Source organism: Neoarius graeffei, chromosome 23 (assembly GCF_027579695.1).
Source record: "Neoarius graeffei isolate fNeoGra1 chromosome 23, fNeoGra1.pri, whole genome shotgun sequence".
NCBI classification, from domain to species: domain Eukaryota; kingdom Metazoa; phylum Chordata; class Actinopteri; order Siluriformes; family Ariidae; genus Neoarius; species Neoarius graeffei.
The window spans coordinates 13,644,162-13,931,736 of NC_083591.1; the positions used below are offsets into that span (position 1 = coordinate 13,644,162).

Genomic DNA, 287,575 nt, shown 5'->3' on the forward strand with positions numbered 1-287,575 from the left:
TTCTGGTACAATTCTATCTTCAAACACTGAACAAAAAGTACCCATAATATCCAGTGTTCAGCTACACAATCGTAGCTCACTGTATCTACACTTGCAGTATATTATTATAATATAATTATTAAAAGACTTACAACATTGTTACATTAATATGTGAAATCATTTCATGCTTGAAACATTTTCCATTGGTCATCTGTGACAGTTGATGAAAAAATGTACATATTTTACAAGTCACATTTTCAACAGGAAGTTGCATCATCCAAATTTCTTGATCATTTTTTCTTTTTTTTTCTTGACGAGGTCACATGGAAAGTTCAACCCTGTCATCCAAAATCCATCTATCCATCCATTATCTATAACCGCTTAGCTTAGCCTGTGCAGGGGCAGGGTTTCTGGCCATCGAAACCAATTTCCTTTCAGCTGAGGGTGACAGGTTGGGTTTTCTTGAAACAAAGTGGCTTGGTAAAGTGACTACACCTCACAATAACTTGCATACAATTGTTTGAACTGATCTTGGAATTTGCAGTTGTTTAGAAATGGCGCTAAGAGACATTCCGGAGTTGTGTATATCTGCGATCCTCTTTCTCAGATCTGCACTGAGCTCCTTGGACTTTCCCATTTTACTGTGTGTTGGTCAATCCAATGAGTGCTGTAAACAAACCCTTTTTATGAAGGCACAGAGAAGCTACCAGCTGTAGTCAATCATGATCACTAACAAGAAGTTAAGAGACTTTGGCCTTGGCAAGGTAAGAGACATTTTGGAAGTTTCAGTAACTCTAAATTAATAATCTAAGTGAGCGTATGTAAATTTTTGACCCTGTGTTGATTTAAGAAAACCCAAAGAAAATTAAAACTTGTGCACCAAATTCTGGTGGGTTTTTTTTAAATTAAAGATGTATGCTGTACAATCATTCTGCCACAGAAAAAGAAGATTTCAAAGAAATTACTGAAAGCCCAAATATTGCCATGACATTCATAAGATTACATGTCCTTGTATGTAAACTTCTGACCACAATTGTGTGTGTGTATGTATGTGTATATATATATATATATATATATATATATATATATATATATATATATATATACACACACACCCATCAGCCATAACATTCAGACCACTGACAGGTGAAGTGCATAACACTGATTATTTCATTACAGTGGCACCTGTTAAGGGGTGGGATATATTAGACAGCAAGAGAAAAGACAGTTCTTGAAGTCAACGTGTTGGAAGCAGGAAAAATGGGCAAATGTAAGGACCTGAGCGACTTTGACAAGGGCCAAATTGTGATCGCTAGTCGACTGGGTCTGAGTATCTCCAAAATGGCACATCTTGTGAGGTGTTCCCAGTATGCAGTGGTTAATACTGACCAAAAGTGGTCCAAGGAAGAATAACTGATGCCCCGGCAAAGGGTCATGGATTTCTTCCTGCACTGCCTCTGTATTTCACCTTGCACCCCTTGTTAGCGCTTGTTTCGTGTTTGTTAGCTTGTTATCTGTGTAGTTCAGCTGAGCACTGCCACACACATTTTATTGATGTAATGCCACTGCTATTATCAGAAGCTGACAGATGAAGAGTACAGTACAATACACACAGCATACACCTATAATGTGTGCCAACAAGGAAGGTGTGCCTAATACCTGATAAAGTAAGTGTATACAGTGTTTTAAACCACCAGCAAAACTGCTGTGCATGACACACTCATACCATCCGCTTATCTATCGTGGTTCAGTACACTGGTGAGCTGAGCCAATCCCAGCTGCCACTGGGTGAGAAGCAGGGTACACCCTGGACAGGTCACCAATCTATCACAGGCCCAGTGCTTTAAGTGGGCCGGTACGCACTGGTACACAGTACTACCACTTCTAGATTTTAACCCCTGGCGTACCAGGACTTTTCACAAGCTCACAGTACCCTTTCCTGTCCTCTCCATATCAGAGTGTCTCTTGGCGATTCAGTATGACATTTAAACTACATTACCCAGGGTGCACTATGCGGCGCTCGTCTCTCTCGATGCTCGCAGGACTACGTGATGTTCACTCGCTTGTTCACAAGAAGTCGGAAACAACAAACGGGAAAAACAAAGAAACAAAAACTGGACAGTAATGTTGGCATGGCTACAAAAGGGTACAAAGAGAATGAGAGTCAAATGATGACAGCTCTTTGACAGTTAAATTATACTGCGGCAGAAAATGCAGGTGGGGAGCGGCAAGCTAACACTAGCGTGTCTGCTAACAGCGAAGAGCCTGTTGCTATAGCAATGCCTGTTACTACCAATATTCCAGCCAACTGCGATGTTAACAATAACCGCCTTCAACATGAATGGCCAGACTGTTGGTCAAAGGATCAAGTACAATATTTTTGCTCAGAACAACTGGCTTATTTGTAAAGACAAAAAGCTTGGATGTAAAGTATGTAGCCGCCCGAGTCGTATGCCAACAGGTGAATATGGGGAGTACTGGCACTTGTGGAGGTTTTTTCCACTTAAAGCACTGCACAGGCCTAACACAGACAAGACAGACAGACAGACAGACAAACATTCACACTCACATTCACACCTATCGAGGTATTTCACTCACGTGACCAAGTCATGTGATGCTGCCATTTTGGACGGCACGGCTCGAATCAGTTTGAATGCGAGGAAGGCGACAAACGAAAAACATAAAAGAAAAAGGAGCGAGATGCAGAAAACATCTTCACTATCCAGCGACATAGGGCATTTACAGGGTGAGCAGAGGGAGAGGTATTTGCAAAAATTGAGGTTAGCAGGCTTAGAGAACGATGTTTACCTGCTTCCACCAGGATTGTTCACTGACGTACGGAAGTACACGAAGCCCTCGTCTTTACCTGACTTCGGCCCACATGATCTGTATACCTATGTCGTTAAAAACCCATCGCCATACACAGGTATTGATCTGAAAGCGTATAAGAGTTTGGATGCCTACAAATATTTTGTGTCAGGCTGGGTAACATGCCTACATCAGTGGGTCGTCCCTGGAGCCGGTGGTCGCCATCTTATTACAGCTAAGGTTTGTTCACATTTTCATTTACTTTCGGTCCTCAGGATAAACAAAATGTTATTAAATGTCATTGAAATAACTTCTTAGTCTGTTGAGACATGGCCCGTTATAAATTTGCTGTTACCAGGCAATGACTAAGAACTGTATTATTAGGGTCGGTGTAGTTGTAGCAGTGTATTAGCAACTAGCTGTTAGCACTAGCTAATGTCAACAACATCATAGCTGGTATGTTACTGTAGCAATGTTTACGTTCAGTCATTTGGATGACTGTTAAAACCTTTCAGTCTCAAGTTTTTCCTTTACTGGATTTACTAGTTTACTGAGCTAGCGCGCTCGGGCAAGCTGGGAGCTAGCGCGCGCTAGCCTGCCGGCGCGCTCTAGCCTGCCGACGGCCGGCGCACGCTAGCTCAGTAAACTAGTAAATCCAGTAAAGGAAAAACTTGAGACTGAAAGGTTTTAACAGTCATCCAAATGACTGAACATAAACATTGCTACAGTAACATACCAGCTACTGTTGTTGACATTAGCTAGCTTGACGTTCAAAATGGCGGACACCGGGGCGTCACATGACCCTGTGACGTCAGGTGAAATACCTCAATAGCCAATTTGAGTAGCCAATTGACCTAATCCACATGTCTTTGGAATGTGGGAGGAAATCAGAGCACCCAGAGAAAACCCATACAGGGACAAGGAGAACCTGCAAACCCCACACTCCTACCAGCACCATATAAAATACCATGTCGAGTGCTGCTATGTTGAGAATGGAGCACCACCCAAATATCAGCAGGTCATTTGTGGTCCTATGGTGGCTTCGTTCCATTAAGGAGTGTCCTAGGGATCCTACAGCGACTTGATAGCATCCCCAGTGACTGCAGGTATAAGCTAGAGAATACTAATGGTTGTGTGTCATCTAAAAATGAAAAATGAGACTTTTGCTTTATATGGATTAAAACATTTATTGAATGGCTGAATTAATGTTTATGTAGATTCAGTACTCAAAACCATGATACACCGTGCTTCTCAAGCCATGTTGCACTATCACCTCTTGTCGTGAAATCACAGTATAGCAACATTCTATCACACCACAAGGGGGCGATGTAGAGAAAAGTTGTCTGAGTCAAGCCTCCTTAGTGATTTCAAAGGAATTTAAGGAGGACTTTTTAAGTGAATCCATCCATCCATCCATCCATTATCTGTAGCCACTTATCCTGTTCTACAGGGTTGCAGGCAAGCTGGAGCCTATCCCAGCTGACTATGGGCGAGAGGCAGGGTACACCCTGGACAAGTCACCAGGTCATCGCAGGGCTGACACAGAGACAAACAACCATTCACATTCACACCTACGGTCAATTTAGAGCCACCAGTTAACCAAGCCTGCATGTCTTTGGACTGTGGGGGAAACCAGAGCACCCAGAGGAAATCCACGCAGACAACATGCAAACTCCACACAGAAAGGCCCCTGTCGGCCACTGGGCTCAAACCCAGGACCTTCTTGCTGCGAGGCAACAGTGTTAACCACTACACCACCGTCCCACCCTGAGTCAAGGCTCCTTCATGATTTCAAAGGAATTTAAGGAGGACTCTTAAAGTGACTCATTTGAGATATTCCATTAAGGCCCTAATGTTCTTGAAATTGCTGTAATCATTTTGGCAGAACCTTCTGACCCGAGTGTGACCTAAGTATCGAAATGATATATTCAGTGTGTACAGAGAGGGAGTCAATGTACCGGTATCATCCTGAAAGTAAAATAAATAGAAAGAGACAGACTGGTTCAAAAGCACTGAAATTAATATTATGTGACATTTCTGTGGAAATGAATTAACTGTATTATTTCTTTTATATATATATATATATATATATATATATATATATATATATATATATATATATAATTATGCTGCTTAACATGTGGCAAGGTGGTGCAGCGGTGACCATTGTCGCCTCACAACAAGCAGGATCTGGGTTCAAACCTGCTAGTCCAAGAAGGCATGTCCTCCCTGAGCCAGTGTGGGTTTCCTCTGGGTGCTCCAGTTTCCTCCCACAGTCCAAGAACATGCATATTAGGTCAACTGGCTATAGTGAATAGTTGTCCATCTCAGATTGGTGTCCTGTTCAGGGTGTTCCTCTACCACCTCTCAACCGAAGTCAGCTGGAATTGGCTCCAGCTCACCCATGACTCTCATTAGGATAAGTGGTATAGATGATGGATAATACATGATTTAATCACTAGGATCCATTCCATTTAGTGTGCTTTCAGTGTCTGATCTTTGGACTCATAAAACATATGCATATATGTTCTCGGGTCATAATGAAGAAGAAGAAACCTGTATTTATCATATGTACACTTAAGCACAGTGAAATTCGTCCTCTGCATTTAACCCATCTGAAGCAGTGAACACACACATACATACCCAGAGCAGTGGGTAGCTATGCTCCAGCACCCGGGGAGTAGTTTGGGGTTAGGTGCCTTGCTCCAGGGCACTTCAGCCCAAGGCCGCTCCATGTTAACCTAACCACATGTCTTTAGACTGTGGGGGAAACCGGAGCACCCAGAGGAAACCCACACAGACACGGGGAGAACATGCAAACTCCACACAGAAAGGCCCCCGTCAGCCGCTGGGCTCAAACCCAGAGCCTTCTTGCTGTGAGGCGACAGTGCTAACCACTACACCACCGTGCCGATTTTGCTTTAATGTTTTTTTCTGTCATGTTTACTCCTATTCCAGCCTTGGGTTTCATTCTCTAAGCTTTATTATATAAACTGAGTGTTCTTTGCATGACATGTCAACACAACCTCAGTATAAAAGCCATCAGTTTTCCAGCTTTGTTTAGACTAAGTATGATTAAGATTTGATCTGCTGTCCACCCAGATTCTTTTTTTTGATGCAATAAAGTCTTTTTTTATGATTATAACCTGACTCTCGGTCTCCTGATTCTTCAGTCATGTTACTTCTGGTGAAGTCACAGTATTTTGCATCCAGAAAGATTTACAACTGTCTTCTGAATCCACATACGAGTTACAGATACAGATAAAACTACCATGTTTCACTTTTCATTCTATTATATACTGATTTAAATTCCAAATTATAAAGAAGTGTTGATTGCAACCAGAGTGGCACGGTGGTGTAGTCGTTAGCACTGTCGCCTCATAGCAAGAAGGTTCTGGGTTTGAGACAGTGGCTGACGGGGGCCTTTCTGTGTGGAGTTTGCATGTTCTCCCCATGTCTGGGTATGCCGGTTTCCCCCACAGTCCAAAGACATGCAGGTTAGGCTAATTGGTGGCTCGAAATTGACCATAGATGTGAGTGTGAATGGTTGTTTGTCTCTATGGCTACGTTTACATTAGACCGTATCTGTCTCGTTTTCTTCGCGGATGCACTGTCCGTTTACATTAAACCACCTGGAAAAGCCGGGAAACAGGAATCCGCCAGCGTCCACGTATTCAATCTAGATCGTATCTGGTCCGGTGCTGTGTAAACATTGAGAATACGCGGATACGCTGTGCTGAGCTCTAGCTGGCGTCTCATTGGACAACGTCACTGTGACATCCACCTTCCTGATTCGCTGGCGTTGGTCATGTGACGCGACTGTTGAAAAACGGCGCGGACTTCCGCCTTGTATCACCTTTTATTAAAGAGTATAAAAGTATGAAAATACTGCAGGCGGCACGGTGGTGTAGTGGTTAGCACTGTCGCCTCACAGCAAGAAGGTCCTGGGTTCGAGCCCCAGGGCCGGCGAGGGCCTTTCTGTGTGGAGTTTGCATGTTCTCCCCGTGTCTGCGTGGGTTTTCTCTGGGTGCTCCGGTTTCCCCCACAGTCCAAAGACATGCAGGTTAGGTTAACTGGTGACTCTAAATTGACCGTAGGTGTGAATGTGAGTGTGAATGGTTGTCTGTGTCTATGTGTCAGCCCTGTGATGACCTGGCGACTTGTCCAGGGTGTACCCCGCCTTTCGCCCGTAGTCAGCTGGGATAGGCTCCAGCTTGCCTGTGACCCTGTAGAAGGATAAAGCGGCTAGAGATAATGAGATGAGATGAGATGAGATGAGATGAGAAAATACTGCAAATACTGATGCAAATACTGCCCATTGTGTAGTTATGATTGTCTTTAGGCTTGCCATCCTTCCACTTGCAAGTAGTAAGTGATATGCGCTGGGATCACACACAGCGGCTCAGTCCCGAATCGTGGCTTGTGCACTTCACTCGCGCGCTGTGTGAGCTGCGCAGGGCCGGAGTGCGCACCCTCCAGAGGGCACTCGCTGTTCAGGGCGGAGTGATTTGGAGCGCAGGATGCCTGCGGAGCCGAGCGTATCCGTGTATTGGTATTGCTGTGTGCACGGCTAATGGTTTTAGTGTAAACGCGAATCGTTTTAAGAACGTTAATCTGACGATCCGCTGATTCGACGTAATGTAAACGTAGCCTATGTGTCAGCCCTGCGATGACCTGGTGACTTGTCCAGGGTGTACCCCACCTCTCGCCCATAGTCAGATGGGATAGGCTCCAGCTTGCCCGCAACCCTGCACAGGATGGATGATTGCAACCATTCCTGATGCATAGTCATGTAGCATTTTGGGTAAAACTTAAGTTTCTTGGTCCAAAAAGAATACACTACATGATTATTCATTTAAAAAAAAAGACTATCCTGTTAATTTGTAACATGAATAGCTGAATCATGTTTTCTCAAGAGAAAAGAGAGGCTGGTGAGGGAAAGACTATTTTTAGCCGCTGTTATGTAAGTGATAACAGAAACCAACTTGTCTTGTCTTGTCCTCTCTTGTGGACATTTCAAGAATCTTAAACGTAGCTATAATCTGATAAAAAAATACAACCTGTTGTTCATTTGTGAATGAAAAATTACCATTGGTTTTAGACTATCTATGTCTGCTATCTATGTCGAAGATAGCAAAAAAGACAGTGATTACTACATGGTACAACTTGTTTGAAATGGAACTGATTGAATGTTCTTTTCGATAGAGACAGACTGTTTCCACGTTCTGACCTTTATCACACTTCTGAAACATCCACACAGATAGCTGTTAAATGGACTATGTGACCGAGTGTCATTTTGTTGACGTCAATAAACCAGTAAAGTGTTACACTATTACACTCTATACATGCTGTTAGACCTTCACTTTCTTAAATAGCAGAAACTTGTTTGATCAGGAACCAAACCATTGGACAGACACACTGTTTTCATGCTCCAGCCTCCTCTGGATGACTCTAGTTATCTGACTCCCTGCTTTCTCCCTCCTCCTTCCAGTATCGGTCACGTGAAAGCAGTTTCAGAAAAAGAAAGCTGCCTGTGAGTTGAGTTTCCCGGGAACTCCGAAACTGTGTGCGTCTAAATCGAACAAGAAAGCCTGTGTGAGCTTTGTGAGAGTGAACCAGTTTAGAGACAGTCGAGGCTCTATCAGGTTGGCACTAGAAAAGAGCGCCAAAACCTTTAATGTTCCATAAAGAATAAGGAGGGGTATCATTATTCTTAATTTCTTTAGAATTCTTTAGAAGTTGTGCATTTAGTTATTACGAGTCAAGTTCTGTACTTACTCTAATACAATATTTCTTTTCTTCAATCCTTCTTTTTTCCTTACTTGATTGAAAAAATGAATTAATCACACAGTTGTGGGTTGAACTCGACATGATTTATTACATAGTAAATCTTTCACTAATCCAGCATGTGGCCAGTGATTTGTTTTTGAAAATCTCTACAATGTCTTGCAAAAGTATTCCTCCCCCTTGGTGTTTGTCCTGTTTTGTCGCATTACAAGCTGAAATTAAAATGGATTTTTGGAAGGTGAGCACCATTTGATTTACACAACATGCCTACAACTTTAAAGGTGCACATTGTTGTTTTATTGTGACACAAACAATAATTAAGATGAAAAAACAGAAATCTGGAGTGTGCATACTGTAGGTATTCACCCCCTTTTGTATGAAACCCCTAAATAAGAGCTGATCCAACCAATTCACTTCATAAGTCACATAATTAGTTGAGTAAGATCCACCTGTGTCCAATCAAAGTGTTGCATGATCTGTCACATGATGTCTGTATAAATCAACCTGTTCTGGAAGGACCGTGACTCTGCAACACTACTAAACAAGCAACATGAAAACCAAGGAGCCTCCAAGCAGGTCAGAGACAAAGTTGTGGAGAAGTACAGATCAGGGTTGGGTTATAAAAAATATTCCAAACTTTGAATATCCCATGGAGTACCATTAAATCCATTATAGCAAAATGGAAAGAATATTTCACCACTACAAACCTGACAAGAGAAGGCCCCGCCCACCAAAACTCACAGACTGGGCAAGGAGGGCATTAATCAGAGATGCAGCAAAGACACCAAAGATAACACTGAAGGAGCTGCAAAGATCCACAGTGGAGATGGGAGTATCTGTCCATAGGACCACTTTAAGCCGTACACGCCACAGAGCGGGGCTTTATGGAACAGTGGCCAGAAAAAAGCCATTACTTAAGAAAATACGTTTGGAGTTTGCCCAACAGCATGTGGCAGACTCCCCAAACACATGGAAGAAGATTCTCTGGTTAAATGAGACTAAAATTGAACTTTTTGGCCATGATGGGAAATGCCATGCGTGGCACAAACCCAACACCCTGAGAACACCATTCCTACAGTGAAGCATGGTGGTGGCAGCATCATGCCATGGGGATATTTTTCATCTGCAGGGACAGGAAAGCTGGTCAGTACTGAAGGAAAGATGGATGGCACTAAATCCAGGGCAATTCTGGAGGAAAACCTGTTTGAGTCAGCCAGAGGTTTGAGACTGGGATGAAGGGTCACGTTCCAGCAGGACAATGACCCTAAACATACTGCTAAAGCTACAGTGGAGTGGTTTAAAGGGAAACATTTAAATGTCTTGAAATGGCCAAGTCGAAGTCCAGACCTCAATCCAATTGAGAATCTGTGGCATAACTTGAAGATTGCTGTCCACCAATGCAGCCCATCTAACTTGAAAGAGTTGGAGCAGTTTTGCCTTGAGGAATGGGCAAAAATCCCAGTGGCTAGGTGTGCTAAGCTAATAGAGACATACCCCAAGAGACTTGCAGCTGTAATTGCAGCAAAAGGTGGCTCTACAAAGTATTGACTTTGGGGGGGGGGGGGGGGGGGGTGAATACCTATACACACTCCAGATTTCTGTTTTTTTTTTCATCTTAATTATTGTTTGTGTCACAATAAAACAACAATTTTCACCTTTAAAGTAGTAAGCATGTTGTGCCAATCAAATGGTGCTAACCCTCCAAAAATCCATTTTAATTCCAGCTTGTAATACGGCAAAACAGGGCAAACACCATGGGGGATGAATACTTTTGCAAGACACTGTATACAGAAGAAATGTCAAATGTAATTTCTAAATTTCTATATATTCCTGTCTTTTTTGCTTTTTTCCTTTCTTAGTACTGACCTTTTTTCCTTTAGTTAAAATGTTTATTCAATAATAATTAATAAAGTAAAAAGGAGTATCACTACAAATTCCCTTGTCTTTCTTTCTTTCTTTGGTTTGTTCAATTATCTATGTTTTGTGAGTGTGATTTGTCATACTGACTGTTAATTTATTTATTTATCAGCTCTATTTAGTTGAAAATTGTGATAATTCAAAAATATTAAACACAGTTTTTTAAAAAAATGTAATGATTATCAGTACAAATTCCTGTGTCTTTCTTTCTTTCTTTGCTTTTTTGATGTTTGATTGTTTGTTTGTTTACTAGTGTGACATTTTAGCTTTAGCCAACTCCATTTATTTGAGAAATATTTATTAAAAATAATTACAACTATCCATTATCTGTAGCTGCTTTATCCTGTCCTACAGGGTCGCAGGCAAGCTGGAGCCTATCCCAGCTGACTATGGGCGAAAGGCGGGGTACACCCTGGACAAGTCACCAGGTCATCACAGGGCTGACACATAGACACAGACAACCATTCACACTCACATTCACACCTACAGTCAATTTAGAGTCACCAGTTAACCTAACCTGCATGTCTTTGGACTGTGGGGGAAACCGGAGCACCCGGAGGAAACCCACACGGACACGGGGAGAACATGCAAACTCCACACAGAAAGGCCCTCGCCGGCCACAGGGCTCAAACCCAGAACCTTCTTGCTGTGAGGCAACAGCGCTAACCACTACACCACCGTGCCGCCCTAATTCCAACTAAATTAAAAACAAACAAACAACAACAACAAAAAAAAAACAAATTCCACTGTATGTGGCTTTCTTTCTTTTTCCTTCCTTCCTTTTTTCTTTCTTTCTTTGCTTTTTTGATGTTTGACTATTTGTTTGTTTGCTAGTGTGATATTTTATCTTTAGCCAAGTCCATTTATTTAAGAAAAATTTATTAGAAATAATTACAACTAAATTAAAAAAAAAAACAAATTCCACTGTATGTGGCTTTCTGTCTTCCTTTGTAAATTCTTTACTAGTATGTTCATACTGACCATGAAGGTATCTTTAGTAAGCATATTTAGCTGGAAATGGGGTCTACTATATAAGAATAAGCCACACAAAATAAAAATTAAAAAAAATCACCTATTTCTAAATGATAAATGGTAAATGAAGTATTATATTTGTAATGTTTAACCAAGAGAAACTATTTAATATTTGTTGAAACCTATTTAAAAAAAATAGGAACTACAGAGCCCTTACTGTTTTATACACTTTAAAATTAAAATTAAAAGAAGAATTTTCTCATATGCATGTTGATCCTCTACAGTCAAATCTCTAATCTTAATATGTACCGTGTTAAATTAACGGCTCCCTCTAGACTTTCATAAACACTATCATATTAATGCAACACTGGAGATTATTCTGTATGAATGTGCAATAAATGTAAGGGAGTAAACATTCCTTGTGCTCAGAATTTCATCATGTTCACTCAGGCAAATATTTAGAGTGACTCCCATTGTAAAAGCAATATCCTTATTTTAAAGGCAAACTGTCCCAAACTGTCAAGCTTGGGCTTATTGGTAAAGTTGTTGGTTGTAGTTTGTTGTTGTTGTTTTATGTGTAATCTGAAATGAACAGCGGTTTACAACATAAAGTAGTGTTTCGATTGTAATAAGTAGCAGTGTTATATATTTTTTTTATCCTGTAAACATTACATCTGATCTCCTATCTTCCACCTACACTACTGCATTATTCATGAAGCTGTGATCACATTCAGTTTCTGTTTAATGGTAACATGTGTCATAACATGACTCTATTATGTGTCACCCGAGAGAAAGGAAGATGACTTTTAAACATACTCTAGCTGACTGTGAGATAATGTCACATCCTGAAAGCACTGACTAACGATTAATTGGGTCAATTAAGCAATTGTGATGTTTACTCAGTGTGTGATGCTCTTTGTTTACATGACACTGATCCTGTATGATCTCTAAGGTGCGGCCTGGTAAAGTGACACCACCCATTTCACACACAGTGCATCTGTTGTCACTGAATGCTGTCGTGATGTGACCTGCCTGACTCAGCAGTTCCTCTTGTGTCATTAGTAAATACACTGACCATATGCTGTACCGCAGGGATACGTTTAATTTATGCCTTAAAGGTAAACATGCCTTAAAGTCAACATGCAATCATACTGCCTCTATAATGTTCAGTTGTGAAGGATCTCATCATTTTATTTAGCAAACTAAACAAAAATTATTTCATCTGAAAGTGGTGCTAAGTTCAAACTTTCTTTCTTTCTTAAAATATATATACTTTTTAAAAAGGACAAACATGTATTACTACAAATCCCTGTGGTTTTTCTGATTGTTTTTGTTTGTTTGTTTTGTTTTTTTTCCCACTTATTTTTATTGCGTTTTAATATAATCTGCATTACAAAATAACTGCACTTGTAAATTATACATATGTTTGTTTTATTTTTTACCGTGTAAGTATTTGTTAGTAGGTTAGTACTGATTTGTCTTTATGAGACTATTTAGTTGAAAATGGTGTTTATTCTAGAAAAATAAATTAAAATTTAAAAAAAATAAATTAAATTAAATTAAATTAAAGAAAAAAATTAAATTAAATGACAAACATGTATCCCTACAAATTCCCATATTTTTGTTAGTTAGTTAGTTAGTTAGTTAGTTTGTTTGTTTGTTTGTCTTGTTTTGTTGTTTAAGTGTTTTTTATCAGTAATAAAACTAGTACTGATTTTACTAATAAAATCACATATAAAAAAACACTTAAAAAACAAAACAAGACAAACAAACAAACTAACTAACTAACTAACTAACTAACTAACTAACTAACTAACAAAAATATGGGAATTTGTAGGGATACATGTTTGTCATTTAATTTAATTTTTTTCTTGAATAAACATCATTTATATCACTATTTAGTTGAAAAATGTGGTTCTTCTAGAAAAATAAAAATAAAAAAGACAAACGTATCACTACAAATTCCCATGTTTTTCTGTTTCTTTGTTTTATTCAGGGTTTTTTTATTGTGTACGTTTGTTTGCTAGTATGTTCATACAGATTTATCTTTGGGTGACTGTTTAGTTGAAAATTATGTTTATAGAAAATTTAAAAAAGACAAACGTATCACTACAAATTCCCATATTTTTTGTTGTTTATTTGTTTGTTTGTTTGTTTGTTTTGTTGTTGTTTAAGTGCTTATTTACTAGTATGTTAGTAATGATTTGCTTTAAGTGACTCTATTTAGTTGAAAATGGTGTTTATTCTAGAAAAATAAATTAAATTAAAAAGGAAAGCATGTATCACTACAAATTCCCATGTTTTTGTGTTTCTTTGTTTTATTCATTTGTTTGTTTTGTAATGTGTGTTTGTTTACTCGTATGTTCATACAGATTTATCTTTCGATGACTGTTTAGTTGAAAATGGTGTTTATTATAGAAAAATTGAAAAAAGACAAACTTGTATCACTACAAATTACCATATTTTTTATGTTTGTTTTGTTGTTGTTGTTTAAGTATTTGTTTACTAGTATGTTAGTACTGATTTGCTTTAAGTGACTTTATTTAGTTGAAAATGGTGTTTATTCTAGAAAAAAAATCAAAAAGATAAACAGGTATCACTACAAATTCACAAGTTTTTCTGTTTCTTTGTTTTATGAGGGGTTTTTTAAATTGTGTATTTGTTTACTCATAGGTTCATACTGATTTATCTTTATGTGACTAGTTGAAAATGGTGTTTATTCTAGATAAATAAAAAAGACGAACTTGTATCACTACAAATTCCCATTTTTTTGTTGTTTGTTTGTTGGTTTGTTGTTTAAGTATTTGTTTACTAGTACGTTAGTGCTGATTTGCTTCTTTAAGTGACTCTATTTAGTTGAAAATGGTGTTTATTCTAGAAAAATATAAAAAATAAAAAAGATAAACATGTATCACTACAAATTCACATGTTTTTATGTTTCTTTGTTTTATGAGGGTTTTTTTTAATTGTGTGTTTGTTTACTCATATGTTCATACTGATTCATCTTTAGGTGACTAGTTGAAATGGTGTTTATTATAGAAAATTTTTTACAAAATTAAATGTATCACTACAAATTCAAATCCTTTTTGTTTGTTTGTTTGTTTGTTTGTTTGTTTACTTGCATGTTAGTACTGATTTGTATTTAGTCGACTCTATTTAGTTGGAAAATGTTTCGTTAAGAATAACTGATACAGAATTATTATAATTACAAATTCTTATGACGTTCATTTTTATTTATTTATGTCAGTTTGTTTATTTGTTTACCTATTTACTGTCTAGATTTCATGGGTGTGAACCCTGGTAAAAGCTCTGGTGTGTGATCTTTAAAGTTGCAAATGAGAGTCATTTTTGTTGCCAGTTAAAGATTAAAGTGACCGTGGTTTCCATGGTTTTAATTACGAGACAGGTGTTCATCCTGGTTTCTTCTGTCATTCTAAAGATGCTGGAGTTTGAAGACACTGTGAATAAAACATGACGATAACAGGAGACTAACAAAATTGATATTTATTGTATCATTACACTCATGGCATTACATGAAAACTTGATGTCTACAATAAAACCTTCAATCTGTTTCATCAAAGAATGAAAAAGAGCGGCATGTATATGGCAGGAGAGTGTTTTTCAGTGTAGGCACAACTTGATACAAATGTTCCTCTCTGCTTCAGTGCACACAATGAGCTGTTCACTTTGTACCTCCAGGCTTTCTTCCCACACTGCTGCACCACAAGGTGCTTTTTATAAGACAAGCTACAATGTTCAGAAGTATGCAGAACTGTTTACGCTGGATGCCTGCTTTTCTTCTGAATGCTAAAGCAATCATAACAAATAACAAAGTATATTAAAATACTGAATACTCTTTGAATTCCATGAAATAAAAAATACATAAAATATCAGAAAGCATGAAAACAACTTTTCATAACCAGTTTTCCCAAGTCCACTATGAAACATTTTTTTCCCTTAAGTCCCATCATATTTCAGCTGGTTTTTTTTGTTTTGTTTTGTTTTTTAGTTATACAATGATCCCTTCTTTTCAGAGCTCAGCAAATCAAATATCAGTCTTCTCCTTCAGATTAGGGTCTTACAAGGCACATTTGTACCTTTGTCGCAGATGCACAACAGGACATGCAACAGTTTGTTTCCTTTTCCCAACTCACACATAGTCTCTTCGGTCATACCCACCAGTAGCTGCGGAGCGGGTCGCTGAATAACTCATCCTGGATGGAGGGCAAGAGCAACACAGCAACGATCCACCCATTATCAGGAGAGCTGTGGCAGCCCAGCCGATGTAAAGTGAAGCCCCTAGCTCCCACCTCTGTGGGTTGGTCAGTAAGGGATTGTAGAAATCCCTGATGATGGTATTAGCTGACCAGGAGACAGGAATCAACTGCATGAGGCCAGCTATGAGGAAGAGAACTCCAGCCACGATCATGACTTTGGCCTTGGATGATTCGTCATCAATGCAATTGGTGCACTTGGCTCCAGCGATGGACACCAGCATGGCTAGAATGACCAGCAGGATGGAGATGACAGTGAGAGCACGGGCTGCTTGGAGATCTTGGGAAAGTGCCAACGTGGAGTCGTAGACTTTGCACTGCATCTGACCAGTGCTCTGCACCACACAGCTCATCCAGAGGCCATCCCAGTAAATCTGCGCCGTCACGATGTTGCTGCCGATGAAGGCCGTGACCCTCCACATGGGCAGAGCGCAGGAGACAATGGCCAGGAGCCATCCCAGCACGCACAGCACGATCCCAATGAGCTCCAGGCCGGCAGACATGGTCGTGGACGCTCACTGTTTCCTCAGGCTTCTGCTTGGTGTTTGGCCAGAGCTGGATGACTATCTGCCAAGAAGCAGATGATAAGAAATGGTCACACTGAAAGCAGTGCCTTGGAGTCGGTGATGTGGTTCGTTTGCTAAACAAGTATCCTTTATACTCCAGATCAGGTAGAGGGGAGGAGTCCTCATGGGCAGTGACTTCACCACAAGCTTTCACTCCCCAGCCTGCTTTTCTCTAAAGAATAAGACAAGCAAAAGATCATCAGCCTCTTAAATCCAGTAGTTGTGCATTTAAATGGATGTAAATGAGTATGCCATCTAAATTTACCATGGTATTTTTTACAATTTGCTGTACAGTGTGTATGTGTGTGTGTCTAAACTTGGGCCATACACATTACTAATCACTACATTTTTGCTTTAAGTAAACAAATGTACATTTTTAAATGCCATTTCTGCAGCACGATGGTAATTACTTACATCAGAACAATCACAGTTTCATACATACTGATGGTACATTTTCATTATATTACCATATATTCTATCCACATTCACTGGATATGAGCAATTGCATGCTTTGATTGGCTACTCTACTACAAGGCTATCAGCTCATATACTGTGAGTAGAGAAAAACAAAATGGCAGAGCGCATCAAGTCAGATATATCACTTTGTTATCGAGTATTTAAAAGAAACAGAAATAGCTAAAAGAATAAATCCCCCCCCAATATCGCCTGTTCCACAATCCAGCCCAGTCGGTGGTGGTAATGCACCTTTAAGTTGGTTTGCCAACCGGCAAAAAAACCCTAAAGAAGAAGAAAATGTCAAAACATGTTGCTGAACCAACCGAGGACGAAATAAAAATGCTACTTGAAAATGAAACCCTTAAAAATACAAAAAAGCAAGAAAATATAGAATAAAAGTATTTCATGATAAGAATGTATCTTTTATTGTTCAAGAATTATTATTATTATTATAGCATTTTTCACAAATTGCTGCTGTCATTTTGCTGGTTTGTTTACATTCGAAGCAGAAATGATTTTGTCGGATGTTTTGTATAAAGTTTTTATTTATCGAGTTTGCAAAAAATAAAAATGCTCTGTTTCTCAAAATCCAGTGAATGTGGATAGAATAAAACAGTTATTCCACCCAATCTCGTTGTACATGACTTATAGCCAACTCAGCACTATGCACCTCATCGCCTATCAGCTCATGTATGACTTGATTTCATGGAATAACTGTTAAATATTTACAGTTGGCGCACAAGAATGCAATCCATACCAACCAGATATTTGGTGTGTTAGGCCTGACAAATAATCAGTACATACATTAAATTCGTTATAAATCCTCTTAGGTATAATATTCACCCTCAGTTCTTCCTAAATTCTTCCAAAAATCGAGAGGATCATGGCAAAAAAAAAAAAATTTTAACCATTTTTCTGTTGGGTTTTCTTATATTTTGGATTATTATCTTCTTACAGGACAAATTCTTTGATAAATCTTTGACATTTTTTATTTGTTTTTAGATTAATTGACATTGCTCTCAGAACAGCCTCCATTCTTCATGCCATCCCTTAGCAAAAAGTAGTATACTTAAAGTTCATTTTATTAAGTAAGCTTCAGTATAAGTATAGCAAGTATACTACAGACCATGTACTTTTAGTGTACTAGAAAGTATACAAATTTAATACTTTTTCGGACAAAATTGGAACATTTCAAGTTTATAAAAGTATACTTTAAAGTTCATTTTAAGTTTGCAAAAGTATGGTACACTTTAAAGTATACAACAAGTACACTCATCTACTGTATATACTATCAATGTACTTGGTATATCCCTCTCGTATGCTTAAAGTATACCACAAGTACACTTGTCGATATACTGCCATTGTACTAGTTATATACTTCGAGTCCCTATTTTTAGTTTATTATTGTATACTTTAAGTATACTGTTATAAACGTTGATTATTTCACTAGTTTACTTGGTATACTTTAAGTTTGCTTGGCATATTACTTGTAGCTTACTATTTACAGTGGTGCTTGAAAGTTTGTGAACCCTTTAGAATTTTCTATATTTCTGCGTAAATATGACCTAAAACATCATCAGATTTTCACATAAGTCCTAAAAGTAGATAAAGAGAACCCAGTTAAACAAATGAGACAAAAATATTATACTTGGTCATTTATTTATTGAGGAAAATGATCCAATATTACATATCTGTGAGTGGCAAAAGTATAAGAACTTCTAGGATTAGCAGTTAATTTGAAGGTGAGATTAGAGTCAGGTGTTTTCAATCAATGGAATGACAATCAGGTGTGAGTGGGCAGCCTGTTTTATTTAAAGAACAGGGATCTATCAAAGTCTGATCTTCACAACACATGTTTGTGGAAGTGTAACATGGCATGAACAAAGGAGATGTCTGAGGACCTCAGAAAAAGCGTTATTGATGCTCATCAGGCTGGAAAAGGTTACAAAACCATCTGTAAAGAGTTTGGACTCCACCAATCCACAGTCAGACAGATTGTGTACAAATGGAGGAAATTCAAGACCATTGTTACCCTCCCCAGGAGTGCTCGACCAACAAAGATCACTCCAAGAGCAAGGCGTGTAATAGTTGGTGAGGTCACAAAGGACCCCAGGGTAACTTCTAAGCAACTGAAGGCCTCTCTCACATTGGCTATTGTTAATGTTCATGAGTCCACCATCAGGAGAACACTGAACAACAATGGTGTTGCATGGCAAGGTTGCAAGGAGAAAGCCACTGCTGTCCAAAAAGAACATTGCTGCTTGTCTGCAGTTTGCTAAAGATCATGTGGACAAGCCAGAAGGCTATTGGAAAAATGTTTTGTGGACAGATGAGACCAAAATAGAACTTTTTGGTTTAAATGAGAAGCGTTATGTTTGGAGAAAGGAAAGCACTGCATTCCAGCATAAGAATCTTATCCCATCTGTGAAACATGGTGGTGGTAGTATCATGGTTTGGGCCTGTTTTGCTGCATCTGGGCCAGGATGGCTTGCCATCATTGATGAAACAATGGATTCTGAATTATACCAGCGAATTCTAAACGAAAATGTCAGGACCTCTGTCCATGAACTGAGGCCCTGTCCACACGGCAACGGATTCAGGTGACTCCAATACAATTGCTTATCGTTTAGGCCTGGCGTCCACACGGCACCGGCGTTTTGGGTGCCCAAAACGCAATCTTTTTGAGAACGGGTTCCAGAGTGGAAAGATCTGGCAACGTTGCCGTTGTGAAGTCATCTGGATGAGTAGAACGGATTTGTTTATGATGACATCACAACCACATGACTGTGAGTGCTTCACGCCAGGTAGAAGTGTAACGAACTCGATGCGAGTTGTCAACAAATCCTATAACTTGGTTCATGAAACGCACTTACAAAATATTTTCACTGTGAATATTTATTGTGTAATGGTGCAAAGTGAGAGAGAGAGAGAGAGAGAGAGAGAGAGAGAGAGAGAGAGACAGACTCTGCCCTTAGGGCAGAGTCAATCCCGCCAGCAAAAATAGGGAAAAAAAGGAGTGATCTCACCTCTTCAGATGTGGGTTTAAGTCCTACAATACATTTCTCAAAAAGGGCGTAGAAGAGCAAATTAATCCATCAACGTGTAGCATTCTATTTATTCCGGACCATTAAAGACGCTGCCTTCCGCGTAGAATCATACGTCATCCTTGCCGCCATATTGGATAGGTCAAAGCAGAGAATAAAGATTCATGTGCTGCGTTTAACTGTACCAACAGGTTTACCGTCCAAACGAGATCACATGGGATTACCTTTCACAGGTGAGAAACAACAAATTAATCCATCAACGTGTAGCATTCAATTTATTCCGGACCATTAAAGACGCCGCCTTCCGCGTAGAATCATACGTCATCCTCGCCGCCATATTGGATAGGTCAAAGCGGAGAATAAAGATTAGCTGCGTTTAACTGTACCAACAGGTTTGCCGTCCAAACTAGATCACATGGGATTACCTTTCACAGGTGAGACTGGAAAGATACTTTTCATTGTATTTGGTCATTATAATGTAATTTTACGAACAGATTTTCCTGACTTTGTGGCTAATATGAAGTCTCGCGCATAATAGTTTATGCGCATGCGTCCTTACTTCTTCTATTGTTCTGGTGTCTCCGAAGGGACTGTCTTACAGCGCCCCTAGAGGTGTGGCATGTGTATTGCATCGTTTTCAGCAAGCGTTGTGTTGCCATATGGACCTGATATTTTACTGATCGTTGCCCATTTGGACGCGATATATTTTTAAATAACATCTCCTTGCCGTTGTCGTGTGGATGTAGCCTGAATCTCAAGAGAAGGTGGGTCATGCAGCAAGACAACGACCCTAAGCACACAAGTCGTTCTACCAAAGAATGGTTAAAGAAGAATAAAGTTAATGTTTTGGAATGGCCAAGTCAAAGTCCTGACCTTAATCCAATCAAAATGTTATGGAAGGACCTGAAGCGAGCAGTTCATGTGAGGAAACCCACCAACATCCCAGAGTTGAAGCTGTTCTGTATGGAGGAATGGGCTAAAATTCCTCCAAGCCGGTGTGCAGGACTGATCAACAGTTACCGGAAACGTTTAGCTGCAGTTATTGTTGCACAAGGGGGTCACACCAGATACTGAAAGCAAAGGTTCACATACTTTTGCCACTCACAGATATGTAATATTGGATCATTTTCCTCAATAAATAAATGACCAAGTATAATATTTTTTGTCTCATTTGTTTAACTGGGTTCTCTTTATCTACTTTTAGGACTTGTGTGAAAATCTGATGATGTTTTAGGTCATATTTATGCAGAAATATAGAAAATTCTAACGGGTTTGCAAACTTTTAAGCACCACTGTATATACTGGAAAATACTCCTTAAAGTATTCTTAAAGTTTACTCATACTGTATGTACACAAGAGTGTGATGCATTTACAAAATCACAAGACAGAATGTTGAAAACAAGTTTGATATATTTTCAAACATTTCAAACATTTCAAAAACAAAGACCTATGAAATCAAGTCCTTCCTTACTGGAGAAAATGAAAGGAAAAAGTGCACATTTGCATGTAAAAATGGAAACATAATGGTCTCTTGATCAATAAAGTCAAGTCAAAAGTTTTTCTGTTTTTGTGTATGATTTTAAGGTACAACCCCGATTCCAAAAAAGTTGGGACAAAGTACAAATTGTAAATAAAAACGGAATGCAATAATTTACAAATCTCAAAAACTGATATTGTATTCACAATAGAACATAGACAACATATCAAATGTCGAAAGTGAGACATTTTGAAATTTCATGCCAAATATTGGCTCACTTGAAATTTCATGACAGCAACACATCTCAAAAAAGTTGGGACAGGGGCAATAAGAGGCTGGAAAAGTTAAAGGTACAAAAAAGGAACAGCTGGAGGACCAAATTGCAACTCATTAGGTCAATTGGCAATAGGTCATTAACATGACTGGGTATAAAAAGAGCATCTTGGAGTGGCAGCGGCTCTCAGAAGTAAAGATGGGAAGAGGATCACCAATCCCCCTAATTCTGCGCCTACAAATAGCGGAGCAATATCAGAAAGGAGTTCGACAGTGTAAAATTGCAAAGAGTTTGAACATATCATCATCTACAGTGCATAATATCATCAAAAGATTCAGAGAATCTGGAAGAATCTCTGTGCGTAAGGGTCAAGGCCGGAAAACCATACTGGGTGCCCGTGATCTTCGGGCCCTTAGACGGCACTGCATCACATACAGGCATGCTTCTGTATTGGAAATCACAAAATGGGCTCAGGAATATTTCCAGAGAACATTATCTGTGAACACAATTCACCATGCCATCCGCCGTTGGCAGCTAAAACTCTATAGTTCAAAGAAGAAGCCGTATCTAAACATGATCCTGAAGCGCAGACGTCTTCTCTGGGCCAAGGCTCATTTAAAATGGACTGTGGCAAAGTGGAAAACTGTTCTGTGGTCAGACAAATCAAAATTTGAAGTTCTTTATGGAAATCAGGGACGCCGTGTCATTCAGACTAAAGAGGAAAAGGACGACCCAAGTTGTTATCAGCGCTCAGTTCAGAAGCCTGCATCTCTGATGGTATGGGGTTGCATTAGTGCATGTGGCATGGGCAGCTTACACATCTGGAAAGACACTATCAATGCTGAAAGGTATATCTAGGTTCTAGAGCAACATATGCTCCCATCCAGACGACATCTCTTTCAGGGAAGACCTTGCATTTTCCAACATGACAATGCCAAACCACATACTGCATCAATTACAACATCATGGCTGTGTAGAAGAAGGGTCCGGGTACTGAACTGGCCAGCCTGCAGTCCAGATCTTTCACCCATAGAAAACATTTGGCGCATCATAAAACGGAAGATACAACAAAAAAGGCCTAAGACAGTTGAGCAACTAGAATCCTACATTAGACAAGAATGGGTTAACATTCCTATCCCTAAACTTGAGCAACTTGTCTCCTCAGTCCCCAGACGTTTACAGACTGTTGTAAAGAGAAAAGGGGATGTCTCACAGTGTTAAACATGGCCTTGCCCCAACTTTTTTGAGATGTGTTGTTGTCATGAAATTTAAAATCACCTAATTTTTCTCTTTAAATAATACATTTTCTCAGTTTAAACATTTGATATGTCATCTATGTTCTATTCTGAATAAAATATGGAATTTTGAAACTTCCACATCATTGCATTCCGTTTTTATTTACAATTTGTACTTTGTCCCAACTTTTTTGGAATCGGGGTTGTACATAAAGATAATGCAATTGAGCACACATACTATATACTGTAAATTTTTAAACTCCAGCATTATATTATATTAATATATAAATTAAATGTTAAGCATGAGTCAATGACTTGACCTTATTATGCACTTGGAGCAAGATATACTAAGTATTAGTACTTTGTGGCAGAAAAACGTAAAAAGTATACTAAAGTATAAGTTTTAGTATTAAAGTATAAGTGTAAGTCTTAGTATTAATGTACTGAGTCTTAGACTTTTGTTTATACTTTTCAGTATAAGCCAAGTATACTTCACTATACTATACTATTTATAAACTATATTTTATATAGTTAAGAAAAGTCAACTTCAAGTATACTTCCTCAGTTTTAGTAAAAAATAAGTATACTCATAGTACACTTGAATAAACTTCTTTTTGCTAAGGGAGAGATTCCCCAAGGTGTTGAAAACATTCCTTCTGATCCATGTTGACATAAATGTATTACATAATTGCTACAGATTTGGCAGCTGCACAACCAAAAATGTGCTTTCTTGAATTCTAGTGAATGAGGAGGCCACATTGAACTCATTGTCATGGTCATGGAACCAGAACCAAGAAAATATTCCCCACACCATTACACCATTATACCATTACATTACGTTTGGCAAGTTTTGTGGATCCATGCTGTTAATCCCAAATTCTGACCCTACCATCTGCATGTCACCACAAATATTGAGATTCATCAGATCAAGTGAGTTTTTTCCAAGCTTCAGCTGTCCAGTTTTGGTGAGGCTGCATCCACTACATCCTCAGATTCCTGTTCTTGACTAACAGGACTAGAACCCAGTGTGGTCTCCTGCTGTTGTAGCTCATCCACCTCAAGGTTCTGCATGTTGTGCTTTCTGAGATGCTTTTCTGCTCACCATGGTTGTAAAGAGTGGTGAGAAGAAAAACATGTCAGAATGCACAACATGCAGATTCTAATGAATGGGGAGGCCACACTGAACTCATTGTCATGTTCATGGAACCAGAACTAAGAAAATATTCCCCATACCATTTCACCATTATACCATTACACTACGTTTGGCAGCAGCACAATGGTGTAGTGGTTAGCACTGTTGCCTCACAGCAAGAAGGTTCTGGGTTTGAACCCAGTGGCCAACAGGGGCCTTTCTGTATGGAGTTTGCATGTTCTCCCTGTGTTTGCATGGGTTTCCTCTGGATGCTCTGGTTTCCCCAACAGTCCAAAGACATGCGGTTAGGTTAATTGGTGGCTCTAAATTAGGTTAATTGGTGAACTCTAAATTGACTGTAGGTGTGAATAGTTGTTTGTCTCTATGTGTCAGCCCTGCGATGATCTGGCGACTTGTCCAGGGTGTACCCCTCCTCTCACCCATAGTCAGCTGGGATAGGCTCCAGCTTGCCTGAAAGCCTGCACAGGATAAGTGGTTACAGATAATGGATGGATGGACTAAATTTGGCAAGTTTTCTGGATTCATGCTGTTAATCCCAAATTCTGACCCTACCATCTATATATCACCACAAAAATTGAGATCCACCTCAAGGTTCTGCATGTTATGCATTCTGAGATGCTTTTCTGCTCACCACGGTTGTAAAGAGTGGATATTTGAAGTACTGTAGCTTTCCTTTCAGTTCAAGCCCTTCAGTTTGAGGTCATGTTCCTCTGACCTTTCTCATCAACAAGGTTGCAAAACTGCCATTCACTGAATATTTTTTGTTCCACTGCCGCCCATCCTGCCCCCAACCATTCTGTGCAAACTCTAGAGGTCGATGTGCTTGAAAAAAAAAGTTCCAGGTGCTAAAACCAGCATGTCTGGCACAAACAACAACAATGAAATCACATTACCCCCATTCTACAGTTTGAAGTTAACTGAAGCTTAACTGAAGCTCTTGACCTGTATCTGTATAACCTTATGCACTGCACTGCTGCCACATAATTGGCTGATTTAATAACTGTATGAATGACATATCCATGTGTTCATACTTAAATTGCTGGTATGTATATACAGTACATAATAAAAGATTGCAACCCCTATGGCTTGTGGGTTTGTTATATGCATATTATATTACTATTATATTTTATTATAGCTTATTTTCAACACATACATAGACTTGAAGATGTATCGTTAATTTATGCTACCGTTGCCCTTTTAAAAAAAATTTTAAATAAACTAACATTTATCATTTTAGCACTTTTGAGTTCTGAAGGTAGTTGTTAAAGGAGTGCATTAGGTACTGTTGCTTAGTTAAAAAAATCACTCAGCTAAATCCTTGACAGACCGTTACAACCAGTGCATGGTAGAACTCCAACCCTCCCCATGTTCTCCACACCGGCCAAAAAGCTGTTTCAACACAGTCAGATAACGAATCCTGAAATGTTTCATGGTTTTTAAAAAAATTACCATAACATTTATTTGTTTGGTATGTCAGTATGCATTGTCTTGACCAGCTAAAGGTTGGCTTACATTTCTGTGTAGAATCTACACCAGAGTTATGGTGTAGTCATGTATCCTATGCCGTAGCTTGACGCACACCTCTCCATAAATGTAACTAGACGTTAAATATATAAATGTCTGGCAACAATCAAACTTATCAAGCATTTGTTCCCCAAATGTCTGCTAATACCAACACAAGAAATCATGAAATGGATCTCCCATTCAAAAGTGTATGTCCTTTATTATGTGCTTCCAGTATGCACATTTCAGTTATGCATATTCGCCCCTACATGCGCCGATCACGCCCACAGCACTTAACTTAAAAGAGGTGTGATTTATTTAAAATAGTGTCATAAACTTATCTTTTTGGCTATTGGGAAAACGTGGAACATGGACATGAACAATGTCATTGAAATCCATTCAAACCACAAACCAGACTCTGATTTTGAAAATAAATGCAAATGGGGAGCTTTGTAATATATTACTAATCACCTCAAAGGAAGGCATTATTTTCTATGTATGGCATAAACCCAAAAACAAAGTAAATATACTGGGGGGAACCATGCCCTAATGGTTAGATAAGCAGCTTTGGGACCATAAGGTTGCCGGTTTGACTCCCTGGACCAGCAGGAATAGCTGAAGTGCCCTTGAGCAAGGCACCTAACCCCCAACTGCTTCCCAGGCTGCTCTGGGTATGTTGTACGTCACTCTGTAATATACCAAACAATCATGTACTGGTTCTATGTGAATCCAGGTGTGGCTGGAAAGCTGTTCATTCAGGAGTATGATCATACACAGCTGTATGATGGCTTCAGCACTGAGATGAAATCACTGGATGCACTGCATGTCAGTGAGTCCCAGTATATTCAGACAAGGTCACAATACTCGTAGCTGTCTTGTTTGCACTTGGTCAGCTCTTCTCCACCTTTCCCACTATCTCAGGAGCACAAGCAAATGCTGAGGATGCATTTTGTTTTAGGATTGTGAAGGCATATCAGAAGGTTGGTCCTATATACACTCATTTTAATTGATATTTCTATTTATTTACCATGGTGTTTTTTGTTGTTGTTGTTGTTTTATTTGTTTAATAATGTAATATAGGGTTAGAAGAAATGATCTTGTAGTTTAAAACAAATGACACAAAAAAGAATTTAGGAATTCTTGAACTTCATTTGTATATGTATAACAAGACCGTCAATGACGGTGTAACTCACTCCGGCCCCATCTAGTCCAGAAGGAATGATCTAAAGTGGGCCACCTTGTGCAATAAATGCTGCAAGCTATATACACTATATACAAGCTATATATAGAAGCTGTGGAATACTGACCTATTTGCCAGAAAGAATCCAAAACGGCGAGGAATTGGCCGAGATTTTTGTTGAACTGCTCATTAAGGCTTAATTAGTCCATAACTTCATTAATAATTGTAATTAAGCAAATATGGGTAGAAAGGTATATGCACCCTAGGCACCCCGACCTTCATACCAGAAAGAATCAAAATCAGTGAAGAACTGAGGGAGAAGAAGTGATTTGTGTGGAAACTGCTCATTAGGACTTACAGTAATTACTTTCATATCTTCATTATTAATTGCAATTATGCAAATTTGGGTAGAAGGTATACGCACCCCAGGCAGACCTACCTTCCTACTAAAAAGAATAAAAATTGGTGAAGAATTAAGAGAGAAGAAGTGATTTTTGTGAAATGTGGATGACGCTGGACAGACAATGGACGACAAATGACGGATGGATGACAGAAAACATATGATGGCATAAGATCATCACCTGTCGGCCAGATGAGCTAATAATGTTAAAAGTAGGCCTCCTACCGATTTACTACAGCCTTCAGAAGCATGTAACTGAAAAGCACATAAGTCAAGGTCAGAATGCATGTAAATGGTGTTTACATAAGAAACACCCACACTTTAAAAAAAAATGAAGAAAAAAAAGATAGCCCCATTAAGTTATGTGAACTTTTTTCTTCTCTTTAACTCCAATTATCAGATATTGAACTCAAGTTTATAAGTTTTCCAAAAATTACATTTAAAATAACCCATTATCTTGACTGTTGTGAGTTTTGTTTGGGTTGTCAGTGTTCGTTTAACACATTTCACAACACAAGTTATCAGTTGAAAAAGGGAAAGGGGTAGGAGGAGGGGTGATGCTGAGGAAATATGAGAAATAAATCTTAGGAGAAACAACTTAAAAATATGAGTGTTTATAACTTAAAATGACAATATATGAATATATGAATACAGTATTTGAAGTTATCTTAACCTGAAATATATATACAGTTGTGGCCAGAAGTTTACATGCAGTGACATGAATGTCATCTTGGATATGAATGTCATGGCAATATTTGGGCTTTCAGTAATTGCTCTGAACTGTTCTTTTTCTGTGGTAGAATGTACAGCATACATCTTTAATAATTAAAAAAAGACTATAATTTGGTGCACAAGTTTTAATTTTCCTTGGGTTTTCTGAAATCAACACAGAGTCAAAATTATGCACACTGGGTCAAAAATATACATACAGCACATCTAATATTTGGGTAAAATGTCTCTTCGCAAAATTCACCTTGACCAAAAATTTTTGTTTACCATGAACAAGCTTCTGGCAGAATTCTTGTTGGATATTTTATGACTCTTCATGGTAGAATTGGTAGAGTTCAATTAAGTTTTTTTTTTTTCTTGGCATGGACTCGACTTACAAGCACGGTCCATATATTTTCAATAGGGTTGAAGTCAGGACTTGTTTTAAGCTTAATATTAACCTGCTTTATCCTCCACAACCAGCTCTGATGCGTGTTTGGGTTCATTGTCCTGTTGTAACTCCCAAGTCCCAAGTTGTGTTCAAGTTTCTGATGGTTTATGCTGAAGAATTCTGAGGTAGTCCTCCTCCTTCATTATTCCATCCACTTTGTGCAATGAATCAGTTCCACTGATAGCAAAACAGCCCCAGAGCATGATGATCCTACCACCACCACCAGCTAGAACAGTGTCCCTCTGTACATGGTGAACATTGTGGCTAAACAACTCAGTGTTTGTCCCATCTGACCATACAGCTATCGTCCAGAAGGCTTTTTCTTTGTCTGTGTGGTCAGCTTCAAACTTTAGTTAAGCTTGAAGGTGTCAATTTTGGAGCAAGGGATTATTTCTTGGATAGCAGCCTCTTAGTCCATGTTGATGTAAAACTCACTGAAATGTAAACAGTGATCCATCAGCTTCCAGTTCATGGCAGGGCTGTGCCATGGTGGTTCCCAGGTTGTTCCTGACCATCCAAACCAATTTCCTTTCAGGTGACAATTTGGGTGACAATTTGGGTTTTCTTGAAGCAAAGTGGCTTGACAAAGTGACTACATCTCACAATAACTTGCATACACTTGTTTGAACTGATCTTGGCATTTGCAGTTGTTTAGAAATGGCTCCAAGAGACATTCCAGAGTTGTGTACATCTGCGATCCTCTTTCTCAGATCTGCACTGAGCTCCTTGGACTTTCCCATTATATTGTGTGTTGGTGAAGTGAGAAGTGAGTGCTGTAAACAAACCCTTTTTATGAAGGCACAGAGAAGCTACCAGCTGTAGTCAATCATGATCACTAACAGGAAGTTAAGAGACCTCAGCCTTGGCAAGATGAGAGACATTTTGGAAGTTTCAGCACCTCTGAATTAATCATCTAAGTGAGCGTATGTATATTTTTGATCCTGTATGTATAATTTTGACCCTGTGTTGATTTCAGAAAACCCAAAGAAAATTAAAACTTGTGCACCAAATTCTAGTGTTTTTTTATTAAAGATGTATGCTGTACAATCATTCTGCCACAGAAAAAGAACAGTTCAAAGAAATTACTGAAAGCCCAAATATTGCCATGACATTCATGTCCAAGATGATATTCATGTCACTGTATGTCAACTTCTGACCACAACTGCATATATATGCCTTAGCCTGAAAACAGGTATATCACAATACAAAAATAGTAGATCATATATATACTAACTGTAATAATATATAACGTTCTATCTCCATATTCCAAAGTGAGGCTGTACCATTGATGACGACACTAATTGGTGCTCTATACTGTCCCTTGGCAGGAATTCTCTGTAGATCAGTGGCACAGCATAGCTGAGACGGTTGCAGAAAAAATCCTGTTACTTTTTGCCAGAACTGCTTTCGCACTGACAAACACCAGTTGCTGGAACCACTGCTGATTTGACAAAAGGGAACCGCCGTGGTTTCGTAACCACTATAGATGGGATTCTGACAGGTGCTACCATTCTGGGCCAGGAAGGACCTGAGCAGTGATGACTAAGGGGTGGCTCTACACTCCCCAAAACTTCAGAACTCCCAAACTGAAGTCTCACCACCGGATGCAGTTTCACGTCATACCCAGGACTGTTAATCTGAAAGTGTGAGTTGAAACCATGAGGAATTGTACAGTGGGGCAAAAAAGTATTTAGTCAGCCACTAATTGTGCAAGTTCTCCCACTTAAAAAGATGAGAGAGGCCTGTAATTTTCATCATAGGTACACTTCAACTATGAGAGACAGAATGGGGGGAAAGAATCCAGGAAATCACATTGTAGGATTTTTAATGAATTAATTGGTAAATTCCTTGGTAAAATAAGTATTTGGTCACCTACAAACAAGCAAGATTTCTGGCTCTCACAGACCTGTAACAACTTCTTTAAGAGGCTCCTCTGTCCTCCACTCATTACCTGTATTAATGGCACCACGCAAGATCTCACCCCGTGGGGTCAAAATGATCACAAGAACGGTGAGCAAAAATCCCAGAACCACACGGGGGGACCTAGTGAATGACCTGCAGAGAGCTGGGACCAAAGTAACAAAGGCTACCATCAGTAACACACTACGCCACCAGGGACTCAAATCCTGCAGTGCCAGACATGTCCCCTTGCTTAAGCCAGTACATGTCCAGGCCCGTCTGAAATTTGCTAGAGAGCATTTGGATGATCCAGAAGAGGATTGGGAGAATGTCATATGTTCAGATGAAACCAAAATAGAACTTTTTGGTAAAAACTCAACTTGTCGTGTTTGGAGGAGAAAGAATGCTGAGTTGCATCCAAAGAACACCATACCTACTGTGAAGCATGGGGGTGGAAACATCATGCTTTGGGGCTGTTTTTCTGCAAAGGGACCAGGACGACTGATCCGTGTAAAGGAAAGAATGAATAGGACCATGTATCGTGAGATTTTGAGTGAAAACCTCCTTCCATCAGCAAGGGCATTGAAGATGAAATGTGGCTGGGTCTTTCAGCATGACAATGATCCCAAACACACCGCCCGGGCAATGAAGGAGTGGCTTCATAAGAAGCATTTCAAGGTCCTGGAGTGGCCTAGCCAGTCTCCAGATCTCAACCCCATAGAAAATCTTTGGAGGGAGTTGAAAGTCCGTGTTGCTCAGCGACAGCCCCAAAACATCACTGCTCTAGAGGAGATCTGCATGGAGGAATGGGTCAAAATACCAGCAACAGTGTGTGAAAACCTTGTGAAAACTTACAGAAAACATTTGACCTCTGTCATTGCCAACAAAGGGTATATAACAAAGTATTGAGATGAACTTTTGTTATTGACCAAATACTTATTTTCCACCATAATTTGCAAATAAATTCTTTAAAAATCAGACAATGTGATTTTCTGGATTTTTTTTTCTCATTTTGTCTCTCATAGTTGAGGTATACCCATGATGAAAATTACAGGCCTCTCTCATCTTTTTAAGTGGGAGAACTTGCACAATTGGTGACAGACTAAATACTTTTTTGCCCCACTGTATGTTTATTTGACAAGATAAAGTAAGTTTACCTGAATGGTGACTGTAGTACATTGTTTTAATTCAGAGTATCAAGTTGAAACAATAAATGATCATTAATTAAGCAACTTATATAACAACTTCATCTCATCTCATTATCTGTAGCCGCTTTATCCTGTTCCACAGGGTCGCAGGCAAGCTGGAGCCTATCCCAGCTGACTATGGGCAAAAGGCGGGGTACACCCTGGACAAGTCGCCAGGTCATCACAGGGCTGACACATAGACACAGACAACCATTCACACTCACATTCACACCTACGGTCAATTTAGAGTCACCAGTTAACCTAACCTGCATGTCTTTGGACTGTGGGGGAAACCGGAGCACCCGGAGGAAACCCACACGGACACAGGGAGAACATGCAAACTCCACACAGAAAGGCCCTCACCGGCCACGGGGCTCAAACCCGGACTTTCTTGCTGTGAGGCAACAGCGCTAACCACTACACCACCATGCCGCCGTAGGTATAACAACTTTATGAGTTGAAACAAAGGATATCTTCAAGTTGAGTTTACTTGTGTGGGTTTTTTTTTTGAAGGCAGCAGGTGAAGCTTCATTTCTAAGTTTAACCAACTTGAAATTTCTTACAGTACAGATTTTGGGTTTGCCTTGCCCGAAGCACATAACTACCTTCATGTCTATGTAAGTCAGAGACTTAAGTGAAGGGGAGAATATACGCAGACTGAAAACTGCATAGCTGCACACTTTTTTCTTTTTGACTTCGATGCATGGGAGAAACACGCCCTAAGTGCACAACTGTTTGCATTTCTCAAACAAATGGTAGATGTAGATGTTTAGTTCTAGTGTTACCAAACAGAGTAGGTAGGTGAACTATCTTTGATAATTATGCCATGAACATGCCATGGTAAACGTTCATATTTACTGCCACCAACTTTGTTGGAGGAGGTTATGTTTTTGCCTCCATTTGTTACTTGCGAAAATCAGAGAGTTTTGCAAGTATGTTGATCTGTCCATTTGTTTGTTGGTGCTCTAGCATTGTCATTTCTTGACCAATCTTCACCAAAATGCACAGCCCAACTCACTAGGGTCACACAAAGACATCATTAGTTTTTGGTGGGTCAAGGTCAAAGGTCACCAAGGTCAAATCTTGTAAAAACACCTAATTGGCCATAACTTCCATTTCTTTGTGATTTTTGTGCTCTGCGCAACTTTTCGTTTGTTTGTTTGTCTGTTCCCAACATAACTCAAAAAGTACTAAACGGATTTTGATGAAATTTTGAGGAAAGGTCAGCCTTTGGTGAAGGAACAATTGATTAGATTTTGATGCAAATCCATATATACTGTATATGTCAATCCAGGATTTTTTTTTTCATCTGTTCCCAACGTAACTCAAAAAGCAGTGAACAGATGTTGATGAAATTTGGTGTACAGCTTTAGTATTATCCCAGGTTCAAGTGATTTGATTTTAATGTTGATTATACAGTATGTGGCTTGGTGGAGGTCTGCACTCTACCGAGTCCCCTTCTAATTGCTGATGTGAACAGAGGGATGTCTTGTTATCAATAGTAACATCACTCTGTTGCTAATGAACGTGTATGGGTATGTTTTCAGGTGACGTTTGATGTAGTCAATCCAGTATCTTTAATTTTCTTCCCACATTCTTTACACGTCACAATCCTTCTGTTACCATGTATGGAGAACATGGCATGAAGCCAGATGCGCTGCTCTGTTTACATCATTATGTTGTGTTGCATCACTCGATTGGAAGGGGTGTAAGGGGAGGTAGGCCAAAATAAAAAAAAAATGAAATAAAGCAACTACACATGAACAAAGAAAAAATATTTCTCTATAACTTTTACACACACCATATCTGGGTAAACATAGAAAGGCTTATTGTTCTGGGTCCCATCCCCCCGTCTAAAGCAACCTTGGGATTGTGAAAGGCGCAATATAAATGTAACTTACGTATAAAGGACAAGTTGCACATCAAGTCTGAAGTCTTTTTTGCAACTTAAGTGTAACTAAGACTCAGCACACAAAGTCTCTAGAAAAACCAGATGTTTCACAAAACTTTCCAGCCAGTTAACTTATAAAACTATGCAAAGTGTACCTAATTGTACTGATGCATTTTTAAAGGCAAAGAGTTGTCAGGCCAAATATTGACTATAGTTTTAATTTAGTGCTATCAAAGTTGGTGGAGGTAACAAACACAAAGTCAGAAAATGGATATTAAAAAATACATAAGCAGGTAAAAATGATATATCTTTAATCACAACAAGAATTTTACAAATGTTAAAGAAAATATCTCACAAATAAACAAACTGAGCTAAAAGTCGGTCTTTATGTCTGTCCTTTATTTTAAAAAAAAGCTGTATGTTGAATTTGTTCTCAACGATATAACCACTAAAGTGATGAAAATACACGAGACTATTTTTTGGCATGGAGGCCGCCATAACTCCATCATGTGTGATGTCATTTTCCGCGAGCACAGCAGAGGTGTACAAGTGCATGCTACGTATACTAGACTATAGTATAATATTATAGTCTAGTGTGACTTCTTGGTCAATTTGTTTGCATTTCTCCACAAAAATGATGACAATGCAGTATTAGAAAAGGAATCAAAATAAAGTAGTGGGTAGTTTATTCCCTGTTTATTTAAAAAATATATATTTACTTGCTTATCTTCCATCTGTTTGATGCATGACACTGTGCTGTCCTGCAAGTCCTCCACAAAAAAATCTTCTGTAAAATGCTCCCTGCACAATTTGTAAAGTTTTCTCTCTTTATTTGATGAAGCCATTCAGCCAAACTTCTTGGATCCATAACGAAATGAGGAAGACGTGTAGAATCCTACGTTACACAGTGTCACCCTCATTTTAGTCTCCCAATACATCCATGTATCTGGCTAATCAAGTATGGCCGCGCCCATGGAAATGGCCCAACAGACTGACGTTACAACTTTAACATGTTTTTTAAGCTAAAGTCCGCTTCATTTTTTCATCTAGAACATCTTGTATGAATGTATAATAACATTTCATAACCCCGTAATTTCATAATTTCCTGGTTAATTGCTTTTAAAAAGTAAAGCATTTGACAGAAAATTAATGCATGAGAATGGAAAAATAGCAGTTTTATATTTGAAAAGTTTTGTTCATTACCAAGAATGAAACTTCCTTCATCTGCACACTGGACTGGAATTGTGTGTTGTGGTGAGATGAAACAAAAATCAAACATTTTGCCCATGAACACCATCACTACCATCATCGTTACCCATGAAGAACGTCCATACTCCCTGTATAATATGAGGTGATGTTTGTTGGTGGTGGTTCAGAGCCTCTTGGAAAGTGTAGCGGTTCTCGTGTAGGGGTGGAGCACAGAAGACGGCAGGACAGAGTTCAGGTTGGTACAGCGTTTTATTGCTACACTTTTCAGTCTAACACTTAGTTCGAATTTCACAGACACAGAATCGGCGTCTGGTTCAGGGGAGAGCTCCTCTGCTCTCGCTCTCCCTCCTTAAGTAGGGCACAGTCACTGGGAAGACACACAAACACAGGTTAATTGACATCAGGTGTAGTGACTCTACCACTTACCTTCCCCGACTCTGCCCTCCTGTCACAGACTGGCGCTTGACCACGCCCCCTCTGCCACATACCCCCACCGCCCGACTCAGAGCGGGCAGCCGTCCGGCCTGCAGCCGACTCCCCCCCCCCCCCCCCCTTGACAGGAGAGGAAGTCCGCCACGACCATCTGTGCCCCCGGCCTGTGGACCACCTTGAAATTAAAGAGTTGGAGTGCCAGATACCAATGGGTGATCCGCGCATTGGTATCCTTCATGCGGTGGAGCCACTGGAGGGGCGCGTGGTCCGAACAGAGGGTGAAAGGGCGTCCCAGCAGGTAGTAACGGAGGGCGAGGACCACCCACTTGATCGCCAAGCACTCTTTTTCGATGGTGCTGTAGCGCCCCTCACGCACCAACAGCTTCCTGCTGATGTACAAGACTGGGCGGTCCTCCCCCTCCACCTCCTGGGACAACACAGCCCCCAGCCCTCTGTCCGACGCATCCGTCTGCAACATAAAAGGGAGAGAGAAGTCAGGGGAGTGTAAAAGCGGCCCCCCACACAGTGCAGCCTTTACCTCAGAGAAAGCCCGCTGGCATTGCTCCGTCCACTGGACCGGATCTGGTGCCCCCTTTTTAGTCAGATCAGTCAGCGGGCTGGTGACGTCCGAATAATTAGGTATAAACCTACGATAATAGCCAGCCAGCCCCAGGAACTGTCTCACCCCCTTTTTGGTCTTGGGCCTCGGGCAGGCCGCAATTGCTGCTGTCTTGTTAATTTGGGGACGCACCTGCCCGTTGCCCAAGTGGAAGCCAGTGATCCATCAGCTTCCAGTTCATGGCAGGGCTGTGCCATGGTGGTTCCCAGGTTGTTCCTGACCATCCAAACCAATTTCCTTTCAGGTGACAATTTGGGTGACAATTTGGGTTTTCTTGAAGCAAAGTGGCTTGACAAAGTGACTACATCTCACAATAACTTGCATACACTTGTTTGAACTGATCTTGGCATTTGCAGTTGTTTAGAAATGGCTCCAGGAGACATTCCAGAGTTGTGTACATCTGGAATCCTCTTTCTCAGATCTGCACTGAGCTCCTTGGACTTTCCCATTATATTGTGTGTTGGTCAATCCAGTGAGTGCTGTAAAAAAACCCTTTTTATGAAGGCACAGAGAAGCTACCAGCTGTAGTCAATCATGATCAATAACAGGAAGTTAAGAGACCTCAGCCTTGGCAAGATGAGAGACATTTTGGAAGTTTCAGCACCTCTGAATTAATAATCTAAGTGAGCGTATGTATATTTTTGACCCTTATGTATAATTTTGACCCTGTGTTGATTTCAGAAAACCCAAAGAAAATTAAAACTTGTGCACCAAATTTTAGTGTTTTTTTTTTATTAAAGATGTATGCTGTACAATCATTCTGCCACAGAAAAAGAACAGTTCAAAGAAATTAATGAAAGCCCAAATATTGCCATGACATTCATATCCAAGATGACATTCATGTCACTGTATGTTAACTTCTGACCACAACTGCATATATATGCCTTAGCCTGAAAACGGTATATCACAATACAAAAATAGTAGATCATATATATACTAACTGTAATAATCTCATTATCTCTAGCCGCTTTATCCTGTTCTACAGGGTCGCAGGCAAGCTGGAGCCTATCCCAGCTGACTACGGGCAAAAGGCGGGGTACACCCTGGACAAGTCGCCAGGTCATCACAGGGCTGACACATAGACACAGACAACCATTTACACTCACATTCACACCTACGGTCAATTTAGAGTCACCAGTTAACCTAACCTGCATGTCTTTGGACTGTGGGGGAAACCGGAGCACCCGGAGGAAACCCACGCGGACACAGGGAGAACATGCAAACCCCACACAGAAAGGCCCTCACCGGCCACGGGGCTCAAACCCGGACCTTCTTGCTGTGAGGCAACAGCGCTAACCACTACACCACCGTGCCGCCGTATAACAACTTTATGAGTTGAAACAAAGGATATCTTCAAGTTGAGTTTAAATGATCTAATTTTATATTGATTAGGTTACTGGAACAAACTCTCTGAAAATTTCTACCTTTTTGTTGAGCTTGGGGAACAGACACAGTCTCGATGTAGTGGACCCTGAGTGACGACTCTGTGCAGCTAGCAGACAGTTGGTTTAGCTTGTTCATCTGCTCCCTGGCCTTGGCTCTGGATTGTCAGAAATTAACTAGGCCTGTTCTGAGACTATGACCTATGCTGCAGGAAATGAGAGCAGCACCTTCCCGAGTGGGATGGATACTGTCCCGCCCTAACAGGCCAGCAGTGCCCTCAAAATTAGCCGAATTATCTATAAAGCCCACACTGTTTTCAGAGCACCACCTGGACAGCCAGCAGTTCAGCGACCATAACCTGCTGTAAGCTACATCGCCACGCCGCATTGGGATGGGGCCAGAGCATACTACAGCATCGGACATCGCCTTCGCTAATTTAAACACCTCTACAAAGTTACTCTTAGTAACCTCAGACTGACGAAGGCGTATATCATTAGCTCCTGCATGGATAACTATCTTTGAGAACCTGTGCTTGCCTAGGACCCTAAGATTACCTGCTATGTCTGGCACCCTGGCTCCCGGTATACACCTGACTAAAGCTGCTGGTGCCCCTAAAGGCTGAGCTAATTTCACGTGCTGTATGATAGAGTCCCCTATAACCAGAGCTCTTTCAGGTTTCTTAGTGGGTGCATCACTAAGGAGAGCAAACCTGTTCGGCACGTGACGCGGAGAGGAGTGGTGCTCCCGTGGGTGAGCCTCAGCGGTAGCTTTGGCTCTATGCTTATGCCGCCGAGCCGTCACCCATTCGCCCCGCTGTAAGGGCTCTAATGCCGGAGTTGGGGGATTACTAACTCCACCTAGGGCATCCAGACTTTCCCCTACAGAAACTACACTGTTCTCACGCTCAATAACCTGCTCTAAAGCCTGGACACGCACTTCTAGCACTGTAATCTTCTCCATCAGAGAGCTAACTAATCTGCACTTATCACAAATAAAGCTAATAAAGCTATCGCTAGCGACGGAGGAAGAATGACTAAACATCCTGCACTCAGCACACTGAACAGGCAGAAGGTGTGTCATGATGAAAAGATTCACGTACCTTAAACGAAGATCTGTTGATATTAAAGCAGATTCGATGTGGATGGCCTCCGCTTGTGGTCTTTACACAGGAGGAGAGAAAAAGAAAGCTGGTACCTCGTATAGTGAAGTCTACATCAGGGGGCAGAGCCTTTTCTTACAAAGCCCCACAGTTATGGAACAGCCTTCCAAGTAATGTTTGGGAATCAGACACAGTCTCAGCATTTAAGTCTAGGCTGAAAACATATCTGTTTAGTCAAGCCTTTTGTTAATGGTGTTTATGAGGTAAAGGTGTAGATCTAGAGGGTCCTCAGACATAGAGTGTTTTGGTAAACTGGGATGTATGGATGCTGTCAGTCCCCACTCGCTTGCTCACTTGAGTTTGTTGACGGTGTAGTGGCTGGCTGCTTTATGTCCCGGGGCTCCCTCATGCCTGTGTTACCTTCTGGCTCTCTCCTTTTAGTTATGCTGTCATAGTTAGTTGCCGGAGTCCCTGCTTGTTCTCGGTGCAATATGTATACTGCTCCTACTTATTCAGGTGACATTGGGCATACCTAACAACCTGTGTTTTCTCTCCCCCCCCCCAAATCTGTCCCTCTGAGTTACATGGAGTCAACAGGAAATCTTTTGGTGGAGAGGGTGGAGACCTCGACTGGCTATCGTAGCCTGCAGGGAATCGGCCGTCAGACTTTTTGTCGCATGTCCAAGACCTGGTGAAATGTAACTGAATTGTCTTGGCCAGCCCTAAGGGTCCCATCTGCATCTCATCATTGCTGAGGAGTGTGCTCCCATCACCCAATCAAGCATCCAGCCAGAGCAGGTCATGATATATTTTTTACCATATTAACATGCCATTGTTGTGTGTTATGCCTGATGTAAAGACTCTCGTCTCTGCGAGCCTACCACACAGATTTAATTCTTGTCATTTTTAGGGCATACCTAACAACATGTGTTTTCTTTCTCTCTCTCTTCCCCCCCCCCCCCCCCCCCCAATCTGTCCCTCTGAGTTACATGTTGGTCCTGGGATTGAGATGCTGGCCTCTTCTGCCCCTCGGACCTGCTTGATCCATCCTGGTGCCCTGTGTCTGGTCGGAGTTTTATCGCACCGCTCCTGTGAAGGACGGCCCCATGAGGACAGTTGAGGGTTATACCTGGAGGATGCTCTGGACTCTTACAGTAATGCTTTTATGGCTGAGGACTACAGTTGTCTTGCTAACTTTAGGACTGCAGTTATCATGAACAATTTTGCACTCAAGTTTCCATCAATGAAGAGTTATAACATCAACGACACTGTCCTCATGTTAAAACTGTTAATATTATAGTCAGGCTGTCTGTTGTTGCCCAAATGAGGATGGGTTCCCTTTTGAGTCTGGTTCCTCTCAAGGTTTCTTCCTCATGTCGTCTGAGGGAGTTTTTCCTTGCCACCGTCACCACAGGCTTGCTCATAGGGGATAGATTAGGGATAAAATTAGCTCATGTTTTAAGTCGTTCAAATTCTGTAAAGCTGCTTTGCGACAATGTTTATTGTTAAAAGTGCTATACAAATAAACTTGACTTGTGTGGGGGTTTTTTTTGAAGGCAGCAAGTGAAGCTTCATTTCTAAGTTTAACCAACTTGAAATTTCTTACAGTACAGATTTTGGGTTTGCCTTGCCCGAAGCACATAACTACCTTCATGTCTATGTAAGTCAGAGACTTAAGTGAAGGGGAGAATATACGCAGACTGAAAACTGCATAGCTGCACACTTTTTTCTTTTTGACTTCGATGCATGGGAGAAACATGCCGTAAGTGCACAACTGTTTGCATTTCTCAAACAAATGGTAGATGTAGATGTTTAGTTCTAGTGTTACCAAACAGAGTAGGTAGGTGAACTCATCTCATTATCTCTAGCCGCTTTATCCTTCTACAGGGTCGCAGGCAAGCTGGAGCCTATCCCAGCTGACTACGGGCGAAAGGCGGGGTACACCCTGGACAAGTTGCCAGGTCATCACAGGGCTGACACATAGACACAGACAACCATTCACACTCACATTCACACATACGGTCAATTTAGAGTCACCAGTTAACCTAACCTGCATGTCTTTGGACTGTGGGGGAAACCGGAGCACCCGGAGGAAACCCACGCGGACACGGGGAGAACATGCAAACTCCGCACAGAAAGGCCCTCGCCAGCCACGGGGCTCGAACCCGGACCTTCTTGCTGTGAGGCGACAGCGCTAACCACTACACCACTGTGCCGCCCCGGTAGGTGAACTATCTTTGATAATTATGCCATGAACATGCCATGGTAAACGTTCATATTTACTGCCACCAACTTTGTTGGAGGAGGTTATGTTTTTGCCTCCATTTGTTACTTGCGAAAATCAGAGAGTTTTGCAAGTATGTTGATCTGTCCATTTGTTTGTTGGTGCTCTAGCATTGTCATTTCTTGACCAATCTTCACCAAAATGCACAGCCCAACTCACTAGGGTCACACAAAGACATCATTAGTTTTTGGTGGGTCAAGGTCAAAGGTCACCAAGGTCAAATCTTGTAAAAACACCTAATTGGCCATAACTTCCATTTCTTTGTGATTTTTGTGCTCTGCGCAACTTTTCGTTTGTTTGTTTGTCTGTTCCCAACATAACTCAAAAAGTACTAAACGGATTTTGATGAAATTTTGAGGAAAGGTCAGCCTTTGGTGAAGGAACAATTGATTAGATTTTGATGCAAATCCATATATACTGTATATGTCAATCCAGGATTTTTTTTTCATCTGTTCCCAACGTAACTCAAAAAGCAGTGAACAGATGTTGATGAAATTTGGTGTACAGCTTTAGTATTATCCCAGGTTCAAGTGATTTGATTTTGATGTTGATTATACAGTATGTGGCTTGGTGGAGGTCTGCACTCTACCGAGTCCCCTTCTAATTGCTGATGTGAACAGAGGGATGTCTTGTTAACAATAGTAACATCACTCTGTTGCTAATGAACGTGTATGGGTATGTTTTCAGGTGATGTTTGATGTAGTCAATCCAGTATCTTTAATTTTCTTCCCACATTCTTTACACGTCACAATCCTTCTGTTACCATGTATGGAGAACATGGCATGAAGCCAGATGCGCTGCTCTGTTTACATCATTATGTTGTGTTGCATCACTCGATTGGAAGGGGTGTAAGGGGAGGTAGGCCAAAATAAAAAAAAAAATGAAATAAAGCAACTACACATGAACAAAGAAAAAATATTTCTCTATAACTTTTACACACACCATATCTGGGTAAACATAGAAAGGCTTATTGTTCTGGGTCCCATCCCCCCGTCTAAAGCAACCTTGGGATTGTGAAAGGCGCAATATAAATGTAACTTACGTATAAAGGACAAGTTGCACATCAAGTCTGAAGTCTTTTTTGCAACTTAAGTGTAACTAAGACTCAGCACACAAAGTCTCTAGAAAAACCAGATGTTTCACAAAACTTTCCAGCCAGTTAACTTATAAAACTATGCAAAGTGTACCTAATTGTACTGATGCATTTTTAAAGGCAAAGAGTTGTCAGGCCAAATATTGACTATAGTTTTAATTTAGTGCTATCAAAGTTGATGGAGGTAACAAACACAAAGTCAGAAAATGGATATTAAAAAATACATAAGCAGGTAAAAATGATATATCTTTAATCACAACAAGAATTTTACAAATGTTAAAGAAAATATCTCACAAATAAACAAACTGAGCTAAAAGTCGGTCTTTATGTCCTTTATTTTAAAAAAAAGCTGTATGTTGAATTTGTTCTTAACGATATAACCACTAAAGTGATGAAAATACACGAGACTATTTTTTGGCATGGAGGCCGCCATAACTCCATCATGTGTGATGTCATTTTCCGCGAGCACAGCAGAGGTGTACAAGTGCATGCTATGTATACTAGACTATAGTATAATATTATAGTCTAGTGTGACTTCTTGGTCAATTTGTTTGCATTTCTCCACAAAAATGATGGCAATGCAGTATTAGAAAAGGAATCAAAATAAAGTAGTGGGTAGTTTATTCCCTGTTTATTTAAAAAATATATATTTACTTGCTTATCTTCCATCTGTTTGATGCATGACACTGTGCTGTCCTGCAAGTCCTCCACAAAACAATCTTCTGTAAAATGCTCACTGCACAATTTGTAAAGTTTTCTCTCTTTATTTGATGAAGCCATTCAGCCAAACGTCTTGGATCCACAACGAAATGAGGAAGACGTGTAGAATCCTACGTCACAGTGTCACCCTCATTTTAGTCTCCCAATACATCCATGTATCTGGCTAATCAAGTATGGTCGCGCCCATGGAAATGGCCCAACAGACTGACGTTACAACTTTAACATGTTTTTTAAGCTAAAGTCCGCTTCATTTTTTCATCTAGAACATCTTGTATGAATGTATAATAACATTTCATAACCCCGTAATTTCATAATTTCCTGGTTAATTGCTTTTAAAAAGTAAAGCATTTGACAGAAAATTAATGCATGAGAATGGAAAAATAGCAGTTTTATATTTGAAAAGTTTTGTTCATTACCAAGAATGAAACTTCCTTCATCTGCACACTGGACTGGAATTGTGTGTTGTGGTGAGATGAAACAAAAATCAAACATTTTGCCCATGAACACCATCACTACCATCATCGTTACCCATGAAGAACGTCCATACTCCCTGTATAATATGAGGTGATGTTTGTTGGTGGTGGTTCAGAGCCTCTTGGAAAGTGTAGCGGTTCTCGTGTAGGGGTGGAGCACAGAAGACGGCAGGACAGAGTTCAGGTTGGTACAGCGTTTTATTGCTACACTTTTCAGTCTAACACTTAGTTCGAATTTCACAGACACAGAATCGGCGTCTGGTTCGGAGGAGAGCTCCTCTGCTCTCGCTGTCCCTCCTTAAGTAGGGCGCGGTCACTGGGAAGACACACAAACACAGGTTAATTGACATCAGGTGTAGTGATTCTACCACTTACCTTCCCCGACTCCGCCCTCCTGTCACAGACCGGCGCTTGACCACGCCCCCTCTGCCACATACCCCCACCGCCCGACTCAGGCCGGGCGGCCGTTCAGCCTGCAGCCGACTCCCCCCCCCCTTGACGGGAGAGGAAGTCTGCCACGACCATCTGTGCCCCCGGCCTGTGGACCACCTTGAAATTAAAGGGTTGGAGTGCCAGATACCAATGGGTGATCCGCGCGTTGGCATCCTTCATGCGGTGGAGCCACTGGAGGGGCGTGTGGTCCGAACAGAGGGTGAAAGGGCATCCCAGCAGGTAGTAACGGAGGGCAAGGACCACCCACTTGATCGCCAAGCACTCTTTTTCGATGGTGCTGTAGCGCCCCTCACGCACCAACAGCTTCCTGCTGATGTACAAGACTGGGCGGTCCTCCCCCTCCACCTCCTGGGACAACACAGCCCCCAGCCCTCTGTCCGACGCATCCGTCTGCAACATAAAAGGGAGAGAGAAGTCAGGGGAGTGTAAAAGTGGCCCCCCACACAGTGCAGCCTTTACCTCAGAGAAAGCCCGCTGGCATTGCTCCGTCCACTGGACCGGATCTGGTGCCCCCTTTTTAGTCAGATCAGTCAGCAGGCTGGTGACGTCCGAATAATTAGGTATAAACCTACAATAATAGCCAGCCAGCCCCAGGAACTGTCTCACCCCCTTTTTGGTCTTGGGCCTCGGGCAGGCCGCAATTGCTGCTGTCTTGTTAATTTGGGGACGCACCTGCCCGTTGCCCAAGTGGAAGCCCAGATACTGTACTTCCACCCGCCCAATCGCACACTTCTTTGGTTGGCTGTGAGACCCGCTCGCCTCAGTGACCTAAGGACGGCCCTCAGATGTTCGAGGTGCCTCGGCCAGTCATTACTGTAGACGATAATGTCATCGAGGTAGCCGGCCGCATAAGTGGCGCAGGGGCGGAAGGACCCTGTCCATTAGCCACTGAAACATAGCGGGCGCCCCAAACAGCCTAAAAGGAAGTGTGACGAATTGGTGTAAGCCGAACGGTGTGGAAAAGGCCGTTTTTTCTCGGGATAATGGAGTCAAGGTGATCTGCCAGTACCCCTTTGTTAAATTCAGTGTCGAATAAAGGCGAGCCGTGCCTAGTCGATCGAGCAACTCATCAATACGAGGCATTGGGTACGCGTCAAATTTAGACACCGCGTTGACTTTTCTATAGTCCACACAGAACCGGACCGACCCGTCGGCCTTGGGTACCAAGACCACCAGGCTGCTCCAGTCACTGTGGAACTCCTCAATGATGCCCATTTCGAGCATGGCCTCAAGTTCTTCCCGAACCACCTTTTTTTTTGTGTTCGGGTAGCCTGTAAGGGCAGCTACGCACTACCACCCCTGGGGGCGTCTCAATGTGGTGCTCTATGAGGTCGGTGCGACTGGGCAGGGGCGAGAACACATCCGAAAACTCAGTCTGCAACTGGGCGGCCTCCGCGAGTTGGGTTGGGGAGAGGTGGTCTCCACAGGGGACCGGAGAGTTACGTGACGCCAATGCCCCTTTTTGAACCTCTGGCCCCAGCTCCGCCTTCTCCGGAATCACCGACACCAAAGCCACGGGGACCTCCTCATTCCAGAGTTTCAGCAGATTGAGGTGGTAAATCTGTAGCGCCCCACCCCTGTCCCTTCGCCTCACCTCGTAGTCGACGTCCCCGACTCGCTGTGTGACCTCAAAGGGTCCTTGCCACTTGGCAATCAATTTGGAGCTTGATGTGGGCAACAGCACGAGTACCTTATCTCCCGGTGCGAACTCCCTAAGGCACGTACCCTTGTTGTACAGGCGGGCTTGCCATTCTTGGGACTGCCGCAAATTCTCCTGGGTTAGTTGGGTGAGCGTGTGGAGTTTTGCACGCAGGTCCATAACGTATTGAATTTCGTTTTTACTTTGTGAAGGTCCCTCCTCCCAATTTTCCCACAGCACGTCTAGAATGCCGCGCAGCTTACGCCCATATAATAATTCGAACGGGGAGAACCCCATGGAGGCTTGGGGGACCTCTCGCACTGAAAACAACAAGGGCTCGAGCCACTTATCCCAATTACATGCATCCTCACTTACTAATTTTTTAATTATATTCTTGAGGGTGCGATTGAACCGTTCAACTAAACCGTCCGTTTGTGGGTGATACACACTGGTGCGGATCGGCTTAATCCCCAATAACCCATACAATTCGCGCAGTGTCCGTGACATAAACATGGTGCCTTGATCAGTCAGAATCTCTTTCGGGATTCCAACTCAGGAGATAATGCGGAAGAGCGCCTCCGCAATACTGCGTGCTGAGATATTGCGCAGAGGCACTGCTTCCGGGTATCGCGTTGCATAGTCCACCAGAACTAATATAAAGCGGTACCCTCGTGCTGACTGATCTAATGGCCCGACGAGATCCATCCCAATTCTTTCAAACGGGGTCTCGATTAATGGTAGAGGGCGGAAAGGCGCTTTTGGAATGGCCGCTGGATTTACTAACTGGCATTCGCGGCATGCCGTACACCACCTACGAACATCGCCGTGAATCCCCGGCCAATAGAATCGGGCCATTATTCGGGCTAGTGTCTTATCCTGCCCTAAGTGTCCAGCCATGGGATTAAAGTGAGCTGCCTGGAATACCAATTCCTGGCGGCTCTTTGGAATTAAAAGCTGTGTGATTTGCTCTTTTGTCTGAGTGTCCTGCGTCACTCGGTATAATCTATCCTTTATAATAGAAAAATAGGGGAAGGACGGGGTGGCGTTCGGCGGGAGCGTTTGACCATCAATTACTCTCACTTGGTCAAACACATGCCACAGAGTCTCGTCTCGCGACTGCTCTAACGAGAAATCCGCAAGGGATTCCCCAAGAGAGAGAGGAGGAGCCTGTGGCTCCTCACTCTGACGCGGAGATGACGTAGACGGCTCTGTGACAGCTGCTCCCGCCAAGGCGACACCGGGACCTCCCCCTGCTGACGTATGGCAGGACCCACTCGTCACTAAACGGCTCATCAATTCCCCGAATCCTGGCCAATCAGTCCCCAAAATTATCGATTGGGTGAGGCGAGGATTAACTAGGATTGAGCCTTTACTATAAATTTTTCCCCTTGGAAAAAAATGTGGACCGACACCAAAGGGTAGCTGTGAACATCCCCATGCACACACAACACCTTCACCCCCTGTGCTCCCCCCAATGCCTCGTTTTGCACCAGGCTTTGGTGAATGGAGGTTTGGTTACAACCGGAATCCACCAACGCCTGATATGTATCCCCTTGAATACTCACCGGTATGCGATACGCTCCGTCCCGATCGAGGGCGGCTCCTGGCGCGTCAGGGATCCGAACCACCGCGCCCACCTCCATTGCCATGCACTGCTGTTGGAGGTGGCCCAGCTCCCCGCAGCGCCATCAAACCGGCCCGGGCTTCCTCTCTGCACCGGTGTTCTGGGGCTCACTCACCTGAGGGGGGGAGAGACAGACACGGAAGGGAGAAATGGGAGGGCACCGCGGGTGCGGCGGGCCGGCTGGGGTGGCGCCGGCCCCCACCTGCGCAGTGGGGGAATGGGGTGAGGATGGGACACAGGAGGAGAGGGAGAGAGAGAGAGAGAGAGAAGAGAAGAGAAGAGAAGAGAAGAGAAGAGAAGAGAAGAGAAGAGGCTGTCTGCTGTCCTGCTGCCGGGACAGCCGCCAAATGGTCCTCCGCCAGCTCGATGACCTGATCCAGCGATACCAGGCGATGGCACTGGACCCACTCTGCGGTTCCTGCTGGCAAGCGTGCGACGAACTGTTCCAGTACCACCTGGTCAACGATCTCCTCAGTGTCACAGTTGTCGGCCCTCAACCACCGCCAGCAGGCGTCCCGGAGTTGCTGGCCAAACGGGAACGGCCGGCCGACTTCCTCCAAGCACAAAGCACGGAAGCGCTGGCGCTGCTGTTCGGGGGTGCGCCCCACATGCTGGAGGACGGCCCGGCGAAGGTCCGCGTAGGCCAGCCGGCGGTCGGCGGGGAGCTGCAGCGTAGCCAGCTGCGCCTCTCCCGTTAGCAGGGGGAGGAGGCGCGCTGATCCATCGGCCACCCCGAGGTCTCCACAACTTGCTCAAAGAGTGTGATAAATGCCTCGGGGTCGTCCTGCGGGCCCATCTTTGTTAGGGTGAGGGGGGACGGGCCCGTAGTGGGACAGTAGGTGGACCCCGCCGACGCGAGGAGGTGCCGGAACGCCTGTCGATCCTCTTGCTGGGCCAACACCAGGGCCTCGAACCGCTGTTCCTGCTCCTTACGGAGAGTGACTAGCGCCTGGTGCTGGCTTTGCTGGGCCGTGGCGAGGGCATGGACCAGGTCGGCGAACGGGGAAGACTCCATGGGGCTGTTTGGCTTCTGCGCTCCAGGTCCCGGGTTTTGGCACCACTGTAGCGGTTCTCGTGTAGGGGTGGAGCACAGAAGACGGCAGGACAGAGTTCAGGTTGGTACAGCGTTTTATTGCTATACTTTTCAGTCTAACACTTAGTTCGAATTTCACAGACACAGACACTGCTCTCGCTCTCCCTCCTTAAGTAGGGCGCGGTCACTGGGAAGACACACAAACACAGGTTAATTGACATCAGGTGTAGTGATTCTGCCACTTACCTTCCCCGACTCCGCCCTCCTGTCACAGACCGGCGCTTGACCACGCCCCCGCTGCCACAGAAAGATTAATAACATATCAGGGTCTTTTAGGACTTTTATCAAGTTAACAATCCCAAATAAACATCCAAATCACCACATAAATGATTATGAGACACAGTATACGCAACATCAATACACTGCTATGGCCATTTCAGTTTCTAGAACAATTGAACACAAATAATACAAAGGATCTTATATTGTCTGGATGGATGAGTGGTTCAGGATGCCTCTAAAAGTGTCATAAACTGTGTTAGACATTACAGGAAAAGGCTCGGCGCAATCATTACCTCGAGGGAAAGTTTCATGGAATGTTAATTATAAGGATCTAAAGAATGTTTTACAGAAAAAAAAAATTCCACTACTCAGGAAAGTTTTTATACTGGTCCCCAATGACTAAAGTGTAAGTGTTATTCTTTTTCTATTTTATATTTTTGCTTTCATGAACAGCGCAAATTACTTGGGAAGGCATCACACTGTGTCGATGTGTGTACCAGGATTTCATTCTCAGCATTATGATGTCGTTTTTGGCTTAAGTACAGATGAAAAACAGTTACTGTTAAGTCTGGGAACTTGATAAAAAAATGTATCATGGGATTGGAAATGATGCAAAGGTTTATGAAAACCTTCTGTCAAAACTGAAAAAATGGCAGATAAAACATGTGGTAATGAGTAATTTCTTCACAGGAATAAAGCAAGAAATTGCATTTTATAATTAACATGAAATCAAAGTTAAACAGTAAAAGCAAAAACAATGTAAGTGAAAGAACAGAAGTAAATCCATCCATTATCTGTAGCTGCTTTATCCTGTTCTACAGGGTCGCAGGCAAGCTGGAGCCTATCCCAGCTGACTACGGGCGAAAGGCGGGGTACACCCTGGACAAGTTGCCAGGTTATTGCAGGGCTGACACATAGACACAGACAACCATTCACACTCACATTCACACCTACGGTCAATTTAGAGTCACCAGTTAACCTAACCTGCATGTCTTTGGACTGTGGGGGAAACCAGAGCACCCGGAGGAAACCCACACGGACACAGGGAGAACATGCAAACTCCACACAGAAAGGCCCTCGCTGGCCGCTGGGCTCGAACCCAGGACCTTCTTGCTGTGAGGCGACAGTGTTAATCACTACACCACCGTACCGCCCATTAGAAGTAAATATTTATTGTAAATACTGGATATATCATAGGTACTGTTTTCTCATGCAGATGAATTCATATGCAGCAGATTTTCTCCTTCAAACATACCAACAATTCATTTAAACCTTAATACTTAATCCACAAATGATTGCTTATTACCTCGCTCGGGACGGAGTCCATCAGAGGGTGAGGTATTGTTTTTGGTCAGGTTTCTTTGTTTGTTTCTTTGGGGTTTTTTTTGTTAATGATATTACGGGAAAACAGCTGGATCAATCTTCATGAAACTTTCCGGATAGATGGGCATTGGTCTCAAATAGAACCTCCAACATTTTGAGCGTCATCTGGTCAAGGTCACCAAAAACATAAAAATCGTTTTTGTTGTGGCTATCGCCTCATATGAATAAAATTGACATCATATAGGCTAGCGCCTCATATAGAGGCGCTAGCCACTATGTCATCGTGCTGTAAGAATGTAAGAATGAGTGTAACAATAGTGCACTGCGCATGCGCATACACGTGTTCCGATTAAAATGGCCGGTGAGTGTATACAATTCGGTTCACCATTTGAAATAAATGGACTAGACTAAAGAAATCGCTTTCAGACATGTACAGAGGGAAAGTGCACGCCACTGAGCTCTAATGCCGGCCATTTCCGGGAAATAAGAGTTTCATGGTGACAGCGTGTGTATGTCAGCTTTGGTTTGGAGGTTTCAGTTTTGAAAACTGTAGGTAAGAGTAGAATGATATAAAGTACAGACACTTGGTATATTTTACTTCTGTGATTTTTAAATTGTTCATTTTTGGATTACGCTTCATTTTTGTGGCTACTGCCTCATAGAGTAAATATATATGCTATATTTACTGTATGGACATAGTATCAGAAAACAATTTTATTCATAAGCAGTAGCCACATGTACCCATAGGGTACCTATTTTTTCCATGATATCTTCCTTCATATTCATAATAAGTGCTACTGGGCGAGGTTTGTTTTGTGAATTCACATTTCTGTTTTTGGTAACAGCATTAGGTTTTGTAAGTGTTGTGGCAATAATACAACAATGCATTGACATAAAATGTACTTTTAATATTTTTAAACGCAAGTACTTCAGTACTTTAACTTAAGTAAAAAAATTTGACTGGACAACTTTCACTTGTATCGGAGTAACATTTGACCAGTGGGATCTGTACTTTGACTTAAGTAATGAAGTTGGGTACTTTGTCCACCTCTGTGAGAGGGAGACCTGGATGATCCTCTCAGCAATCCTCACAACCCACTGCAAGGACTTGCGATAAGTGACAGTGCAGTTCCTGTAACAGACAATGATGCATGTGCACAGGGTGGTCTCGGGAGAAGGTGGTAAGAATGGGAGGGGGGAAGTAGAGATGCTGCTGGGCTTTTTTGGTGATGGTGGTGATGTTGAGTGTCCAGGTAAGGTCGGCTGCCATGTCCACCCCCAGCAACTTCATGCTGTTGAATATCTCGACAGCAGAGCCATTGACGTGGAAGTGTGGAAGTATGTATATCTCTGTATAGTCAACTACAGAAATATTGACATCGTTCATGAAAATCTTTAATGAAAGATGAATATCTAAAAAGTCTAAAGTCCTTCCCGCACCATATGGCGCATAGGGCAGCGCCGATCTCCATTTGTGTAACCCTAGGCCTCTCACATACAGTATTACATAGCTAGGGTTACAGTGGGGAACTAGTCCTCTGGTAACCGTGAGAGTTACCAGATGAATATACAGTATATAATATAAATAACACATGCATTGAGGGCTGTTATTGAACTCGATGACGTATGGGGGGAACTTTTTCGTTTGTTTTTATATTATTTGAACTTCCTTTTCAATTCAGACGGCTGGTTGTCAAAAATCTAGATACTAGAGACTAGACTTCCTGGAAGAGGCAAACAGGTTTGGGGTTAAAGTATTCGTGGTTTTGTCTCATCTCACCACAACATATGACGAGTTCTAATGACTCATCTGGTAGATTAAGTGATGCAATGTGCGGGCTGCTGTTAGGAAATTCTTGTTTTGTGCAACAGGTTGCTGTTATGAAGATGGCACCTTAGTGTGGATTCTGAAACTTGAAAACCTGAATAGTTGACTAAACTGTGCAATTCTGAAACTGTGCTTGTTTTTTTTCCCTGCTGTGTGCTCAACCATTTCCTGGCCAACTTCCAGCTGTTCAAGACTTGTGAACCTTGTGCCCTGCTTGTGTTTAATGGTATTTTGAATGGTTTATGAATTATATCTATCTGCCTCTTTTGTCTTAAGATCTCTTTGGTTTCCTTCATGATGAAGGATAACATCTCATTCATCTCATTATCTCTAGGCGCTTTATCCTTCTACAGGGTCGCAGGCAAGCTGGAGCCTATCCCAGCTGACTACGGGCGAAAGGCGGGGTACACCCTAGACAAGTCGCCAGGTCATCACAGGGCTGACACATAGACACAGACAACCATTCACACTCACACCTACGGTCAATTTAGAGTCACCGGTTAACCTAACCTGCATGTCTTTGGACTGTGGGGGAAACCGGAGCACCCGGAGGAAACCCACGCGGACACAGGGAGAACATGCAAACTCCACACAGAAAGGCCCTCGCCGGCCCCGGGGCTCGACCCCAGGACCTTCTTGCTGTGAGGCGACAGCGCTAACCACTACACCACCATGCCGCCTAAGGATAACATGTGCAAACCTTCTGAAGAGCAATTTTAAATAACTGAATAGCTTTAAGCTTATTTGCTTTTATTTTAAACAATCTTTATGAGAATAAAAAATTGTCAGAAATGCTTTTTTGAGAGAATTCTTCTAGATTAATAAAAAAGTTCTTATAAGAATGATTTTTGCTAAGGCAAGTAATTTCTCCAGCGTTTTATATGATGTAAATCAATGTATTTAAATAAATGTTTAGTCTGTAAAATACTTTTTTGCCCATTCTCTTGAAGGGTGTCAATAATTATGTTCTTTCAGTTGAAATAATTGAGGAAAGTTCCATTTTAAAATGGCACCTCAGTATATTATTGTACTTCTGTGTTATTCTCCATCCATGATACCTACAGATTAAGCCCAGTACTGAGTTACCTGTGTCAAGTCAAGTCAAGTCAAGATAAATTTATTTGTATAGACCCTTCCCGCATGACGTCACCGCGCCGCGAGATTTCGGTAGTCGCCATATTGGAAGACCAAGTACACATCTATGCAAGTGCATACATACATAAAACAAACTACACCTGAAATGTAGCCAGGGCCGGTTCTGCCCTAATCTGGACCCGGGTGCAACATCGCGCAACCCCCCCCAAAAAAAACCACACCAGTCTAAATCAGGACAACCAGTGTTCGAACTACGGGGGTACTCGGGGGATCCGAGATCCCCTGAAACAGACATGAGATCCCTTGAAAACATGATTTGGGAAATGTTGGGGGGTCTCTAAAATATTGGTAAAATGATGTTTATTGACATAGCAATCGTGTGTAACGGGAAGCATTTGCATATCCGAAGTGTTGTGTTTACATCAAAGATAAAATAAACCGATATGACAACGACTGCTGCTGCCAGGTTGGTTGTTGAGTAGCCTGACTGTTTTTTTTGTTCTTGCGTGTGGTATCATTGTTGACACGAGGTTGTTTTTTGAACATGCCAATGCGGACACGATTTCCCCTGATGAGTTATGATTTCAGATGCGATGCGTGTGTGGAGGTGTGGAGTCCGTGTGATATGTGCGTAAGATAGGCTTCTCGTGTTTGGAGATCCGCGCTCCGAGACAAGCGCAAGCACCCCCCCCCCCCCCCCCGGGAAAAAAAGGGCCCCCCCCCCCCCGGCCCCCCCCGAAAATATCGGCATAGTTCGAACACTGAGGACAACCATCACATAACTATAACTATAAACATTTTATATCAACTATTTTAACTAAATGGGCTATAATAAATAAGCCTGCAGGCAGCCACGGCGGGCTGCCTCAGAAAAGTAACCATTCAATGACACAACTGAAAGCCTGCAGCCACGACGGGCTGCCTCAGAAAAGTAACCATTTGTCCTACCTTAACTCGTTTTGCTTTTTCTGCCTCCTTTTTTGTATTTTCGACCCTGCATTTATTTTCTTTCCTTTTCTGAAAACCCGATTTGTGTCCAGACATTTTGTTCTGCTATTTTGTTCTGCTATTTTTTGTTCTGCTATTTTGTTCTACTATCTCCTGGCAGAAAGCTCCTTGGTTTGCTTGTGTCTCAATCACAGCTGGTATTCTGTAGAAAGACTTCTTTTCACCTTTCCCATCAGCTTTGTTGGAACACCCTAACACAGCACAAAAGTTTACCATTGTAGGTTTATGATGAATCAAGTGCCTCGTGGGTTTAAATTCCGCACGCTGCCGTTATTTCCCCCTAATCACGAGTTTGTTGGTCTTCCAATATGGCGCAGGGTTTGTTTACTTCCAGTTTCCGGTGACGTCAGTGGGAAGGGTCTATAGCGCTTTTAACAATAGACATTGTCGCAAAGCAGCTTTACAGAATTTGAGCGACTTAAAACATGAGCTAATTTTATCCCTAATCTATCCCCAATGAGCAAGTCTGTGGCGACGGTGGCAAGGAAAAACTCCTTCAGACGACATGAAGAAGAAACTTCGAGAGGAACCAGACTCAAAAGGGAACCCATCCTCATTTGGGCAACAACAGACAACATGATTATAATATTATATATGTGCTAACTATCCATTTATGAGTTATATGGACTAAATATATAAATTATAAAGGCATTATTATGGGTAAGAGCATCACATACAGTTGGCTGATAAGTTATGAACTCTGTGACTCGATCTGTCAGCTCAAGATACAGGCAAATTATTATCAGAAGTGTACCATGGTGGTTAGTACATTACATTACATTAATGGTATTTAGCAGACACTCTTATCCAGAGTGACATACCCAAAGCAGTTGGGGGTTAAGTGCCTTGCTCAAGGGAACTTCAGCCATTCCTGCTAGTCCCAGGAATCAAAACAGCGATCTTTTGGTCACCAAAGCTGCTTCTCTAACCATTAGGCCATGGCTTCCCCATGATACTGTCACCTGTGCCAACTGGGGCCTTTCCGTATGGAGTTTGCATGTTCTCCCCATGCCCATGCCTCCGGTTTCCTTCTACAGTCCAAAGATGTGGATTAGGTCAACTGGCTACTCAGTGGTATAGTGGTTAGCACTGTTGCCTTACAGCAAGAAAGTCCTGGGTTCAAGCCCAGTGGCTGACAGGGGCCTTTCTGTGTGGAGTTTGCATGTTCTCCCCATGTCTGTATGGGTTTCCTCTGGGTCCAAAGACATGCAGGTTAGGCTAATTGATGTCAGCCCATAGTCAGCTCCAGCTTGCCCACGACCCTACACAGGATAAGCGGTTATGGATAATGGATGGATGGATGGATGTTCGTCTCTGTGTTAGCCCTGTGATAGATTAGCGACCTGCCCAGGGTGTACCCTGCCTCTTAGCCAAAGTCAACTGGGATTGGCTCCAGCTTCCCCTGTGACCCTGATAGATGGTTGGATGTTCAAATGTTCATTTCTTGTTCAAACATCAATCCATCCAGAAGCAAAATGGCTAATAGAGTACAAAGTGATTTAAAACCTCATGGTTTTGACCAAACATAGTGTCTTGTCTCATTAAACTGTACTTGAAGAAGCTTTCAAAGTATTTCATGATGCATTGGGGGAAAATTCCCATTGAATAATTCTAATATTTAAAAAAAAAGAATTAAATGATGTAAATGTAAGCAAAGAAAAAAATGTTCCTATAAGACCATAAGCTGAGGATTCATGATTATTTACTCCTCTACATTAATACACTCTCAGTCTTTTTTTTCAATGTGTTCTGATCTTTTCACCTTTAATGTCAATGTTTGCTTTGTAAGTCTGGAAAGACCTCGTGACCCGACCCCTCTGTGTTTGTGGATCTTACAGGTGTTTGATCCTCATTTCAGGAGCCTTGAGACTTTAACTACAGGGAGGGGTATTAGATATGGCCCAGAGACTCAGATAATATGTTTTCCTGACATTCCATGGCATCAACTCATCCCCCTCTCCCACCCCAACTGACCTCTGCTCTGCTACACTGAAACAGCTTCATTGTAGTGTGGACAGCTGGATTGAAGCCCTAACAAAGACAAGATTATTATAAGGAAAGCTAATAGACCTGAGAGAGGCGAAGAGATAACGAAAGCACTGAAGCTCTAAATCAGCACCTTATTTCTCAGAACATTTTTAGGCTCTTTGCCCGTAGAACACTGTAGGAAGATAAGAAATAACTAGACATTTCAGAGGAAAAGCATTTTGAAATACTTAGGCACTGGCAACTTTATTTTGTGCACGACAGTCAAACAAAAAAAGTTAATAAACAGTTACGTATTCCGTTAGCTTGATCCGTCGATGTCGATCTAATAATTAGATTAAATGAATTAGTTAACTCTGTGTGTGTGTGTGTGTGTGTGTGTGTGTGTGTGTGTGTGTGTGTGTGTGTGTGTAAATCAGACTATACAATTTAGACATGAGTGATGTACTGTACTAAAAAATCAACAAAAATCTTCAAATAACTATGTATATAATACATAAAATGCAGAATGAATCATTGGCAAATCATTATAACAGTTTAGTTTATTATATTATGATACAGAACATTAGACATGCATTATATATCCAAAACACACACACACACACACACACACACACACACACACACACACACACACATGCAGGCTTATTTGGCTTAAACATGATGTTTTGGTTGTTTTTTATTTTTAAAAAAAGCTTGAACACAAGTTGATTTTCTTAAAAAAATTAAAATATATATTCATATAGTAATGTAAGCCACATTTAAGTCCCCATTACTTGAAAGAAAACAAATTTTACAGTTGATCGTGATTATGCTGTACAGTTAATATGCAAAACACCTCCAACATGTAGAAAAACATAACAAGGCAAGTAAGAGAACCAGAAGATTCAGTCAGTCATGAAGATAACCCTACTGCATTTCTCAATCTGACACACCCTGGGACATTTTTTTTTCTCTGTTGGTTCACAGTGCTACCAGTCTTTCATCTCTTTAGTCTGATCAAAGCAAGTACAAGGTCAGACTTGAACCCTTCCTTCTTCATCTCTCTTATTAGCTCAGACATAGTCTTTTCTGTCGTAGGTGCTGGGTGCTCCAGATCGTGTGGTGGAGTAGACCAGCCTGTTCCCTGCACTGTACCTTTTCTCTTGCTGTGGTGGGCAGCTGCAGCACAGAATCGATCCCCCTGTCAGCAGCAAAGCGGCAGCCGCCCATCCCAGGTAGAGAGACGGTCCAATCTCTCGTTTCTGTGGCTCTGTTAGCACTGGGTTGTAGAAATCTCTGATGATCATGTGGGCTGACCAGGACACCGGGATCAACTGCATAACAGCAGCGCAGATAAATGTGACACCAGCAGCGATTATCACCTTGGCCTTTGCGCTCTCATCTTCTATGCAGTTGGTGCACTTGGCCCCTGCGATAGAGACCAAGACTCCCAGCACTCCAAGCATGATAGAGATCACACACAGAGCTCGAGCAGCCTGTAGATCTTGGGGCAATGCCAGCATGGAGTCGTAGACCTTGCACTGCATCTGGCCCGTGCTCTGCACCACACAGTCCATCCAGATGCCCTGCCAGATTATCTGTGCCGTCACAATGTTTGTACCGATGAAGGCAGTCACCCTCCACATTGGCAAAGCACAGCACAAGATGCCAACAATCCAGCCCAGAGTAGCCAATATGAGGCCCAATATCTCTAAACCCAGAGCTGCCATTGCGTTCTGCTTCACTTTTCCAGAGAAATGAATACCCAAGTCTGAGATTCTGAAGGAGGTTCTCGGCAATGACCCAATACTTTATGTACACTGAATAAGGTGGAGTCTTGGGTAGATGAAGTCCCACAGTGATTGGTCAAACATTTTGAAATGCTGTTGGGTTTTTTTTTGGTTTTGTTTTGCTTGTATAACCTTGCCACAGACACTTTTTTTAATGATTGAACTATTCCACACAAAGTAAGCAATGACTTGATAACCATGGCCTGGGGTGTAAGGTTAAAGGATAACTGCTAGGTTACATTTCAACCACAAAACAAAACAAAAAAAAAGTCTCAGGAAACAGGTATGATCTATAGGAAGATTCAAACATGAACCGGTGTATGTGTTGACAATGTATGAAAGAATCTTAGTCTATAAATTATCAGCAATGCTGAGCAAAGCCACATAAAGCTATCATAGATAGCTATTTACTCGGTGGTAGTTGGTTATTAATTCTTGACTGTTAACTGTAACGGAAACTCCTGGATTGACAGATGTTCTTGATAGAGCAGCCAATAATTTCTGCTAAAACATTAAGCAAACAGTACAAAGGTACAAATAAGACCCGAGTGAAACTGATTAGCTGATAGCGCTGGAATAGTTTATCCTGAACACAAAACTAGTGTACATCAGCCATGTCAGTGTGATTCTCAGTGACATAGTTTAACCCTGTACTGTTGAGGGAGGTAGGTATTTTTGATTTACAGCTCAAAAGGTCTTGGTGCAGGATATTGCACTGTTGTTTTGCGTGGTAGCCTATGGCCTATTCTTAGCCTCTTATTGACCTAATTGAACGCTTTCATGAACCAACATAGGTTTTAGAAGCCCAGCTCAAATCCAAGACAGTGGAAGAAAAATCAGTTCACAGTTTAACACTCAACCGTTGCCGTACATACTGCACAAACTCCTGTGATGATACGAATTTTCTCTTGCTAATCAAGCCTGAAATGTTAAACTTAGCTGTGTGTTTGAAGAGTTTATTTCAATCAGGGAAGACTTTAACTCAACAAATTTACAATGGGTTATATAAAGTCGATTAAAAAGAAACAGCTGTAATATATTGTCTTTGCTACGCCGCAGTATCTGTCTGTCTGCTTGATCGTTTTCACCATGCAATCGTTAGTAGCACTGTTAATCCTTTATCTATTACTCTTCTGGGTGATTTACGCTTTATCACATTTCTGTGCATTCCTTCAACGCACTGTTTTCCAGATAGTAGTTTTCATAGTAGACCAAAATTTTTTATTATTTTTCTCTAATTTTATAATGTTCCTGACCACAAGTTCAATCTTTGGTAAAACTGCATTCGTCCTTCAATTATGTTCGATTAGCAAAACAAAGGAATGCCACAGCACAGCGACTTTGCAGATTTAGCCCCAACTAACCTAAAAGGAAGGTGCTTTCATCTCATGATGGCTAGTTTCAGTTACACTCCCCTGAAATAAAGAACTGAGCAGTGGACGCAAAGGAACAGAAGAAGGTCTCAGAACAACAGCTGCATTGTACCTAGTTACGTCTACACCAACGCAGGGAGGTAATTTCCAATGTGTAGCAGCCCCTCAAGAGCTGGGTAGATTTCCAATGATATGGAGCACTTTGGACTAAGAATTCCTTATTTCATCTCCTCCAGCTTACCTTTGCAAAGTCTCGGGTTTCTCAGGAATGGTCATCCATTTCGTAGTAGACGGGAAACTGAAATATCGCAGGAAATATTTATGTGTTGACTGACTTGTGATAAGAACTTTATTTCCTTCAGAAAATGTTTCATTACGAAGCCTTGCAATGCCCATCAGCTTTAACTGTGTAAACTCTGAGGGCCTGTAATATAATATAATATAATATAATATAATATAATATAATATAATATAATATAATATAATATAAAGCAATTGCAACATAATTAGACAATCATGCTGGATACCTTTTAAGTCAACATTTTTCAGTTGGAAAAAACTTCTCATTCTGTCTCAAAATCTAGATGCAACACAAAGGTTATTACACACTAATATATCAATTTCAAATCTACACGAGAAAGAAGACATCTAATGACTTACTGTTGCTGACTGATTTAACTCTATATCATAATTCAATCACATAAAACCATTCTATCATATTTTTCTGGTGTTTGTCCAAGTGAATAACACTCCAGCACAGTTTTTATTGTCGCTGAATGCAAGCTTATTTACCAACCTACACCATTCAAACATAGTCCCTTCTGCAATATCCATTAGCAGCCACTGATTTCACTGTTGAGTACTGTGCTCCGGCAGACGCAGGACCATTTGGTGCTCTGGAAGGACACGAGCAGGAAAGTATGGCTCCCCCTAGGATGAGCAGGCAGGAGGCGCCCCAGCCGAAATACAGCGAGTTCCCGAACTCCCTCTTCTGTGTTTCCTGCAGCAGCGGGTCATGGAAGTCCAAGACAATAGTGTAGGCTGACCAGCTCACGGCCACAAGCAACAACAGCCCGCTGCTGCCAAACGCCACACCAGCACCCATCATGATGCGAGGCTTGCTGGAGACATCCGAGGTACAGTTGGTACACTTGGCACCTGCTACAGCCAGCGTCATGGCCACCACACCAATAAACACAGCGATGACAACCAGAGCTCGTGCAGCCTGCAGGTCATTAGGCAGCGCTAACATGGAATCGTAAATCTGGCAATGCATCTGGCCTGTACTCTGCACCACACAGCTCATCCACAGACCCTCCCACACCATCTGTGTGATCACGATGTTCTGACCCACGTACGCCGCTACACGCCACATGGGCAGGCAGCAGGCCACCATTGCACCCAGCCAGCCAGCCACAGACAGAATCATGCCCAGGATTTCCAGGCCGGCTGAAGCCATTGTCTCTCTGGAGCTCTGCGCACTGAGGTCCTCTGTGTTCACACGCGATATTAGATCTCTCCGGCTCCCAACACTGGCCGGAGCTGAGAAGGGAGGGAAGGAGAGGCAGAGAAACAGATTCTACCTTCTTTATACTTATAGTTCGAAGGTGGAGTCAGACCATGATGGCATCATCTTTGCACTGGTATAAGAGCAGGGATTTGGGGATCCACTACTTTGTGATGGGGTGGCATTATTAAAACCACGGAGCTGGGATTGTTGTACTAGCATCCTGGACAATAGCGTAACAATAACCATGTTGTTGAATATAGTTGCATATAATATGGTATTATTTGTGAAATTGATAATCAGGATATTTTATAATATTTCTATGTTAATAGAGAGGAAGATTGGCAAACAGCAGGCTATTCTGGAAAGGGTAATAAATAATTGCCATTATGCTAACACTAAATCCCTACAGTCACAAAGAAACTATAAGGGTCGAATCTCGGAACAAGCATTCTTTAAACTAAGGTTTTCTAACTACCCTATTATTTTCTCGAACCAAGGTTTTGTTTTGTTTTTTAATCTTGAAATTGGATGCACAGTTCTCCTATTAACCTTGAGGAAAAGCTGCTGTATCACCTTCTCAATAAGACATGTATGAAGGCAGGACAATCCTACTCTTTGTCTGTAGAGTGATCAAGATCTGGTATCCAATCTCATGTCTATAAAAGCTTCTACTTACGCTCATAAACTAGATTATTGGTTTGGCCTATATGTATTTATTGTTATTCTGGACTGAAATGAATTCAACCTTCAGAAAAAGTAAAACTATCACAAAAAAAAACCAATATTAAATATGTTGCTAATTATATATCTGTCGTGACCTTCTCATGCTACACAATGTACTGTAGTTAAAGCTATAGCTATTCATGTGCCTTTGAAGATGGATATGTTACCAGACTGCAGTGTGGAACTGAGGATTAGCGTCCCCTGATCCTCCATTAGTAAAATGTTCCACTATGCTGGAGTAACCAAAGACTCATAAACTGAGGTGCCTCTCTGCATCCCTAGAAGACATGAACCGTCTACTTTGAAAAAGCATGCTGAGGTAAGGGTCACTAATCTGCTAACATTAACTGGCTCTATAGCCCATGTTAAACGAGCATCACTTCCATTAGCTAACATAAACTGGCTAGGCAGCAAGCCTAGCTAATGGTTGATACAGTATTGGTGAGTTACATGATAGTTTACTTGTGATTAATTCATTAGCAAACTTTGTAACATCAGTCATGCGTATACAAGTAAATTTACAGACTGAAGATTGAATGATGTTTAGCTGCTTTAAAACAAAAATCATCTCAAAGTTTAAGATAAATAATCAAAGTTAGTTAATACTTTATTACATTTAAAAGTAGCAACCTTTTAAACGTTCACTTGAGTATATTTCTTTGAATGGAAGATTTTGACTCATTACTACAGTGGGGCAAAAAAGTATTTAGTCAGCCACCAATTGTGCAAGTTCTCCCACTTAAAAAGATGAGAGAGGCCTGTAATTTTCATCATAGGTACACTTCAACTATGAGAGACAGAATGGGGGGAAAGAATCCAGGCAATCACATTGTAGGATTTTTAATGAATTAATTGGTAAATTCCTCGGTAAAATAAGTATTTGGTCACCTACAAACAAGCAAGATTTCTGGCTCTCACAGACCTGTAACTTCTTCTTTAAGAGGCTCCTCTGTCCTCCACTCGTTACCTGTATTAATGGCACCTGCTTGAACTCGTTATCAGTATAAAAGACACCTGTCCACAAGCTCAAACAGTCACACTCCAAACTCCACTATGGCCAAGACCAAAGAGCTGTCAAAGGACACCAGAAACAAAATTGTAGACCTGCACCAGGCTGGGAAGACTGAATCTGCAATAGGTAAGCAGCTTGGTGTGAAGAAATCAACTGTGGGAGCAATTATTAGAAAATGGAAGACATACAAGACCACTGATAATCTCCCTCGATCTGGGGCTCCATGCAAGCTCTCACCCCGTGGGGTCAAAATGATCACAAGAACGGTGAGCAAAAATCCCAGAACCACACAGGGGGACCTAGTGAATGACCTGCAGAGAGCTGGGACCAAAGTAACAAAGGCTACCATCAGTAACACACTACGCCGCCAGGGACTCAAATCCTGCAGTGCCAGACGTGTCCCCCTGCTTAAGCCAGTACATGTCCAGGCCCGTCTAAAGTTTGCTAGAGAGCATTTGGATGATCCAGAAGAGGATTGGGAGAATGTCATATGGTCAGACGAAACCAAAATAGAACTTTTTGGTAAAAACTCAACTTGTGTTTGGAGGGGAAAGAATGCTGAGTTGCATCCAAAGAACACCATACCTACTGTGAAGCATGGGGGTGGAAACATCATGCTTTGGGGCTGTTTTTCTGCAAAGGGACCAGGACGACTGATCCGTGTAAAGGAAAGAATGAATGGGGCCATGTATTGTGAGATTTTGAGTGAAAACCTCCTTCCATCAGCAAGGGTGATGAAACGTGGCTGGGTCTTTCAGCATGACAATGATCCCAAACACACCGCCCAGGCAACGAAGGAGTGGCTTCGTAAGTAGCATTTCAAGGTCCTGGAGTGGCCTAGCCAGTCTCCAGATCTCAACCCCATAGAAAATCTTTGGAGGGAGTTGAAAGTCCATGTTGCCCAATGACAGCCCCAAAACATCACTGCTCTAGAGGAGATCTGCATGGAGGAATGGGCCAAAATACCAGCAACAGTGTGTGAAAACCTTGTGAAGACTTACAGAAAACGTTTGACCTCTGTCATTGCCAACAAAGGGTATATAACAAAGTATTGAGATTAACTTTTGTTAATGACCAAATACTTATTTTCCACCATAATTTGCAAATAAATTCTTTAAAAATCAGACAATGTGATTTTCTGGATTTTTTTTCTCATTCTGTCTCTCATAGTTGAAGTGTACCTATGATGAAAATTACAGGCCTCTCTCATCTTTTTAAGTGGGAGAACTTGCACAATTGATGACTGACTAAATACTTTTTTGCTCCACTGTATACTTTCATGGCGGCACAGTGGTGTAGTGGTTAGCACTATCGCCTCATAGCAAGAAGGTTCTGGGTTTGAACCCAGTGACTGATGAGGGCCTTTCTGTGTGGAGTTTGCATGTTCTCCCTGTGTCTGCGTGGGTTTCCTCCCACAGTCCAAAGATATGTAGGTGGTTCTAAATTGACCGTGAGTGTAAATGGTTGTTTGTGTCTCTATGTGTGTGTCAGCCCTGCGATGAGCTGGCGACTTGCTCAGGATGTACCTTGCCTCTCGCCCATGGTCAGCTGGGATAGGCTCCAGCTTGCCCCCCCCCATGACCCCACACGGGATAAGCGGTTACAGATAAAACAAACAATCCTATACGTTCACTTAAGGTTTCGACTCCTTATTCTTATTTAACACTGGGTGAAAATATATAATGATGAATAAAATTACTTTATCTGTTGCTATAGCAAGCATTGTGATTGGACTGTCATAGCACCTTGCAGAACAGCCATAGCAAATGAAGTGACAGTTTTAATGAAATTAAAATTTTACATCCATCCATTATCCATAACCACTTATCCTGTACAGGGTCACGGGCAAGCTGGAGCCTATCCCAGCTGACTATGGGCGAGAGGTGGGGTACACCCTGGACAAGTCGCCAGATCATCACATGGCTGACACATAGAGACAAACAACCATTCACATTCACACCTACGGTCAATTTAGAGCCACCAATTAACCTAACCTGTATGTCTTTGGACTGTGGGGGAAACCGGAGCACCCGGAGGAAACCCACGCAGACACGGGGAGAACATGCAAACTCCGCACAGAAAGACCCCCGTCAGCCACTGGGCTTGAACCCAGAACCTTCTTGCTGTGAGGCGACAGTGCCATCCTGTCAAAACTATCTATTTATAATTTTTTTGTAATAGTGTAATGTAATAAAATGCAGCATAATGCAATGCAATGTAATGTAATGTAATTAAATAATATTGGCTGGCATTGAGTGGTATATCAGATATATTCCATTCAACTAGCATGATATTGAACGAGACTCGTTCAATATCATGCTAGCTGAATGGAATATATCTGATATACCGCAAAAAAGCCAGCCAATATTATTATTATTATTATTATACATTCCTTTCAAGTGTTCAACGTGTCTTTCTCTTTCAAAATTCTCTCAAAATTTTCCGTATTTAACAAAGCAAACCTGGTGGCCATGTTTGTTTACAAATTGTCACAGCTAGCGTGGAAGTTTTACATCTCCAAGATATGACATGTTGTCTTGACAACCATGCAATATCGTAAACCATATTCAACGTTCATTCTCCATTGGATAGAGTGACGTAATACATGTAGGATAAGTGATATGCTAACGATATTGCATGCTATCAAACCAAATGAATGAAACCTGCTAGACAGGAATAGAACACGTTTTTATTCCATCAAAAAAGTGTCCTGTACAGTATGTATTCCCGATATTTCACTCCGATGATGTCACTTCGAGTGTTTTCCCGCTGACTAAACACATGTTGTCAAAATGGCAAACCGGTTCAAAATTAAAATCCTTTTGATTAACTTGCATAATTTTTTTGTGGCTGTGTCCATATAATATAAAGAATGTTACATGGTGGTGCGAAGATGTGAAGTTTATCTTCTCGTGTTGAAAATATTTTCACTTGTCCGCTTTGCTCACTCATGAATATGTTCACCACTGGAAGATAAACTTCATAACTTTGCAGTAGTATTCTCTATGTAATGTGATACAATGTAAAGTAATGTTTTCTGATAAGTTTGGATATTCAACAAGAAGGAACATGTAGTACAATAGCGTATAATACTAGGTGTTCCATGCATCTAATATTAGCTAATTAGTTGTTTAATTTATATATTTTTTCTCATCAAATAAAGATTAAAATCATGATACATTTCAGAATGACATGCCTTTCCAAATGACAAACGGTCTTCTGCACATCATGAAAAACAACGCATGGTAATAAATATCTAAAATGTTCAGTTTAATCATACTGTGACCACAGTTACCACTGCTCAGAAACAGTTTTGAACTATCACACCCAAGCTGATTGGATGAGCGGATATTCATGGGAGGATCTGTCTAACTGCAGATGGCACCAGGTGGAAGGGTATTGAAACTACAGCTGCTGAAAGATCTAATCATTCACTCTAGACAGTTTCTGTAATGGGTACTTTCCCAAAAAAAAAAAGAAAAAATGATGTAATTTTTTTCATGGTAAAAAGTGTAAATATTTAGTTGTGCATGAATGTTGCAACCTGAGACTCGTTTATCATTTATCTTCAGACATCTCAAATATTTGACTATCATGAGCAGGGTTTCTACCTTGGTGGAAAAAAAGAGATAAGATAAAAGCTGTTTTCTCTGTGAATCATGAGTACTTTTGGAGAAAACTCAGCTTTACTCTGTTTTAGCTAGACAAGGTAATGTAAACAAAAAATATTTAGTGTTTAAAATTATTAAACTTGAATAAGTATGATATTGTATCTACAGTTAAACTGTATTTATACTAAGGGTGATGTTCTAGGCAGAGGAAATATATATATATATATATATATATATATATATATATAGGCGGCACGGTGGTTAGCACTGTCGCCTCACAGCAAGAAGGTCCTGGGTTCAAACCCCGGGTCCGGCGAGGGCCTTTCTGTGTGGAGTTTGCATGTTCTCCCCGTGTCCGCGTGGGTTTCCTCCGGGTGCTCCGGTTTCCCCCACAGTCCAAAGACATGCAGGTTAGGTTAACTGGTGACTCTAAATTGACCGTAGGTGTGAGTGTGAATGGTTGTCTGTGTCTATGTGTCAGCCCTGTGATGACCTGGCGACTTGTCCAGGGTGTACCCCGCCTTTCGCCCGTAGTCAGCTGGGATAGGCTCCAGCTTGCCTGCAACCCTGTAGAAGGATAAAGCGGCTAGAGATAATGAGATGAGATATATATATATATATATATATATATATATATATATATGAGTGATTCCACGCTTATGGGTACTGAAATGGGGACATGAACTTATTTTTAAAAATTCACCTAAAACCATTTCTTTTTTTTTACCATCAGGTCACAACACATGTAATCTTTAATGAATGATATGTTAAAAGATAACTTTAATTTTCTGAGATGTAATAAAAACATATTTATATGCCAAAGTCAAGCCTATGAGTTCCAAAATGATGTCTGTTACATTACTTCTGTTACGATTGTCCATCTCGCGTCTGTTACAAATTAATTACAATCTAGCTATATACCATGTTAATCTTATTGAAAGAATGTGTATGTTTATTCTACTACACATGTTTATTAATTATATTTGCTAAAACATCACCTTCCTATGTTTCAAAAAGTAATTCTACATTGTTAAAATTGAGAATATATATGTCCACAACACTTCTGTTACGTTCTGACTTTGGCATATAAATATGTTTTTATTACATCTCAGAAAATTAAAGTTATCTTTTAACATATCATTCATTAAAGATTACATGTTTTGTGACCTGATGGTAAAAAAAAAGAAATGGTTTTAGGTGAATTTTTAAAAATAAGTTCATGTCCCCATTTCAGTACCCATAAGCGTGGAATCACTCATATATATATAATGAAATGTTTCAACATTTAAAAAATATTGTAAGCAGTAAGCCATAATAAATGAAACAAAGTCAATATTTGATGTGAAACGATCTTTTGCTTTTAAAAAAATTAGTAGTCTCAGATACAATTGGTGCAGTTTTAGAAGGAAATGAGCTGTAGGTTTTACTGAGCATCTTACAGAACCAGCCACAGTTCTTCTGGACACTTTGACTGTCACACTTGCTTCTTCATTTTGCACCAAAACCCAGTAGCCTTCATTATGGCCCGAGCACCGTTCGGTGCGAAGACCCTATTGTTTTCGAAGGATTCTTCTTCTTCTCTTCTTCTTATTATTATTCTGCCGCTTTTGGCCTTATTTGAGGCATTTCCTATGCACGAAAACTCATGAAATTTGATACACACATCAGTCATTGTCATCACTACTCAGCCACAGACTTTTGGCCCCGGGCATGGCCCAGGGACTTCATAGCGCCCCTTTTTCCATTTCCCATTGAAATGAATGCGAAGATCTTTGAAGTGATTGTCATAAGGCCATTTGGAGTGAAATTACACATGGTCATTTCTAACGTACTCCTCCTAGACGGTTCATCAAATTCATGTCAAACTTGGCAAACATGATGCCAAGATATTGCTGAAGTTGAATTGCTAAGGGATTTTTGATATGTTGTAATATGTTGAAATATTATGAAATATAATATGCCAAGATATTGCTGAATGTTGAACTTGATATCTTGTAATCTGATTCTGATACTCTTTAGCCGTTATGGGCCTGTCTGGTATAGCGCCACCAACTGGTCAAGGAAAGAATAGGGTTTTGAATATGTGTGTTTTGACACATGATGAATTTTAACATGCTCCTCCTAGACAGTTCATGAGATTCATGTGAAATTTGTTATACGTGATGCCAAGATGTCACTGATATTAAATTGTGAAGGGATTTTTGATATCTTGTAATATGTTGAAATGGCCTTATGATTTTAATATCTTGCCACATAAACAGGAAACGTGTCAGAAAACCACAGTGCATTGACTGTATGGTCAGACACTTCTTAATTCAATAGATATTATGATTATTATAACCTGACGCCCAATGGGCCTGTCTGTTATAGCGCCACCACCTGGCCAAGCAGGAAATGTGCCAGAAATTGGCAATGCCTTAACTGATTGATCTGACACTTTACAAAATATTGTGTATTATGATTGTGATGATATTCACATGTGTAATTCAGATGCCTAGCACAGCACCACCATCTGGCCAAGCAGGAAATGGGGAAAAATGTTCAATTCATTGATGGATTGATCTGAAACTTTACAAAATATTGGATATCATGAGTCTGATGATATATACAATTCTGTGCACACTCATACACACACACACACAGTCATATGCATATTTATGCATACACACATACACTCTCTCACAAGTATGCACTCACATGCACACGCAACATCTATGAGCACACTCTCTTTCACACACACTTTCTCTCTCTCTGATAAACACACACACACACACACACACACACACACACACACACACACACACACACACACACACACACACGTGCACACAATAATAGCAGAGTTCCAGCGGAGAACCATACCTAAGAAAAATGGTAAACCCATCGAGTCGATTTTTTTGTGGTTTGTCCGTGTTCGTGTACCACCAGTCATACACATAGCCTAGTGGTCAGTGTTAGTAATTACCAGTCATACACACCGCCTAGTGGCTAGTGTTAGTAATTACCAGTCATACACACCACCTAGTGGTCAGTGTTAGTAATTACCAGCCATACACACCGCCTAGTGGCCAGTGTTAGTAATTACCAGTCACACACACCGCCTAGTGGCCAGTGTTAGTAATTACCAGCCATGCACACCGCCTGGTGGCCAGTGTTAGTAATTACTAGTCATACACACCGCCTAGTGGCCAGTGCTAGTAATTACCAGTCATACACACCACCTAGTGGCCAGTGTTAGTAATTACCAGTCATACACACCGCCTAGTGGCCAGTGTTAGCCAGTAAAGAAATAAAACAAAAGAGACTGGCTAGGATATAAGAAAATTCTACAACCCAGAAACAGATGGGAGCTCCGCTTTTAGGCAGTGCCTAAATCTATATATTAGTGACCTGCCATCATTGTGCATTTTGTTGCAGACATATGAAAACTCTGCATGTACACACACACACACTGCAGACACAGGAAAGCTAAGATGACTTAAGATTACAGCGTGAGATAGAGATAAGGAGAAGACACATGTATAGTTTTGTACATATATAAATGTACATTTTCACACCACAGAAACACACACACACAGTCTTTTTCTGACTATCTCTCATCCGTCAAGCAGTCATGGCATTTGCAACATGCACATCACCTTTGAACATTTGATGAATATATGACATGTGACTGTTTTGTTGGGTGGCGGGATGTCCTGGGTTGCGGAACCACACGTGTGAGGGCCCGTCAAGGCCACTAGCGGCTTTAATTATGTTTTCTTTTTTAATCTGAAAAGTGGTCTCTTATGTAATATGCTGCTCAGATACAAACATTTTTTCTGTAACATTTAATTTTGAAAACGAATGTTTGGAACTCTAAAATGTTTTTGGACTGACTTGATAATGTCGAAGTCTCATCTCATTATCTCTAGCCGCTTTATCCTTCTACAGGGTCGCAGGCAAGCTGGAGCCTATCCCAGCTGACTATGGGTGAAAGGCGGGGTACACCCTGGACAAGTCGCCAGGTCATCACAGGGCTGACACATAGACACAGACAACCATTCACACTCATATTCACACCTACAGTCAATTTAGAGTCACCAGTTAACCTAACCTGCATGTCTTTGGACTGTGGGGGAAACCGGAGCACCCGGAGGAAACCCACGCAGACACGGGGAGAACATGCAAACTCCGCACAGAAAGGCCCTCGTCGGCCATGGGGCTCGAACCCAGACCTTCTTGCTGTGAGGCGACAGCGCTAACCACTACACCCCCGTATGTCGAAGTCATAAAATAGAAATCTATAACAAAGTTTTTATGAAAAAAATAGGGTGCCAAAGACTTTTGCACAGTACTATACATGAACAAAATTGAAACAAAAGCATTTAGCTGTTGCATCATCTTTACATTATGATCTACAGATAAGAAGAGAGGATCTCCAGGAAGTGGAGATTAAAGGGAGCTGAGATCCTGCACTTTTGCTTTCGTGGTACAGATCTCTGTTACTTAAATTGAATGGGAATGTAAGTCACAGCATGGTGTAATGGTGAAGATAATACTAATAATGGTCATGGAATTAAAGAAAACTGACAAACAAACAACCCAAACGCTATCTGTATATCCAAAGTCAGTTAGTTACAATAAATCAGGTGCTTAGGCTAGAAACAGATATAAATATAAAAACATTATTTCATCCCGGCGGCACGGTGGTGTAGTGGTTAGCACTGTCACCTCACAGCAAGAAGGTCCTGGGTTCGAGCCCAGCAGCCGGCGAGGGCCTTTCTGTGTGGAGTTTGCATGCTCTCCCCATGTCTGTGTGGGTTTCCTCCAGGTGCTCCGGTTTCCCCCACAGTCCATAGGTGTGAATGTGAGTGTGAATGGTTGTCTGTGTCTATGTGTCAGCCCTGCGATGACCTGGCGACTTGTCCAGGGTGTACCCTGCCTCTTGCCCATAGTCAGCTGGGATAGGCTCCAGCGACCCTGTAGGACAGGATAAGCGGCTACAGATAATGGATGGATATTTAATCCCATTTCCAGGAATTGAACATTCAGAACATTTTTGGTAGGCATGAAAGAAGTAGTGATCCCCCATCTCATAAATCACAATTTAATCCCTGCTGTGAAAATAATGAGTACTTGCTAGCTGATGGAGATCCATGTAGTCTACTTTCACTGAAGACAAACATTTTTACTGAGAGCTTTGTAAAGCGAATATTTAGGTGGCCTGCATGATGAAGCATGTAATGACTTGTACTTATCTTTTGGGTGTGCTTTGAAACATTTTGTGCTTTGAGATTCTCAGTTAAAAAAACAAAAGAGGAGAAAGGTAAAAAAAAAAGGGTTCTTTACCAACTTGACTCCATTTTTTATTTTTCAGTAACTGCAGTGAAATTAGAAAGTCAGTTGTGTAGTTACAAGAGTGACGAATGTATAGTCATGGCTGAAAGTTTTGAGACTGACACAAATTTTGGTTTTCACAAAGTTTGCTGCTTCAGTGTTTTTAGATCTTTTTGTCAGATGGTATACTGAAGTACAATTATAAGCATTTCATAAGTTTTAAAGGCTTTTATTGACAACTGTATCAAGTTTATGCAAAGAGTCAATATTTACAGTGTTGACCCTTCTTTTTCAAGACTTCTGCAATTTGCCCTGGCATGCTGGATTTGGCTTCTGGGCCAAATCCTGACTGATGGCAACCTATTCTTGCATAATCAGGGCTTGGAGTTTATCACAATTTATGTGTTTTTGTTTGTCCACCCGTTTTTTCAGGACTGACCAAAGGTTCTCGATGGGATTAAGATCTGGGGAGTTTCCTGGCCATGGACCCAAAATTTCAATGTTTTGTTCCCCAAGCCACTTACCGTAGTTATCATTTTTGCTGTGTGACATGGTGCTCCATCATGCTGGAAAAAGCATTGTTCATCACCAAATTGCTCCTGGGTCATTGGGAGAAGTTGCTCTTGGAGGCTGTTTTGATACCATTCTTTATTCATGGCAGTATTTTTAGGCAAAATTGTGAGTGAGCCCACTCCCTTGGATGCGAAGCAACCACACACATGAATAGTCTCAGGATGCTTTGCTTTACTGTTGGCATGACACAGGACTCATGGTAGCGCTCATCTTTTCTTCTCCGGACAATCATTTTTCCAGATGTCCCAAGCAATCTGAAGGGGGCTTCATCAGAGAAAATAACTTTACCCCAGTCCTCTGCAGTCAAATCCCTGTACTTCCTGCAGAATGTCAGTGTGGCAGCGGGGGCGTGGTCAAGCGCTGGTCTGTGACAGGAGGGCGGAGTCAGGGAAGGTAAGTGGCAGAATCACTACACCTGACGTCAATTAACCTGTGTTTGTGTGTGTCTTCCCAGTGACCGCGCCCTATTTAAAGAGGGAGAGCAGAGAGCAGAGGAGAGCTCATCCCCGAACAAGACGCCAGTCGTGTGTGTCTAGTTGAAAATATTGTTAAACTGAAAAGTATAGCAATAAACGCTAGTGTTGAACCTGATCTCTGTCCTGCCGTCCTCTGTGCTCCACCCACCAACACTGAACCGCTACAGTCAGTCTGTCCTTAATGTTTTTCTTGGAGAGAAGTGGCTTCTTTGCTGCCCTTCTTGACACCAGGCCATCCTCCAAAAGTCTTCGCTTCACTGTGCATGTAGATGCACTCACACCTGCATGCTGCCATTCCTGACCAAGCTCTGCACTGGTGGTGACCAGATCCTGTGGCTGAATCCTCTTTAGGAGACGGTCCTGGCACTTGCTGGACTTTCTTGGGCACCCTGAAGCCTTCTTCACAGCAACTGAACCTCTCTCCTTGAAGTTCTTGATGATCCAATAAAGGGTTGATTTAGGTGCAAAATGTGATAACTAAGGCTACGTTCACACTGCAGGCTGAAGTGACTCAAATCCGATCTTTTCGCCCATATGTGACCTGTATCCAATCTTTTATTGACAATATGAACGACACAGATCCGATTTTTTCAAATCCGACCCAGGCCGTTTGGATATGTGGTCCTAATTCCGATTCCTATCCGCTCTTTTCATATGCGACTTCAGTCTGAACCGCCAGGTCGCATTCATCCGACTTACACGTCATCAACAAGCCACAAACGTCACTATTCTGCGCTGAAGTAGGCGGCGGGTCTCTCAAAAAAAGTTACAACAACATGGCGCATAATCACGGGTGCAGATAGAGGGGGGGACGGGTGGGACTCGTCCCACCCAGATTTAAATTCACCTCGCTCGGTCCCCCCCACTTATAGGGAGGAAAAAACATATATGCTGTCTTTCTTTGCATAAGGCAAACCTCACGGAAAAATCAAAAAACTAATTACCATTCGGTTTATTGAGGTGCACAGCAGTATATACATAGTTGCAACAACTCACATAAAACAAAACAAAGACTGATATTCGGTTGGTTGAGCTGCGCAGACTGCACAGGTTGCGAGCTCGAGCTTGGTTGCTATGATAACCCACAACAAGTTTGACAGGCATATCAGGGTTGGGGTTGGTTTGCTGGCAGCTTTGTCCCCCCCAGTTTTTTGTCCCCCCCAGTTCAAAAAATGTATCTGCGCCCCTGCGCATGACATCAATGTGAGGGACGCTTCGGGCTGTGAAGGTTCTGAATCTTCTCAATGGAAGGACGCAGAGGTTAGGGAGCTGATTTCCATTTGGGGGGATACAGCTATTCAAGCTAGATTGGATGGATCATACCGCAACCGGGCGGTTTTACTTCCGTAAACACTGGCCATGCTCACTGCATGTGACGTCGTCGTATCCTGCAATGCGCATGCGGAACACTTTTAGGTCGCTTTTCGTTCATACTGAGGATCACATACAAGTCGCATATATTTGTTAATGTGAACGACCTCACAAAAAAATCGGATTTCACAAAAAAATCGGAATTGAGCATTAAGCCTTGCAGTGTGAACGTAGCGTGTGTGACTTGGGGAACAAAACATTGAAATTTTGGGTCCATGGCCAGGAAACTCCCCAGATCTTAATTCCATCGAAAACCTGTGGTCAATCCTCAAAAAGCGAGTGGATAAACAAAAACCCGAAAATTGTGATAAACTCCAAGCCCTGATTATGCAAGAATGGGTTGCCATCAGTCAGGATTTGGCCCAGAAGTTGATATCCAGCATGCCAGGGTGAATTGCAGGAGTCTTGAAAAAGAAGGGTCAACACTGTAAATATTGACTCTTTGCATAAACTTGATATATTTGTCAATAAAAGCCTTTAAAACTTATGAAATGCTTATAATTGTACTTCAGTATACCATCTGACAAAAAGATCTAAAAACACTGAAGCAGCAAACTTTGTGAAAACCAAAATTTGTGTCAGTCTCCAAACTTTCAGCCATGACTGTATGTTGGTTTCAGAGGTGGGCAAAGTACCCAACTTGATTATTTAACTCAAAGTACAGATCCCACTGGTCAAATGTTAGTCCAATACAAGTGAAAGTTGTCCAGTCAAATTTTTACTTAACTTAAAGTGCTGAAGTACTTGCTTTAAAAAATACTTAAGTATTAAATGTACATTTTCTGTCAACGCATCATTGTATTATTGCCACAATGCTTACAAAACCTAATGCCATTACCAAAGACAGAAATATGAATTCAGAAAATGAACACATGCTGTGTCATCATGGTGGTTTAACGTTAAGCTAGCTAGTCAGTGAAGCTCCACCTGACATGCTAGCAAGTGCTTTTCAAACTCGAAATCATATTGGGTAGCTAACGCTACTAGAAAAGAAAGATTTCTACATTCTATTTATTTGTCAAGATTGTGCTAAAATGTATTTCTGAAAGGACTTTGGATAAGTTAATGTCATTCATGTTAGCGTAACTCCGTTTTTACATGCTAACTATCAGTGTCCAAGTTAACTAGCTATGTGTAAACGTTAGCCGTGGACAAGGCTATGGCAACTTGGCGGGAAAATCCATAGAAAGTCATTTGACTAACCAGACTGCATAGCTATTGCAACGTTATCGCTCGCTCTAAAAGCACAGACAACTTCGTTGCAAGCTTTCTCTTGGAATAAAACGTTTATATACCTCAATATGCTCCCGCAGGTTGGACGGCGAGTTTTTATAGGCTGTGATGTGGTTCGTTTTGGCAAACAAGGCAAACATTTAAAATGAAACGAATCTTTAATCGTTTCAGAAAACTGAAACATGGGTTCTAGGAATAGCCATGGGTGCACGCATTCTCCAGAAGAACCGCCTCCTTCCATTCTGCCATCAACTGATTGTGTTTAAATAACGCTGCTGAGAAATCATTGAGCTTGATTTTATAAGTCTATGGACGTGACGTGACCCTAGTGATTGTCTCAGTGCCACCTGGGGAAAAAACAATCACGTTTTAGAAAAGAAAAGAAAAAACATCCGCTTCCAAAGCCACTTCATAGTAACGAGTAACGAGGACCTTGACAGAAATGTAGTGGAGTCAAAAGTGCGATATTTGTCTTTCAAATGTAGTGAAGTTAAAGTCATAAGGTTCCAAAAAAAGTAATACTCAAGTAAAGTACAGATACTCAAAAAGTGTACTTAAGTACAGTACTCAAGTAAATGTACTTCATTACTGTCCACCTCTGGTTGGTTTTGGCAAAACAGTTATACTTGTAACCCTCTGTTATTCTTCTTTGAACTGCTGAAACCTGAAATATGCCTAATTTATTCTGTTTTAAAGTTCAAAATATTATTAACTCCAAGACTATGACTGACATGGATCATTGATGTATGGTTTGACTTGCAGAAACAATGAAACATGCTTACTGAGAGCTTCATAAAGCTGATGTTTATCACACAAGGGCATGCATGTCTGAGCAGCTACTCAGTGTCATGGTGATGACTTTGCTTTATTCACTGTGGGAATGGAAACCTGCTTGGCCTGAATTTTCTGATTTCTGCTCCAGGTCCATTAATAAGTAACAGCCAGGAACATGCATGCTTAATAATAACGGTTAGCTGGGACAAAAAAAGTGGGGGTGTGAGAAATACAGAGAACATTTCAGCATATTTAGGCTTTCTTTAATCACTATACTATAAATGGATTAACAGAAGACATCGATATATGCAGTTTGCTGTTAAATAATACTGTATTTATTACATTTATTAAATAAATAATTATATATTGATAATATCTTCAGGATCTTGTTTGAGGAGAACTCAAGTCAAGGAATCAGTCACTGCTGTATAATAAGCTAATTATAATTGTAATACTGAACATTTATTTTTAATAGTCAGAGACTGGTACAAGTCCAGATTAGTTTGTTGTATACACTATATGGGACTATTTATAATTATAATACATAAGCAGTAAACCTCTTTAGGGTGTGCTGTGACAGGAAAATAATCTATGGATGGTGAGGATGGTGTAATCTTTTACCACAGCAAAGTTGATTTTTTTTTTCCTCTAACAGCATGCCCCAAATATTTTTTAATTATCTTTCTTATATGACATCAATTTGCCAATAATATTTTTAATGAAGTAAGAAATCACGTTTGAAAGAATGATATGCACTTGCAGTTACATTTAAAGTTACATTTAAAGTCCATGGGACAAGTTAATTTTTATGAAAATATAAACAATTTTATTTATCTTCATTGCTGTTATAAAACAAAATTGTCTTGAAATTCTTAAGACAAATCAAATGCAGCTCGTCATGTTACACAAAAAGTGAAAATTCTGTCATTCCAACAACTCTCTTCCACTTAATCCAGTTCAGTGGTTGGATATTCATTTCTGCAGTGTTTATTGCTGTCGCTGTTGTGTTAAACACTAAATAAAAGATGTCCAGTTACTGACAGCAAAGTTAAAGTATTGTAAATTTACAGTCAATAACTGGACATTACTATATGCAGCAGTGTACATTGAAGTGCGGTACTTTTTAGAGTATATCGCTGTAGGATTCCACTAATATACTGTAAAATTTTAAACCTTTAAATTTGATTTTTAAGTGACTCCCAATGCCACTTTGCATCTGTCTCTGTGCCGCGTTGCACCTGTCTCAATACCACTTTAAACCTCGCTCAGTGCCACTTCGCAGCTGTCTCAATACCACTTTGCACCTCCCCTAGTGCCACTTTGCTCCTGTCTCAATGCCACTTTGCACCTCTCCTAGTGCCACTTCGCAGCTGTCTCAATACCACTTTGCACCTCCCCTAGTGCCACTTTGCTCCTGTCTCAATGCCACTTTGCACCTCTCCTAGTGCCACTTTACACCTCTCTCAGTGCCAATTTGTGAATGTCTCAATGTCACTTTGCGCCTGTCTCAGTGCCACTTTGCACCTGTCTCAGTGCCACTTTGCACCTCTCTTAGTGCCACTTTGCACCTGTCTCAATACCACTTTACACCTCTCTCAGTGCCACTTTGTGCCTGTCTCAATGCCACTTTGCGCCTGCCTCAATGCCACTTTGTGCCTGTCTCAATGCCACTTCGCACCTGTCTAAATGCCACTTTGCACCTCTGCTAGTGCCACTTTGCACCTCTCCTAGTGCCACTTTGCACCTGTTTCAGTGCCACTTTGCACATGTACCAATGCCACTTTGCATCTGTCTCAATGCCACTTAGCATCTGCCTCTGTCCCAATTTGCACCTCTCTCAGTGCCACTTTGCACCTGACTCAATACCACTTTAAACCTCTCTCAATGTCACTTTGTGCTTGTCTCAATGCCACATTGCACCTGTCCCAGTGCCACTTTGCTCCTGTCCCAATGCCACTTTACACCTCTCTCAGTGCCACTTTGTGCCTGTCCCAATGCCACTTTACAGCTCTCTCAGTGCCAATTTGTGCCTGTCTCAATGTCACTTTGCGCCTGTCTCAGTGCCACTTTGCACCTGTCTCAGTGCCACTTTGCACCTCTCTTAGTGCCACTTTGCACCTGTCTCAATACCACTTTACACCTCTCTCAGTGCCACTTTGTGCCTGTCTCAATGCCACTTTGCGCCTGTTTCAATGCCACTTTGTGCCTGTCTCAATGCCACTTTGTGCTTGTCTCAATGCCACTTCGCACCTGTCTAAATGCCACTTTGCACCTCTGCTAGTGCCACTTTGCACCTCTCCTAGTGCCACTTTGCACCTGTCTCAGTGCCACTTTGCACCTGTCTCAATACCACTTTAAACCTCTCTCAGTGCCACTTTGCGCCTGTCTCAATGCCACTTTGTGCCTGTCTCAATGCCACATTGCACCTGTCCCAGTGCCACTTTGCTCCTGTCCCAATGCCACTTTACACCTCTCTCAGTGCCACTTTGTGCCTGTCTCAATGCCATTTTGCGCCTGTCTCAGTGCTACTTAACATCTGCCTCTGTGCCACTGTGCACCTCTCTCAGTGCCACTTTGCACCTGTCTCAATGCCACTTTGTGCCTGTCTCAATGCCACTTCTCACCTGTCTCAGTGCCACTTTGCACATGTCTCAGTGCCACTTTGCACCTCTCCTAGTGCCATTTTGCACCTGTCTCAGTGCCACTTTGCCCCATCCCAGTCCCACTTTGTATCTGTCCCAATGCCACTTTGCATCTGTCCCAAACCCCCTTTGCATCTTGTCCAATGCCACATTGCACCTGTCTCAATGCCACTTTGCACCTCTCATATTGCCACTTTGCACCTGTCTCAATACCACTTTACACCTCTCTCAGTGCCACTTTGTGCCTGTCTCAATGCCACTTTGTGCTTGTCTCAATGCCACTTCGCACCTGTCTCAATGCCACTTTGCACCTCTCCTAGTGCCACTTTGCACCTGTCTCAGTGCGACGTTGCACAGGTCCCAATGCTACTTTGCATCTGTCTCAATAAAACTTAGCATCTGCCTCTGTGCCACTTTGCACCTCTCTCAGTGCCACTTTGCACCTGTCTCAGTACCACTTTAAACCTCTCTCAGTGCCACTTTGCACCTGTCTCAATGCCACTTTGCACCTCTCCTAGTGCCACTTTGCACCTGTCTCAATGCCACTTTACACCTCTCTCAGTGCCACTTTGCGCCTGTCTCAATGCCACTTTGTGCCTGTCTCAATGCCATATTGCACCTGTCACAATGTCACTTTGCACTTGTCTCAATGCCTTTTTGCGGATGTCCCAATGACACTTTGCACCTGTCTCAATGCTACTTTGTGCCTGTCTCAATGCCACTTCGCACCTGTCTCAATGCCACTTTGCACCTCTTCTAGTGCCACTTTGCACCTGTCTCAATGCCACTTTACACCTCTCTCAGTGCCACTTTGCGCCTGTCTCAATGCCACTTTGTGCCTGTCTCAATGCCACATTGCACCTGTCACAATGTCACTTTGCACTTGTCTCAATGCCTTTTTGCGGATGTCCCAATGACACTTTGCACCTGTCTCAATGCCACTTTGTGCCTGTCTCAATGCCACTTCGCACCTGTCTCAATGCCACTTTGCAGCTCTGCTAGTGCCACTTTGCACCTGTCTCAGTGCCACTTTGCACATGTCCCAATACCACTTTGTGCTTGTCTCAATGCCACTTCGCACCTGTCTAAATGCCACTTTGCACCTCTGCTAGTGCCACTTTGCACCTCTCCTAGTGCCACTTTGCACCTGTCTCAGTGCCACTTTGCACCTGTCTCAATACCACTTTAAACCTCTCTCAGTGCCACTTTGCGCCTGTCTCAATGCCACTTTGTGCCTGTCTCAATGCCACATTGCACCTGTCCCAGTGCCACTTTGCTCCTGTCCCAATGCCACTTTACACCTCTCTCAGTGCCACTTTGTGCCTGTCTCAATGCCATTTTGCGCTTGTCTCAATGCCACTTTGTGCCTGTCTCAATGCCACTTTGCACCTCTCCTAGCGCCATTTTGTACCTGTCTCAGTGCCACTATGCGCCATCCCAGTCCCACTTTGCATCTGTCCCAATGCCACTTTGCACCTGTCTCAATGACACTTAGTGCCTGTCATAGTGCCATTTGCATCTGTCCCAATGCCACTTTGTGCCTGTCCCAATGCCACTTTGCATCTGTCCCAAACCCACTTTGCATCTTGTCCAATGCCACTTTGCACCTGTCCCAGTGCCACTTTGCTCCTGTCCCAATGCCACTTTACACTTCTCTCAGTGCCACTTTGCGCCTGTCTCAATGTCACTTTGCGCCTGTCTCAATGCCACTTTGCGCCTGTCTCAATGCCACTTTGTGCCTGTCTCAATTCCACTTTGCACCTTTCCTAGTGCCACTTTGCACATGTCCCAATGTCACTTTGCACCTGTCCCAATCCCACTTTGCATCTGTCTCTGTGCCGCCTTGCGCCTGTCTCAATGCCACTTTGCACCTCTCTCAGTGCCACTTTGCACCTCTCCTAGTGCCACTTTACACCTGTCTCAGTACCACTTTACACCTCTCTCAATGCCACTTTGTGCCTGTCTCAATGCCACTTTGCACCTGTCCCAATGCCACTTTACACCTCTCTCAGTGCCACTTTGCACCTCTCTCAGTGCCACTTTGCACCTGTCTCAATACCACTTTAAACCTCTCTCAGTGCCACTTTGCGCCTGTCTCAATGCCACTTTGTGCCTGTCTCAATGCCACTTCGCGCCTGTCTCAATGCCACTTTGCACCCGTCTCAATGCCACTTTGCACCTGTCTCAGTGCCACTTTACACATGTCTCAATGCCACTTTGCACCTCTCCTAGTGCCATTTTGTACCTGTCTCAGTGCCACTTTGCCCCATCCCAGTGCCACTTTGCTCCTGTCCCAATGCCACTTTATACCTCTCTCAGTGCCACTTTGTGCCTGTCTCAATGCCATTTTGCGCCTGTCTCAATGCCACTTTGTGCCTGTCTCAATGCCACTTTGCCCCTCTCCTAGTGCCACTTTGCACCTGTCTCAGTGCCACTTTGCACAGGTCCCAATGCCACTTTGCATCTGTCACAATGCCACTCAGCATTTGCCTCTGTGCCACTTTGCACCTCTCTCAGTGCCACTTTGCACCTGTCTCAATACCACTTTAAACCTCTCTCAGTGCCACTTTGCACCTGTCTCAATGCCACTTTGCACCTGTCCCAGTGCCACTTTGCTCCTGTCCCAATGCCACTTTACACCTCTCTCAGTGCCACTTTGTGCCTGTCTCAATGCCACTTTGCGCCTGTCTCAGTGCCACTTTGCACCTCTCTCAGTGCCACTTTGCACCTGTCTCAATACCACTTTAAACCTCTCTCAGTGCCACTTTGTGCCTGTCTCAATGCCACTTTGTGCCTGTCTCAATGCCACTTCGCACCTGTCTCAATGCCAGTTTGCACCTGTCTCAGTGCCACTTTACAGATGTCTCAATGCCACATTGCACCTCTCCTAGCGCCATTTTGTACCTGTCTCAGTGCCACTTTGCCCCATCCCAGTCCCACTTTGCATCTGTCCCAATGCCACTTTGCACCTGTCTCTGTGCCACTTTGCACCTGTCTCAATGACACTTAGTGCCTGTCTTAGTGCCATTTGCATCTGTCCCAATGCCACTTTGTGCCTGTCCCAATGCCACTTTGCATCTGTCCCAAACCCACTTTGCATCTTGTCCAATGCCACTTTGCACCTGTCTCAATGCCACTTTGCACCTGTCCCAGTGCCACTTTGCTCCTGTCCCAATGCCACTTTACACCTCTCTCAGTGCCACTTTGCGCCTGTCTCAATGTCACTTTGCGCCTGTCTCAATGCCACTTTGCACCTGTCTCAATGACACTTAGTGCCTGTCTTAGTGCCATTTGCATCTGTCCCAATGCCACTTTGTGCCTGTCCCAATGCCACTTTGCATCTGTCCCAAACCCACTTTGCATCTTGTCCAATGCCACTTTGCACCTGTCTCAATGCCACTTTGCACCTGTCCCAGTGCCACTTTGCTCCTGTCCCAATGCCACTTTACACCTCTCTCAGTGCCACTTTACGCCTGTCTCAATGTCACTTTGCGCCTGTCTCAATGCCACTTTGTGCCTGTCTCAATGCCACTTCGCACCTGTCTCAATGCCACTTTGCACCTCTCCTAGTGCCACTTTGCGCCTGTCTCAATGCCACTTTGTGCCTGTCTCAATTCCACTTTGCACCTTTCCTAGTGCCACTTTGCACATGTCCCAATGTCACTTTGCACCTGTCACAATGCCACTTTGCATCTGTCTCTGTGCCGCTTTGCGCCTGTCTCAATGCCACTTTGCACCTCTCCTAGTGCCACTTTACACCTGTCTCAGTACCACTTTACACCTCTCTCAATGCCACTTTGTGCCTGTCTCAATGCCACTTTGCACCTGTCCCAATGCCACTTTACACCTCTCTCAGTGCCACTTTGCACCTCTCTCAGTGCCACTTTGCACCTGTCTCAATACCACTTTAAACCTCTCTCAGTGCCACTTTGCACCTGTCTCAATGCCACTTTGCACCTGTCCCAATGCCACTTTACACCTCTCTCAGTGCCACTTTGCACCTCTCTCAGTGCCACTTTGCACCTGTCTCAATACCACTTTAAACCTCTCTCAGTGCCACTTTGCGCCTGTCTCAATGCCACTTTGTGCCTGTCTCAATGCCACTTCGCACCTGTCTCAATGCCACTTTGCACCTGTCTCAGTGCCACTTTGCATCTGTCTCTGTGCCGCTTTGCGTCTGTCTCAATGCCACTTTGCACCTGTCCCAATGCCACTTTGCATCTGTCTCTGTGCCGCTTTGCGCCTGTCTCAATGCCACTTTGCACCTCTCTCAGTGCCACTTTGCACCTGTCTCAATACCACTTTAAACCTCTCTCAGTGCCACTTTGCGCCTGTCTCAATGCCACTTTGTGCCTGTCTCAATGCCACTTCGCACCTGTCTCAATGCCACTTTGCACCTGTCTCAGTGCCACTTTGCATCTGTCTCTGTGCCGCTTTACGTCTGTCTCAATGCCACTTTGCACCTGTCCCAATGCCACTTTGCATCTGTCTCTGTGCCGCTTTGCGCCTGTCTCAATGCCACTTTGCACCTCTCTCAGTGCCACTTTCCACCTCTCCTAGTGCCACTTTACATCTGTCTCAGTACCACTTTACACCTCTCTCAATGCCACTTTGTGCCTGTCTCAATGCCACTTTGCATCTGTCCCAATGCCACTTTACACCTCTCTCAGTGCCACTTTGCACCTCTCTCAGTGCCACTTTGCACCTGTCTCAATACCACTTTAAACCTCTCTCAGTGCCACTTTGCGCCTGTCTCAATGCCACTTTGCACCTGTCTCAGTGCCACTTTACACATGTCTCAATGCCACTTTGCACCTCTCCTAGCGCCATTTTGTACCTGTCTCAGTGCCACTTTGCCCCATCCCAGTCCCACTTTGCATCTGTCCCAATGCCACTTTGCACCTGTCTCTGTGCCACTTTGCACCTGTCTCAATGACACTTAGTGCCTCTCTTAGTGCCATTTGCATCTGTCCCAATGCCACTTTGTGCCTGTCCCAATGCCACTTTGCATCTGTCCCTAACCCACTTTGCATCTTGTCCAATGCCACTTTGCACCTGTCTCAATGCCACTTTGCACCTGTCCCAGTGCCACTTTGCTCCTGTCCCAATGCCACTTTACACCTCTCTCAGTGCCACTTTGCGCCTGTCTCAATGTCACTTTGCGCCTGTCTTAATGCCACTTTGTGCCTGTCTCAATGCCACTTCGCACCTGTCTCAATGCCACTTTGCACCTCTCCTAGTGTCACTTTGCACATGTCCCAATGTCACTTTGCACCTGTCCCAATGCCACTTTGCATCTGTCTCTGTGCCGCTTTGCGCCTGTCTCAATGCCACTTTGCACCTCTCTCAGTGCCATTTTGCACCTCTCCTAGTGCCACTTTACACCTGTCTCAGTACCACTTTACACCTCTCTCAATGCCACTTTGCACCTGTCTCAATGCCACTTTGCACCTCTGCTAGTACCACTTTGCACCTCTCCTAGTGCCACTTTGCACCCGTTTCAGTGCCACTTTGCACATGTCCCAATGCCACTTTGCATCTGTCTCAATGCCACTTAGCATCTGCCTCTGTGCCACTTTGCACCTCTCTCAGTTCCACTTTGCACCTGTCTCAATACCACTTTAAACCTCTCTCAGTGCCACTTTGCGCTTGTCTCAATGCCACTTTGTGCCGGTCTCAATGCCACTTTGCACCTGTCCCAATGCCACTTTACACCTCTCTCAGTGCCACTTTGTGCCTGTCTCAGTGCCACTTTGTGCCAGTCTCAATGCCACTTTGCACCTGTCTCAGTGCCACTTTGCACCTCTCCTAGTGCCACTTTGCACCTGTCTCAATACCAGTTTGCACCGGTCTCAATGCCACTTTGCACCTGTCCCAATTCCACTTTGCACCTGTCCCAATTCCACTTTGCGCCTGTCTCAATGCCTTTTTGTGCCTGTCCCAATGCCACTTTGCATCTGTCTCTGTGCCATTTTGCGCCTGTCTCAATGCCACTTTGCACCTGTCTCAATACCACTTTAAACCTCGCTCAGTGCCACTCCGCACCCGTCTCAATGCCACTTTGCACCTTTCCTAGTGCCACTTTGCACATGTCCCAATGTCACTTTGCACCTGTCTCAATACCACTTTACACCTCTCTCAGTGCCACTTTGTGCCTGTATCAATGCCACTTCACACCTGTCTCAATGCCACTTTGCACCTCTCCTCGTGCCACTTTGCACCTCTCCTAATGCCACTTTGCACCTGTCTCAGTGCCACTTTGCACCTCTCCTAGTGCCACGTTGAACCTGTCTCAATACCACTTTACACCTCTCTCAGTGCCACTTTGTGCCTGTCTCAATGCCACTTTGTGCCTGTATCAATGCCACTTCACACCTGTCTCAATGCCACTTTGCACCTCTCCTCGTGCCACTTTGCACCTCTCCTAATGCCACTTTGCACCTGTCTCAGTGCCACTTTGCACCTCTCCTAGTGCCACTTTGAACCTGTCTCAATACCACTTTACACCTCTCTCAGTGCCACTTTGTGCCTGTCTCAATGCCACTTTGTGCCTGTATCAATGCCACTTCGCACCTGTCTCAATGGCACTTTGCACCTCTCCTAGTGCCACTTTGCACCTGTCTCAGTGCCACTTTGTACATGTCCCAATGCCACTTTGCATCTGTCTCAGTGCCACTTAGCATCTGCCTCTGTGCCACTTTGCACCTCTCTCAGTTCCACTTTGCACCTGTTTCAATACCACTTTAAACCTCTCTCAGTGCCACTTCGCACCTGTCTCAATGCCACTTTGCACCTGTCTCAGTGCCACTTTGCACATGTGTCAATGCCACGTTGCACCTCTCCTAGTGCCATGTTGCACCTGTCTCAGTGCCACTTTGCCCAATCCCAGTCCCACTTTGTATCTGTCCCAATGCCACTTTGCGCCTGTCTCTGTGCCACTTTGCACCTGTCTCAATGACACTTAGTGCCTGTCTTAGTGCCATTTGCACCTGTCCCAATGCCAGTTTGTGCCTGTCCCAATGCCACTTTGCATCTGTCCCAAACCCACTTTGCATCTTGTCCAGTGCTAGTTTGCACCTGTCTCAATGCCACTTTGCACCTGTCCGAGTGCCACTTTGGTCCTGTCCCAATGGCACTTTACACCTCTCTCAGTGCCAATTTGTGCCTGTCTCAATGTCACTTTGTGCCTGTCTCAGTGCCACTTTGCACCTGTCTCAGTGCCACTTTGCACCTCTCTTAGTGCCACTTTGCACCTGTCTCAATACCACTTTACACCTCTCTCAGTGCCACTTTGCGCCTGTCTCAATGCCACTTTGTGCCTGTCTCAATGCCACTTCGCACCTGTCTCAATGCCACTTTGCACCTGTCTCAGTGCCACTTTGCATCTGTCTCTGTGCCGCTTTGCGTCTGTCTCAATGCCACTTTGCACCTGTCCCAATGCCACTTTGCATCTGTCTCTGTGCCGCTTTGCGCCTGTCTCAATGCCACTTTGCACCTCTCTCAGTGCCACTTTGCACCTCTCCTAGTGCCACTTTACACCTGTCTCAGTACCACTTTACACCTCTCTCAATGCCACTTTGTGCCTGTCTCAATGCCACTTTGCATCTGTCCCAATGCCACTTTACACCTCTCTCAGTGCCACTTTGCACCTCTCTCAGTGCCACTTTGCACCTGTCTCAATACCACTTTGCACCTGTCTCAATGCCACTTCGCACCTGTCTCAATGCCACTTTGCACCTGTCTCAGTGCCACTTTGCATCTGTCTCTGTGCCGCTTTGCGTCTGTCTCAATGCCACTTTGCACCTGTCCCAATGCCACTTTGCATCTGTCTCTGTGCCGCTTTGCGCCTGTCTCAATGCCACTTTGCACCTCTCTCAGTGCCACTTTGCACCTCTCCTAGTGCCACTTTACACCTGTCTCAGTACCACTTTACACCTCTCTCAATGCCACTTTGTGCCTGTCTCAATGCCACTTTGCATCTGTCCCAATGCCACTTTACACCTCTCTCAGTGCCACTTTGCACCTCTCTCAGTGCCACTTTGCACCTGTCTCAATACCACTTTAAACCTCTCTCAGTGCCAATTTGCGCCTGTCTCAATGCCACTTTGCACCTGTCTCAGTGCCACTTTACACATGTCTCAATGCCACTTTGCACCTCTCCTAGCGCCATTTTGTACCTGTCTCAGTGCCACTTTGCCCCATCCCAGTCCCACTTTGCATCTGTCCCAATGCCACTTTGCACCTGTCTCTGTGCCACTTTGCACCTGTCTCAATGACACTTAGTGCCTCTCTTAGTGCCATTTGCATCTGTCCCAATGCCACTTTGTGCCTGTCCCAATGCCACTTTGCATCTGTCCCTAACCCACTTTGCATCTTGTCCAATGCCACTTTGCACCTGTCTCAATGCCACTTTGCACCTGTCCCAGTGCCACTTTGCTCCTGTCCCAATGCCACTTTACACCTCTCTCAGTGCCACTTTGCGCCTGTCTCAATGTCACTTTGCGCCTGTCTTAATGCCACTTTGTGCCTGTCTCAATGCCACTTCGCACCTGTCTCAATGCCACTTTGCACCTCTCCTAGTGCCACTTTGCACATGTCCCAATGTCACTTTGCACCTGTCCCAATGCCACTTTGCATCTGTCTCTGTGCCGCTTTGCGCCTGTCTCAATGCCACTTTGCACCTCTCTCAGTACCACTTTGCACCTCTCCTAGTGCCACTTTGCACCCGTTTCAGTGCCACTTTGCACATGTCCCAATGCCACTTTGCATCTGTCTCAATGCCACTTAGCATCTGCCTCTGTGCCACTTTGCACCTCTCTCAGTTCCACTTTGCACCTGTCTCAATACCACTTTAAACCTCTCTCAGTGCCACTTTGCGCTTGTCTCAATGCCACTTTGTGCCGGTCTCAATGCCACTTTGCACCTGTCCCAATGCCACTTTACACCTCTCTCAGTGCCACTTTGTGCCTGTCTCAGTGCCACTTTGTGCCAGTCTCAATGCCACTTTGCACCTGTCTCAGTGCCACTTTGCACCTCTCCTAGTGCCACTTTGCACCTGTCTCAATACCAGTTTGCACCGGTCTCAATGCCACTTTGCACCTGTCCCAATTCCACTTTGCACCTGTCCCAATTCCACTTTGCACCTGTCTCAATGTCACTTTGCGCCTGTCTCAATGCCTTTTTGTGCCTGTCCCAATGCCACTTTGCATCTGTCTCTGTGCCATTTTGCGCCTGTCTCAATGCCACTTTGCACCTGTCTCAATACCACTTTAAACCTCGCTCAGTGCCACTCCGCACCCGTCTCAATGCCACTTTGCACCTTTCCTAGTGCCACTTTGCACATGTCCCAATGTCACTTTGCACCTGTCTCAATGCCACTTTGCACCTCTCCTAGTGCCACATTGAACCTGTCTCAATACCACTTTACACCTCTCTCAGTGCCACTTTGTGCCTGTCTCAATGCCACTTTGTGCCTGTATCAATGCCACTTCACACCTGTCTCAATGCCACTTTGCACCTCTCCTCGTGCCACTTTGCACCTCTCCTAATGCCACTTTGCACCTGTCTCAGTGCCACTTTGCACCTCTCCTAGTGCCACTTTGAACCTGTCTCAATACCACTTTACACCTCTCTCAGTGCCACTTTGTGCCTGTCTCAATGCCACTTTGTGCCTGTATCAATGCCACTTCGCACCTGTCTCAATGGCACTTTGCACCTCTCCTAGTGCCACTTTGCACCTGTCTCAGTGCCACTTTGTACATGTCCCAATGCCACTTTGCATCTGTCTCAGTGCCACTTAGCATCTGCCTCTGTGCCACTTTGCACCTCTCTCAGTTCCACTTTGCACCTGTCTCAATACCACTTTAAACCTCTCTCAGTGCCACTTCGCACCTGTCTCAATGCCACTTTGCACCTGTCTCAGTGCCACTTTGCACATGTGTCAATGCCACGTTGCACCTCTCCTAGTGCCATGTTGCACCTGTCTCAGTGCCACTTTGCCCAATCCCAGTCCCACTTTGTATCTGTCCCAATGCCACTTTGCGCCTGTCTCTGTGCCACTTTGCACCTGTCTCAATGACACTTAGTGCCTGTCTTAGTGCCATTTGCACCTGTCCCAATGCCAGTTTGTGCCTGTCCCAATGCCACTTTGCATCTGTCCCAAACCCACTTTGCATCTTGTCCAGTGCTAGTTTGCACCTGTCTCAATGCCACTTTGCACCTGTCCGAGTGCCACTTTGGTCCTGTCCCAATGGCACTTTACACCTCTCTCAGTGCCAATTTGTGCCTGTCTCAATGTCACTTTGTGCCTGTCTCAGTGCCACTTTGCACCTGTCTCAGTGCCACTTTGCACCTCTCTTAGTGCCACTTTGCACCTGTCTCAATACCACTTTACACCTCTCTCAGTGCCACTTTGTGCCTGTCTCAATGCCACTTTGCGCCTGTCTCAATGCCACTTTGTGCCTGTCTCAATGCCACTTCGTACCTGTCTAAATGCCACTTTGCACCTCTGCTAGTGCCACTTTGCACCTCTCCTATTGCCACTTTGCACCTGTTTCAGTGCCACTTTGCACATGTCCCAATGCCACTTTGCATCTGTCTCAATGCCACTTAGCATCTGCCTCTGTGCCAATTTGCACCTCTCTCAGTGCCACTTTGCACCTGTCTCAATACCACTTTAAACCTCTCTCAGTGCCACTTTGCGCCTGTCTCAATGCCACTTTGTGCTTGTCTCAATGCCACATTGCACCTGTCCCAGTGCCACTTTGCTCCTGTCCCAATGCCACTTTACACCTCTCTCAGTGCCACTTTGTGCCTGTCCCAATGCCACTTTACACCTCTCTCAGTGCCAATTTGTGCCTGTCTCAATGTCACTTTGCGCCTGTCTCAGTGCCACTTTGCACCTGTCTCAGTGCCACTTTGCACCTCTCTTAGTGCCACTTTGCACCTGTCTCAATACCACTTTACACCTCTCTCAGTGCCACTTTGTGCCTGTCTCAATGCCACTTTGCGCCTGTCTCAATGCCACTTTGCGCCTGTCTCAATGCCACTTCGCACCTGTCTAAATGCCACTTTGCACCTCTGCTAGTGCCACTTTCCACCTCTCCTAGTGCCACTTTGCACCTGTTTCAGTGCCACTTTGCACATGTCCCAATGCCACTTTGCATCTGTCTCAATGCCACTTAGCATCTGCCTCTGTGCCAATTTGCACCTCTCTCAGTGCCACTTTGCACCTGTCTCAATACCACTTTAAACCTCTCTCAGTGCCACTTTGCGCCTGTCTCAATGCCACTTTGTGCTTGTCTCAATGCCACATTGCACCTGTCCCAGTGCCACTTTGCTCCAGTCCCAATGCCACTTTACACCTCTCTCAGTGCCACTTTGTGCCTGTCCCAATGCCACTTTGTGCCTGTCTCAATTCCACATTGCACCTGTCACAATGTCACTTTGCACTTGTCTCAATGCCTTTTTGCGGATGTCCCAATGACACTTTGCACCTGTCTCAATGCCACTTTGTGCCTGTCTCAATGCCACTTCGCACCTCTGCTAGTGCCACTTTGCACCTGTCTCAGTGCCACTTTGCACATGTCCCAATGCCACTTTGCATCTGTCTCAATGCCACTTAGCTTCTGCCTCTGTGCTACTTTGCACCTCTCTCAGTGGCACTTTGCACCTGTCTCAATGCCACTTTGTGCCTGTCTCAATGCCACTTTGTGCCTGTCTCAATGCCACATTGCACCTGTCCCAGTGCCACTTTGCACCTGTCTCAATGAAACTTAGTGCCTGTCTTAGTGCCATTTGCACCTGTCTCAGTGCCACTTTGTGCCTGTCCCAATGCCACTTTGCATCTGTCCTAAACCCACTTTGCATCTTGTCCAATGCCAGTTTGCACCTGTCTCAATGCCACTTTGCACCTGTCCCAGTGCCACTTTGCTCCTGTCCCAATGCCACTTTACACCTCTCTCAGTGCCACTTTGTGCCTGTCTCAATGCCACTTTGTGCCTGTCTCAATGCCACTTCGCACCTGTCTCAATGCCACTTTGCACCTCTCCTAGTGCCACTTTCCACCTGTCTCAGTGCCACTTTGCACATGTCCCAATGCCACTTTGCATCTGTCTCTGTGCCACTTTGCTCATGTCCCAATGCCACTTTGCATCTGGCTCAGTGCCACTTTGTACCTGTCCCAATGCCACTTTGCACCTGTCTCAGTGCCACTTTGCGCCTGTCTCAATGCCACTTTGGGCCTCTCTCAATGCCACTTTGCTCATGTCCCAATGCCACTTTGCATCTGGCTCAGTGCCACTTTGTACCTGTCCCAATGCCACTTTGCACCTGTCTCAGTGCCACTTTGCACCTGTCTCAATGCCACTTTGGGCCTCTCTCAATGCCACTTTGCCACGTCCCAATCCCACTTTGCACCTGCCTCAGTGCCACTTTGCTCCTGTCCCAATGTCACTTTGCACCTGTCTCAATGCTTCTTTGCACCCGTCTCTGTGCTACTTTGCCCCGTCCCAATGCCACTTTGCACCTGTCTCAATGCCACTTTGCATCTGTCTCAATGCCACTTTGCACCTCTCCCAGTGCCACTTTGCACCTGCCTCAGTGCCACTTTGCACCTGCCTCAGTGCCACTTTGCATCTGTCTCTGTGCCACTTTGCTCATGTCCCAATGCCACTTTGCATCTGCCTCTGTGCCACTTTGCACATGTCCCAATGCCACTTTGCATCTGGCTCAGTGCCACTTTGTACCTGTCCCAATGTCACTTTGCACCTGTCTCTGTTCCACTTTTCATCTGTCTCAGTGCCACTTTGCACCTGTCTCAATGCCACTTTGCTCCTGTCCCAATGTCACTTTGCCCCTGTCTCTGTGCCATTTTGCACCTGTCTCAATGCCACTTTGTGCCTGTCTCAATGCCGCTTTGCACCTATCTGAATGCCACTTTGCCACTGTCCCAATGCCACTTTGCACCTGTCTCAGTGCCACTTTGCCCCGTCCCAATGCCACTTTGCACCTGTCCCAATGCCACTTTGCGCCTGTCCCAATGCCACTTTGCATCTGTCTCAGTGCCACTTTGCACCTGTCCCAGTGCCACTTTGTACCTGTCTCTGTGCCACTTTGCATCTGTCTCAATGCCACTTTGCCCCTCTCCCAGTGCCATTTCGCACCTTTTCCAATGCCACTTTGCACCTCTCTCAATGCCACTTAGTTTGTCTCACTGCCACTTTGCATCTGTTCCAATGCCACTTTGTATCTCTCTCAATGCCACTTAGTGCCTGTCTCTGTGCCACTTTGCACCTGCCTCTGTGCCACTTTGCACCTGTCTTTGTCTTGTCATTTATGTTGTTTATCGTACCTAGTTAGCTAGATGTTTAGATAGTTCGATATCTACTTAGATAGCTATAGATAGTTTTTTATATACCTCATTTTGTAATGTTCTAGTTTCTCTATAACTTCACCATGGGGAGCCTGAGGGAAACGGTATTTCAGTGCACTGTAAAAAAAATAAGACATGTCTCATCCCTTTTCATTTACAGTGTATGTGGACGTATTGACAATGAACCTTGGATCTTGATCTATATTTTTTTGTAATGCTTCATTTTAACTTGTAGAGAAAAATGGAAATAAACATGAGAAGCTCACTATGAACTTCACTTCTCATGATAGCCTTGAATAACACTTGTAACAATCGTGACAACCTCAGGGCAACATTTACAAAACAGATTTGTATAAACGATGATGCAATAAAGTTAATAAAAATGACAGTTATAACACAGCCAAGACACATGATCAGTAAGGAGTACAATGCAATATAAATATGGATTATAAGTAAGAAATAACAGAATGAGATTTAGGAAAATATGGGAAATATGAAGTGGAGGGGGTGGCACAGTGGTGTAGTGGTTAGCACTGTCGCCTCACAGCAAGAAGGTCCGGGTTCAAGCCCCGTGGCCAGCGAGGGCCTTTCTGTGTGGAGTTTGCATGTTCTCCCCGTGTCCGCGTGGGTTTCCTCCGGGTGCTCCAGTTTCCCCCACAGTCCAAAGACATGCAGGTTAGGTTAACTGGTGACTCTAAATTAACCGTAGGTGTGAATGGTTGTCTGTGTCTATGTGTCGGCCCTGTGATGACCTGGTGACTTGTCCAGGGTGTACCCTGCCTTTCACCCGTAGTCAGCTGGGATAGGCTCCAGCTTGCCTGCAACCCTGTAGAACAGGATAAAGCGGCTAGAGATGATGAGATGTTCTTACCATTAAATACTTTTATTCCATATTTTGTTGCTTTTTTGTATTAGTTTTGGAGTAGAGTTTTTAATTTCGTCCCCAGTTGGTTCAGCAACACGCTCTGCCATTTTGTTTTTCTCTACTAATTGTATATGAGCTGATAGCCTAGGAGTAGAGTAGCCAATCAGAGCATGTGATTGCTCATATCTAGTGAATGTGGATCGAATAATTTGGAATGTTCCTATTGGAATTGTACTCCTGATTCCTTACAGAATGTTAATCTGGTCAGTATTTACGTATTTCCTCGCAATGCTAAGTACATCAGAAGCAAAACCGATACCATTATCAGGGAGCACGTAACATGCAGTACAAGTTTCAGGTGTATTTTCCAAAGAAAGTGGGATGCTAATAACATGCTCTCAAACTCTTCTTTTATCATTTCCTGATCATCATGTGTGCTCCAGTCCCAGGAACTACTAGGAACATTAATGACTCATGGCAGAAACAAAGACTTCTGTCACTTGTTATAACAACTCACACTGCCCTACCCATAATTCCTCAGACAACAAAACCCAGTGACATCACACACACACACACACACACACCACACACACACACTGAAAAGCACATGTGAGAGAAACTCTCTGATGCCTAAGTTTCAGTAAGGAAAAAAGAATCAATTCTTGATCATCAGTACCCAAGAAATAACATTATCATGCTTTTTTTCCCTCATAGATTCCCCTTTCTTAAGGCCCCGTCACACTTATTCGGAATTAGTGCAGAATCAAGCAGAACCAGCCGGAATGAAAAATTTTTCAAAATTCATGCCACATTCAGGCGGGAATTTCAAACTGACCAACATTCTTACAGCTTTGTAAGAATGCTGTTCGAATACTTAGAATGTGCTTCAAACCTGCCTCGAATGATTCTTGCACATTCCGGGTGTATTAGCTTTCGAATGCAGTTCAAATGTAGTTCAAACACAGTAGGAATACCTGGAATGCTGTTAGAATGCAGTACGAATATTAAGAATGCACTTCGAATGCCGTACGAGTGCGGTTCAATTGCTGCCCGAATACCACCCGAAGTCTGGTCGGAAGGTGCCTCGAATGCTGTACGAATTCACCTCAGATGCAGTCAGAACGCTTCCAGAATAGCCGCCGAATATGTTTAGAACGTCTGAGAATTCAAAGAGAATGCAGCTCGAATACTTAGAATGTACTTCGAATATCCCAGAATATACGAAGAATTTTCATTCCGACGGCATTCCAGCTCATTCGAGGCACATTCGGGACATTCTGGCAGGATTTGAAGTGGCTTGCCATTTCAATTTTTCCCTCGAATGCGATCAGAATGTTTCGAATGCTGTTGGAATGCCGTAAGAATATTTAGAATGCAGTCAGAATGCAATTAGAATACACTTCGAATGCCGTTCGATATTTCTCCTCTTCGAATGCACCTCGAATGTTTTGAGCATGAGCAAAACATTCAGGCTGGCCACAAGAATGGGCCTGAATTTTTGGAATGCACTCAGAATGCAGTCAGAATTTTTAGAATGCACTTCAAATATCCCGGAATATACGAAGAATTTTCATTCCGACAGCATTCCGGCTCATTCCGCCTCTAGTGTGACTACCCTATTAAAGTCATTCAGTGTTGAATTTGTGGGAAAACATGCGTGTTTTCTCAGGCTGTCTCTAAGGAGTGTTTCATCAGATTGACTTGTCACAACGTGTATTTTTTGTCCTGGATATTTTCCCTCACAGTCCGGTTTCACCTGTTTCTACACAGTCAATAATCTGGGAACATTTTGATATTGGTTTAATACAATAATAAAAAAATATTGTGTGTTGACATACCATCATTGCTATTTTGTGTATTTTCTCTTTATTGTTTGAATTATGGCGGCACGGTGGTGTAGTGGTTAGCACTGTCACTTCACAGCAAGAAGGTTCTTGGTTCGAGCCCAGCAGCCGGCGAGGGCCTTTCTGTGTGGAGTTTGCATGTTCTCCCCGTGTCTATGTGGGTTTCCTCCGGGTGCTCCAGTTTCTCCCACAGTCCAAAGACATGCAGGTTAGGCTAATTGGTGGCTCGAAATTGACCGTAGGTGTGAATGTGAGTGTGAATAGTTGTTTGTCTCTATGTGTCAGCCCTGCGATAACCTGGTGACTTGTCCAGGGTGTACCCCGCCTCTCACCCATAGTCAGCTGGGATAGGCTCCAGCTTGCCTGCGACCCTGCACAGGATAAGCGGTTACGGATACTGGATGGATGGATGGATGGATTGTTTGAATTATAAGGCTTATAAACAAAATACAAAATATTATTTCAAGTAGATTTACACTTGTGCTTTTCCCCCAGCAAGCCAGAGTCCTGTGATTTTAAGATATGAAATCATGAATCTATGACACTCCATTCAGTCATGGCAATCAATTTTTTTCAGTTACTTTTTATACTTTTAATAAATACCTTTTGTAAAACTTGTGTATTCTGTGGCAAATAAATAAAGTGAACCGCATACAATCTAGCTCCATTTTTTTTCCAATTTCAAAAATACTTTTCTGCTTTGTATCCATCTCATCTCATCATCTCTAGCCGCTTTATCCTTCTACAGGGTCGCAGGCAAGCTGGAGCCTATCCCAGCTGACTACGGGCGAAAGGCGAGGTACACCCTGGACAAGTCGCCAGGTCATCACAGGGCTGACACATAGACACAGACAACCATTCACACCTACGGTCAATTTAGAGTCACCAGTTAACCTAACCTGCATGTCTTTGGACTGTGGGGGAAACCGGAGCACCCGGAGAAAACCCACGCGGACACGGGGAGAACATGCAAACTCCACACAGAAAGGCCCTCGCCGGCCACAGGGCTCGAACCCGGACCTTCTTGCTGTGAGGCGACAGCGCTAACCACTACACCACCATGCCACCACTTGTATCCATGATAATTTATATTTAGTTCTCTCTCTCTCACACACACATACACACACACACACACACACACACACACACACACAGAGAGAGAGAGATTTTCTTTAGTAACACATTACAATAACATTCCTTAGTAATACGTTCCTTAGTTACCATACAATACATCATGAACAAATTTAGTAACTAACAATGAACAATACATCATTCTTCATTACTAATGAATGAAGATGAGAACGAATTGTTTGTTTGCGAGGAACAAGGAACAGTCACATTGCAGAATCATGAGAAGCCTAAAACAAACAGTAATGGTGGAAAAAATAGCCAATTAAAGACTTATTATTATTATTATTATTACATAACAAATTAAGTCTATTTATATAGGCTTGTACTAGATATAGTTAATTTACCAATTATATTCTATATGTACCTTTCATAACGAAGCATGTTAGTCCACATTTTGACCCAGTTGCTACATGGTAGTTGTTTCACCAAGAAATGAAGAGCCTCTGAATGGTGGACTGTTATATTAATGATTGTTTTGAATATCTAATCCTGCATGACTGTTTACTTCATAAGAGAATGTTTACTTTAATAATTCATTCACTCTTCATTCTGAACTTCCAGTTACGTAGATGTGTAACTCATTTGTTGCTACTTTTAAGAGGTTATTATACACAGCAAATTCCTCAGTGTTGAATTAACACTTTCAGAGTTAATTTGGGTCCAATTGGACCTAGTATATAAACACTCTGGGTGTTAATTCAACACTGGGGATTTTGCTGTGTATCATGAAAATAATCATGATTTCCAATTTTAGCTTCAAAATATGATATATTTACAAATCTACTTAAGGCTTTCAACAATTCACTTATATGAAACCCATCCATTATCCATAACCACTTATCCTGTGCAGGGTCTCAGGCAAGCTGGAGCCTAACCCAGCTGACTATGGGCGAGAGGCGGGGTACACCCTGGACAAGTTGCCAGGTCATTGCAGGGCTGACACATAGACACAAATAACCAATCACACTCACATTCACACTTACTGTCAATTTCAAGCCACCTGCATGTCTTTGGACTGTGGGGGAAACCGGAGCACCCGGAGGAAACCCACGCAGACACGGGGAGAGCATGCAAACTCCACACAGAAAGGCCCCCGTCAGCTGCTGGGCTCGAACGTAAAATCTTCTTGCTGTGAAACGAAAGTGCTAACCACTACACCACCATATGAGACCCTTGAATCGTTATTTCAGAAACAATTCTTGTTCAACTGTAGTAAAGTATCATATAGTAAACTATCCTTCATTCATTAGTAATTAAGCTTGACAAAGAGTTCATTTTAAACAGTTACGAAATTCATCCATAGTTACTGGGTCACAAAGGAACCTTATACTGAAGTGTTATGAACAGTTGATAACTTCAACGAAATAGACTTCATGCTAAAACTATAATGAATTTCCTGGTTACACAGTTGTACTTTGTGACACAGTTATAGAAGCGAGTTATTTATAATCATGCTATCTGTTATCACCCAGATGAGGATGGGTTCCCTTTTGCGTCTGGTTCTTCTCAAGGTTTCTTCCTCATGTCGTCTGAGGGAGTTTTTCCTTGCCACTGTCACCACAGGCTTGCTCATTGGGGATAGATTAGGGATAAAATTAGCTCATGTTTAAAGTCCTTAATTTTCTGTAAAGCTGCTTTGTGACAATGTCTGTTGTTAAAAGCGCTATACAAATAAACTGACTTGACTTGAGTAGTTACCTCAAAAATCAAAGATACCTATAAGTCTTTTTTTTTTTTTAAGTGCGTATACACTGACGTGGATGGCTGAGTGTGGAATGTACTCTTTCCCATGTCTCCCATTTTATCTGGTATCTGATAGTGTAGAAGCTAAAGGAGGTGATATTCTCCAAGCTGTCTTTCTTCAGCTCCTTAATTGTGGAAATTCCTTACCTGTTTACCTTTGCATGGAACTCTATCCACTGAGCTCTTGCCAAGTAGATTTTAATGAGCTACCTTTCAAAAAAAAAGGGGGGGGGGCCCTTTATTGTCCTAACGGCCGTTTTTGGCTCCCGAACAGTGCTCTCTTTCTTTAATGAAAGAATCAATATCTCTTACTCTCTCCCTCTCCTTCCCTTATTCCAAACGAGCCAAAAACCTGTGAGTCTCTGTGATTTGCTTTTTCCCCCTCCACCATGTCCTCTCTGTGTCCTTAATCTTCAGACTGTTGGACAGCGAGCACTTAAAGCATATTGGACCGTTAAGATATATAGACTCTGTGGTTGGGGTTTCAGAAAAACTTGCACCCATCAGGACATCTGAATAAAAGGTCAGCATTTTTTCCCACTTTCTCATGCTTTTTTATCAGTGCGGGTTTTAAACTCTGACATTCTTTAGCAATATTATCATTTGAAGTGCTGAGGTCTGGAAGGTTACAGGAGGACTGTAGGTTTTTGGTCAGATTATGGAGAAGAGAAAACGTTTTGTTTTTTGTTTTGCGTGTTTTTTTGTTTGTTTGTTTGTTTTTAATGTCCAGACTGAAAAATTGTTGATTACTTAATGTACTATATTGTAGATTTAGGTCTTAGATTGGACAGGTTTGTGTGTATAGGAAACTGACACATTATAAAGTTTCATATATAAGCACACGGCAGTGAAAAACCTCTTAAAGTCTTGAATAATTCAGTAAAACTAATAGCAAAAGCTAATGTAAGAGTTAGAGATGTATGTCCTTAAATTGAACCTTTTTTTTTTTCATTTGCAATCAGTATCTATAAACGTGTTAGATATTGAAGGTAGATGTGTGGGTGTGCCAGGTGGAATTACACTGCTTTAAAAACAGTATTCATTTAACTTTATATCATTAAAATAAAATATAAACAATATTTCTCCCAAATTAAAATAATTCTTAATAGTGGGAGTTACTATCCACTATCTGTAGAGTCTATCTGAATGACAGTGACTCAGTTTGTCAAAGAAAAACCTGAAACTTAAGGTTTTTTGGGGGGATTGTGGAAGAGGGAGTGAGTAAGTGAGTGAGTGAGTAAGAGAGGTAGTGAGTCAATCACTTTGTGCTTGGCCCCTCCCTATTTGAAACATATAAAAGGACCCACGCTTACCCACTGTCTCTATCACTGCATTTGGGAAGACACTACACATATACTGTATTTGGATCCCTTTTTGCTTGAACTAAGACAAAAAAAAAAAACAGAGGAAGCATGGTATCTGCTGGGCTACAGATGTTGGGCACGGCCCTGGGCATCATTGGCTGGATCATGACCATCGTGATTTGTGCCCTGCCCATGTGGAAGGTCTCAGCTTTCATTGGGAACAACATTGTGACGGCACAGGTCAGCTGGGAAGGCATCTGGATGACCTGTGTGGTGCAAAGCACTGGCCAGATGCAGTGCAAGGTCTACGACTCTATGTTGGCTCTCAGCTCAGACCTGCAGGCAGCCCGTGCACTGTGCGTCATTTCCATTTTAGTTGGTATCGTTGGAATCTTCCTGGCCATCGCTGGTGGCAAGTGCACCAACTGTGTGGAGGACGAGAGCACCAAAGCAAAGGTGGGCATCGCAGCCGGCGTGACCTTCATCATCACTGGTATCCTTTGTCTGATTCCTGTCTGCTGGACAGCCAACAACATTATCAGTAACTTCTACAACCCTCTCGTGAATAGTTCACAGAAATATGAGCTTGGAGCTTCTCTGTACATTGGATGGGCCGCGGCTGCTCTGTTGTGCATTGGAGGAGGTTTGCTCTGCTCCAACTGTCCACCCAAAGACAACTACTCTGCAAAGTATACACCAGCCAAATCATCAGGATCCCAAGGCTACGTGTGATCCTTCCAAAAGAGGCTTCATCTCTGGACTTGATCTACATGATATGCTGTGTTTGGGCCAGCTGATATAGATGGCGCATATTTTATTGTATTGTGTTGTATTAGCTGCTCACCAAAGTCGTGAGAGTGCAAAGCCGTAGTGGAACAAGCAACGTCATGACAAACAGCAGCATCTGTCAGTGTTGGGTGCAACACTTTGGTGATTTTGGGGGGTTTTTTTGTTTGTTTGTTTGCTTCCCTTAATAACCAAAAGCTTTAATATACTGATTGCTGTGCTCTGATTTAGATTTCATTTCATTTCAAATTTGTTTTGTTGGACTGTATTAAACAATACACATGTATAGCATTTCAATTCTACATTTTATATTTTACATGTTTACATTTTACTTATATTCCATATCATAAAATTTGATGCTATGGTACATTGTGTCTCTTGCTTTTTTGTTAATGTTAAACGCTTAAACTACTGTACAAATAAAAGGTTTTTTCATTTAAAAAAAAATTATTTTTTATTGTCCACACAGACATACAGAGAAATCACTAGGCATATCTTGGTAACGTAAATTTAAATATTTTTTATGAATTAAAATTAAATCGTTTTTTACAAATGGCTGATTTAAACCAAATCAAATCTTATCTAGCTTGTTCATAAATCATATTGAGAATCATATTTAGAGAGAGATTAGTAAGAATTAATAAGGATCACTAATGCTTTTCAAGAAAAGTGGATCTGTGATTTTATTTGATAATTTGGTATCAGGTTTATAATCTGATAACTTTAACCTCATGTTTGAATCTATGGTGTGAATGAACGAGGTGTGTGGAGAATAAATTGAGTAATAGGGAGAATAAACTGGGTAATAAGGAGAATAAACTGGGTAATATAGTTCGTTTACATGATTTAATCAAGTTCTATTTCATGCTTGGTTTAAACTGCAGTAAAGTTGGAAATATTCAGATTCACACTTCCCGGATCAATAACTCTTAAGCAAAACGTTATTAAAACACAATAGATGCCTCTTTCCTACTGGACCGAGGTAGACAATGAGCTACAACTTCATTTTAATCAAAACGAGTCATTCTTCTTGCTGGACTAATAACACTGGTCTCTTTGTGCAGCCGGCTGTGAGACAAGTCTCACTTTTTAGGGACCATCTAAAAAGCGTAAGACCTAAAAGAGATGCTATGAAAATATTCAATAGCTTCACTCTTATTCACTGTAGTGACACAAATCACTGCACACATTAACAGTCTCCTGTTCGTTATACTACAACAGTTATTTTGGGGGAAAAAATGTGCCTTTGCATCATCTCATCTCATCTCATCTCATTATCTCTAGCCGCTTTATCCTGTTCTACAGGGTCGCAGGCAAGCTGGAGCCTATCCCAGCTGACTACGGGCGAAAGGCGGGGTACACCCTGGACAAGTTGCCAGGTCATCACAGGGCTGACACATAGACACAGACAACCATTCACACTCACATTCACACCTACGATCAATTTAGAGTCACCAGTTAACCTAACTTGCATGTCTTTGGACTGTGGGGGAAACCGGAGCACCCGGAGGAAACCCACATGGACATGGGGAGAACATCTTGCTGTGAGGCAACAGTGTTAACCACTACACCACCGTGCTGCCCCTTTGCATCATTTTGGGGAATTTTTATTGGGAAAAATATTCAGTAACTTTAATCTTATTCACTGTAGCCCAACGAAAATCACAATACTTGTCAACCCCCAGAAACTGAAAAGCAATAGATCAGATTGCATGACGCAGTCATGGCCTTATATGGGGGTCCGGGGCATGCTTCCTTGAAAAATTAGGGGAAAAAAAATCATGTAATCAGGTGCATTCTCCTGTATTCTGAGTACCATATTTGAAAAAAATTGATCAGGAAATTGGACCGACATACTTCACAAAATGCTGCTTCTCACCTTGCCTTGATGCTTTGATGCATGGATGATCTGACAATAAAGTTCACCTTGAACTTGTCATTGCGAATCTTCATTTCTGTGGAGTTTTCATTGTTCGTGATCACCAGAGCAGGTTTGGTTTTTACAAATACTGCTGCGATTTGTTGAATCATGTGAATTCATTGCTGGTTGGCTTGAACCATAACGAGAACCAATGGAATGGTGCGATTGAGCAATACAATTTATATTCAACATCATTATCGTGCTATTCCATTGGCTCTTGGCTTCACTTAATATGACTATTTGAGGCTATATACTTGTATCCCCTGTACCGGAAACAGCTGAAGCAAGATCAGAAGAGCGAATCAACTGAGGTTCACTGATTATTTTGTAATGCAGTAGTTTTTAGAACTAAAAGCAGTAGGTGGTATTCACCTGTCAAAGGTGGTAGACTCCTGTGTGAATAGGTAGAATTGGCAAGTACCATCATTGGCTGTGGGTCATATGGACCAGACGTCCAAATGGAGTGAGGGATTTGATAAATAAACAGGAAAAATCATTAGAGATGAATGAAGCTCAGATAATAAGAAAGTTCAAGAAGAACAAGCAGACACAAATGAAGACTTACACAAGAATGTAGAAGAAGATAAGCATTGGAAGATGTCATTGCAGACAGAAGTTCAAGAAAAGCAAGCAGACAAAGATGAAGACTTACACAAGATGATAAGCATCAGAAGATGTAATTGCAGAGAGACATTCAAGTAGATCAAACAGACACAGATGAAGACTTATATTACATTACAGGCATTTAGCAGATGCTCTTATCCAGAGTGACAGACAACATACCTACAGCAGCCTGGAGAGCAGTTTGGGGTTAGGTGCCTTGCTCAAGGGCATCCATCCATCCATTATCCATAACTGCTTATCCTGTGCAGGGTCACAGGCAAGCTGGAGCCTATCCCAGCTGACTATGTGTGAGAGGCAGGGTACACCCTGGACAAGTCACCAGATCATCGCAGGGCTGACACATAGAGACAAACAACCATTCACATTCACACCTATGGTCAATTTAGAGCCACCAATTAGCCTAACCTGTGTGTCTTTGGACTGTGGGGGAAACTGGAGCACCTGGAGGAAACCCACGCAGACATGGGGAGAACATGCAAACTCCACACAGAAAGGTTCCTGTTGGCCACTGGACTTGAACCCAGAACATTCTTGCTGTGAGGCAACAGTGCTAACCACTACACCACCGTGCCGTCTTGCTCAAGGGCATTTCAGCCATTCCTGCTGGTCCAGGAAATCAAACCAGTGACCTTTTAGTCCTAAAGCTGTTTCTCTAACCATTAGGCCATGGCTTCCCCCTTAGACAAGAATGAGGAAGAAGAGAAGCAACAAAAGAGGTCATTGCAGAAAGGAGCCCAGCCTGAGAATGGAAAAAAAAAACAATGGAGAAAGTTGCTAGTGGTATCAAAGAGGCTCATAATTACAGTGAACAGGAAGAAATGGCACTGCCAGGTTCAACCAAACTAAAGCAACCATGAACCAATATATTGTACAACAGTTTCGGAAAGAAAATTCGATGTTGTACACTTGCCTTCAAGAGCCATCATATCAAAACTCCTCACAGCCAGAAAATTCATAGTCCATACTTAAACATCAGTACAGTTTGTACAGTCCCTTCCTGCAGTGCTAAATACTTCTTTGAAAGAAAAAGGGAGCCAGTGAGAGACACACTGGTTAAGATATTTGTGCTACAAAAAGGAAAAATAGCACACAAAACAAGTGAAAGACAATTCAGACCAGCAGCAAATATAAGAGGGAGAATTGCAAGATCTAGACATAAAGGAGTGAGCCAATTCTTCTATAGTAAACTTAAACACCTGTAAGTGAACAGGTTTCAGGAAACACAACCCCAAGTCTAAATAAAAATATTCTTCAAGTGGTTAATTCAGAGGTTCGAAAAAAGAAAATAATCCATGATGTTATCATGGAGATGTACCTCACTCAAAATATTATGAAGGAATGTGACTTCAGATTTCACAAGATGCCTGGGTACATACAACACTTTCAAGGGGCAGCCATGGCCTGAAGGTTAGAGAAGCCCAAAGGGTCACCGGCTTCATTCCTGGGACTGGCAGGAAAAATGTGAGGGGAGCTGAGTGACAGGGTTCCTACACATTTTTCATTTCAAAATTCCATACTCAAATTTCCAGACTTTATGGCATGTTTTTCAGGCTATATTTGACGCCACAGTACAAATAACTAGATGTTTATCATTTAAATAAATGATTTTAAAATTCAACTGTTATTATATCCACATTCACTGAATATGAACAATCACACGCTCTGATTGGCTACTCTACTACTAGGCTATCAGCTCATATATCATTAGTAGAGAAAAACAAAATGGTGGAGCATGTTGCTGAACCAACCGAGGACGAAATAAAAACTCTACTCAAAAACAAACTCCCAAAAAAATACAAAAAAAGAAGCAACAAAATATGGAATGAAATTATTTGATGTAAATTGTTTGAATGTATCTTTTTTCAAGAATTATTATTATCACATTTTTCACAAATTGCTACTGTCATTTTGCCGATTTGTTTACATTCTTCATTTTTAAACATTAAAATTTGTTGAATTTTTTTTAGACTGGTTCAAAAGCTCAAAGAAGTTTGAAAATTACAGAACTGAAATGTCCAAGGAAGAATTCAATAAATGTCTAATGCTATTCTATACCTCAACACGACAGCAAGCCGGCACGTCCTAAAAAAAACAACAACACTAAAGTCAATTTGTGCAGCCATCAATAGGTTTTTGTCAGGTGCGAGGTAGGAGGCGGATGTAAGTGCAGAATTATATTTATAAAGAAAATGCAAACACACACAGGAAAGCTATTCAAATCGGCAGGCAAACTCATAAATGTTAAGACAAGCAAAATGTCAAGCGAGACACAAACAGGATATCACAGGCAGCAAGAAAACAGGAATGAGGGACAGGCACAGAAATCAGGAAACCAGGAAATCAAACATGGGTAAAGTAAGGCTCGGTAATGCGTGACTGACGTGGTGTAATACTTCACCCTAGGCATGCGTCTAAGCAGTCCTTATATAGGTGCACATATTGCTCCTCAATCATGTGCAGGTGTGCGTCGTTAACAGCGCATGTGCGAGAGGTTGCTCGACGTGTGAGCAGTCCGGAATGCACCAGAGAGTTCTTCAGGTGAGCGCGCCAAAGTGCATTGGACTGACAGACACAGACACAGACACACACAGACACACACAAACACACCCCAAAGAGCTCCCTCCGGGAGCAAAAATTCATCTTTCTTGGCTCTGGTGGGGGCTCGGGCTCAGGCTTAGGACAAGACTTGGACTCCTGATGTGCACTGGTCTTGGGCTCTGGAGATGGCTTGAGCTCTGGAGATGACTCTGGCTCTGGACTGGATTCGGGCTCAAGCTCTGGACCAGACTTGGGCTGTGGACTGGACTCAAGCTCTGGGCTGGACTCAAGCTCTGGAAATGTCTCTGGCTCTGGACTGGACTTGGGCTCAAGCTCTGGACTGAACTTGGGCTCGGGCTTGAGCTGCAGAGATGACTCTAACTCTGGCTTGGACACAGGCTCTGGAAATGACTTGAGCTCTGGGCTGGACTTGGGCTCAAGCTCAGGAGATGACACAGGCTTAAGCTCTGGACTTGGCTTGGACTCAGGGCTGGAAGTGTGCTTGAGCTCTAGACTGGACTTGGGCAGCGGCGGGAGGACGACGTTCTCATGGCCGGGTGGTGGGACGACAATGCCATCATTATCAGCTGAGGCAGCTCCATCGTCCTTGGACACTGGTTCTGGAACAGACTCAGGTTCTGGCATTGGCTCAGACTCTGGTGCTGGCACTGGTTCTGGAACAGGTGCTGGTGCTGACTCTGACTCTGGCACTTGCACTGGTTCTGGGGCAGATACTAGCACTGACTGATTCCAACTCCGGTGCTGGCACTGGTTCTGGAACAAGTACTGGCGCTGACTCTGACTCTGGCATTGGCACTGGTTCTGGCACAGACACTGGCACTGACTCTGACTCTGGTGCTGGCACTGCTTCTGGAATAGACTCTGGCGCAGATTCAGACACTAGCTCTGGCACTGGAGCTGACTTTGACACTGGCGCTGGCACTGGTTCTAGATTAGACACTGGCACTGGTTCTGACGCTGGCACTGGTTCTGGTGCAGGCTTGGGTTCAGGTGCTGGCTCTGGCTGTGAGACCAGCTCTGGAATAACACCCTCTAGGAGGAAGCACTGGAGCAACAGCCTCCTCTGCTACTGCTGCCTCAACCTCAGGCGTGATAGCCCCCTCCCAAAAAATTTCACAGCGGTCCTCCTTTTCCAAAGATTCATAGATCACCCCGAGCACAGCAAAAAAGGTCTGTGAGCTCCGGAAGCATGGGTGCTCTACTCTGATGAGGTAATCCACCCGTTGGTGTGCTCATCCAGAAATAAAAGTGAGTACAAAGCTTACCCAGATAGGTTCTGGTGGCTTGGGCTCTTGGAGGTCCTCATAGAAAAGTCACATTATAAGTTAAATCCCCTAGGATGATATATTCAATAGTAGGTTGCTGGGGGGCTCATTCCAAAATGCCACTAGAAATATGAGGCGAGGGGCTGAGATATCGAAACCTGGAAGCGGCATGGAATGGTGTATTGGTACAACTCAGCTACATCCATTGTTTGGCAAAGTATTCTGTCAGGTGTGAGGTAGGAGGCGGATGTAAGTCCAGAATTATATTTATAAAGAAAGTGCAAACACACACAGGCAAACAATCCAAATCAGCAGGCAAACTCATAAACGTTAAGACAAGCAAAAGGTCGGGCGAGGCACAAACAGGATATCACAGGCAGCAAGAAAACAGGAACAAGGGACAGGCACAGAAATCAGGAAACCAGGAAATCAAACACGGGTAAAGTAAGGCTCGGTAATGCATGACTGGCGTGGCGTAATACTTCACCCTAGGCGTGCGTCTAAGCAGTCCTTATATAGGTGCATATATTGCTCCTCAATCATGTGCAGGTGCTGGCCCCTCCTCAATCAATCGGTGCTGGCCCCTCTTCTCTTCACCCTGTACACCGCAGACTTCTGCTACAACTCGGAGCTGTGTCACATTCAGAAGTTTGCCGAAGACACAGCCATCGTTGGGTGTATCAGTGACAACAGAGAGAAGGAGTATAGGAGCCTGGTGAGGGACTTTGCTGTGTGGTGCAACAGGAACCATCTGCAGCTCAACACCTCAAAGACCAAGGAGCTGGTCATTGACTTTGGGAGGTCCAGACCAAGGTCACGACCAGTTCTGATCGAGGGAGTCGAGGTGGAGGCTGTGGATTCCTACAAGTACCTCGGGCTGTGGCTGGACAGCAAGCTGGACTGGACTTGCAACACCAAACACTTATATAGGAAGGGACAGAGCAGGCTATACTTCCTTAGGAGGCTGCGGTCCTTTAACATCTGCAGGAAACTCCTGTGGATGTTCTATCAGTCTGTGGTCACCAGTGTCCTGTTTTACACCGTGGTGTGCTGGAGGGGCAGCACATCCAAGAAGGACACATCCAGGCTGGACAAACTGATCAGGAGGGCCGGCTCTGTGGTCGGCATGAAGCTGGACTCTCTGGTAACGGTGGCAGAGAAGAGGACTATGGACAAACTATTGAACATCATGGACGATGCCAGTCACCCTCTGCACACCGTCATCAGCAACCAGAGGAGCCTGTTCAGTGACAGAATGCTCCTTCCCAAGTGCAGGGCGAACAGACTCAAAAACTCCTTTGTCCCTCATGCCATCAGGCTGTACAGCTCCTCTCTGGGGGGGAGGAGGGGTAACAGGAGGACAGAGGATGGGAAGTTGCAGTAGCCTAGCCTAACAATAAGCAATACCGGACAATGTGCAATATAATGTGCCATATAAAGTGCAATATCTCTCCTGCCACTGCCCCCCTTTTTTTTCCTCCCTCCTTCCCCCCTTCCCCATATCTTATTCTTTTTATATTTGTATATGTAAATTTATCTAGAAGTTTTCTCTATTTATTTTCTCTGTTTATCTGTAATGATGCTGCTGGAATCTTAATTTCCCTGAGGGAACCCTCCCAAAGGGATCAATAAAGTTTTATCTAATCTAATCTAATCTAATCTAATGTGCAGGTGCACGTCGTTAATGGAGTGTGTGCGAGAGGTCGCTTGACATGTGCACAGACTGGAATGTGCCCGAGAGTTCTTCAGGTGAGCGCGCCAAAGCGCGCCGGACTGACAGTTTTTAAGAAATCCGCCAAAACGGAAATGATTTTCATCTCATCTCATTATCTCTAGCCGCTTTATCCTTCTACAGGGTCGCAGGCAAGCTGGAGCCTATCCCAGCTGACTACGGGCGAAAGGCGGGGTACACCCTGGACAAGTCGCCAGGTCATCACAGGGCTGACACATAGACAACCATTCACACTCACATTCACACCTACGGTCAATTTAGAGTCACCAGTTAACCTAACCTGCATGTCTTTGGACTGTGGGGGAAACCGGAGCACCCGGAGGAAACCCACACGGACACGGGGAGAACATGCAAACTCTGCACAGAAAGGCCCTCGCCGGCCCCGGGGCTCGAACCCAGGACCTTCTTGCTGTGAGGCGACAGCGCTAACCACTACACCACCGTGCCGCGCGGAAATGATTTTGTCAGATGTTTTGGATTAAGGTTTTATTTATTGAATTTGAAAAAATAAAAATAAAAATGCTCTGTTTCCCAAAATCCAGTGAATGTGGATAGAATAAAACAGTTATTCCACTCAATCTCGTTGTACATGGCTTGTAACTGCTGTGGATATTATTTGCAATAATTAATAATAATTTGTTTACATATATGTTTGCATATATTATTTATGTGGTTTATTTCTTGTGAAGATTTATTTGTATTGTGCAACTCAAGCCCAAGCCCTGTCAGCCCTTCTTTCTACATGTCTGAGCATGTCAGAACATGTCTCAGGGTTTACATGTAGATGTGAGACTATTTAAGACACTTCTGCAGTGTAGTGAGTAACAGGTGCTGAGGGACAACCATGTGAGGACAAACAGTGCTAATTTCTGCTGGAAAGCACCACATCTGGTGGGATCACAGGACGCAATTAATTGCGGGAATCCACCAAGAAAGTTTCAAGAAGTTGTTTATTCTCTGTTTTCAAGGTGATCCTAGTATTTCCTATTTTGATTTTGAGGGGGGTTTTTTTTGTTCAAGACTCATTCCCCGTGTTGTATGCAGCCAGCAAGTTCGACGGTGGATTGTTGACTAGGGTGCATCAGTTGCCCCCTAAAAATGAAAAGTTCCTCCGATCATGATGCATTTTTGTTTTTATGTTCCTTTTGGTAAGAAAACACACTGGGTGAAATATTTTGACAAAAGTCAAAAGTTTAATGGCGGCACCAGGAGCTCAAAGTTATGGAAAAAGCTGCTATTTTATGACTTTTATGACAAAATTTCGATCACTTTTCATGAAACATTATGGCACCTTATAGAGTATACTAGATATCTTAGATACTGTAGACAGTATGCATAGAATGTCTAAAAATATTTGTGGAGGTTTATTTTAGGGTGTCATTAGCATTATCTATCAATGTTATAACCCTGGTTTTAAGCTTGCCGCCTATGCATATGCTAACCCCTGTTAAATGCAAATGTTCTTAACATGATCTCTGGGTCACAAGAAATCAATAAATGGAGTCCAACATTGTGATTCAAACCTTATGCAAAAACCTAAAATAAGTGTTTTTTGGCAAAAAATGAATCTCATGGTGCCAACATTAGACTTTTGAATATGGTCAAAAAATTTTACAGGATGTCTTTATTGGTGAAAAGGAACACCCAAACAAAAATGCATCAGATTTTATGAAAGTGAGGGCAACTGATGCACCCTATTGTTGACGGTGAATTGGAATAAAGAGAAAAATAAATCCATCTGTATAAAGAACCAGTGTCGCTTATTTCATGGAGGGAGTGATATGGCTTATAGCCAACTCGGTGCCACACGCCTCGTTGGTTATCAGCTCATGTACAACTCGGTTTCGTGGAATAATTCTTAAATATGTATGTTACATTGCAAGTATGTAAGGTAGTATGTTGCCAAATAATTGCTAGAGGTAACCAAGTAATTGCTGATATTATACAGGGTGTTTCAAAAAATTTGATATAATTTCAAAATCTAATAACTTTGCCAATTCTTGTTCAGTTGACTTCAAATATTAACAGCATGTGTGGAAACAGGTAAAAATGTTATGTTTAATGTTTTTTTGTTTTTATCTTTTTAGGTATAGAAATGCCATTCACTGGAACAGAAATGGTGTTTTGTGTGTTAGAGTATGCTCGAACACAGTCAAACAAGACTGTGCAGTGTGCATTTATGAGAGAATTCCTTAAAAATGCACCAACTGCAATACAGATTTGGACATGGTACAAATAATTCAAAGAGGAAGGCTGTCTGTGTGTTTGTGTCTCAGGTGGTGCGCATATTGTAAAATTTGTGAAATCGTTCATGGAATCCACATACATTTGAATTTCTCATTTAAATTTTGAGGAATAAATTGTATATTGCTCAACATTAAGCCTTTTCAGTTTCATTTGCCTAGACTATGTAGTTTCTGGGATCTCATCTGATTATCTCTAGCTGCTTTATCCTGTTCTACAGGGTCGCAGGCAAGCTGGAGCCTATCCCAGCTGACTACGGGCGAAAGGCGGAGTACACCCTGGACAAGTTGCCAGATCATCACAGGGCTGACACATAGACACAGACAACCATTCACACTCACGGTCAATTTAGAGTCACCAGTTAACCTAACCTGCATGTCTTTGGACTGTGGGGGAAACCGGAGCACCCGGAGGAAACTCACGCGGACACGGGGAGAACATGCAAACTCCACACAGAAAGGCCCTTGCCGGCCACGGGGCTCGAACCCAGACCTTCTTGCTGTGAGGCGACAGCGCTAACCACTACACCACCATGCCGCCCTTTCTGGGATATTTACATCTCAAATAATATCAAATTTTTTGAAACACCCTGTATTCTTCCATCAGGCCCAAAATTTCTAGTGGCAGCCCTGTGGCAAGGTCCTGTAGCTCATACAAATCAATTAAAACCAAACCCAGACAAGTTCAATGCACAGCATTTTATTCAAGCTGCAATGCTAAAACAATGCAGTGTTATTCTGATGCTGTCATGTAAATGTGAAAAACTGACCCCTTCTACCCGTAAAAGCAACAAGAGGGATGTTGATGTACAACTCATCAAAAGAAAAGAGAACAGAAGTGCACTGACATTGCTTCATTGAATATTAGATGGAGTAAAACAGTTTACTGCGAACACTGTTTTACACACTGCTCAACAAACAACTATAAATAAAGTCAAATAATAATTAGCAAATCATACATTAAAAGAATGCATTTTGAAAACTTAGCATAGAACTGAGAATAAAATGGAAAATCATTGGTCACAAAAAGTTTAGATTCGAACATTCTCCCCCTTCGTCTTTTTATGTCTCACCTTCTGTCATAAGCACATACACACCATGACTCAAATATCATGAAACCACAAACACACGCACAGCAACGGAAACACAGGAAACCAGTTGGCATCCTGTTGCAAAGACTAGTTGAGTGACACTGACGTCCATACACGCCTGTTCAAACTGATTGGGTGGCAGATATCAGGCTAAGAGGTCTTGTGCAAGCGCCACATACACAAGTAAGGGCAACTATGTTCTCACACACACCTGTTCTAACACATACACCTACATACACATACACAGAAATTCACAGAAACACAGAGACAGACAAAAAACAAATATACTGTCGCAGATACGCAAATACACACACACACACACACACACACACACACAATATTTGCCATCATTCATGCCTGGGGCAGCCCCATAACACCGGCGAAACTTGCCAGCTTTCAGAAAACTTGCAATTACACATTCTTACATTTGTAGTGTTGCAATGTGCACTCGCGCTGAATTTTTTTTTAGGTACGATAGAGTCCAATGTGCAGATGTCAGATAGTTCGGTGATGGCAGATGCCACAGAAATCATCTCAGACATATCACATGCACATCTTGCCTTACTTTAATTAAATGACATCAAACTCACACTGGTTTGCAGGCCTCAACGTTAACTTTTGACACTTTAAATGGCTTCAAAAAAATCCCCCCCCCCCTTGAATTTCCTTTTGCCCTAAAATTTTGCTGTATGTCGGCAAGTTTTCAAGTACACGGTTCAAGGCAACACTGATATGTTTTCTAGGGGTATAATTGGGTTATTTAGATAAAAGTACGTTTTAAAAAAACATTTATTTTTAAAAACAACATTTATTTCTGCTACAGAAGAACAAGACAAGCCCTGAAAACATGAAACATAAATCAATATCATATATGTAAGACTTCCGTACAGTACTAGTACTTAATATGTCTTTTTATATAGAGTTTAGGACACAAAACACACTTTGTTTTGCTTATAACAATGACTAGCAATATTTCAAAGATCTCATCTCATTATCTCTAGCCGCTTTATGTACAAGCTGGAGCCTATCTCAGCTGACTACGGGCGAAAGGCGGGGTACACCCTGGACAAGTCGCCAGGTCATCACAGGGCTGACACATAGACACAGACAACCATTCACACTTACACCTACGGTCAATGTCACCAGTTAACCTAACCTGCATGTCTTTGGACTGTGGGGGAAACCGGAGCACCGGGAGGAAACCCACGCGGACACGGGGAGAACATGCAAACTCCACACAGAAAGGCCCTCGCTGGCCCCGGGGCTCGAACCCAGGACCTTCTTGCTGTGAGGCGACAGCGCTAACCACTACACCACCATGCCGCCTATTTCAAAGATGAATTAGAAAACTAAAAACATTATAAAACAGGAGTCTATACTGTGGGCGGCACGGTGGTGTAGTGGTTAGCACTGTCGCCTCACAGCAAGAAGGTCCTGGGTTCGAGCCCCAGGGCCGGCGAGGGCCTTTCTGTGTGGAGTTTGCATGTTCTCCCCGTGCCCGCGTGGGTTTCCTCCGGGTGCTCCGGTTTCCCCCACAGTCCAAAGACATGCAGGTTAGGTTAACTGGTGGCTCTAAATTGGTTGTCTGTGTCTATGTGTCAGCCCTGTGATGACCTGGCGACTTGTCCAGGGTGTACCCCGCCTCTCGCCCATAGTCAGCTGGGATAGGCTCCAGCTTGCCTACAGGGGTAGAAGGATAAAACAGCTAGAGATAATGAGATGAGATGAGTCTATACTGCAGTACCGTCTTATCATTCAGTTTGCCATTGCATTTAGGAGGAAATTAAACAACCTGTCCTCCTCATCTACATCAGCTTCCTGTGGAGCCTCTGCAAATTGTGGGCGCCGTTCACACTGTCCCTCTGTCCACCATAGGTGGGCTGCCCTCTCAGCATTATATGCATTAAGATCCAGTGTCATGCTCCATCCCGGACATCCACTCTGGAGATTACAGATCTCTCACACCAGCGCCGATCCGGATCCGGGACAGGAATTCCTTCTCCCCTGAACTCACTTCCTGGTTTTCACTGCTGCTTATTTAAAGGCCAGACTCAGACTTTACCAGAACGTCTCGTTTCTTTCTCTAGCCCAGGGGTCCCCAACCTTTTCAGCCCCAAGGACCGGTTTGGTTCTCATTTTTTCCCCAGCGGACCGGGGGGGACACATATGTTCGCGTGCACATACTTTTACAAATGAGGATAGTCAGCAGGATACAATATGTGGGGGTGGGGGTATTTATTCACAAGTGACTTTAAGGTTGGTATGTTCCAGCCATTGGGGGTCTTTGGGGGGGGGATACATGATCATTTATTATTAGGGGACAATTTTGGTGATATTTCATATGGTGTTGTGCATGCATATTAAAAAATAACCACTTCAGCCATGAACAGTAGGTAACAAACTCTTGAAAAAGAACGTGAACTTGAACAAGTGAAAATTGAACTATGAACAGGAAGTAAACGCGAAACAACATGGACAACACAATATGTACTGTACAAATTAATACAACGAATTAATAAATTTAGTGCTCGTTGAGGCCAAAATGCAATTTATTTTAATGGTTGCCCTGTGTTTGTTTCCCTGCAACAAGAAGATTCCATCTGGGGGTGATGGAAGACAGTGACACTCTTAATGTGTTTGAAATGTCCAATCGATTGCGCAGTTTTGTTTTGGTCATGGTCATTACAGAAAACCCGGCCTCGCATAGGTATCTCATCTCATTATCTCTAGCCGCTTTATCCTTCTACAGGGTCGCAGGCAAGCTGGAGCCTATCCCAGCTGACTATGGGCGAAAGGCGGGGTACACCCTGGACAAGTCGCCAGGTCATCACAGGGCTGACACATAGACACAGACAACCATTCACACTCACATTCACACCTACGGTCAATTTAGAGTCACCAGTTAACCTAACCTGCATGTCTTTGGACTGTGGGGGAAACCGGAGCACCCGGAGGAAACCCACGCGGACACGGGGAGAACATGCAAACTCCGCACAGAAAGGCCCTCGCCAGCCCCGGGGCTCGAACCCAGGACCTTCTTGCTGTGAGGCGACAGCGCTAACCACTACACCACCGTGCCGCCCCCTCGCATAGGTATGTGGTTGGAAAAGGAAGCAATGTTTTGAGCGCTTTTGCGGCTATTTCCGGGTATTCCGCTTTGGCTTTGATCCAAAATGCAGGTAAAGAGGTTTGCTCGAACATAGTCTTAAGACCACCGTCATTTGCTAGTTCGAGAAGCTGTGCTTCCTCCTGAACAGGCAGGTGATTGGGGATGCTGGCAAACGGGTTGCGGATCCACTCATTCTTTTGACGCGGATCCGTGGAGGCTGGGAAGTACTGTTCGAATTCTTTCTACAGCGCAACAAGGTGATCACGAATCAGCTCCGACAGAGCTGGCGCTGCCTCAGTCTCTCCCAATATCCCCACTAATGTATGAAACATATCAAACACACCCCTGCCTACTCGACGTCCCCACTGAGCCAGCTTTGCTTTAAATGCAGCAACTTTATCTGCCACTTTAAAGACCGTTGTCATCCTCCCCTGGAGTGTCAGGTTGAGCTCATTAAGCAAGCTGAAAATGTCACAGAGGTACGCGAGTTTTGACACCCAATGGTCATCACTAAAATGCGCGGCCAACTCAGATTTTTTTTCTGCCCGAAGTTTCTGCAGAGGCTCTCGCAACTCAAACACTCTGGCCAGTGATCTCCCCCTCGACAGCCATCTGACCTCTGCGTGCAAGAGAAGGCGTTTGTGCTCTGCATCCATTTCTTCGCAGAGCTGTTCAAATAACCAGGTGTTGAGTGCGTGTGCTTTGATGTGGTTGACAATTTTAACTAAATCATTTAGTACAGCATTCAACTCAGGTGACAATTTACGGCTGGCCAGCATTTCTCTGTGAATGACACAGTGTGTGTGTTCGCAGTCAGGTGCAACCTCTCTGAGCCTCGCAGTGAAACTGGACAGCCGCCCAGTCATCGCTGCAGCCCCATCAGTACAAACGCCGATGCAGAAGGACCAGTCTAACTTCCCGGACACATAACCATCCAAAGCTCGAAATAATTCTGCACCTGTGGTGTTTGTTGGGAGTGACAGTACACACAACAAATCCTCCTACACATCCTCTTCAAAAATGTACCGCACAAAAACAAGCAGAATTACCTGGTTTTCCACATCAGTGGACTCATCAACCTGAATCGCAAACCACGGTGACCCTCTTACCCTCTCCAACAACTGTGTCTCAATATCCTCCGCTATGTCATCAATCCGCCTATGGACAGTACTGGCTGAAAGAGGTACCGCGCCTATCTTTTTTGCTGCTGCCTCACCAAAGACTTCATTGTACATGTCTTTTGCACATGGCAGAATTAGCTCTTCCCCAATAGTGAAAGGTTTCTTGCATTTAGCAATTCGATTAGCCACTAAGTATGAGGCTTTTAGCGCAGCCACATTCACAGATGCAGTTGTCTTGAGCACGAGTTTTTGTGAATCTTGTTCACGTTTTTTACGCTCAAAGAATTCAAGGGGTTTGTGTTTAAGTGTCGGATGTTTGGATTCTAGGTGTCGAATGAGCTTGGATGGCTTCATAGCCTCATTCGACAACTTATCGCCACATACCACACACAAGGGATTTGGTGCATGCGAGTCACCGGTCTGTGCAAACCCATATTTAAGATATGACTCGTCATATTTGCGATTGAAAGATCCCTTCTTTTTCTTCGGTGTTTCTGGTTCACCAGTATCATCAGTGGGCCTTTTTTCGCCCCTACCCACACCAAAGAAATTCGCTAACGACGTCTGCTTTTTGTTCATTTTAGCTAACGTGTAGCACTGACTGTACAGTACCACTGACCATGAACTGAGCTGAACTGAGACTGCGCTGCGGGTTAAGTAGCCTACGTGTTGAGGGGCGGGACAGACAGACAGTCATCATGATTGAAAAAAAAAGCTGTTTAATATGCTGCTATGGGCCACCTATGCAATCTGTGCAGTCTCCATGTAGACGTTTGACATCTAAACGGGTGTGATGAGCGCATTTCTGTTTTTTTTTTCCCCTCGCATTTTTTTCGTGTCAAGGCCCAGTTTGGAATGTCTCGTGGACCAGTACCGGTCCGTGGACCGGTGTTTGGGGACCGCCGCTCTAGCCGGTTCTGTGCCGCTCTTGCTTCTCATGGTTTTTCTCTCTAGCGATTTTCTCTTGTCCATGGTTTTTGCACTAACGTTTCTCTGGTTCTTGGTTTTTGCACTAAGGGCTATTTCTGGTTCATGGTTCCTTGCACTAAGGGTCTTTTCTTGTTTATGATTTTTTTGTGCTAGCGTTTTTGTCTTTGCCTGTTTCATGTTTTTGTCAAGTTGTTTTGTTCTCATTTTGCCCGGACTATTTTTGCTATTTGTTTTTCGTCCTGTTTGTCTTTTGCCACACCCTTTCTTCCCTGTATTAAATCATCTTATTGGATTACTGTCCGTGTTCTGTTTTTGGATCTTAACTTCACCATACCTCCGCCAGCCCTAACATCCAGGCCCTGTAGCCCAGGGGTTCTCAACCTTTTTCTGCTTTGAGGCCCACCTATTCATACTTGTACAAAGTCTGGGGCCATTAAAAAAAGATCCCCAATTATTTTGGCTCATCTATTCTATTAGAATCTAATAATATATTGTAAAGTGTATTAATGGTAATATTGTGGTAATAAAATAATTAATATAATTAATATTGTAAAGTGTATTAACCCCCTGTGACAGATGGGAATTAAATGCAATAAAAACAATTTTAGAATATAATGCCTTTATTGTCACTATACACATGTACAATGAGATTAAAAGCAACTCCAATAACAGTGCAAACAGCGTGTAGAGAAAAAGAGGGGGTAAGGTGCACAGTCCTGAGGTGTATGTGTTGTGTTTCACATTATGGAGTGAGGTATTGCACAGAGTCACATTATAAAATATTACACATTATGAAGTATTGTAAGGTGTACAGTCCTGAGGGTGTGTGTGTGTGTGTGTGTGTGGGGGGGGGGGGGGGTTTGCACAGTCCTGAGGTGTATGTGTTGCGTTTCACATTATGGAGTGAGGTATTGCACAGAGAGTCACCTTGTGAAATAAAATATTGCACATTATGAAGTATTGCACAGGGGGGTTAGACTATAAAGTCAGAGCATATCTGAGTTCAGGGCAGTTATGGCTTCTGGAAAGAAGCTGTTTTTGAATCTATTTGTTTTTGTCCTGATACACCTGTAGCGCCTCCCTGAGGGCAACAGGTCAAACAGATCAAAGCCAGGGTGGGAGCTGTCCTTGATGTTCTTAGCTCTGCTGAGGCAGCGGGAGGTGTAAATGTCCATCAGGGAGGGGAGAGGGCAGCCGATGATCTTCTGTGCTGCCTTTACTACTCTCTGGAGCCTCTCCCTGTCTACAGCAGTGCAGCTGCCGTACCATACTGTGATACAGTATGTCAGCAGGCTCTCGATGGATGAGCGGTAGAAGGTCAGCAGCAGGTTGGAGTTTAGGTTGTGCAATGAGGCATTGGCTTGGTAGAGGTGGCTTGTGTGGTTGTTTTCTTGGTCTTAGCATAGCGCCGGACCTGTGGCCCCGCTTCTGCTTCCTCTCCCTCCTCCGTCTGCGCCGCCTCCTAGACCCGACAACAATCCATGGAGAGCCTGGCGGTCTCGCTATGTCATCTGGGCTGTTATGCGTGTAGTGAAAGTCACTCGAAACAGATATCTGGTGTTGGTCACCGATGGCCAAAAGTGTCTGACGGGTGTACTGGATGTTCACAGAACTGATGGTGCACAAGCAAGAAAGAAATATATAAAAAAAGAGCACTGAAAAGGAGAGCCGTGAGCCACTGCAACCACGCGCGCCGCCATCTTGGACTTTAGCCTGTAGGTATTGTATTAAAAACTGTATGGATGTGCCAGAAGCCAAACCATGCGTGCAGGGCATTGTCAGTCAAAAGGGATTAATGATCCAAAAGTGGAGTCTGGTCCATTAACACAAGAACTTTATTGCCATGTTTGTATACAGCAAACAAACAAGTTATTAAAACCAAGAAGTACACTGAAAAGTGGATATAGAAACCATTCAATGGGATTAGATGCTTACACACACATTAGGATTTTTCCTATGATAGAAAAATTTACCAGCTAAATTTGACATTAGTAGAATAAAATTTGATCCTACTGTAGCCATAACTAAAGACAAGTTATGCATACTATTAATTAACTTAATGTGAAGATAATTAACAGATAATCAACAGATTTTAAGGGGGTTTTTTTTCCAAAAGCTTGTGTATATTTTTAGTCTCTTGTATTTGTATCTGTACACGACCCCACCAGCTCTGCTGATCAACTTGTGTTTGAATAACTTTGAATTAATTAATTAAATATTCATTCATTCATTAGGAGTTGAAAAATTATCCATCCATTGAGTTCCCCGACATCTCACTCTGGTGCTGCAGACATCGTTCTACACGGACAAACAGATGAAAACCTGGAAGAGCATGGAGCCGTACAATGTTTTTTTGTTTTTTTTTAAATACGTGGCTGGGTTAAAGATCTGGGGATCAGGACACTACAAGAGAAATCCTGTATCGTTTTTGCCCAGGAAAATAGGAGTTTCTGGGCATTTTGTACGTGTCTTTGGGATGGTTGCTAGGACGCTACAAGTTTTGGTATCGGGTGTAAACAAACGACTGCCACTCGATTCTCAATCCTCCCTGCTCTTCCCTTCCAGCAGGCATCACAGAGCCATATAATTAGCCACAAACGTGTGTGTGCACGCACGCGATCTCCAGTCACTTTTTTTTATTCTATTGACTGCTCAGTCACAAATGCTACTTGGTAGGGGGATGGTAAACCCTGGATGCACCACTTTTAAGAACATGCACACAAATGCGCATGTGCACCTGAAGCGAGCCAATCAGAATTGCCGTTACCAATCAGGAAGTAAAAACAAAATGGTGATCACAGGGGAGGTGATGATGCTGGTTAATATGTCTTGTTTTTTGTAATGTACTCACTCAAATCATTTTTGTGTTTAAAGAAGCCGACCATAGGTGTGCTTGAATGGGCCTAACTCGCTAAAATATATTTCTGCCTGAACGTCTTGGTCAGGCAAATCGGGCATTCGGGCAATGCTTGGTGTTCAGGCTAGGTTTGAACATTATAGCTTAATATTATATTTTAGAAAAGAAAGTAACGACAATAGTCTGGAAACAGAATTTTTCCATACTCTATTTTCCATACTTATCCAGACCTGGAAATTACTAAAATCAAATTCCATACTGCATAGGAACCCTGGAGTGAATGAACAGCATGTCCCCCTCCCTCTGTATCATGGCTGAAGTGCCCTTGAGTAAGGCACCTAACCCCAACTGCTCCCCAGGCACTGTAGCGTAGCTGCAAACTGCTGTGTGTGTGTGGGGGGGGGGTTAAATACAGAGGAGGAATTTTGCTGTGCTTGAGTGTACATGTGACAGACTTCTACTTCGAGTTGACCCCTTTGGTTTTCATTTGTATCATGAAACAGGAATAAGCATAGCTGTGCAACTACTGAGAAAGAAGATCCCACTGATGTTTATTGATGTGACTGGTAATGTTGTATCCAAAGTTCCCGGTCAGTAAAGTTAGTGAATATTGAATATTTTCCAATAAAAATTCCCCAAAATGATGCAAAAGCAATCTTTTCACAAAATAACTGTTGTAGTATAACCAACAGGAGACTCTTGATGTGTGCAGTGATTTTGGTGATGCTACAGTGAATAAGAGTGAAGTTATTGAATATTTCCGTAGCATCTCTTTTGGGTCTTGCACTTTTTAGACGGTCCCTGAAAAGTGAGCCTCAACTCACAGCCAACTGCACAAAAAGATCAGTGTTCTTTATCCAGCTCAGAGAATGACTCACTTTGGTTAAAATGAGGTTGTAGCTCTTTGTCTACCTTGGTCCAGTATGAAAGATGTGTATATTTTTATTTTAACGTTTTGCTTAAGAGTTATTGAGCCGGGAAGTTTGAACCTGTGAATCTATTTCCAGCTTTACCGCAGTTCAACCCAAACATGAAATAGAACTTGATTAGAAATTGATTAAATCATGTAAATGAGCCACATTACCCAGTTCATCCTCCACATTACCCAGGTTATTCTCCCTATTACCTGGTTTATCCTCCACATTACCCAGGTTTATCCCCCACATTACCCAGGTTATTCTCCCTATTACCCGGTTTATCCCCCACATTACCCAGGTTATTCTCCCTATTATCTGGTTTATCCTCCACATTACCCAGGTTATTCTCCCTATTACCCGGTTTATCCTCCACATTACCCAGGTTATTCTCCCTATTACCCGGTTTATCCTCCACATTACCCAGGTTATTCTCCCTATTACCTGGTTTATCCTCCACATTACCCAGGTTTATCCCCCACATTACCCAGGTTATTCTCCCTATTATCCGGTTTATCCTCCACATTACCCAGGTTATTCTCCCTATTACCCGGTTTATCCTCCACATTACCCAGGTTATTCTCCCTATTATCTGGTTTATCCTCCACATTACCCAGGTTATTCTCCCTATTACCTGGTTTATCCTCCACATTACCCAGGTTATTCTTCCTATTACCCGGTTTATCCTCCACATTACCCAGGTTTATCCCCCACATTAACTGGTTTATCCCCCACATCACCCGGTTTATTCTCTCTATTACCCGGTTTATCCTCCACATTACCCAGGTTATTCTCCACACACCTCATTCAAACCATAGACTCAAACATGAGTTTAAAGTTATCACATTTTAATGTAAAAAGTTTAACATAATAATGGGGAAATATATTGTTACAACAATAAACTTTTCTTCATGTTATGTGATACTGAATTTTTTTTTTCCTCATGTGGCAGCAATAAGCTTCCATAGAAATCTCAACCCACCATTATCAATGTTATCATTTGTTATACGTAGAGAGAGGATATTACACGGTCGCACGAAGATATGAAGTTTATCTTCAAGTAGTGAACATATTTCACGAATGAGTGAAGCGAACGAATAAAAATATTTTCAATATGAGATGATAAACATGTAATATTCTTTGTATTATTTGGACACATCCATACAAAAAAATACGCAAGTTAATCAATTTTCATTTTGAACCAATTTGCCATTTTGACAACGCGCGTCTAGTCAGCAGGAAAACACTGCGAGTGACATCATCAGAGTGAAATATTGGGAAATATGTCACTCAGATTTGTGATGTATTTTGTGTGAAAAGTATGAGTTTGTCGACACGAGAAGATAAACTTCATATCTACAAACCTTGTGATTTTTCTTATTATATAGACACATTCACAAAAAGTACCCAAATTTATCAAAACAACTCATCAATTTCCTCAGGAATAAAGATATTGAAAAATATGTTACTCAGTGTCCCAGATGTAGTTTGTATGAAAAATACGAGTGGTGTATTTCCCAGTAAAACACTCATGCCTATATACATACGTAATTGAGATTGCAAGGCGGCATGGTGGTGTAGTGGTGAGCACTGTCACCTCACAGCAAGAAGGTCCTGGGTTCAAGCCCAACAGCCAACGTTTCTGTGTGAAGTTTGCATGTTCTCCCCATGTCTGCATGGGTTTCCTCCGGGTGCTCCGGTTTCCCCCAAAGACATGCAGGTTAGGCTAATTGGTGGCTCTAAATTGACCGTAGGTGTGAGTGTGAATAGTTGCCTGTGTCTAAGTGTCAGCCCTGCGATGGCCTGGTGACTTGTCCAGGGTGTACCCTGCCAATCGCTTATAGTCAGCTGGCTCCAGCTTGCTTGTGACCCTGCAAGACCTACAGATACCCTGTACCCTGCAGCTACAGATAATGGATAATTGAAATTTAAACATGAAAACAAGTAGATCTATAAATAAAAAGCTCTATGACACCAATAAAGAGGTAAAATTTTGATTCAGTTTGTCTGAAAGTCAGGAACCAATGAAAATATTGTAAGTAAATATTTTGATCTTAATTTGTTGAGCAAAATTTATAAAAACACGATACAGTGGCTGAAAAAATGCATAGTGCATAAGAGTCAATGTGGAGAGCATATGTTGTAAATAATAAATCCGAAATTAAGTATATGTAGTTTTATATAGTGTATAAGTGTCTTTCTCATCTCATCATCTCTAGCCGCTTTATCCTGTTCTACAGGGTTGCAGGCAAGCTGGAGCCTATCCCAGCTGACTACGGGTGAAAGGCGGGGTACACCCTGGACAAGTCGCCAGGTCATCACAGGGCTGACACATAGACACAGACAACCATTCACACCTACGGTCAATTTAGAGTCACCAGTTAACCTAACCTGCATGTCTTTGGACTGTGGGGAAACCGGAGCACCCGGAGGAAACCCACGCGGACACGGGGAGAACATGCAAACTCCGCACAGAAAGGCCCTCGCCGGCCACGGGGCTCGAACCCGGACCTTCTTGCTGTGAGGCGACAGCGCTAACCACTACACCACCGTGCCGCCACCAAGTGTCTTACTTTCACTGGTTATTTTATAGTTGGATTATATTATTTTAAAAATGTGTACTGAGGGGTTCATGGATATTTTTATAGTACTTTAGGAGAAATATTGACTTTGAGTAAAGGTTGAGTAAAGATTTGCTATGCAAAATACAATGGACTCTTGGGGATTTCTCAGATGTGTCCCAGTGTGACTTTAGTTGATCATCGGTGGCCTACTCAAGCAGTTTGTCCCAAACTACACTCTAGAGGACATACAGCATTACTACACTGTTTCTGGAGTACCATTTTGTAGTCATGTCTGAAATCCATATAGGGAATAGGGTGTAGGGAACCATTTCAAACACGGACAGACCCTTAATTTGAATATTTACTACTGTACTGTGCTGCAAAAGTATAAGAGAACCTATGCATTGTTATTTCTTTTTACAACCTCATCAGGAATTGTTCCATAGCTGCCACAGAGATGGCCAGTAAACATATAAACACAGATTGTATGTATTATTTAACAATTATTCACAGAAGGTGAAGTGAAAATCAGTGAATAATAACCGAGATGAAGTCGCGGTTATTATTCACCGATATTCACTGAGCCTGTTTTAGTATCAATACACAGGTGATTTATCATTATTTTTAAAGAATTGTAATAAAAAATAATTTATTTCAAACTTCAAAAGCAGTAAGCAAATGTAAGGCGTGCAGACTTGTCATTTATCTATGCTGAGTCACATAAAATACTTTTTGTTTTGAAATTGATAAAATAAATCACAACTCCACCTTACCTTTGAATAGTTTTAGACCAAACTTCATAGCACCTTTAGTGCTTTTACTATAGGAACAGCATTTTCTTTTTCATAATTTGTAATTCATCCTCACTTAAGGTGACAAAGCGATTGGCAGTCATTTTAACGAGTTGCTGGAGGTGATTATCGAGAATTATTTTACATACAGGACACTTTTTGGATGGAATAAAAACACGTTTTCTATTCCCTTCTAGCGGGCTCCGTTCATTTGGTTTGATAGCATACAATATTGTTAGCATATTGCTTATCCTATATGTATTACGTCACTCTACCCAATGGAGAATAAGCGTTGAATATGATTTACGAAATTGCATGGTTGTCAAGAAAACATGACATCACATGTCGAAGACCTAAAACTTACGGGCTAGCGAGCGACTGTGACCATTTGTAAACAAACATGACCGCCAGGTTTGCTTCGTTAAATACGGAAAATTTTGAGAGAATTTTGAAAGAAAAAGATGCATTGAACACCCAAAAAAGAATGTGTACATAATAATAATAATAATAATAATAATAATAATAATAATAATAATAATAATAATAATGGCTTTTTTCGTGGTATAGCAGATATGTTCCATTCAGCTAGCATGATACTTTGATTCATTCAATATCATGCTAGCTGAATGAAATATATCTGATATACTACAACACCAGCCAATATTATTTACATACTCTGAATTTCTCAACCAATCAGCGCGCGATTCTCTATAATCAACTGTGAATTTATACTAATTGTTATTATTTTGCTACTTGACTTGCTCTTGAAACATTATTAAACTACATCTTGCCACAATATCTTCAAGACCACCAAGGTCTTGTTTAAATAGTTAAACATATCTTGAATCTGCCAGAGACTCCTTTAACTATAACCTCAAATCAGAAAAAGTTAAGATGGTATGGAAAATGCAAAGAAAGAAAGAAAGCAATGATTTCTAAACTGACTTTTACTACTTGTATTTCATGGCAGACAGTATGAACCCAAGATATTTCTTTTTTTTTTTCTGGTCAACGTCATTTCATTCGTTAATATACATCCATTCCTGCATTTCAGGCCTTAACACATTACAAAAAAAGGCAATTTAGGACTAGAAATGAGGTAAAACAATTAAATAATGATGTGATGTGAAATAGGTGATGTCAACAGGTGACTGTAACCATGATTTGGTTCAAAAGCAGTATCTAGGAACAATCTAGTCTTTGAGGAGTAGAGATGGACCGAAGATCTCCAGTTTGTCAACAAATACATGGGAAAATTATTGCATATTGCGTCCTCTTGCTTTAAGTAGCTTATGTCACCACACGAATGTGTATAGTCCAGTAAAGACCTGTCTTGCTGTGTCTTTAAGTTAATTATGGATGGTTAAGACATAATGTCTCACACCAAACAACAGCAGAAGTCAACACTTAAAAAATGTAATTCTGAGGTTATTATTTGATGATAATGGAAAAAATGGTATGTAAATTGCATCAAAATAATTAATATTGGCTGGCATTGAATGGTATATCAAATATATTCCATTCAGCTAGCATGATATTGAACAAGTCGAAGACAAGTTCAATATCATGCTAGATGAATGGAATATATCTGATATACCACAAAAAAAGCCAGCCAGTATTACTAGAGCAGCAGCTACAATTATTATTGACACCTTAACAATCTTTTGGCCATTGCAAAAGTAAAAAAGACTTTAAATACATAAATTGTGCATGAATAATTACTCAAACTTCCACTGGAAAAAAATGAATTGATCCCCGATTGCTTAGCGTATCAGATCACAATGACACCATTCCACAATTATCAATACCTTTTGTCCACAGTTATCGACACTGTTCCACAACATCCAGATGATTATTTATAATAATAATAATAATAATAATTGGTATGTGGTATTAATAAAACATAGTTTTTATTTAAAATTTGTTTTACAAAGACTTTTATATTTGGTACAAAATATTTTCAATATAAATATATCGATGTCAGTGCTCACATAAATGAGGAAGTAATTCTAATGTTTGTAAACAAATGAACTGATAATGTTTAACCTGTGTCAGAAAATCTTTTTGTTCCACTTTCTACCCACTTTCTAAGTATTTTTGTAGATCATATTTTGTTAATCATTCATTGTTGTTTGTATTAATTTCTAGTTTTGTAGTTTACCAATAAATATCAACAGGCAATTGACATTGTAACCGCATGAAAATCCAGGTCGAAGGTCGCATGTCATGCCTCAGACCAAAATATAAAATGTCTACTGATATTGTAATATGTGGTAGATATTTACAACAAACTGCGAAAAAATATTTTCTGAATGAAATAGAAAAATCTGAATATTTCAAGCATGTAATTTTTTTATATGCCAGGAATTGAATTCTAGTCTAATTCTATTTATTGCAATAGGATTCCAAATACTCTATAAGCATTCTATCCTGTTATGGATCAGAAAAAAATTTTTTTATAAATGACAGCACTTTTATTTTTTTAAAGTACTTCATCTACTTCAACAATGTTACACAAAGATCGATCCATAACAGTTGTAAATGTCACTTAATTCCACAGGGTGTCGATAATGGTGGACGCCGGTGAAAGTGATGACTATTACTGACATCTCACATGACTTCTCAAATGGACGTTTAGATACAAAATGGCGACTGTCAAATGAAAGAGTAAGAAACAAAGTAGGTTTTGCCAAGGATATCATGAAATATGGGTGACTTTGATAAGTAAAAATATGTCCATGATCTTTCCACCATGCTTACCTGCGATGATACCATCCGGGTTTTCCTCAAATTGCTGATCGTGATTTTTTTTTTAAAATTACGTCTCGGGTAATGAGCTGTGTCATCAGACGACAAGATCAAAGGGCGAGGGGGGGTCTTCCAGTTGATTATCCATCCATCCATTCATTATCTGTAGTTGCTTATCCTGTCCTACAGGGTCGCAGGCAAGCTGGAGCCTATCCCAGCTGACTATGGGCAATAGGCGGGGTACACTCTGGACAAGTCGCCAGGTCATCACAGGGCTGACACAGAGACAAACAACCATTCACCCTCACATTCACACCTACGGTCAATTTAGAGTCACCAATTAACCGAACCTGCATGTCTTTGGACTGTGGGGGAAACCGGAGCACCCGGAGTTAACCCACGCGGACACGGGGAGAACATGCAAACTCCACACAGAAAGGCCCTCGCCAGCCGCTGGGCTCAAACCCAGAACCTTCTTGCTGTGAGGCAACAGTGCTAACCACTACACCACCGTGCTGCCCCATACACGTTCAATAGAACAATTGTAGATTTTACAAAAAGTTTGTTTTCAAATTGTCACAGTTGCTCACTAGCATGGGAGTTTTACATGTAATACATATCTTATGGCGTTTTCAATGAATTGCGACAGTTTAATGCGAGTGCCACTGGTGAACAAAAAAATGTGCAGAAGCATATGTACCTCAGAAGGGTGGTACAGTGGTGTAGTGGTTAGCACTGTCACCTCACAGCAAGAAGGTTCTGGGTTTGAGCTCAGTGGCTGACAGGGGCCTTTCCGTGTGGAGTTTGCATGTTCTCCCCGTGTCTACATGGGTTTCCTCTGGGTGCTACAGTTTCCCCATAGTCAAAAGACCGTAGGTGTGAATGTAAATGGTTGTTTGTCTCCATGTGTCAGCCCTGTGATGACCTGGCGACTTGTCCAGGGTGTACCCCGCCTCTCACCCATAGTCAGCTGGGATAGGCTCCAGCTTGCCTGCGACCCTGTAGAACAGGAAAAGCAGCTACAGATAATGGATGGATGGACCGTAACTAAATAAATGTATTTGATATGGTTTGTAAGGCATCTGTTAGCCAACTAGCTAACTCTCTGATTTAGTGACACAGCATGCTGACATCACAAGTTACCGTAAATGTTATCCTAAAAGGTCGTTTGAAACGAATGTCCTTAGAAGATGCCTTCAGTTGAAAGTCCTGCCTTATGAGACATCGTTCTATTTTGGCAGTGAGGATACAAGGTAGCGACCTTCTGTTCTATTCAGCAGCACAGCCCAAAAATAGCTACCACAGAGACTTGGGGGGGGGGGAATGGAAAGATTAGTTTTGGAGTTTGTCACAGTCTAAATTTTCCAAAAATGTATAGTTTATAGACTCCCTAAAGATTTTTAAAAAAGGTTGCAGTCAGGACTTTGTAACCACAACTACTGTGTGAGTCAGTGAACATGATATGACCCACAGATGAATTCAGTCAAAAGGGCATCGAACCAGAGCATGTGACCTGGATGTATATATTCAGAAATGAATATAGATATCCCTGTATATGGGTTTCATCACATAATACCATTCCATCCCACACTAAATTTCAAGTCAAACCTATGTCCATGTAATTTTGCTTTCATCTGCTTGACTCTAATCAATCCTATTACAGAAAACACAAAACAGACATTTAACAAGTCTACTAATTCACATTTTGGTAATAACCTTTTCAACTAGACTCTTGGACACTGATTCTCTACTGGTTTTGCTTCAGGACCTACATTTTATGTTGGACATCAAGTCATGAAAACTTTGCGTACAGTGAGCATTTGTTTCTTGAAAGAAGCAAAATTATCAACCAATAGAGCATGAAAATTGTCTAATATTGTGGCCACATTTTACGAATTTGTGGCCATGTTTTGCTAATTCATTCTGAATAACATACCAGGGCTTTTCAAAGTGTGGGGCGCGCCCCCCCTGGGGGGCGCCAGAGTTCTTCGGGGGGGGCGCAACGTGAGGAGCCTTTACCAGAGACAAAATGGATCGATTTTTAGTACCTAAAGCTACAGTGAGTGAGGAGACAGAGTCTGGACCAAGCAAAAAAACCCAGAGCCTCCAGGATGTTGCGATTTGCAACTTCAGCACAAATTCAACCAATCCCCGCGAATTCAGGGCGGTGTTGCAATTATATCCAATCACCGCAACTTTCCCGCAAATTTGACCAATCGTTGGCGTCGTCTTGAGGTGACGTCGACAAACTACCTTCCGCCTTACTTCCGTGTTTACGTTCAAGAGAAGCGGCATGCGCTCAGTGTTGCCAGATTGGTTTTAAGTGCATTTTGGAGAGTTTTGAACATATTTTGGACTGGAAAACGTCAGCAGTATCTGGCAACATTGCATGACGTGCGAGTCAGTGTTTATGTAGGCTTAAATTCTGTTACTGAAAGTGTGTTATGTTTACAGTGAAGGACTGTGGGCACTTTATTTTTTTTTTTTTACTTAATACAAGAAATTAATTGATGCCAACATTTTTGCCAAAACGGTATTTTCTTTTCCATTGTTTAGGCAGCTTCAGCATCATACTGTGAGATTCTGTTCAAATTGTTTTTTTTTTCTTCTATGAAGCCTGGGCCATTTATTTTATTAGTTTATAATTATTGTTTAATTTAGTCTTCAGGAGAGACTGCCTGCACACAGGACTACAATAGAGATCTTGCATGTGACGTCACAACCGATCCAGATTGTGACAGACGCCATCGTGTCGGTCAAACACCATATTCCGCGTTATACTTCTGCTTTTACTTCTACCTTTTCTTCTGGAAAACCCTACTATATACAATTCTACTACAACAGCTGCGGCTACAAGCTCTCCCTACCTGTGCACGTTTTTTATGTTTTTTGTGTGTATTTTTGCGTGTTGTTCGTCTGTACCGTACTTCAATATCCACTACAACCGTATGGACTTACTGGACATTGGTTTCCAGCAGAAAATGACGGTTTGTAGTGATTTCCATCGCACGCACAACATTCCGGACGAGAAAAAAAAAAACATATTCCGGACAAGACCAGATTGCGAGACCAGCGGGGTCTCCGTGGATTGTTATCGGAAGCAAAGCGAAGGAGGCGTCGCCGGGAGCAGAAGCAAAAGCGAGGCTACAGGCAGAGCCGGCCTGTTGACTAAGCTCAGAAAACAGCTACTCAAACCTCCACTGCCAAGCCTCTACCTCTCCAACGCCAGATCCATGTAAACAACACGGACGATTTGGAATTACCTTATTCTATAATCGGCTGGTCAGTGCTATACTCAATACTTAAGTGACATACCCATCCAGTGAGGATCATTTTCTTGCTTACAAGATGCCACATCTGAGTCGCTGACAAATCCTGAATTTCTGTAAAGATAACTGTCCAGAGATTTATAAGCACGCAGTGCTTCACCACTGAACAGCGAGGGAAAGTTGATGAGGTAATCATACACGTCCGGGTATTCCGCTGGCAGTTCAACATCCGGTCGTGAAAACTCCGTCCGGAAAGCCATAAGGGTCACTAATCTGTAGATCGTTTATTTTAGACATATATCTAGTTATCTGTTCATTAGAAAAATGAGCCGTGTAGTCCATCGGTTGAAATTGATCCATTCTGTACATGAGTGCAGCAGTATTCAGCTGTGTTTTTGACCGACACGATGGCGGTTGTGTACTTTCCGGTCACATGACTGCAAGATCTCTATTAAAAGTTTTTTTCTTACATGAAAGCTGAGGCGGGCGGCACGGTGGTGTAGTGGTTAGCGCTGTCGCCTCACAGCAAGAAGGTCCGGGTTCGAGCCCCGTGGCCGGCGAGGGCCTTTCTGTGCGGAGTTTGCATGTTCTCCCCGTGTCCGTGTGGGTTTCCTCCGGGTGCTCCGGTTTCCCCCACAGTCCAAAGACATGCAGGTTAAGTTAACTGGTGACTCTAAATTGACCGTGAGTGTGAATGATTGTCTGTGTGTCAGCCCTGTGATGACCTGGCGACTTGTCCAGGGTGTACCCCGCCTTTCGCCCGTAGTCAGCTGGGATAGGCTCCAGCTTGCCTACGACCCTGTAGAACAGGGGTCACCAAACTTTTTTCTCTGGGGGCCACATTGTCGTTCCTGACTGTGATGGGGGGCTGGGGTCGGGTCAGCTATATCACATAGAATTGTATGACCCAGACAAATATGACCACCAGCAGGCCTCATTGTGTAGTAGAGATTACTAGCCTGGCACGGCCATCCCTACTACTATATCCATACTACTATATCAACACTTGATTCCTGGCACATATTTGTTTATCTTTACTAGTGGTTTGCAAAAGTAGTAATCAAGTCTTCACACTTTGTTTTAATTTGAAATACCACAGATATTCCATTTATTTATTTTCTAATAAAAATAATATCAAAGCTGTCAAGGTAAGAAACATCTGCCTATTTGAGGTGATTGACACTGGCAAAGGTGAGTGGAAAATTATAAATTGTAGGTAGGCCTGTTGATATTATTAATAATATAAATAATAATTTTATGCAGCACTTAATAAAGGTCAAATAAATAGGCCTATAAAATAAATACATTTTAAAAAACAGTGAAATTATAATAATATGAGCAATAGATCAATAGATCACAGCAGTTGTGCTGTGTCCTGCACGTCATTGCTCTCATCCATGGCCAAAGCAAAAAACTCGAATTCTGACGCTTTATCATTCAGCTGGTCATACACGTTGTCCCCCAAATCTTCGGTTCGCCTGGTCATAGTAGGTGCGGAGAGACTCACCGCATTGAGCGCATCCTTCTTGTCGGGACACACCTCCTCGGCCACAGCAAGCATGCATACTTTAACAAAGTCCCCATCAGTAAACGGCTTTCCATGGGTAGCTAGTAGGTGAGCTACCTTATAGCTAGCTCGGACAGCAGCCTGGTTGATCTGGGTTTGGTGAAGGAATACATTCTGTTGTGCAGCCAGTCCGCATTTCATCCTCCGAATCCTGTCTTCTCTTGTTTGCCCTCGCAAACTAGCATACTCTTTGTGGCGGGTTTCATAGTGACGACGCAGATTATATTCTTTGAAAACCGGCACACTTTCTTTACATACAAGATAAACTGCACGGTCCTTACACTGAACGAAAAAATAATCAGTGGTCCACTGTTCTTTAAAAACTCTGCACTCTCTGTCAGCTTTTCGCTTACCGCTAGCCATTTTGCTGTCCTGAACACTGACAGTTCTCTGCGCGTGCGCTGCCTGTCACTGCTTGATCGCGAGCATATGACGAAAATTCAGAAAATATGAATAGTTCATTTTATAACTAAATATCAATTTTAATTGATAAAATCAACAAAATACGAGATGCATACATGTTATTATTTGCCAAAAAGCAATTTAAAAAAATAGGCCATGACCACTTTTGGGGATTGCCTCATAGGGCCGGTTCAAGTGATGGGGGGCAGAGGGGCTGGGGGGCCAGTCAAAGGGGGGTGGCGGGCCGGATCTGGCCCGCGGGCCGTAGTTTGGTGACCCCTGCTGTAGAAGGATAAAGCGGCTAGAGATAATGAGATGAGATGAAAGCTGAGGCATTTATATTATATTTTAAGGTAAGTTCATGTTGTACTGTGAGGTTCTATGCACTTTAACTTTTGAACCAACAGGTGCATTTGGATAAGTAAAGCCTATTTTTCTGCATTTTTGTAGTCCTGCTAATCTTTTATATTTGTAAAGTTGTTTATTGGACCATTTCTCAGTGTCTTTGTTTTTTAATCAATAGTTTTTCAGTAATAACTTAATATTTAACATATCACTCAATTTTAATCACAAAAAGAGAAAATCGCAACAATTTCTCGCAACTTTCACTTCCTCCCGCAATGTAATCGCAACAAAAACCTAAAAAACACCGCAACTTTCATCGCAATTTTTTTGGAAAAACCCCACAACATCAGACATTTTAGCCCGCAACAATCACAAAAAAGGCCCGCGGAATCCTGGGGGGACTGGAAAAAGAAGGAAGTATGACCACGATTATTTAAAGTTTGGATTTTCATGGACTGGATCTGAAGATGCTCCACTGCCACAGTGTGTTGTCTGCCAAGAGGTGCTAGCTAACGATGCTATGAGATGTTTAAAATGTGTAAAACAAGATGTTTTAAAAAGCACAGATGTTTAAAATGTGAAAAAGAAAAAAATAAAAATGTGTACAACAACCATTTTTTAAAAATACGAATGGAACATTAAGTATAGCAACAACAAAAATTGTAAGGGGGGGGGCGCTGTTGTTTATTTGCTCTCTGAGGGGGGGCTCACTCTCCCACACTTTGAAAACCCCTGTGTTAGCCAACTAGCTAACTCGCTGGTTTAGTGACACAGCATGCTGACATCACAAGTTACCATAAATGTTATCCTAAAAGGTCGTTTGAAACGAATGTCCTTAGAAGATGCCTTCAGTTGAAAGTCCTGCCTTATGAGACATCGTTCTATTTTGGCAGTGAGGATACAAGGTAGCGACCTTCTGTTCTATTCAGCAGCACAGCCCAAAAATAGCTACCACAGAGACTTGGGGGGGGAGAAATGGAAAGATTAGTTTTGGAGTTTGTCACAGTCTAAATTTTCCAAAAATGTATAGTTTATAGACTCCCTAAAGATTTTTAAAAAAGGTTGCAGTCAGGACTTTGTAACCACAGCTACTGTGTGAGTCAGTGAACATGATATGACCCACAGATGAATTCAGTCAAAAGGGCATCGAACCAGAGCATGTGACCTGGATGTATATATTCAGAAATGAATATAGATATCCCTGTATATGGGTTTCATCACATAATACCATTCCATCCCACACTAAATTTCAAGTCAAACCTATGTCCATGTAATTTTGCTTTCATCTGCTTGACTCTAATCAATCCTATTACAGAAAACACAAAACAGACATTTAACAAGTCTACTAATTCACATTTTGGTAATAACCTTTTCAACTAGACTCTTGGACACTGATTCTCTACTGGTTTTGCTTCAGGACCTACATTTTATGTTGGACATCAAGTCATGAAAACTTTGCGTACAGTAAGCATTTGTTTCTTGAAAGAAGCAAAATTATCAACCAATAGAGCATGAAAATTGTCTAATATTGTGGCCACATTTTACGAATTTGTGGCCATGTTTTGCTAATTCATTCTGAATAACATAACCTATTGTTTATTAATGTATCACTCTCATTTAGGCCACTGAAAACATCTGCATCTGATGGCATGGACAGCAGGGAGCCTGCGTGGCCACGATTTAATGAAGCCGAATTAATTCGCATAGCCTTACATCGGATTTTTAAGATCCTGATTAGATGAGCTATGGAAGCATTAGAGTCTAAATATCATAAAAAGAGTAGTACACTGTAGTCTTGACATTTTTATGATATTTCTAAATGCATATAAAATTCAAACAGTTTATTTTAGATTTTTTTTTAATTGTTATTTTTAATTTTGGGCGGTACGGTGGTGTAGTAGTTAGCACTGTTGCCTCACAGCAAGAAGGTTCTGAGTTTGAGCCCAGTGGCTGACGGGGGCCTTGCTGTGTGGAGTTTGCATGTTCTCCCCATGTCTGCGTGGGTTTCTTCCAGGTGCTCCGGTTTCCCCCACAGTCCAAAGACATGCAGGTTAGGTTCAACGGTGGCTCTAAATTGACCATGAATGTGAGCGTGAATTGTTGTTTGTCTCAATGTGTCAGCCCTGTGATGATCTGGCGACTTGTCCAGGGTGTACCCCGCTTCTTGCCCATAGTCGGCTGGGATAGGCTCCAGCTTGCCTGCGACCCTGCACAAGATAAGTGGTTACAGATAATGGATGGCTGGATGGATTTTTAATTTCTGCCATTACAGGTTTTGTCTTGCACACCCCCTAGAGGCAGTTTGTGCACCTTCACTCTTTAGGAAAACCTTTTTTTTTTTGACTGGTTGCCATAGGGCAGACCTGGGCATTTTCCGGCCCGCGGGCCGCATCCGGCCCTTTGGTTCATTCTGACCGGCCCGCGTAAGGTTAATTAGAAATTACAAAATAAACGTATTTTCTAATTTTACCTCATGCATGGACTGAATGTGCATTGCTTTTATTTTGAAGTTGTGTTCAACAAAAACGCAATGCGCGCGACATGAACATGACATGAAATCCCACGAAATCTAATCCCGCGATAACTACTTCCGTAATTTGTCCAGACCAACCACAAACTTGTACGTCATCCTTCAAACGGTCCAGCCAATCACATAGTGTGACGTCACCAGCAGGCGCCGGAGCCCGAGCCAATCTGTAGATCTGATACCTACACCGAATCGACTGATGATCATCTGTCAGCTGTGCTTCGCATCTCCACCTCAGACATTCAACCTGACTTTGATGCACTCGTTAAAGACCAACAGAGACTAGATTTCTCTCACTGAACAAATAAAAAACACCAAATGAGGTGATTAGACTACAAATGTGGGCATCATTATTATAATATGATGTATCTTGCTTGATATTTGGAGTAGAAAGACAATATTGTGATGTCTTTATTGTGTTTTGGGGTGAATGTGACTGAAAAAAAAATGGTACAAACGTTCACATTTTGTTAACCGTTGTTTTGGGAAATTTGATTGAATAAATGACATTTTTTGTAAGGCAACCTCGTTTTTTCCATACTCTTACCAGTCTTAGCAGCTTGTAAAAACAATGATATTTATTGCTTTATATAAAGAAATACAATTAATATTATGCAGAATTTAGTTCAGCCTTATGGTCCGGCCCTCCACAAAATGTTCTGTTTCTCATGTGGCCCTATGGAAAAAATAATTTCCCACCCCTGCCATAGGGTATCTAAGTATCAGAGCTCCATTAATGATGGCTTTTTATATTCATCAGGCACGTGTTTAACTCAGAGTGAACATACCGTACTCAGAGCTGATGGAATTAACTCAGATTAGCTGTTCTGGAACTAAAAACATGGAGTTTCCCATCTCAGGGTTCAGCAAGTCAGAATTCAGGGTTAGGTTCGGAGTTTGTCAAACCTGTTTTCTGTTACACTCCCTAAATGTGTGTGCATTGGCACCTCACAGTTTGGAGATATTTGTCACATTTCAGCAAAATTGCCACCTTAATTACAACTTTTAAAAAATACCAAAAAGACTTGAAACAAGTCCAACATGTTCATATATAAAGTAGTAAACAGGTTTTTCTTTTTATCAGTCTTTTCATTTGAAACAAGTTAAAAGTATGGAGCATTTCTGATTTTCATGATCCTCCTACAGTATGTTGAACCTGGTAACCCTGCTCTCAGAATAATCTGCATGGGAAATAATTATTCGAAGCTCTAACTTGCTGGATATTGATTGAGATAATGTAGCTCATACATAAACGGTTGTGATGTCAAAAGTGTAACTGAATTTTTTATTCAGATTGAACAAATAATGCATCCTAATCCGATACAAATCTGAGCTGTTGGTAGGTTGCAAATTCACATTTTTGTTTGTTTGTGCTGTTTTAAAGTTTGCCAGGATCACACTAGCTGTGTGCATTAAGATACCACAGGACAAAACAAAAAGAAGTTGCATTTTAAAAGTGCAGCTCTTGCAGAAGCTACAGTTTAAAAAAAAAAAAATCTTCGTTCTGGATCATTTATTTATGTACAGTAACATTCCTAATATACACTTTATTTTTATCTGATCACTGAAATGGATTGATATGTTAGTCGATGACAATATGATAAAGTTTTTTTTTTTTTGCAAAATTTACCATATATAACCTGTTAACATTTCAATTTGCAATGTAATTCAATTTCAATGTTATTTATACAGCACTATGCATGATTTATTGGCATCTAGTGGTGAGGTTGCAGATTGCAACCAACTGGATACCCCTTTCTCACCCTCCCTTTCTGGAGCGTATTAGAGCCACCAGGGCGGCACGGTGGTGCAGTGGTTAGCACTGTCACCTCACAGCAAAAAGGTTCTGGGTTTGAGCCCAGTGGCTGATGGGGGCCTTTCTGTGTGGAGTTTGCATGTTCTCCCCTTGTCTGCGTGGGTTTCCTCCGGGTGCTCCGGTTTCCCCTACAGTCCAAAGACAGGTAGTTAGGCTAACTGGCTACTCTAAATTGTTCATGACCAAAAGCAGTGCGGCAGAGGAGTGGCTAGCTGGCTGTATTTACTTAGCCAAGAAGCCCTAGGAAAGGGACCCATCCCAGAACACATTGGACAGGCAAAGAAGAAGAACATTAGAACCTGCAGTGGCCATCAGGTGCAATAATATCTGTCTGAAGAGCTGTGGCAGTACAAGCGCAGTCACTTTTTAGGTCGAGCTTAGCAACTGTTCAGCTAATCAACATTCCAATTGTTTTAGATGGGTTTCCATCCATCCATCCATCCATCCATCCATCCATCCATTATCTGTAGCCGCTTATCCTGCCCTACAGGGTCGCAGGGAACCTGGAGCCTATCCCAGCTGACTATGAGGCTGTCTACACGGCAACGGATTCAGGTGAATCTGATAAAATTGTTTATTGTTTTGGCCTGGCGTCCACACGGCATCGGCGTTTTGGGTGCCCCAAAACGAGAACGGGTTCCAGAGTGGAAAAATCTGGCAACGGCGCCGTTGCGAAGTCGTCTGGATGAGTAGAACGGATTTGTTTACGATGACGTCACAACCACATGACTAGAACAAGCAGCACTCCCGCTGTTTTGTATGAACCACTGCATTGCATTCACTTTTGTATACAGCTTTTCTTTTAAATAAACAAGTAACTGAACCATTTCTTGAATTTCTTTTTTATTGGATAAGACTGCTTTTCAAAATGTTCACACACAATATAAAAAGTTATATAAATTATATAAAAATGCTTTTCAAAATGTTCACACACAATAAGAAAATTAAGTTATATAAAACTATGCACACTAATAAAACTAATTTGTACACACAAAAGGCACGATTTCCTCGCGTAGTCGCAGCCATCTTCTTGTTGTTGTGTGCTTGTTCCTGTGAGTGCTTCATGCTGGGTAGAAGAAGGGGTTTATGCGCATGCGTCCTACTTCTTCTATTGTTCTGGTGTCTCCGATGGGACCGTCTTACAGCGCACGTAGAGGTGTGGCATGTGTATTGCATCGTTTTCAGCGAGCGTTGCGTTGCCATATGTACCTGATATTTTACTGATCCGTTGCCCATGTGGATGCGATATTTTTTTAAATAAAATCTCGTTGCCGTTGTCGTGTGGATGTAGCCTATGGGTGAGAGGTGGGGTACACCCTGGACAAGTCGCCAGGTCATCACAGGGCTGATACATAGACACAACCATTCACACTCACATTCACACCTACGGTCAATTTAGAGCCATCGATTAATCTAACCTGCATGCCTTTGGATTGTGGGGGAAACCAGAGCACCCAGAGGAAACCCACGCAGACACAGGGAGAACATGCAAACTCCACACAGAAAGGCCCTTGTCGGCCACACGGCTCGAACCCAGGACCTTCTTGCTGTGAGGCAACAGTGCTAACCACTACACCACCGTACCGGATGGGTTTCCAATATATTTAAAAACTAAATATAAATATAAAACTAAAATAAAACAATGCTAGTATCATAAACACTTTTGTGAAAACTGGTAAAGCCTGGTAAAGCCTGGAAAGTGCTACCTGATTGGCCAGTGAAAGAGGCAGGGTGGGGTGAGCAGACCAAATGTTTTGGCGTGAGATTAATTTATTTATTAGCATGCTAGCCTGAGACAGGACTCAGATTAGATGACGTTTATCATCCGGGGAAAAACTACATGTCTCTGTGAGACAGGAATAACGCTAATAAGGTTACCACCTACGTTGTAATATTTCATAAATAACATTGGCAGTGATGTAGACTCTGCTGTAAGATTGTCATCGTTTTCCCATTAGACAGATTACTAATTATAACTTGAAGTAAACTTGCATGCTCAAACTTTTTTCTTTTTTTTTTTTTCCACACTGCAAGTCAAAGTTTGCACACAACTCATAACAGGAGCATGCTAAGCTAACATAACCAGAACTATACTAACACTGACATATCTAATGCTGGGGGATGCTAATGGACAAAGAACAACAAGTCAACTAAATTAACCTTACAAAACTTGGATGCCTCTGACAAAAAGTAATGCAAACTTGAGTGGCAAACTCGCCTACACAACCAACACAAGAGTACTTATTACCAGTACTAATGTCTGAGTGTATTTATCAAGTTTTCTGACATCACCTTACAATGTAGCTAGCTACTAAACCTCTGTCAAAATGGACTGACTTGGCTTATGATCAAAAGCTAGCAAATAGACAACTTTGCTAACAGCCAAACATCAAGCAAGTGCAACAACACAATACATAGCAAGGCAGCTAATGGCTAATGTAATATTACTTACTAGTTCAACAGAAAGAAGCCCAGCTCAGTGTCTGTTTTGTAGCCTTTTATCTCTCTTTGCTCTTGGCAATGAGTAAAATCCAGTCCAAGATTTACTCTTGTCTGGTCTCTTTCTAGGCAGCACAGTGGTGTAGTGGTTAGCACTGTCACCTCACAGCAAGAAGGTTCTGGGTTCGAGCCCAGTGGCCGATGGGGGCCTTTCTGTGTGAAGAAGAACAACAGCAACTTTATTCATCACACGCTTGTGAAATTCCTCTCTGCATTTAACCCATCTGAAGCAGTGAATACACACATACCCAGAGCAGTGGGCAGCCATGCTAACAGCGCCTGGGGAGCAGTTGGGAGTAAGGTACCTTGTTCAAGGGCACCTCAGCCCAAGGCCGTCCCATATTAACCTAACCACATGTCTTTGAACTGTGGGGGAAACCAGAGCACCTGGAGGAAACCCATGCTGACATGGGGAGAACATGCAAACTCCACACGGAAAGGCCCCCGCCGGCTGCTGGGCTCGAACCCAGAACCTTCTTGCTGTGAGGTGACGATGCTAACCACTTACACTACCGTGCCGCCTAGAAAGAGACCAGACAAGAGTAAATCTTGGACATGGAGTTTGCATGTTCTCCCTGTGTCTGCGTGGGTTTCTTCCTGGTACTACGGTTTCCCCCACAGTCCAAAGACATGTAGGTTAGATTAATTGGTGACTCTAAATTGACCATATGTGTGAATGGTTGTTTGTCTCTAGGCGTCAGCCCTGTGATGACCTGGTGACCTTGTGTAGGGTGTACCCTGCCTCTCACCCATAGTCAGCTGGGACAGGCTACAGCTTGCCCGCGACCCTGCACAGGATAAGCGGTTATGGATAATGCATGGATGGAATGGATGGTCTCTTTCTTGGTCACACTTTGGTCTCTTCACCTCGACTGCCATGATGTCCATACTGATTTATATTATTTTTAAGGCTGGTGTTGCTGGCTGAATTTGGAAGCTAGTCAAAGTGCTGTAAAGCATTATACAGCTCTCACAACATGTCTCAGGGACACTCCAACAGAGTTACATAGCGTTATAACTGGCGAACCGGGCGCAGACTCAGATTGGAAAACGAGCCATTCTCCCCATTACAAGTCAATGTAGCATCAAGATGATTTTAAAGCTGATATTTTAAGGTCAAATTCCTACCTAGTGTTCCTTTAAAGGGACAAGAACTCAAACCGGCCATTTTGAACAAAGCTGTTTAGACAGGGAGAGAAGGGTGCTGTGTTACTTTATCCTTGTGGTATTTTGACCAAAGCATTTCATTACGACCTCAGGGAACTGTGCCGACTTGTGTATGGGGGTATAGTATGTCACCTTTAAAGTACATGTGCAGGAATAAAACTTTACTTCAGACAGGATTAAACTTTGAACATAAAAATATTTTGTTGGAACCATGAAACAATTATAAAAGCAAGAATAGCACTATACTTTCTTCTTCTTTGTAGTAGCTTTTCTTTGATTTCTTTTGGCCATTTACAGAGCAGGTTCTCAGAGAACAGACATCTTCAAGGAAAAAATACCTTTACTAATCCAATATTGGCATTTACAGTTAGTTGGTTCTGCAGAATTTCAGTCAGGAGTCTCTGACTGAAACCTAACCTGTCTTATTTCTGTACCCATGTCCACAAAAGCTAAATGGAATGTACCATTACATTATGAGACATTGGGATATTCTATACAAGCCAAGCCAATATCAGATAGCAGGATTCCAGCGTGCTGACATCACGGCATGCTGAGTCACACAGCAACCTCTCATTTCGAATACACCATTCATCTTCCTTCTGGTTCTGGCTGACACTTTTAAAAACATTAAATGCAAAATGCACTCTCTAGAGCCAGTGTTTGGTTTGTTTGTTCTGGGTTACTGTAAATTGGCAGCTCTGTGGAAGAGGACCCCTGCTCCCTATGTAGATATGAAGGGCTCATTCTAAGCTTACAAAAACACAAGGATTCATGTTTACATGTGATTATACACTAAAGAAAGACCACAAGTTTGCCTTGTGGTTAGCATGTCTGCCTTTCAGCTGGGAGATTATGAGTTCTACTCGCAGTCGGGTCATACCAAAGACCATTATAAAAATGGTACCTACTGCCATCTGGTGAGGCACGCTGCAATACAGATGCAAGTAGGGAGTCAAACTCTCGCGGTCACCAGAGGACTGGCCCCCCACTGTAACCCTAGCTATATAATAGGCGAGAGGCTGAGGGCTGCTGAAACGGAGATCAGAGCTGCACCCATGCACCTCAACAGCTGGTTAGTATTGGGACAGGAGACTGCCTGGGAAGACCAGATCCTGACATGGGAGGGACTTTGACTTGATACACTGAAGAAAACCTACCAATGAATATTGTGTTCCATTTCTATAGATTGGCGACCTGTCCGTGGTATACCCTGCCTCTTGGGGCAAGTTAACTTTGATTAGCTTGATACCAATCAATCCTATTATATAAGACATCAAAAAGACATTTTACAAGTCTACTAATTCACATTTTGGTTAAAAGCTTTTCAACTACACTCCAGAAAACTAGCTGAAATGCATTTTTTGTTAAAACTCAAGCAAGATGGATGAGCTTAAAATACTTGAAAGGGGGGCATTCCTTTATTATTATTATAACTTTTTTGAAACAAGAATTTGCTGTATTGTAATATTTTTCCATAGCATGTTATGTTTTATACATTATCGTTCAAAAGTTTGGGGTCACTTTGAAATTTCCTTATTTTTGAAAGAAAAGCACTGTCCTTTTCAATGAAGATCACTTTAAACTAATCAGAAGTACACTCTATACATTGCTAATGTGCTAAATGACTATTCTAGCTGCAAATGTCTGGTTTTTGGTGCAATATCTACATAGGTGTATAGAGGCCCATTTCGAGCAACCATCACTCCAGTGTTCTAATGGTACAATGTGTTTGCTCATTGCCTCAGAAGGCCAATGGATGATTAGAAAACCCTTGTACAATCATGTTAGCACAGCTGAAAACAGTTTAGCTCTTTAGAGAAGCTATAAAACTGACCTTCCTTTGAGCAGATTGAGTTTCTGGAGCATCACATTTGTGGGGTCGATTAAATGCTCAAAATGGCCAGAAAAATGTCTTGACTATATTTTCTATTCATTTTACAACTTATGGTGGTAAATAAAAGTGTGACTTTTCATGGAAAATACAAAATTGTCTGGGTGACCCCAAACTTTTGAACGGTAGTGTAATTTGCGAACATTTTTTTTCCCCAACAGTCCATGGCCCAACCATAAAAGATGGTCATAGGCCTTTTATCATGATCATTTCTGCATCTGGGTCTGCACCACACAAGTCATCCAAATTCCCTCCCAAACTATCTGTGCTCTCAAAATGTTTCCGCCAATGAACGTGGTTACTTTCCACTGAGGCAGGCCACAAGCAACAATAGCTCCCAACCATCCCAAGAGGCTTGTGAGAATACCAGTGAACTGAATTCCTTTCACTTTCAGTTATTCAAACAAAAGTAGACAGGATCTTCTCCCGACAACCAAATCTATGCATTCAGCTGAGGATTTGTATTTATAGGGTATAGGCTGGTGCAGGTGGAGTTAGCTCATCTTGATCAGGATACTGCTAACTGACACTATTGCCCTCATGCTTCTTAAGGTTTCTGTATAAATCATAAATATGACCTCAAACAGCCCCAAAAAACAAAGGCCAAGTATTTCAAGGTCATCCATCTTGCTTGAAAGTGCATTTCAGGTTGTGTCCTAAGACCCTGGTCACACTACAGCTCGTGATGGGTTTGGAAATGAAAAATTGGTAAAAATTGGTGATATTTACAAAAAAACACAAACACAGCTGAAAGCAGAGTCATAAACATGGCTAGAAACAAACAAATGTGATAGTGATAATGGCAATACTTTGCAAAGCCTCTGTGTCCTTATATGCGCATGCTGATTGCACTCAAATCAGCATCAGGTGTTTCCCATCACAACTGGGTCCTGTGAGTAAGCATGGCCGCTCGAGTGCATGAAGGTGTGACAGTCAAGTGTTCACCTGTTGTGTGACCACAACTTTTAGCTCGCCTGTATATTGCCATGTATCGGCACCAAAACACTTCATTTTCATTGATAACCTATCGCAAAGCATCGCGAGCTGTAGTGTGACCATAGCTTAAAGCAGTGTTTGTCAACTGGTGGGTTGTGACCCAATTGTGACCCGATTGTGATTCAATTGGGTTCCAACCCACCATGTTTATGATTCTGTTTTCAGCCATGTTTGTGTTTTGTTTTTGTAAATATCAAGGCTGCTAATAAACACTCTTCCTGCACTTAGATCCATCTACCACTGCATACCTGACAGAATACTTGTAAAGTCTCTGTCAAAACAGTGTCCTTATATGCACTTGCTGATTGCACTCAAATCAGCATCAGGTGTTTCCCATAACAACTGGGTCACAAGCACACACACAATGTGTTCTGAAGGATCCCCAAATGTAAATGCACTTTTAAGTCTCGGTGAAGGTTAGGCTATGCCAAGCTGCTGTGTTGATGAGGCTTCTGCAAGCATTAGGGACATGGATTCGAGACACATACATCTCAAGAGGCCCAAAGAAGGTTCCCTGAGCTTTGGGAAATATTCCCAAACCCATCTGCAAGTATTCGCTGCTTAGTTTGCCAACAAAAACATTGCCACTAAATTTCAGTGCATGCACTGAAATTTTTCATTACATTTTTGGCCACTCACGAGGCGGCGACACACCAAAAAACAAGTTGCGAACCTCAGAGAATAATCACAGTGTATTGCACGATTGGTGGTGATGTTACCAATTTTTCATCGCCAAGTATTCACAAACCCATCATGAGCTGTAGTGTGACCAGTGTCTTAGGACACAACCTCAAATGCACTTTCAAGCAAGATGGATGACCTCAAAATACTTGATCTTTGTTTTTTGGGGCTGTTTGAGGTCATGTTTATGATTTATACAGAAACCTTAAGAAGCATGAGGGCAATAGTGTCAGCAGTATCTTGATCAAGATGAGCTAACTCCACCTGCACCAGCCTATACCCTATAAATACAAATCCTCAGTTGAATGCATGTATTTGGTTGTTGGGAGAAGATCCTGTCTCCTTTTGTTTGAATAACTGAAAGTGAAAAGAATGGCATCTCAAGGAGTTCAGTTCATTGGTATTCTCACAGGCCTCTTGGGATGGTTGGGAGCCATCATTGCTTGTGGCCTGCCTCAGTGGAAAGTAACTGTGTTCGTTGGCGGAAACATTTTGACAGGGCAGACAGTCTGGGAGGGAATTTGGATGACTTGTGTGGTGCAGCCCACTGGACAGATGCAGTGCAAGATTTACAAATCCATGCTTGCACTCAGCACGGACCTGCAGGCTGCCAGAGCAATGACCATTGTCTCCATTTTGGCTGGTATCTTTGGAATCATGATGTCGATTGCTGGTGGGAAGTGCACCAACTACATTAAGAATTCACGTGCAAAGTCTGTGACATGCATTGTGGCTGGAGTGTTGTTTATCATCGCAGGTGTGCTTTGTTTGATCCCTGTATCCTGGACAGCCCACAAAGTCATCACAGATTTTTATAATCCCATAGTGATGGCTGCACAGCGGAGGGGATTGGGGACTTCCTTGTACATTGGCTGGGCAGCTGCAGGTCTTTTGCTGTCGGGGGGCGTACTGCTCTGCTTGAACTGCCCTCCCAAAGAGCAGCACATCTACAACCCAAAGCTCTCCACTGCAAGATTAACCCCAATCTACAAGGACTATGTCTGAGCGAGACAGACCGGTCTCAAAATACTGCTATGTATCCATGGTTTCTGTTTAGAATTAGTGCCAGGATTTGGTTGGCATTCTGAACATTTTCTGAAAGTTTTCTTCTCATCATCACTTATGTGTAAATAAACCACATTATTATTCACACTGTTCAGCTTCAGCTGTGGTTTGAAAAAAAATTCTTGTATCAAACAGAATTAATATGTTAATGCTAAATATTTTAAAGGCAGAATTCTCAATAACATGATTGTTACTGAAAGCAAAAACAATACAATCATGCTCTTCTACATTAGACACTAATCAGAAGCTAATCCACATGATCATGTGACTTGCTTGTTTTGGCATACCATATTTGGATAAAATACTGTCATTGGTGGAAAATTTCAGTTTCCCTGAAGGAACTAGGTTCTTGTGTTTCTACTCCCAAATTATAGGATCTGTTATGAAATGGGACGAAACACACTACACTGAGATGGAATAAGACATTAAAGTGGTACTGCACAAATAAATGTGTTTTTGATGTGTAACATAAAACATATAAGACATAGTAATGAAACCCATCAATGGTGGTGTTAATAATGACAAAATGACCATATTTATAGTATGGTCTTAGGCACATGTAAAGAAATTCTATAGACCAAATATGGCTTAAAAAATAATGAAATGAAATGTTTCAACATTTTTAAAAAATACTATAAATAGCAGTAAGCCATAATAAATGAAACAAAGTCAATATTTGGTGTGAGACAACTCTTTTCTTAAATAAAAAAATATAGTATTCTCAGGTATAATGAGTGCAGTTTTATAAGGAAATGAGCTATGGGTTTTACTGAGCATCTTGCAGAACCAGCCACAGTTCTTCTAGACACTTTGACTGTCATACTTGCTTCTTCATTTTGCAGCAAAACCCAGTAGCCTTCATTATGTTTTCTTTTTTAATCTGAAAAGTGGTCTCTTATGTAATATGCTGCTCAGATACAAAAAAAAAATTTCTGTAACAGTTAATTTTGTGCTGGAAAACAAACGTTTGGAACTCTAAAATGGTTTTGTTACTGACTAGATAATATAAAGTCATAAAATAGAAATCTATAACAAAGTTGGTATGAAAAAAAATAGGGTGCCTAAGACTTTTGCACAGTACTGTATATTGGCATTTTATCAGTTGAAATGACTCAACAAACCAGCTACTGGTTTAAATCATCCTGAATCTTGCAAGGCCACTGCTGATGTAGCGTCAACCATTTGGTAATTCTCTATGCCATGAGAAAAGAATGTTAAAACCCTTGAGTTAGAGTCTGTAAAACAGTGCTCAGTTTCAAATATGTGCTAATTGAGACTCAGTGAGCAACTCCTCCCTCAGACATCCGTTACACCCATATTTGCATGCACATTCCATTGGAAAATCATGGGCATTATTTTGATGTTGGTCCTCCCTTTGCTCTTTTAATAACCTCCACTCTTCTAAGAAGGCTTTTCATTAGATTTTGGAATTTTGCTGTAGGGATTTGTACCCATTTAGCCTCAAAAGCATTGGTGAAGTTGGGCATTGATGTTAAATGAGAAGGCCTGCTGCTCAGTTGATGTTGAGGTCAAGGCTCTGCGTAGGTCGCTCAAGTTCTTCCACACCAACCTTGGCAAACCATGTCTTTATGGACCTTGCATTGTGCACAGGTGCACTGTAATGCTGGGATGGGTTTGGGCCCCTTAGTTCTAGAAAAGGACAACCTTAATTCTACATCATACAAAGACATTTTATACAATTGTGTACTTTTTAAACTTTGTTGCAACAGACTGGCAAAGAACCACATATGGGTGTGATGGTCAGGTGTCCACATACTTTTGGCCATATAGTGTACATTAGTATTCTGAATGAGTAATCTATAGATTTGTAATTTATCTTGCTGGTTTTGTGGGGTTTAAAAAGTGTATTTTGTGCAGTATACTATTTCAGTTGTAGAAGTTTCTCAAGTTCATTTGGTTTATGTTTTTAAAAAAGTTCTCTGCAAAAGACTTTTTTTTTCTTTTGCTCTCGACATTCACTGTACATAGACGATTGACCTTGAGGCAAGTCATAGTGTTTTTGTCTTAACCTATTCTTAAATCTGTTTTTTGTTTGTTTCTTTGTTTCTTTGTTTTGTTTATAGTAGGTGTATAAGTGTAAATGTTGATGTTTATCTGCAACGTTAAACCAGGATTTATGTTGTGTCCAAACAAGTTCTTAAACCAAAATGCTTTGCATATCTCATCTCATCTCATTATCTCTAGCCGCTTTATCCTGTTCTACAGGGTCGCAGGCAAGCTGGAGCCTATCCCAGCTGACTACGGGTGAAAGGCGGGGTACACCCTGGACAAGTCGCCAGGTCATCACAGGGCTGACACATAGACACAGACAACCATTCACACTCACACCTACGGTCAATTTAGAGTCACCAGTTAACCTAACCTGCATGTCTTTGGACTGTGGGGGAAACCGGAGCACCCGGAGGAAACCCACGCGGACACGGGGAGAACATGCAAACTCCACACAGAAAGGCCCTCGCCGGCCACGGGGCTCGAACCCGGACCTTCTTGCTGTGAGGCGACAGCGCTAACCACTACACCACCGTGCCGCCCTGCTTTGCATATCATTTCCTTAAAAAAATTTAAAATAAAAAAGCTTTCAGACCAAGAGCAAATTGTTGCATGGACAATTTATTTTTCATTTTACTTTTGCAATACCTTCAACCATTTAATGCATAAGGAAAACAAGTTCCATCTATCACTTTATTACCCATCCTTAGCCAAAAAAAAGGATATATTACCAGATGAATTTTTTTTTTTATTTTAATCACCTTTATTGGTCTACATCATATATTTAACAACAATCACCTAAATTGATACGAAAATCACCTATGGTAACTCCAGAACAGTTTTGGATTGTCTTTGAAAGTCACAAGGAAAGAAAAAATAAAAAGAAGCAGGCCAAAAAGAAAGGTACAAACCGGACATAAAGTCCCATGCAAGGCACCCTCCAGATAAAACCTAAAAATAATATCTTGAATATAATATAATACTTGCCATTATTAGACTACAATAAAACAATTATAAGAGACTAGAGATTTCAAATTATTCAGCCTATATTTAGATTCTTTCTTTATATAGTTTTGTTCAAATGGCAGATAAATATACTTATTTTAAGTATCTATTAATGGAAAGAAACCAAAAGATTCAGCTAGAGAGCAATAATTGAACAATATACAGCAAGAACAATACAGTAGAACAATATAAGTAGAACAATATAGAGCTATAGTTATTTAGAAAAAGACTTAAAGCCCTTCTATTTGGTTTATCATAATCTGATGATGAAATTAGTTAAATTTCAATATTGCCTATATATAGATATTTTCTCTTCACACAATTTTTAATAGTATAAGGGTGTAAAAATGTTCTGACTTTGGGAAACAGAAGAACTGGGAGCAGGCTTCAGAACAGGTGTGTTCTTTTTATTGTTCACACTTTTGAGTGACTATTCACGAAACATAAACACACTAAACACACACACATGCCGGGGTATCACAGCTCTGTCTCTTGTTCCTGGTTGTCTGAAAGACACACAGAGACACAGGTTAATAGACAGGTGCATCTCATCATATGTTACCTACTGGTTCAACCTGACTCCTCACCATTCACAGCCAACGCGCAACCATGCCCCTGCTGCCACATACCTCCACCAGCCAACTCAGGTCAGGGAGCCATCCGGCCTGCAGCTGACCCCCACCACCACCACCATCTGTGCTCCTGGCCTGTGAACCACCTCGAATTTAAAAGGCTGAAGGGCCAGATACCAATGAGTGATCCATGTGTTGATATCGTTCATGTGGTGGAGCCACTGGAGCGGGGCATGGTTGGAATAGAGAGTGAAAGGGCATCCTAGCAGGTAGTACTAGAGAGTGAGGACACCCCCACACACACACTTGATAGCCAGACACTCCTTTTCTATAGTGCTGTACTTTGACTCTCGCATGGAGAGCTTGCGGCTGATGTACAGCACCAGATGCTCCTCCCCCTCCACCACCTGGGACAAAATGGCCCCAATGCATCGGGCTGTAAAACAAAAGGAGGAGAAAAGTCAGGAGAATGCAACAGCGGGCCCCCACATAAAATTGCCTTTACCCGAGCCAAAGCCCGTTCGCATGGCTGCATCCACTGGACCAGATCTGGCACCCCCTTTTTAGTGAGGTCAGTCAGCAGGCTGGTGATGTCCAAAAAGTTAAGCATGAACTGCCTATAATAGCCAGCCAGCCCCAGGAACTGCCTCACCCCCTTTTTGGTCTTGGACAGGCCACAATCACTGTAGTCTTATCAATTTGGGGATGCACCTGCCCATGACCCAAATGGAAGCCCAGATACTGTACAGATACGGGTTCGCTGTCAGCCCAGCACACCTCAGCAACCTCAGGACCACCCGAAGATGCTGTAAATGCCACTCCCAATCATTACTATAAATGATTATGTCATCTAAGTTGGCCACCACATATGCATTGTGGGGATGAAGAATTTGGTCCATGAAACTCTGAAACGTCACTGGAGCCCCAAACAACCCGATAGGAAGAGTGGCAATTTGGTGTAAACCAAACAGAGTGGAAAAGGCCATTTTCTCATGGGATAATGGAGTCAAGGGGACCTGCCAATATCTCTTTGTTAAATCCAGTGTCGAGTAAAAGTGAGCTGCGCCTAACCGATCGAGCAGTTCATCAATGTGAGGCATCGGATATGCGTCAAATTTAGATACTGTGTTGACTTTTCTATAGTCCACACAGAACCGGACTGACTCATCTGTCTTGGGAACTAAGACTACCGGGCTGCTCCAGTGGCTGTGCAACTCCTCAATTACCCCTATCTTAAGCATAGCCTGGAGTTCAGGGAGCCAATATGGGTGGCTGCACACCACCATCCCTCGGGGTTCTCAATGTGATGTTCTGTGAGGTCAGTGCGACCAGGGAGAGGTAAGAACACAGCAGAATTCCTTCTGCAACCTAATAACCTGTGCTCTCTGGGACAGTAAGAGGTGGTCTCCACAAGGGACCAGGGTGAATTGGGCCACACTTTTTAGACTTACCTCCGGTCCCAGCTCCTCCCTCTCCAGAACTACCATTGCCAGAGCCACAGGATCCTTCTCATTCCATGGTTTCAGGAGATTGAGGTGGTAAATTTGACATATGTCATCTCTATCTGGATGTTTGACCTCATAGTCGACCTCCCCAATTCACTGTCTGACCTCAAAAGGCCCTTGCCACTTGGCGAGTAATTTTGAACTTGAGGTGGGCAGTTAAACGAGGACTTTATCTCCCAGTGCAAATTCCCTTAGCCGTGTCCCTCTGTTGTACAGCTAAGATTGACGTTCTTGGGCCTGTAGCAAATTCTCCTGGGTTATGTGACTCAATGCGTGGAGTTTTGCTCTCAGGTTAAGAATGTATTGAATTTCATTTTTGCTTTGAGAAGGCACCTGCTCCCAGTTTTCTCTAATGATGTCTAAGACACCATGGGGCTTGCACCCATACAGCAATTCAAATGGGGAAAACCCAGTAGAGGCTTGTGGGACCTTATACACTGCAAACAACAGACAGTCTAGCCAACTGTCCCAGTTTTTAGCATCCCCGTGAACAAACTTACGAATCATGTTTTTAAGTGTTTGGTTAAATCGTTCGACCAGTCCCTCCATTTGCCAATGATAAACACTAGTACGAATTGATTTAACCCCCAAAAAATTCGTACATTTCATGCAGTGTGCATGACATAAAAGTAGTCCCTTGATCAGTCAGGATTTCTTTCAGAATCCCGCCTCAGGAGATAATGCGGAAGAGTGCCTCTGCAACACTACGTGCAGAGATATTGCAAAGAGGCACTGCTTCCGGATGCTGCATTGCATAATCTACTATGACTAATAGAAAGCGGTACCCATGTGCAGATTCATCTAATGGCCCGATAAGATCCATGCCAATTCTTTCAAAAGGGATCTCAATTAATGGTAATGGGTGCAACGGCACTTTTGGTGTGGCTGCTGGATTCACCAGCTGACATTTGCGACAAGCCGCACATCATCTTCGGATGTCAGTGCGATTCCCTGGCCAATAGAAACAGGCCATGAGAAGATTTAGTGTTTTATCCTGCCCCAAAGGCCCAGCCATAGGATTATGATGAGCCACAGGAAATAAAAGTTCCCTATGGCTCCTTGGGACCAACAACTGTGTCACCTCTTCTTTAGCTTGAGTGTCCTTCATCACTTGATATAGCCTATCCTTAATAATATAAAAATATGCGAAGGAGAGTGCAACGTTAGGTTGGAGTATTTGACCATCAATTCCTTTCACTTGGTCAAAAACATGTCTCAGAGACTCATCATGCATCTGCTCCAATTGGAAATCCTCTAAGAGATTCCCCAGAGAGAGAGGAGAGCTCTCCCCCCTCTCTGTGTCATCCTGACACGGAGCTGACAGGGACGGGACTGCCTCCCCAGCTAACATTGCAGTGGGATTCCCCCATGACATACTACTGCAAGACCCACCCACTACTAACTGTTTCATTAACATTTTAAACCCTGGCCAATCTGTTCCCAGGATCAGTGGATGGGTGAGGCTCAGACTAACCACCACCTCCACTCTATGCTTTTCTCCCAGGAACTGAATGGTGACAGGCATTAGTGGATATTTGTGAATGTCCCCATGCACACATGTGACCTTCAACAATTGTGTATTTCCTAGTGCCCTGCATTGAATCAGGCTTTGATGCATGGAGGTCTTCTTACAACCAGAATCCACTAAAGCCTGATGTGTACCCCCTTGAATATTCAGAACTATCATGTACACCCCCTCTCAATTAGGCAAAGCCTGTGCTGCATCAGGGATGCAGATCAGTAGCCCAACCTCCTTGCAGAAGTGCTGATTCCTTGCCTTCCCTCTGTGCCAACAGACCTGCCCGGGCTCACTCTAGGTTCTCAAGGGCATGGATGAGTTCACCTGTGGAGAGAGAGGGGGGGTTAAGGGAGGCACAGACACAGGAGAAGGAAGAGAAGAAACTTGAGGACAGACACAATTGCAGGGAGCAGGTTTCAGGGAATTGGCCCCCGTTTCTGTGGGGCTGGGGTAGGGGAGGGGCAAGAAGAGAAGGGAAGAGAGAGGGGAGAAAGTGAAAGTGAGAGAGAGCCAAGGAGAAGCTGGGGGAGCACCTGCTCCCAGAAACGCCATCAGGGGGTCCTTGACCAGCCAGACTGCCTCCTCCAGCAACGCTTCTCAGTGACACCGGATCCACGCGGACGTCTTGCTCAGCAGCTGGCTGACAAACTGCTCCAGTGTCACTTGCTCGAGGATGATCTTGGCATTGTACTCACCTGCCAGCAGCCACTGTCGGCAGGCGTCCCGGAGCTGTTGTGTCAACACAAACGGCTGGCCCACTTCTTTGTACGCCAGCGAGTGGAAGCACTGGTGCTGCACTCCTGGGCCATGGCCAACCCACTGTAGGATGGCTCACTTCAGGTTGGGGTACTCCAGCATGCTGGTAGCCAGGAGCTGCTGAACCGCGAGCTGGGCTTCCCCCAACAGGAGTGGCAATAGGCGAGCCACCCACTGTGGGGTTGGCCACCAGCTCACCTCCATGACACACTTGAACAGTTCAAGGAAGGCTTCAGTGTCGTCCTGTGACCCCATCTTGACCAGCTGGATGACCGCTGGAGCACCCGCTGACTGGATTCAGCTCCGGATCACCAGCTGGTCTTCTGCATGGGCTTCGAGCAGAGTCTGGAAATACCACCAATGAGGGCATGCTGCTGGTACTGGAGGTCATTGGTGAGCATTTGGAGGCACTCTCTAGCTGGTTCGGACTCCATGGTGGTGTTCGTTCCTCAGTCCTGGGTTTCAGCACCAGTGTAACAACTTTCTGACTTTGGGAAACAGAGGAACTGGGAGCAGGCTTCAGAATAGGTGTGTTCTTTTTATTGTTCACACTTTTAAGTGACTATTCATGAAACATAAACACACACGCATGACAGGGTGTCACAGCTCTGTCTTTTGTTCCTGGGTGTCTAAAAGACACAAGTTAATAGACAGCCAGTAATTAGACACAGGTGCACCTCATCACATGTTACCTACTGGTTCAATCTGACTCCTCACCATTCACAGCCAATGCTTGACCACGCCCCTGCTGCAACAAAGGGTTTTGGGGGATTGTCCATCAGAGGTAAAATACTTAGTAGAATTTTATACCAAAAGCTTTTCCATTCAGAACAGGTTCCAAGTTAAACCCCAATTCCAAAAATGTTGGGATGCTGTGTAAAATGTAAATAAAAAGAGAATGTGATGATTTTACAAATGTTTCAGAGAATCCAGAGAAATATCTGTATACAATGCACAAGGCAGAAAACCAACATTGGATACCTGTGATGTCCAGGCCCTCAGGTGACACTGTATTAAAAACAGACACAATTCTGTCATGGAAACCGTTGCATGGGCTCAGAAACACTTCCAAAAATCATCTGTGAAAACAGTTTGTTACTGCATCCACAAATGCAAGTTAAAACCATATATAAACAACATCCAGAAACATGGCTGCCTTCTCTGGGCCCGAGCTCTTTTACGATGGACTGAGGTGAAGTGGAAAACTATCCCGAGGTCTGACAAATCAAAATTTGAAATTCTTTTGAGAAATCATGGACACCACATCCTCTGACAAAAAAAGGAGAGGGACCAACCTGCTTATTATCAGTGTACAGTTGGCTAATGTAGTATTGTCCCTTGTAAGAGCAGGCCAGTGGTGTGTGAATGTGCTTTTACGAGAATGTGTACTGCAGAGGCTCTATCCTGCTCACTTTTTTGACTATGTATGGAATCCGGCTCATCAGGAAAAGCTGTTCTGCTTACAAAACTCCTCCCTGTGAGATTTCCTGTCTAACCAGCTGTCACTTCTTAAAAGTATCTCAGACGTGACTGTGGCACTGAGACAGCTCCTTTTATTTTTATTTTATAGCTTCATAATGGGGAGAGTTGCGAAGGAGATATCAGGCCAGACACTTTGCTTCATTGGGCTTGTCGGCGTGTGCCTGACGTGTGGCATACCCATGTGGCGTACAACCACCTTCATCGGTGCCAACATCGTAACAGGCCAGATTGTCTGGGACGGGCTGTGGCTGAGATGTGTGATGCAAAGTACAGGACAGATGCAGTGCAAGGTCCAGTCGTCAGTCATGGATCTGCCGCAGGACCTGCAGGCCGCGCAAGCCCTTATAATCATCTCCCTTTTGATTGCTGCTATTGGCCTACTCTTGACGTTTATTGGTGGACAATGCAGCAGCTGCTTGAAGAATGAGGACAGTATGGCCAAACTGGTCATTTTTGGAGGTGTCCTGTGTATTTTGGCTGCTGTTGTGTGCCTGATTCCTGTCTGCTGGAGTGCGGCATTCACAATCACTGATTACAACAGTGTTCTCGTCGCCGCAGTGCAGAAAAGGGAGATAGGTGCTTGCATATACATCGGCTGGGGCACTTCGTTCATTCTTCTTGCCGGAGGGATCATTCTGTGTACCGCTTGTCCACCAAATAATATGAATCAGAATAACCCCAACATGTATCCCTACCAAGGACCTTTCATTAGACCACCAGGACAATACATGCCTCCAAAAACATATGTACCCAGCGTTACATATTCTGGAACATACATGCCAAGTAAATCATATGGGGCTCCGAGAGCTTACTCAGCTGATCCAAGGCAATACATGTAAGCAAACAAATGTGGACATTAAATGGGACTTTAAATCCTGACTTTAAATCCTGAAATCACTGCTTTTTTATTTGTCTTGAATGATATCTGTGTCTCCAAAAGTATGTATGAATTTGATTAAAATGTGTACAATTGTCAGTGTTCAAACTGTAAAAAGAAACTTTGTTTTCTTATTATGTTCATTTCCAACCTGTGATTAAGAAACTTATGTAATCCTGTTGAACAGCTTTTATTTATTTTTTATGCTTAAGCTGCAGATGTTTTAACAGTGTTTCCTGAAGAATGAATAAATGGTTAAATTTCTTTGAATATTGTTCAAAAACATATAAATCTCAGGCTTTGGTGATAGCGAACATCTGCTGTAATAATGATTAAATATCTCCTGTATAAATGTTGGCAAACTGGTTTAGCCAGAAAGCCAAGACTTTTCTCTTTATATGTTAAAGTGACTCCAAAGTAACCAAGCAGGTCAAAAATGGTTGGTTTGTCGATAGAATTTTTTCACTATTGTCTTTTTATTGTCATTATACACTTCTCATTGTTGATAACCAAAATAGAGGATTGTAATGGAGAAGTGTTCTCTTCCAGCCCTTTAGAATTCCTTGTAAATAAAAACATTTATCTTATAACACTGCATCTGTATTGTTTTACTCTGAACTATATGCGACATTTTAACCTGTATTAATTTACAAAAAAAGAAAAACAAACAACAAATTAAACAAACCTCGAAACATAGCCCTTTCATAAATTTGTATAAAATGCAATCCTGTTTATTACCATTGACGTATATAATATATATATATATATATATATATATATATATATATATATATATATATATACACACAGTTAGGTCCATATATATTTCAACACTGACACAAATTTTATTTTTTTACCTGTTTACTGAAACATATTCAAGTTATAGTTATATAATGGACATAGACATAAAGTCCAGACTTTCAGCTTTCATTTGATGGTATCCACATTAAAATTGGATGAAGGGTTTAGGAGTTTCAGCTCCTTAACATGTGCCACCCCATTTTTAAAGGGACCAAAAGTAATTGGACAATTGACTCAAAGGCTATTTCATGGGCAGGTGTGGGCAATTCCTTCGTTATGTCATTCTCAATTAAGCAGATAAAAGGCCTGGAGTTGATTTGAGGTGTGGTGCTTGCATTTGGAAGATTTTGCTCTGAAGAAAACATGCGGTCAAAGGAGCTCTCCATGCAGGTGAAACAAGCCATCCTTAAGCTGCAAAAACAGAAAAAAAAAATCTGAGAAATTGCTACAATATTAGGAGTGGCAAAATCTACAGTTTGGTACATCCTGAGAAAGAAAGCAAGCACTGGTGAACTCATCAATGCAAAAAGACCTGGATGCCCACAGAAGACAACAGTAGTGGTTGATCGCAGAATAATTTCAATGGTGAAGAGAAACCCCTTCACAACAGCCAACCAAGTGAACAACACTCTCCAGGAGGTAGGCGTATCAATATCCAAAGCTACCATAAAGAGAAGATTGCATGAAAGTAAATACAGAGGTTTCACGGCACAGTGCAAGACACTCATAAACCTCAAGAATAAAAAGGCTAGATTGGACTTTGCTAAAAAAGCATCTAAAAAAGCCAGCACAGTTCTGGAAGAACATTCTTTAGACAGATGAATCCAAGATCAACCTCTACCAGAATGATGGCAAGAAAAAAGTATGGCAAAGGCATGGTACAGCTCATGATCCAAAGCATACCACATCATCTGTAAAACACGGTGGAGGCAGTGTGATGGCTTGGGCATGCATGGGTGCTAGTGGCACTGGGTCACTAGTGTTTATTGATGATGTGACACAGGACAGAAGCAGCTGGATGAATTCTGAGGTATTCAGAGACATACTGTGTGCTCAAATCCAGCCAAATGCAGTCAAACTGATTGGTCGGCGTTTCATAGTACAGATGGACAATGACCCAAAACATAAAGCCAAAGCAACCCAGGAGTTTATTAAAGCAAAGAAGTAGAATATTCTTGAATGACCAAGTCAGTCACCTGATCTCAACCCAATTGAGCATGCATTTCACTTGTTAAAGACTAAACTTCAGACAGAAAGGCCCACAAACAAACAGCAACTGAAAACTGCTGCAGTAAAGGCCTGGCAGAGCATTAAAAAGGAGGAAACACAGCGTCTGGTGATGTCCATGAGTTCAAGACTTCAGGCAGTCATTGCCAACAAAGGGTTTTCAACCAAGTATTAGAAATGAACATTTTATTTACAATTATTTAATTTGTCCAATTACTTTTGAGCCCCTGAAATGAAGGGATTGTGTTTAAAAAATGCTTTAGTTCCTCACATTTTTATGCAATCATTTTGTTCAACCCACTGAATTAAAGCTGAAAGTCTGAACTTCAACTGCATCTGAATTGTTTTGTTCAAAATTCATTGTGGTAACATACAGAACCAAAATTAGAAAAATGTTGTCTCTGTCCAAATATTTATGGATCTAACTGTGTGTGTGTGTATATATATATATCATCATTCTACTGAAAAAAAAATTACTCTGTCAATAAGTTGAGCACTGCTGCTTTTACTGCACAGAAGTCACATGTTCATGATGACATAATGGAGTTTCATACACACGAGACCCATCTAGATTGTAAGATATATAGTAACTGTATACATGAACTAGGTTTTAAAAAAATTGGGGATGCAGAAACTGTGGTAGAACATAAATCTAGATTTCTGAAATGCGTATTTTCTTTTTTCTCAAAATAAAAGAAAATGCTAGCTAAATAAAAATAGCTCTGAGTTTCACTTCCGTGTCAAGGGGATTTTTCTTTCCTTCTGATGCATGACCTATATCTTCCAATGGCCCATCAAAATCTAAGTGATACTTGTTTGCTCTCAATTTTACCCAGAATTATGTCCAACTCATAAAAACTGTTTTGCATTAAGTTTCTCTATGGAATCTCGTCAGGCCTGACACCAAACCTGACAAATGACTTCAGGTTATACTGCAAACGCCACCCTTGTAAAAAATTATATCAAATAACCCTCTGTACTCATTGTTATGCTAGCATAGCATGTTTATAGAAGATCAGTAGCTTTTGCAACAGTGAGTCCTGTGCCTCATGCCATTCTGCTTGACCATCATCACCATCATCCATGACTTCTATAATTCTATCCTCATCAACCCTCTGATCAGGGGACTGGAGCCTGCAATCTATATTCGCTTTGGCGTCACCGCAATTCTGCTTCTCAGTGGTCTTGGAAATCTACTCAGCAGTTTCTGTCCACTGGAAGAGGAGAAGAATTACAATACAGGTACTCCCAGCCACAGTCCACTGCCACAAGCTACATCTAAATGTAGAAGCAACAGGTAGTGGCTTTTTCAAAATATTCTGCTATCTCCTTTTCTTCTTGTTAAACTGGAGAAGTACAAAAAAAGTGATTGATCTACAGCTTCCGGTGGGCTAAGTGATACTTGTTTACTTTCAAATGTTTGCACACTGATGCAGATCTCATCGAAACTATTTTGCCTCCACTGTCTCAATGGAATCTCACCAAGCTTGAACCCAAGTCTGACTCCAAGTTTCAGATCAAAGTATTAACTCCACCCTCCTAAAGGCACCATATAACCTGCTGGTCAAAGGATGCTCCTCATTGTTCTGCCGTCAAAAGAACATCAGAAGCTTTCACAGCAGTGACTTAGCACTCAAAGGAATCTAAAATGGTGTCCATGTGCCGCCAGATGCTGGGCTTTGGCCTGGGCAGTTTTGGCTTCTTGGGTGTCATCATTATTTGTGCCCTTCCCATGTGGAGGGTAACAGCATTCATCGGAGCCAACATTGTGACGGCGCAGATCATCTGGGAGGGCTTGTGGATGAATTGTGTCATGCAGAGCACAGGTCAGATGCAGTGTAAGATCTATGACTCCATGCTGGCACTGCCCCAGGATCTGCAGGCTGCCCGAGCTCTGACAATCGTCTCCATCATCGTCTGTGTGTTCGCAATGGTCCTGGGTGTCTCTGGAGGCAAGTGCACCAACTTTGTGGAAAAGGAGATCACAAAGATCAAGGTAGCCATTGCTAGTGGCATCACCTTCATCATTGCTGGAATCCTGTGCCTCATCCCAGTCTGCTGGTCCACCAACATGATCGTCCAGGAGTTCTACAACCCCATCATCACCAACCCTCAGAAGAGGGAGCTGGGAGCTGCACTCTATATTGGCTTTGGTGCTGCTGCCCTTCTGATTCTCGGTGGAGGTCTTCTTTGCAGTTCCTGTCCACCACAAGAAGAGAAGAATTACAGTGACTACAAGTACTCCCAGCCACGGTCCAATTTGACCAGCAAAGCCTACGTATGAGTACTGAAACACTGGGCAAAGACTTTTTCTTTCCATAATAATGTTCTGCTCTCTCCCTTTTTTCTTGTTCCACTGGAGAACTATGAATGAAGAGCAAAGATGGACGGTGGATGTTTGCTTCGAACAGATACTGTATGTCACTGTTCTGCAGTGTTGTTTTGACTTTAAAACTTGTATTTCTAAGAAGCATGAGGATAATGTTGAATCAGATCCTGAATAGAAGTATAAAGTCATAAGGATTACGGAATGTGGTTAAGTTTAATATAATCTAATGTAATAATGGTTGAACAAATTGTATACTTATTCAAAATGTAAAGTTGAAAAGGGCTTTTCAGCTTTTTTCATATAATAATTGCTGACCAAGAAATATATCATTGTATGTTAGACGTTTGCACATTAAAATTAAACTTTTTACTCAATTAATTTGAGTACTTGTGTTTTATTGAATATGCTTAAATCTCTGCCCTTAAATTGTTTACTAAGACAATCAAAGGAAGTGTCTGTTAAGGTATATACAGTTGTTTTTTATATTCTCCAATACTAAAAGTTGGAACATTTGCATTTTCAATCTAAGAGTTGCTGTATACTTTCTGTACCAGGCTTTTTTTTTTTCATGAAATGCAGTATAGTTAGATTTTTGAAGATGTTTAAAGTTTCACTGTGTTTGCATACAGACTCAAGTTTTATAATTACACCAATGTATGCTGAGATTCCTTTCAGAGTTTCAACCACAGGTTTGTCGAGTTCTGGTACAAAGCATGATTCACACCCTGCATTGTTCATACAGCAAAGGAATCTGGTAAAGCTGGTACTGCGATGACTGAGACAGCCATAAAGAACAGCACACACTTCTTGATCACGTGCAGAGATTGCACTGAGGGGTCTGAAGATGCTGGAGTGCACCCTAGCTCTAAATGGGTACATGGAGATCACTGTGTGCAGTCAGCCCATGTGGCAAGTCACAGCCTTCATCTGAAACAGCATTGTGGCAGTCCAGATGTTCTGGATTAGCTGTGTGGTAAAGAGCATAGGCTAGATGCAATGTAAGGTCAATGACTGCATGTCAAAAAGAAAAATCCTCCCTCACCAGTTTAGCTTGCTACTTAGATCAGTCATGTAGCTGCCATCTTGGGTATTGCTTTAATGCCCATTATGTAGAAATATTGCATAGACAAGAGTGTTTTACTGGGAAATACACCATTTGTATTTTTCATACATGCTACATCCTGGACATGGAGAACCAAAACCGTGACATAATTCTGTATATGCCACTCGAGAGGAAATTGACGAATTGTTTTGATAAATTTGGGTACTTACCTGTATTGTTTGTGAATGTGCCTATATAATAAAAAGAAAATCACACATTGGCTTGATGAAGTTTATCCCCTCGTGTTGAAAAACTTGCATTTTTCATACAAAATACATCATGGATCTGAGTGACATATTTAAATAATATTGGCTAATGTTGAGTGGTCTATCAGATATATTCCATTCAGCTAGCGTGATATTGAACTAGTAGAAGACAAGTTCAATATCATGCTAGCTGAATGGAATATATCTGATAGACCACAAAAAAGCCAGCTAATATTATTATTATTATTATTATTATTATTATTATTATCTCATTGCATCTCATTATCTGTAGCCGCTTTATCCTGTTCTACAGGGTCGCAGGCAAGCTGGAGCCTATCCCAGCTGACTACGGGCGAAAGGCGGGGTACACCCTGGACAAGTCGCCAGGTCATCACAGGGCTGACACATAGACACAGACAACCATTCACACTCACATTCACACCTACGGTCAATTTAGAGTCACCAGTTAACCTAACCTGCATGTCTTTGGACTGTGGGGGAAACCGGAGCACCCGGAGGAAACCCACGCGGACACGGGGAGAACATGCAAACTCCGCACAGAAAGGCCCTCGCCGGCCACGGGGCTCGAACCCGGACCTTCTTGCTGTGAGGCGACAGCGCTAGCCACTACACCACCGTGCTGCCCCATTATTATTATTATTATTATTATTATTATTAATACACATTTGATAGAACAATTATAGATTTTACAAAAAGTTAAGAACAGGGGGGTAACTTACCAGTATTGAATGCTGATTCTGATCGAATATAATTCAGTGTTCTGTCAATCCAATGTACAAAGTCAAAGTTCTAACAATAAAAATGGTACAAGTCCAAAAAGCCTGAACAACAACCCAACTTATATACAAGCTACATACAGGTTGACACTTCAAGTTCACAGTTACTTTGGGTAGTAGTTAATTGTTACAGTTAATTACAGTTAATTGTTGCAGTTGTTCAAAACAAAAGGGCTTTGCTGAGTGAAGTCCACGAGTGAAGTCCTCTTGTAAAAGTCTCCAGGACACTTCCTCACCTTCAAGTAGAACTTTATATTTTTGTTATTGCTCTCTTTTCCAGTTTTTCAATGTCCATTGGTATGTTTTTCTCTTGTAAATATGCATGAAGAATTTCCAGTGAAGTTTTGGTAGCCTTTCAAGTATTCAGCACATCTTTCTCTTTAAATCTTCCACTTTTAATGAAGCAAACCTCTTGGCCATTTTTGTTTAAAAACTGTTACAGTCACTCGTGAGTTCGGAAGTTATACATCTCCAACGTGTGTCTTTTCCAGTTTTTCCATATATTTAATGCGGAAGATTAAATGCGTGAAGAATATCCAGGGAAGTTTTGGTAGCCTTTTGGGTGTTCAACATGTCTTTCTCTTTAAATCTTCAGTTTTTAATGAAGCAAACCTCACGGCCATGTTTGTGAACAAACTGTCACGGTCACTCACTAGCGCAGACGTTTTATGTCTCTGACGTGTCTCTTTTCCAGTTTTTTGATGTCCGTTGGTATGTTTTTCTCTTGTAAATATGCGTGAAGAATATATAATGAAGTTTTGGTAGCCTTTCGGGTGTTCGGCACGTCTTTAGTTTCAGTTTATTTATTTAGTGTTTAAACCAAGCACTGAATTAACCCCGTCTTCTCTCTCTCCCAGCCAACAAAGAAATGATTGTGCGCATGCGCAGCAGAAAAGTTTTGTCATTGGATCTTCGCATGTGATATCGTGTTGTCTTGACAACGTGCAACATTATAACAATATTGTATGCTCATTTTCCATTGGGTAGAGTGGTGTAATACATGGAGGATAAGCGATATGATAACAATATTGCATGGCATCAATAAACCCACTAGAAGGGAATAGAATACATGTTTTTATTCCATGGAAAAAGTGGCCCGTATGTATAATAATTTCCAATATCTCATTCCGATGATGTCACTCCCAATGCATTTTATTTTGTGGATGTGTCCATATAATATAAAGAACATTACATGGTGGCACAAATATGTGACGTTTTATCTTCTCTTGTTGAAAATATTTTCACTCGTTTGCTTCACTCACTCGTGAATACATTCACCACTCGAAGATAAACTTAATATCTTCGTGCAACCATGTCATATCCTCTATATACTATATCAGTGTCTTATCCATTATCTTGTTGTGTAGTTTATCAGCTCTAATAATGATCTGCACTTGCACTTACCTCTCTGAAAGTGTTTGCTTACAGAACAGGGTACAAACCAAAACCGGCGTAGCTGCATATTTTGCATAATACCCAGGAGCATTTTGAGTTTCCTTGTATAGAGTTTCAACCACCAAGCTTGTAAACTGATCCTCAGTGCATAGATTGACACCCCCCACCCCCACCCCACATTGTCCATACTACATAGAGCTGGTATCGTCATGTCTGAGACAGCCCTAAATTATAGCACACACCTCTTTTCTTTAGTATTAACAGCCACCTGGACTGATTCTGTATTGAAGAGGGAGAAAGTCTGAGTGTTATTTACATCTGATGTTAAAATGGCATCGATGGGGCTACAGATACTGGGCTGCACACTTGCTCTAATTGGCTACTTCGGCTTGATCCTCACCTGCAGTCTGCCCTTGTGGCGAGTCACAGCCTTCATCGGAAACAACATTGTGACGACTGAGATCTTCTGGGAGGGTATCTGGATGACCTGCGTTGTGCAGAGCACAGGCCAGATGCAATGCAAGGTGTACGATTCCATGCTCGCGCTAACTTCAGACCTGCAGGCTGCCCGTGCACTGGTGGTCATCGCACTGCTGGTGGGCATCGTTGGGATCTTTCTGGCCTTTGCTGCTGGGAAGTGCACCAAATTTATTCCTGAGGGGAATGGCAAACTGAGGGTAGCTGTGGCTGCTGGAGTTGTCCTAATCGTTACAGGTATCCTTTGCCTCATTCCTGTGTCCTGGACAGCCCACAGTACCATGAGAGATTTCTACAACCCCTTACTGATCGACGCCCAAAAGCGCGAGCTGGGGGCTTCATTGTACATCGGATGGGGAGCTGGATTTCTCTTGGTGCTAGGAGGGGGACTTCTCTGTAGTTCCTGCCCAACACAGCATGATCGTGCACCATCCCTCAAGTACCAGTCGTTGAAGTCTAAATTATCAACAGGGAATAATTCAGTGCCCAGCCATGTTGCAACTTCACAAAGGTCTGCCACGCCAACTAAGACCTACATCTAAAAGCATGTGAATGACTTATACATAAGACAATGTACAAAATACTTATTTTTTATTTACATCATGTATATTTTATGTTTGAAGTCTTTTTTGTCTTTTACAACTGTCCACTATTATTTCAATTTCTGTAGCATTCTATCACTGCATAAAATTTGTATATGTAAGCAATATTTCATAAATTTTACACATAAAGGCCCAAACATAGATTATATTGTTTAGATAACCTTATATGACAAGTTAAAAAAAGTTATTTTTAGTTTGGCTTCACTGTTTGTGTTCCAACTGATACCACTTACATTACATCCTCCCATTACGTCAGCCCCGACAAAAACTTGCTGAGCAACCTCTTTGGAATGTCTGATAAGACACACCTATGTAACTTGCACACCATGTTTACATTTAAAAACAAGAAAATAATCCAAAAGTTTTGGAAAAATTACGGCTATTCCCACAGTTTAGTCTGGCATGGAACAATATTATCAGGCACAGAAATTCAGACAAAACAATTCAATGTCATTGAAATAAAACAGTTGAGGCATTCATGCCCTTATTTCAGGAGGATTGTTCACTTCCCTGTTTCAAAACACAACTCATGAACAAAGTTTAATGTATTCAGGTTGTCATGAATAAAGATTTTAACTTCCAAACAGAAATTTTTCTAAAATGGTGCTTTATTGTTTGTAGAAAATGATGCATCTCATTCTCAAAAAATCTGGGCCTACAAGTTATATGGTGATGAAAGTATGATGACATCAGCTATCATAAATTTGGCTTTAATCCAATGTGTTTCAACACATGAGTTTTCAACTTGGATTATATCTAAACAAATGTAAATGACTCAGAGACCGTCCGGAAGCTGCTTTCTGTCTCTGAGGCTGGTTTTACTACTTTCAATTTAAAACGTAAGATATAAAGCATGTCGTGGAAAATAATCAACAAGAGGGTTGGGTGAGGTGACAGTTAACACTGGAATTTGGTTATTTTCCAGCATATCCTGGAAAAGTAAGCGGACACCTGATCAATAACACCTTTGTTGAAGATCCCATTCCAGATTTCGTTCTCCTTCGCTGTTAGATTAACCACCGCTCATCTGGGAATGCTTTTCACTCGATTTTGGAGTGTAGCTGTGGGGAATTGTGCTCAGTCAGCCACAAGAACATTAGTGAGGTCAGGCACTGATGTCGGGTAAAAAGGTTTGGGACACAGTCAGTGTTCCAGTTTATCCCAAAGGTGTTCAGTCAGGGTGAGGTCAGGGCTATGTGAAGGCCAACCTTAGACAGCCACGTCTTTTTTATTTTTTATTTTTTTAGCAGGGGGGCCTTGCTTTGTGCACAGAAGCATTGTCATGCTGGAACAGGGCCCCATAGTTCCAGTGAAAGGAAATATTAAATCTACAGCATACAAAGACATTCTAGACAATTGTGTGCTTCAAAAATTGTGGTAAATGTTTTGGGGAAAGCTCATATGTGATGGTTGTGACAGTCAGGTGTCCATATACCTTTGGCCATATAGTGTATTTTAACCATTATATTTAATGTTGTGGAATGTCCAAAATACAAGTTGTTCTTGTCAAATTGCTTACAGTATGGCAGTTATGAATAATTATCGCTGCCTCACGAGCCTCTCTATTTCTCTCTCTCTCAAGACAAAAAAAAAAAAAAACAGCTTGTCATGTTACCAAGAAACCGGAAAGTGTAAAGTCCTCTGACCTAAAGACTCTAATGTGGTGGAAAACTAAGAGCTGACATTGGAGAGACCTTCCATAAATGTTAAACATATCATTCCAGAAAGCTTTAACATAACAACAATTAGATGTTTTTCTTTGTTAAATAACAACACGTTTTTAAAATATGTTTACAAGTCTCTGTGAATATGAAGTTACTATAGAAACGATAACATATTCAAAGGAGTGCATTAATATAAACCTGTGGTTTGAATTACAGCCAGCACTATTGTCACAGCTGCTGCGATAGAAAATTAATCAAGACCTTCTGACCAATCAGATTTAAGAGTTCAGCAGGGCTGTGGTTCCAGTTGAACAGGGGTTCAAAAAACAGTTTTACACAATACTGCCACCTAGTGGTATAAATCCATAAGGGATTCCAAATTATTTACTTTATCATTGATTTTTTTTTCTGTAAAAACTATATTCATTTTATCATAATGCATTTTTTGTTATTGCATTTATTGTTTTTTTATTATTTTGATGTATTTATTTACCAAACTTTGACTTGTTGATCTCATTTGGAAGTATATTCGGTGTCTGTTATTTATCTCATCTCATTATCTCTAGCCGCTTTATCCTGTTCCACAGGGTCGCAGGCAAGCTGGAGCCTATCCCAGCTGACTATGGGCGAAAGGCGGGGTACACCCTGGACAAGTCGCCAGGTCATCACAGGGCTGACACATAAACACAGACAACCATTCACACTCACATTCACACCTACGGTCAATTTAGAGTCACCAGTTAACCTAACCTGCATGTCTTTGGACTGTGGGGGAAACCGGAGCACCCGGAGGAAACCCACGCGGACACGGGGAGAATATGCAAACTCCGCACAGAAAGGCCCTCGCTGGCCATGGGGCTCGAACCCGGACCTTCTTGCTGTGAGGCGACAGCGCTAACCACTACACCACCGGGCCGTCTCTGTTATTTATGGGCAACAAATTTTAACTCTTAATGCAGACTGTAAATTTAAGTCAGTATGAGTGGTGCGAAAAGTACCCCATCTTAACTCAAGTCAAAGAGAAATTAATCAGTTACTGTGGTAAAAGTTTATATTCTCATCTACTCATGTTAAAGTAGCAATATGTAAACTCTTTACTTAAACGTTATTTAAAGTATTAAAGTAAAATAGAAGCAAGTTACGGCTAACAACAGCATTATTCCTCATTTCTCAAATGTTAGGCAGCAGGAACGCAAACTAGCTGAATGCTAATTGCTAGCTAACGTTTGAAAGAACAAAAATTAACCAAGGTTCACTAACAACAGCTTTATTCCATTTCTCAAATGTTAGCTAGCATGATAATAACCCTGACAATACAAACTAGCTGAATGCTAATTGCTAGCTAACATTTGAGAGAATAGAAATTAGCCAAGGTTCACTAACAACAGCTTTACTCCATCTCTCAAACGTTAGCTAGCATGACAATAACCCTGATAATACAAACTAGCTGAATGCTAATTGCTAGCTAGCATTTGAGAGAACAGAAATTAGCCAAGGTTCTCTAACAGCTTTATTCCTCTGTCAAAGCTCTGTTGAGCTTTATTCCATTTCTCAAATGTTAGCTAGCATGATAATAACCCTGACAATACAAACTAGCTGAATGCTAATTGCTAGCTAACATTTGAGAGAATAGAAATTAGCCAAGGTTCTCTAACAACAGCTTTATTCCTCTGTCAAATGTTAGCTAGCATGATAATAACCTTGACAATACAAACTAAATTAATGCTAATAATGCTAATAACTGTCACAATACACTGCCTTGAAAATTATGTGTAGCAGCACTATTGTCTTGCTGTCACGTCTGTTAAAGTTCTGAAACTGACTTCGTATTAAAACTGTTAATGTTATAATCATGTCTGTTGTCACCCAAATGAGGATGGGTTCCCTTTTGAGTCTGGTTCCTCTCGAGGTTTCTTCCTCATGTCGTCTGAGGGAGTTTTTCCTTGCCACCGTCGCCACAGGCTTGCTTATTGGGGCTAGATTAGGGATAAAATTAGCTCATCTTTAAAGTCATTCAAATTCTGTAAAGCTGCTATGCGACAATGTCTATTGTTAAAAGCACTATAGAAATAAACTTGACTTAAAAAGTTTAGACTTTGTCTCATCTCATCTCATTATCTGTAGCCGCTTTATCCTGTTCTACAGGGTCGCAGGCAAGCTGGAGCCTATCCCAGCTGACTACGGCCGAAAGGCGGGGTACACCCTGGACAAGTCGCCAGGTCATCACAGGGCTGACACATAGACACAGACAACCATTCACACTCACATTCACACCTACGGTCAATTTAGAGTCACCAGTTAACCTAACCTGCATGTCTTTGGACTGTGGGGGAAACCGAAGCACCCGGAGGAAACCCACGCGGACACGGGGAGAACATGCAAACTCCACACAGAAAGGCCCTCGCCGGCCACGGGGCTCGAACCCGGACCTTCTTGCTGTGAGGCGACAGCGCTAACCACTACACCACCATGCCACCCCAGTTTAGACTTTGTTAGAAATTTAAATCGACTTCTTGAAGCTGTCTGATGCTAATGCATCACCTTCAAAAATCACTTCAAAAATAGAGAAATGTACAGTGTTTGAAAATGTAATGAGTTATAAAGGAGATATTTTTCTTTTGAAACTATCAAACATAATAGGTGTAAGACAAGTAAAGGTGTATAGAAGTAGACTTAAGTACAGTAACAAAGTAATTCCCACCTCTATATATTATTTCTTTGTTTATAATACATAGGGCCAAATTATTCAACTCTGATTGGTCAATCAAGGAGGGCTTTTTTCCTTAACATGGGACCGTATTTCTGAAATGCTATTGGCTAGTTCGTTGCTTGGTTACGGTTACAAAAATTAGCAAATTTTGTCAACAAAATGGCTGACTCTGCTGACTCAGCAATGCCGCGTTTCGCTATATTTGACGAAGAAATGATAAGCCAATTGAAAGCTGCAAGTGAAAATGAAAATACCAAAAAGAGTATGAATTTTTGGCTTTCCGTGTTTTAGAAATGGGCCGCAGAAAGACAAATAAATGACTCTCTAGTGGCATATGAATGCTGCGAGTTAGACAAGGTGCTATCACAGTTTTATGCAGAAGTGAGGAAAGAAAATGGGGAAAACTACGAAGTTCCAATAAAATTTTGTAAACCACTTTCAAAATCCTCGTGTCGCGTCGCCGTGTCATGATGAAAGACGATTTAGAAACTGATTCAAACGTGCAAGATAGTCTTGCACCCTGATTGGTTCAGAAAACGTGAATGACAAATGTTGTGAACTTGAATGGCTTCCGAAGTATGAATTTGGCCCTGTATATTATAAACAAGTAATCATTTGGTTCCTCGTAAAATTAAGGTTCAATTTCACTCGTGATTTCAAAGTTTTTAAATTTCCCTCGTCGCTTCACGACTCGGGCAATTTTCAAAACTTCGAAAATCACTCCTGAAATTAATCCTTAATTTTACTCAGCCCCATATGATTACCTATACTAATTCCCACCTCTATATGTGTTATTTCTTTGTTAATTCCCACCTCTCTATATATTATTTCTCACCCTGACTCTTCTTTCCTAGAAAATCTAAATTAATCAGCAACTCTTGGTCATCAATGTTTTGTCTTTAAAAGCTGAAGGGTTTTCAAAACCATAATGTCTGGATTTTGAGAATGAAATGCTATTTTCTCTCACTTTGTCTTTTCCTTATCAGGCCTCCATATGGCTCTGCAGGTGCTGGGCATCACACTATCTATGATCGGCCTGGCAGGCACCATCATCATCTGCGCCCTGCCAATGTGGAAGGTGACGGCGTTTGTGGGCACCAATATTGTGGTGGCACAGGTCTTCTGGGAGGGCCTGTGGATGACCTGCGTATACGAGCGCACAGGCCAGATGCAGTGCAAGCTGTACGACGCTCTGCTAGACCTCGACCCAACACTGCAGGCCTCGCGTGGCCTTGTGGTCACCACTATGGCACTTGCATGTCTCGGATTCCTCATCTTCCTGCTGGGAGCTGAGTGCACCAACTGTCTCAGCAATCCGCAGGCCAAAGCGAGGATCGTGGTAGCATCTGGGATCACATTCATGCTCTCGGGGATTTGCACCGCAATTCCTGTTTCCTGGATAGCTGATAACATTATCAGGGACTTCCATAACCCTGTAGTGCATGAGGCGCTGAAGAGAGAGATGGGTGCTGCCATATATGTGGGCTGGGTGACGGCAGGATTCTTGCTTGTTGGAGGAGCAATTCTCTGCACCAGCTGTCCACCAGAGAGGGTCAAGCACTTCTCCAGGTATACGGCAACAAAGTCAGGCACCCAAAGCAGCTACGCATTTAAGAACTATGTGTGAGTTTAAGACATGACAAGTTCATCACTGAGGTGGAATAACCAAAATGAACATGTCAGCATGTTACAAAAGGACATTTTCACATGTTGCCAGATGTTACACGAAAAGAATTGCCCTAATCTAAAAAGCATTTGCTTGGTGTCATGTACAGTAATCACTATAGCTGCAATCTCTTGGCCAGTTTTAACTTTTTCTTTTTTTAATACACATATGCCTTTTGATGAAACAATATTTAAATAATATTGGCTGGCATTCAGTGGTATATCAGATATATTCCATTCAGGTAGCATGATATTGAACGAGTAGGAGTTCAATATCATGCTGGCTGAATGGAATATATCTGATATACCATGAAAAAGGCATTATTATTATTATTATTCATACACACTCTCTTCATATCAGCATTCTCGAAGGCCAGTGCTAGCTTACCTGCGAATCAGCGTTGAGTGTGGCAGTGCAGTCACCTTCCAGCTTGTGTAGTGTTCATCAGTAGTGTTAGCGAAGGCCAACGCTAACTTATCCGTGAGTTAGCACTGTCAGTGCGGCAGTGAAGTCACCTTCCAGCCAGTGTAGCGTTCATCAACACAGCAGTGAAGTCACCTACAGCCGGTGTAGCGTTCATCAGTAGTGTTAGCGAATGCTAATAAAGCACTGCTATCGAGAGCAAGTAGCACAGTCTAATGACCGAGAAACTAAGATTTCTGTCTCCAGACCCTTCTTCCACGCACGCTTGCCACAGTATTTTTCACTCAAACTTAATTATTCATTTCCCTGTGTAATTTACTTAGTTACTTTTAAAATCAACACTGACAACTACACACAACGGAGCGACCTGGCAGCCAAAATTCTCTCAAAATCTTCCATTTTTAACAAAGCAAACCTGGCAACCATGTTTGATTACAAATTGTCACAGTCGCTCACTAGTGTGGACGTTTTACATCTCCAGTGTGTCTCTTTTCCAGTTTTTCAATGCCTGTTGGTATGTTTTTTTCTTGTAAACATGTGTGAAAAACACAGTATATAAAGAAGTTTGTGTAGCCTTTCGGGTGTTCACAGTGTCTTCTCTTTCCCAGCGAACACAGAAATGGTTCTGCGCAAGTGCAGCAGAAAGGTTTCTGATTGGATACGCTCCGACATGTGATGTGTTGTCTTGACAATGTGCAATATCATAACAATATTGCCCGCTCATTCTCCATTGGGTAGAGCGGCGTTATACATGTACGATAAGCTAACAATATTGCATGCTATCAAACCAAATAAATGAAACTCGCTAGAAGGGAATAGAATACATGTTTTTATTCCATAGGAAAAGTGTCCTGTATGTATAATAATAAAGAATATGTATGTAGCATAAATAGAGGATATTACACAGTCGTGCGAAGATCTGAAGTTTATCTTTGAGTGGGGAATGTATGTATCACAAGTGAGGAAAGCAATCGAGTGAAAATATTTTCAACACAAGAAGATAAACTTCATATCTTCATGCCACCGTGTAATATTCTTTATATTATATGGACACATCCACAAAAAATACACAAGTTGATGAAAAGAATTTCAAATGTTCACCATTTTAACAACATACGTCTAGTTAGCAGGAAAACACTGGGAGTGATGTCATCGGAGTCAAATATTGGGAATTATTATACATGCAGGACACTTTTTCGATGGAATAAAAACGTGTTCTATTCCCTTCTAGCGAGTTTCATTCATTTGGTTTGATAGCATGCAATATTGTTAGCATATCGCTTATCCTACGCATATTACATCACTCTACCCAATGGAGAATGAGCGTTGAATATGGTTTACGATATTGCACAGTTGTCAAGACATGACGTCAGACATCGGGAATGGAAACTTCCACAATAGCGAGCAACTGTGACAATTTGTAAACAAACATGGCCACCAGGTTTGCGTTGTTAAATACGAAAGATTTTGAGAGAATTTTGAAAGAGAAAGATGCATTGAACACCCGAAAGAAATGTGTGTGTATGTATAATAATAATAATAATAATAATAATAATAATGATGGCTTTTTTTCATGATATATCAGATATATTCCATTCAGCTAGCATGATATTGAACTCGTCTTTGACTCATTCAGTATCATGCTAGCTGAATGGAATATAGCCGATATACCACTCAACACCAGCCAATATTATTTAAATATGTCACGCAGATCCGCGATGTATTTTGTATGAAAAGCACGAGGTTTTCAACACAAGAAGATAAACTTCATATCTTCAAGCCAATGTGTAATTTTCTTTTTATTATATAGGCATATTCACAAATAAAAAGTACCCAAATTGATCAAAACAATTCATCAATTTCCTCACGAGTGACATATAGATTTATGTCATGGTTTTGGTTCCCCATGTCCGGGATGTAGCTCATATGAAAAATATGAGTGGTATATTTCCCAGTAAAACATTCGTGTCCATATAACAAGATACAATTGTGTAAGGGTTGCTAAAATGTTTTGTCTGAAATGACATTTTACAAATTAAAAGGCCATAAGTATTAATTTACTTTTTTTTATTCAAATTCATTTAATGGACCTAAATGATGAATCTGCTGTTATGTTATGACTAATATGCAATAGACCTAATTTTAAATCACAGTTTGATGCTTCTAAATGTGTAGTTCTTTCCATTTTCAGAGTGTATAAACATGAATTCTTGTCCTTACATGTGAATTATTTTGAAGTGCTGGTAGATTTGGTATAGCAGTACAAATTTGGTATGGCATTAAAAAAGGATTACATTTAGTCTGAAGGTACGCTGACAGTTCTGATTTTGTACACACCTTTACAAAACAAGTTTACTCAGTTTACAGCCATTAAATAGTTTATATTGTTTCTCATAACATATAAAAAGGATGTTCTTTGTTAGCTACTTCCCTGTACACAACTTTAACGTGTAGCTGTGTCCTATTTGAATAAAATTTGCTTCCAGTTTTCATATTTTGTGGTGTGTCTGGCCTTCAAATTCAATACACTGTTGTGTGTCTGCTCACAAAAGAGGTCAAGAGAGAGGAGCTTGTTGATTTCACACAGGGACATCTTTGTTTTCGCCTTGAGGCAAAAAAAAAAGAGAACAACCAATGAAAGTGTTTTGAAACCATGGATAAAAAACAGCACTGAATACTCTGTGGTCTCCACACCCACAGCTGGAACGCAGATAGGCCGGTCTGCTCCTTAAGTGAGAGCTCGCAGTTTCTTTTGTTCCTCACTGAAGCTCATCATGGAGAAATGGGACAAGTGGTTCGAGCAGGCCAGTGTCTGCGTGGCGGTCTCTGGCTGGATTTGTGCCATCTTTACCAGGACCCTGCCTGTGTGGATCGTGACTGGAGCTGTTGATAATTCCACAGATACGCTGTCATTGTACTGGGATGGAATCTGGTTGAACTGGCAGGAACCGAGGATAGGAGACTTGCATTGCCATTTCTATCAGACTCTTTTGTCCCTGGCTGGGCGCTTTAACTCCTGGAAAGTGTCTGTTAATGTTTTGATTGGAGTTGGAGTCATTCCAATGGTGCTCTACATAGTGGCCATAACCATGTTTGCTCAGAAGATGCGAATCAAGGCAGCAGCTGGATTTGTTTTCATTTTATCCGGGCTGTTGATGTTGGTGATTATGAGCTGGATCACTCATGCAACAAACAGTGATTTGGACACATCCATTCCTTTGAAAAGGGACTGGGGAGCAGCTTTATATTCCGGGTGGATCGGAATGGTGTTGTTTCTGATTGGAGGAGGAGTGCTGAGTACTTGGTGGTTTAAATCTGCTCCAGCGCCACAGGAACAAATAAGAACGATACAAGCAGCAGCAATACCAGAAGCAGAGGATCCACTCTTTGCAAGGCATCATGCTGCATTTATTCCAAGTCCATATAGGCAAACCACAAGACCGATTTGAAAAGATAGAACTTGAACACTCTGAATTCATGATACTGTAAAATCTGGGTCTTGCATTGCTGACATTTTGTACATTTGAAACTATTTGAAATGATTGAAACCCTGATTATCTATTTGAAACAGCTTTAACATTTGAAACTTTTAAGGTCTCACGTTTCATCGTTCACAGTAGCAGTGTCCAGTATTTCGACATCTGTTCAAAATGCAGTTTTCAAATATACAATTTTTACATTGTTAATTCTATAATTTATTACTGTAATACAGCCTCCCTGATGCAGGCTAATCTGTATGTAGTTTACTACCAAGTGATGTGTGTACAAGTGAGACATGAGAAATGATTTACATTCGTTTTTATTCGCACTTTTTTTTTTAAACATTGCTTATCCTGATTTTGGAAAAGCTTCGTTCCAAGTCAAATATATGGCACAAATTTGAGAAGGCAGACTATACTGAGTGGGTGCAGGGAAAACCTAAAAGCAGCTAGTTGTAAAAGTTAGAGCCCTCTGCTGGCTGTGAGGTGAACTGCAAGCCTGAAACCATCCTGTTCTTTCGAACTGACCTCACCCCAACTGTTGAAGCTTTGCATATCTCCTGAGTCGTCTTTCAAAGAAAAGGTAAGCCGTTCGGTTCCAACTGGGGGCGGGGCTAGGTTCTAGGCCATAAAAAATGTAAACAGAAATCTGAAATGAAGAAACTTGCTTGATTCATCGTATGGCAAACTTGTTGAGGGAATTTTGGATATGATTGGAATATTCCAAGCCATTTTAAAATATTACAAAGTACACCTTTAAGCCAAGAAAACAGAATGGGGTGAGGTGGAAGGGGCAAAGAAAACTTCTCATTGGGATAAATATTTCTGATGCTACACATCGCATGTGTACTTGTATTTATTTTAATAAATCAATCTTTTACCTGGCTTGCAGTCATACAAATCACTTCAAATTTTCACAGAAAACAGACGCTTCAGTTGCGATTTGTGTTGGATTATTCATTTGCTCACTACTATTTATACCATATGGATAAATCCATTTAGGAAGATTTACTGAGGCCTCAAAACAATAAATATGCCTAAAGTATGCCATTATAATTACTGGTCTATATTTTTTTAAAAATCTAAATCATGAGCAAGGCTGTGTCGCAAACTAGAAACTTCACCAAATGTGGCTTAAGGCTTCATTAAATCCAGTCCCGTTATAGAAATCAACTAAAACAGTCTTGATACATAAGAGAGAGAAGTTATTTAATATGGAAGTAGTTAGTGTAGCAAGTGGCATGAGGAGGCAGATTCAGGACAGGTTATTAGAGTTTCTCATCTCCTTCTTCCACATCTTTCAAGCTGAGCACCTCCACCGACCCTTTGCCTTTTGTCTCGCAGCGAATCAGCTCATCAATTTCCCGAAAGCAGCCTGGATCTATCAAACAAACCTGTGAGGAACGAACATGCATTTTAGTTGCATACTTAAAAATGTAAAAAAAATTTTTTTGTTTTAATTGAATTTAAAAAAGGCTGTAAATCTACTCAGCGATTAAGTAAGACGGAAAGATTGAGGTACACATGCCCACTAGATAAAGCACAGGCACATCTCCCTGTCCATTCCAACTCACAGTTAAAACTGTATATTGTCCCACTATTATGCAGTAATGGTGTCCTGTGGGAATGGGAGCAAAACGGCAAAGTCGAAACGTTAATTCTCCCCCCCCTCCAATCAACCTAATAACATTTTCAGAAATATTTTGCCACAGCTCCAGTAGGACTCGGAACCATCAGATTTAGTGTTGGGACTGGTTATGACATTGCTGGTGGTAATAAAATGTTCCGATACTGTGACAGCATTACTCGTACTCAAAACTACAAACAAACAAACATTGATAGATACAGCAAGAACAAACTTTGTGGCAAGCCAGACATCGAAAAATTTGTGAAGTGGGACCTTCTAACAGCAAAAGTGGAAAAAAACTCAGTACGTTCTTGACCTGAGAGCAAAACTCCACACACCGAGTCACCTAATCCAGGAAAACTTGCTACAGGTGCAAGAATGGCAATCCCCGATGTATAACAGGGGCACGGCTACATGCATTTGCACCTAGAAATAAAGTGCTTGTTTTGCTGCCCACGTCATAGGCTCCAAATTACTTGCAAAGTGGCAAGCAAATTTTGAGGTCACATGGCACGTTGGAGAAGTCAGTCATCGACTATGAGATCAGGTGAAAGGATAGAGGCAATGCAGTTCAAAATTTACCACCTTAATCTCCTGAAACTGTGGAGAGACGAGGTTCCTGTGGCTCTGCCAATGGTGGTTCCTGAGGGGGAGGAGCTGGGCCCGGAGGGAAGTCTAAGAAGTGAAGCCCAAGTCACCCCAGTCCCCTGTGGAGACCACCTCACCACCTTTCGCTGTCCCAGAGAGTACAGGTTGTCAGGCTGCAGGAAGACTTCTGCGATGTGTTTTCACTCCTGCCCGGTCACACTAATCTCACAGAGCCCCACATTGATACCCCTTCCACAAGTAGTGGTGCACAGCGACCCATATCAGCTCCCTAAAACGGCGCAAAAAAAAAAAAAACACCAAAGGAACTCAAGGCTATGCTTAACATGGGGGTAAATTGAGGAGGCACACAATGATTGGAGCAGCCTGGTGGTTTTGGTCCCCAAAACCCACAGGTCTGTCCGGTTCTGTGTAGACTATGAAGTCAGTCAACGCAGTGTCTAAATTTGAAGCATATCCAATGCCTCGCACAGATGAACTGCTCCATCGGTTAGGTGTAGCTTGCTTTTATTTGACACTGGATTTGACTAAGAGCTACTGGGAGATACCCTTGACACATTATCCCATGGGGGGAAGGCCTTTTCCACTCTCTTTGGATTACACCAGTTCGTCACTCTTCCATTTGGGTTGTTTGGAGCTCCAGCGACATTCCAGCATCTCATGGACAGACTCCTCCACCCACACAGTGCATTTACAACATCTAAAGGCTGTCCTGAGATCGCCAAGACATGAGGTACTCACAGCAAACCCAAGGAAGTGTGCAATTGGGCAGGTGAAAATATGGGCTTCCACTTGGGTCATGGGCAGGTGCGTCTTAATTTGAGGACTGCAGTGATTGCGGCCTGCCCAAGAACAAAATGGGGGTGAGGCAGTTCCTGGGGCTGGCTGGTTATTACAGGAGGTTTGTGTAATTTTTCAAACGTTACCAGCCTGTTGACTGCCCTCACTAAAAGGGGGTACCAGATCTGGTCCAGTGGACAGAACCATGCAAACAGCTTTTATCCAGGTTAAAGCGGTTTTGTGTGGGAACCTCCTGTTGCATTCACCTGACTTTGATCTCCCTTTTGTCTTGCAGATTGGCACAAGAGACAGAGAGCTGGGGTGGTTTTGTCCCAGGTGGTAGAGGGGGAGGAGCACCCCGTGCTGTACATCAGCTGCAAGTCCTCAGTATGAGAGATGAAGTACAGCACGACCAATAAGTAGTGTCTCGCCATCAAATGGATGGCCATCACTATCCGATACTACCTGCTGGAATGCCCTTTCATTCCCTGTTCCGACCACGCCTCGCTCCAGTGGCTCCACCACATGAAGGATACCAATGCATGGATCACTCGTTGGTATCTAGCTCTTCAGCCCTTTAAGTTTGAGATGATCCACTGCCCAGGGGTACAGTTGGTGGTGGTAGATTACTGCTCCCTGGCCTGAGTTGGGCAGTGAGGGTATGCGGTAGCAGGGGCGTGGTCAAGCGTCAGCTGCAGGTGGTGAAGAGTGCCGGCAGGTAACATGTGAGGAGTTTTACCCGGGTTTGATTACTGGTGTGTTTTCTGTGTTCTTTCAGAGAGAAGTCAGGAATCAGGGAGACACAGCTGAGCTACCCAGCACTACTGTAGTGTGCGCACGGATGTGGGGGGGGGGGGGTCGGGGTCACTGACAAGTGATCGAATTACCAAGTGAACAAGAGTGCTCTGAGAGCAAAATATCCCCCGCTACAATATATTGCAAACAAAACTGTAATATGCGTATAAAAGCCTTTTGCCAAGTTTCATGAAAGTCCTTCAAAAATTGTGAGAAGAGTTGATTTCAGAAGGTGAGAACCCTTTCCAGGACAGACAGACAGACGGATGGACTTCGCCACAACATAATCCCCCTTCGGGCCTTTCAGCCAGCAGGGGATAAAAAATGAAATGCACCTTGAGTTGTCAAGCCTGTCTCCCAGTTCCTCATTCCTGCAAGTGTTTCACCGTTATTTAGACTTATTGTGATGGCAACATTTGGAACCACAATTACATCTACTGTTAAAGAGAATCTAGTACATTCCCATAAGTTAGGAAGAGAATATTTGTGGTGTACCGTTTTAGGAAACTAATAAAAGACAGTTGTTGGGATGCGGCCTGACATGAAACAGAGCTACTGGTAACCACTGCAAAGTTGACTATTTTTATATCACACCATGTTGCAAAGTAGTCTTGACTATCGTTGTCGGCTTTCCATCGCTAGTGATGATGACTGCTTCATTAGGATGCACAGAAACTGAGATGGGCCGTGAGGCCCGCATCAGAGCTACTCTCCTAATGAAGCACCTTGCACAACTGACTTGCCGGGTGATGTCATCCGTTGGCCATTTGAGTGGCTCTTCCACATGCCATCTAGTGGTGTGCCACTGACCCTTTTGGGTTCATCTGCCACACTGCACCGAAAAGCACCCTGCTGCCAGCACCTTATTGGTGATGTACTATTTAACCCATAGCTGGAACCCAGGCAGATGCTACCACTCCAGGTCAGAGTGGACCTGGGAGCAATGGTGATTAAGGGGTAACTTCACTTTCCCCAATACTCCAGTCCTCCCGGACCTTAGACTCAACACCAGTAGCAGTTTAAAGTCATACCTAGGTCTTGACTATAACACTAGACCAGACCTGGGCATTTTCTGGCCCGCGGGCCGCATCCGGCCCTTTGGTTCATTCTGACCGGCCCGCGTAAGGTTAATTAGAAATTACAAAATAAACGTATTTTCTAATTTTACCTCATGCATGGACTGAATGTGCATTGCTTTTATTTTGAAGTTGTGTTCAACAAAAACGCAATGCGCGTGATATGAAATCCCACAAAACCTAATCCCGCGATAACTACTTCCGTAATTTGTCCAGACCAACCACAAACTTGTACGTCATCCTTCAAACAGTCCAGCCAATCACATAGTGTGACGTCACCAGCAGGCGCCGGAGCCCGAGCCGATCTGTAGATCTGATACCTACACCGAATCGACTGATGATCATCTGTCAGCTGTGCTTCGCATCTCCACCTCAGACATTCAACCTGACTCTGATGCACTCGTTAAAGACCAACAGAGACTAGATTTCTCTCACTGAACAAATAAAAAACACCAAATGAGGTGATTAGACTACAAACGTGAGCATCATTATTATAATATGATGTATCTTGTTTGATATTTGGAGTAGAAAGCCAATATTGTGATGTCTTTATTGTGTTTTGGGGTGAATGTGACTTAAAAAAAAAAAAAAAAAAAGGTACAAACGTTCACATTTTGTTAACCGTTGTTTTGGGAAATTTGATTGAATAAATGACATTTTTTGTAAGGCAACCTCGTTTCTTCCATACTCTTACCAGTCTTAGCAGCTTGTAAAAACAATGATATTTATTGCTTTATATAAAGAAATACAATTAATATTATGCAGAATTTAGTTCAGCCTTATGGTCCGGCCCTCCACAAAATTTTCTGTTTCTCATGTGGCCCTATGGAAAAAATAATTGCCCACCCCTGCACTAGACTATATTATACAGGACTCCTGTACTCCATGTTCTCATATACTTCTGTGCAACATTTAAAAAAAAAAAAAGTCAAATCCAAATGAATCTTTCAGGATTGAAACACCTCACAAAACTCTCTCACCATCTCCAGCTGATCATCAAAGTCTTCACTTTCCACCACCGTTATGAGGGGTTTAAGTTTCTCTTTCAGCTTCTTCCCATCTTTGGCTGGCAGGATGAAGCGGAGTCGCATGTGAGCTCTCTGAATCTGGATGGATTCCTTCAACTGTTTAATCACTTCAAGTGCCTAGATGGGGAGGAAATAAACAGTGATTAACAAAAAAATGCCTGTCATTCTTATTACTGGGGATTATATAGTTATTAGATCTTATGATATTAAGGAAGTATATACAGTGGATATTAAAAGTGTACACACCCCTTTAAAATGATAGATTTTTCTGATGTTAAAAAAAAAAAAGACCACGATAAATAATTTCAAAAACTTTTCCCACCTTTAAATGTGACCTATAACCTGTACAATTCAATTGAACAAACAAATTTGTTAGGGGGAAAAAAAATAAAATAAATAATAATAATAATTAGGTACAATAAGCTGGTTGCGTAAGTATGCACACCCTTAAACTAATACTTTGTTGAAGCACCTTTGGATTTAAAATTACAGCATTCAGTCTTTTTGGGTCGGAGTCTATCAGCCTACCACATCTAGACTTGGCAATATTTGCCCATTCTTCCATACAAAAGCGCTCCAAATCTGTCAGATTGTGAGGGCATCCCTTGTGCACAGCCCTCTTCAGGGTCACCCCACAGATTTTCAGTTGGATTTAGGTCTGGGCTCTGGCTGGGCCATTCCAAAACTTTAATTTTCTTCTGATGAAGCCATTCTCTTGTTGATTTTGATGTATGCTTGGGGTCATTGTCGTGCTGAAAGATGAAATTTCTCTTCATCTTCAGCTTCCTAGTAGACACCTGAAGGTTTTGGGCCAAAATTGGCTGGTATTTAGAACTGTTCATAATTCCCTCCACCTTGACTAAAGCCCCTGATCCAGCTGAAGAAAAACAACCCCAAAACATGATGCTGCCACCACCATGCTTCACCATGGGTATGGTGTTCTTTTTTGGAGGGACGTTTAGTTCTCGGTAATGTCACTGTTGTCCCATATTTTCTCCACTTCTTGATGACTGTCTTCACTGTGCTCCATGGTATATCTAATGCCGTGGAAATTTTTTTTGAACCCTTCTCCTGACTGATACCTTTCAACAATGAGAACCCTTTGATGCTTTGTAAGCTCTCTGTGATCCATGGCTTTTGCTGGACGATGCAACGGAGTAAATGTCAGGAAAATCCTACTAGGCCAGCTGGGGTTAATCAGAGTCATTTTAATTGATGGCAGGTGTGAACGCAAAAGACTGAATGCTGTAATTAAATCAAAAGGTGTTTCAACAAAGTATTAGTTTAAGGGTGTGCACACTTATGCAACCAGCTTATTGTACATTTTTTATGTCCCCCCCCAACAGATTTGTTTGTTTTTCAATTGAATTGTACAGGTTATAGGTCACATTAAAAGGTGGGAAAGTTTTGAAATTATTTATCGTTGTCTCATTTTTTACATCAGAAAAAAAAACAATCATTTTAACAGGGTGTGTACACTTTTTATATCCAATGTACATGTTTTATAGATCCCTTTATTAACCAGGCATCTTTGATGGTTTGGCTCTTTAGGAGTTAAAGCGCAACATCAAAATTAGTTCTTGTGGGGGCGTCGTGGTTCAGGTGGATAAGGCGCCATACCATAAATCCGGGGACCCGGGTTCGATTCCGACCCGAGGTCATTTCCCGATCCCTCCCCGTCTCTCTCTCTCTCTCTCTCTCTCTCCCCCGCTCATTTCCTGTCTCTACACTGTCCTATCCAATAAAGGTGAAAAAAGCCCCCCAAAAAAATCTTTAAAAAAAAAAAAAAATAGTTCTTGTACTGTACTCAAAACCCCCCACCTCCAATGGAAATTTTTCCATATCATCAACAGTACATCCTTAATATTTAATGTATCCCCCCTTTATAACTATGGTACATACTTGTCAACTGTTGGAAACCAAAAACCCTAATAGCTGGGGTCCAGGGGCTGCAGCTTCCCGACGGAAAATGCTTTTAAGCAATTTAAACCCGAAAATTGTGGTCTACTGCACTGTTTTGCAGACGACTTTTGAAACATACATTAGCTGTCTTTGTTACCTTCCTCCTGCCACTGGTGACACAAATTCCCTTTTATTGCATACTTTCCAACCAACAATGTGTATATATAAATGATCTTTCTGTACTGATACAAAGTGTTTGTTAGCCATGTCAATGTATTATAGAAATAGCAAGGTGACATAAAATACAGTAACGTGCAAACTTGGCATAACAGCAACATACTTTTCAATAAAATTACCTAATGCTTCAAGGAACTTGAATTGTTCAAACTACAAAAGCAACTGAAATGCTTAAAACATCTAGCCTATTGTGCGAGTATACCATTTTCAAACAAGAGTGCTCTGAGAGCACAATATCCCCCACTGGCAATTATGTCATAACTCTGGTCAAATGCGATTGAATTTAACAAAATTGCAATATGCATATTACCGACATACAACAAAGAATCCTGCCAATTTTCATGAAATTCCTCCAAAAATTGTGAAGGAAGTTGATTTCAGAAAGCAAGCACACCTTGATGAAATTGCCAAAGTACAAGTTTGTTAATAATCAAGGGCATAACTCTGGTAAAATCTGCCCCAATTAAACTAAATTTCAATATGCGTATAACGGTCGTATAACAAAGCCTTTTGCCAAGTTTGGTGAAATTCCTCCACAAATTGTGAGAGGAGTTGACTTCAGAAGAACATACACCCTCATGAAATTGTCAAAGTAAAATCGTGAGAGGAGTTGATGTCAGAAGGTAAGCACACCATGAAATTGTGAAAGTACAAGGTTGTTAATCAAGGGCCACAACTCTGGTAAAATACGACCGAACCGAACAAAGTTACAATGTGTGTACTAATGACATAACACCTTATGCTAAGTTTCATGAAATCCCTCCAAAAATTGTGAGGAGTGTGTTTTCATTCTGAAATCAACTCTTGTGAAATTGTCAAATTATAATTTTGTTAATCAAGGGCTGTAACTCCGGTAAAATGTGACCAAATTTAAAATTACAATATGCGTATTATCGACATATGTGACCCCTCACCGAATCCAGGGACGCATGTCGGACGAAACGAATCCAAGATAATCGCAAAAGAAGCATTTTTTTTTCGAAATTTGTGATTTTTGTTTTTTTCCATCATGTGCAAGGTGAGATCTTGAAGAATGCAATCAGTATTTCAGATAATAGATTGTTTTGTTGGAAAAGCATACATTTTTTGTTGCAAATTGTCTCGTTTTTGTCAGGACTGTAGCCTGCTGGGGGGGGTGGGTAAATTACCATATGGGCCATTCACATGATGATTTAAGTCATTTGTTTGTTTTTTTCCGCAAATCAGCTGTATGATCCGAGTTGAGCGCATGGCTACTTAGCTGCATACAGGCATGTGATTTCACTATGGAATGAGTTACTAAACAGAGCGCAGAGGAGCTGAAACACCGTGAAGCAAACAGACACACAGTATTTACATCGGAGATAACCATTTCTAGCAAAAAAAAAAAAACGCAACCTCGTTTTCCAGATTGAATGGAATACTTGAATGATCGGATGATACACGGACCATTTTAGGATTACATTCCATCAGAGGCATTGGTGTGTGCAAGGCGCCATTTCTCTTTCTGATGGGGTAAGTTTATTAATCTAAGGCTGTGTGGTTATTTTTGCATGTAACGGAGAGTGTTGTGGTTTGGTTAAGCCTAGGTCACAACCGGACGTACGATTTTTTGGCCGTGCGATTTTTGGCGTTTCCCAAATCGCTGCGGTTTTTTTTTGTTCACGGAGAAAGACGCGCGTTGGCCGTAAGTTTGTCTTGCAACCTGAAAAAAACGTAAGCGCCTGTAGAGTTTGTTTGACATGACAAAGAACCTCTGCGGCCGGTCTGCGGCTCGAAAATCAGCACATCACGCGCGCGCTCTCGTGCGTTTCACGCGCGCGCTCTCGTGCGTTTCTTGCGTTTTTTGCGTGTAGGAGCACATACGGCCGGTTGTGACCGAGGCTTTACATGAAACTAGTGTTGTGTTAGTTGTGTCATCATCGTGCTATCTTTCTTTCTTACGGTGTGAGTAATTTTTCAACCACAAAACGTTAAAGTATACTTTAGGACTTATTTTTGTACTTCATAATTGTGTTGGGCATACTTTGCATGGAAGGAAAATTGACGTGGTGATCTTTGTTTACATGAAAGTAGTATCGTGCTAGCTCGTAGGGGGTACGGCTTTCCTTAATATCATGCAGATGAGCACCATTATGTGCCCACCCTGCACCCAGAGTAGCTGAGATGGAAAACTTTGAGGGCGATTTTCTCCCTTTTCTGTTTTAAGAAGTATACACTTTCAAAAGGCCACACATTCTTCAAATATTGTCAGATCTCCACATGGAAGGCATCATTGGAAAGCTTAGAAACTGTACTTTCTGAATCTGTCAATAACTCAAAATGCCCCCGGGCCGACATGTGTCCCTGGATTCTGTGATCTGCCACATATAACAAAGAATCCTGCCAAGTTTTGTGAAATTCCTCTAAAAATTGTAAGAGGAGTTGATTTCAGAAGGTGAGCACTCTTCCTGGAACGGACGGACGTCACCACGACATAATCGCCCTTTGGGCCTTTCAGCCGTAATAGTTAGAGGTATGATAGTACAGTGTTTCTGGTGATCATTGCACTGGCATGTTCAGGGCATGCTATATAGCATGTCAATCAGACTTGCCAGTGCTGCCTACACATTATAACATTTTTTAAAAAGTTTTCAGCTTAAACTTCGGGGAAGCCATGGCCTAATGGTGAGAGAAGCAGCTTTGGGACCAAAAGGTCACCATTTCAATTCCCTGGACCAGCAGGAATGGCTGAAGTGCCCTTGAGCACAGGCGCAGATAGAGGGGGGGACGGGGGGGATTCGTCCCACCCAGATTTAAATTCACCTCATTCGGTCCCCCCCACTTATAGGGAGGAAAAAATGTCTATGCTGTCTTTCTTTGCATAAGGCAAACCTCACGGAAAAATCAAAAGACTAATTACCATTCGGTTTATTGAGGTGCACAGCAGTGTATACATAGCTGCAACTGCGCAGGGGGCGTCGTGGCTCAGGTGGATAAGGCGCCATACCATAAATCTGGGCACCTGGGTTCGATTCCGGCCCAAGGTCATTTCCCGATCCCTCCCCGTCTCTCTCTCCCGCTCATTTCCTGTCTCTACACTGTCCTATCCAATAATAAAAAGGTGAAAAAAGCCCCAAAAAATGTCTTTAAAAAAAAAAAAAATAGCTGCAACTGCGCAGACTGCACGGGTTGTGAGCTCGAGCTTGGTTGCTATGGTTACCCACAAGTTTGACAGGCATATCGGGGACAGCGCCTCCTAGTTCAGGACCCCAACACGGCATGATGAAGGGTGCCAAAAGGCAGAAAACGATTGCATTGTTTTTTTCAAAAAAAAAAAAAAACGACTGTAAGTAAACTGTGCCTTACTTTATCATATCACCTTGCAATTTTTTGATAGTCTGTTCAAAGTAATGTCGTAGTGAAAGTAAAATCGTACGGAGTAGAGATGCCTTTCTGGTAGCCTCCTCCTTTCGGTGGTAGCCTGTAGATACAGTGCTCAGAAGGCAGTTTTAATGTTTAATCTGGCGTTCCCTGCCATAATTTCAGCGAGCATATTGTTTCATAAGGAAACTTTGCGAAGAGTTGTTGACTGACTGCCGCTCACGCAACACACAGGCATAGTTAGAAAGTCGGGATGCACTGGTTTACACTTTACACACACACACGTAGCCCAGCCTCTCGCTATGGTTAACAGTTGGAACTTAGCGGTTTTAAAACTAGTTTTGCAATTTCTGTGCGTGATGATAATGTGCAAACTTTGGATTTCCACAGGCTATGTTAAAATGTTATGTCACACTTTTATTTACCACCATAAGTTGTAAAATGAATAGAAAATATAGTCAAGACATTTTTCTGGCCATTTTGAGCATTTAATCGACCCCACAAATGTGATGCTCCAGAAACTCAATCTGCTCAAAGGAAGGTCAGTTTTATAGCTTCTCTAAAGAGCTCAACTGTTTTCAGCTGTGCTAACATGATTGTACAAGGGTTTTCTAATCATCCATTAGCCTTCTGAGGCAATGAGCAAACACATTGTACCATTAGAACACTGGAGTGAGAGTTGCTGGAAATGGGCCTCTATACACCTATGGAGATATTGCACCAAAAACCAGACATTTGCAGCTAGAATAGTCATTTACCACATTAGCAATGTATAGAGTGGATTTCTGATTAGTTTAAAGTGATCTTCATTGAAAAGAACAGTGCTTTTCTTTCAAAAATAAGGACATTTCAAAGTGACCCCAAACTTTTGAACGGTAGTGTGTGTGTATATATATATATACACACACACAAAATGGAATCATTTGCTGACAGCTCAGTCCCCCCCAGTTCAAAATTCCTATCTGCGCCCCTGCCCTTGAGCAAGGCACCTAACCCCCAACTGCTCTGGGTATGTTGTACGTCACTCTGGATAAGGAGCATCTGCTCAATGTCATGAAAGTAATGTAATGTAGACAGTCGAACATCCCACTCACCTGCTGCTTTGTGCTCTTCGTGGCTTTGACCGAGTAGTGAATGTCCTTCATGGCTCTTTCTATCAGGCTCACTGTATAAGGGCGCTTGGTTTCCGGATTTACACATTTCTCAGCCACAATCGTAGCAATGTCCCGGAACATCTGCTCTAGCTGAGTCTGTCGCTCCTTATCGGACACCTGAAGTTCTCCTTTTGCTAAAATCTGCACCAGGAAAAACAAGAACCACAAATCAATCGCGCACACTCACACACGCTGAATAAAAATGAAAAACTCAAATACCCGAGTCAGTCTTATATTAGGACTGGACAATTAAAGGTGTTTTATTCCTAACCAGAATTTTGGGATTCCACTATTAATTTAAACCCTACTGTATATACATACTCACTGGCCAGTTTATTAGGAACACCTGCTCTTTCATGCAAGTAGCCAAACCACCAACGTCAGGGTCTCTGACCATGGCATAGTTGTTGGCGCCAAACATTGATTTATTCTTTACCTCATCGCACCTGCCTTCAGAGTTCTGCTGCTGTTTACGTTATGACACACTGTCTCGTCTGCACCGTTTCTGCAATTTCATTTCAACATTATGATGCATCATGTGTTAGGATATGTATCCTCAGCTGAGTTATGTCAGGCTGTGTTACATCATCTTACGCTCGTTCGTGTCATATTTATACATTATGGGATGTTTATACGGCTCTTTACCAGCTGTTGCAATAGTTAAATGTTTACTGTTTTATCTTCATATTTGTTGTTTGCACCGTCGATGTACCGTGGCCTGTAAGAAGGTTGAGGTGATTTGAGTAATTCAGAAACTGCTGATTTGAGATTTTTCCTCATATTATAGTACTTCCAGCAGGATAACGATCCACAGCACAAGCGGTCTTCAGTCTCAGCCTGGTCCTGTGCATGTCTGCGTTCAATGTACTTCAGCGGCCTCTTCAGTCACCAGATCTGAATCTAGTGGTGCAGCAAGTATGTGGATCAGACTCTCATAAGAAGGTTTCCAATGCATTGTAAAATCCATGTCATGAAGAACTGAAGCTGTTCCGAGAGCGAAGGGTGTCCTATCTAGTATTAGCATGGTATTTCTTTATAAAAGTGGCCAGTTAGGGTATTTACTAGGGCTGTAACGATATGCGTATCGAAATCGAAATCGCGATACGCGGAGCCACGATCCGTATCGCGATACAAGAAGGCAGAATCGCGGTACACCCTTTCAAACTTCTCCTCAGCCCAAAAACAGAGGCTCTTCCAAACTTCAATTTATGAATACTTTACTTTTTATTTAAATTACATTTTAAACTTACTTAAATTACTTTTATTTTTTTTATATCTATTAGTAAGTCGTTTTTTCAGCGACCTGTGACAATCTTCTGCGAGTCACGCAACGTCCACACTCGCCACTGGCAGAGCATTCATTTCTTTTAAGCGGTCGCCATTCTGGTTGCGACGCGGGGAGCGAATCTGTAAACAAGCAGCTCATTGGCTGGCTAGGTGTGCCACAAGCCAATCACATGACCGGAAAGGCATGCAGTGTTGCCAGATTGGGCAGGTTTAGGTGCTTTTTGGCTGGTTTTGAACATATTTTGGGGTGGAAAACGTTAGCAATATCTGGCAACACTGAAGGCATGTCTGCTTGGGCGGAAGCCTTCTGCGGCAGTTACATTTTGACACGCGAGCAATGTTTCACCATAAAAATTCCGTAATTTCCATCTGTTTTCCGCGATCACAGAAAATCATTGGCCCTATGAGAGTGAGACAGTGAGAGCCCCCCCCCAAAAAAAATCTTAACGGATTTACACGATTTGGAAAAATGACTTTTCAGAACCGAAAAAAACAGAGCTTCTGGCTCAACAGTATTATTTTGAGAAATAAAACAATCTTTGGATATACATTTGTTCATTTTTGCATACATATTACTCATTCTCTGCAGTGGTCTGAATTATTTGTTATTAAATAGTTAATGTAAGTAAGTAAATGTTAATAAGTCAAATTTACTACTTTAAAAAAAATTTAAAAAAAAAATCGTGGGCGTATCGAATCGTGGGTCAAAAATCGCGATACGAATCGAATCGCGAGTTGGGTGTATCGTTACAGCCCTAGTATTTACCACTCAACAAACACACAACAGTCTCTGGAACAGAGTTTACACAGAATGGTGCAAAAAAAGAAACATTTAGTTCTGTGGGTGGAAACGTCTTGATGATCAGAACGGTCAGAGGAAAATGGCCAGACTGGTTCGAGCGGCCAGGAAGGATATAGCAACTCACAGCAACTCTTTACAACCATGGTGAGCGGAAAAGCATCTCAGCATGCAACGCAACAACAGTAGACCACATTGGGTTCCCACTCCTGCCCACCAAGAACAGGAATAGGGATGGGAATTGATAAGATTTTTACGATTACAATTCCATTTTCGATTCTGCTTAACGATTCGGTTCTTTATCGATTCTCTTATCGATTCTCATTTGAAAAAAGAGGAGAACAAACAGGTCGATTAGCATCAACTTTGTTTAGTTTAGGAGTAACACAGATTCACCAGTCCGAAGCGTGTCGAAAACGTGACATTCATTTAAAAGTATCGTATGCTGTGTGCGGAAACGTTTTTGCATATTACTGGTGTTCCCTCCCGACGATGTAATATCTACTTTGCAATGGCTGCAGGTCGCCCGGTTGTCATCTTTCCTTGAAAAATGCAGCCAAACTTTTGAGCGTTTAAACCGCTTGGTTGCCATGTTTACTGCATGTCGCTACGCACGTTGCGTAACTTGCGTAATATACATGACGTTAGTCGTGCCCGCTGGAATCGATAAGGGAATCGTTAGCAAATCTGGCAAACGATTCCATGGAATTGAAACACTGGGAACCGGTTCTCAACAAGAACCGGTTTTCGATTCCCATTCCTAAACAGGACTCTTCGACTCAACAGCAAGTTCCTGTTAAATTGCCAGGTGATTGTATATCGAGTCAATACCTGATAAACCAAAAAATTCTCTTTTCCATTCTTCATATTCAAACAGAGAATCACTAAGCTTCATGTGTAAAATATTACAGGCGTAATGGCAGCTAGTGTTTGGACAATTTTTATCTGGTGTTTTGTTAAATTCAAATCTGACATCAACACAGCATTTCAGAGCAGTATTGTTCCTGAGAGAAAACTCAACACTGCACAGGTGAATACCCACTTATGACAGACAACAAGAAGGTAAGTAAAACTGGGGTGGGTTTCCCAAAAGCATCGTAGCACAAAGATCATCATTAAATGGTCGAGCAAGCAGCACAATGAACACTCTCTCTCCTAGTTAAGATGTTCTTAGCGTTAAAAGGCTTTTGGGAAACCCACCCGTTTTGATCCAAAAATTGTTGCGATAAATAGCTATTTGTGATTTCAATAGAATGTTTTCACTGACGTCACCAAAACACGAAAGTCCCAGATGTGCGCCTTATTGGCGGCATTGATTTCCGTAAACAAACAAGGCTTGCATTTCACACAGGAAAAAAAACAATTATATATATATATATATATATATATATATATATATATATATATATATATATATATATATTAAAAAAGATATCACAAATTTTAGTAATGGCATCCACCAAAGAAACTTGCAATGGAGCACTTGCATGTGACGTCACAGCCGATCCAGATTGTGACAGACGCCATCTTGTCGGTCAAACGCCATATTTCCGCCTTCTACTTCTACCTTTTCTTCTGGAAAACCCTACTATATGCAATTCTACTACAACGGCTGCGGCTACAAGCTCTCCCTACCTGTGCACGTTTATGTTTTTTGTGTGTATTTTTGCGTGTTGTTCGTCTGTACCGGACTTCAATATCCACTACAACCGTATGGACTTACTGGACATTGGTTTCCAGCAGAAAATGACGGTTTGTAGCGATTTCCATCGCACGCACAACATTCCGGACGAGAAAAAAAAAAAACATTCCAGACGAGATAGCGAGACTAGCGGGGTCTCCGTGGATTGTTATCAGAAGCAAAGTGAAGGAGGTGGCGCTGAGAGCGGAAGCGAAAGCGAGGCTGCAGAGCCGGCCTGTTGACTAAGCTCAGAAAACAGCCACTCAAACCTCCACTGCTAAGCCTCTACCTCTCCAACACCAGATCCATGTAAACAAAACAGATGATTTGGAATTACCTTATTCTATAATCGACTGGTCAGTGCAGTACTAGTAATACTTAAGTGACTTACCCATCCAGTGAGGATTATTTTCTTGTTTACAAGATGCCACATCTGAGTCGCTGACAAATCCTGAATTTCTGTAAAGATAACTGTGCAGAGATTTATAAGCACGCAGTACTTCACCACTGAACAGCGAGGGAAAGTTAATGAGGTAATTATACACGTCTGGGTATTCCACCTCTGGCAGTTCAACATCCACTGACACAGTTGTGAAAACTCCATCCGGAAAGCCATAAGGGTCACTAATCTGTAGATCGTTTATTTTAGACATATATCTAGTTATCTGTTCATTAGAAAAATGAGCCGTGTAGTCCGTCGGTTAAAATTGATCCATTCTGTACACGAGTGCAGCAGTATTCAGCTGTGTTGTTGCCCGACAAGATGGCGTCTGTGTACTTTCCGGTCACGTGACTGCAAGATCTCTATAAGAAGACAGAAGCTGCTATAAAGTATATAGAAGGCCTAGAGCCCAGTGTAAGAGCCCGCTATCTGGAGACACTGCAGTTAATCGACAGCCTGGAACCATACGAACCAGGAGAGGAACTGAGTGAAGACAATGCATTGCTACCAGCTGGGACATACCCAGACATCAACTACTTAATTTTTTCGCCAAGTCCATACACTGCTGAGGATCTCAAGTCTTTCAAGGGACTAGAAGTCTATAACCAGATGTGCTGTGGCTGGGTCAGGGAACGAAAAGCACGGAAATTTGGTGACAAATGTCTGGTGAAAGCAAAGGTGTGTACTGTGTACATTACACGTACAGTGATATACTGTAGATCACGAATGCACATCCCCTGTGAGCATCTCTCAGCTGACAGCAGATGGCAGACTGTGATTTTACTCTCAAGAGAAAACATACAGAAGCACCATCACGGCTAGACAGTAGAAATATAGTGTCATGTTGAATTTTAAGACACTGATCAAAACTTAAAAAACTCATACCGGATACAAAGGCTACGTTCACACTGCAGGCTGAAGTGACTCAAATCCAATCTTTTCGCCCATATGTGACCTGTATCCGATCTTTTATTGACAATATGAACGACACAGATCGGATTTTTTCAAATCCGACCCAGGCCGTTTGGATATGTGGTCCTAATTCCGATTCCTATCCGATCTTTTCATATGCGACTTCAGTCTGAACCGCCAGGTCGCATTCATCCGACTTACACGTCATCAACAAGCCACAAACGTCACTATTCTGCGCTGAAGTAGGCGGCGGGTCTCTCAAAAAAAGTTACAACAACATGGCGCATAATCACGGGCGCAGATAGAGGGTGGGACTCGTCCCACCCAGATTTAAATTCACCTCGTTCGGTCCCCCCACTTATAGGGAGAAAAAACGTCTATGCTGTCTTTCTTTGCATAAGGCAAACCTCACGGAAAAATCAAAAGACTAATTACCATTCGGTTTATTGAGGTGCACAGCAGTGTATACATAGTTGCAACAACTCACATAAAACAAAACAAAGACTGATATTCGGTTGGTTGAGCTGCGCAGACTGCACAGGTTGCGAGCTCGAGCTTGGTTGCTATGGTTACTAACAACAAGTTTGACAGGCATATCGGGGTTGGGGTTGGTTTGCTGGCAGCTTTGTCCCCCCCAGTTTTTTGTCCCTCCCAGTTCAAAAAACGTATCTGCGCCCCTGCGCATGACATCAATGCGAGGGACGCTTCGGGCTGTGAAGGTTCTGAATCTTCTCAATGGAAGGACGCAGAGGTTAGGGAGCTGATTTCCATTTGGGGGGATGCAGCTATTCAAGCTAGATTGGATGGGTCATACCGCAACCGGGCGGTTTTACTTCCGTAAACACTGGCCATGCTCACTGCGTGTGACGTCGTCGTATCCTGCAATGCGCATGCGGAACACTTTTAGGTCGCTTTTCGTTCATACTGAGGATCACATACAAGTCGCATATATTTGTTAATGTGAACGACCTCACAAAAAAATCGGATTTCACAAAAAAATCGGAATTGAGCATTAAGCCTTGCAGTGTGAACGTAGCGAAAATGAACTCAACACACTTATGTTGTCCGGATTTTTGTCGGTCAGATCCTGGTTTAGTTTGGCAAGCCAGAGACGATGACGACGCTGCTCTGAAATTTTTCTGGTTTCCTCCCACTGATTTTCAATTATTTTAGGTAGCCGTGCAGATGTTTCTCACGATCTGAGCGATTGTGGCAGCCCAAAACTCTGCAGTAATTCACCATTATTTGGTTAGTTTATCGAAAAATTCACAAAGATCGCTTGGTGGTGTAGTGGTTAACACGGTCGCCTCACAGCAAAAAGGTTCTGGGTTTGAACCCAGCAGCCGGCGAGGACCTTTCTGTGTGGGGTTTGCATGTTCTCCCCGTGTCTGCGTGGGTTTCCTCCGGGTGCTCCGGTTTCCCCCACAGTCCAAAGACATGCAGTTAGGTTAAAGGAAAAGGCAACTTTTGTACAAAATCAGCACAAATAGATAGATAAATATATAAAGTAATCGATCATGGAATTTATAGAGAAAGAACAGACCGCATAACAGTATCTTTTAACTTTTAATAATATGGGCTTGCGCTGAGCTCAGCGAAGATGCGTTCCGCCATATTGATCTACTGCGTGACGTCATGCGGCCCACCACTGAAAAGAACTCTTCAGTGCTTCATGGTAATAAGGTAAAAAACCAGTACAATCGCTTCTTCAAAGTTTCACCAAATGGTTTTATTTATGCAACTTAAAGCTCATAATACTGTATAACTTTGGTTGAGTAAAAACACGGAGCAAAAACATGGCTGAATCCTGAATGACTCCTATTTGGATTTGTCCTACCAAGCCTACTGCGCATGCGCGAAGCGGCTCGGCTCTCCCTTTCGGGCGCTCTCGTTTTCTGTTAGAATTTGGTAAAGAAAGAAAGAAATAAATAAATATTATTTACCAGCTTACCGGGTCCATGAACATAAATCTGACAGCTGACAAGGTCGGGATATAAACAAATCGAATACAAGCCACCCGCCGGGACTCCTAATCACAGTGATCTGCTTGTAAACACTGTTTTCATGGGCCCAGTGACGTCACAGATCAGAGGGAGGCGCATTAATGAAAGATTCTGATTGGTTTATAGTTGCCCACAATCTCAAAATGGCTGCCTCCTCCAACTTCGACTCCTCTGTGTCAATTCATGATTTCAAAGTTAAAAATATTTTTTCATGTTCGATATACAATGGAAATAATTAACGGAATTGATTACGTATATGTTTTTCTCCTATTACACACCTGGTTTTGTACAAAAGTTGCCTTTTCCTTTAATGGAGCACTTGCATGTGACGTCACAGCCGATCCAGATTGTGACAGACGCCATCTTGTCGGTCAAACGCCATATTCCGCCTTCTACTTCTGCTTTTACTTCTACCTTTTCTTCTGGAAAACCCTACTATATACAATTCTACTACAACGGCTGCGGCTACAAGCTCTCCCTACCTGTGCACGTTTTTTATGTTTTTTGTGTGTATTTTTGCGTGTTGTTCGTCTGTACCGGACTTCAATATCCACTACAACCGTATGGACTTACTGGACATTGGTTTCCAGCAGAAAATGACGGTTTGTAGCGATTTCCATCGCATGCACAACATTCCGAACGAGATAGCGAGACCAGCGGGGTCTCCGTGGATTGTTATCGGAAGCAAAGCGAAGAAGGCGGCGTCGGGACCGGAAGCAAAAGCGAGGCTGCAGAGCCGGCCTGTTGACTAAGCTCAGAAAACAGCCACTCAAATCTCCACTGCTAAGCCTCTACCTCTCCAACGCCAGATCCATGTAAACAAGACGGACGATTTGGAATTACAGCTGGAATTACCTTATTCTATTCTATAATCGGCTGGTCAGTGCTATACTCAATACTTAAGTGACTTACCCATCCAATGAGGATTCTTGTTTACAAGATGCCACATCTGAGTCGCTGACAAATCCTGAATTTCTGTAAAGATAACTGTCCAGAGATTTATAGGCACGCAGTGCTTCACCACTGAACAGCGAGGGAAAGTTAATGAGGTAATTATACACGTCCGGGTATTCCGCTGGCAGTTCAAAATCCGGTCGTGAAAACTCCGTCCGGTAAGCCATAAGGGTCACTAATCTGTAGATCGTTTATTTTAGACATATATCTAGTTATCTGTTCATTAGAAAAATGAGCCGTGTAGTCCGTCGGTTGAAATTGATCCATTCTGAACACGAGTGCAGCAGTATTCAGCTGTGTTTTTTACCGACAAGATGGCGGTTGTGTACTTTCCGGTCACGTGACTGCAAGATCTCTATATGGGACGGCCTTGGGCTGAGGTGCCCTTGAGCGAGGCACCTTACTCCCAACTGCTCCCCGGGCGCTGTTAGCATGGCTGCCCACTGCTCTGGGTATGTGTGTGCTCACTGCTTCAGATGGGTTAAATGCAGAGAGGAAATGTCACAAGTGTGTGATGAATAAAAAGTTGTGCTTGGCTTTGCTGTTGATGTGTCCAATGCCTCCAATATGGCCGACTTCCGGTTTGATGACGTCACGTGAACATACTATACTGAGGAGGAAAAAAACATCTTTCTGATCATTTTTAGCCATAATAATAAAGCTTGACTACGCACCTGTCTTCCATACTCCTCGAAAGAAAGAAAGATTATACTTTTGTCTCAAAACACACCTGTTTGCAGATTTCTGTTAAGTCACTTGTTCCAAACGCTTTTGACAGATCGTCCTTTTTCGCCACTTGGCCCTTTGACACGTTTATAAACACTGTGTGTGTTTGGAGGACTTCATCCAGATCTCTCTCTCTAACGTGAAGAAAAGCAGGTTTTTTTTCACAACACGGGTTATAATTTCATTGTTTCTCACAAGAACTATAACGTGACTGCGTAATAACATCTACTAGAACTTGTTTTGAATGTTAGCTAGATTGGCTAACCAAATGTAGCCATCATTGCTAGCTACAATTAGCAAAAAGGCTGTACTTACGCTCCCGATCTCCAGCTCATCACTTTATTTTTGTAACACGCTATTTCAAATCGTTTGCCTCCTTTTTTCATCCTCACGACCGCCACATTTGTCAGGCGGATTTGATTTGTGGGTGTAAATATCGACATTTTGCTTCCTGGTATAAATGTGACACTTCTCCAGCGTCTCTCTTCTTCTTCTGAAAGTTAAGTCGATGATCCGGAGCGAGCTAAACGGTCACACCTCCCCCTAGTGGCCTGGAAGTATCAGTCAATAACACCGCTTTCTAATTTGAATCAGAATCGAGTTTATTCCAAAGTACGTTCTCACACAGAAAGAATTTGCTTTGGTTAAGATAAAATAATTTAAAAACAGACAAAAATAATTATATAAATAGAAAAAAACAAGAATCTAAAATATACTTATTTGAAAAATTGAAGGCGTGGTTAGTGCTGTCGCCTCACAGCAAGAAGGTCCGGGTTCGAGCCCCGTGGCCGGCGAGGGCCTTTCTGTGCGGAGTTTGCATGTTCTCCCCGTGTCCGTGTGGGTTTCCTCCGGGTGCTCCGGTTTCCCCCACAGTCCAAAGACATGCAGGTTAGGTTAACTGGTGACTCTAAATTGACCGTAGGTGTGAATGTGAGTGTGAATGGTTGTCTGTGTCTATGTGTCAGCCCTGTGATGACCTGGCGACTTGTCCAGGGTGTACCCCGCCTTTCGCCCGTAGTCAGCTGAGATACGCTCCAGCTTGCCTGCGAACCTGTAGAACAGGATAAAGCGGCTAGAGATAATGAGATGAGATGAAAAATTGAAGGGGTACAGTGGTGCTTGAAAGTTTGTGAACCCTTTAGAATTTTCTATATTTCTGCATAAATATGACCTAAAACATCATCAGATTTTCACACAAGTCCTAAAAGTAGATAAAGAGAACCCAGTTAAACAAATGAGACAAAAATATTATACTTGGTCATTTATTTATTGAGGAAAATGATCCAATATTACATATCTGTGAGTGGCAAAAGTATGTGAACCTCTAGGATTAGCAGTTAATTTGAAGGTGAAATTAGAGTCAGGTGTTTTCAATCAATGGGATGACAATCAGGTGTGAGTGGGCACCCTGTTTTATTTAAAGAACAGGGATCTATCAATGTCTGATCTTCACAACACATGTTTGTGGAAGTGTATCATGGCACGAACAAAGGAGATTCCTGAGAACATCAGAAAAAGCGTTGTTGATGCTCATCAGGCTGGAAAAGGTTACAAAACCAGCTCTAAAGAGTTTGGACTCCACCAATCCACAGTCAGACAGATTGTGTACAAATGGAGGAAATTCAAGACCATTGTTACCCTCCCCAGGAATGGTCGACCAACAAAGATCAGTCCAAGAGCAAGGCGTATAATAGTCAGCGAGGTCACAAAGGACCCCAGGGTAACTTCTGAGCAACTGAAGGCCTCTCTCACATTGGCTAATGTTAATGTTCATGAGTCCACAAGGAGAACACTGAACAACAATGGTGTGCATGGCAGGGTTGCAAGGAGAAAGCGACTGCTCCCCAAAAAGAACATTGCTGCTCGTCTGCAGTTTGCTAAAGAGCACGTGGACAAGCCAGAAGGCTATTGGAAAAATGTTTTGTGGATGGATGAGACCAAAATAGAACTTTTTGGTTTAAATGAGAAGCGTTATGTTTGTAGAAAGGAAAACACTGCATTCCAGCATAAGAAGCTTATCCCATCTGTGAAACATGATGGTGGTAGTATCATGGTTTGGGCCTGTTTTGCTGCATCTGGGCCAGCATGGCTTGCCATTATTGATGGAGTGAATTCTGAATTATACCAGCGAATTCTAAAGGAAAATGTCAGGAGATCTGTCCATGAACTGAATCTCAAGAGAAGGTGGGTCATGCAGCAAGACAATGACCCTAAGCAAACAAGTTGTTCTACCAAAGAATGGTTAAAGAAGAATAAAGTGAATGTTTTGGAATGGCCAAGTCAAAGTCCTGACCTTAATCCAATCGAAATGTTGTGGAAGGACCTGAAGCGAGCATTTCATGTGAGGAAACCCATCAACATCCCAGAGTTGAAGCTGTTCTGTACGGAGGAATGGGCTAAAATTCCTCCAAGCCGGTGTGCAGGACTGATCAACACTTACTGGAAACGTTTAGTTGCAGTTATTGCTGCACAAGGGGGTCACACCAGATACTGAAAGCAAAGGTTCACATACTTTTGCCACTCACAGATATGTAATATTGGATCATTTCCCTCAATAAATAAATGAACAAGTATAATATTTTTGTCTCATTTGTTTAACTGGGTTCTCTTTATCTACTTTTAGGACTTGTGTGAAAATCTGATGATGTTTTAGATCATATTTATGCAGACATATAGAAAATTCTAAAGGGTTCACAAACTTTCAAGCACCACTGTATGTGCATGGGTTGGGTTGTTTTGAAGTCAGTGTGTTCCAGAAGAATGTGCAAAAATAGGTCAGAAGATGAAGAAGAGTCATGACATGAATGTGTGAGAAGAAGAAAATATGTGCAATGGGTTAAATAAATAACCAAGCTGTGCAGAGTTTCCCAAAAGCATCGTAGCACAAAGAGCATCGTTAAATGGTAGAGCGAGCAGCACAATGAACACTCTCTCTCTCTCCTAGTTAAGATGCTCTTAGTGTTAAGAGGCTTTTGGGAAACCCACCACAAGAAACCACTCTCGAGGTTTCTTCCTCATGTTGTCTGAGGAAGTTTTCCTTGCCACCATCGCCACAGGCTTGCTCATTCGGGATAGATTATAGATTAGGGATAAAATTAGCTCATGTTTTAAGTCATTCAAATTCTGTAAAGCTGCTTTGTGACAATGTTTATTGTTAAAAGCGCTATAGAAATAAATTTGACTTGACCACTGTACAGTGTGAGCTGGAATGTGCAATAAAAGTTCACAGAATGACATGATGATGAGATGTGCAAAATAGCAGTTCAGAGACGAAGTGCATTATTATTTTTGGGGGGCTTTTTTCACCTTTATTGGATAGGACAGTGTAGAGACAGGAAATGAGCAGGAGAGAGAGACGGGGAGGGATCAGGAAATGACCTCAGGTCGGAATCGAACCTGGGTCCCCGGATTTATGGTATTGCGCCTTATCCACCTGAGCCATGACGCCCCTGATGAAGTGCATTAATGTTATAGAATCAGAGAGAGAGGTTAGAGTCAGTGGGGGTCTCTGACCTTATTGATGAGGCAGCTGCAGTGGGGAAAAAGCTGGCCTTATAGCGTGAGGTTTTGGTTCTAATGGACCGCAAGCTCCTACCAGAGGGGAGTGATTCAAAAATCTTGTGTTCAGGGTGACATTCCTTTCTGCTCTCCTCAGGGTCCTGGACACGTACAGGTCCTGAAGAGCTGGAAGGTTGCATTCGATCATCCACTTGGCAGAGCAAATGATGCGCTGTAGTCTGCCCTTGTCCCTGGCAGTATCAACAGCGTACCAGACAGTGATGGAGGAGGTGAAGATGGACTCAGTGATGGTGGTGTAAAAGTGCACCATCATTGTCTTCTTCAACAAAGAACATCCTCTCCTGTGCTTTGCTGATGAGAGAGCAGATATTTATCTCCTACTTAAGGTCCTGAGTGATTGTAGTGCCCAGGAAATGGAAATACGCCACAGAGGTTGCTGAGGAATCAAACAGGGTGATGGAGCAGGGTATGTCAGAGCTCCTTCTGAAGTCTACAATCATCTGTCTTGAGAGCAGTGACCTCTAAGTTGTTCTGCCTACACCAGGACACTAGATGGTCAATCTCCCACCTGTAGGCAGACTCATCCTCATCCGAGATGAGTCCAGTGAGGGTGGTGTCATCTGCGAACTTTAGGAGCTTGACAGACTGATCACTGGAGGTGCTGATGGTCCGGGAGTCAGAGACGTGCTTTCCCAGCTTCATGTGCTGCTTAATGTCAGACAGGAAGTCAGTGATCCGCCTGCAGGTGGAGTCAGGCACACTCAGCTTGGAGAGCTTGATTACTCATGATACAGCTTGGTTAATGACTTCTGATTTACAGTACTTTAATTTATAAAGAAAAAAATTATATTATATTATAAATGATAAACAAATATACAAAAATAATTGTTCTGAGTGAAAATTACAAGTTCAACAGCATTAGGGCTAATATTCCATCCATCCATCCATTATCTATTATCCATTAAAGGACATTAGACACTGGATGCCTATTAATTTCCTTCTGCTTAACTCTGACAAGACTGAAGTACTTGTACTCGGACCACATGCAGCTAGAAGTAAGTTTTCTGATTACACAGTAACTCTGGATGGCCTTTCTGTTTCTTCACGTGCAGCAGTAAAAGACCTCGGAGTGATTATTGACCCCAGTCTTTCATTCGAAACTCACATTGATAACATTACCTGGATAGCTTTCTTTCATCTCAGAACTATTGCTAAAATAAGAAATTTAATGTCACTACATGACGCGGAAAAACTAGTTCATGCTTTTGTTACCTCCAGGTTGGATTATTGTAATGCCTTACTGTCTGGATGTTCCAATAAGCGCATAAACAAGCTCCAGTTAGTTCAAAATGCAGCAGCAAGAGCCCTTACTAGAACTAGAAAATATGACCACATCACCCCTGTCTTATCCACACTGCATTGGCTCCCAATCAAATTTCGTATTGATTATAAAATACTACTATTGACCTTTAAAGCACTGAATGGTCTCACACCACAGTACCTGAGTGAACTTCTGGTCCTTTATGACCCGCCAAGCTTACTTAGATCAAAAGGTGCAGGCTATCTGCTGGTACCTCGTATAGTGAAGCCTACATCAGGGGGCGGAGCCTTTTCTTACAAAGCCCCACAGTTGTGGAACAGCCTTCCGAGTAGTGTTCGGGAATCAAACACAGTCTCAGCGTTTAAGTCTAGGCTGAAAACATATCTGTTTAGTCAAGCCTTTTGTTAATGGTGTTTATGAGGTAAAGGTGTAGATCAGGAGGGTCGCCAGACAGAGTGTTTTGGTAAACTGGGATGTATGGATGCTGTCAGTCCTCCACTCGCTTGCTCACTCGAGTTTGTTGACGGTGTAGTGGCTGGCTGGCTCCCTCATGCCTGTGTTACTTTCTGGCTCCCCCCTTTTAGTTATGCTGTCATAGTTAGTTGCCGGAGTCCCTCTTGTACCAGTGCAATATGTATACTGTTCCTACTTATTCAGGTGACATTGGGCATACCTAACAACCTGTGTTTTCTCTCTCTCTCTCTCTCTCTTCCCCCCAAACTGTCCCTCTGAGTTACGTGTCGGTCCTGGGATCGAGATGCTGACCTCTTCTGCTCCTCGGACCTGCCTGATCCATCCTGGTGCCCTGTGTCTGGTTGGAGTCTCATCACATCACTCCTGTGGAGGGCGGCCCCATGTGGACAGTTGGGGGTCGCACCTAGAGGATGCTCTGGACTCTTGCAATGGTGCTTTTGTGACTGGGGACTGCAGTTGACTTGCTAACTTTAGGACTGTGGTTGACTTGCTGACTTTGGGACTGCGGTTGTTGTGAACGGTTTTGCACTCGGGTTTCCGTTGGTGGGGGGTTTATAGCATCAACGAAGCTGACTTTATGTTAGGGCTGTTAATGTTATAGTCATGTTATCTGTTGTTGCCCAAATGAGGATGGGTTCCCTTTTGAGTCCGGTTCCTCTCGAGGTTTCTTCCTCATGTCGTCTGAGGTAGTTTTTCCTTGCCACCGTCACCACAGGCTTGCTCACTGGGGATAGATAAGGCATAATATTAGCTCATATTTTAAGTCGTTCAAATTCTGTAAAGCTGCTTTGTGACAATGTTTATTGTTAAAAGCGCTATACAAATAAACTTGACTTGACTTATCTGTAGCTGCTTATTCTGTTCTACAGGGTCGCAGGCAAGCTGGAGCCTATCCCAGCTGACTATGGGCGAGAAGCGGGGTACACCCTGGACAAGTCACCAGGTCATCGCAGGGCTGACACATACAGACAAGCAACCATTCACACTCACATTCACACCTACGGTCAATTTAGAGCCACCAATTAGCCTAACCTGCATGTCTTTGGACTGTCTGGGAAACTGGAGCACCCAAAGGAAACCCACGCAGACACGGGGAGAACATGCAAACTCCACACAGAAAGGCCCCCGCCGGCCACTGGGCTCAAACCCGGGACCTTCTTGCTGTGAGGCGACAGTGCTAAAGAGTACACCACCGTGCCGCCACTAATTAGTTAATTAATCTGAATCATTTCCAAGAACATGTGATTAATTTATATTAAAGTCTTTATTTCAGTAACAACATGTTTCATGCACAGGTGTTGTGGAAGTCTAACTTCTAAAAAGTAACTTTACTTTGAAAACTCAAACAACACACACACACTGCAAAAAATTGAAGACTGAATTTGAGGAGAAAATTACTTAATACTAGTGAAATTATCTTGCTGCATGGACAGATATTTTTACTTGATAAGACATCTTAGAATAAGTTGGTTGCAATCTCGGGGCGGCACGGTGGTGTCGTGGTTAGCACAGTCGCCTCACAGCAAGAAGGTCCTGAGCTCGAGCCCAGCGGCTGATGAGGGCCTTTCTGTGTGGAGTTTGCATGTTCTCCCTGTGTCTGTGTGGGTTTCCTCCTCCCCAGTCCAAAGACATGCAGGTTAGGCTACCTGGTGGCTCTAAACTGACCGTAGGTGTGAACGTGAGTGAGAGTGTGAATGGTTGTCGGTGTCTATGTGTCAGCCCTGTGATAACCTGGCGACTTGTCCAGGGTGTACCCCGCCTCTCACCCATAGTCGGCTGGGATAGGCTCCAGCTTGCCTGCGACCCTGTAGAACAGGATAAGCGGCTACAGATGGTGGATTGATGGATAACTCTAAATACACCCTTACATTCAAAAAAATTACATCAATGAGTTGTTAATAAAACAAATATTAGCCCAGGTGGCACGGTGGTATAGTGATTAATACTGTCGCCTCACAGCAAGAAGGTTCTGGGCTCGAGCCCAGCAGCTGGCGAGGGCCTTTCTGTGCGGAGTTTGCATGTTCTCCCCGTGTCCGCATGGGTTTCCTCCGGGTGCTCCAGTTTCCCCGACAGTCCAAAGACATGCAGGTTAGGTTAACTGGTGGCTCTAAATTGACCGTAGGTGTGAATGTGAGTGTGAATGGTTGCTTGTCTGTATGTGTCAGCCCTGCGATGACCTGGCGACTTGTCCAGGTTGTACCCCGCCTCTCGCCCATAGTCGGCTGGGATAGGCTCCAGCTTGCCTGCGACCCTGTAGGACAGGATAAAGCGGCTACAGATAATGGATGGATGCAATCTAGAACTAGGTTTAATAATCTCAGAATTGGTGTCGTGTATTCTTCTCATTATCTCTAGCCGCTTTATCCTTCTACAGGGTCGCAGGCAAGCTGGAGCCTATCCCAGCTGACTACGGGCGAAAAGCGGGGTACACCCTGGACAAGTCGCCAGGTCATCACAGGGCTGACACATAGACACAGACAACCATTCACACTCACATTCACACCTACGGTCAATTTAGAGTCACCAGTTAACCTAACCTGCATGTCTTTGGACTGTGGGGGAAACCGGAGGAAACCCACGCGGACACGGGGAGAACATGCAAACTCCACACAGAAAGGCGCTCGCCGGCCCCGGGGCTCGAACCCAGGACCTTCTTGCTGGGAGGCGACAGCGCTAACCACTACACCACCGTGCCGCCCGTCGTGTATTCTTATAATAGGAAATGCCAGATTGTTTCAACTATTTTCAAGATATTTTCACTTGCTAAGATATTTTTTATTTTTATTTTTTCCAGTGTCCAGTATAGGGTGGCACGGTGGTGTAGTGGTTAGCGCTGTCGCCTCACAGCAAGAAGATCCTGGGTTCGAGCCCAGTGGCTGGCGAGGGCCTTTCTGTGCGGAGTTTGCATGGTGTCCGCGTGGGTTTCCTCCGGGTGCTCCGGTTTCCCTGACAGTCCAAAGACATGCAGGTTAGGTTAACTGGTGACTCTAAATTGACCGTAGGTGTGAATGTGAGTGTGAATGGTTGTCTGTGTCTATGTGTCAGCCCTGTGATGACCTGGCGACTTGTCCAGGGTGTACCCCGCCTTTCGCCCATAGTCAGCTGGGATAGGCTCCAGCTTGCCTGCGACCCTGTAGAACAGGATAAAGCGGCTAGAGATAATGAGATGAGACAAATTGTGAGATTCAGGGCCATGCACATAAACTGTACTGGTTAAATGCTTGCTCAACCATGACCTCTGCCTCTCTGCACTTTGCCCAAACCAATCAAACACACTCAAGACAGCATAAAAACGCAGTGGATTAGTCCACTGTCTCAAAAGGGGAGTGAGGTTAGTTACAAACGTTAATTCAGAATAAATATAACAGTGAAACGGATAAATAATTACTTTAACTACGTTGTAAACACTAAATTAATAATTTTTTAAAACAAACAAACAAACAAACAAACAAATATTCTCATTGTGTACCATCGTCCACCCCTACTGTAGATTGGACTATTCCGGTGTTGCGTGTCGAGGCCATGACGTTAGGTTTCCGTGTAGCGTGCTTGGTACAGTGCAATAAGTCAGAGCAAGATAAGTTCTCTCACTTTTAATAATTTTTATTCGCTCTCTGGGTGTACAGACGACCCATTTGGCAATACAGCTTTATTAAAAGCACGGTGCGCATTACATAGAAAAGGTATGTCTACTGTTTTTCTTTCCTTATACGTAATTTCTTAACGTTTGGTTGAATCCTTAATACATTTTAATAATAATCAAAATCACGCTGTTGGAATACAATATGAAATAGTGACTTCTACGCACTATATAGTGCACTACGAATTCAGAAGGCAGCCTTTTTGGAATACGACCTTATTAGCCGGGCTCGTGAGCTAATTGATAAGTCATGTAGTAGTTCGGTACGGTTTGCTCGAGTTAGCAAGTTAGCATACAGTTAAACTGCAACAAGCTGAAAGGGAAGATGATTGTAGAAGGGAAATAAACTGCATATATATATATATATATATATATATATATATATATATATATACTACCGTTCAAAAGTTTGGGGTCACCCAGACAATTTTGTGTTTTCCATGAAAAGTCGCACTTTTTTATTTCCCACCATAAGTTGTAAAATGAATAGAAAATATAGTCGAGACATTTTTCTGGCCATTTTGAGCATTTAATCGACCCCACAAATGTGATGCTCCAGAAACTCAATCTGCTCAAAGGAAGGTCAGTTTTATAGCTTCTCTAAAGAGCTCAACTGTTTTCAGCTGTGCTAACATGATTGTACAAGGGTTTTCTAATCATCCATTAGCCTTCTGAGGCAATGAGCAAACACATTGTACCATTAGAACACTGGAGTGAGAGTTGCTGGAAATGGGCCTCTATACACCTATGGAGATATTGCACCAAAAACCACACATTTGCAGCTAGAATAGTCATTTACCACATTAGCAATGTACAGAGTGGATTTCTGATCAGTTTAAAGTGATCTTCATTGAAAAGAACAGTGCTTTTCTTTCAAAAATAAGGACATTTCAAAGTGACCCCAAACTTTTGAACGGTTGTGTGTGTATATATATGAGTGATTCCACGCTTATGGGTACTGAAATGGGGACATGAACTTATTCACCTAAAACCATTTCTTTTTTTACCATCAGGTCACAAAACATGTAATCTTTAATGAATGATATGTTAAAAGATAACTTTAATTTTCTGAGATGTAATAAAAACATATTTATATGCCAAAGTCAAGCCTATGAGTTCCAAAATGATGTCTGTTACATTACTTCTGTTACGATTGTCCATCTCGCGTCTGTTACAAATGAATTACAATCTAGCTATATACCATGTTAATCTTATTGAAAGAATGTGTATGTTTATTCTACTACGCATGTTTATTAATTATATTTGCTAAAACATCACCTTCCTATGTTTCAAAAAGTAATTCTACATTGTTAAAATTGAGAATCTATTGCCGCTTTTCCACTACAAACGCGGCTGAGCCGTGCCGTGCTGAGTCGAGCTGAGCGGGGCTGTTGGAGTTGCATTTCGACTACAACCGCGCTGAACCGTGCTGGCTGGAAGTGGGTGGACACATTGGGTGGAGTTAGCGAAAGTGGGTGGACGTCAGGTGATGTCGTTAAGCAGCGCAAACAGTGACATCAGTGACCTTTTAAGCGGTAGTCTCACGACCCGAATAGTAAACAATAAACATGGAGGACATGGAGTCGTTAGTGTTGCTGGTCTTGGTGCTGTGGCTTGTTGTCACCGACAACGCGGACAGATACTGGCAAGAGCGTATAGATGAGGCGAGGCGCATAAGGCTTCAGAAATTCTTGTAATTCGTAATTCTTCTCCTTCCGGGTTTGCGGTGTTTACAGATCCCAGCGCGCTCGCAGGGCGTGTGTGGGCATGTGAGGACACTCCTCCTCACCAATCAGTGCACAGGGGAGTGTCCGCTCACGCCCCCAGCCTCACTCGGCACGACTTGGCTCACTTCAGCCCCACTCCAAAACGGTGCGAGTTTTAGGGGCTAAGCAGGGCTGAAACGAGCTGAGTCGTGCTGGTTTTTGGTAGTCGAAACGCGAGCCGTGTCGGGCTGAAGTGAGCTGAAGCGAGCTGAAGTGAGCTGAAAAAGGGTAGTGGAAAAGGGCCATATATGTCCACAACACTTCTGTTACGTTCTGACTTTGGCATATAAATATGTTTTTATTACATCTCAGAAAATTAAAGTTATCTTTTAACATATCATTCATTAAAGATTACATGTTTTGTGACCTGATGGTAAAAAAAGAAATGGTTTTAGGTGAATTTTTAAAAATAAGTTCATGTCCCCATTTCAGTACCCATAAGCGTGGAATCACTCGTATATCGGAATGTTTTGTAAATTTAAAGTGCCATTCTACCATTGGATGCATTCTTTGGCATAAAATACAATATATTTTATGACAACATGACTAGACAGAGAAATCTTTTAGCTTCAAAATGATATATCAAACATAATTTTTTGACAACGACAAGTATATTAATTTTGCGACCAAAGTCACCTACCCTTTTAATTTCCGCGCGTGATGTCATCGGCAGGTTCCCCTTCTTGTGTACCGTGTGACGTGGCACATATTATCAGCAATGGCGGATAGAACTCGATAAAAATAATACCAATAAATCTAGCTAACTGAAAGATTAACTCAAAATTTTTCGCAATTTTTTTGGCCCCCATATACGAGGAGAAATGACTCTCTCACTTTGGGGGTTTCCTGGTCTAAAAATAGACCGACACGTGGTACACAAGAAGGGGAACCTGCCGATGACATCACGTTTCACTACCGCGCGGAAATTAAAAGGGTAGGTGACTTTGGTCGCAAAATTAATATACTTGTCGTTGTCAAAAAATTATGTTTGATATATCATTTTGAAGCTAAAAGATTTCTCTGTCTAGTCATGTTGTCATAAAATATATTGTATTTTATGCCAAAGAATACATCCAGTGGTGGAATGGCACTTTAAGTTATTTCATTTCGTCTGAATATTGAATTAACCGTCTAGCGAATTGAACTGTGTGAATGAAGGGCTGCCAACTTTTTGAAATTCCTTGGCGTGAGATTTTTTTTTGGGGGGTCGACGGCAAAATTTTTCCGCACACCATGCAGTAAGTGGGAATTTTGTATTCAGTTTGATATTCACTTGTCCCCCTGCATTCTGGTGTTTTTGTTTGTGGGTCGTCCAGCTGGAGATGGACAATGGGGGGGGGGGGGTTTTGGATTTAGTAGATGTTCCTGCATTCTGGTGGATTTTTGGAGTGGCCTGCTGTGCCATACCTACATTCTTACACGCCCTGACTTGCCAGGCCTTCAGCTTGTGGCCAACAAAAGCACCAAGTTTTGGCTTAAAAGTCCCCACACTAGAAAACTACTGATGACTGCCAATGTTCCTGTAGCCCTATAGACCTGTGTTTCAGATTTAAAGGCAAGTTCATGTTTGAAAATATTACATCAGCTAAGCCTAAACATCTTCTGAATTGAAACTAAATGTTAAGTTTTTAATAACTGTTGCAAAAAATAAGATTGTCCCTCACTGACTATTCATTATGCATTTAAGGGCTTTCCCCACCACTGGGTTCAGCAGAAGATTGGTATGGGGAAAAATATCAACAGCAAAAGAACAAATAAAATGCTTAAACAGTCAGCAAAATGTGCATGTGCTACAAGAAACATTAAAATGATTAAGTTTGAACAGTATTGAAACACAAAAAGCTGAACCTTGGCCATAGGTGGGAATGTGCACACAAAGTTGGGCTTAAAAATTTTGGTCATACTTAAATAAGCTATATTAATATATTTCTTATTAATTTATTTCTTATCTATGTTTCTTATTAGTAATAGAGCATTCGTCAGGGCCTGTTATCTGACAAATATTCTCTACCTGTCTTGCCCTCTTTGAAACCCTGTCTCCTCAGTATATTGTTCTGTCTTTTTTTTTTTTTAAATTATTCACAAGTTCAAGTTCTTTGATATTACAGGTGACCATGCTTTATTTACTTTAACTGAGCAGTTACATACATATTTAATTAAAGAAACGTTAATTCCTGTATGTCCTATTCTTAAAAGGGTGATAATATAATTGTGGAAGTTGTAACTGGAAAAAAACAACAACAACTTACATTTCCATTATAAATGAATGCGGGTCTTTTTAGACCCATGTCTAGAAATTAGTGTAGTAATTCCAAATCCATGTAGAAAAATAAAAAATCACTTTCCTTACATTAAGGAGTACCTAAATAATTACTTTTATAAGTATAATGGGATTAATTGTATTGGTTTTAGAAGTTGTGAGAGTGAATATAACATTAATGCTTGGAATTACATTGGAAATGAATGCGGGTCTATTTAGACCCATGTTATGCATTAGTGGGAGTTCGATAGCTTATGCATCAAAGTGTTAAAAATAAATACCCTGTAAATAAACAATAGGTATGGTGGCTAATGGCTCTTCTTGCATTTGTAATATTATCTCTTACTTGCTTTATTTTACAACATTTCCAGTATGGCTTCAAATAAAGTCATAAAGTATGATAACATACAGTAAACAAACTAAAAATGCGCCTTAATAACCGTGTGCTAAGGAGGTGCTCTCCCGTGCTGCTTGTTGGGGAAGATATGCCGCTTTTTCACTACAAACGCGGCTGAGTCGAGCTGAGCGGGGCTGTTGGAGTTGCATTTCGACTACAACCGTGCTGAACCGTGCTGGCTGGAAGTGGGTGGACACATTGGGTGGAGTTAGCGAAAGTGGGTGGACGTCACGTGATGTCGTTAAGCAGCGCAAACAGTGACATCAGTGAGCTTTTAAGCGGTAGTCTCACAACCCGGATAGTAAACAATAAACATGGACATGGAGTCGTTAGTGTTGCTGGTCTTGGTGCTGTGGCTTGTTGTCACCGACAACGCCAACAGATACTGGCAAGAGCGTATAGATGAGGCGAGGCGCATAAGGCTTCAGAAATTCTCGTAATTCGTAATTATTCTTCTTCCGGGTTTGCGGTGTTTACAGATCCCAGCGTGCTCGCGGGGCGTGTGTGGGCATGTGAGGACACTCCTCCTCACCAATCAGTGCACAGGGGAGTGTCTGCTCACGCCCCCAGCCTCACTTGGCTCGCTTTGGCTCGCTTCAGCCCCACTCCAAAACGGTGCGAGTTTTAGGGGCTAAGCAGGGCTGAAGCGAGCTGAGTCGTGCTGTTTTTTGGTAGTCGAAACGCGAGCCGTGTCGGGCTGAAGTGAGCTGAAGCGGGCTGAAGTGAGCTGAAAAAGGGTAGTGGAAAAGGGCCAATAGAGGCTGTGGCACAGCAGTAGAACTATAATGATTTAGCATGCCTAGTACACAGCTCTTGATATGGCATTAAATATTCTCACAACACTTATAGGCTAAAACGATTAAGAAACTTTATATAAGTTCATAATTACGCCAGTAACACCACACATTGGCGTGCATATGTACAAACCTGTCTGAGACACCCGTCTTCAACTCGGATACCTTCTTCTCTCTCCTCTTCCTCTAAATTGACGGTAGGCAATTATCCAACTTCTGGCGAGTGCAGCATCATTAGACGCGCCACCTACCATAGGGGAGTGTGTACAGAAGGGAACACCTCTCTGCCCCTTTAGCCGTGCGTAAGGCGTAATTGATCAATCGCAAGTGGTTGGCGCGACGCAATGGGTAGCCTAGATCAGATAGATAAACTAGATTTTTTTTCTAGCATGAGAAATCGGAGGTATGGCGTGTGAGCGTGTGAAGACAATCAAATGCGTGTGTCTCACACTCATTGCGTGAGAGTTGGCAGCCCAGGTGAATGTATAGTTGTTATTATAACTGACAGCCCAGTATTTTACACTGTGTAAGAACTATGGTATAAAATGTGTGTAGGTTTGAGCAACGCAACTCACACAGCAGAGATTATTATTATTATTATTATTGGGCGGCACGGTGGTGTAGTGGTTAGCACTGTCGCCTCACAGCAAGAAGGTCCTGGGTTCGAGCCCCAGGGCCGGCGAGGGCCTTTCTGTGTGGAGTTTGCATGTTCTCCCCGTGTCCGCGTGGGTTTCCTCCGGGTGCTCCGGTTTCCCCCACAGTCCAAAGACATGCAGGTTAGGTTAACTGGTGGCTCTAAATTGACCGTAGGTGTGAATGTGAGTGTGAATGGTTGTCTGTGTCTATTGGCCCTTTTCCACTACCCTTTTTCAGCTCACTTCAGCTCGCTTCAGCTCACTTCAGCCCGACACGGCTCGCGTTTCGACTACCAAAAACCAGCACGACTCAGCTCGTTTCAGCCCTGCTTAGCCCCTAAAACTCGCACCGTTTTGGAGTAGGGCTGAAGCGAGCCAAACCGTGCCGAGTGAGGTTGGGGGCGTGAGCAGACACTCCCCTGTGCACTGATTGGTGAGGAGGAGTGCCCTCACATACCCACACACGCCCCGCGAGCACGCTGGGATCTGTAAACACCGCAAACCCGGAAGGAGAATAATTACGAATTACGAGAATTTCTGAAGCCTTATGCGCCTCGCCTCATCTATACGCTCTTGCCAGTATCTGTCCGCGTTGTCGGTGACAACAAGCCACAGCACCAAGACCAGCAACACTAACGACTCCATGTCCTCCATGTTTATTGTTTATTATTCGGGTCGTGAGACTACCGCTTAAAAGATCACTGAATCAGTGACATACAGAGCATCGTGGACGAGTTCGCGGAGCGCAAGGCTCGTCGTATGCCCTTCAAATAATGCGCGCAGTAGGCTATTGATGTTTTATTATGAGCCATGTACAGTATGTCACCTAATGTTTTTTTGTTTCTGAGTTACATGTTCGTTTGAAGGACTTAATGTACAAAATAACATAGTTGCACCCCGTAGTGTTGAAATTGGTAAACACAGTGCATTCAGTGAGGTTTGCACCGCCCTCCTTTTATTTCTGACTCTTCCTGTCACCGTTGCAACCTCTGAGCGCTCATTCGTATGCCCTTCAAATAATGTGCGCAGTATAGGCTATTGATGTTTTATTATGAGCCATGTACAGTATCCTAATGTTTTTTGTTTCTGAGTTACATGTTCGTTTGAAGGACTTGATGTACTAAATAACATAGTTGCACCCGGTAGTGTTGAAATTGGTAAACACCGCAGTTGCGGACATTTTGTAGCCTAAAATGATGTTATGATAAGCTTTAATAAAGGGCCCGGTCATTTGCCCCGCCCCCGGCCCGGCTCTGACTTGTTCCGCCACTGTCACTGATGTCACTGTTTGCGCTGCTTAACGACATCACGTGACGTCCACCCACTTTCGCTAACTCCACCCAATGTGTCCACCCACTTCCAGCCAGCACGGTTCAGTGCGGTTGTAGTCGAAATGCAACTCCAACAGCCCCGCTCAGCTCGACTCAGCCCAACTCAGCACGGCACGGCTCAGCCGCGTTTGTAGTGGAAAAGCGGCATATGTGTCAGCCCTGTGATGACCTGGCGACTTGTCCAGGGTGTACCCCGCCTTTCGCCCGTAGTCAGCTGGGATAGGCTCCAGCTCGCCTGCGACCCTGTAGAAGGATAAAGCGGCTAGAGATGATGAGATGAGATTATTATTATTATTATTATTATCTCATCTCATCTCATTATCTCTAGCCGCTTTATCCTTCTACAGGGTCGCAGGCAAGCTGGAGCCTATCCCAGCTGACTACGGGCGAAAGGCGGGGTACACCCTGGACAAGTCGCCAGGTCATCACAGGGCTATTATTATTATTATTATTATTATTATTATATATTCATTCTGTGACCCATTATAGCGAAATACAGCTTCAAAAGTTGAAAAGTAACCGAGCTATAGATATATCTTCATGCACTGCAAAAAAAATTGAAAACTAAATTTGAGGAGAAAATTACTTAATACTAGTGAAATTATCTTGCTGCATGGACAGATATATATTTTTACTTGATAAGACATCTTAGAATAAATTGGTTGCAATCTAGAACTAAGTTTAATAATCTCATAATTGGTGTATTGTATTCTTCTAATAGGAAATGTTAGATAGTTTCAACTATTTTCAAGATATTTTCACTTGCTAAGATATCATTTTTTGCAGTGTGGGATCTCCCAAAGGGGAAAAAAACCTCACAATAATTAGATGAAGACAAGCATGTAAAGTGTTTTTTATAATTTTTGCCTATGTGCACCAAATCTGCCTCATCCTCATACTACTACTACTACTACTACTACTAATAAAATTATTATATTTATGCATATAGTGCTTTTCATTTTGTCCAAATATCCAAAAAGGGGGGAAAAAACCCCAAGGGCATTGAGCAAAACAATCCACAGTCGTAAATGATAACATATTGTTTTACTTAATAGTCTCATTTTCATGTCATTGATTGATTGATTGATTAAAGCAGGCTTTATACTGTATTATTACCTCCACCAACTTTGTCGGAAGAGGTTATGTTTTCGCCTCCGTTTGTTCCCAGCATAACTCAAAAAGTACACAAGTTCGGATATAGATCTTTTTTTGGCTTTTTTCACTGGATAGGACAGTGTAGAGACAGGAAATGAGCGGGAGAGAGAGAGACGGGGAGGGATCGGGAAATGACCTCAGGTCGGAATCAAACCCGGGTCCCCGGATTTATGGTATGGCGCCTTATCCACCTGAGCCACGACGCCCCCAGATATAGATTTTAAACGTATCCCTAATGAGCAAGATGTAGGCAAGGGAAAACTCCCTGAGACGACATGAGGAATAAACTTTAAGAAGAACCAGATTGGATAATTGTGTCCTTTGAGAGAATACCCGATTTGGCAGATTATTAGCCACGTTCTTGCCACGTAATGATTTAAGAAGACTTTTTTGTGCACAGAGTGCAGGCAGGCAAGCCGAATTATGTATGCCAGCCTACCTTTTGGCTCTCCTTTTCAGTTAAAACAGACACTCTGGAGCATAAAGCAGCCGGCCACTGAATGTGTGAGAATTTACCAAAATGCTCTGTGCACATGAACCCTCCAGGTCTGTGCCTTTTGTTTAATGTGGAAAGCTGGCCCATAATTGGGGTCTTTGTAAGTGAAAGCTCTGCCCCCTTTTGCAGCCTTCATTATTGTAGGTACCAACAAAGAGCGTGCACTTTTTGATCAAAGCAGTTGTGGTGGATCATAAAAAACCAAAACTTTGCTCTGGTACTGCAGTACAAGATCATTCAATGCATTATGGATCATGAGCAGTATTTTATAATCGGTGTGAAAATTTATATAGGAGCCAATGCAGTGTGGATAAGGTACCAGTAATGTGGTCATACCTTTTGGTTCGAGTAAGGACTCTGACTGCATTCTGGACTAACTGGAGCTTGTTCATCCAGACAGCAAGGCATAGGGAGGGAAAGTAAGGCCATTATTAAAAAATGTTCTGTTTCCGGTCCACCGGCCGGGTGAGTGCCGTTTGTGCGGTTGAATTTTTTTTAACGCTGTTTTTTTGACATTTTTTTCAGGTTCGTAAATCTAAAATCGAACTTGACATTTCCGCATTCCCAGGGCTTTCCACTAAGGCTCATACTAGCCAGCCATGACAAATAAGTAGCCAGCCGGGGGGAGTAAACACAAAATAAACTCCTGTGCATGCAGTTCCCAGGATTAAATGTATTTTCCACAGACCATTTATTTATTCACTTTACTCAAATACAAAGTAAAATGGCAGTAAATCTTCTTTTTTGTCTTGCGTATTGCATCATGAGGCGTTCCTGGCTTGTAATTCTCTTATTTTCGGTGCATGACACATTCACGCAACTGAGCATGCTATGAATTAACAACGACAACGGTCTGCAGTGGGGCTACACAATTAAACACTCAGCGAACATTTCTCCATTTGTGTATGAAAATACACTCCAACCACTCAGTTTGGTTTCATTTACAACCAACGGTGTCTTTTGATGCCAGCACGTAATTGAACGAGAGAAGACTGGTTTACCGGAGACAAAATAAGCGTTATCTCCGCTTCTGTTCCCTCCGATACACTACTGCCTCCGCCGAGTGCGCGTGCACACACCGCATGTCGGGGCCGCGGATGAGTTACTCTCCCTTGATCAACGAAGTCTGCGGGGAATTTGTGGTTATTATCGGTACAAACAGCGCGAATCACAACTTAAATGAGTGCGGCTCAGTTTGACATTATTGTCAGTCTGTTAGATAAACATTTAATTTTATTAAAATCGAAAATTAATATTTCGAGCCTGTGGGCTACAAAATAAGTCATTAAAGTAGCCGGCTGGACTTAATTGTGTAGTCGGCTGTACGGCCGGCGCTTGTGGAAAGCCCTGCATTCCGCGCAGAATATAGAATTGAATCAGCTCTGCGCATGCGCCGTGCGGCACAAAAAAATGCAGCCACCATGAAGGAAGGAGATCCGGAGTTTTCAAACATTTGCTTAAGTGTGAAATCGCAAAATGGTATTCTAGCGAACAACAAAATAGTAAAGATTCAGAAAAACAAATCATTCAGTGATCATTTTAATAGTGTAATTTTATCCGAACTAGGCCTAACGGTTGATTTAGAACTGCAAAAAGTCCGCGTGTCGGACATTTTAAGTACCTTTGTAAAAGTTTTGCAAATGTTGCAGTCAGCATTTAAAATGCTAACTTAAAGTTTTTGTACAAGTTTCAGTTGATTAAACCGTCATATTTTATTAAATGTGTCTGCTTTTGTAATAATAAAGTACTGAAAGAAAAAGCAAACACAGCATTGCGATTTCTTATCCATCCATATAGTTAAAAAAAAAAAAAAAATCCCTCCCTCCGGACTGAAAATTTTTTTGCTCACCCGGTGGACAGGAAACAGATTTTTTTTAAGGATGGCCTAATCTCATCGCCCCCTACTGGATGCGTTCCAACCTCTATGGCAAAATGAATGGGAATATCTTTTCAAAAAATTACATTTTGGGTTACACTTCAAAGTTAAGACAGTGGCTTCCATATGTTGTGCATGTCAGGCAGCTCTATTGATCCTGGTGATCATACTTTATTTTTTCCACCGATTTGAATTGTTTTGAATGTTTTTTAATAAGCCAATCAAAGACTACACGGACCCGACGTCGCATATGTGACGTCACCGCAAGTCTAGCGCCTTTCCAAATCTGTAGCAGGTAGCGGCCGGCGAGTAGCCTACATCAGCATGCCGATTTGTATAGCGTGGTTGGCGGAGTATTTCTGTACCAATAAGAAATGCATCCCTCGTGGGGATAACCATTACAGATCAGGGCATGTAGACAACTGTCGCTATTCACAGGGAGAGCTGTCCGCACTCGTAAGGGCTGGTATGAAGAACAAAACTTATCAAGCCTACTGCTGACGTAACATGAGCGACTCTGACTAGACAGTTTGGTTGTAGTCCGTTTCTGACAGGTTAGGCGCAATTTCGATCTTTTAAAAGACAGCAAAATTTCACCTGATACTTTCACAGTTGGTAGATAATCCCAACATATACAACATATTTTTTGGGGGTGTACAAGTTCCACGTCATAACTTCGTGGGATTTTTTTTAAAAATCAGGTCAATGGGATTTTCAGTAGTATGGCTGTTGGCTTAGGAACGCTCCCACTAGGATCGCAGTGTTTCACTTTCCCTCCCTATTACAATAATCCAACGTAGAGGTAACGAAAGTATGAAGTAGTTTTTCTGTACCATATAGTGACCGTTATATTTCTTATCTTGGCAGTATTCAGGGGCTTCAAAGTTTGGGAGAATAGCAGGGTACAAATATTTTACAGCAGGGTGTAAAATGTCTGCCAGTGGCAGACATAATGCACGCAAAGCGTGCAGGGGGGGTTTCAAAAGGGGGGTGCGCCCCCCTTTGGCACGGAAAATTTTATGAAATGCACTAAGAAATGGTGGCCTCTGGTAACTTTTAACAGTGAAAATAAAGGGTAATCAATACCATTTGGAAACTTGAAATATGAAACCATACCTCAGTCATTTTATCAAATTTCAGAAATATTTGCAAACAAACACACAAAAAGTAGTCCGATTGAAATCCACATATGGATGATATAATAATTTTAAGTCTGATGTGCACTTTGACTAAGCTAAGGTGACAAGTTTCTCCAGATTCTCTAATACTATTGAAGAATATGGTGAAATCTTGAATACAGATGAAGAACAAAACTTCAATTATAATCAAAATGTTTATTTTTTTGCAGTCAATAAACTGTTACATAAAATGCAGCTACATGTACTTCATCAGCTGACTTCATCGTTATTAAAAAACAGCAGCTAGCAGCACTCATTGACAGTCTCAGCATTTCTACTGAAAATAACTTATCCAAATCTCATCAACCTAATCATGTAGGGGCCTACTGAATAGAAATTATATAAATCTAGTTATTTAGTGCAGGTTAGGCACAACAAATATTATGAGTGTGTGTGTATATATTAGGGCTGTAACGATATGCGAATCGAAATCGCGATACGCAGAGCCACGATCCGTATCGCGATACAAGAAGGCAGAATCGCGGTACACCCTTTCAAACTTCTCCTCAGCCCAAAAACAGAGGCGCTTCCAAACTTCAATTTATGAATACTTAACTTTTTATTTAAATTACATTTTAAACTTACTTAAATTACTTTTTTTTTTTATATCTATTATTAAGTCGTTTTTTCGCCGACCTGCGACAATCTTCTGCGAGTCACGCAACGTCCACACTCGCCACTGGCAGAGCATTCATTTCTTTTAAGCGGTCGCCATTCTGGTTGCGACGCGGGGAGCGAATCTGTAAACAAGCAGCTCATTGGCTGGCTAGGTGTGCCACAAGCCAATCGCAATCACTTGACCGGAAAGGCATGCAGTGTTGCCAGATTGGGCGGGTTTAGGTGCTTTTTGGCTGGTTTTGAACATATTTTGGGGTGGAAAACGTTAGCAATATCTGGCAACACTGAAGGCATGTCTGCTTGGGCGGAAGCTTTCTGCGGCAGTTACATTTTGACACGCGAGCAATGTTTCACTATAAAAATTCCGTAATTTCCATCTGTTTTCCGCGATCACAGAAAATCATTGGCCCTATGAGAGTGAGACAGTGAGAGAGCCCCCCCCCAAAAAAAAATCTTAACGGATTTACACGATTTGGAAAAATGACTTTTTCAGAACCGAAAAAAACAGAGCTTCCGGCTCAACAGTATTATTTTGAGAAATAAAACAATCTTTGGATATACATTTGTTCATTTTCGCATACATATTACTCATTCTCTGCAGTGGTCTGAATTATTTGTTATTAAATAGTTAATGTAAGTAAGTAAATGTTAATAAGTCAAATTTACTACTTTAAAAAAACAAATCGTGGGCGTATCGAATCGTGGGTCAAAAATCGCGATACGAATCGAATCGTGAGTTGGGTGTATCGTTACAGCCCTAGTGTGTGTGTGTGTGTATGTGTGTGTGTGTATGTGTGTGTGTGTGTATATATATATATATATATATATATATATATATATATATATATATATATATATATATATATATATATATAAAATACACACACAGAGAGAAAGAGATGCAAGTACGAATTTTTCATGGGGCGGGATGGTTTGGAACAGGTCATCTAAAATTGGGATAACATTTACCCGGGACGGGTATTTGAGGCGGGTCGTCTAGCTTAAGCTTGATTAGCGTTGTTACGCACGCAGTTTGTTTTTTCGAGCAGCTGTCAAACGCAGAGTCAACTTTACGATCTGCGATTATAATGTCTTAAGCAAGGCTGAGAAACGGTGGACTGAGGGCCTCTGCATGCTCTTGCGACAAGGCTTTCGCAGATAGCTTTTCGCAGACAGTTGTAATTTATCGTTGAGCGGGGAGTAATAGGCGTGCGCGATGTTATTCACCGCCACAACGCAAGGGGGCGCGAAGTCGCGAAATCGCTAGGAGTAGTTGGTGGGTGTGGTTAGTGGAGTGTTTATCCTCTGGTTACTTATAATGACTAGAACTGGAGTCGTATAGATGTACGTACTTCCTCACTTCCTCAATCAACCGCTCTTCGTGCTGCTCCATCTTCGCTCGTGTTTTTAAAAATGGCAGTCGTGAAAACAAAACAAACCGGGAAAGTAGGGAAGCGGAAGTGCGTGTACAGCGGATGTAGAGTGGACCAATCAGAGCCCTCTTGTCTACGACGCTGTCTGCAAGGCTTCTGCGGTGGTCACAATTTTTGGGAGGTGCGCGCAGAGCGTCTGCGAAGGTGGGGGGGCTACGCAGACGCCATCTGCGAGGACTGCGTTGTCAGCATAAATTGGCCTTGAGACGTATTTATTTTTCTATATCAACACAATGACAGAATAAATTTGCGTTCAAAACGTACTTACCTTTCCCTCTAGACCTTTTTAGCCACGCATCCAGCATGGAGCCGCTTGCAACTCTCTTCATCGCCATTTGTGAGTCACATGATGGTATGAACCATTCACAGTCCATGGAACACTCTAAGCCAGACCTGGGCATTTTCCGGCCCGCGGGCCGCATCCGGCCCTTTGGTTCATTCTGACCGGCCCGCGTAAGGTTAATTAGAAATTACAAAATAAATGTATTTCCTAATTTTACCTCATGCATGGACTGAATGTGCATTGCTTTTATTTTGAAGTTGTGTTCAACAAAAACGCAATGCGCACGACATGAACATGATATGAAATCCCGCGATAACTACTTCCGTAATTTGTCCAGACCAACCACAAACTTGTACGCTGTCCTTCAAACGGTCCAGCCAATCACATAGTGTGACGTCACCAGCAGGCGCCGGAGCCCGAGCCGATCTGTAGATCTGATACCTACACCGAATCGACTGATGATCATCTGTCAGCTGTGCTTCGCATCTCCACCTCAGACATTCAACCTGACTCTGATGCACTCGTTAAAGAGCAACAGAGACTAGATTTCTCTCACTGAACAAATAAAAAACTGAAAAACACCAAATGAGGTGATTAGACTAGAAATGTGGGCATCATTATTATAATATGATGTATCTTGCTTGATATTTGGAGTAGAAAGACAATATTGTGATGTCTTTATTGTGTTTTGGGGTGAATGTGACTGAAAAAAATGGTACAAACGTTCACATTTGGGAAATTTGATTGAATAAATGACATTTTTTGTAAGGCAACCTCGTTTTTTCCCCATACTCTTACCAGTCTTAGCAGCTTGTCAAAACAATGTTATTTACTGCTTTATATAAAGAAATACAATTAATATTATGCAGAATTTAGTTCAGTCTTTTGGTCCGGCCCTCCACAAAATTTTCTGTTTCTCATGTGGCCCCATGGAAAAAATAATTGCCCACCCCTGCTCTAAGCCAATCAGAGTACGGCTTACATATGGCACAAGGGGCAGTAATGGCTGCACTCATGTCGAGGATGTAAACAAAGTTGACGCGGCAACGGACATACATGACATAGTGGATGTAATTTACGTTCACAACTTTTTTTGCCGTCAGAAATATTAAATATTAAATTTTGTGACTCGACTGACAATAGCCGGCGGCATAACAAGCCACAGACGGCGATTTGCCGCCGGTGACCGGCTACTTTTGAGACCGCACAGTATTTCTGAGATGATAGAATGTAGATAGTAATATCTACATGAGGGCCAAGTAAGAGATTAGAGGCAATAATAACACCAAGATCTTTAACCACGTGATCTGGAATATTTTATTCTTTAGCGCACCGTTTTACAGAATTCGAAGATTTTATTAGGAATGCCTTGTACAAATGTGTGATGAGTGAGTAATAATCTTCAGACTGCTGAAATCGTACATCATACAACAGGCTTAACTCCAGGATTTATGATGGTGTTGACAATATTCATCAATCATGTTATGGTTATAAATGTTTATTCAGATAATTCATATAGACAGTCCAAAGATGGTGTGATTTGCAGTTTATATGTATCTCAGTTAATTAACATGTCTCCGTGTTTAGATTTTGTTTGTTTAACCACTAGGGAACATCACATGGTGTTTTTCATGGATGTATGGTATACTCTATAGAGTATGTTTGTACTAAAGAATCACACAAGCTGCTGGGAAAGAGATCACAAGAGACTGGTTACACTCATTTACACACTGGCATTTTTATAGCTGAGACAGCAGGAAAACATGCAAACTAAACAGTTAGTGCTAAACACTGCTGCCTGATTTGTCTGACACTGGCAGAAGTTCATCAGTACAGAGAGGATGAAAAAGCATTTTTTTTTAAAGGTCCCATGGCATGAAATTTTCACTTTCTGAGGTTTTTTAACGTTAAAATGAGTTCCTCTGACCTTCTTAAGTCACCCCAGTGGCTAGAAATTTCATAATGTGTAAACCAAACTATGCCCAACATTTGAGAATGGCACGTCAAAACGGCGCGTTGATAAGCTCTTCCCTTTACTACGTCAGCAAGGGAGATGATCCCCACGCCCCCCTCTGGATTCCCACCCACTGTATGGATTGCCCGCCCAGTTGAGTTGTAGTGAGGAGACCATAGAGGACACAACAACATGGCATCACCTAAGCGAGCGAAACATGGAAATTGCGCTGTACATGGATGTGACAACACAGAAAGGAGTCTGTTTTTACTGCCGACGGGAGAGCCCCTGAATACGCAGTGGCTTAATTTTATTTACTTCAATAATACGCCGTCGAGTCTACCTAAGACGGTGTATGTTTGTCGGAAGCATTTTCCTGATGAATGTTTCCACAACTTGGGACAGTACAGGGCAGGTTTTGCACATCAACTGTCACTGAAGCCTGGGTCCGTACCAAGCATCCCTGCCGCATCAGCAACAAACACCGAACAAGTAAGTGTATAACTGGTCGTTTTGCCGTGTTTTAAAATCGGTGCGTTAGCCTAGCAATGGCTACATTAGCTGTGCAGCTAACCGCTTCCTGCAGTTAGCCAGATAATCTGCGCTACAAAACTAAAGAGCATGCAGCATGCTCTGTTAAACTGAGTTTAGTCTGGAAATTGACTGTAATTTATGAGCTTATGTTTGACTATTGCTCCGCAATGCATGTCTTCTGTTGGATAAGCGCCATGTTGCTGTAGTTGCTGCTTCTATCCTCTTTGGTTATGGAGTGCGTGTTCAAGCCTAGGGTATTATACGTTCGTAAACTACCACTCCGAACACTCTCACTCTCTGTTCTCTGCGTCACGTTGAGTTTACGAAAGGAGTCCGAGGGAGAACGGGGTTTTGTCTTAGCAGCGTGGCTACAGGCGCTGATAGCAGCGAGCATGTGTGCGCGCAGCTTGGTCAAGCCCCTCCCCCTCCCCCCATGGCCCGCCCCCACCCTCTACCCTTCCCTGCCTCCTGCTTCTCATTAGCAAAACGACGCACTGGGAAAAGCGCTGAAATGGCGCTTTCTCCCAGGAGGCTATATTTATGTGCCGAGGATTCATTTCGAGAAAGGCTGCGGATATAACATCCGGAAGCCTCCACGAGCCCGTTTAAAGCATCAACAAACCACCATGCCATGGGACCTTTAAAAATCGTTCAGTTAAATGTCTTTACGCAGTAGCGTTGTTGATTTCGCTTAAGTTTGTTAGTGTTGATTTATTTTCTATAGCAGCCGCTCTGACAGTAATTACAGCTCTGATACTAATCACAGGTTTATATACTGTACAGTGCTGCTTGAAAGTCCTTTGGAATTTTCTATATTTCTGCATAAATATGACCTAAAACATCATCAGATTTTCACACAAGTCCTAAAAGTAGATAAAGAGAACCCAGTTAAACAAATGAGACAAAAATATTATACTCGGTCATTTATTTATTGAGAAAAATGAGCCAATATTACATATCTGTGAGTGGCAAAAGTATGTGAACCTTTGCTTTCAGTATCTGGTGTGACCCCCTTGTGCAGCAATAACCGCAACTAAACGTTTGCGGTAACTGTTGATCAGTCCTGCACACCGGCTTGGAGGAATTTTAGCCCATTCCTCCGTACAGAACAGCTTCAACTCTGGGATGTTGGTGGGTTTCCTCACATGAACTGTTCGCTTCAGGTTCTTCCACAACATTTCGATTGGATTAAAGTGCATATCACGGGTAAATTCAGGAGCAAGATCAATGTAATTCTCCTATTTTATATTAAACTTTGGTCAAATATCTGTCACATTTTGCATTTTGTGCAAATTTTTTTTTACCTTGCGCAATACCAGAAATATTCAGTTGAAATCAAGCCATTTGAGGCGAATTGGTCCGCCTCTGAAAAAACTTGGCATTTGGATTTCCCGGGAAACATTGATTTTCATGACGTCACATGCAGGACGCCTCCCTCTGAATCCTACATCAGCGCTGGTTTGTTTATGAGAAAACGACCTGGTGGTTTTCTGCAAATTTCTTCAACGTTATCACGTAATTATTAAAATGGTTAACGGATGTATCGTAGGAGGGTGTAGCAACACTAATCATGATGGGATTAGTACTCATCGTTTTGCAAAAGACCGGACAACGAGAGAGAAATGGGAGCGCTTCGTGTGAGGCACCCGGAAGCAGCCGATGACCAACAGAGCCGAGGACCAACAAAATTGGCAATTCACAAGTTGACTATTGCCAAGGTAAGACATAAGAGAGACTATAGTCTAAATTAGGTGTTCCTGTGTTGGTGTGGTACACGGATAATGTTATTTATTGACACGCACAAAAGTAAACAACATGAAAGCGCTGGGTGATAATACACTTAGATTAGATAGAACTTTATTGAACCCTTTGGGAGGGTTCCCTTAGGGAAATTAAAAAGATACTGTCCACAGCCTGGTAAAAAGCAGCCAAAGTATCGAAGTAGCCTTGCTGTGAGGGAGTGAATCCCCTCGCATGCAGTGGCTGCGTTTGCCCTCAGAGGGATGTAAACACAGATGGTGATGCCAGCAGTCCACGTTAGCATCCGGTACAAGGTGTGTCAGCCATGTCTCTGTAAAAATAAATAAGCTGCTCTCCCGGTAAATCCGCTGGTTGTTCAGTGCGGATAGCTCGTCGACCTTATTCGGCAGCGAGTTCACATTCCCCATGATAATGGAGGGAATGGATGGTTTGTAGTGCCGCTAGCCTAGCCTTTAGCTTAGCAGCCCCTGGGTTTCCTCCTCAGCTCGGCCGGGATTGGGGTGTCGTATCCTGGCTTGCCCCATTGTTTTCAGGGCCAGCAGCTCCTCTCTCGAATAAGTGAGAAAACTGGCTCCTGGTTGCATGTTAAAGTTAAAAATATCCATGGGATATGAAGAAAACACTTCGTAAGAAGAGCAGAAAAGTAAAACAGTGGAAAAAAAAAAGAGGTTTAAAGAGCTAAAAACTACAGAGCTACTGGAGAGGCAGTCGTCTCACTCAGCGCCCAAAGTCACATTTTTGGCCCTTTTCCACTACCCTTTCTCAGCTCGCTTCAGCTCACTTCAGCCCGACACGGCTCGCGTTTCGACTACCAAAGAACAGCACGACTCAGCTCGCTTCAGCCCTGCTTAGCCCCTAAAACTCGCACGGTTTTGGAGTGGGGCTGAAGCGAGCCAAACCGAGCCGAGTGAGGCTGGGGGCGTGAGCAGACACTCCCCTGTGCACTGATTGGTGAGGAGGAGTGTCTTCACATGCCCACACACGCCCCGCGAGCACGCTGGGATCTGTAAACACCGTAAACCCGGAAGAAGGAGAATTACGAATTACGAGAATTTCTGAAGCCTTATGCGCCTCGCCTCATCTATACGCTCTTGCCAGTATCTGTTGGCGTTGTCGGTGACAACAAGCCACAGCACCAAGACCAGCAACACTAACGACTCCATGTCCTCCATGTTTATTGTTTACTATTCGGGTTGTGAGACTACCGCTTAAAAGATCACTGATGTCACTGTTTGCGCCGCCTAACGACATCACGTGACGTCCACCCACTTTCGCTAACTCCACCCAATGTGTCCACCCACTTCCAGCCAGCACGGTTCAGCGCGGTTGTAGTCGAAATGCAACTCCAACAGCCCCGCTCAGCTCGACTCAGCCCAACTCGGCACGGCACGGCTCAGCCCAACTCAGCCGCGTTTGTAGTGGAAAAGCGGCATTTCTTTCACATGTATCAAGGGATATGCGTGTCAGGGCTTGAGATCTTGGGACCTGTCAAACACATTAAATGTATATACAACCCTGCTTAGCCGATTCCATGTGTGTAGCTTATGAAATCTTTCTCGTACAGTAGCCAGTACTCTTCTAAATGAAGAAATATCAATACATAGTGATTTAGAAAAAATATGATTTATGTAACAATAAATACATGAGCATTGATACATGAATCCATGGGTTTAGAAGCTCAGGTGACAATTCCATATTTCAATGCAAAATCGCTAGCTGCTAAACTTGGTCTACACAGACTGTGCGTTGAATCCATGCAAGCTCTCTCAGCCTGCTGGTGGATCTGCACGTGACGTCACGAATCTGGCTCCAGACACGTTTTTTTTTTTTTCTGTAGACAGATGGCCTTGTGCAAAATTACCCTTCTGGATGAGTGTGTAAAGAGACATACTTTCATATAAAAAAAACCCACGAAATTGGTCCAGGATATGCCCTTTAAGGTCAGGACTTTGACTTGGCCATTCCAAAACATTAACTTTTTTCTTCTTTAACCATTCTTTGGTAGAACGACTTGTGTGCTTAGGGTCGTTGTCTTGCTGCATGACCCACCTTCTCTTGAGATTCAGTTCATGGACAGATGTCCTGACATTTTCCTTTAGAATTCGCTGGTATAATTCAGAATTCATTGTTCCATCAACGATGGCAAGCCGTCCTGGCCCAGATGCAGCAAAACAGGCCCAAACCATGATACTACCACCACCATGTTTCACAGATGGGATAAGCTTCTTATGCTGGAATGCAGTGTTTTCCTTTCTCCAAACATAACACTTCTCTTTTAAACCAGAAATTTTTATTTTGGTCTCATCCATCCACAAAACATTTTTCCAGTAGTCTTCTGGCTTGTCCACGTGATCTTTAGCAAACTGCAGACGAGCAGCAATGTTTTTTTGGAGAGCAGTGGCTTTCTCCTTGCAACCCTGCCATGCACACCATTGTTGTTCAGTGTTCTCCTGATGGTGGACTCATGAACGTTAGCCAACGTGAGTGAGGCCTTCAGTTGCTTAGAAGTTCCCCTGGGGTCTTTTGTGACCTCGTTGACTATTACACGCCTTGCTCTTGGAGTGATCTTTGTTGGTCGACCACTCCTGGGGAGGGTAACAATGGTCTTGAATTTCCTCCATTTGTACACAATCTGTCTGACTGTGGATTGGTGGAGTCCAAACTCTTTAGAGATGGTTTTGTAACCTTTTCCAGCCTGATGAGCATCAACAACGCTTTTTCTGAGGTCCTCAGAAATCTCCTTTGTTCGTGCCATGATACACTTCCACAGACATGTGTTGTGAAGATCAGACTTTGATAGATCCCTGTTCTTTAAATAAAAAGACACCTGATTGTGATCCCATTGATTGAAAACACCTGACTCTAATTTATTGCTAATCCTAGAGGTTCACATACTTTTGCCACTCACAGATATGTAATATCGGATCATTTTCCTCAATAAATAAATGACCAAGTATAATATTTTTGTCTCATTTGTTTATCTGGGTTCTCTTTATCTACTTTTAGGACTTGTGTGAAAATCTGATGATGTTTTAGGTCATATTTATGCAGAAATATAGAAAATTCTAAAGGGTTCACGAACTTTCAAGCACCACTGTACAGTAAATGTGTATAAAAGTTCCTGCAATGGGCAGAACACTGAAGCACTGTGACAGGAGGTTTTAATTCTAGACACTTTTTTTTTTTTAAATTTTTTATTTAAGCTTTTCAGCATAAACGCTCTACTTACAAACATGGTGTACAGGGAAGCTGTCCTCCTCTCTGCTTCCTCTCACCACATAAACCCTCAGGTGCCATTGCAAGAGACACACACACACACACACAATTAGTAAGACACAGGTGTGATCACTTTGCCATTCGTTTTCCTTGGCCTCGCCCTCCATTCACAAACTGGTGCTTGACCACGCCCCCGATACCACAATGTGCTCATTGTAATTTCCCCTCCCATCATTCCTTTAGTAACAGCTAATTCTCAGGACTGTGTATGGCAAATGCTCTACTTAAACGAACGCTAATAATTATAATAAACATACTAAAATGTAGGCGGCACGGTGGTGTAGTGGTTAGCGCTGTCGCCTCACAGCAAGAAGGTCCGGGTTCGAGCCCCGTGGCCGGCGAGGGCCTTTCTGTGCGGAGTTTGCATGTTCTCCCCGTGTCCGCGTGGGTTTCCTCCGGGTGCTCCGGTTTCCCCCACAGTCCAAAGACATGCAGGTTAGGTTAACTGGTGACTCTAAATTGACCGTAGGTGTGAATGTGAGTGTGAATGGTTGTCTGTGTCTATGGCTACGTTTACACTAGACCGTATCTGTCTCGTTTTCTTCGCGGATGCACTGTCCGTTTACATTAACCCCCCTGAAAAAGCGGGGAAACGGGAATCCGCCAGCGTCCACGTATTCAATCTAGATCGTATCAGCTCCGGTGCTGTGTAAACATTGAGAATACGCGAATACGCTGTGCTGAGCTCTAGCTGGCGTCTCATTGGACAACGTCACTGTGACATCCACCTTCCTGATTCGCTGGTGTTGGTCATGTGACGCGACTGCTGAAAAACGGCGCAGACTTCCGCCTTGTATCACCTTTCATTAAAGAGTATAAAAGTATGAAAATACTGCAAATACTGATGCAAATACTGCCCATTGTGTAGTTATGATTGTCTTTAGGCTTGCCATCCTTCCACTTGCAAGTGGTAAGTGATCTGCGCTGGGATCTCACACACAGCGGCTCAGTCCCGAATCGTGGCTTGTTCACTTCACTCGCGCGCTCTGTGAGCTGCGCAGGGCCGGAGTGCACACCCTCCAGAGGGCACTCGCTGTTCAGGGCGGAGTGATTTGGAGCGCAGGATGCCTGCGGAGCCGAGCGTATCCGCGTATTGGTGTTGCTGTGTGCACGGCTAACGGTTTTAGTGTAAACGCGAATCATTTTAAGAACATTAATCTGATGATCCGCTGATTCGACGTAATGTAAACGTAGCCTATGTGTCAGCCCTGCGATGACCTGGCGACTTGTCCAGGGTGTACCCCGCCTTTCGCCCATAGTCAGCTGGGATAGGCTCCAGCTTGCCTGCGACCCTGTAGAACAGGATAAAGCGGCTACAGATAATGAGATGAGATGCTAAAATGTGTTTACCAAAGAAAAACAATTAATCGTTGATGTGGTGATGTTTGCAGTAAGGAGATGTTGAGGTTGACATTCACGGAAGGAGACTCCAGTGTCAACGCTTTGTAATAGAAAGTTTTCTGGTTTAAAAACAAAAAAACCTTGTTGCAGCATTTTACTTGAGGGGGAGCTACAAGATTTTCCCTGCAGTGTAGCCAAAGAACAAACAAAAACTACTTAGCCTAAGGCAAATTTATACTTCTGCTTCAAATCTCCGCCATAGCATGACCCGCACTTCTCCTGCCATGTAACTACAGCTGTGATTGGTCCTCCTGGTAGCATTGTGTTTCCTCCTGCGCGTTTCTAGCTGCTCTTTCTTCTCCACAGAAATCTAATATTCAACAGTGACCCTTTCGCTTCAAACCGCTCATACTGCTGAATTCTCTACTTTCACATACCCATAATGCCTTGCACCTTGAGGCACTATATTTGTTTACTGTTGCCCCTTTTCCACTAAAGCAGTTCCAGGGCTGGTTCGGGGCCAGTGCTTAGTTTGGAACCGGGTTTTCTGTTTCCACTGACAAAGAACTGGCTCTGGGGCCAGAAAAAACGGTTCCAGGCTAGCACCAACTCTCTGCTGGGCCAGAGGAAAGAACCGCTTACGTCAGCGGGGGGGGCGGAGTTGTTAAGACCGACAACAATAACAAGACCACAAAAGATCGCCATTTTTAAGCGACGAGAAGCAGGAGCTGTACAAATGCGAAGTCATCCATTATTATTGTTGTTGTTGCTGCTGCTGCTTCTTCCGTGTTGTTTTTGCTTCGATATTCGTGCCAAGGTTTATGCAAACGTAGCGACGTAACTGACGTATACAGTGACGTAATGACGTGGCTTCCCTTAGCACTGCGAGCTATGGAAAAGCAAACTGGTTCTCAGCTGGCTCACAAGTTGAACGAGTTGTGAACCAGCACCAGCACTGGCTCCGAACCAGCCCTGGAACTGATTTGGTGGAAAAGGGGTATAAGTCAGATAACCTCAGCCATTTCTTCGAGTACACATGGGGTCAATCCATGTGAAATCACCAGAGGCCTCAACACTGACCATCTCAGATTTGCTTCATACTTTCTGGAAATATTGTCAGTGTGCCCAATAAATAGTGTACAAAATTTTAGGTTTGTACCTTCATTAGTTTCTGAGATATAGGAGCTTTAAAAAAGGGGTGTGGCCCCAATTTCACTGTTGAAACGTGTGCTACAGAAAATGGACCTAACTCCCATAAGTCATTACTTTTAAACTATTCATGCAAGATACATGAAATTTTCAAGGATTGTTCTTCAATGCCAGACGCCTTTAAATACTAAAATAGAAAGTTTACAGTTCAATATTTGCGAAGTTACGGCTTGCTGAAAATCATAAAAAAATGTGCTTTGGAGCAACTTTGACGCCCCATATCTCCACATTAAAGCTCACCAGATCTTTCAAATTTTCTTATTTATTACTCGTATTATAGTACTCTTTAGGCAACTAGGTATGTGTTCAAAACAGGGCTTTGAACCAGTTCAAGGAACGAAAACGAAAACCGGTAATTTTTTCTATTTCACATGGAACAGAAACGAAACCAGAAACTTTATTATTTTTTATGTTCCGGAACAGAAACGCTTATTAAAAATAATGGTAACCGGTTAATACCGGTTTTTATTTCGTTCCTCAAAGTTTCCATAGCCTACAAATAAAGTCATTCTTCTCCTGCGCAAGTTTCTATGACCCGCTGGGGTTCACTTCCTGTGTGACGTTCGCTGACTGAATGGAGAGAGCGGGAGGGTGGACTACTATCACGTCTCCACATCTTAAATAAGAGGTAAATATTGCAGTCTATCGTTATTCAAAAACGTCAATTTCAAACACGATATCAATATATTTGTCCACGTTAATGAGAGGCTCGCGAACATTAAATGACGTTAACCTCTGTTAGCCTATCAATGCATAGGGCCTGACTAGCCTTTGGTAACACACTAAATGAATTCTCTTTCATTTTTGGCACTTTTTCTGTTTGTGTAGATGGGAAGACATACTGAGAATCCAAATCGCCAACATTTGAAATAATTGTTTTGAATTATTTCTTGTCTTATTTAATGAAGGTTGTAATAGAATTAGCCTACATTTGGCTTAAGCTGGATGAGACAGAGACATAATTTTATAGCCATTTGTTAAACAGCTGACAGGGAACGTAATTAACCATTCCAGGAACGAAATTATTTTGTTCTAACCGGTTCGGGAACGTCTATTTAATGGTGGAACCCAAAACCGGAAACGTTAAAATTCCGTTTCTGTTCGGAACGAACCAATAGGAAAAAAAATTCTGGTTCAAAGCCCTGGTTCAAAAGAAATCAAACTTTCTGATTTATTAGGCTTTTAAAAAAAAACCCAAAATATTTTGCGCCTATAATTCAAATGCATGTTGCAAATGTATGACAAGGTCTGCCATAAAAACAATTATACCACTGGAAAGAGCTTGTTCTGATTAGCAAATGCACAAAATATGAAGTTGGTACTTTAAACCAAACTATAAATATTAAGGTATCAAGTACGGCACGTTTTATGATAGACGGAAATGCTGTCTTTAAGGCATATTACAAACCTACAGTGTGAAGAGCTTCAACAGTGTATTGATTTGCTTTTCCACATCAGATGGAAGTTTATACTGCCTGCCAGTTGATGTAAGCGGGGCATCAATGGTTTTCATGACATGCACCAGAGGGACCCAACAGTTATCCTCAATCCTGGGCCAGCTGTAAGTCTGAGGTGGTGTTTACATTAGACCGTATCCGTCTCGTTTTCGTCGCGGATGCACTGTCCGTTCACATTAAAACGCCGGGAGACGACTCCACAGGCGGAACAACTTGAATCCGCCAGGGCCCACGTATTCAAACCAGTACGTATCTGATCCGGTGCTGTGTAAACATTGAGATACGAGGAAACGCAGTGCTGAGCTCTAGCTGACGTCGTCATTGGACAACGTCACTGTGACATCCACCTTCCTGATTCGCTGGCGTTGGGATCACACACACAGCGGCTCAGTCCCGAATCACTGCTCGTGCACTTCACTCGCGCGCTCTGTGAGCTGCGCAGGGCCGGAGTGCGCACCCTCCAGAGGGCACTCGCTGTTCAGGGCGGAGTGATTTGGAGCGCAGGAGGAAGCGCTGAGCCGCACTGAGGTTTATTTACACATTTCAACTTATTTACCTCCTTCAGGCGCTTAAACTCAGGAAGAACATGAACATCACAGCCAGGTGTGTTTATCTGCTGGAGAAGGTGTTCGCTTGCCATCCTTCCACTTGCACGTGGTGAGTGACTTGCGTATGCCCGATATGCACTGGGATCATGTGACGTGCCGTCTAATTAGTCATGTGATTAGCGTATCCGTGTATTGGCGTTGCTGTGTGCACGCGAATCGTTTTAAAAACGTTAATCTGATGATCCGCTGATACGGTCTAATGTAAACACCACCTGAGAGGGACCATGAGGATGCATAAATGTTACTTGTACATCTTGTTCCTCCTCTGATAATGCACGAACGTTGCCTATCCACCACTGTCTGTCATAGAAACATACAACATATTTACCAGGACTTGTATGGAGGAAAAACGACTTTTCTTGATTTAAAGTTTTATAGAATACTTAAAGAAGCTAAGTGTTGAAAAGCATGGTTGGGCAGAATCCGCTGTCAATTTTACACCCGCAGACAACACGTGACTGTGTTCCACACACTTCAGTGGTGCAGTAAAGTCTGATGATCCAAGTCACGAAGCCGACAACCCTTCTGTCTTTGTCTCATCTCATCTCATTATCTCTAGCCGCTTTATCCTGTTCTACAGGGTCGCAGGCAAGCTGGAGCCTGTCCCAGCTGACTACGGGCGAAAGGCGGGGTACACCCTGGACAAGTCGCCAGGTCATCACAGGGCTGACACATAGACACAGACAACCATTCACACTCACATTCACACCTACGGTCAATTTAGAGTCACCAGTTAACCTAACCTGCATGTCTTTGGACTGTGGGGGAAACCGGAGCACCCGGAGGAAACCCACGTGGACACGGGGAGAACATGCAAACTCCACACAGAAAGGCCCTCGCCAGCCACGGGGCTCGAATCCGGACCTTCTTGCTGTGAGGCGACAGCGCTAACCACTACACCACCGTGCCGCTTCTGAGCAATTCCAGCGTTATGGACGTGACACTTGAACTCAAAATGGCAACAAATGACCCAATGCATGTTTTATTGTCTCCCAGTATTTAAGCAGGTGTTGCATATTTTAAGGCTGTACCATACTGGAGAAGTGATAGAACAAGAACAATTCCCATAGTACATCTAGGGCATGCCAGAAAACGCCAATAAAAGATGCGTTATGGATGTGACAGAAAAAGTATCACTTTTCTTGGGTTACTGTACATTTTTATCAAACTCTGTGAAATTGTAAACCTAATGTCGAAATGGAGATATCCATTTGATAGAGGGGTCCAAGGTGAATATTAAAAAATCTTTGTTTAAAATATTTTGTATTTCATGCAGAGTTTCGGAAGGAAAAGTCAGCGTTATGGATGTGACGAAATTCCGTTATGGATGTGACGCGTCTGAAATAGACATGGCATATGTTTAGAAAATCAGCAATTTAACCACCATAACCCTTTGAAAAACTCTCTAAATATCAGCTAAAACTATCAAAGTTCTTAAATAATATTTAGGATGGCTATTGTTTTGCTGTTTTGTGGATTTTAGCATACATTTCTGTGGCTTGTGGCAATAATATAGAATTGTACATGATCAAAGTTGATTTTAGCTTGGGGTTTACATTATAAGAAAGAAAGACTGACAGTGACATATTAGGTTGGTTACAAATTGGTTCAACTTATTCACATCTGTAAAATACAGGCCTAGGTGATATCTCTGGGAGTGGTTTTGATGTATTACATGTTGCTTTGTTTTTGCATGGTGAGGTTGACATTTACATGGAATTGCCCTTCTGTCTTTGTGTTTAGCCATTAAAAGTGCGAAAACCGAAAAACTAGGACAAGTCAAAGAACTGAAAAGGACAACTTTATTGAAGGATCAACTCCCCCAACAAAGCGCAAACGATGCAGTGTCAGTAAGCTTCCATGTACTTCCTCTTTTAGTGTTTCTGTCAGGAAATCGAATGTCATATTTGACCCTGAAGTCTGAACAGCTTCCTCTAACAGCCCAAAGATTGTCGTAAACTGTGAGCATATGAGCTCAAGTCAGAGTGAAGGAAATCAACTTCAGCTTAAAAAATAAATGTCACCGTTCTGCTGTGTTTCCAGTCCTTACTTGACCGAGTGAATTCCTTGCTTGTGTTCCCGTTTTGTATTTTCTTGTCGTAACCAGCACCCAGCAAAAACGATTTCACTGTGGAGTCTTCTATGATCAGTGTCGCTCTTTCTCAGCTCTTCTGCTCCTCTTTTAACTTGCGCAGGCCGGTAATTGTTGGAACACCCGTGTTGACAGACGAAGAAGGCTGCTGACTCACTGTCACCCGAAGTAGAGACGTTCAAAGCGTTCGATACGATATTTCCAAGTGCTTTTTTTACTGATTGATTTCCTGAAGTCCACAGAAAAGCCTTTGCGGATTTCTTTAAGCTTTGGTTTAGTTAGTTTTGACACTTCTTTGAAGGTTTTCAGGAAATTTTAATTCGAAAGATTACTGTCCGTGTGCGACGCCATGTTGTTTTAGTTTGTTTATATTTTGGTTACACCCCCCCCCCCCCCCCCCAGGTGCAAAGCATTATGGGTAATGTGAAAGTAGTCAGTACAGTTAAAACACTTCATAAATGCTTTCGAATGGGAACTCACTTGGTTTATAATGAACCACGTGAGGTTCCTTTGTCCCTGCACATGTGCTCCGGTTTCCTTTCACAGTCCAAAGACGTGGATTCGATTCTGACTTGCCCCAGGCGTGAATGCGAGTGTGAATAGAGATCTTGCAGTCACGTGACCGGAAAGTACACAGCCGCCATCTTGTCGGTAAAAAACACAGCTGAATACTGCTGCACTCGTGTACAGAATGGATCAATTTCAACCGACGGACTACACGACTCATTTTTCTAATGAACAGATAACTAGATATATGTCTAAAATAAACGATCTACAGATTAGTGACCCTTATGGCTTACCGGACGGAGTTTTCACGACCGTGTCAGTGGATATTGAACTGCCAGAGGTGGAATACCCAGACGTGTATAATTACCTTATTAACTTTCCCTCGCTGTTCAGTGGTGAAGCACTGCGTGCTTATAAATCTCTGGACAGTTATCTTTACAGAAATTCAGGATTTGTCAGCGACTCGGATGTGGCATCTTGTAAACAAGAAAATAATTATCCTCATTGGACGGGTAAGTCACTTAAGTATTGAGTACTAACACTATTTATATTAGTATCTAGTATAGCACTGACCAGCCGATTATAGAATAGAATAAGGTAATTCCAGCTGTAATTCCAAATCGTCCGTCTTGTTTACCATGGATCTGGCGTTGGAGAGGTAGAGGCGGCAGTGGAGATTTGAGTGGCTGTTTTCTGAGCTTAGTCAACAGGCCGGCTCTGCAGCCTCGCTTTTGCTTCCGCTCCCGGCGCCGCCTCCTTTGTTTTGCTTCCGATAACAATCCACGGAGACCCTGCTGGTCTCGCTATCTCGTCCGGAATGTTGTGTGTGTGATGGAAATCGCTACAAACCGTCATTTTCTGCTGGAAATCAATGTCCAGTAAGTCCATACGGTTGTAGTGGAGATTGAAGTCCGGTACAGACGAACAACACGCAAAAATACACACAAAAAACATAAAAAACGTGCACAGGTAGGGAGAGCTTGTAGCCGCAGCCATTGTAGTAGAATTGTATATAGTAGGGTTTTCCAGAAGAAAAGGTAGAAGTAGAAGGCGGAAATATGGCGTTTGACCGACAAGATGGCGTCTGTCACAATCTGGATCGGCTGTGACGTCACATGCAAGTGCTCCATAGTTGTTCGTCTCCGTGTTAGCCCTGCGATAGATTAGCGACCTGGCCAGGATGTACTCCACCTCTCGCCCGTAGTCAGCTGGGATTGGCTCCAGCTCACCCACAGGCCTGACGGATAAGCGGTATACATGATGTACGGATGAAAAGTTTGTCCCCATATAAATTTGGTCATTTTGTCAGTGTTGTTTTCTGTATCTTATTCCTCCAGTGAAACACTGAACTTGCATTCTGCTCTTCTTCCACGTGTAAAAACGGTAAATTCTGGTGTGTTTCACACAATTGCGCCTCCTAGAGGAGGCACAAGTTACGTGCGCGTATCAAAACTTACAGTACCAGTCTAAAGTTTGGACACGCGTACTCATTCATAGGTTTTTCTGTATTTTGTATTTTCTACACAATACTGAAGTACGGAAGCTGAGAGAGGCCCTTCATATAATCCTTTTTTTTTTCTTTTTCACCTTGTTATGCCCCCTCCTTGAACTGCCACCTTATTGTGGTGGAGGGGTTTGTGTGCTTGAATGATCCTAGGAGCTATGTTGTCGGGGGCATTATGCCCCTGTCAGGGTTTCCCAAGGCAGACAGGTCCTAGGTGACAGGCCAGACTAAGAGCAGTTCACCAAAACCCCTATGGAGAAAAATCCGAGGACCGTGACGTCGCCCGGGATGACGCAGCCGGGGCCCCACCCTGGAGCCAGGCCCGGGGTTGGGGCTCGTATGCGAGCGCTTGGTGACCGGGCCTTTGCCCAAGGGGCCCGGCCGGGCTCAGCCCTAAGAGCTGACGTGGGCCCGACCTCCTGTGGGTTCACCACCCACAGAGGTAGCAGTAGGGGACTGGTGCAATGTGGATTGGGTGGCAGTCGAAGGCAGGGGCCTCGACGACCTGATCCCCGGACACAGCGGCTGGCTGTTGGGACATGGAATGTCACTTCGCTGGGGGGGAAAGAGCCTGAGCTTGTGCGGGAGGTTGAGAGGTACCGGCTAGAGATAGTCGGGCTCACCTCCACGCACAGCTTGGGCTCTGGAACCCAGCTCCTCGAGAGGGGCTGGACTCTCCACTTCTCTGGAGTCGCCCGTGGTGAGCGGCGGCGGGCTGGTGTGGGCTTGCTTATAGCTCCCCAGCTCAGCCGCCATGTGTTGGAGTTTACCCCAGTGAACGAGAGGGTCGCCTCGCTGCGCCTTCGGATTGGGGAGAGGGCTCTTGCTGTTGTTTGTGCCTATGGCCCAAATAGCAGTATAGAGTATCCGGCCTTCTTGGAGTCCCTGGGAGAGGTACTGAGGAGTGCTCAGACTGGGGACTCCATTGTGTTACTGGGGGACTTCAATGCTCACGTGGGAGATGACAGTGACACCTGGAGGGGCGTGGTTGGGAGGAACGGCCTCCCCGATCTGAACCCGAGTGGTGTTTTGTTATTGGACTTCTGTGCTAGTCACGGTTTGTCCATAACGAACACCATGTTCGAGCATAGGGGTGTCCATAAGTGCACGTGGCACCAGGACACCTTAGGTCGGAGGTCAATGATAGACTTTGTAGTCGTTTCATCTGATCTCCGGCCCTATGTCTTGGACACTCGGGTGAAGAGAGGGGCTGAGCTGTCAACTGATCACCACCTGGTGGTGAGTTGGATCCGCTGGCGGAGGAGGAAGCTGGACAGACCTGGCAGGCCCAAACGTATGGTGAGGGTCTGCTGGGAACGTCTGGCCGAGCACTCTGTCGGGGAGGTCTTTAACTCCCACCTCCGGGAGAGCTTTTCCCAGCTTCCGAGGGAGGCGGGGGACATTGAGTCTGAGTGGACCATGTTCTCTACCTCCATTGTGGACGCAGCTGTTCAGAGCTGTGGCCGCAAGGTCTCCGGTGCCTGTCGTGGCGGCAATCCCCGAACCCGGTGGTGGACACCAGAAGTAAGGGATGCCGTCAAGCTGAAGAAGGAGTCCTATCGGGCCATGTTAACCTCCAGGACTCCCGAGGCAGCTGACGGGTATCGGCAGGCCAGGCGTGCTGCAGCTCGGGCAGTTGCGGAGGCAAAAACTCGGAACTGGGAGGAGTTCGGGGAGGCCATGGAGAAGGACTATCGGTCGGCCTCGAAGAAATTCTGGCAAACCGTCCGGCGCCTCAGGAGGGGGAAGCAGTACTCTGCCAACACTGTTTACAGTGCGGGTGGGGAGCTGTTGACCTCGACTGGGGACATTGTCGGGCGGTGGAAGGAATACTTTGAGGATCTCCTCAATCCCACCGTCATGTCTTCCACTGAGGAGACTGAGGCTGATGACTCAGAGGTGGACTCGTCCATTACCCAAGCCGAAGTCACTGAGGTGGTTTGCAAGCTCCTCGGTGGCAAGGCACCGGGGGTGGATGAGATCCGCCCTGAGTATCTCAAGTCTCTGGATGTTGTGGGGCTGTCTTGGTTGACACGCCTCTGCAACATCGCGTGGCGGTCAGGGACAGTGCCTCTGGAGTGGCAGACTGGGGTGGTGGTCCCTCTTTTTAAGAAAGGGGACCGGAGAGTGTGCCCCAATTATAGGGGAATCACACTTCTCAGCCTCCCAGGGAAGGTTTACTCCAGGGTACTGGAGAGGAGAATTCGACCAATAGTCGAACCTCGGATCCAGGAGGAACAATGCGGTTTTCGTCCTGGTCGCGGAACACTGGACCAGCTCTATACCCTTCATAGGGTGCTCGAGGGTTCATGGGAGTTTGCCCAACCAGTCCACATGTGCTTTGTGGATCTGGAGAAGGCATTCGACCGTGTCCCCCGTAGTATTCTGTGGGGGGTGCTTCGGGAGTATGGGGTTCGGGGCTCTTTGCTAAGGGCTGTCCGGTCCCTGTACGAACGGAGCAGGAGTCTGGTTCGCATTGCCGGCAGTAAGTCAGACCTGTTCCCAGTGCATGTTGGACTCCGGCAGGGCTGCCCTTTGTCACCGGTTCTGTTCATAATTTTTATGGACAGAATTTCTAGGCGCAGCCAGGGGCCAGAAGGAATCCTGTTTGGGAACCACAGGATTTCATCTCTGCTTTTTGCGGATGATGTTGTCCTGTTGGCTTCTTCAAACCAGGACCTTCAGCATGCACTGGGGCGGTTTGCAGTCGAGTGTGAAGCGGCTGGGATGAGAATCAGCACCTCCAAGTCCGAGGCCATGGTTCTCGACCGGAAAAGGGTGGCTTGCCCTCTCCAGGTTGGTGGAGAAGTTCTGCCTCAAGTGGAGGAGTTTAAGTATCTCGGGATCTTGTTCACGAGTGAGGGAAGGATGGAGCGTGAGATCGACAGGCGGATCGGTGCAGCCTCCGCAGTGATGCGGTCGCTTTACCGGTCCGTTGTGGTGAAGAAGGAGCTGAGCCAAAAGGCGAAGCTCTCAATTTACCGGTCGATCTACGTTCCGACTCTCACCTATGGTCATGAGCTTTGGGTAATGACCGAAAGGACAAGATCGCGGATACAAGCGGCCGAAATGAGTTTCCTTCGCAGGGTGGCTGGGCGCTCCCTTAGAGATAGGGTGAGAAGCACAGTCACTCGGGAGGAGCTCGGAGTAGAGCCGCTGCTGCTCCACATCGAGAGGAATCAGCTGAGGTGGCTCGGGCATCTTTTTCGGATGCCTCCTGGACGCCTCCCTGGGGAGGTGTTCCAGGCATGTCCCCCCGGGAGGAGGCCCCGGGGAAGACCCAGGACACGCTGGAGGGACTATGTCTCTCGGCTGGCCTGGGAACGCCTCGGTGTTCTTCCCGAGGAGCTGGCCGAGGTGTCTGGGGAAAGGGAAGTTTGGGCTTCCCTGCTTAGACTGCTGCCTCCGCGACCCGGTCCCGGATAAAGCGGAAGAAGACGAGACGAGACCTTGTTATGCCGAGATAACGACATAATTAATTCAGGATCTCGAGAAAACAACACAACTAATTCGAGATCTCGAGAAAACAAAACCGTTATTTTGAGATCTTGAGAAAACAAAACAATTATTTCATGATCTCGAGTAAACAGCTGAGAAATGGTTCATTCAGGTGCGCCAAGAGACTTGTGATATGCTGACTTTGGGGCTATTTCTCATTCTGTATAGACGCAACTTTGGTCATTAGAATGTCTGGAATAATCGATCACCTAATAAGGCAATATTCTGATCAGGGGTTGACACAGGGAGAGATTGCATTAAGTCTTTTAATAAGAGATAATTTCAAAATTAGTCCGCAGCACCTCTGCAGAAGACTGGCCCGGCTTCGTCTCTACCGACGGAGATACAGTGATCCAGCTGAGATCATGAAATAATTTTGTTTTCTCGAGATCACGGAATAATTGTTTTGTTTTCTCGAGATCTCGAATTAGCTGTGTTGTTTTCTCGACATCCTGAATTAATTATGTCGTTATCTCGGGATAACAAGGTGAATAAAAAAAGATTATATGAAGGGCCTCTCGCGGCTTCCGTACTGAAGACATCAAAACTATGAAAATGGGGTACGTTTCAGGTTCTTCAAAGTAGCCAGCGTTTACCTTGACGCTTTGCACACTATTGGCGTATCTTAACCAGCTTCATGAGGTAGTCACCTGGAATGCTTTTCAATTAACAGGTATGCGTCGTAATTAGTGGACGAGTTTCTTGCCTTCTTAATGCGTTTGAGATCAAACAGTAAATAATAAAAATACATTAAATAGCCCTATTCCACACCACAACTGTCGTAATCCATATTATGTCAAGAACCGCTCAACTAAGTAAAGAGAAACGACATCCAGCATTACTTTAAGACATGAAGTGCGTTTTTTTTTTTTAAATTAATAAAAATAAAATCAGTTGAATTCGAAGCTGTGTCCAAACTTCTTAAGATAAGGAAGGTGTTTTCAGTAAGGCTGGTACTGGATTACATTACCAGCAGTTAAGGGATTTTTATTTTTTTATTTTAAAGCGCGTGACCAAGCTGTAAATCAGCACCATATGTCTCACTGCTTCTCGACGAGTCTCTGTGCTGCATAGAACAAAAAAGGAAGTGGACTCTTTTTGTAAAACGGAGTACAGACTGATCCCACACTTTACTCATAACATTTTTCTTTCTTTTTTTTTTAATTCCTTGTGTACGTTATTCAAGTTCTGTCTTGCTGAACCTGAGGAAACCGGTGTTTTATAGTTTAGTGGATGCCATTAATCTTTAAATTCTCACAGCAGAACTTTTGTTGCGCAACTGTTCAGCTTGAACAAGGCTTTTAAAGCGGATAAAAGAGATTTCGAAGCCAAGTGTCCTCGAACAGGACCATCTAAGGTGTCTGTGAGAAATATTTTGAGTTATACACTTTTAAAGCAGCCGTTATTTAATGTCATAACTTGATAAAATATTAGTCGTGTATCTGCACTTTTTATTTATTTATTTATTTATTTTTTTAAACAAAGGTTCATTACATTACAGGCATTTAGTAGACGCTCTTATCCAGAGCAGCCTGGGGAGCAGTTGGGGTTGGGTGCCTTGCTCAAGGGCACTTCAGCCATTCCTACCGGTCCACCCTTTTGGTCCCAAAGCTGCTTCTCTCACCATTAAGCCATGGCTAATACACGGGTACAAATCCATCCATCCGTTATCTGTAGCCGCTTATCCTGTCCTACAGGGTCGCGGGCAAGCTGGAGCCTATCCCAGCTGACTACGGGCGGGAGGCAGGGTACACCCTGGACAAGTCGCCAGGTTATCACAGGGCTGACACAGACAACCATTCACACTCAAGCCATCCTTAAAAAAAAATCCGTTTCCTGTCCACCGGGTGAGCAAAAAAATTTTCAGTAGGGAGGGAGGGATTTTTTTTTTTAAATTTTATTTATATATATGAGTGATTCCACGCTTATGGGTACTGAAATGGGGACATAAACTTATTTTTAAAAATTCACCTAAAACCATTTCTTTTTTTTACCATCAGGTCACAAAACATGTAATCTTTAATGAATGATATGTTAAAAGATAACTTTAATTTTCTGAGATGTAATAAAAACATATTTATATGCCAAAGTCAGAACGTAACAGAAGTGTTGTGGACATATATATTCTCAATTTTAACAATGTAGAATTACTTTTTGAAACATAGGAAGGTGATGTTTTAGCAAATATAATTAATAAACATGTGTAGTAGAATAAACATACACATTCTTTCAATAAGATTAACATGGTATAGAGCTAGATTGTAATTCATTTGTAACAGACGCGAGATGGACAATCGTAACAGAAGTAATGTAACAGACATCATTTTGGAACTCATAGGCTTGACTTTGGGATATAAATATGTTTTTATTACATCTCAGAAAATTAAAGTTATCTTTTAACATATCATTCATTAAAGATTTCATGTTTTGTGACCTGATGGTAAAAAAAAGAAATGGTTTTAGGTGAATAAGTTCATGTCCCCATTTCAGTACCCATAAGCGTGGAATCACTCATATATATTATTAGTGCTGTCAAGCGATTAAAATATTTAATCGCGATTAATGTCGCGACTGTCATAGTTAACTCGTATTTAATCGCACATTTTTGTCACATGAAAAACCATTGTAATTCTCTTATCAGCATAAAATAGTGAATGGGCTTGCTTTGTACCAATGTTTTTTTTTTTATTGCAGAGCATAACACGTCTTGTCACAGCCACTGCAAAGTCGGGCTGGAGCCGCCGATGGGAAAACGAAACCTAAGCCGAGCACCGTGGCTCTTCGACCCGAGGCGCGGGGCTAGTGCGCCCTGCCCGCGCTGGTTCTTTGGGGGGAGGGCAGAGGACTCTGGCTGTGCGTGGGCGTGGCATTACAGTCTAGCTGCTATCGTTTTTCTAAGCAAAGTCTCTGTTCCAAGTTCCTGGCAGTTTCAAAAGCTTATGAAAAACCTACATCATGTCACAGAGCGTTAATCTCGCGATAAAAAAATTATCGCCGTTAAAATTGAGTCAAGTTAACGCGATAATAACGCGACATTTTTGACAGCACTAATATATATATATATATATATATATATATATATATATATATATATAGATGGATGGATGGATGGTCTAGAAATCGCAATGCTGTGTTTGCTTTTTCTTTCAGTACTTTTTTATTACAAAAGCAGACACATTTAATAAAATGACAGTTTAATCAACTGAAACTTGTACAAAAACTTTAAGTTAGCATTTTAAATGCTGACTGCATTTAACAAAGTCATTAACAAAGTAGGTAATGAATTTCGCATAACAAAACTCAAAAGCTGTTTGTAACATCTCTGATGGATCAAGATCAAACGAATTTTCCAGTAATGGTTTGTGATGGTCCGACACACGGACTATTTGTAGTTCTAAATCGAGCGTTAGGCCTAGTTCGGATGAAATTACACTATTAAAATGATCACTGAATGATTTGTTTTTCTGAATCTTTACTATTTTGTTGTTCGCTAGAATCCCATTTTGCGATTTCACACTTAAGCAAATGTTTGAAAACTCCGGATCTCCTTCCTTCATGGTGGCTGCATTTTTTTGTGCCGCACGGCGCATGCGCAGAGCTGATTCAATTCTATATTCTGCGCGGAATGCGTAAATGTCAAGTTCAATTTTAGATTTACGAACCCGAAAAATATGTTGAAAAACCGGCGTTGAAAAAAAAATTTCAACCGCACAAACGGCACTCACCCGGCCGGTGGACCGGAAACAGAACATTTTTTAATAATGGCCTCACATTCACACCTACGGTCAGTTTAGAATCACCAGTTAACCTAATCTGCATGTCTTTGGACTGTGGGGGAAACCGGAGCACCCGGAGGAAACCCACGCGGACACGGGGAGAACATGCAAACTCCACACAGAAAGGTCCTCGCCGGCCACGGGGCTCGAACCCAGGACCTTCTTGCTGTGAGGTAACAGAGCTAACCACTACACCACCGTGCCACCCAGGTACAAATACAGATAAGATCATATCGACATCACAGTAATATTAGGAAATGGCCATTCTTGTAGTTTGTGCTGCGTACAAATTCAAGGTCACGTCAGGCTAATCGTTCTTTATACCAAAGTTCTATAGCTCCTCGGCTCAGTTGCTGAGAAGCTACAGCATGATGGTTAATATCTAAGGAACAGCTGCATTATTTGGTCACAAAGGTCACATCAGAACATAAAGGTCATAAAAATGTATGAAGTGGTGTAAACATGGTACACCATGCAGCTGGGCAACATATTGATCTTAATATTTCTGTGATATAAACTTGTCAGAATAGTTAGTACAATTCCTACCACGTTGGTGTAGTGGTTAGCATGGTCTTCTCACAGCAAGAAGGCTCTGGGTTCGAGGCCAGTGGCTGACGAGGGCCTTTCTGTGCGGAGTTTGCATGTTCTTCCCGTGTCTGCATGGGTTTTCTCCAGGTGCTCCGGTTTCCCCCACAGTCCAAAGACATGCAGGTTACAGGGTTTTTTCTAGAAAAATTTAGTATGAGGGCACTCACCATGGTGAGGGAGCGAAGCGACGGGGGGGGGATGGTGCCGGTTGTCCGTCCCCCCCTCCGCCGTGCGAAGCCTTTGAAAAATTGAGGCTACAATGGGACATTCTGAGGCTATCTGACAGGGAAACTGTAACAAATTGTCAACATTGAAAAAGAAAAGTAATCTTCTTCTGCCCCGGACAGTCTTTGGCTTTCTTCCGTTTCATGCCGCGGGATAACATCTTTAAATGCCCAAGTGTCAACAAAAACAACTTGCGAACTACTTCTGTCAAAAACTCCCGCGCCGGTGGGTGAAAGGTCATTCCGTCTCGAGAAATCTCGCTCTACAAGTCAGCTGACCTTGTATGTAACCCATGTCAAATTTTGTGAGAGCAGTTGCGACAAGTAAACAACATGGCGCCTCAGTCTGGAAAACGCCAATTCGGATTGTTTTTGCACCGTCTGGCGGTGTATCTACTATGATTGGAATATTTTTGGAGTAATTATAACGTATTTGATGATCAGACTAGTGCTGTCAAGCGATTAAAATATTTAATCGCGATTAATGTCGCAACTGTCATAGTTAACTCGCGATTAATCGCAATTTAATCGCACATTTTTGTCACATGAAAAACCATTGTAATTCTCTTATCAGCATAAAAAAGTGAATGGGCTTGCTCACCGTTCGAACTACGGGGTACACGGGGGATCCGAGATCCCCTGAAACAGACATGAGATCCCTTGAAAACATGATTTGGGAAATGTTGGGGGTCTCTAAAATATTGGCAAAATGATGTTTATTGACATAGCAATCATGTGTAACGGGAAGCATTTGCATATATGAAGTGAGCGCGCGATGGAGATCCGCGCTCTGAGACAAGCGCAAGCACCCCCCCCCCCCCCCCCCCCCCCCAAGGGAAAAAAGGGACCCCCCCCCCCCCGAAAATATCGGCATAGTTCAAACACTGGTTGTACCAATGTTTTTTTTTTTTTTTTATTGCAGAGCATAACACGTCTTGTCACAGCCACTGCAAAGTGGGGCTGGAGCCGCCGATGGGAAAACGAAACCTACCGTAAGCCGAGCACCGTGGCTCTTCGGGGGAGGGCAGGGGACTCTGGCTGTGTGGGGCGTGGCATCATGTCACAGAGCATTAATCTCGCGATAAAAAAATGATCGCCGTTAAAATTGAGTTAAGTTAACGCGTTAATAACGCGAGATTTTTGACAGCACTAGATCAGACACATTGTCACGTGGTGGTGCTGGGATGTTTTCACGGAGAAAAGATCGTTTTGAGAAAGATTGCATGTTGTGCAGTAGTATATAAGTGCATGGCCTAAGTGTGACTTGGGGTTCAGTCGGGATTTCGGTAAGGGGGCGCACGACGAAAGTAAGGGGGCACAGCGCCCCTGTTCCCCGGTTTAGACGAAAGCCTGGGTTAGGTTAACTGGTGGCTCTAAATTGACCGTAGGTGTGAATGTGAGCGTGAATGGTTGTTTGGCTATGTGTCAGCCCTGTGATGACCTGGCGACTTGTCCAGGGTGTACCCCGCCTCTCGCCCATAGTCAGCTGGGATAGGCTCCAGCTTGCCCGCGACCCTGTACAGGATAAGCAGTTACGGATAATGGATGGATTTCTACCACCACATTCTCAAATCTCAGAAGGTGACATAGTAAAATGTAACAGTGTGGAAAAAAAAATTGATGCAGCTGAGGGATGCTGGTGAGTGAGTGTTTATTGGTGTTACAATGTAGCTGAGAATATGAACTCGCTTGTCTTACTGTTTCATGAAAATACACTGTTCAAATGTATGATGTGTTGTTCATTACCTCTGCCAACTGTGTTGGAGGAGGCTCTATTTTCACCTCCGTTTGTTTTTGTTTGCCTGTTCCCAACTTGAATCAAAAAGTAGTGAACGTATTTGGATGAAATTTGGTGGACAGCTTTAGCATTATCCTCGGTTCAAGTGATTTGATTTAGATGTTGATAATGTGTAGTTTGGTGGAGGTATACGCTCTACTGAGTGCCCTTCTAGTTAATAAATGAAACCATGTCATCTTTGTAGGGCAGCACAGTGGTGTAGTGGTTAGTACTGTCGACTCACAGCAAGAAGGTCCTGGGTTTGAGCCCAGCGGCCGGCGAGGGCCTTTCTGTGTGGAGTTTGCATGTTCTCCCCGTGTCCGCGTAGGTTTCCTCCGGGTGCTCCAGTTTCCCCAACAGTCCAAAGACATGTTAAGTGGTGGCTCTAAATTGACCGTAGGTGTGAATGTGAGTGTGACTCGTTGTTGGTCTCTGTGTCAGCCCTGCGATGACCTGGCGACTTGTCCAGGGTGTACCCCACCCCTCTTCAATCCAGTCCAATCCACTTTATTTATATAGCACAATTTTAACAAACACAGGGTTTCCAAAGTGCTGTACACCACAACAGTAAACAGTAGACAAAAATAAATAAATGAATAAAATCAGCAATAAGTAAAATAAGTATAAAATAAGTAAAAACAGTAAAATAAGTATAAAATAAGTAAAAACTCATAACCCACCCAACACTTCTACATCACATCAACACACCATCCAGTATCCAAAGGCCAAATGAAAAAGGTGGGCTTTTATCATAGTTTTAAAAAGAGACAAAGATGGGGCTTGTCTAATGTGGAGTGGCAAAGCATTGCACAATTTTGGGGCTGCTACAGCAAAGGCACGTTCTCTTCTGTTTTTTAACCTGGTTTGGGGTACAGCCAAAAGCAACTGGTCAGCTGACCTAAGAGAACGGCTGGGAATGTAGGGTTGTAGCAGCTCAGAGAGGTATGGTGGGGCAAGGCCATTTAAAGCTTTAAAAGCAAACAAAAGTATTTTAAAATGAATCCTAAAATGAACAGGTAACCAGTGCAATGAGGCCAGAATAGGTGTAATGTGGTCATACTTTCTGGTGTTTGTTAAGAGGCGAGCGGCAGCATTTTGCACTAATTGCAAACGGGCAATGGAGGACTCACTAACTCCCATATATAGGGCGTTACAGTAGTCCAGCCGGGTAGTCACAAAGGTGTGGATTACTGTTTCAAAATGCCGCCTCTGAAGAACTGGTTTGATTTTAGCCAGCTGCCTTAACTGGAAAAAGCTGGACTTCACCACAGCTTTTATCTGGGTGTCAAATTTGAGGTCAGTGTCCACCTTAACCCCCAGGTTATTAATGATTGGCCTACAAAACTGTTCCAGGTAGCCTAGGTCTTGTCTAGGGATGTTAACCGATGACCATTTGACCGATGGTTGACCGAATCAACGTCAACCGGTTAATTTTTTTTTGGTTGTCGGTTAAAAAAAAATCAATCGTTTTGAAGCTGCCGATTTTGGAGCGGAGAACCTGGAATTCTGTGTTGTAAACGCTTGGGGCATGCCGTGCGGTGTAAGGATGACAGCTGACAAATCAGAAACACCCATTCAGTCATGTCCCGCCCTGCCGCCCCAGTTGAAGACAGCTACCACTCGGCGAAAGAAAAGTCTCAAAGTATCAGGCTAGACTTTTTAGCTTACGAATTACTATTCTGTTTTTTTTTTTTTTTAATTATTATTAGAAGGCACATCGAGTTCAGTCCTGCCTTGGCCAGTGCATTCTGAAAGTATGTTTCGGTCTGTAGCCAACAATGCATGTTACTGCAGATCATATCTCTCCACACAAACTAAAGGCGCAGATGCCGACTTTTGGAGGGAAGGGGAGAGAATGAAATGACAGCGGTGTCTGAGGGGGAGTGACAAACGCAGCTTTTATGACTGTGAGCCAAGTCGGTGACGGCTTCAGAGCAACTTCAATACCATGCAGTAATGGCGTGTTGATATTGGTAACGGCGTTATAACGATTGTAGCTAATTAATTAGATTACCCGGCGTTATAACAGCCTTTATTTTAACGCCGTTATTCCCATCACTGAATGTTATGTACTTCTTCGAGCACTTGACTTTATTTTCAACGCCATCACGGCCAACTGAAACTGTCTCTAAGACTACGTTCAGACTGCACCCTGAAACGACCCATATCCGATTTTTTTGCTCATATGCGACCTGTATCCGATTTGTTATTGACAATCTGAACGACACACATCCGATTTTTTCACATGCGACCCAGGCCGCTTGGATATGTGGTCCTAATTCCGATGCATATCCAATATTTTCACATGCGACTGCAGTCTGACCGGACAGGTCGCATTCATGCGACCTACACATCATCAACAAGAGACAAACGTCACTATTCTGCGTTGGCTAATCCCGCCTCTTTGGTGGAAAACAACAACATTTGTACAGTTTTCAGAATTTAAATAGACTTTTATAGAATTGATCAAGCTAATGGTGGATTTGGTAGGGACCTGGATGTTGATCTGTTAGCCTGATTAAATAAAACAGTTTCTATAACTGATTTATAACTTAAACCATCCTGTATTACAAGATTATAAGATTGTTCTGGAAATTTCCAGTAATTTGACGCCTTCGGTCTCATTAGTCTGCTGTTAATCAGATTATTGTGTGAGTTCCGCCGCCGCCACAAAAACCACATCGCCAGGTCTCGCCTCATCTCCATAGCAAACTGCACTGGTGTTTCTGCACCTTGAGCCAGCGCTGAGAGAAGTTGCAGAATTCAGCTGGCTATAAACAATCTAAATAAATATTTATACAAATGTAGAAAAAGTTTATTAATATGATGAAATAAATATGTGCAAATTATTAAGCTTGAATTAAGAGTTTGGTAATACAGCGGCCGTATCCCAAATGACTGCCTACTGAAGCTCGACTGCACTATATAGAGTTTAAAAATCCATTACTTCCTAGTAACATGTAGTGCACTTATATAGAAATTATGGCCCTTTTCCACTACCCTTTTTCAGCTCGCTTCAGCTCACTTCAGCTCACTTCAGCCCGACACGGCTCGCGTTTCGACTACCAAAGAACAGCACGACTCAGCTCGCTTCAGCCCTGCTTAGCCCCTAAAACTCGCACGGTTTTGGAGTGGGGCTGAAGCGAGCCAAAGCGAGCCGAGTGAGGCTGGGGGCGTGAGCAGACACTCCCCTGTGCACTGATTGGTGAGGAGGCGTGTCCTCACATGCCCACACACGCCCCGCGAGCACGCTGGGATCTGTAAACACCGTAAACCTGGAAGAAGAAGAATTATGAATTACGAGAATTTCTGAAGCCTTATGCGCCTCGCCTCATCTATACGCTCTTGCCAGTATCTTTTGGCGTTGTCGGTGACAACAAGCCACAGCACCAAGACCAGCAACACTAACGACTCCATGTCCTCCATGTTTATTGTTTACTATCCGGGTCGTGAGACTACCGCTTAAAAGCTCACTGATGTCACTGTTTGCGCTGCTTAACGACATCACGTGACGTCCACCCACTTTCGCTAACTCCACCCAATGTGTCCACCCACTTCCAGCCAGCACGGTTCAGCGCGGTTGTAGTCGAAATGCAACTCCAATAGCCCCGCTCAGCTCGACTCAGCACGGCACGGCTCAGCCCGACTCAGCCGCGTTTGTAGTGGAAAAGCGGCATTAGAGAGACATTTAGGAGTCAACCCTCGTTACCAGGCTACACGTTTTCATTTCAGTTCAGAAACAAAAACACACACGAGACCTCACACTTTAACACTAACCAGATAATTAAACAAACAAACAAAAAAAGAAAATCATTAAACTTCAAGAGTGCGCTTTTTTTTTTTTTTTTTACGTATTACGTAGATGTGCTTATTACGTGTCAATTTGCGCATGCGGGACACTTTTGGGTCGTTTTCCGTTCATATTGGAGATCGCATACAAGTCTCATATAATTGGTAATGTGAACGGCCTAACAAAAAAATCGGATTTCACAACAAATCGGATATGGGTCGTTTCAGGTTGCAGTCTGAACGTAGTGTAAGCTGGAGCCATTTGTCCTCCGCTCCAATACAAACCCCTCGACATCAGTGCTGCGTTTGACTAAATGTTTCGCGCTGTAGAAAAGGTAATGTGAGTGGAGGGCAGCGACTGGGACTGAATGTGCGGATGCTCACGGTTAGATTTAGAATAGATTCTAATAATTCCAATTCTAGAATTTTAAACTCCTAGGTTAACCGACTTTAACCGGCTAATGAGGCTCGGTGGTCGGTCAAGATTTTTTTTTAGTTTTCGCCATCCCTACTCTCGTCCATAGTCAGCTGGGATACGCTCCAGCTTACCTGCGACCCTGTAGAACAGGATAAATGGCTACAGATGATGGATCTACAGGGATGATGGATGGATGTCATCTTTGTCAAATCACTGTGGTATAACCAGAATAACACTCTAGACCGTGCTGTAATGTGGAAATGATGCACTTCGGGGGGGCTGGTGGCACTCGGCTGCACTGTTTCAGTGCGTTTCTTTCCACTGTCCAAACACATGCAGCTATGTGAATTGGCTCGGCTTACTTGTGAATGTACGTATGCGTCCACACGATGTCCTGCCAAGGATTCGCGTTCCTGCGTCATGCTCAGCATTCCTGGCAGGGTAAAGCAGTTACTGAGCATCAGTGATTGTCATAAATTTATCCCTTTGTAGTTAGGTTTAGTTTTGTGGAACATCTCAAAATAATTTAGTTCTTGTTATTGCTTATGGTGTAGCAGTTATAAACAGTTACTCACTTACCAGAACCTCTTTCTCTCTGTTGAAATAGAGACAAATGCCGTGTCAGAAAACATGTAGCTTTATCTCTGACTGAAACTGGAGACTCCTTCTGTCATTGCTAAATAGCTGGGAGGACACTAATATCTTGCAGAAAGTTGCTGTCATGCCAACTCTCATGGCTATGGCATCACCAAGGCTCAGCCGTAAACTAGGTGAAGCTGTTGATAGTTGCAGCTATTGATCTTGAAAGTATAAGTCAAAATCAAAGTCCCTTCTGCACCAGGACTTGGTCTTCCCAGACAGTCTCCTGTCCCAGTACTACCCAACTCTTTAAGGCACATGGGTGCAGCTCTGCGGCGGTGTAGTGGTTAGCGCTGTCGCCTCACAGCAAGAAGGTCCGGGTTCGAGCCCCATGGCCGGCGAGGGCCTTTCTGTGTGGAGTTTGCATGTTCTCCCCGTGTCCGCGTGGGTTTCCTCCGGGTGCTCCGGTTTCCCCCACAGTCCAAAGACATGCAGGTTAGGTTAACTGGTGACTCTAAATTGAGCGTAGGTGTGAATGTGAGTGTGAATGGTTGTCTGTGTCTATGTGTCAGCCCTGTGATGACCTGGCGACTTGTCCAGGGTGTACCCCGCCTTTCGCCCGTAGTCAGCTGGGATAGGCTCCAGCTTGCCTGCGACCCTGTAGAAAAGGATAAAGCGGCTACAGATAATGAGATGAGATGAGATGGGTGCAGCTCTGATCACTGTTTCAGTAGCCCTCAGCCTCTTGCCTATTACATAGCTAGGGTTACAGTGGGGGGGCTAGTCCTCTGGTAACCACAAGAGTTTGGCTCCCCACTCACATCTGTATTGCAGTGTGCCTTGCCAAATGGCAGTAGGTAACATTTTTATGATGGTATGACCCGACCGTGAGTAGAACTCGCGATCTCCTGATCGAGAGGTGGACACACTAACCGCTAGGCCAACTCGCGATGTTTGAAAGTATAATGTTTGTTAATTGCTGGTTTCATTGTACTTTGTATTACTATGTTACTTGTTTTTATTTTTATGTAGCTGTTTCTGTTGTCACTGGATTTCTGAAATGAACAGTCGGAGCAGTAAAATCCTGTTTATCTAATACTATGGTCACGAGCTATGGGTAGTGACCGAAAGAATAAGATCGCGGATACAAGCAGTAGAGATGAGTTTTTTCCGCAGGGTGGTTGGGCTCTCCCATAGAGACAGGGTGAGAAGCTTGGTCATTCGGGAGAGACTTGGAGTAGAACCGCTGCTCCTCCACTCGATAGGAGTCAGTTGAGGTGGTTCGGGCACCTTGTCTGTGAAGAGTCTCAGTCATCCAGGTCATAGTAAACTGTGGGTGGTAAAAGAGAGCAACTGGACTTGCTTGAAGATTCTTGAAGACGTTTCACCTCTCATCCGAAAGGCTTCTTCAGTTCTCAGAAGAAGAACTGAAGAAGCCTTTCGGATGAGAGGTGAAACGTCTTCAAGAATCTTCAAGCAAGTCCAGTTGCTCTCTTTTACCACCCAGAGTTCGGGCACCTTGTTAGGATGCCCCCTGGATGCCTCCCAAGGGAGGTTTTCTGGGCATGCCCCACTGGGAGGAGACCTCAGGGCAGACCCAGGACATGCTGGAGAGATTACATCTCTTGGCTGGCCTGGGAACGCCTCGGTATTCCCCCGGAAGAGCTGGTGGAGGTGGCTGGGGAGAGGGAAGTCTGGGCTGCTCTGCTTAGGCTGCTACCCCCGTGACCCGGATCCGGATAAGCGATAGAAGATGGATGGATGTTGATGTCCAAATCATATTTTGGCTTGAAGTCAGCTGATGTTGGCGTTTTCAGCTTCATAAAATCTGCGTCAGGCTCAGCGTTTTGTCCTAGTGACGTCACCCACCCCAGTTTGTCCAAACTAAGATTAAGGATGATGATCTGAATCTTTCAGTATTTTTGTTTTCCAGTCACAGCAAAATCTTGTATTCTTTCAGAGACATGACGGAACAGCAGGTAGAGGAGCCCAAGATGATGAACGAGGAAGAGTCTCTTTTCAGCAACCTAGACCTCTTCCTGTTCTCCCTCATCGTGGGCCTGATCATATACTGGTTCATGTTTCGCAAGAAGCCTGAAGCCATCCCTGACTTTCGTCCACTCGAACCCATGTGAGTACTGACTGTATACTCGGTGTAAAACGTGCTTTCTGAGAACTTTTAACACCTAGGACTATAGGTAGTGATATTTTGATCAATTATGCATAGCTCATGCATGGCACACACTCTTATTCTTACTCGCACTGTCCTGGCCATACTAGAGCAACTGAGAAGAACACCTACCGTACTACAGACCAGTCTAGAGCAAGTCTGAGCATTTGAACATGAATGTTGAGCTTGTGTTGTTCATGTAACATTCATAATTTTTATATAGTATGCCATTCTTAATAGGCCAGGTAACGTTATTCCCATTTGCAGGTGGAAAAAGTCAGAACAGAACGGTGCTTTAAAAAAAAAAAAAAAGGCTGACTTTTCTAGACTATAGTAGAGACTGATTACTCGAGTTCCTGTATACACCGTATTGCACCATGGCACAGAAAAAAAAAACACGCAAGATCCAACAATGCAAGATTCAACAATACGGAAACCCAGTCTTGTACTAATAGGGCTGGAATTGTTTCTTAAAGGAACAGTCCACCGTACTTCCATAATGAAATATGCTCTTATCTGAATTGAGACGAGCTGCTCTGTACCTGTCCAAGCTTTGCGCGACCTCCCAGTCAGTCAGACGCAGTCAGACACGCTGTCACTCCTGTTAGCAATGTAGCTAGGCTCAGCATGGCCAATGGTATTTTTTGGGGCTGTAGTTAGATGCGACCAAACTCTTCTGCGTTTTTCCTGTTTACATAGGTTTATATGACCAGTGATATGAAACAAGTTCAGTTCCACAAATTGAAACGTAGCGATTTTCTATGCTATGGAAAGTCCGCACTATAATGACAGACGTACTAACACCTTCTGCGCGCTTCGGCAGCGCATTGATATCTGAGCTCCGTATCAATGCGCTGCCGAAGCGCGCAGAAGGTGTTAGTACGTCTGTCATTATAGTGCGGACTTTCCATAGCATAGAAAATCGCTACGTTTCAATTTGTGGAACTGAACTTGTTTCATATCACTGGTCATATAAACCTATGTAAACAGGAAAAACGCAGAAGAGTTTGGTCGCATCTAACTACAGCCCCAAAAAATACCATTGGCCATGCTGAGCCTAGCTACATTGCTAACAGGAGTGACAGCGTGTCTGACTGCGTCTGACTGACTGGGAGGTCGCGCAAAGCTCGGAAAGGTACGGAGCAGCTCGTCTCAATTCAGATAAGAGCATATTTCATTATGGAAGTACGGTGGACTGTTCCTTTAAATTTTTACTATTGGATACTGTACTCCCCTGAAAATTGCAGAGTATAAGAAACAAAACAGTATGTACAGTAATATTATAGGAGTTTTAAGATTTGTCTGAAAACCAACAAACAAATAAACAAACATACCACTATAGTAGGAGATATGAATGTGAATTAGGCTGGCATTGTTGATGCAAATAAGCCAGTATTAACAATATTTAAAAAAAAAAAAAAAAAGTGTTTTATGGAAATTCTTATTTTAATTTTACACTACAATTTCCGGCAAAATGGTAAACCTTTTAAAGGAGAACTGAAGACAAATTTATTCTTATCAAAATTCTATCTATCTCATTTTATTAAATATTAATGCAATTTTGATCGCTATTTTGTCACTGCTGTAGCAAGTTATGAGTGTTTTGATATTAGGGCTGCACGATATCAGAAAAATATGCGATATTCGATAACATGACTGAATATCTCGATATCGACATGTATCACGATAATTAAATATATGCTGTTTTTCTTACCTCTACTCGCCGTTCTGCCCTGTATCTAGGATTTAAAAAAAAAAACACCCAATGCATCGCTTCCATTCCAACATTATTTTTTATTGGAAAAACATGGCTACACCTGCAATGGTGTCCATCAATCATCTTTAAATCTCTTAATTTTTGTGAGCGCAGCAGAAAATGTCTTAAGTTGAAGTAAACAAAAAACTGAAAACTACATTACATTAACATAAAGCATTCAAAATGGCAATTTCAGCGGCTCCCGGGAGATGAAGGTGAGCGACACAGATTCACCATAAACTCAAACACAATCTGTTAATAACACATGCGGGTGAGAGAGCAGTGGTGTGTGTGTGTGTGTGTGTGAGAGAGAGAGAGTGAGAGAGAGCGCGGTTTTATGTTTTTATGCTGCTGTACATCAGTGTTTGTCCCAGTGAGCCGCCCCACCACTGTTTTACAGGTGCATGTCTTGCAAAGTACCTGAGTTTGCAGTACATCACCCCTCCTGAATCCAAAGTACTTCCAAATAGCAGACGTGCATTTTTTTTTTTTTTTGGAAACCAGTTCCTCCTCACACAAGTTTGTCTCACCACACTTGCTACCGCTCCCACCTTCCGCCATCACCACGAGGCTTTTACCTGTTTTGCAATAGGGGGCGGAGTTATCCCGTGGCGCTTGTTGACATTCAAATGTGATTGGACGGCACAGAAAAATGTGCCTTTTATCGAAATTTAAGTAATTTTTGCGGTATGTGTATCGCAAACTATGATATCGCGATAGCGATACTTTTTCGATATATTGTGCAGCCCTATTTGATATATTACATAGCATATTTCGGTCCATATGTCAAAGCAATGTCCGTAAACGAGATTCGTCGAGACCTGTGCGAGACTTCGTAGGACGGAAGTAAAACGTACAGCGGAAATCAAAGTGACCAGCATCTGCCAACGTTGTCAAAAGACGCGCGCGCCCTCTTTCGAATGCTGACGTAATCTAGCCGGAAGTTTTGTTTCTTTTGATAGCAATCAGGAAAGTTTGGGGGGAAAAAAAGTAGGCAGTAATCATCATTTAAACTCGTTTTTGTGCAATATTTCGTTTGGAAACCAGTTTTCAAAATGGCGGCACTGACACCTGGTTGACATTTGACGTTTCGAAGTTTCGTGAAGATCGCGCAGATAAGCGACGCCTGCCGTGGACTAAACGAACTAAATTCAACATGGCTAAAAACCAAGTAGGCCGATAAGTATAATATTTAATTGCAATTAGTTGCCGATACGAGTCACGATATAAGGTTACTAAAACCGAAAACGTAACTGAATAACACGTTAATTAAGAAATAAAGGAAGTTTAAAAATGACTTCAGTTCCCCTTTTAAGCCTGGAATTCAATGCACTGTAGAAATGGGCATTAATACCTGTCCATCAGTGTGCAAAATGCAAGAGTAAAGTGCATGCGCTTATCAAGATGCATGTCAGAACCAACCTGCTTCCTTGTTGAGAAGTGTGATGGGCGTTGGAATAAATGAGAGCTTGAGTCTGTTGGTTTTACACTTGCTCGCTTTGTAACAGATCATTATGCAGAATGTGAAGAACGTACACTTGTGAAATTCCTCTCTGCATTTAACCTCAGCCTAAAGGCCAATTTATGCTGACATCGCAGACGGCGCCGCAGATAGCGTCTGCGTAGCCCCCCCACCTTCGCAGACGCTCTGCGAGCACCTCCCAAAAATTGTGACCACCACAGAAGCCTCGCAGACAAGAGGGCTCTGATTGGTCCACTCTACATCCGCTGTACACGCACTTCCGCTTCCCTACTTTCCCGGTTTGTTTTGTTTTCACGACCGCCATTTTTAAAAACACGAGCGAAGATGGAGCAGCACGAAGACCAGTTGATCGAGGAAGTGAGGAAGTACGTACATCTATACGACTCCAGTTCTAGTCATTATAAGTAACCGGAGGATAAACACTCCACTAACCACACCCACCAACTACTCCTAGCGATTTCGCGACTTCGCGCCCCCTTGCGTTGTAGCGGTGAATAACATCGCGCACGCCTATTACTGCCCGCTCAACGATAAATTACAACTGTCTGCGAAAAGCTGTCTGCGAAAGCCTTGTTGCAAGAGCATGCGGAGACCTTAAGGCTGCCCCCATCTTAACCTAACTGTATGTCTTTGAACCGTGGGGGGAAACCGGAAGAAACCCACACGGACACGGGGAGAATATGCAAACTCCACACAGAAAGGCCCCCGTCGGCCGCTGGGCTCAAACCCGGAACCTTCTTGCTGTGAGGCGACAGCGCTAACCGCTACACCAGCCATGTCTGACGGGTCATTTAGAATCCTGTGAGCTAGTCTGATTTCAGATCCGATTACAGATCATAGATGGACCGAAGGGAAGGATAATCTTTCTTGCCCGTCACTTTCATTGCTGTTTTTACCATGTTCTCGAGCTTAGACTTTAGCTGGACCGTGAGGGTACGGTACCACGCTGCCATACCAACACGAATGTAAGCTTTAGGCTTCTCTAGATGTTTACTGAGGAGATGCGTCATATTGACAGCAGGATCCTCCAAACCTGATCCGGGGGTCCAAACCTGATCCGGGGGTCCAAACCTGACACAACCTCTTCCTTCAACAAGTTCACAGTGATCCTTACGATCATATGATAAGTGTATGTATTTACTTATTAGTAAATATATATGCTGTATCTCTCTCCACTGATGATGATAATGATGATAAGCCCTTTATTGTCACTAGTCACATGTACCAGCGAAATTAGCCGTCAACCTGTCCGTACATATACAACATACAATTGACATAGGGTAGACAGGACAGGAAGACAGGGATAAAGATAAAAAGGAAACACAACATGAGGAGAGATGAGGGAAAAAAAGAACCCCCCCCCCACTATGCTCCTGTCAGGAGTACAGTGTGGGAACATTTAAAAAACCTTTGCACATTAAAGGTCTGATGACACGAACATGACTCTATGCAATTTCTTAAATAAACTATACAACATGGCAAACATGTTAGATTTCTGTTATAATTACATGAAAAGAAGCTGCTGTTACGCGAATATCCAACTTTTAATTGCACAGCGCAAGAAAACTGGGTCCGTGGCTCGCGGCCATGCTGTGACGTCAGCGGGAGAACACGCTGCGGTTCACTGGCTGTTCTACTCTGGTTCTACTCAATGGAAATGGCGCATGAAAACGCCGGTGAACTCTCTAGTGCTAGCTCTTCCTCTTCTGGGAGTCTAGAATTGTGTTGATCTCTTCCGAATGGAATCTATGATAGCCTACCCTCTTTACCCTTTGCCTCTCGTTGCTAGGCGGCAGTTACATGAAAGCCGCAAGCTTTCACAAGCAAATATATGACTGATATCACGCCGACTTTATGGTTACATTTATGATTATCATGTAGAATCTATAGCTCTACGTACCTTTATCTTATGTCGTTTCACAACACATGTTCTGACAGGAGGACTGTCTTTGGAGGAGTCGCCTTGTCCCAGGCGACTGCTGGATCCGGCATAGCTACTAGTAGACCCCCTCCGGAATACTGGCAGTGTTGCCAGATTGGGTGGTTTCAAGTGCATTTTGGTGGGTTTTGAACATATTTTGGGCTGGAAAACGTCAGCAGTATCTGGCAACATATTTTGGGCTGGAACACAGTATCTGGCAACAGATACTGCTGACGTTTTCCAGCCCAAAATATGTTCAAAACCCACCAAAATGCACTTGAAACCGCCCAATCTGGCAACACTGTGTAGGCACTGCTGATGGTAGTAACACACGTTTGTGCTGAACTGAACACCCAAGAGATTCTTTTAAGCTGGGAAGGGTGTCAAAACAATCCAAATCGAAGTGTTCAGAGCACAGGACGGATGTTGGTGAGGGCTCCCACTTGTCACGAGTGCGCCTGACTTGCTTCACCCACTTCGCATGCAGCTCGGGATCTCTGGGAAACTTGAATAAACTTACCCCATCCTTGTGGGTTTTGGAGCAAAAGCCGGCAACACAACGTGAAGGCATAATAACTAATAAATATATATAAAATGTATAATAATGTATAATAATAATACTAATAATGATAAACTGAACACCTGTCGCATCAACAACAAACTGGTAAGTTAGGAGGAAGATTCTTTCGCTGACGTCATATAGCCCCTCCTCCTCATTCGTCTCCTGGGTGCTGCAGCCCCGTCAAATTTGCCCAAATAGCCGCGTTTTTTATCATAACTTGTAAAATAGGCGCCTTCGTGAATTAATATATGGATCATCGGGAATTACTTTTTATGTTAAACATCGCCAAAGATGTCAAAAACGTGTCATCAGCCCTTTAAGCACACAATAACACAAGTACACTTTAAACACGGGACTTGAGGGGGGGAATCGGGGTGAGAGGGGGTGGGGGGGGAGGAGGTAATCCAGTGCAAGCAAGCAGCCGTCCGCTCCTGCAGTCATGACGCACCCGCTTGTCACACTGGGGGTAAAAATGGCGACCGCGGAGAGTTAAGGCCAATTTATGCTGACAGCCCAGTCCTCGCAGATACCGTCGCAGACAGTGTCTGCGTAGCCCCCCACCTTTGCAGACGCTCTGCGCGCACCTCCCAAAAATTGTGACCACCGCAGAAGCCTCGCAGACAGCACCGCAGACTAGAGGGCTCTGATTGGTCCACTCTACATCCGCTGTACACGCACTTCCGCTTCCCTACTTTCCCGGTTTGGTTTGTTTTCACGACCGGCATTTTTAAAAACACGAGCGAAGATGGAGCAGCATGAAGAGCGGTTGATTGAGGAAGTACGTACATCTATGCGACTCCAGTTCTAGTCATTATATTAAAAAAAAGTTCGTCATTATAAGTAACCGGAGGATAAACACTCCACTAACCACACCCACCAACTACTCCTAGCGACTTCGCGCCCCCTTGCGTTGTGCCGGTGAATAACATCGCGCACGCCTATTACTCCCCGCTCAACGATAAATTACAACTGTCTGCGAAAAGCTATCTGCGAAAGCCTTGTCGCAAGAGCATGCAGAGGCCCTTAGAGAAGGAATGGAGACAAGTAATGCTGGGGACAAGTAATGCTGCATGACGCTTAATCCATAGCAGAGGAGAAGAAAAATCTGGTAACAAACGACCCATGGCCCAATACCGGTGGGTAAGTCGTCAGTGAGAATTTCTTTACAGCCGAAAACAAGCTTGACTGCATTATTCAGTCGGTTTAAGCCACTGTTGAATTGTGTGCTTTCAATTCCGTATGAGGTGTGGGATAAGCGCTTTAAAATTGGTCAGTTTGCTACCTTTAGCGAAGATTGAGATTACTATGCATTATGTTCATTTGTTTGAGGTAGCTGAAAGAATGATCATGAATAAAATACAGATAATCAGCCATACAGTTGCGGTCAGAGGTTTACATACATGGTCATTAATGTCATGGCAGTATTGGGCTTTCAGTGACTTTCTTTGAGCTTTGCTTGTTTTGTAGCGGAATGATTTGTACAACATCCATCCATCCATTATCCGTAACCGCTTATCCTGTTCTGCGACCCTGTAGGCAAGCTGGAGCCTATCCCAGCTGACTACGGGCGAAAGGCGGGGTACACCCTGGACAAGTCGCCAGGTTATCGCAGGGCTGACACATAGACACAGACAACCATTCACACTCACATTCACACCTACGGTCAATTTAGAGTCACCAGTTAACCTAACCTGCATGTCTTTGGACTGTGGGGGAAACCGGAGCACCCGGAGGAAACCCACGCAGACACGGGGAGAACATGCAAACTCCACACAGAAAGGCCCTCGTCAGGCTCAAGCCCGGTGGCTTGACAATAACTTTACATTACATCAGAGCGTCTGCATTAGAGGGAAAGAAAACCCCAGCATAAATCCCACTATCCCACCCCACATTGTGGCCACAGTAAACGACTAATTGGTTACATAAAATAAAAATAAATTAAGTAAAATAAAGTAATTGAATTTAAAAAAGGGGGTGGGGGAGTCTGTCTCCAGCAGTTAATTCTCATAAGAAGTGTTTTCAGCATCATCAGGAATAATAGTAAAATTATTGCTAATATAGGCTAGCCTAGGGCCCCAGGTTTTATGAAAGGATGTCTGAGATCCCTTCTGTGAGAGCCTTAACTTCTCTAACTGCAGACATCGTAAGATTTCTCCTCTCCAGCTGTTGTAAGTCAGGGCAGAAACATGTTTCCGTTTGAGAAGAATGGTACACCTGGCCAGCAGGGTAATGAAGGCAATGACACGTGTAGTAATGGGCAAATTTTTGGTCGGAGGGAGACCAGAAAGAGCAGTCAAAAGGGTTCGGTTCTAAATTTGTCTGTTTGAGAGTTTGGAATATATCAGACCAAAAGTTGGTCAGCCTCGGGCATGTCCAGAACACGTGTGAATGGTCAGCTGGAGACTGCTTACAGCGGTTACAAGCATCACTGTGACTGGGATATATTTTAGCAAGTTTAGTATTAGACGCGGTACGCGGTGGTCCGGATCACCGTATTTTCCATACAAAACGAGGGCATTAATTGATTATTTTTCCTGGATTGTGGTCCGGTTCACCGTATGCTGTATTATATTACGATATAAATAAAAACTTACCAAAATCATACTGTGTTTGTCATTTAATACGAGTTTTTTTACAAAGTCGTACATCATTTGTTATTTTTTCTCAAACCGGAAGAGAAATGCATGCGTAAAACACACGCACAATAAAAGATACCAGTTCTAACGCATGTAAAAAAGCGGGAGCTGCCACGAGGGAAGTGAAAAATAATTTATCTTTGTGGATAGGCCTAAACCATGCAACATCACAGTAAGACTTTTTATTTGTCTTCTGAACTTGGTGGTCCGGACCACACCTGAAAACGGCGTGGTCCGGACCACAACGGTAGTCCGGACCACCGCGTACCGCGTCATTAGTGAAATCCATATTTAATTTTTTTAAATTTTGTGCGAAAGTTCTTTATTTTGGTAGCGCTGTCGCCTCACAGCAAGAAGGTCCGGGTTCGAGCCCCGTGGCTGGCGAGGGCCTTTCTGTGCGGAGTTTGCATGTTCTCCCCGTGTCCGTGTGGGTTTCCTCCGGGTGCTCCGGTTTCCCCCACAGTCCAAAGACATGCAGGTTAGGTTAACTGGTGACTCTAAATTGACCGTAGGTGTGAATGTGAGTGTGAATGGTTGTCTGTGTCTATGTGTCAGCCCTGTGATGACCTGGCGACTTGTCCAGGGTGTACCCCGCCTTTCGCCCATAGTCAGCTGGGATAGGCTCCAGCTTGCCTGCGACCCTGTAGAACAGGATAAAGCGGCTAGAGATGATGAGATGAGTTCTTTATTTTGGGATTTCTGAAGTCAGCACACAGTCAACGTTATACATACAGCATACCTAATATTTGGTCAATTGTCCATTAGCAAGTTTGGCCTTGGCCAGACGCTTTTGGTAGCCATCAAGTTTCTGGCAGAATTCTGGTTGGATATTTGACCAGCCTTCTTGGCAAAATTGTTAGAGTTCAGTTAAATTTGTTGGTTTCTTGGCACGGACCCGACTTTTAAGCTCAGTTCACATATTTTCAGTTGGGCTGAGGTCAGGACTGGTTTTACACTTATTGTTAGCCTTAATGCTTTCATTCATTCTCCAGCCAGCTTTGATGCGTGCTTAGAGTTCTTGTCCTGTTGGAACACCTAATCATGTCCGAGTTTCAACCGTCTATGGTTTGAGGTTATGCTGAAGAATTCTGAGGTTCTTCATCATTGCATTCACTTTGTGTAATGCACCAGTTCCACTGGCAGCAAAACAGCCCCACAGCATGATGCTACCACCACCACGCTTAACATTTGGTACAGTGTTCCTCTGTACCTCTGATATTCATGTCCATGATGACATTTATGTCCGTTTATGTAAACCTCTGACGGCAACTGTAGCTAATGTAAAATAAATGCATAAATTAGTGTACGTTACTTCATTGCAGTCTGATCACTTCAGGCCTCAACTAGAGGACTGAAATATCTAATAATAATAAATTATAAGCTCTAAAATGTAAACGCCTCTTGTGCAGAATTCTTTAAAAATTGTGCTTTTACATCTCTTCAGATTTTAATGGTGCAGCATTTTGGTTTTCTGTGCCCCCCCCCCCCCCCCCCCAAAAAAAAAAATTCCGTAATCATTTGGAATATCCTGAGAAGTATATTCTACTGAATGCATTTAAAGGGTTGTTGTATTTTAACTGACGTATCAAATGAGTGATTTTGTTACCTCTAAAGTAGCCTGCAGTTGGTTAGGGAATCATTTTAACCAGGCTATTGATTTTGTACTGCCTCAGTGATGAAAGGCTTGAGCTACGTTAAATCAGTGTTCAGCCAAATGTAATATCCTTATCTTTGACACGGGCATGACACGGGCATGACAGAGTGGTTTTTTTTTTTTTTTGGATGTTAGATAATTCAGTGACCCTTGTACAAGTGTACAAGGGGCGCTGAATTATCTAACAGCAAAAAAACCTTGCTTCTTGGAGAAACGTTCACATCAGTATATTATGTCAGGAGATTAGGGAAGAAATGGCATACTTCTGATTCCAGATAGAAATCCAATCCAGTTGTCACAGCCAAGTATGGCATGCAAAAGAAAAGACCTTTGTGTGTCTGTCTCAGTATGTACTGATCTGCCTGATATTGGATTGTCAATGAATCACGAAGTGTGTGTGTGTGTGTACGTGTGCCCTGCTACCTGAGATTGCAAATTGTAACCAAGGGAGTAATTATGTATTTTATATAAGCAAATTAATATCCTTTGGCCTAATTGATATTCACAAAGGTGTATACTGTACTGGTTGGCTAAATCACTCTTGGCTAACCTGCACATTCATATTTTGGCAACAAGTAATTTGGATTGTCCATAGTACACTAGAGCTGCCTTAACTTCTTTAATAGTGCCTCAGACCATGCTGTTATTACTAGGGCTGTAACGATACACCCAACTCACGATTCGATTCGTATCGCGATTTTTGACCCACGATTCGATACACCCACGATTTTTTTTAAATGTATTTTTAAAGTAGTAAATTTGACTTATTAACATTTACTTACTTACATTAACTATTTAATAACAAATAATTCAGACCACTGCAGAGAATGAGTAATATGTATGCAAAAATGAACAAATGTATATCCAAAGATTGTTTTATTTCTCAAAATAATACTGTTGAGCCGGAAGCTCTGGTTTTTTTCGGTTCTGAAAAAGTAATTTTTCCAAATCATGTAAATCCGTTAAGATTTTTTTTTTGGGGGGGGGGGTGGCTCTCTCACTGTCTCACACTCATAGGGCCAATGATTTTCTGTGATCGCGGAAAACAGATGGAAATTACGGAATTTTTATAGTGAAACATTGCTCGCGTGTCAAAATGTAACTGCCGCAGAAGGCTTCCGCCCAAGCAGACATGCCTTCAGTGTTGCCAGATATTGCTAACGTTTTCCACCCCAAAATATGTTCAAAACCAGCCAAAAAGCACCTAAACCCGCCCAATCTGGCAACGCTGCATGCCTTTCCAGTCAAGTGATTGTGATTGGCTTGTGGCACACCTAGCCAGCCAATGAGCTGCTTGTTTACAGATTCGCTCCCCGCGTCGCAACCAGAATGGCGACCGCTTAAAAGAAATGAATGCTCTGCCAGTGGCGAGTGTGGACGTTGCGTGACTCGCAGAAGATTGTCGCAGGTCGGCGAAAAAACGACTTACTAATAGATATAAAAAATAAAAGTAATTTAAGTAAGTTTAAAATGTAATTTAAATAAAAAGTAAAGTATTCATAAATTGAAGTTTGGAAGTGCCTCTGTTTTTGGGCTGAGGAGAAGTTTGAAAGGGTGTACCACGATTCTGCCTTCTTGTATCGCGACACGGATCGTGGCTCTGCGTATCGCGATTTCGATTTCGATACGCATATTGTTACAGCCCTAGTTATTACATTTTGTTTCCTGCTCCAACATACCTGATCACCTTATTAACAAGTCCAAGTGTTTTTATCCCCCGCTGGCCGAAAGGCCCAAAGGGGAATTATGTCATGGTGATGTCCGTCCATCCGTCTGTCCCGGGCAGGGTGCTCACCTTCTGAAATCAACTCCTTTCACAATTTTTGGAGGAATTTCATGGAACTTGACAGGATTTTTTGTTACATCGGTAATATGGATATTGCAATTTTGTTAAATTGGCTCACATTTTACAAGAGTTACAGCCCTTGATTAGCAAAATTTGACAATTTCATGCGAGTGTGTTTTTTTTTTTTTTTTTCCTTCTGAAATCAACTCCTCTCACGATTTTTGGAGGGATTTCACGAAACTTGGTAAAAGGCCTTGTTATAGGTCAGTAGTACGCATATTTTTATTTCGTTCAATTCGGTCACATTTTACCAGAGTTACAGCCCTTGATTTAACAACCTTGGACTTTGCCAATTTCATGAAGGTGTGCTCGCCTTCTGACATCAACTCCTCTCACAATTTTTGGACGAATTTCTCAAAGCTTGGCAAAAGGCCTTGTTATATGACGGTAATACGCATATTGCGATTTTAATTTTGTTTGTGAAAATTTTCCCAGTTTTGACCCTTGATTAAATAACTTGTAGTTTGACAATTTCATGAGGGTGTACGTTCTTCTGAAATCAACTCCTCTCACAACTTGTGGAGGAATTTCACCAAACTTGGCAAAAGGCTTTGTTATATGACAGTCATACGCATATTGAAATTTTGTTTAATTTGGGCGAATTTTACCAGAGTTATGCCCTTGATTATTCACAAACTTGTACTTTGGCAATTTCATCAAGGTGTGCTTGCTTTCTGAAATCAACTTCCCTCAGAGTTTTTATCCCCCACTGGCTGAAAGGCCTGAAGGGGGGGTTATGTCATGGCGACGCCCGTCCCGGGAAGGGTATTCACGTTTTGAAATCAACTTCTCTTACAATTTTTGGAGGAATTTCTTGAAACTTGACAGGATTCTTTGTTCTGTGTTGGTAATACGCATATTGTAATTTTGTTCAATTCAGTCGCATTTTACCAGAGTTATGGCATAGCTGCCAGCAGGGGATATTGTGCTCTCAGAGCACTCTTGTTATTAGTGTGTAAGAGCAGGGAGAAACCTTAAAATAGGACTGTCTGCTCAGGAAAGCAAGAAGAACAAGTATGTAGGAAAATCACTTGGTCACGTTCAAATAATAATAAAAAAAATTATTGTAATTATCCAAAAAAAAGGTAAGATGACTAGATAGCTTCATGCCCTCTATGTGCATGCAGTTAAATCCTGTTCTTGTGAGTGTACTACTGCTGTCTATCTGAAATGTTCACCTGAGTTTAATCTTGATTGAAAAATCTATAAGGGCAGGTCAGGGCAAATCTTGGCTTGGAATTTTTCATAGCGTGTACACAGGTCAGGTGAGTAATCTTGTAATTCTTCTACATTTGGTCAGTGCCGACAAGCCAACAAATGACAAACCAGCAGTGCGGATCAAAGTTCTTTCTGATTGGTGCTGAAAAGTCTTTGTAGCCTTAAGGAAAAATTATTTTCATTACAACTTGGATGTATAGATCGCTCAAGTTCTTCCCTTCCAACCTTCACAAACCATGTCTTCAAGGAGCTTTCTTTGAGGGTTTTTTTTTTAATAAACTTTTTGTTTAAAGCAAAATGACTGAGTTAGACATTCATGGCTATGCTCGCTCATTATCAGATAAGATGTGTTGGCAAGAATTGCTAGTTGGGCATATCAAGTGAAAATTCAAATTTGATCCAAATTGCTTGAAACTGCTCTCATTGAATTCAGCATTGAATGCAAAACAACATGCTTTTTACAGAATTAAAATATGTTTATCTGGTCTTGAGATATTACAAATCAGTGATTGGGGGGGAAAAAAAAGGCTTAAATTTTAGAAAACTGCTGTAATATTGTGTCCGAGGATCACATGGTCCAAAATGGGCCTCATTAACCAATGAGATCAAATGTGTTTTTTTCTTTCATTAATAACTTTTCTAATTTTCAAGATATTTACATGGAAATTGGCAGGCCCATAGATGGTTGTATACTGAATACAAAGTACAAATACTCATGGCAAATTAGTATTAATTATGCTAATTAGGTTTTTAAAAAAATTAAATCCGTACACTCAATAAAAAGCAAAAAAAAAGATTATTTCTAATACCCTCTTTGTGCTCTGTAGGCCTTTGTATTTCTCAAAAGTAGGGCCTACCAGTGTTTATATTAAAGAATATAAATGATAATGTTCCCAGCTTTCAAGGTGAACCTTGAAAAAACTGTGTGAGCCACATCCAATAAACAATTCCATTTAATTGAATTGAAATTGACATTAATGTTTCTGACTTCGGGGTGTTTGTTTGTTTTGTTTGTTTGTTTGTTTGTTTGTTTGTTTGTTTGTTTGTTTGTTTGTTTAAAATCTCATTCCGACCACTAAGATCTCAATATTTTCCATCAAAACAACTCCAGTTATATTCTAAAACAGTTATTTATTTACATGAATCGGTTTGATTTGGAAAAAAAAAGTAGGTAAAGCTATGAAAACTCACTTCAGTTTCCCGTGAAGCATAACATCAAAACTAGCAGACAGAAAATTTTGCTGAATACTTCATCAGAAACAGTGTGAGCAAGAGAACATCCCTATAAAAGTTATGATTGATATTCACGAGTAATCCAGTCAGAAACCGATCAGAAGAGAGAGAGCAAGAGAGAGCCTGACCGCTTTCCTGTGACTCAGAAAGCACCAGCAGTTTCCCGATGTCCTGCGAGCAGAGAGCGAACTCTGTTGTACCAACTTTAACCTGCCGTTACTCCCAAAGTACTGAACAGATCATAATGAGAGACATTTACAGTGGGGCAAAAAAGTATTTAGTCAGTCACCAATTGTGCAAGTTCTCCCACTTAAAAAGATGAGAGAGGCCTGTAATTTTCATCAGAGGTATACCTCAACTATGAGAGACAAAATGAGAAAAAAAAAATCCAGAAAATCACATTGTCTGATTTTTAAAGAATTTATTTGCAGATTATGGTGGAAAATAAGTATTTGGTCAATAACAAAAGTTCATCTCAGAACTTTGTTATATACCCTTTGTTGGCAATGACAGAGGTCAAACGTTTTCTGTAAGTCTTCACAAAGTTTTCACACACTGTTGCTGGTATTTTGGCCCATTCCTCCATGCAGATCTCCTCTAGAGCAGTGAAGTTTTGGGGCTGTCGCTGGGCAACACGGATTTTCAACTCCCTCCAAAGATTTTCTATGGGGTTGAGATCTGGAGACTGGCTAGGCCACTCCAGGACATTGAAATGCTTCTTACGAAGCCACTCCTTCGTTGCCCAGGCGGTGTGTTTGGGATCATTGTCATGCTGAAAGACCCAGCCACGTTTCATCTTCAATGCCCTTGCTGATGGAAGGAGGTTTTCACTCAAAATCTCACGATACATGGCCCCATTCCTTCTTTCCTTTACACGGATCAGTCGTCCTGGTCCCTTTGCAGAAAAACAGCCCCAAAGCATGATGTTTCCACCCCCATGCTTCACAGTAGGTATGGTGTTCTTTGGATGCAACTCAGCATTCTTTCTCCTCCAAACATGACAAGTTGAGTTTTTACCAAAAAGTTCTATTTTGGTTTCATCTGACCATATGACATTCTCCCAATCCTCTTCTGGATCATCCAAATGCTCTCTAGCAAACTTCAGATGGGCCTAGACATGTACTGGCTTAAGCAGGGGGACACGTCTGGCACTGCAGGATTTGAGTCCCTGGCGGCGTAGTGTGTTACTCATGGTAGCCTTTGTTACTTTGGCCCCAGCTCTCTGCAGGTCATTCACTAGGTCCCACCGTGTGGTTCTGGGATTTTTGCTCACCGTTCTTGTGATCATTTTGACCCCACGGGGTGAGATCTTGCGTGGAGCCCCAGATCGAGGGAGATTATCAGTGGTCTTGTATGTCTTCCATTTTCTAATAATTGCTCCCACAGTTGATTTCTTCACACCAAGCTGCTTACCTATTGCAGATTCAGTCTTCCCAGCCTGGTGCAGGTCTACAATTTTGTTTCTGGTGTCCTTTGACAGCTCTTTGGTCTTGGCCATAGTGGAGTTTGGAGTGTGACTGTTTGAGGTTGTGGACAGGTGTCTTTTATACTGATAATGAGTTCAAACAGGTGCCATTAATACAGGTAACGAGTGGAGGACAGAGGAGCCTCTTAAAGAAGTTGTTACAGGTCTGTGAGAGCCAGAAATCTTGCTTGTTTGTAGGTGACCAAATACTTATTTTACCGAGGAATTTACCAATTAATTCATTAAAAATCCTACAATGTGATTTCCTGGATTCTTTCCCCCAATTCTGTCTCTCATAGTTGAAGTGTACCTATGATGAAAATTACAGGCCTCTCTCATCTTTTTAAGTGGGAGAACTTGCACAATTGGTGGCTGACTAAATACTTTTTTACCCCACTGTATATGGAAAGCAGAAATTATAAGCTTTTTAATGGGAGTCTTCACAATGGAAAACATTCAAGAGTTAAGCAATGACAGATTTGGAAACTTAGATGAGTGTCAACATGCACAATTTTCACAGCACGGCCAGCAAGCATCTGATATGCCTACACTAGTTACATGTGTGACTCTGGTTCTATGAATGAATCCTGGATAACCGCCAGAGTGTTGAGAAACACTTGGCTGTCTTCTTGTATTTGAATGACTTAAAACATGACCTAATTTTATCCTTAATCTATCCCCAATGAGCAAGCCTGTGGCAACGCTGACAAGGAAAAACTCCGTCATACGACATGAGGAAGAAACCTCAAGAGGAACCAGACTCAAAAGGGAACCCATCCTCATTTGGGCAACAATAGACAGCATGACTATAACATTAACAGTCCGAACATAAAGTCAGCTTCGTTGATGTTATAATTCTTCATTGATGGAAACTTGAGTGCAAAACTGTTCATGACAACTGCAGTTCTAAAGTTAGCAAGCCAACTGTAGTCCTCAGCCATAAACCATTACTGTAAGAGTCCAGAGCATCCTCCAGGTGTGACTTTCAACTGTCCACATGGGGCCGTCCTCCACAGGAGCGATGCGATGAGACTCCAACCAGACACAGGGCACCAGGATGGATCAGGCAGGTCCGAGGAGCAGAAGAGGTCAGCATCTCGATCCCAGGACCGACATGTAACTCAGAGAGGCAGATTTGGAGGGGGGGAGCGAGAGAGATGGAGAAAACACAGGTTGTTGGGTATGCCCAGTGTCACCTGAATAAGTAGGAACAGTATACATATTGCACTGAGTACAAGCAGGGATTCCGGCAACTAAGTATGACAGCATAACTAAAAGGGGAGAGCCAGAAGGTAACACAGGCATGAGGGAGCCCCGGGACATAAAGAAGCCAGGCACTACGCTGTCAACAAACTCGAGTGCGCAAGCAAGTGGGAACTGACAGCATCCATACATCCCAGTTTACCAAAACACACTGTCTGAGGACCCTCCTGATCTACACCTTTACCTCATAAACACCATTAACAAAAGGCTTGACTAAACAGGTATGTTTTCAGCCTAGACTTAAACGCTGAGACTGTGTCTGATTCCCGAACATTACTTGGAAGGCTGTTCCATAACTGTGGGGCTTTGTAAGAAAAGGCTCTGCCCCCTGATGTAACCTTCACTATACGAGGTACCAGCAGATAGCCTGCACCTTTTGAACTAAGTAGGCATGGCGGGTCATAGGGAACCAGAAGTTCACTCAGGTACTGTGGCGCGAGACCATTCAGTGCAGTTAAACAAAGTACATTAAACTCCTGATCAGTAATAAGTTCATTAACCATTAGCACTTTAGATGTAAGAGATCTAATATTTAATAGCCTCACCTTTAGATCAAAGGTGCTGGCAGCAGCTGTACAGTCAGTATGATCTAATTTTATATTGATTAGGTTACTGGAACAAACTCTCTGAATATTTCTACTTTTTTGTTGAGCTTGGGGAACAGACACAGTCTCAATGTAGTGGACCCTGAGTGACGACTGTGCAGCTAGCAGACAGTCAGTTTAGCCTGTTCGCCTTGGCTCTAGATTGTCAGAAATTAACTAGGCCTGTTCTGAGACTATGACCTATGCTGCAGGAAATGAGAGCAGCACCTTCGTGAGTGGGATGGATACCGTCCCGCCCTAACAGGCCAGCAGTGCCCTCAAAATTAGCCCAATTATCTATAAAGCTCACACTGTTTTCAGAGCACCACCTGGACAGCCAGCAGTTCAGCAACCATAACCTGCTGTAAGCTACATCGCCACGCCTCATTGGGATGGGGCCAGAGCATACTACAGCATTGGACATCACCTTCACTAATTTAAACACCTCTACAAAGTTACTCTTAGTAACCTCAGACTGATGAAGGCATATATCATTAGGACCCTAAGATTACCTACTATGTCCGGCACCCTGGCTCCCGGTATACACCTGACTAAAGCTGCTGGTGCCCCTAAAGGCTGAGCTAATTTCACGTGCCGTATGATAGAGTCCCCTATAACCAGAGCTCTTTCAGGTTTCTCAGTGGGTGCATCACTAAGGAGAGTAAACCTGTTCGACACGTGACGCGGAGAGGAGTGGTGCTCCCATGGGCAAGCCTCAGCGGTAGCTTTGGCTCTATGCTTATGCCGCCGAGTCATCACCCATTCGCCCCGCTGTAAGGGCTCTAATGCCGGAGTTGGGGGATTACTAACTCCACCTAGGGCATCCAGACTTTCTCCTACAGAAACTACACTGTTCTCATTCTCAGTGACCTTCTCTAAAGCCTGGATATGCGCTTCTAACACTATATAATCTTTGTTCAATGGTCTTCCAGCCAAGTCCATTGCTCGGCTTCAGTATATTCAAAACTCTGCATCCAGCGTCAGGGCTCGACATTAACTTTTAAACCCACTTGCCCTGGGGTACTATTACTTTTTTTTTTAAGGAAAACCATAGAATAGTTGTGAATTGCAACATAAAATGAAGATCACACATTGACTTGAAGTTTGGTTATTGATTGTTTATTATTAAGTTTGGTTATTGGTTACTTTTTACTTGTAATCAGGGCTTTGAACCGGTTCAAGGAACGAAAACGAAAACCGGGAACTTTTTCTATTTCACATGGAACAGAAACGAAACCAGAAACTTTATTATTTTTTATGTTCCGGAACAGAAACGCTTATTAAAAATAATGGTAACCGGTTAATACCGGTTTTTATTTCGTTCCTCAAAGTTTCCGTAGCCTACAAATAAAAAAGCCATTCTTTTCCTGCACAAGTTTCTATGACCCGCTGGGGTTCACTTCCTGTGTGACGTTCGCTGACTGAATGGAGAGCGCGGGAAGGTGGACTACTATCACGTCTCCATTACTGAGTGTCTGAGCAAAGAAGAGCCTGAACGATGCAACCTCCCTATTGGCTGTTTGTAAAAATGTATCAGTTGTTGCCCTTCCCACGGGAATCATCGCGGGCTCGAGAGACGAGACCTGACGAGTTAGTTCGTTGGTAGCAGAACAAAATGTCTGGACACAAATCGGGTTTTCAGAAAAAGAAAGAAAATAAACGGAGGGTTGAAAATACAAAAAAGGAGGCAGAAAATGCAAAAAACGAGTTTTAAGGTAGGACAAATGGTTACTTTTTAAGGCAGCCCGCCGTGGCTGCAGGCTTTCAGTTGTCATTGAATGGTTACTTTTCTGAGGCAGCCCGCCGTGGCTGCCTGCAGGCTTATTGATTATAGCCCATTTAGTTAAAATAGTTGATATAAAATGTTTATAGTTATAGTTATGTGATGGTTGTCCTGATTTAGACTGGTGTTTTTTTTTTTTGGGGGGGGGGGTGTGCGCGCGATGTTGCACCCGGGTCCAGATTAGGGCAGAACCGGCCCTGGCTACATTTCAGGTGTAGTTTGTATTATGTATGTATGTACTTGCATAGATGTGTACTTGGTCTTCCAATATGGCGCCTAACAAAATCTCGCGGCGCGGTAACGTCATGCGGTAGCCCTCTATACAGCGCTCGAAACTAACGGTGTCCCGATGTCCCGGGGACCATAAAAAATGTCATCGGGACACAAAATTATCATATCTGGGACAATCCCGGGACAATGGAAAAAAATAGATCTAGAAAAAAAGTTCTACATTAATATTATTTACAAAGCCATAACACATAGTAGACATTCACCTAATTTGTCAATTTTAATTTTAAAACGTTAACAGCGAAAAATACATAGTAGCTACACTTTCGATGCACCTGCATCCGTAGGCTACAGAGCAGCGCATTCTGTTCTAGAATCTTCGGCCGGAGTCCGCATTATATGGACTTGGAATGGAATTGCTACCGCACACGCTGCGCCGACTCTTGTCAGAACAAAAATGCTGAAGTGGTTGAAGCGGACCGACCCCGGGGAAGAAACTGAAAGCCCAGACATAACGTCTCCGGGACCTTCAGGATCCAAAGTGTCATCGCCTGGTCTGCAGGCAACACTAGCAACTGAATGAACTGAATGAACACTGTTAGACACGTTATAAAATACAACAGGAATGATGTGGATGATATTGACGGAAGATACCGTTCAACAGAATAAGTGAGTTTTCTTGGTGTCTTTCTAGTTCAGAAAGTTTAGTCAGTCAGCAGCACAACTAGGCTCGGACCTGCTACTATGCTGATGTTGCTAACATTTGCACCCGGCAGCGAAAGTTCATAAAATGGATAACGGAAAGTTCATAAACATGGATAACGGTAATGGTGAAAATTATAAGTTGGCCTTATAAGTGCCAACAGATATTCAAGGTATAAGTAGATGAAATGAACATAAAAGGGGTCTTATTTTCAACTAAAGTGTACTGCAGATGTAGGGAGTTGAAACATTTTCTGAATGAGCTAGTTGGCTCCTTTAAATAAACGGGTATCTATTCATACAGTGAGATCGCCAAAGTTTAATAAACTGAAAATGCAATAACTGTAATTTTGAAGTAGATGATGTATAGGACATGTGTCGCTTGTGTCTTGTGACTTATTGCAAAAATGATATAAAGGGTTCAAAATCGCATAGTTACAAATATAATAGTAACTTCATATGATAATATTAACCACTGGTTATTTCAGAGAGGAAAAAAATGGGGACACTATTGCTTCCATTCGGGACAATACAACACAGAATTCGGGACCACTGGGGGACACAAAGAAAAAAAAGTTAATTTCGAGCCCTGCCTCTATAGGGCCTGACTAGCCTTTGGTAACACACTAAACGAATTCTCTTTCATTTTTGGCACTTTTTCTGTTTGTGTAGATGGGAAGACATACTGAGAATCCAAATCGCCAACATTTGAAATAATAATTGTTTTGAATTATTTCTTGTCTTATTTAATGAAGGTTGTAATAGTATTAGCCTACATTTGGCTTAAGCTGGATGAGACAGAGACATAATTTTATAGCCATTTGTTAAACAGCTGACAGGGAACGTAATTAACCGTTCCGGGAACGAAATTTTTTTGTTCTAACCGGTTCGGGAACATCTATTTAATGGTGGAACCCAAAACCGGAAACGTTAAAATTCCGTTTCTGTTCGGAACGAACCAATAGGAAAAAAATTTTGGTTCAAAGCCCTGCTTGTAATGGACAATAACAATTTTATCCAAAATAGTTTTTCCTGCCTTAGTTGATTTATTTCCATTTCACATGCATGCAGCTGTTGTAAAGTTCAGTGTGTTTGTGTAGAACTCTCTGACTGTAGGTTCATTATTCAATAATGTAGAAATCATAAAATAGAAATCTATAACAAAGTTTGTATGAAGAAAACAATAGGGTACCAAGACTTTTGAACAGTATGGTGTTTGAGAATATTTATTATTTATCCTCCACCTCTAGATTAAAAAAAAAAATCTACGCTGTGTCATGACAGACAGGATAATGTTTTGAGTTTTAAATAATTTAGTGTGTAGGTTGTGGGTGTTTTCCAGATCTGGCAACCTGTAACTGAATCAGTGCAGCTGGTCTGTCATGACGCAGTGCGGGGTGTTTTTTTTTTTTTTTTTAAACCTAGAGGTGAATGATTAAAAAAAACCCTATACATAAGTATTTTGCACAGGACTGTGTTCCTCTGATAACAGAAACAAAGCTCCAGCTCTCTGCTTCTAATCGGTTCTGTTCTTTCAGGATTTATCGCTTATGTCGCTCTTTGTTGAGTTTTTTTATGCCTGAGTTGTTTGAAACCAATCTGGGTTTTCTGTGTCAAATAAGGAAGCGGCTTCGCCTGTAAGAAAATCAAACACTTTCGAATGCCAGCAGAAAAAAAAATAAAACCAGATTCTTAAGCAAACTCTTTCATACTCACTTCCAACTTTGTTTTTGTAAAATACATTTTAAATACAATCGTGAATTCCTCTGGAGTTTTCAGGCTGAGCTCCTCTCCTCATATTCTTTAACCACTCATTTCCTTGTTGTTCTTGAAGCATTTGCTTCTACTTGTTAACATTTTTCTTGATAGCGGGGAGACGGTAATGCCCTTTATCTATCTCTCTGTTTGAACAAGCAAAAACGGCACAAAAAATTAACCAGACTGAAGACAGATTAAGCCTTGTTTGCATGAAAGACAGTGTCTGTCTGACCCCAGCTGTAATTATCACGTGATTTGTGACATCATGCACTATAAACAGTATGCGTACCATACTACAACAGCGGGGGGGATATAAAATAACTTGCAAAGCAGTAAATGAAACCGAGACTAAGAAAATGGACAAGACGTAATGGCGGATACGTAGTGAGAGACGCTTTTAGGAACTGAAATAAAAGATCAAAAAGCCTAACTTTTGTGGTGCGAGTTCATAATATATGCTCATTCCAACTATATCCCACTTGCCCTGGGGAATCGGGCAGTCCTTAATGTCGAGCCCTGAGTGTCCTCATCCGCACTAAATGCTCAGCACACATCACCCCTGTCCTCCAGAAGCTCGACTGGCTCCTTATATCTCTTTCCATATCACATTCAATATAAAATTCTTCTGTTTACATTGAAAGCACTCCATGGCTATGCTCCTCAATATGTAATGGAGTTAGTTCAACCCTACTCTCTCATTCGCAGCCTCAGAGCTTCATCTTCTGATCTGTTGTCTGTCCCCAAATTTAAAGTGCATATTCTGGACCAAGTTAGTTTTTTTTTTTATATGAAAGTATGTCCCTTTACACACTCATCCAGAAGGGTAATTTTGCACAAGGCCATCTGTCTACAGCAGAAAAAAAAAAACGCGTCTGGAAAAGTCCCAAGGGAGTCTGGAGCCAGATTTGTGACGTTATCTGCGGAAGCGCCAGCAGGCTGTGCGAGCTTGCGCAGTTTCAGTGCACAGCCTGTGTAGACGAAGCGCTCCCATTTCTCTCTTTGTCCGGTCTTTTGGGAAACGATGAGTACTAATCCCATCAAGATTGGTGTTGCTACACCCTCCTACGATACATCTGTTAACCATTTTAATAATTACGCGATAACGTTAAAGAAATTTGCAGAAAACCACCAGGTCGTTTTCTCATAAACAAACCAACGCTGACGTAGGATTCAGAGGGAGGCGTCCTGCAGATGACGTCACGAAAATCAGTGTTTCCTGGGAAATTCAAATGCCAAGTTTTTTCAGAGGCGGACCAATTCGCCTCAAATGGCTTGATTTCAACTGAATTTTTCTGGTATTGCGCAAGGTAAAAAAAATTGCAGAGAATGCAGAATGTTACAGATATTTGACCAAAGTTTAATATAAAATAGGAGAATTACATTGATCTTGCTCTTGAATTTACCCGTGATATGCACTTTAAATTGTCCATCATGGGTTGCAGCCTCCAAGCTGTGGAATTCTCTCCCTCAGTGTCTTTGGGATTGTACATCTCATCCCGAATTCAAGACTCGTCTTAAACCTTATCTCTTTTCTCTTTCTGTTAATCCTTCCCTCCTGATCGCTGACTGTTCTATGTTTTTTTTTTTTTTTTTTTTTTTTCAGTACTTTGAACAACTCATCATTATGCTCATGTAAATCATCATTTTGTTTTTTCCTTTCCTGTGCCTCCTATCTGTTTTGTTCTTTTGGCTGATTTGTTTATCTATCCGTAGTGCCACTACTCTGTAAAGCGTCCTTGGGTTGGTGAAAGGCGCTATATAATTTCAACTTCTTGTTGTTGAATGACCATACGATGTAGTATTTCTTATAAATTACTTTGTCATTTGGCCATCGGTTCCTGAAATCTTCTCGTTCCTGTTGACGCTGTTTCAAAATGAATAGGACCACTGTTATTTATCCAGTGCTCCTAGAATCCATAGGTACACTCTCAGGCTCTGCAATGCCTCTGTGGCACTACACTTCGTAGTCCTGTATATGACTTTAAACTGCAACCGGTGTTGAGTCTCAGGTCCAGGAGGACTTGAGTATTGGGGAAAGTGGAGTTACCCCTTAATCACCATTGCTCCCAGGTTCGCTCTGACCTGGAGTGGTAGCACCTGCCTGGGTTCCAGCTATGGGTTAAATAGTACATCACCAGTAAGGTGCTGGCGACAGGGTGCTTTTTGGTGCAGTGTGGCAGATGAACCCCACAGAGTCAATGGCGTACCACCTGATGGCATGCAGAAGAGCCACTCAAATGGCCAATGGATGACAAGTCAGTTGTCACTGTGGGGCAACTTCCATACCTATCAGGTCTGTGGCACTTTTGTGCACCACTTAGCATCAGGTCTGGAGGTCCAGAGAGACAACACGATGGGGGCACGACATCGTTTGTCTTACTGTGCAAGGTGCTTCATTAGGAGAGGAGAATAGCATGCAAGAGCTCAGGAGGCCAGACATTCTGTAGCGGCTCGGCCGGGCCGTTCGTGCCACCGCTGTGGGCGACTCTGTCGCTCTGGTGCAGGCCTTGTGGCCCATCTGCATTTCTTTGCATTCTAATGAAGCAGTCATAATCACTAGCAATGGACACACTTCCCTCAAGCCACTAAGGCACGCATCTCTCTGGGACAACACATAGCAACCTACCTAAATTCAACTGATAAGCACAATGTCACCGCACATTGAGGTAACAGGATGGCTAGCTTTCTGAATGAATCTAGCATCACACCTGCTTTGGTGTTTGGGAGCATCAGAGGTGGTTGGGTCATATGTGTGCATCTGGAGAGCTCCCATAATGCTAAAGAGAGGCTGAGGGACCTTCAAGGACAGGGATTCGAATTCAAAGAAAAACTTCTTCAGCAACCATCTGTACTCCTAAGCAAAGGAAAGCATGAAAATAAGCATTGTTTATTTCCACTGACATGAATCAGTTAAACTAGATCAGAGGAGCTTTTTAGAACCAGTCCAGCCTTGAGTATCTATAGTGGGGAATCCTTTGTGTATAATCCTTCACTAACCTCCTTTAATTGAAGCAACATACTCTTTACACTGTGTCTGAGTAGAACATCGCAGTTCAGCTGCATAGACCAACTGATCCCATTTTTGGTTTTTATCCATTCTAGATGTAATGAACATACTAGTGCATCTCAAAAAATTAGGATATTGTGAAAAAGTTCAATATTTTCCCATCAGTTATTTAAGAGTGAAAATGTTATTATAGACTCATTACACACAAACTAAAATGTTTCAAGCATTTTTCTATTTTAATTTTAATCACTATGGCATACAGTACAAAAACATAAAAAAAACCATCTCAAAATATTAGAATATTTCATTTTGAGTTTGAGTAAAACAGTATGAACACAGTGTATCTCTCAGTCTAGTTCAGTACACACAACCACAATCATGGGGAAGACTGCTGCCTTGACTGTTGTCCAGAAGATGATCACTGATGCCCTCCACAAGGAGGGTAAGCCACAAAAGGTCATTGCTGAAAAGGGTGGCTGGAAAAGGTGCATAAGCAACAGGGATGGCCGCAGTCTTGAGAGGATTGTCAAGAAAAGTTGATTCAAGAACTTGGGAGAGCTTCACAAGGAGTGGACTGAGGCTGGTGTCAGTGTATCAAGACCCATCACGAACAGACATCTTCAAGAAAGGGGATACAACTTTCGCATTCCTAATATCAAGCTACTCTTGAGCCAGAGACAATGTCAGAAGTGTCTTATCTGGGCTAAGGAGAGAAAGAAATGGACTGTTGCTCAGTGGTCCAAAGTCCTCTTTTCAGATGAAAGTACATTTTGCATTTAATTTGGAAATCACGGTTCTAGAGTCTGGAGGAAGAGTGGAGAGGCACAGAATCCAAGGTGTTTGAAGCCCAGTGTGAAGTTTCCACAGTCTGTGATAATTTGGGGTGCCATGTCATCTGCTGGTGTTGGTCCACTGTATTTTATCAAGTCCAAAGTCAACACAGCCATCTACCAGGAGATTTTAGAGCACTTCATGCTTCCATCTGCTGACGAGCTTTTTGGGGATGCTGATTTCCTTTTCCAGCAGGACTTGGCACCTACCCACAGTGCCAAAACTACTACCAAATGGTTTGCTGACCATGATATTACTGTGTTTGATTGGCCAGCCAACTTGCCTGACCTGAACCCCATATAGAATCTATGGGGTATTGTCAAGAGGAAGATGAGAAACACCCGACCCAAAAATACAGATACGCTGAAGGCCACTATCAAAGCAACCTGGGCTTCAATAACACCTCAGCAGTGCCACAGACTGATCACCTCCATGCCACACCGCATTGATACAGTAATTCATGGTAAAGGAGCCCCAACCAAGTATTGAGTGTATGAATGAATATACTTTTCAGAAGTTGGACATTTCTGTATTGTAAATCCTTTTTTTGATTGATCTTGGGGAATATTCTAATAATTTGAGATACTGGATTTCTGATTTTCATGAGCTATAAGCCATAATCATCAAAATTAAAACAAAAAAGGCTTTAAATATTTCACTTTACATGTAATGAATATAGAATATATTAAAGTTTACCTTTCTGAATTAAATTATGAAAAAAGGAACTTTTTCATGGTATTCTAATTTTTTGAGATGCACTAGTATACTCCGACTCCAAATTTGACTCAGTTTGCCGCTTGTCTTTTGGCTCTATACAGGAAACCTGAATCGTTTACAGATTTCACAGGTTAATGTTGAACTTGGCTGCGTAAGCAGTGAGGCAAACAATACACTGTTGGTTATAACTGCATCCAGTTTCAGTTAATTCACAATGAGCACGTCTTGATGATGCACACGCATCCTGTAGGCAGGAACAAACTTCCTAGGAGTCAAGTCCTCAAATAACTGATTGATGCTTTGCATCCAAGTGAAATTGACGAAAGTGTATTGGGTTGTCTGCTATTGTTTCATGCCTCATTAGAGTTCTGCTGGGATGCAGCCACAAAAATGTGATCTACCGTACAGTCTCCTAGGAAAGTATTGGCATATCAAGGTAAATTCTTTTGTTTCTGCTTTACATGGAAGACATTTTGGGTTTGAGATCAAAAGATGAATGAGACTATCGATCACAATTTCAGCTCTCATTTTCTGATATTTACACCTAGATGTGTTAAACAACATTGAACATGGCCCCTTTGGTGGCAAACAACCCAAATTTTAGGTGAGCACAAGTATTGAGTCTTAAAGTAAACATTTAAGTTATTCCACGAAATCGAGTCGTACATGAGCTGATCACCGATGAGGTGCATAGCGCCGAGTCGGCTATAAGCCATGTATGACGAGATTTGAGTGGAATAACTGTTTTATTCGATCCACATTCACTGGATTTTGAGAAACAGAGCTTTTTTTTTTGCAAATAAACTTTTTTATACAAAACGTACGACAAAATCATTTCCGCTTAGGAGGACTTCTTAAAAACCTATCGATGGCTGCACGAATTGACTTTGTCATGTTTTTGTAGAAAGTGCCGTCTTGCTGTCGTGCCGAGGTATGAAATAGCTTTATGCGTTTATTGAATTCTTCCTTGGACATTTCAGTTCTGTAATTTTCAAACTACTTTGAGCTTTTGAACCAGTCTAAAAAAAAAATTCAACAAATTGTCATGCTTAAAGATGAAGAATGTAAACAAACCGCCGAAATGACAGGAGTCATTTGTGAAAAATGCTAGAATAATAATTCTCGAAAATTATGTTCTTACCATCAAATACTTTAATTCCATATATATATATATATATATATATATATATATATATATATATATATTTATTTATTTATTTGTATTTTTGGGGTTTTGTTTTCGAGTAGAGCTTTTTTGTCCTCGGTTGGTTCAGCAAAACGCTCCGCCATTTTGTTTTTCTCTACTCACGGTATAGATGACTTGCAACCACGTGATCAAAATGTGCTACGTCATGAGTGGCCTCCATGATGGTGGATATACAAAGCAACTAGGACGGCAGCCTCTGAAAGCGTTTCTATAAACGATGCTGAATTTTCTCAGTAACATGATTTGAACAGTTGAGCGAAGATTTGATGCAAAGAGAAGATGTGTGTGGTTTTGACCCATCCATCCATCCATCCATCCATCCATCCATCCATCCATTATCTGTAGCCGCTTATCCTGTTCTACAGGGTCGTAGGCAAGGTGGAGCCTATTCCAGCTGACTATGGGCGAAAGGCGGGGTACAGCCTGGACAAGTCACCAGGTCATTGCAGGGCTGACACTGGTTTTGACCCATCTCATCTCATCATCTCTAGCCGCTTTATCCTGTTCTACAGGGTCGCAGGCAAGCTGGAGCCTATCCCAGCTGACTACGGGCGAAAGGCAGGGTACACCCTGGACAAGTCGCCAGGTCATTGCAGTGCTGACAGTGGTTTTGACCCATATTATTTAAAAAAGTCAGACTTTTCTGAAGATGAGACGCTTCTACCGACCATCAAGTACCCAGATATCGCGTTCTATCTGGTTTGGCTGCCGAAGAATCAAGTCTGACCTTGGACAAACCATAGCCCATGTTCTGAGTGGGTGCCCAGTCTGGATTGTTTCTATCATTTTTGTCGTGAACCACGACAAAAGAATGCTCATTTTATAGCAAAATTCTAGCAACACAATAAAATTCTTCCATGATATTATCAAGAGAGCTTTTGAATCTCACCCGAGATAAAATGATGACTGCAAACACGAGCTGTTTTGGTTTTAGCCTGTTAGATCAGCCCTGCCGATGTTGTTCAGCCGTGCTCGTCTCCTCTCCTTACTAAGGCTCAGGGTTTCTTCGCCCTCTTTCCAAATCACAGATGGAATTCTAAAAAAAATCTGAACGTGCCACATTCATGAGTACTGTTGTGACCACAACCATACACTACCATTCAAAAGTTTGGGGTCACCCAGACAATTTTGTGTTTTCCATGAAAAGTCACACTTTTATTTCCCACCGTCAGTTGTAAAATGAATAGAAAATATAGTCAAGACATTTTTCTGGCCATTTTGAGCATTTAATCGACCCCACAAATGTGATGCTCCAGAAACTCAATCTGCTCAAAGGAAGGTCAGTTTTATAGCTTCTCTAAAGAGCTCAACTGTTTTCAGCTGTGCTAACATGATTGTACAAGGGTTTTCTAATCATCCATTAGCCTTCTGAGGCAATGAGCAAACACATTGTACCATTAGAACACTGGAGTGAGAGTTGCTGGAAATGGGCCTCTATACACCTATGGAGATATTGCACCAAAAACCAGACATTTGCAGCTAGAATAGTCATTTACCACATTAGCAATGCATAGAGTGGATTTCTGATTAGTTTAAAGTGATCTTCATTGAAAAGAACAGTGCTTTTCTTTCAAAAATAAGGACATTTCAAAGTGACCCCAAACTTTTGAACGGTAGTGTATACAGCACAAAGATATGGCAAAGCTAAAAGAACGCTTAAAGCGGTGGAAAAACAGAGTTGTACGCATGTGGCTACGTTTTTGTATGGAATGTCGCTTGACCCCACATTCGTCTATCCACCAACATGGCCGACATCCGGGTTTCTATTTTGCTTTGATGTCACTTGCAAGTCAGGGATATGAGTTGATTGGCTACTCTACTACTAGGCTATCAGAGTGTGCGATTTCTCATATTCAGTGAATGTGGATAGATATTTGGTTGCATATGACTTGCTTGCAATAACCAATCAAGCCGGCAACCCACTGGCATCACCAAACTGTTGCACCCTTCTTTTATGATGCTTTTCCCGGCTTGCACCGAAGTTTCTTTCAATTGTTTGTTTTGGGGGATTTGTCCCTTCGGTCTCGTCTTCAGGAGGTGAAATGCTTGCGTTCCCTGGACTAGTAGGAATGGCTGAAGTGCCCTTAAGCAAGGCACCGAACCCCCAACTGCTCCCCAGGCTGCTCTGGGTATGTTGTATGTTGCTCTGGATAAGAGCGTCTGCTAAATGCCATGAATGTAATGTAATGTAATGCTCAGGTGGGTTAAGGTCTGGTAGTTATATTTTGATCTCAAACTTGAATGTCTTCATTGTGCAGCAAAAATAAAAGAACTGGCCTTACCTCGCCGATACCTTCGGAGGGGATTGTATTTTATAACGTGGCTAATCTGTCAATGCAAATGTTTAAGAGCTGCCAGCGTAATGTTCTTGACCTATCATTAAAGTATCATAGCAACTCGATCCCACTTTTTGTCAGCGGTGTTTGAGGTATACACTCCCTCTTAAATCCTCCACAGGGCCGAATGTTTCATACTAGTGCTTTATTTCTTGTGCGTAATCCTAAACCATTGAGGACGTGTGAAAAGGGCGCACAGACGCAAGCAGCAGCAAGGATCACACTCGGCTCTAGGGTGACAGATTTTGGTTTTGGTTTTTTTCCTCTCTTTCTTTCTAATTCACTTCAGTAAAGGATTTTCAGAAAAGGAACGGCCTGTATTCTCTTGGGATTTTTCCCTTAAAAAAAAACAAAAACCTATGAACTGGGATAATTTTATAACATGCCCCCTCCATCCGGTTTCTATTGATGTTCCTGAATCGTGCTTGTGAAATGTGTGTTAAGTCTGGTCTAGGCCCCCACTTGTTTTCTTGTGTCTCAGAACCTCCTTTGAGTGTTCCCTGGAGAGCGCGAGAGGAAAGGCCAGCCAGCACTTTTGCCAAAGGTGGAAAGTTGAGCAGAAAGACAAGCGCTCCTTTCTCTTCTCGCTCGTTCTGTTTTTTTCTCCCTCCTTTCTCGGTGCAGACCATCTCTAATTTGCTCTCGCTGCGTTCCTGAATGGCGTGGGGCCTGGCTTGTTGCGAGAGACTCCTTTTATGACTGATGGGGTTGCTATGGCAGTCCACGTCGTCCAATCGGAGGAGAGCTAATGTGAGCAAGGGCTGGGCCTGGGGCATTCAGTCATTCTGCCTCTTGCAGGGGAAAAAAAAAAACTAACATTGTCTTACAACTGTTTCCAGGCTTACAGAAATGTAGGCTTTGTGCGTGTTTTTTTTTTTTTTGGTTTTGAGCACCTCATTCCATGCAAACGGAAGGCAGGAACCCGTTTGAGTTTCAGTGTTCAAGCGCAGCTCTTGTTGTTTGAGATTTCATTAAGCAGTCTAGGTTTCTTTCCCAGCATTACAGCCATTGTGGTTGCCAGATGTTGCGCACACGTGCGTGTGTGTGTGTGTGTGTGTGTGAGTATGGAAAACGCTCCTTCCTGCTCCAGCTCCTTTTCCTTCAGCTTCTTCAGTGACGCAGGAAATGAGCTCCGAGCGCTCACTCGCTTCCTTCATGGCTGTTGAGATTGTGGGGCTATTTTTTCCCAAATGCCTCAGCTAGCCTTTCTTTCTGGATTTTCTTCATGACATCATCTCCGTTGTGGAATACTGGGATAATTCCTTTGAGAGCACATTCTCGCCTGACCTTTTTTTTTTTTTTTTCTCCTTTTGGATCCTCTGCTGGAAAAATCCAAGCTCAGATTGTAGCTGCAATGCCACTGGTCTCCATCTCCTATCTTCAGGATTCAGCTTCAGTGCCTGTTGGTTCTTCTGCTTGCTTTTAGTTGAATTTTCGTTTTCTCTGTCCGATTGAGGAAACTGACCTTCCCATCAAATGTCAGCGTTTTATCTTGGGAAACTTTAGTTCCCTTTTGAGTTGTTCTTGGTGAGGTTTCTTGTGTGGACTTCTTCTTGTGGCACTCTGAGACTATGGGTTGTGTGTTTAGCTTACCCGAGGAACGGTTGGCTGCTGCGAACAGGTGGGTAACGAACCTGGAATCTTTGAGACTAAAGAGCAAGTTAATCAACCCATGTCAAGTCAGGAAACGTGTATTTGCGCAATTATGTATGCCTTGCTGACGACAAAAGAAAAAAAAAAGTCTTGAGCACATGGTTTGAAGTTGCTGTTTCTCTGGATTTTTAACTTTTTGTTCACAATGGCTATAGTCTAAAGTTAATAGGAAACTCGGCCTGAAATGGCATGCAAAGCCACTGTGCTGCTCTTCATCCTGTTTTGTCAATTTGAATAAGAGGATGGAATGTATACAAAAGCATGGTTTTGTTTCTCCTCGCGTTTTATTTTCAGGGTCAAATGGGTATCAAGCAGTTTTCAGTTTTGTGAATCCAGATTAGACAGGAATGGACTCATCCATTATCCTGTTTTTCTGTATTAGATCGTATCGTTGATACCCGTTTTTGGGAGAAATTTTTAGTGTCCAATCAAAATAAAAAGATTATTATTATTTTTAATCGTTAGAATTAGAGTTGAGTGCAAACCTTTGCATCTCCGGTTTGCTTTTGTTTTTTGTTTTTCCCTGCATAACAAGTTGAACAAAAATTTTTTTTTAATGGTTTATCTACAAAAATGTATTTCTTTTTTGTTCAAATTTGTTCAAATGCTCTTACCACATGGCTTTTAAATAGTTTATGCGTCGTCTTTTATGGCATGTTCAAAGGTTTGCGTTCAGAGCAAAGGAAAGATATTTAAAGTTATCAGCATTAATGACTGTAATCCAAAAAAGACCCAAAATAAAGCTGTTTTAAATCAAGTAGTGGAAGACCAAGAAAATGTCTGGGTGGCACAATGGTGTAGTGGCTGGCTCTGTCGCCTCACAGCAAGAAGGTTCTGGGTTCGAGCCCAGAACATGTGGAGTTTGCATGTTCTCCCCGTGTCTGCGTGGGTTTTATCCGGGTGCTCCGGTTTTCCCCACAGTCCAAAGACATATGGTTAGGTTAACATGGGGCAGCCATGGCCTGAAGTTTGGTTGAAGTGCCTTTCAGCAAGGGCACCTAACCCACAACTGCTCCCCGGGTGCTGTAGCATAGCTGCCCACTGTTCTGGGTACGCTACCGTTCAAAAGTTTGGGGTCACCCAGACAATTTTGTGTTTTCTATGAAAAGTCGCACTTTTATTTACCACCATAAGTTGTAAAATGAATAGAAAATATAGTCAAGACATTTTTCTGGCCATTTTGAGCATTTAATCGACCCCACAAGTGTGATGCTCCAGAAACTCAGGCTACGTTTACATTAGACCGTATCTGTCTCGTTTTCTTCGCGGATGCACTGTCCGTTTACATTAAACCGCCTGGAAACGCCGGGAAACGGGAATCCGCCAGCGTCCACGTATTCAATCCAGATCGTGTCAGCTCCGGTGCTGTGTAAACATTCAGAATACGCGGATACGCTGTGCTGAGCTCTAGCTGGCGTCTCATTGGACAACGTCAGTGTGACATCCACCTTCCTGATTCGCTGGCGTTGGTCATGTGACGCGACTGCTGAAAAACGGCACGGACTTCCGCCTTGTATCACCTTTCATTAAAGAGTATAAAAGTATGAAAATACTGCAAATACTGATGCAAATACTGCCCATTGTGTAGTTATGATTGTCTTTAGGCTTGCCATCCTTCCACTTGCAAGTGGTAAGTGATATGCGCTGGGATCACACGCACAGCGGCTCAGTCCCGAATCGTGGCTTGTGCACTTCACTCGTGCGCTCTGTGAGCTGCGCAGGGCCGGAGTGCGCACCCTCCAGAGGGCACTCGCTGTTCAGGGCGGAGTGATTTGGAGCGCAGGATGCCTGCGGAGCCGAGCGTATCCGTGTATTGGCGTTGCTGTGTGCACGCAAATCGTGTATTGGTGTTGCTGTGTGCACACTAATCGTTTTAAAAACGTTAATCTGATGATCCGCTGATACGGTCTAATGTAAACATGGGCTCAATCTGCTCAAAGGAAGGTCAGTTTTATAGCTTCTCTAAAGAGCTAAACTGTTTTCAGCTGTGCTAACATGATTGTACAAGGGTTTTCTAATCATCCATTAGCCTTCTGAGGCAATGAGCAAACACATTGTACCATTAGAACACTGGAGTGAGAGTTGCTGGAAATGGGCCTCTATACACCTATGGAGATATTGCACCAAAAACCAGACATTTGCAGCTAGAATAGTCATTTACCACATTAGCAATGTATAGAGTGTATTTCTGATTAGTTTAAAGTGATCTTCATTGAAAAGAACAGTGCTTTTCTTTCAAAAATAAGGACATTTCAAAGTGACCCCAAACTTTTGAACGGTAGTGTATGTGTTTGTGTGTTCACTGTTTCAGATGGGTTAAATTTCACTGCGTGTTTAAGTCTGTGCTCGAGTGTACGCGTGACAAATAAAGGCTTCTTGGCTTCATGTACAGAAAGGTCTGCCAGAACGTTTCCAAAAATCCAAAACAGCCCGCAGACGTGAGAAATTCTTTAAAGAGTTCGAGATTGAATGGAAAACTTGAGCGAGTATTACCACAAGTGCCCCTTTTTCACCAACAGGGAACGGGTTCTGTTCTGCCCACCAAATTTTGACCTGTTCAGCGCATTTTGACCAAAAATAAATTGGTTGGTTCCCTGCTGGAATCAAAAGGGGGCTGGTTTTTCCTCTGCGAACCATATGACATCAGTGGGCGTGCCAATACTTGGGAGTGTTTCTAAATAGTTTTATCATTTTAATAATTGGTCCATGCTTGTTTTTTGGAAGAAATCAAATATCTGCAGTAACAGAACAAAAGCTTGCAGGTAATTAAGCCATCTTAATTAATACAACAGTTTATTTCCGCTGTGCATTGTACAGCCTTCTGCCGATCATGCGTCCTTGATTTAGAATGGTTCTGCTTAAAACTGGTGGAAAAACAGGCTGGTTCACTAGCTAGCACCAAGTTTCAAAGAATCCTGGCTGGAACAGGTTCAAGAACCCGTTCCCTGTTGGTCGAAAAGCAGTATGAGAGGATCCAGTAGTTACTCTGAGGATACGTTAAAAAGGGAAACATTGGGCATACTATTTATTAGAGAATATTTCTATTATTTTCTACTTTCTATTATTTTCTCTCTCAGTAGTCCTGGGTATGACTTTTAACTGCAACTAGTGTTGAGTCTCAGGTTCGGGAGGACTTGAGTATTGGGGAAAGTGGAGTTACCCCTTGATCACCATTGCTTCCAGGTCCGCTCTGACCCGGAGTGGTAGCACCTGCCTGGGTTCCAGCTATGGGTTAAATAGTACATCACCAATAAGGCGCTGGCAACAGGGCACTTTTCGGTGCAGTGAGGCAGATGAACCCAACAGGGTCAATGGCACACTACTTGATGGTATGCGGAAGAGCCACTCAAATGGCCAACGGATGGCAAGTCAGTTGTCATTCAGTGCGTTTACATGCACATAGAGAGAATTGAATTTCTGCCGTTGCTCGACTGAAATCGAAGTTCAAAATGCCATGTATACACCTTAATTCGGCTGAAATTGAACCGAACTTGATTTCTCGGAATCGAGCTACACGACCTAAATTATGCGATTTCTGCCGAGCTACTTAGTGCATGTAAACCCTATTGAGCTACGTATTCGAGCTACTTACTTCAGCACTGCCCCTTCCGGAAGTGACGAGTGACGAGACCACAAGCGGGAAACACAACAGCCTCGGTCGGCATGACAACGGCATGAATCATTTCTTTTTGTGGCATTGTTTGCACTGTTAAAATTTAGCTCACTTACTGTATCACCAAATACATCTGTACAGCTGTTGCATAGCTGTGAATTGTGTACATAAGTCACTGTATTTGTGTGTGTGTGTGTGTGTGTGTGTGTGTGTGTGTGTGTGTATATATATATATATATATATATATATATATATATATATATATATAATGTCCAACATCTGAAGAATGTCAATAAAAACAAAACAATTGAACTTTTTGTGTTTATTAAGACACAAGTTAAATTGTAAGCAAAAAAAAATATTTTTTTGTAAGCAAAAAATGGACTTTAGAAAAATATACAATTGTGCAAAATAAGTTGTCTTACAAAACAGTGGTCTGCGCAGGACAGTTTGTAGCCATACAGTCTGTTAGAGCAAGCCTGACAGCTTGAGCACGGAACTTGTGAACACGGAACTGCCAGTGTTGCCAGATTGGGCGATTTTAAGTGCATTTTGGCGGATTTGAACATGTTTTGGGCTGGAAAACGTCAGCAGTATCTGGCAACACTGCTGATAACTTTGTTTATACTCTTGAATAGCTCTTCTTCATGACGACAACCAGAAGTGTACCAACACGATGGGGCGTGTAGCGCCACCTGTGGCTCGGGTGCACAATGTACCTCACACAATAGCTCGATTTCCTTGTGTGCATGTAGGATTGGATTTCTCTGGCACCCCTGCTGGGACCCTTAGCTCGATTACTGACAGTAGCTCGATTTGGATGTGCATGTAAACGCACTGACTGTGGGGCAACTTCCATACCCGTCAGGTCTGTGGCACTTTTGTGTACCTCTTGGCATCAGGTCTGGAGGGGCAGAAAGACAACATGATGGGGGCACGACATAATTTGTCTTACCTTACTGTGCAAGGCACTTCATTAGGAAAGGAAAAGAAGTCTGGTGCGGACCTCGGGACCTATCTGCGTTTCCGTGCATCCTAATGAAGCAGTCATTATCGCTAGCAATGGACAGCCACTGCTGACGATTATTTTCTCTTGCAATATATCAGCATTAAACCCTTATTCACCTTGTGAAATGAATAATTTATCATTGATGAACAAAACGATAATGGTTGGTTACCATCAAAAACTTAACAATGACTTTAAAGATGAATTTCAGTCACAAGTTCAAAGGTCATGAGACCGGTGTTGGTGTCATTGTGTAAAGTGGCATGAAATGAAATCCACACCTGTTTCCTTGGTCTTTGTGTGTGTTTTCAATACTAGGAAATGTCTGCCAAAAAGACTGTTACAAATGATGAATGATGTCAGTTACATTATCCATTTCTACCACAGCACTGTTGAGTTCTTGTTTTGGATTGGACGGAAGGTGTTGATGATGTATTTTCTGTAACAGCAGCTCTGATGACAGTGCCAGGTGTAAGGTTCATTCTAATCCATTTGGGGTCATTCCGTGCCAACTCACCTAAATTTCAGGAACTCCCCCACATCACCGTCTCAGATTTTACTCAAAAAATTCTCTAATCAAGAATCATATGTTTGTACCACACATGCAAAATATTAGCCCCCAATTATGTTGTAGTTTTGGAACTACAGGCCTTTGAAATATTGATGTCAAACACCACGTCGAAATTGGCTCTTTCCCCAACTTCAGAGACCCATAACTTTTTATTGCAGCTATCTAGAAAGTTGTGTGTGCAGATTCTTACTGAATGATACCCACTCTTTTCAAATCTGTTGCCAGAAAGCCTCTGAAGGACATACTTTTTGCATAATAGGAAGCCAAAAATGGCATTTTGGCCAAAATCGCTTAAAATTCATTAAAACTCAAAGGGGCCTAGTAGAAATATGAAACTAGTTAGATTTTTTTCCTCATTACATAGTAATTGTAGGGTTGTTATCTGTTCACAGAAACATATTTTGCGATGAAAATTATATTCCTGAATTTTTAAAATTTTTTTTAACATCTTACGTCCTTTCCGAGGGGGCTAAAATAGGGCATTTTTGCCATCTTATTTGTTAATGTGGCTAGGGGTTTAGGATCTTCTAGTTTTTTGTGAAGATGCTCTCATATAAGATGTAACTACTCCCTGATTTTTTTTAACAAACGCCCCTTGCTTCATATTTTAATAATTTTTTTTGTACATGGACAGTTTCATCATTTTTCACTTTTTTCCACATTCAGAACTCTGTAACTCTACATTGGAAAATTCCTACTAGCAGCTATTTCAGATTTACATACACTGACATACAAATTTTCATATTTTTTAGTAGTAGTCTGCCCAAGAAATTCATATTTTTCTTTCTATTGGGACCTAAAAACAGCTATTTGGCCAAAAATGACAAAAATGTTGACGATATTTTTCAAGTTCTGGAGGGAATGGGCTATTTTCCTCATAAATTAAAGATGTGGTGACTTTTTCTATCCTGGAACAAGATCTCATCACAGCTTCTGCCCAATTGCACCCACTCAGCTGGAGATGAGAAGGGTTTCTTCTGATGTGGTACCATCATCGGTAGTGGACATAGGACCTGAAACCACACCAGTTTTACAGTCCCAGTTACAGGCCCCAAGCCAAATGTCCCAATCTGCACCAAATATGTACCAGCCGGGCAAATATATTGCCTGTGTTTATGACAGAAAATGGTACATTGGAAATATTGTCACCAGAAATGAAGAAGAAAATGATGTGTATGTCAATTTCATGAGACAAGGACGAGGCAACACATTCTCATGGCCACCACAAAGCAGGAAAGATGAATGTTGGGTGCCTTTGCTTCATGTCCTTTGTGTGGTAGAGGCCCCAAACATAAAAAGTGGGGGACGCCATTACCAACTAACAGAGGATGACTTCAAACTTGTGAAAGACTTAAGTTTTAACTTATGTACTACTAGATGACAGTTTATGAGTGTCTTAGCACATCACATGAAACTGTACTGCCTGTGAATGAATTACCCATTATCACGGATGCCCATATTTGACTTTAAATTATGTACAAAT

At 42.5% G+C, this 287,575-nt stretch overlaps 8 protein-coding genes and 1 pseudogene across 11 annotated transcripts in view; 6 read left to right on the plus strand and 3 right to left on the minus strand.

Moving 5' to 3' along the window:
• Positions 1-15,613: 15,613 nt before the first annotated feature.
• LOC132871552 (claudin-4-like) lies at positions 15,614-56,453 on the minus strand (annotated as a pseudogene).
• Positions 56,454-58,618: 2,165 nt separating this feature from the next.
• On the minus strand, positions 58,619-59,345 carry LOC132871553 (claudin-4). The gene has a single exon (XM_060905805.1). It carries the CDS (start codon positions 59,343-59,345, stop codon positions 58,692-58,694), a length of 654 nt encoding a protein of 217 aa, XP_060761788.1. The 3' UTR covers positions 58,619-58,691.
• A 37,174-nt stretch (positions 59,346-96,519) lies between these two features.
• Positions 96,520-167,698, plus strand: LOC132871555 (claudin-4-like). Its single transcript, XM_060905806.1, has 2 exons — positions 96,520-96,605; positions 166,889-167,698. Exon 2 carries the CDS (start codon positions 166,897-166,899, stop codon positions 167,527-167,529), a length of 633 nt encoding a protein of 210 aa, XP_060761789.1. The 5' UTR covers positions 96,520-96,605; positions 166,889-166,896; the 3' UTR covers positions 167,530-167,698.
• On the plus strand, positions 97,392-98,539 carry cldna (claudin a). The gene has a single exon (XM_060905807.1). It carries the CDS (start codon positions 97,495-97,497, stop codon positions 98,116-98,118), a length of 624 nt encoding a protein of 207 aa, XP_060761790.1. The 5' UTR covers positions 97,392-97,494; the 3' UTR covers positions 98,119-98,539.
• On the plus strand, positions 142,174-153,182 carry LOC132871551 (claudin-4-like). The gene is made up of 2 exons (XM_060905804.1): positions 142,174-142,664; positions 151,804-153,182. Exons 1-2 carry the CDS (start codon positions 142,174-142,176, stop codon positions 152,552-152,554), a joined length of 1,242 nt encoding a protein of 413 aa, XP_060761787.1. The 3' UTR covers positions 152,555-153,182.
• On the plus strand, positions 156,190-161,592 carry LOC132871557 (claudin-like protein ZF-A89). Its single transcript, XM_060905808.1, has 2 exons — positions 156,190-156,747; positions 160,772-161,592. The coding sequence occupies exons 1-2, from the start codon at positions 156,269-156,271 to the stop codon at positions 161,466-161,468; spliced, it is 1,176 nt and encodes a 391-aa protein (XP_060761791.1). The 5' UTR covers positions 156,190-156,268; the 3' UTR covers positions 161,469-161,592.
• A 2,899-nt stretch (positions 167,699-170,597) lies between the features above and the next one.
• LOC132871559 (claudin-4-like) lies at positions 170,598-172,354 on the plus strand. The gene has a single exon (XM_060905811.1). It carries the CDS (start codon positions 170,766-170,768, stop codon positions 171,438-171,440), a length of 675 nt encoding a protein of 224 aa, XP_060761794.1. The 5' UTR covers positions 170,598-170,765; the 3' UTR covers positions 171,441-172,354.
• On the minus strand, positions 171,775-193,312 carry sbds (SBDS ribosome maturation factor). The gene is made up of 5 exons (XM_060905810.1): positions 193,137-193,312; positions 192,826-192,955; positions 183,958-184,158; positions 177,335-177,499; positions 171,775-172,864 (listed from the first exon to the last, which is right to left on the minus strand). The coding sequence occupies exons 1-5, from the start codon at positions 193,262-193,264 to the stop codon at positions 172,739-172,741; spliced, it is 750 nt and encodes a 249-aa protein (XP_060761793.1). The 5' UTR covers positions 193,265-193,312; the 3' UTR covers positions 171,775-172,738.
• Positions 193,313-201,685: 8,373 nt separating this feature from the next.
• Positions 201,686-287,575, plus strand: part of porb (P450 (cytochrome) oxidoreductase b) — a 127,173-nt gene continuing 41,283 nt past the window's right edge. For 2 of the 4 annotated variants that reach the window (XM_060905812.1, XM_060905814.1), the window contains exons 1-2: positions 201,686-201,818; positions 248,850-249,020. In XM_060905812.1, the coding sequence (XP_060761795.1) occupies positions 248,854-249,020 (167 nt within the window). In that variant the 5' untranslated portion in view covers positions 201,686-201,818; positions 248,850-248,853. Of the gene's footprint in view, positions 201,819-231,182; positions 231,249-248,849; positions 249,021-280,402; positions 280,871-287,575 lie in introns of those variants that run through there. The other 2 variants (XM_060905813.1, XM_060905815.1) reach the window with 2 other exon arrangements.

Bases quoted from the DNA above. Each gene is read 5' to 3' on its own strand.
- LOC132871553 (XM_060905805.1), bottom strand. From the start codon at position 59,345: ATGGCTTCAGCCGGCCTGGAAATCCTGGGCATGATTCTGTCTGTGGCT.
- cldna (XM_060905807.1), top strand. From the start codon at position 97,495: ATGGTATCTGCTGGGCTACAGATGTTGGGCACGGCCCTGGGCATCATT.
- LOC132871551 (XM_060905804.1), top strand. From the start codon at position 142,174: ATGGCATCTCAAGGAGTTCAGTTCATTGGTATTCTCACAGGCCTCTTG. The intron at 142,665-151,803 runs GTACATTGGCTG...TTTATTTTATAG, and splicing joins AGGGGATTGGGGACTTCCTT to CTTCATAATGGGGAGAGTTG.
- LOC132871557 (XM_060905808.1), top strand. From the start codon at position 156,269: ATGGTGTCCATGTGCCGCCAGATGCTGGGCTTTGGCCTGGGCAGTTTT. The intron at 156,748-160,771 runs GGGAGCTGCACT...ATTTACATCTGA, and splicing joins AACCCTCAGAAGAGGGAGCT to TGTTAAAATGGCATCGATGG.
- LOC132871555 (XM_060905806.1), top strand. From the start codon at position 166,897: ATGGCTCTGCAGGTGCTGGGCATCACACTATCTATGATCGGCCTGGCA.
- LOC132871559 (XM_060905811.1), top strand. From the start codon at position 170,766: ATGGAGAAATGGGACAAGTGGTTCGAGCAGGCCAGTGTCTGCGTGGCG.
- sbds (XM_060905810.1), bottom strand. From the start codon at position 193,264: ATGTCGATATTTACACCCACAAATCAAATCCGCCTGACAAATGTGGCG. The intron at 192,956-193,136 runs GTAAGTACAGCC...TCTTCACGTTAG, and splicing joins ATGAGCTGGAGATCGGGAGC to AGAGAGAGATCTGGATGAAG. The intron at 177,500-183,957 runs GTGAGTGGGATG...CTCCCCATCTAG, and splicing joins CGAAGAGCACAAAGCAGCAG to GCACTTGAAGTGATTAAACA.